Source organism: Strix aluco, chromosome 21, assembly GCF_031877795.1.
Source record: "Strix aluco isolate bStrAlu1 chromosome 21, bStrAlu1.hap1, whole genome shotgun sequence".
NCBI lineage: Eukaryota > Metazoa > Chordata > Aves > Strigiformes > Strigidae > Strix > Strix aluco.
The window spans coordinates 13,896,723-14,107,821 of NC_133951.1; the positions used below are offsets into that span (position 1 = coordinate 13,896,723).

Genomic DNA, 211,099 nt, shown 5'->3' on the forward strand with positions numbered 1-211,099 from the left:
AGACAACCCAGGCCTGTCCCCTCACTGTCCCCACGCTGTCCCCACGCTGGGAGAGCCGGGTTCACACCTTGTCACCCCGCAATTCCCCCAGGAATCCCTTCCCAGCCCTCCTGGCTGCCAGGTCCCCGCGGGACGGCGAAGCTACGGATCCCCGTGTCCTTCCCATCCCTGGGGCCAGCGGGGGTTGCAGGGTCCTGGGGGACACGAGGAGCGAGGCTGTGCCCCGGAGCCAGCGCCTTGCATCCCCCTGCCTTACAGCCCCCCCAAGGCTGCCACTCCCCGCAGGGTGACCCACGGTTAAAGGGGAGCTGTACGCGGCCGGGGCTGTCCCCGCGTGCCTGTGGCCGTGCAGAGGAGGAACATCTCTGGGCCAAGCCTTCCTCGCCTTCCTCTCCCTCCTCTCTGCCCCGAGAAGCGGTGAAACAGTTAAAGCATCTGAGTGCAGCTTTTTCTGTCATCTCCTCCATCAGTTCCGAGAACAAGGAGCCCAAGCAGCCGGTCGATACTTTGGGCCCAAACCTCCCGTTTCTATTCCCCTTCTGCCTCCCGCTCTCCATCCCGGCCCCGGCGAGGAGCCGGGGGAACACCCTCGCTCCGGCTGCCTTTGGGTCCCGTTTTGGCTTCTACCCCCTCAGAGATTTCACACTCCAAAGGACAGGGAAGAATGTACAACCCCTGAGAAGGATTTTTCTCATTTTCCTGCAGCGGCCAGTTAACCTTTTCCCTCTGGGGCTGAGAATAGCGGCGGTGGGATGTAACCTCAGGGGGGACCTGGGAACACGGCTGCCGCGGGAGACGGCAGCGGCGCAGGGACCTCGCAGTGCCCCTTCCCCAGCCGAGCCCCCTCCATCCCGAGCGGCTCTGGCAGGAGGATGCTCCCTCGGGTGGACACCAGTGCCTCGCTGGTTTTCCAGTGCCGGCGAAGGATTTCAGATCAAGCGTCCGGGAAGAGAGTGCCTCTATCCGCATCTCCATCACCTTATTTTTAGTTACGTTATGTAAGTTCTTCGCTACGTCATGGATGTGGGGGGTTCTTGCATCTAATTCCAGTGTGACAGCCCAGCAATTCAAACAAGCTGTTCCTCTGGTGAAGAAGATAAAAGGATTTGTAATTTCTCATAATAAAAGAGGCCTTTTGGGACGACCCTCAGAGAATCTCTCGCATCTAGGCCTGCTCTCAGACAGCCGCTCCACTTTTTTCCCATCCTCTGCTTCTCCTTATCCCCAGGAAATCTGAGTTCAGAAAACCTTTCTTCCTCGTACCCCCCTGTTCCCAAAGCGAGTCGTTGGCTGGGAGCAGCCAGTGATTTCTTAGTCTCACATTAAGAGGCAGATTTGCCAAATTACAGTGAATCTGAGCTTTTCCCGTGTCAAAAAGTCTTGACTGGCGATGGCTGCCTGTGCTGCCCGTGCTGCCCGTGCTGGTGGGGCTGTGCTGGAGCCCAAGGCAGAGCTGCCGCCCCGCAGCCACCCGGAGCACCCTGGGAATTCATGGCAGGAAAAACCTGCCGTTGCCTTGTGCCGTAACATTTGCTTTGATTGTTATTTTTTTTTTTTTTTTGTTGCTAGCTGTCTTTTTGTCAGGGTGATTCACTCCCCAGGGCTCGGCGGCAGCTGGAGCATGCCCAGGGTAACCATGGTGGCAGAGTCCCTCACGGGTTACCTAAATCCCCGCGGCACATCCCGGTGCTTCTCGTGCTCCCTTTCAGAGGGCACCTTCCACCGCCGGGGCTGCGCCGGAGGAGCAAAACCCGGTGGGTGCAAGGTGGGAAACCCACCGTGCCAGACCTTTAACAGCGGTGGGATAAACACCCAGCGGCCTTTCGCTGACCCAGAGGCGGCCTTGCCAGCCCTGGAGCTGGCACCCGGCCCCGGAGCAATCGCTCCCCTTGGCAAAATCGGGGTCTCTCCCCAGGGCGACAGCACAGCGGCACCGGCCACCTCCAGCCCCGGGTGGAGTGAAGTTGCTGTGGCAACACCAATTTATGTAATCCACCCCGCTCGGCTGCAGGTGTGGGGAGGAAATTGTGCTATTTTCGAAGTTTCATTAGGTTCCTTCTTAATTACCAGCGTGGCGGCACGCCAGCTCTCCCGGCCGGGTCACACGCCCTGTGCCGGGGCCACGGTGGCCGAGGGCAGCGGCTGCACGCAGGGACGGTCACGGCCAAGAGTCCCTCTGGGCTTCCAGCGAGGTGGCCACGCACTTGCCACTCACTGAAATGCCTCTGCGGGGGGTGTGGTGAACACCCGGGGGGGGGATGGAGGGAGGGAGGTGGCTGCAGGGCAGCACAGGAGGGGAAAAACGTGGGGTCAAGGGGAGCTGCTGCATCCTCAGCACCTCAGGGAAGGCTCCTGTGACACAGGAGAGAGCGAAAAGCTAAAGGTGGGTTATAATCCCTCCTGGCTTTGAACTTCACCGGCCGATCCAGAGAGGAGGAAACAGCAGTACAGCCCCCCCGGCTCTCGCCAGCCCCCCGGCACTTCTGCCAAGTGGGGGTGAGCTGGCACCAGACACGGCTCCAGGCGGCCACTGCTCGCTCCTCGGCTCCTCGCGAGAGGACGGAGGGTGTCGGAGGAGCAGAGGCCGAGCAGGGGACCGGGCACCTTCGCAGGCAGCTGGGCCCGGTGGAAGAAGCCGCCTCCATCTCTAACAACTCAGCTGCTTGCCCAGCCCAGTCCCGCGGCGGGGCCGGAGGCAGAGGCTGCCCCACTGCCTGCACAGCCACACCTCGGGCTGGTCCTTCATTCTCTTTTCCTCCTTTCTGACACGGACTGAAAGGGAAGGATAAACCCAACCACCCCTCAGCGACCCTGTGTACCTGCAAGTGTCAACTTGTTAATGAGATTACCAGGAAATTTCCGTGCTTTTTGTCTGGGGCAGATGGCTTCCCCATCAGAGCCCCAACACGCCGCTGCTGTGCAGTCGACTGTGAGCCCTCTCCGTGCTGCGCCAGGAGTTATTTCTTTCTCAAATAATTTAAATGTGATTTTTCTGACATCTGGGGAGGGGGGGAATCACTGGGGAATCAGCCTGACAGGTTTGAGCAAAACCAAGCCAGCCGCAAGCACAGGACACGCTTCTCCCATCCACCTCGCTCAGCTCAGGCTCCTGGCTCACCGCCGAGCAGGTGGGGGGGGCCCCTCCTCACCACTGGGCTGTCCCCCACTTTCTTTTGAGCACCTCATTCACCTCTGCGGGAGGTGGGGCAGCAAACCCCACATCAACACGTGGGTCCCGGAGCCACCCACCCAAACAGGGCTTTGCTTTTCCCTTTGCAGCGCGGCCGTCGCTCACCGGGGTGTCGGCAAGAGCGGCTGCGGGTTCCCACCCCTGCTCGTACTGGTTGGTCCCTGCACCGCCGTGGGCTCCACGTCCCTCGAGTGGGCAACGTCGAGTGTTTAACGTGGAGTGTGCTCTTGCCCGTGTGTTGCTCCCCGTGCTCCCTTCAGGGACACACGAGTTTACACCTTCAGTTTCGTAGGGTCAGAACTTAAAACTTGTCACAAAACTGGCGATTCCCTGCGTGTGCCAGCAGCTCTCAGCCTCTTAAATCCCCCCTGTGCAAAACAGCAAGTCAGGTAAAGCCATTTCTTGAGGATTAGCAAAGGATGAACAATTCAGGCTCTTATTTTACAGGGTGGGGGAATTTTACAGGGAGTTTTACAAAACTCCCGGCAGTGAAAGTTGCTGTTTTCAGGTATTTGTGTAGCGGGAGCCGTTGCGCTCCCCGATGTGACGCAGCAGCTCTCCACATCGGAGCACATGGCCCTGCTTACGGCGAGGGACGCTGCCGGGCGCTGCGGGGGGGGCCGGGTCTCATCACCGGGGGGGCACTAATGGCAATAAAACACATGGTGGCCCCGGGGATGGGAGCGTGGGCTGGAGGGGGGGGTGCTGGCAGAGTGGAGATGGACCCCCAGACCCCCCAGCTCCCGGTCCTGCATCCTCCGAGGGGGTGGGATGCAAAAGGCAGAGCTTTGCTGGAGGTGTCTGGGACGCTCCTGCTGCCCCGGGCAAAGCCAGAGCCCGCGGGCACAGTGCAAATAAAGTGCAAATAAACGTGGCCCTGGCAGTCCCCCACTCCTGGCTGGGGGGGTTGGGGACCTGCTCAGTGTCCCCTGCAGACCCCCGCGCCCTTCCCGGCTCCTGTGGTGACGGCTGCGGGCAGGGTGCAGGCAGAGCCAGGCGGGTCTGGCGGGGGGACACAGGCCAGGCTGCGCAGGAGAGCGGCCGAGGAGGAGTCTGGGCTCTCCCGGGAGGCTCCTGGGGAGAGCAGGCGCAGGGAGGAGCCGGAGTGACGGAGGAAACAGGGAGTGGGTGGGAGAACAAAGCGCTGCGGATGCAGAGAGCTGGGATGGGGACTGGGAAGATGGAGGGAGCGGAGGCACAGAGTGGGATGGGGGGAAGGGGCAGTGGGGCTGGCACCGGCCGTGGAAGAGCCGGGGAGCAGGGGAGGCTTGGAAGGGAGAAATCTTGGCTTCAAAGCAAACAGCAAACTCAGCCTCTGCTAAGCCAGGCGGGGTGGGAGCACATGGGGGAGCAGTGCTGTGTGCTCCTGGGGAGCCCCGAAATGTGCTGGGGTCGGTGGTTCCTCCTTGCTCCCAGGCTGCCGAGCAGCCCAGAGCCCCTCTCGCTCCCCATCTGCCCCAGCTCCTGCTTTCATGAGTGAGTAATGCTGAGTTCCAGCTCGCTGAGGAGCTCTCGGGGGATACTTCTGAATAGCAGGAATAGTTTATGTGATTTGCATAACTGGCATGATGGGATTTTGCATCACGTTGCTGAACTCGAGGAAGCGTACAGGGCAGTGCCTCCAGCCTTGCACGGGGGCACTGGGTGCTGTATTTGGGTGCTGCCCCCCCACCCTGCCCACCCCTGCCCAGTGTCTCCTCCTCCTTTCCATCAAGCCATCACTGCGCCGGGCTGGGATGGGACCTTGGCCCCACAGCCCCCTCGGTCACGGCCGCCTGTTCCCCGGCCATGTCTGCCGGGTGCAGCCAGGCTGTGACAGCCCCAACCAGCTCCCAGGCTGCAGCAGGATCGCTGGGGCTCGGGGTCGAAGCATGATGCCGAGTTCCCACCGCTCCTCTTCCAGTGCCCAAGGTCACCCCACTCCCCGCACGGCATCTCCAGCCTTTCTGCGCGGACGGGCTCACGCGGGAGCATCGTCTCCTACTGATTCAGCGGCACAGGCACAGCCCTGGGACTGGTCTTCACTTGTTTCCTCTTGCTAATGTCGGGCTGTGACTCCTTCCAGCCCTGGGTACAACACGGCAGCGGGTCCCCCACGCAGCCTGGCTGGTGGCTGGGAGCCCGTGCTGAGAGCAGCCGGCCCTGCGGCCGGGTGGCAGCCAAGGGCTGGGGACCACCAGTCACTCCGCAGTGCTGGCCCTGCCTGGCCACCCAGCACGTGCCCTTGGCTTCTCCTACCACTCAAGGAGCCACATTCTGCTGTGGGGCGGGGAAACCAGCCCAGTTTGGGGGGAAATAGTGAAGGAAGGTGACCCGGGGGCAACCACCATTTCCCAGTGCTCCTTCCACACTAGGCACTGCTCTGGCTGCGGGTCTGGCTTCCCCCAGAAGGTGAAATTCTGGCTCTCCTAGAGCAGAGCAGTCACTGCTGAAGCATTTCAGCCACTGCCAAGCACCACCGTACACCGACAGCTCCCGTCTAGCGCTAAGAGCCAGCAAAGGTCACATTCCCGAACTCAGCCGCGCAGCTCTCTAACAAATCCGCTTTGTTCCCATCACTGCTCTAATTAGGAAATTGCGCTGATTTTTTTTTTTCCCACAGTTGAACTATCAAAACTCAGGCTTGTTCTCCACCAAAGCCTCTTCCGTCTCTTCGCTGGTGACTCACGGTGACACCAGGCCACTTAAAATATGTGAACAGGGAAAAGGAAGGAGCCAGCAGCTGATTCCCCGCGGGTCTGAGCGTCCAGCCGTGGGGGGGGGGTTGGCGTTGCAAAATAAACCTCCACCAGTGCCACCCCCACGTGCGGGCAGCACCCTGCCCTCGGGCATCCCCCCTGTGCAGGGCAGGGCGAGCTCGGGGTGCGAGTGATGAAGAGGAGGAGAAGGAAAATGGAAACCCCCGCTGTGAGTCTCCAAAGCAGCGCCGGGGCCTGGTTCGGTGTTTGCCAAGGAGGGAGAACGACAAAGGACGCGGCGAGGTTGTTCCCAGCGGGGTGGGAGCTGAGACCTGCGGCCGGGGGGGCACCGAGCGGGGCTGCAGACCCCGGGGGACCGTGTCCCCTGTGCCCCCCATGTCCCCCGTGTGTGTCCCCTGTGCCCAGTGCCCCAGCAGCAGCTCTGAGCTGGCTCGTGCCAAAAAGCGACTGGACTCAGATGAAAAGCTGCAGATCAGCTGCAACCGGGATTTTCATCTCAACATTTTTTTTCCACGGGTGTTTCAGGAAACATTTGCGGCAGCGGGTGTGCAGCCGTGTCGGGGTGTGCAGCTGCGTCAGTGGGGTGCAGCTGTTTTGGGGTGTACAGCCATGTCGGGGGTGTGCAGCTGTTTTGGGGGGGGGTGCAGCCACTTTGGGGGGGTTCAGCCGTGTCGCCCGGGCGCAGGCAGCCCCTCTGCCTCCCCAGGCAGCGCCACCCCCCAGCTGTGTTGGCATAGAAACTACCACAGCTCTGCCACGGCGTCGCTACGTTACACAATTCAATTAAACACCGCCTGAAAGGGCCGCTGCCATTTAATGAAGAGGGGGGAGAAGCTCCCAGGCCGGCGGGGAGGCAAAGAGGCCTTTGCCCCAAACCAACTTCTAGACAACTTCCAGCGCATGGCGGGGGTGGGCTGCAGCAGAAGAAAACAAACCCCCAGCCAGCAAAGAAGCGGCGCTGATGTTCCACGGCCCCGCTGCCTCCTGGACAACGTTGAATAAGAGTCTATTTAAAGGCGATGCCGCTTGCATAATGCTGGCAGCGATTCCCTCTCCCCACAGCCTCAGGCGTTACTCCCAGGGCCGTGGGTCAGTGCAGGCGGTGGCAGCGGCCGGGCAGAGCCCTGGGGACAAGGGCAGCCGCAGGCAGCGTTTCTCGGGGACAGGGACCCTCCCCGCGGAGGGGAGCGGGGCACCCACAGCGCCGTCTCCCAGCGGAGCTTCTCCCTTCCCCCAGTCGCCGCCTCCTGAGCCGGGCGATGATCCGGCATCGCCACACGAGTCACGTTAAATGCCACGGCGGCTGGATCCGGCACCGAATGGCGCGTTGGAAATACCACAGAGACTCCGGCAGCCGCTCCGGGAGAAGTGGCAAATCCCCCGCTCCCGTAAACGCCGAGGGACTGAAATTCGCTGTCGCGTTCGCACATGCCGTGTCGTTAACGGGCAGGTTTGCCGCGGCGTTTGCCCGGTGGCCTGAACCTCGCCGGTGCCTCTGGCAAGGAGCCAGGGCCGTGCCGGGGCTGGGGGCACTGGGGGGGCTCCGGGCGCTGCGTGGGGGTGGCAGAGGAAGCAGCAGGAGGTTGCTTGCATTCTCCAGGGTTTAATTAGCAACATCGCCTCAACGACTTTCTTCGAGGGAGGACACTCCTCTATTTAACTAAACATCTGGCCAAGGAAAACACAGCTGGAAGAGCTCCATGCTCAGCTTGCACTGCGGGGCGCCGGCTCCCACCCCGCTGCCACAGCTGAGCGGGTACGAGGGAGCGTTAATTAAACACTGTTAAACACAGCGCAGCTGCTTTCCCAGGGACACGGGAACCCCCGGCACCTCTGGCAGGGACAGGACAGGGGGGTCTGAGCTGCTGCTGAGGGTCCGGCTGGCGCAGGCAGGAGACACCCGCAGGCATCCCGCAGCTTCCATCACCAGAAGAGACGTAAATCCAAATTAAGGAGGAACAAAGCACCAGCCGGTGGCTCAGACACTTCCCTGGCCCTCGTCCCACACCCGCGGTGGCTCTCGAGGACCGAGCGTGATGGTGGTGCTGCCCTACAGCTCTGCTCCTGCACACCGTGCCCTCCAAACCCTGTGAAATGGGTGACGGTCGCACGCAGAGGGGTCTGGGGTGGACAAACCTGTGAGCGGGGAGCAGAAAATCCTGCTGAGGGAGGGGAATGGGACCCCAGGCCAGCCCGGGGCAGGACAACACAGGTCCTGCTGGGATCTGGACAGAGCCACACGCTCCCTGTGAGTCCAGCGTCCAGGCGTGGAGCGGTTATTGCTCAGTTTGTCAACAATTCCAGAATCATTCTTGCACACACACCCCCCCTGCCCCCCCAGTTCAGCTTTATTGCAAAGCCAAAGCAGGGAGTGCTGCCTTTCCAAACACCCCCCGCACGGTCTTGGGCTCCAGCCCATCGCTCCGGCCTCCCTGGAGAGCCCCGATCCCCTGGAAGCCGTTTTGGGGGGGGGGGGTCCTGAGGTGACCTGTGCTGCTGCTGGCCCGCGGGCGAGGGACTGGCAGGCCCAGGGGCTGCTCTACCTTTGCAGCAAGCCCAGGCCGTGGAGGCTCCCTCACCCCCCCAGCTCACCCCTATGTGGCTGGTGGCCCAGGGCTGCTGCCAGGCACAGACGGGCCTTCCCGGGCCAGCCAGGGGAACAGGATTGTTTTTCTATTACACACGGAGCCTGTTCTGAAATTTCCTGCCCACAGCTCTCCCAGGAGCAGGGAGTAAGAGGGGAGGGAGGAGGAAGGCAACTCTTGCTCATCCAAAACATTTACTGTGAAAACACGAGGCTGGAAGAGGAATCGGTGAAACCATTCAAAATCGTTTATTGTTACAGAACAGCACAGGGGTCACACACCACTCCTGGCTCTTCCTCCCAAGGAGACACAGGACAATCTGTTTGGTGCAGGGATTAGAAGAGGAAGCTGCTGGCAATCTGCTCCAAACTTTCCTGTTCCCTCAGTAAACGGCCTCTTTACTCATTAACAAACACAAGGAGCTGCATTAACCCCCTCAGCGCCAGCCCCCCTCCCTCTCCAGGCCAGCTTCCACCCCAGCAGGCATTTGGCTCCCTGGCATTGGGCTCCTGGCTAGCAGTTGCCAGGACCAGGCCTGGCCTGGCCACAGCTTCCCCAGGGATGGAGGGCTCATGTCTCTATGGCTGGAGCCCAGGGCCTGGGGCGCGCTCCCCTTCTCGAGCGCAGCGATGGGGGTCAGCCCTGTCTGAGGGGTTTGCACATTTCCAGCAGCAAAAGCCGTGCTCTCAGGAAAGGGCCCTTCAGGACCTTACTGGGAGAGTCCAGCATTTGCTCCTATGAATTACAGATTAAACAGTAAAATTTAAAGCAAGTCGGCACCGGGCTAGAAACAGGCTGAAGGAGCCGGGAAGGAAAAGCGTTGCCCAAGAAAGCTACAGCCACCACCGTGCTGATGAGGACAAGGCTCTCTCTGGTGGAACAAGGCTGCATTGCAGGAGAGCCAGGATGGTCCCTCAGAGCCTCGCCGGGAGAAAAACATCACCAGGCCCCAGCCCTGGCCCGGGTCAGCTCCGGCGGCGGAGCCGGGCGAAGGCTTTGGCTGTTCCCGACACCGGCCGGGACAACTGGCGCATGCGGCGTTGGCACAGGGAGCGGTTTAAACCCAACTTCAGAGAAAGTTGGTTGTTTGCTAAAGTTGTGCTGGTTAATAAACACAGTCCGAGGCTTGTGGGACCCCAGCTTCATTATGAAACGCTAATTAACAGAGCGAGTGCAGCAGAATCAGCAACAGGGCGACCCCAAGGCGCACGCTGCCTCAGACGCACGCGGGAGGAGGAGGAGGAGGAGGAGGATGCCCCGGCCGGTTTCTGGAGCGTAACAAACGGAGAAGACGTGGAAAGCACAACTCCAAAGCAGAGCTGCTGCTGGCCCATCGCCACGCAGAGAGCAGCACGCTCTCTGGGATTACTTCTTATTATCTAGCACCAGATCACACAACCCCCAAGGCAGTTGCTAGAAGTCTCCAAGGACTCTCTGGTCCTTCTTCTGCTGTCACAGGGATTAAGGGTTGTGGCTTCAAGAATGTAATAAATAAAGACCTGCAGTGTCCTGAAGAGCATCTGCAAGCTGGCACGTAAACTTGCTTCCAGGAACAGCTCCATCTGCCCACCACCTGGCTGGCCAGGCAGCTTTCCAAATGCTCCATCACGCCGGGCCGCCCCGGGCGCCCGCTACACCGTCCCCACAGCACGGGCTCACAAGGAACTGGGCTCCCCTCTAACTACCTACTGAGCAGAGTCCTCGGAGTGTTAAGAAGCTTCACACCTCAGGTCCGGCACAGAACAAGCCTCACGTTTACCCCAGCGTGACCCTTCCTGCCTCCGACCCTATGAGGGAATAAACACAAGCTGACAACTGGAAGCAGAATCGATCTCAGCCCACCTGGAGGCTGCAAAGGTGAACTCTGAGACAGCCAAGGGACAACTCCTGGCTCCTAACGAAGGCAGAAGACTCCTTGCTGTCATTTTAAGAGGCTCATAAGATTTCTGCCACCCCAGGTCTCGCTCAGCACCACGCGTTGCCAGAGGCGGGCAGGCAGAGCGGGATCTGAACGGGAATCGTTACCCACCGCCTGACTCACGCCCAGCCCGAGGCAGCTCTTCACCCCGCTCGGAGACGCGGCTTTTCCCCCCAGCCAGCACCGCTGCCAGCCAGCGCGCAGCCAAGCGACCCCTCAACTCTGCTCAAACGAAACACCCTCACGCGTACGCTGGTTTTACACAAGGCCGACAGAACTGTTTTCAACCCACGGCCTGCGGAAGCTCAGGCTTGCTGCCTTCTTCCAGGCTGCCCCACGCTCTGCCCGTCCCGGACTGACGTACACGAGGACAAGACACCAGCAGCCAGACACAAACAGAACCAGAGGAGCAAAGGGGCCGAGAGAAGCGCAGACACCGGTGTGGTCCGGGGGGCTCCCGAGGGCAGCGGCTCGTTCTCGCCCAGCCCGGTGCCGACAGCCATTTCCAACGTGATGGCTCCGAGGGTGGAAATTCCCAGGGCTGCAGTCAGAGCAAAGGCAGATTTACCACTGAAATCAAACCTAAAGAAAGCATTTGGCTTTGGAAGTTTGAGAGTTGTTGTTTAATCCCGAGACAGCGCAGCTGAGTGAGTTTAGAATTTAAGTTACAAAAAAAAGAAAGCACTAGAAAATAATCTTGATACAAGAGCAATAATCAGCTGAGGTTCCCCACCCTGCATGGGGAATCCTGCTCCACAATCCGCCCAGCACAGCTGGGATGCTGCCGAGGCATTGTATGTTCCCAGCACACGCTGGGATGGCAAACTGTCCTGGGTGAAAGTTAGATGGGGGAATCCCCAGAAGTGGGAGTTAAGATGCTGCCACCAGTTCTGGTTTTGGCCTGTTCTTGACGGGTGACGCTTCTGTGGAAGAAAAAGAAACTTGTTACAGAAACAGAGAATGCAAATAATCTCTGGTCATCTGCGGAAGAACTAGGACTCATCATCCACTTCTCTGTAGAGCAACAAATGCTTGCACTGCACCTGGAAAGTCATAACTAATAAAAGTTTGTTATAAATAATTCCACATATCCCATATGCCCCTTTTTTTCACAGCGCTTGAGTTAAAACAGTTTCAGAACGTACCCAGCACAACCTCAGTAAGCCACCAGCCCAGCGGCACCGATCCAGGGCAGCGAGGGATCTCTCGGAGGGCAGCGGGCAGACAAGCTGCTCCCCTCACCCCTTCGATCCAACGACACGAGCCTCAACAGGGATCAGCCAGCTGCACGGCTCCTATTGCGTTTGGCCCTCCTGCTGCCAGAGGACATCTGATCCACGCTTACCAGTAAACAAGCAATAAAAAGAAACCAGCCCCGTTCCCCACAGCCCAGATTTCACAGAATCATCTGGGTTGGAAAAGCCCCTGAAGCTCCTCCAGTCCCACCATGAACCTCCCCCTGACCGTTCCCAACTCCACCAGATCCCTCAGCGCTGGGTCAACCCGACTCTTCAACCCCTCCAGGGATGGGGACTCCCCCCCTGCCCTGGGCACCCCATTCCAACGCCCAACAACCCCTTCTGCAAAGAAATCCTTCCTAAGAGCCAGTCTGACCCTGCCCTGGCGCAGCTTGAGGCCATTCCCTCTTGTCCTGGCGCTGGTTCCTTGGCTCAAGAGACTCATCCCCCCTCTCTGCACCCTCCTTTCAGGGAGTTGCAGAGGGCCAGGAGGTCTCCCCTCAGCCTCCTCTTCTCCAGACTAAACCCCCCCAGTTCCCTCAGCCGCTCCTCAGAAGACCTGTGCTCCAGATCTCATTTCTCCCGGGCAGGCTCCACACCAAGGAAACGGCCACTTTCAGCTCCTGGTTTCCTTGAACAGGGGTGTCCAGCTTCTGCGACTGACGGTTCGGTGTTCTGCTGTCCCAGGAGACACTTTTCACTAGTTTCCCCTCTGGCACCCAGCCGAGTCCAGCTCTGCCTCCCTGTTTGGCTGCACCTCCAGTCTTTCAGCACGGACAGACGCCAACAGTGCCCACGCAGTCACTCTGCTCCACGAGCTCTCTCCCTCTTCCCCCTTCGCACCCAGCAAACCCCGTCACAGAGGTTTTGGATCGCTCAGGAGCAAACACACACGGAGCATTGGCTGCGCAGAGCTCGTGCTCCAACTGTCCTGGAATTGTGGGACTCCAGCGATCCTCACCCAGCTCAAAATGACTGTTGTCACCTGAAGCGAGGTCACAAGAGCTATGACTTGTCACGAGCTTCAGTGAAATCCAGTTTTGTGCAGCGTGAATGCCGATAGCTGTGGTCACAAAAAACTGTTCCTGTGTGGCAGCACCTTGTGACAACACGCAGGGGACCAGCTCGGGTGTTGTGTGTCCTGCCTGGGTCAAGCAAGGACGGAGCTTCTCATGGAGCTTCACACTGGAACATACGCTGGGCCTTGCAAGGCAGCTGGTGGTCTCAAAGCGTGACTTAAGAACAGTGGATGTAACAAAAAGGAAATCTTCAAGGGGAATGGCTAGATGCTGACTGAACAAAGAGCCTTGCGTCCTCTTAGGGTAAAGGGTCAGCTGGATTTGTCAGAGCTGCGCGAGGGAAGCTTGTGTAGCCCAGATCAACGGGACTTCAAACCCCAAACTTTATGTTTCTCCACATCTGCCAGGACAATACTTACAGCAGGAGAGGGTCTCAGCCTATTGCATGGAACTGAGAAGTACGAGAAGCCAAAGCTGCAGAGCACACAGAGAAAACGTACCTGGGATCTGTTCTGGCAGCGGCTCGGAAGGAACTTCTGGAAGCTCCATCTGTTCCTGCAAGAACATTAAAGACAACCCATGACACACACCCCACGTACCAGGCAGCGGTCGCACCCCCTTGCACCGCCCTTTGTGCAGAGAATGTCTGGGAACAGGGTAATAATCACAGAGATTCCACACACAAACTGGCATCTGCCTCCAGAACCGCAGGAAGGGTTATGGGCTTCAGTACTGCCCAGTGAGTGAGTACAAGGCGCTTGTTTTGTTATTAAATGAGACTTAATAGGCCCCTGTACTGGCTATGAGTCTCCTCACAGCAACGTAGGAGCAGCCTCTCCACTGGCTGCATGTTCCCTGCAGGGTTGGGAAGAGCCACCAGCCCACGGAGGAGGGTGGGGGTGAGGATGGACACAAATTCCTGCTGTGTGAGCACGGCCTGGACTTTCGAGATCGTCATCTGGTGAAGTGGAACAGATATCCAGGAGGAACAGAGATCAGCTGGCTGTAACAGACAGCAAATAAGGTACAGCCCTTAAAAGCATCCCAGTTTTAAATGATCCCTGCGTGTGGAGCAATTAGCTTGATCTTTGATGACACAATAATGGGGCATAAACAGGTATAACTGGGATCTCTGGCAAAATAAGATAAACTATCGAGAGTGGGGGATTTCTCCCCTACTACAAACAGCTTCCTGAAAATGTGATTTAAAGTAATTACATCAGTCCTACCTGAGTAATAGTGTTTAGTTCTTCTAGAATGGCATCTTCATCTTCCTCAGTCAGGCCGCCAGCCAGTATCTCATCTATTTGCTATGAAAGAGAGGAAAAGACACATTCCAGTCAACAACAGCACAGCAGAAGCAGCTCTACGGCTCACAGCACGGTACACACACATGGGAGAGCAACGTAAATGCGGGGTGAAGGGGTACAACTGAGATGTAATTCCCAATCTGGTTGCCTCTTAAATAAGGCTGGGAAGTGCCCATCAGAGAAACCCTGCGCAGCAGGCAGTCTCTGCTCACACACGCAGTACATACCCTCTGGTACTCCACAGCATCTTGGGTTTCACCTATTATTCGTTCTACTTCTTCTATTGACATAACCTGAAGAAAAGAGCCAAAATCCACATGAGCGAGGTCTGCGGGGAGACAGCTACAAACAGCCCAGACTCTGCCTAGTCCAAGGCAGAAGTGTGCTCAGGTGACTTGGTCACACATACCTGGTGCATTTTGTTCAGACATTCGTTGCCTATTTTCAGGCCCTCAATGACCTTCATTTCAATCTGGGTGAACTCAATATCCTGGACCTGAAGCAGAAAGGAAAAGGGGAAACATCACAGGCTGCCACATTCCCATTGCCAGCCAAACACAGACTGCCAAGAGAAACTGCAAGGAGAAATCAGTCCAGAGCCCCTTCTCTAGTGAACAGCAGATTAAATTATACCAGTAGCGAGAAACATGCACACAAAAAGCCTTACCACAGGCAGCTGCAAAAGCATTTCCAACAGCTCTTTAACTGATTTTCTAGCTGACAGTCTAAGCTGAGGCCAATTTCCATGGCTACCCCAGAACAAACACATCCATTTCCGAAATGAAGGTACCAAAGCAGCCCTGAGGAAGTTTCTACGGCAGCTGTCCGCATTGTGACCAAAGTTTTACTAACCTAGAGAACACGTATGCGACAGGTAACCTGCCCTGCAGACTGCACACACCCTCACCACTTGGTTCTTCAGGGAAGAGTCACGGCACACGTATGATTTCAGAGACATCAGCTCTCCGGGCAGAGGACTAAACCCCCATTAGGGCTTGACAGTTAAAACACAATTCCACACAACGAAAATGAACCCCCACCCCAGAAAAAAGACTTATACCAAGCACACACAGCGGGCACTCACAGCCTACAGCAACTGATTCTCGCTTACCATCCGCTCCAAGTTGCTGATTTGGTTTTCTGTTTTATCTAGAAGTTGCTCTTGGTAACGCTTCTTCTTTAGCAAGAGCATGGCTTTTCTGAAGGAAAACAGGAGGAGGAAAACTCAGCACAGATGAAAGCAAACAAGTCTAAAAGAATCACGTCAAAGCCACATTTGTTTTGTGCTTCTTCCAAAAGAGGAAAAAACCGTGTGCAAATTAAATGACAACTGTGAACTGCTCCTGTGAAGAATAGGGATGAGCAAATCAATCACAAATTTGCTAATCGGGTGCCTGGAAATTTAGGTGTATTTGTTGTCGATTAGGACTTCACTGGGCCAGTTGTGCTGTAGCGATGCAAAACGAAGCCCTTGCACAAGAGGCTTATGATAGACACTCAAAATCAGATGTACGAGATGGTCACAGCATCCGTCCGCCCCTTGGCCACTTTGCAGTAGAGAAAGAGAACGGCTTTTTGACGGCTTTGCCGACCTGTTTTCCCACCTGGGGAACGCAGGGAGCCCCTCTCGGCTGGTGAGTATGAAACTCCACACCGAGGTTCCTTCCTGAAGGAAGAGTCTAACTACCGCCAAGGCTCACCCGTACCTGCGACTGAGTAACTTCCCCTCTCGAGGGGGTGACCCTTCGTTGCGCCCTGACACCCCCCGCTCCCGCCGGGCCCTCGCCCCCCCCGGCAGCGGGACACCCCCTCGCTCACTCTTTCTTGCCCTCCTTCAGCAGCTGCCGGGCCAGCGCCCGCTCCCGCTCCAGGTTCAGGCTTATCCGCTTCTGATACTGCTTCAGCTTGTCCCGCTGCTGCTTCAGTTGCTACGGACGAGAGAGGGACGGACGGACGGACAGACAGACCCGGTCACAACGCGAGTCCTGACGGCTCCAGCCAACCCCCCCCGCCCGCTCGCACCGGCCCGGCGCTCCCCCCCCGCCTCACCGGCGGCGCAACCCCCGGGGCTCCCCCCCGCCGCCGCCGCCGCCCTCAGACCGGCACGGCCCCCCCCGCCTCACCCCCCTCCGTCCTTCTCCGCACCGAGAACGCCGGGGACCCGCCGCCGGGGAGCGCGCCCCGGAGCCCGCGGCCGCTCGGGGGCCGGGCCCGGTGGCTCCGCCGGTCCCTGCGCGGGGAAACGCGCCGGCGCTGACCGAGCTGGGCCCGGCCCCGGCCTCCCCCCGGCCCCGGCCCGGCCCCCCCCGCGGCCGCGGCCCCCCCGCCGGGCCAGGCCCGCCGCCGCGCTCACCAGCACCGCCTTGTCCTGCTCCGTGACGCGGCTCCGCCGCTTCCGCCCGAAGAGGTTCCCCATGGCCCCGCCGCCGCTCCTGCCCCGGGGCCCGGCCCCGCTCTGGCCCCGCCCCCGCCCCTCCCCCGACGGCGGCCGCGCAGGGCCCGGCCCGGCAGAACGCGAAGGTGAGCGCGGAGCAGGGGCGGGCGCGCGCCGCTGGGGGGCGCTATGGGGGCGCGGAGGGAACGGGCGGGAACGGGGGGGGGGGTGTAGGGCATGGGGGTGTAGGGGGTGGGGGATGAGGGTATAGGGGATGGGGGATAGAGAATGGGGGCTACAGAGGATGAGGGTAGAGGGGATGGGGGGCTACAGGGGATGGGGGGCATAGGGGATGGGGGCTATAGGGGATGGGGGCTATAGGGGATGGGGGTGCAGGGGATGGGGGCTATAGGGGATGGGGCATGAGGGTATAGGGGATGGGGGATAGAGAATGGGGGCTACAGAGGATGAGGGTATAGGGGATGGGGGACTATAGGGGATGGGGGGTGTAGGGGATGGGGGCTATAGGGGATGGGGACTATAGGGAATGGGGGGTGTAGGGGATGGGGGCTATAGGGGATGGGGGGTCTAGGGGGTAGGTGTGCTATAGGGGACGGAGCAATATAAGGGATGGGGCACTGTAGGAGGTGGGGGGGCTGTAGGGCAGAGGTGGGGCGCTGGGGGCACTGCAGGGGGGGGCTGCAGGGCTGTGATGAATGGAGACCCCTGTCCCCATTGCCCCTGCAGGGACGTGGCCCTGTGTCCCCACGTCCCCACACAGGAGAGGGTCCGGCGCTGCCCGCGGGTTTGGGGTCCCTGGGGGTCCCCAGGGCCAGGAGAAGCAAATGTGGCCCCACCACAAACGGCCTGACAGCGGCGAGAGGGGATGCACCCGGGGGCCAGGACAGGCCGTGGCAGTGGCCGTGGCCATCACTTCAGCTTTATTGTGGCCACGGGGGCACTGGGGGCTCACGGCAGCCCCAAGGGGTGGGAATCCCGGCTCCCGCGTCCGCAGCCATTCCCGCTCTCCCTGTCCCACAACCTACTTGCAGGGGTTTGCCCCAAGGGCCAGTGTGGCCACCGTGTCCCCGGCCACCCCGCACTGGCCCAGTCCAATCCCGGTTATTTTTGGAGGTGCCACAGCTGCAGTACAGCGCTGCCTGACGCCATCAAAGCTCGCTTAATCAATTTGGACTTGTGAGGCCAGGTGCCAGAAAACGCCTCTTTTTCCTCGCTGCAGTTTTGCCCCGCATCACCCAATTATCCAATTGCCTCCCACAACCCTAATTACAGTTTCGCCTGTGGAGAAGGTGATTAGAGCCCGGCCCTCGCATCCACGCTGCTGCTGCAAACACAACGCTGTCCTGCAGAGCGGCAGCTGGGTCGAGGTGAAAAATAATAGAAATAAAACTGTGTGGAAGGTGGTTCCCAGTGCCACGGCCCCAGCGATGTCGAGCCCCTCGTGGGCCGTTTAACCCCACTGGTGCCCGGTGCTGCCGTGGGGGTCACCCCGAGGGGCAGCGGGGACACAACCTGTGTCTCGGTGGGTTTGATGGTCGCCCCAACAGCTCGTCCTGCCCGTCCTCCCCTGCGCCCAAAGGCCCTGCCCAGGGCCCCTCTGCTCTCACCGTTGACGCCGGAACGGGAACGTGAGGTGCTGGTGGGGATTTGGTGCCTCAGCCGGGACCCAGGCGGATGCAGGAGCATCGGTCCCCGCGCTGGTGGGACACCCTGCGCAGGCCCGCGGGCCGAGGACAACGTTGACTGTTCCCATTTGGGCCCCAGCCGCTGCTCGAGAGCTGGATTTGGGGCTCAGACCCACACGCACGTTCCCGCAGAGCTGCCCAGCAGAAACGCTGCGTCTCTGCTCCACCTCGGCAGCAGCGAGCTGGGCCCAGCCACGCGTCTTTCACCCAGGACCTCCACCTGTAACCGGGCTCTTTCTGCACTAGAACTGCCCAGAACCAGGCAGCTTCCCACCCAAAACTGGCTGGAGCTGTCCCCCCCCCCCGTCTGCCCCAGGAAATGATCCTCACACAGGGAAGTGTTTCTGCATTTATTTTTTATTAACCATTTATTTGTTTGTAATTGTTTTACTCTCACATTACAATTGTGTGGTTTTTTTATATTTTTTTATTTTTGTAAAATAAATAGAGATAAGTGAACTTTTAGGTAGGATGCTCTCCAGATCCTTGGTTAAACTTCATGATTGAATCTCTGCATCAGACCTGTGAAAATAGAGCCCACACACGCACACGCTTGGATGAAAGCTAAACAGGCCGAGTTAGTTAAAAACCCACCTCCTGGCCGCAGGGGCTGGCTGGCACCGGGGAGCGCTGGCAGGGAACAGCAGCTTCCCACCACGCACCTTCGCATTTTGCCAGGTATTTCTCGTTCCTTTCATGAATACACTGATATAAGTTAAAAATCTATTGTTTTTTAAGCTGTGTATGTTAATTGGTTACGTGTAGATCCCAAACTCTGGCTCCACGCTCGTCAGGCCCCGGCATGGGGCGGGTGGAGGAGGCGCGTACCGCTGGGAGCGGGGAGAGGCACAGCTCTGTTAGACCATAATTAACTTTTGGTAACTTAAAAGTGGACTTCTAGGTAGTTTTTCTGAAGTTTAAAGCCTTTGATTCAACATCCTGTGAAGCGGCCCTCGGCCTCCCTGCTGCGGGGGGACGGTGACGGTGCTCAGGGTGAGGACACAGCGCCCAGCCTTTGGCGTCTGCTCCAGCTCCGCGGTTCAGGGACCCTCCCCGTGAGCCTGGGACAGCCCCCGGGCCATCCCCACCGCCCCACGTGGCCCAGCAGCCCCGACACATGTAGGAAAGGGATTATCGGGTGCGTGAGGAGCGGCGACAGGTCAGACGCTGTCCGCAGGCGCCGCGGCAGAGGTGAAGCTGCCGCCCGCACAGGAGCGACGTTTCTCACCCCCTTCCCTCATCAGCGTTTCCTTCGCTGGCAGTTCGGTGGGAGCCTGCAGACCCCGTGATACCGGCTGGAAGAAAAACCGGGGACGTCTGGACTGAGCAGGTCGACCTTTGTCGCCGCAGTGATTTTTGCACAGCGTGAGTTCTGCTCTGGGCCAGCGGAATCGCACCTCGGCAGCGCTCGAAAGAAACCTGCGCTGTGGCTTTGCTTACCCCTGCCCACACCCACCTCAGACCCACCGCGGGTTTCAAGGGACAGAAACATTCCTTATTCAGACAGGGAAGGTGCAGAGGTGGAGCAGGCTTTCCCCTAGATAGCTGGGACAAAGCTGTTTTGCTCAAAGCAGGACAACCTGCTGTCTTCCCCCTCTTTCGTGATTCTCTGGTGCTCAGACCACGTGTGGTTACCTGCGCGGTTCTGCAGGGACAGACAGACAAGCCACAGCCACATCCACACAGTGTGTGCAGCTGCTTACAGGCAGCAGCAAGTGTGCAAATTCTCCTGACCGTCATCTTGCTGAACATGAGCACATCGGAGCAAATGAAAGCCCGTGGCTTGAACCCGGAGCCTCCCTCGCCGGCCGGGCAGAGCTCCCAGGCTACCCAACGCGTTTGTGGGGTTCACTGTGGGCAGGACAGTGACTGCAGAAGTACCAGTGACCGAGACACCCCAGACCTCCCCACCAGCACCGTGTGCTTGGCTGGAAAGTGGTTCCATGAGTGACTTGCTCCAGGCTTGGTGGGACCTTAGAGATGTTCGTTCTCTTTCTTCCCTCTTCTTCCTGTACGTGCAACCTTACAGTACAGTGGGATCCTGCCCTGCTCCTGCCATCTCCTCAAGCCTCTTTCCTCAGGATCCCTGCCTCCCCTTGCCACCAAGTCGCCTTCTGTCTTTGCTTCCACTGGAGAGGACGCTGCAGAGGGGACAAGGTTCATGCAGAGGAGACGCTTTCCTGCCTCCCTTGCCCACGCTTGGGCAGTGCAGGAGCAGGTACATTGTTCTGCAGCTGGACAGCTCGGGTCTCGCTGCCCCGTCGGAGGAATTACTGTTTGGCACAGGGTAGGCAGCAGCTGGAGGGGTCCCGTGCTCCGGTCGAACGCACAGAGCTGTAGGTGAGTCCTGACTTCAGTCCTTAAAGCAACCTACACTCCAGCAAAACAAAAGAAACAAGGACTAAAACAGAAAGCCCTTTCCAAGGGTATTGCCTCATCCAGTCCTTCCAAGCTCAGGAGCCGTGTTTCTAACAGAGAAGCCAACCACTGGAAACAAAAATAAAATGTTGCTTTTCTGTAGCTTTTAGAGGATATAGCTGGGGGAAAAAAAAAAAACCCAACCAAAAAAAGGAGATTGTCTCTCTTCCCCTTGTCAAAATCATCAGTAGCTAAGTCAGAAAAAAAAATGTTCAAGTTATGGGTTGCAGCAGCAGCCAACACTAAACATTCAAGTCGATAATTTCACTATGTACATTATAGGTGAGACACGGCCCTGCCCGCTGGGACTCCCTCCTCCAGTGCCGCTGCCACGAGCCGTTATCTGATCCGCTTCTCCACTGAGTACACCGAGATGTAGTAGTCATTGCTTCCGACTGCCAAATGAGGCTGGGGAGAGAGCAAATGGGGATAAACATACAGGTGTCACGCAGCAACGAGAGGCACATCGCGGGCGAAATGGTCACGGCCGACATTTTCAGCAGTAACGCCCAGATGCTCGAAAGCTCTTAAGTGCATCTGCCAACGCAGCTCTGACGACATTCCTGCCAGCACCTACATCGTCCCGGCGAGTTATATGCCCATTTCAGCCAGAGGGAAAAATTATGGTGACTATTAGTTGCCAACTGCTAACATAATTTTTCTAAACGACTGCAAATCTGCTAGTTAGGAACAGTTGCCTGGACTGAAAATTAGCACTCCCTCCACTGAGAGGCCCAGGAACAATCCCAGCCGTGGAGACCCGGCCTGGACAGGGCTGGCTTTGTTTGCTTGTTTAAAGAGCCAAAACATTTCAAGCAATTAGCTGCTTCTTTCTCCGTCCCCCAAACTGCAGGACGGCAAAATCACCCTTTAGCTTTTTGCAAAGCAGCTTTTCAAAACCCCGGAGATGAGCTGTCCTTTAACTTCGCTCTCCCCAGGACGTAAACCGCAAGTAACGCAGGAAAGCTCCTTCCCTCTCCCTGCCCAGCTAACGCCAACCCATCGCTGGGTAGCACAGCTCTTCCCTCCTCTCCTCGAGGCCCTTCAGCGTTCCCACCGCTCTTTCCCATTGCACATTAAATATCTGTGCCTGGATCCACAGGTTTCTAAAATTACTCTCTGTCTAAACGCCTTCTTTAACCTCCTCCTGTTTCTCCTGTCCCTTCACACTGTTTTCTCAGGCTTCCAACCCCCCTCCTTTCTCCTCATCTCTGGGTGAGCCGAAGTCCGTAATGCAGATGGGCACCTGCCTCCTAATTAAGTAGCAACCAGAGTCTCTAACAACTCCTGCAGAGCCACCTCGGCTGTGATATATTTTGAAAATTCCTTTTTACTCTGATTCATTCTAGACTTTATCAGCTTATACCTTTAATTTTTGCAGTTCTCTCATTTTTCTGATGTGCTGCACAGCATCAGGTCTGCCTAAAGCCTTACATAAGCGCTGCAAGAGCAGCCCCAGAGACACGAGGCTGAGCCCACTGTCTGCAAAGAGAATAAATAAGCACAAAAAATTTTGCGTGCTGGAAGTGAGAGACTGCACCTCTCCAGTCAGCTCCAGGCAAATTCACCTCGGACAACTTCTGTGGCAAGAACTACAGAGCTAAGCCAGGCTGCAGTCCTGGAGCGATGGGAAGAAATGGGAACGGTGTATCGAGTCCAGCTGCGAGTAAAAAGGGCTCCGTGGTTGGGAGCCCTGTGCTGGCCTCAGGTGCACGTCACACACCTCGGCACCACCCGCGCCGTCGTCTGGAGCAGCCGGGGGGGCCAAGCTCTGGCCTGGGCTGTGGGGCTCAAAGCACCCTCAGGAAACCGGGCTGGGGCAGCACCTCTCTGTGCCAGAGGCGTCTCTGCGCCTCCCCCTCCTCCAAGGCAAAACTAAGAAATGCAAATCCCAGTATCCAAAAAGAGAGAATACAGACCCAGTGAGGATGGAAAGCCAGGCAGCTGATGGCTCCAACTCTCTGTCCCATAAAACCATCGTAGTATTTAATATTGTTGATCAGCTCCCCGTTTCCATTGTAGATGGCAGTGAACTGATTCATTGAGCCACTGGAAGGGAATCAAGAGAACACGGTGGTAACAATATTGTTGCCTACAGCCCCTTTCCAGCTGTGTTGACCCCGGCAGTTTATCAGACCAGTTTGCAACGAGTTCTTGGAAGTGGGGAGCCCGACTTTAACTGTACTGTGGCAGCCTCAGTGCAGAGAGATTTACAGAAAGGCTGGAACCACAGTTACCTCTTACACTGACACAGAGAAACATGACGAGCTGACGCGCACACGCACTGAAAGGGGACCCCCGACAACCTCCAGGGTATGTGGCTGTGGAGCAGTTGCTGGTCCCCGCTCAGAGCCCCAAAATACACACAGTGGCTTTGAACGGGATCCGACAGAGGAGTGTAGGACTGTGCACCATCACCAAGTCACCAGTGCAGGGGCTTCACCAACGTGTGCAAGGGGCAAAATTCCCGAGCTGCAAACATGGGAAAGAAGCTGCACTGCCTGTGGTGAGCTTAAACAAACGACAAACCCAACAGAACCGCATGAGTGGTGCCTGCAGAGACAGACTGTCCTCTCCGTCCGCCGCAGGGACGCAGAGATGAAACCAGAACTTACCACGCAAAGAGGTTGGCTTGTGGGTGAATGTCAAGGGCCGTCAGCCCTTTGACTATCTGCAGGACCTTCATGGACTCTGGCATCCGGGGGTCGAAGAACCGCACATCTCCGTTGACACTGCCAACACACGAGTTTCACGACGTCAGGCTGTGCCCAAACCAGATCCTAAAGCCCAGGAACTCGAGGTGTTTGCCACCTTGCTCGGAAAATCCAGACAGAGGAGACGCGCGCCTTTGCGTGCCCTGTCAGCGCAGCTGAATTCCCACTGATGTCACCCACATTTGGTGCCACCCACCTCGCACCCGGTGCTGTGCAAACAGCCCAGCCCCTGCCCTCAGGAGTGATCCATTATTACTTTTACCGCTTACAGCTCATCACTGAGTGTAAGTGTCTTCACTGTTATGTCACACTCGATACACCGAGCTGCACGTCAGACCCGAATTCCTCCTCACAGTAGGAAATTGTATTAGAAAACTCAAACCAGCTGGGATCTGCTGGTACCACCATTATGCCAAACGTCCGGACGCAGATGCACAAGCCCAAAGTACTCTGCGACCAGGCGTAACAAACCCTGCCAAGGCGCCGGCGACGTCTCAGCCCTGCTGACAGCGGCACCGGGGAGGAGAGGGGGGGCAGAGCACCAGCGGCAAGACACTGAGCTTAGGAGATCAAGCACCTTCCGAACACAAAAGATTTCTTGCTGTTAAGCGACTTCTCTGAAATACATCAGCAGCATCACGTCTGTTCAGTGTGAAGAGGGTGTATCTTCTCCTACAGCCCCGGAACCGAGGAGCGCAGACTTTGCTATGGTACATCTGAACTCCTTGTGAGAGACCGGTCGAGTGATGTACAGAAAGACAGACAGAAAACTCTCTTACGGAAATTAAATTCAAAATCAACTCATCCCATCTTATTCTGCTGGTACAGCAGTGAGGCTTTTGGCACCACAACTTTTAAAATGCTATTTTTTTCCCAAGTCACTGATGGCCATACAACTGTGAATCGCCCTACAGAGTTAAGAACAACAAAGGCATCAAGAAGCATTCTGCCTTCGGTTTCTTACCTCTGGAATAACTAATACTGATCAAAACGCTGTTATACAGGATTACTTACATCATTATAAGAAGCTGCAACTCCAGCTGTCACATAATTAAATTCAAGACAAATTAAATTTGAGGTTGATTTAGATCCTAAAGACTAGATGGAAATATTGTTTGAGCGAGATCAAATGCACAGTAAATTCATTTAAAGCTTTGAACCTCGGTAAGATTGAAAATGGTTCTGAATGTACTGGAAGACCATGCAAGAGCTTTAAAATGGAAGTTCTGGGATGAGGGACTACACTGGAAAACACAGCCCAGCTGAACAGCAAGAGGCAACAAGAAGTCAACAGCAGCTAAGCTGCTAACCAGGATACTGAGCAGGTGTTTAAGGACCTTTTCTAGCAACGCTGCCAGAGCTGCTGGTTAAGGAGAAGCGCTGCGGCAGCACCAGCACACGGCTCAGAGCGGCTGAACTCAGCATCCCCCACTGAGCCAGCCCTGGAGAGCGGCAGGATCCAGCTCAGAGTCACCGCTCCTGCGGTACAAACACTCTGGTCGAGCGAAAAAGTTTGGCTGAGGTTCAGAGAACTGCTCCACAAGCAATATAGTGCCCTCAAGTTTCTCAGGAAATAGCTGGACCAAGACCTCGCTATGTCCTAAGACTTGTTTTTCTTAGATCTTGCTGTTAACCGAAGAAGAGAGTGAACTGGGAGAAACTGAAAGCAAGGTGGCTTGTCTCAACCAACCGAGTTCCTCTGGCACAAGACCAGACCTGCCTTTTGATGTACAACATTTTCTCATCCCTCTGCAGTCCTGAGAGGAAGCACCATGTGCTGAGAAGGGCACTGAGAGGAGGGAAAAAATGAGCCTTCAGCCCCAGGCTGGCCAAGCACACAGGCCTGACCCCTGGGATTGTCGAAGGAGATTACAGAAAGGAAGATTAAAACCTCTAATATGTGAGCTTGACAAATCTGGCAGCTGCATCACATAATCCCCGTTCTGAAAATCTTAATACATTTTTGCTGGCCCATCCCCCACATCAGGAATGTTCTGAATCCCAGAAAATTATGTTTTGTTTTCATTTTGTAATCAAGAAAAAGAGCCTCTTTGTGTGCAAACAGTGGTTTTGCAACAATAAATTATATTCTGCTGTTCTTTAATGGCCAAATAAGTATATGCTGCTCTCGCCGCAGTATTTACCAGGCAGCAGAAATGGATTTATGTGTAGCAAATTGCTAGACAGCAAAGTAATCCTGCACAGCAATATGCCCAACAGATGCAGCATCCACCTTCCTTCTCGTGTTCTCTCTCAAATGACCCTGTGGAGATGTTGGCAATAAAGAACAACCACCACAAGATCTACTATATCTAGCTCAGGTTTCTGGTTCACCCGATTCCTCCCTCACATGCCTCGTGATAGTGATTTCAGCAGAGACGCCTCCTTGTTTACTCTCAAACCACACTAACAGGCTTCCAAGGAAAGCTTCACATTTCTTTGTGCCTTCTCTCCACTGAGTTTGGAGCAGAAGTTAATTACTAAAGCGAATGTCAAACTAAACAGTTTTACCCTCTCAGCTCTTAAAATACCAGAGGCAGAATTTAAACAGAAACCCAACCCGTGTTGAAGAGAAAACAGCTCAAAAATCTCTGTTACCTGACGCTCATGATGTTGCCTTCAGGATGCTTCTGCAAGTATGCCTTCACCACCCAGGCTGTGTGCTCTCGGTAGGTCATGACACGGCTGAGGGACAAGTAGAGAACCGTTTGAAGGGGAGGAGGAGGAAACGTGAGGATCCCACCAGACCGGGGAAGGACGGGTAGTTACCATTCACTCAGAGCCATCCTCCTGTCGAACACGCGGATGGAGCCGTCGCCCAGCCCCGCCACAATTAACGAACGATGCGAATCACACGAGAGGCTGGTCACACAGCTGTCGGCTCCGGTGGGGATATCCTAAGGAGAAAGCACAGGAAAACCAAGCTGAGACCGTGACGTGTCTTCAAGTCCCTACAGTCAAGGTCCTAAACCAGATGGACCCAATGTCCTCTTCCTTTCCCCATTCTCTAAATCAGCCCAAAACGAAACCAGGGTTTCCACCTGTCCCTCAGAACACTGAGACACTGCATCAGTGTGAAGTTCTCCTTCAGGCTCTCCAGACGTGACCAGAAACGAGAGGGTGGTGACCCTGGGGACGACGGTCACTGCCGCTGCCCTGTGTTTGAGCCACAAGTCCCACAGTTCAACCCAAAGAGCCAGGCCCAGAGGAGGAATTCCAGCAAAACTAGCTCTTACAAATCAGCTTTGTAAACCAAAAGGAAGGCAAGGTCTGTTTTGGGAAGGAGTTAATATTATTGTCTACTAAGAATATCTAATTAGTTAAAACAAATGGCCAGAGGAGTTATTTCTCCATGAACCATCTTTGTTGGGTACAAGTTGTAAATGCCATTGCAAAGACAGGAGGGACAGCACAGACTTGGTGGAGAAGAGTCATATACAACAAATATACCTGTAAAAAGCAAAAAACTTGTCATGGCATCTACACCGCCACATAGAAAAGCAAACGTGCAGTACGCTATAGGTACCACCATCCACGCCAAAAAAGGTACAACAGAGCTGCAAGGTATCAGGGACGAAGCTGCGAGGTATTAGCCCTTTTTGTACATCATAGCAACACCCAAACAAGCTCTAGGAAGTTATTTAAATGCCTCTTGTAAAAGCAGCTTTTTTTGTGTACCGGACACAAACATATCTGTCCCCTGGAAACAATAAACTGACTTTGCCAGAAGGCAGTTCGCTTTACCCAGAATGGCTCCAGTTATCACTAACAAAGTTCTTTTCTTTCAGTTTCTTTATATTTTTTATTTTTTAAACACTCAGTGCTCTTCCTCCTCTCACGGTTAGGACCACCGCTACACTTCTGCAGAGCCCTGGGCGTTGCTGCCGTCGGGCCAAGCTCAGCCTGCCCGAGCGTGACCCTCCTCCCCTGGGCGCCCGGAGGCAGCGAGCGGTGCCGAGGCAGCCCCAGCGCTCCCGACCGCCGTCAGCGCGGACACGGGAGCCGTGACACCGCGGCGAGCGGCCGGCCGGCAATCCAGCCCCGGAGAATCGCTGACGCAGGGTAAAAGCGAGCCGGGGCTGTGGCACCTATCGGTCCCCGCTTTAGGACGTGTGACGAGTAGATCCAGGTTATCTCATCTGGAGCCAGACACTGCGCGTATTAAAAAAAATGACATGGAAAAAGGAGGCTGGAGCTTGCAAGGACAGCTGTGCTGGGGGCACGGCGTGCACGCTGCCGAACGCCGCTCCCTTCCCCTTTTTACTCGCTATAAGCAAAATAATAGCTTGGAATAATATCTACGCCTGCTACGAGGAAAAACATTTTCAATTAAAACAGGTCAAAAAAGCTAAGCAGCACGGAAGAAGAGGGCTAACAATCAGGAGGCTGTTAGAACTGCAGGAGCTAATTTCACACCTCAACCCTATTTTTGCTGCCGTGCACATTCCCCTCTCCCCGCCGCTGGCTGGAGGCTCTGACCTCGGCGCCGCTCTCAGCAGCTCCTCCACCAGCCTCTGCCCGGGCCCTGCCTTTGAAGCAGGAACAGAGAGGTGAAAATGAAGCACTTGCCTCTTCAGCTACATCCCAAGCGCTTCCAGAGGTAGTTTTTGTAGTTCAAAGAGCGGGAAGACACCTTTATTAGCTCGGATTACACAGCTTCGCTGCTCTTTGTGCTGAATTTCACTTTTCCAGTGTTACTGAGTCAGGGAGTTTCAATCACTTGAATTTCAACACAACCCATTTTTGCAATTAAAAAAGAAACAACGTGTTTTTAGATACTTTCAGTGCAATCATTAATCATCATAATTTAAAATATTTTCACCGCCTGAATTTTGCTGTTCCCTAATTTACATAGAAAAAATAATACGTGAAAGTAATTAAGATTAACGTAGGCTTAATTATCCTGCACTGCAGGGTCAAAGTGTCATAATTAATGTTCATCCAAGGGTAATTAATTTCTAGAAGCTTTGAAAACTAGTCTTCCTTTCTTCTCCAGCACGGTGACTCCATTCTCACAGGCCAGCTGCTTCTCCTTGTAATTTGTGACAAACTTTCACTTGATTACGACTGACATCAGCGCCTGCAGCGCCTCCCCCCGGTCACACCGCACAGACACTTACGTAGGACAGACACCGCTGCCGCGCTGCCGAGGGCAGATGGGAAGGTCCCGGGTGCCCCAGGGCTCTGCAGAGCTCCCCGGGGGGGCGTGGGGACGCCGAGGGAGCTGCCAGCAGGCTCGGCCTCGCCGCCACCTTCATCATTCGACACCCGGGCCAGGCGACACGGAGCAAACTTCTGACCTGAGCCAGACTGGCCAGGACCGGCAACAGCTCCATGGGCTGCACGTGCCCAGGGCGAGTCAGGGAACGCTCGTGTTTCTGTGCTGCTGAGCACAGGGGTCCCCGCTCGGGAGGGGACTGGGCAGGTACGTAAGCGCTCCCTGCGCGGACGCGGCTTTCCCAAAAACAGCCCTTTAAGGGTGGTAGGGACGAGAGCAGAGCTGCTCTGTAATTAGCTCCGTGTGTATCCCGCAGAAGCAGAGACGGCAGCAGTAAGTCAGAACGTTCTACCGGTGACTCAACTCACCATGTTTCCTCAAGAATTTTTACACTCTTTCAATTACGTGCTAATAGGAAACCCTATCTGCATCCCGGTGCCCGCCTCTGCGTTTCACAGCTTCACCTTTCCCGAACGCCGCTGCGCGCTGCCCACAATAACAGCAGCAGCTTCCAGGAAAGACCTGACACGCTCGCTAAGTACGTCTGTATTTTTATTTATCTTGTAACATGACTCTGCAGCGGGGAAGCAGGAGCTGCAGAGCCTGTCAGCTCTCCGCAGACGCGTCTCGGGTGCGTTGGCTGCGCACAGGGTAACTCCCTGCACCTCTGGGAGGGAAGAGGCGAAGGGGACGAACACGCAGATGTTACCTGCACTTTCATCTCCCGATCTGTGTCCCAGATCCGGATTATCCTCACATCTCCCGATGTCATCAGGAGCCCGGTTTCTTGTTCCCAGTCGACCACCATTCCTGCTCCTAAGGTAAAACACAGGCAGGGCACACAAATTACTCTCTGCATCAGCACAGGCAGAGCCGCACTAATTAAAACACCAGCTTTCATAACCTCATGCTACAGAAACTATTGTTACTAGAGGAAATGTAAAGTTACATACACACACGTCCATACGTCCTCCAACTGGGACCAAATCAGCTGGTCCTGGATTCGAGTCCAAAATACATCTCTGACCCTTTGTCTACCATAAGGGCTTAGAAAAGCCGAGGTGCAGGTGGCCCTGCAGGCAGGTGAATCCGGCCTTCCAGGGGCTTTGCCAGCTACTGGGGACTTCCAAGGGAGTCTTAATATAATTATCCATCACTATGAGAACACCAGATTAAGTGATGATTGAAGTCAACTGAACTGGTGACACCTCACACAGCAAGACCCGAGAGCCTCTGGATTACCATGATCCCTCTTTCTCACAGAAATACGTGGCTAAGGGGAGATGTTTCTAAACAAGCAATAGCAAAGTCATTGCCGCAAGGTATTGAAATTAAACTACTTGGTAGGAGTAAAAACCAATTTGCTATACAGACAGATAAGGAGGGGAACATTCTGCAATTACACTAGCTAAAACACATTTATGAGAGCTTTTGCTCCTCATCTTTGAGGGCATAAACTGATTGCTAGGTGAAGTTTAGAAAAACGTTCCACCCATGCTGTAAGAGAATTACAAGGGATTTTCTATCCCCAAAACACCTGACACGGGCACCTGCTTACAGACAGCGGGCAGAGTGTGCGAACAGGCGAACTGTGCCGGTACGGCAATTTCCAGAGAAGGGGAAGTGCACGGCCCCTCCTTTCCCAGCTGGAGGAGTAAGATGTCCAAAAGCCATCGAGCGAGCTGGCTCTCCTAAGCACAGAGCACACCGGTGTCAGAACAAACAGATATTGAGATCTGGGAAATCGCTGGCAATGAAAGCCCTGATTCGGCAGGGGAAACCTCCGAGGAACAGTCCTTGTACATTTAATTAGAAGGGACTTCTTCGTACCTGTGTGCTGCCTCCACAGTACAGAAACGTTTTGCTTAAAGCAGAGAGCTGTACACCAATTATCTTCTACTTTTTATACTGCAAAGGCTGACCAACCCCAAATCTACAGGTTTTCCATGGAGACTCTTATTCATACGTGAAAAACACAAACAAAAAAACCCCAAGAGCGCTACACGAGGGAACCAGAGAAAAACCTCCAGTTTTTGTGTGTGTTTTCACCTCCTTGGGCAGGGCCCTCCCTTCAGCAGAGGCAGAAGCAGCATCCTGACCTCGCAGAGCTGCAGTTCACCCTCTCGTCTGTGCCAAACTGAGACTCTGGTGCTGAGAAGTATTTTATAACCACAGGCAGCCCGAGTCAGAAAGCACTCTGCAATGCATCAGGGCTGCAGGCTCCTGCTCCGAGCCCTTTGCGGTCGCCTTCAGTGGGATTCCTGTATTTCCACTCCACAACTTGCTTGTCCATAAGGTAAAAAAGTAAATTTGTCTCAATTTACTGCTAGGAATTAGCCCCAGCAGGAAATTTAAACCTACTCCAACATGGTCTTTGTCACCAAAGGGCCATAAGTACTTTTTACCAGACCAAACGCCTTTAGAGGGCACAAAGATAAAAACAGGCATTCCATAAACACCAAGTTTTCTTTAAAGATGATGAAATGACCCTGTTCTGTACAGATCCAGATAAAACATTTTGCCCATCTCCCCTTCCCAAGCATCGCATCCAAGCCGTTTCCTGCTCTTGCTGCACCCCGCCGAGGAGATTACTGACACTCATTGACAGTCCGTCATCTCAGCGCAGGAAACTCGGGGCTCTCAGCAAAGCCGAGAGCTTGTATCTTTATCTTGCGAGTCAAACTGATTGTTACTTCAGATTGCCTGGCAGCTCCGAGGGTGGCTAGAGATCCGAGGCAAACAGGCAGGCAGTGATTTAGATGATAAACATCGCTGAAGTGTTTTCATTTGTCATCTTGTTTATGGCCCATGTGACAAGATCAACCTGGCAGGCGGCGACAGACACCGCCATTGCCATCGCTGATGGAGTTAAGTGGGCAACGTGCTCGTCGGCAGTTTTAAAGATCCCAATTTTCCAGTTACATTCCCCAGTTTGAAGACAATGTTTTTCTTCAGTCTGATCAGTAGCAAGTTCCCAGCCCGCTGCGGTTGCGGGTGTCTTTGCTGTGGAGGGGGATAGAGACGGTGACTTCGATGACTGACATTTTTGGTGCTTATCTCGGTGTATCTGTCAGGGATTTAAGCACTGAGGATATTCAGTGATGCCATCTAGAAGGCTGGGGAAAGTTTCACCGAGAGAAGCAGCTCCAGAGGGGGTTTCACTTTATGTAAAACGGCACAGGGATCTCCCTGAGAGAGAACCAGATAGAAAGGACAAGGGTTCACCCCGGAGCAGGGGCTGACAGAGAGCCCACGGGTGGAAAGGACGGAGGGAGGTGACAGTGGGGTCTGACGCAGCTCCTGCTCTTCCAAGCAGCCAGTGCAGCTCCTGCCTTTTTTATAGAACTGAAACAGTCCATATAAATGAAAATCTCTGCTCTCTGGAAGAGGGAAGTGCAGCATTTTGATCATCCCCTAACAAGGGATCTTCCCTTTCTTTCATTGGCTGCCTTATTCTCTCAAGAAAATATGAAATGTGCTTTTTGCTGGTGCTGATGCAGAGCGCTGGGGGTGGCTGAGGTGGTCTCCGAGCAGAGGGTGCTCCCACCACACCACCCAACGCAGGCATCAGAAATAACGGGATACCTGCGTGAAAGCCGCAGCCGAGGAGGACTCCCGGCACCTTCCCGCCGGGGTCTGCAGCCCGGGAGGGTGGCGGGTCCTGGCTGCAGAGGTCATGCCCGAGTCGAGCACCAGCCCCGGGCCAGGGGGCTCCATCCTGCTGCAGCCCAGGAGATGCCCTGACAAAGAAGGAGGAGAAGGGAAGGGGGAAAGGGGACCCTAGGATGCCACTGGAAATGCTAAACCAGAATTCAAGTGTGTCTGAAAAGAAGAAAAGCCTTTGTACATAAATTTAAGTCATTCGCAAGCGTGTAACAGGGAAGGAAAGCTTCCTCTGACTGTGAAATGTTAAATTCAAAGATGACACTCACAGCATGAAATGGGACATAAATAGCTGAACTATTTCTACGTACAAGCAAACGTTTTCATGGTGGGAATGATACAGTATTGACTCATGTTTATATGTTAAATTCCTACTATTTTGGGATGAGAAGCAAACGTGGGACTTAATACTAATTATCATTTCCTTTCTAATTAACAGAGGTCCTTCTCCAGGATGTTACAACAGAGAGTGCAGTTCACCTGCTGGGTTTTGGCTCGCACGTTTGGCATCCAAGATGCTTCTCAGGCTCATCCTGGCAAAAAGGTAACGACCTCGGCAAACCCAAACGCTCCCAGCTGCTGGCCGGAGCCACGCAGGCAGGTTCCGCGTTACCTGCCCCCGTTTCCAAGCTGCCACCTCCTTACAGAAACGGCGTAAATGGGCAACGCTGTGACACCAGTGCAGCCGCCTGAGGAAGGCCCCGGCGACGCTGGGGCGCTCTCGGAAGCTGATGAACTGCAGAAACAGGCATCCTAGCAATACACTTCTTTTAATGCGTCATCAGTTGAGATCACAGTTTTCCCGTAAAGGAATGTTATGCTCTCAGATAGTGAGCAACAAATCTTCCACAGCTCAGGAAAAGAAATTTTTAAAGGTTTGTGGTTTTCTTCTGGGTGGGTTTTTTGGTTGTTTTTTTGATTTGTTGGTTTTTTGGTTGGGTTTTTTTTGAGTCTTTTAACACAAGTACTTGCGTTTCTGTATGATGCCTGTTTATATACAAGCTGTTCTTGAAGCTGTAACTTTCTATGGCTGTTCCCTTAGGATTCCCCTGGAGCAACAGATATTTCCCTGGATGGGATAGTTCCTTGTAAAAATTTCAGTAAATAACACTGGTGTTGAAAGCAGCTGCATTCTGAGTGTTTGCACTTATTTTTAATGTCACTGGAACGTGACCAACCTGTGCTTGGCATTTCAATGAAATCAGGAATACCTACATAGAGAACACGATATAAAAGCATCTCGGATTCTGACTGATGATCTTTTAATCATGGGCCCTCCTGGTTGAGCAATGAGGCACATCACTGTTTTAATTTCCAGGAAGCAGTGGGAGGGTTGTATGACCTCACTCATTAATTTCTACAACATCTTTTCAAAAAGTGTCACTCTTCGGATGCCAAGGACTATGCGCAGCACAGGAAAAGAGTAGCTGTGATGCTGGGAATCCAATTAAAAGAACACAAACCCCTGGAGCTGCAATTTCTCCAATTATTTTATTGCCATAAAAAAATCTCACCAGAAATAGGGTGCTTTTCCCAAACTTTTTATTCCTAAAGGACCAGATACCAACCCCTGGAGAGATGCGGGAAGACTCACTCTACTTTTCTCTCTCCCTCTTGTTCTCCAGTATAAGCTCTGTTTGAGTTTGATCTGCTCCTTTTGCAGGTTAGAGCCTTCCCTCTGCCAAGGCTCCTCTCCGCGGCAGGCTGCCCCACGCAGCTCCCTGTGAAACTTCCCTTCCAGTGAGCTGCTAACTTTTATTTCTAAGAACACGCCGATGCTGCCTCTCCACCCTCTCCCCATCTGGATTGCTGACTGCCTGCCAGAAGAGTCAGCAGGATTCGGAGCAGAGCCTCCAGAGGGCAAGGTCCTGTTTTTCTGCAGAGCAGGTATTTGACGTCTTTCACTTTGTTTCGAAGTCTCGGGAGAGCAGGAAGGAAACAAGGAACTGGCAAGTCTGTGCTTATTTTTTCTTGCTTGGCATCAGTACAAATTTTCTGGGGTAAACCAGATTATGGCTGTTTACATCTCAGCACCGACAACCCCCACGAGGCAGCGACAGAGAGAGGTGAGCACAGGTCAGATGGATATTCTCTTGTTAACACGGTCTCCTTTTTCGTGTCACATTCAGTTACGCCGACGGGGGGCAACGCTGCGGTGTGCTGAGACACCCCAGAAGAGCTCTGAGGGAGCAGGAGGCGAAGCAGCCTGGGCAGAGGGTCACACTCGCACGTCTCGAGGCTCCTGCTAGCTCACCTGCCTTCACGATGCTGAACGTGCCGGCTGCGGCTGCTCGGGCCTCACAGGAACGTCAGCGATTCCTGGGCTGACTTGCACAGTGGCCTGATACGACCTGGACCATTAAGCCATTGGTATTTCTCTAATTTTTAATCACTGATCTGCAATACAGCAGTGCCCGGTGATTCCTGCCTAAAACCAGCACTGAGCGATGTGAGAATGAAGAGGTACTCCCTTATCTTTCTGCAAAAATTCCTCACAGAAGCCTAGGCAATGAGAACAGATTTCCTGTGCTTTAGCAACAAAACTGGTGTATTTTATCTAAATATTGCCGATGGATTTTGCCATCAAGCAAATAGCTAATCTCATACATTTTTAAGACTTCTTCAATGGGAGAGAAGGAATCACCTTGCTGCATTTTTCACTAGGAGAACACCTGGCCAGAAAACGCTGGTGAATGCTTTTTATTGATTCCCACTTATCTGTGTGCCCGGGACAGAGGGCGATCGCTTGGCACCTGCAGTATCGATCCGGTGAGGGAGTGGCTGGTATTTCCCTAAACTGTCCAGATTTACTGAGTGGGGAATTCCCTCCAGCCAAGTCTCACTAATTTTAGCCTTTCTGTCTGCCAGTGGATTCCTGAGTGAAATGCAGAGCCAGGCACTAACGGCAACACATCGGCTTTGCTAATTCCTGTCCCGGTGCTCTGTCTCTGAACAGTAAGAGAGAGATTTGCAAAGACCCCAAGCTCAAGAGCTCTGAATCCCACACCGCTTCAATCATCTTCAGCCTATTAATTATTACAGACACATTTAGCTCTTATCAGTCAGCAAACATTCATAATTGATGAATAACCCAAGAAGACTGCGTCAACGCTAACATCCACGGACACGCACGCACACAGAGATGCCCTGACACACGAGCCATCTGCTTCCCCCGCAGCCCTCGGCAGCAGAGGAGGGGACCAGGCTCCAGAGCAACGCAGACACGGCACGGTCCTGGCTTCTACAGATGGAGGCTGGGAGTTCATTTACCTTCCTTCCACGTGAAAGAAGAGAATTTGTAAAATTTATTAGGCATATCCTTGCCAAAAGTCCACTATTCTAAGCCTCCTGGGAAAGATTCATCAGCTTCTCATTTTCTCATGATCTTTATAGCAAAAGTGTATTACAAATAAACCCCAGTAAAATCCACATTAGCTTAACGGTGGTTCACGTTCGGAGCCTGTCGTGGAAAAGGGAGCCTCGTACATCCCACCCACCCCTCCTCTCACTGCAGAGAGCTCAGGGAGGGCGACACCAAGACGCCCTTTTCCCAGCGGTTGGCTCCGCTTCCCCCAGAGGGCACGGCCGCCCTCCTGCACTGCCCACGGCTGGGACGGACACAGGCACGGGGCAAGGAACGGGAGAGGTAGAAGCAGCAAAGCTTTCCGGGAACCACAAGGACTCACCAGTCACTCAAACAATGCCAAAAAACCAACCAACCAGTCAACCAACCCGGAGGCAGACGAGGAGCTCCTTCCCACCCCAGCTGATCGTAGGTAACAGGAAAGAAAGCACTCACCTCCCTGTTTACTTCTGTCAAGATAGATTGAAACCCTTCGGGCCAGACCTGTGAGAAGACAGGGATTAAGGGGTTGACGCTAAGGGTAAGTTGGTCAGCCAGAGCAAAAATAAAATCTTAAAAAAGGATTAGAAAAAGCAACTCAAATTAAAGGAAAGAACATAAAAGAGAAGCAGAAGCACCAAGAGCAGCACATGCCTCCATCCAGAGAGCAGGCACTAGTTCAATCACAGCATTCCCTGGGAAGCCATCAACGGTGGCGCTTGTCATGTGTGAAGTGAGTATTCTGGCTGGCTGACAACAGCACAGATTTGACATTTCTTCTTGAACAAGGAGACTATCCTTCGCATGATCTGGTCCCTGTTCTGAAGTAAAACGCATCAGGAAGTGACAGACGGAAATCCGAGTAACTCGTGGCATCTGTACAAATCAAACCAAGCACAGAACACGAGGCGTCTGCCCTGGCAGGTCCGGGCTCCCCGCAGCCAGTGCCACCGTACCGGGGCTCCTCTGCCCCCCGCCGCAGGGAACAGACAGCTCACCAGCGTGCAGGGAGTGCAAACCACTTACGGGTGCTGCGTTTAAACAACTCTTAAACGGGAAGTTAGCCTCAGACACAGACTACTTTCTAGCCACTGTAAACCCCCCGGCAGTAAGAGAGCACGGCAGCAAACGGGGAAATCAGAGGCACCGTGGGGCAACCCTGGAAAATCTCGCCCAGGGAGCCGCAGGTGTTCAGGAAGACACTGGGCTGAGCCCCTCAGCCTGTAGCAAGAGGCTGGTTCTCTGCTGGGCTGGAGGAGGGACAAGGCAGACATCTGCAGAGAGCACACCAGGAGCTGGGGAGGGAACAGCGGAGCAGACAGCGCTTGGTCACTGGGAAGCAGCTGCTTACACTTCCATATTTTTCCAAATTCCAGAACTGTACTGCTTTCAGGGGCAAAGCCATTCTGACCAGGGGATCGTGGCCCGTTTCCCTTTGTCACAAAGACACAATACAAAACACAGCAGTTTTGTTCAGAGGCACGAGCGCAGCTGCTCGAACTCAGAGCGGCTCCGAACCGAGCAGACCCCAGGCGGTTGGTGTCTGTGCTGCTCCGCGAGCCCACACAACCCGCAGCCTTCAAACACCTCTTCTACAGAAACTGCCAGAATTCCCAAAGCCTCCTGCTGCGAAATCACAGCTTCAGAGCACATCAGGTTTATGCTCTTCCTGTGCTGCTCGACAGAAAATGCTCCAGTTTTCCTCCATCTTTTGAAACACCAGGCTATTAACAACAGGCGTTTTGCCTTTTTCTGAGCCCCTTCCATCTCTCATGCTGGAGATTCCCAGTCACTGCCTTATGCTACAGCACCTGGTCCCAGTGCTGCTTTCAACACCCTGATTTTGACTGAGAGAGACTTTCTTGGTGCATCCTGACTGCAGATCTAAAGAAGATCAAAATCAAAAAATCTTATACAGAAAAAAGAGGGTGCCCACACAGTAGTTTGCCAGTGTTTGAACTGACTCACCTACCCTGAGCCTCAAGTCAACTATTAAGTGCAATGAACCGAGGCCAAGTTTAACACAGTAACTTGGCTGTATCAGCTCATTTCTCCTACATCGGGCTGCACAGCAGCACCAAGTCCTCTATGGAGTGTAAAAGTTTAAGTTCTGGGCCTCACTCTGGTCTGCTGCCCCCTCTCAGGCAGCCCCTGAGCGTGTTATTGTTGACCTCCCATTACTCAGACAACCCAGGGATGCTTTTCAAGCTTCCAAACAATGTGTTGAGGTATTGCATATCCCTCTCCTTTTGTAAGTGGGAAAACTGCCTGGAAAAGTCAGTATTCTGGTAGCTGTCAAGATGACTATTAAGTTCAGAGATGAGTATGACACCAGGGAAAAGTGTGGGAGAGGACAGAAGGAAATCAATAGTAGGAGCAAACAAACTCCAGTAAAACTCCTGAGCTCTGCAGCTTCAAAGATGCACCTTCAGTTTTATGAGCCAGTGCTGGACCACAACTATGGTCTTGGCAGCAAAAGGCAACTGTTCCAGAGAGTCTCATTTCCAAGGGGACTCGATCCACATAGCTCTTTTGAAGTGACTACATTTATTTCTCCACAAAGAAATCTGTCCTTCTTGTCTTCTGAACCTAGTTCTACTGCTTCAAAGGTGAAAGGCAAAGAAAACAGGACCCAGAGTTCTTAAAACCATAAGGGAAAGAAAAGGGCAAAACCCCACAATCTTAAAGAGAACAGACTTCAAAGTTTCAACACTGCTGTTTTGGCAAGCGTAATCGCTCAGCTCTTACAGCTAAATCAGCTCCTGCCTCAGCCCTTCACGTATTTTGCAATGTCAAACACTGATGCTCACAATCCTTTCTGCTGCATTAAAGGCCTGTAGAGAGCGAGGCATGGTCAGCACTTGTTGTGCCTTGTGAAGGGGCACGTAGGAAGTCAGGCAGGAAAATGGAATTCGCCTCAAGTTTAGTCACAGCCTCCCTGAACACGACTGACGATGCAGCAAGAGGCCGATGACCAGAGCAGCCTGGGGCAACTCCCAGTTGCTTGGGTGAGCCCGTTACCAGCACCAAGGAAGCCAGGTCCTGAGCCCAGGGATGGTCAATGTTCACCACCACCCTTCAGGAAAGCTGCTGTTGGCAAGGGAGAAATACAGACCGAGCAAGTGACGCTGCAAAGGGCAACTTGAACGACTACTGGACACTTTTCTCTCTGCCTAAGGAGATCCAGCCCTTCCACCACTCGGTGTGTTACCACTGTTTTCCTCCTGCTTTTACTGACATCTCTGAAAGAGCAGGTTTCGACCGTGGCAATTTTCACAGTAGGCTGCAAACTTCCAGCAGCTTATAATCAGTTTTGTGCACATACCGCAGCGAGGCACAGAGCCTGAAGTTACCTCGAATACAGTTCCTCTTTCATGTAACACCAGAAATGAACCATGAGGTGTTAAGGAAAACATAACAGATATGAGCTCAACAAGGCAGCACTAGGAAAATCCAATGAATAGCTAAAAGAGCTGTGTCAGGCTCCTGTGATGAACCACATAAGCTCAGAAATGAGAACTGTCAGATTTTAAGGTCAGGATGAATGATGATGGTCATCTCATCTGACCTCCTGCATAGCACAAGTCAGGGAGCCTCACCCAGCAACTCCTGCATCAATCCCACAAGGGCTGATTGAACCACGGCACATTCAGAAAAACCTTGATTAAAAATATTCAAGTGGCAGCGAATCCCCATTAGAGCACTAGTACTTCACCAGGCCTTGGAAGGATGAAATGTCCACCTTCTTTAATGTCCTAAAACAGACTTCAGGGTTACTCAAACTGGTCTTCTGGCTTCATCCTGTGCATGGCAGGATGCCAGTGCTCCTTTTTACATCTTTTCCTATCCAATATTTCTAACGCTCAAAGCAGGTCAATGTCTAACTGTGCTGCCCTTCTGCACGCATCAGATTTAGATCGCATATTCTCTTGCCACCTCCTGACCCACAATAAACAGTGAAGAATAAGTGCCAAAATTTGAGCTGAGGCTAAAGGAGGTCACAGGTGCAACATGCAAAGCTGTGCAAAGGCTGAGCAGCCCGTGAGAAGGAAAGAGGCAATATGGGAGCTCCCATCCCACCCGAAGGGGCAGAACAACCTCCTGCCACGGCAAGCAGGGAGCGGGGCAGTGCCCGGGTCCACCGTTGTTCTACAGTTCTCTCCTTAGGAACAGAGCGAAGAGGAAGGCTCAGGCAAGCCAGCTGCTGTGAAGCCTGGGAAGGACAAGGACTTTGTACCCTGCTGCTCCCAGCAGGAGGCTGCTCCGGTTGTTCTGCAGTGTGTGTGTGTGTGAGGTTGCTGCGTTGGGCTTTCGGTTTTGTTGGTTTGTTTTGTGAGACCTGGAAAATTAATTCCTCACCAAGGCCTGGCAAAAGGCCATTCCAGAAGGCAGAGACTGTTGAACAAGGATGTCACCGATGGCTGAAGTTGAGAAACCCACTTTACTCTCCCCATCCCTAGAAAAAAAATCCTACCATCACCAATTATTTTTACCCCCCCCAACAAAACTTAGCGGGAACCGACCTCGTGTGGTTGGCAGCATGTCCGACAGCCCCTGCCAGGCAGTCACCATCTCTGGGTTCTTTTCCAGGTCTGCAAAGTTCTTCCACACTCTGATGGCACCATCGTCTTGGGGGGCACAGAAAAAGAGAACACGATGCAACATCACTGCGTGCAACTCTCATAATTACTTGTGCACAACAAAAGAAGAAGAGAAGCGGAACTGTAGTCATACAAAGTCCAAAACTGAGAGTGTCACTTGAACTTAATCCCTCTCTAATCTTACATCCATAAAACCTAAAGCATTGTTCTACTGGGAACTGTTCTGGAAGAGCTTTTCTCCTTCCCTCGAGTAACACCTGACATCGGATGTCGCTCCATTTCTTTGACCCATTCGTTTTCTCTAGGAGTCATCTCTCTCCTCCTTGCTATTGGCGCCAAGAGCCACAAAAGTACTCTGCTAAATACAAAATACAACCCCACAGAAGCAGCTGAATCAAAGCCCAGCCCATCAGCAGCAAATCTTTCAAGAACCCATGTATTTTTTCAATTTGTTCCCCTTCTGTGAAACTTTTGTGCTGAGAATCAATAAATTGAAAGGAAAATGTTCTGAAGGCCCTCTCGGCTCCTCTTCCACCTCTTAATTATATCCAACCTGTACATTTCAGCAAAGTTTGAAAAGCTATTGACAACACTTAGACTGACAGGTTTAGAATGGTTCCTCAGGAGAGAAGCAGATCTTACTCACAGCTTTACAGAGCAGTGAATGGGAAAGAGCTCTTCATGATCCCTGACGTGACGCTGGGTGAGATATACGGACTAGAGAGAAAGTCACAACTATCTGAGAAGTTTAGTGCTTAAAATAAGCCCTGCCTGCTCTAGACTTAAAGCAGCACAAGACACAGAATTTGATTTCTTATGGTTGCAGCATGATTTCCTTTTCAGCTCTGGACAGCAGCTTTTAACCAACTAAAATGCTGTTGCCCGAGGTACTGAGTAGGCGGAGGTTACCATGAATTTGCAGGGATAGGTAAAGACTCGGAATGATGTAACAAATAAAGCTGTGATTGGAAATGGTTTCAGCAAGCATTTGACTTGTTAGCCATTTGACAATCTTTGCAGCACCTATTTAAGCAGTGAAGAGATTTCAGTACTGCCAGAAACGGCTTTCAGGTTTGATCCTGGAAATGTCTCCTGAGCTCAGACCAGGCAGGCAAGCCACAGGCGAAGGGAGGGTCAGCTCGGGCCAACTCATAGAGGGGAGAGCAGGAGGCCTGGAACAGCTCCATGGCCTGGAATTCTGTAAAGGCCCCCAATCCTGCCCTCATAAATGAGAAAATATGTTGTTTACCTGTGGCAGTCAGCAGCAAGGAGCAGTCCTGTCCATTCAGGTACTCCATTGCCGTGATCCTGGTGTATCGAGGGTTCCCGTTGTGGAAATAGTCCAGCTTTTCCCCTTTCTCCCAGTCCCAGAAACTTGGGGAAGAAAAAATATCAGGTCAGTTGTTGGTTCTCTGTGCAAGCTGTAAAGAGATCTACTCGTTACAGCACAACTAGAAATTAAATGTGTTGGATACCAATTCAATTTGTTTTTCTCCTTTGGCATTCAGCATTATTTTATTAATAATGTACGTCAAAAAGGAACAGGGTAAAAGCCCAGTTGTAAGTAGCTACTGTAAATCTGTCAGGATCCCCTTGCTCTAACCCAGCACCTCCTGGGGAAAAGGCCCCGGTGCAACGCTCACAACCGTGGCACTGAGCTCTGGGGGGAGTCTGCCCCATTCCCCCGCCCCGAGAGAGGAGAGGGCAGCCACGGGGGGACCTGTCCCCCGATAACCCACCCACAGCCGCTTCACAGACCCGCAGAAACTCCTACCAGATGCTGTCTTTGTCGGCCACGGCGATGCAGGGCGTGAACGGGTGGAACTTCACCACGGAGGGGACACCCGGGTTCCGGTTGAGGAAGATCTGATCATCCAGCCGGGAAATGCCTGCGGGGGACAGGAGGCAGCCGCGGCTCAGGGCCCGGGAACATCCCACCCGAGGGACGAGGCTCAGACCCCCCCCAGCTGCCCAGGGCCACGTGTCACCGCCCTCCTCCTCCTCCCCCCTAGTTCTCACCAGCAGACCCCCCACCACTTCCCTCCTTCAAGGACCTTCTCAGACCCCAGTTATCTGACAGCCCCGACTCCTCCAGCCTCATTGTCTCGTGTCCGAAGGTACAAAGTAAAAATTGCAGCGACAAATCAGGGGGCCCTTTGCTTTGGTAACCGAAGAGAAGGCAGCAAGCAAGCCCAACCAAGCCCAGAGAAACACCAGTGCGTGTTGACAGAAAAATCAGCATTGTTTTTTCGAAATAAAAAACCGATGAGAACGCTTTTTTCCAACTTAAAATACAGTATTTCATTTTAACTTGTGGATTATTTATTCAACCTTCCATTTCGGTTCTTTTTAGGTTAATTTGCAAATGAAAAATGTATTTTCCATAGAGACATTAAAATGATGGTTAAAGACCTTGCCCATCTCTTCTTCAGAACAGTTTGCTATTCACAAACGGTTTTGGTACCCCTGACACTGCAATTTTTTGGCACAGCATGAATTCATCACACAAAACCGTAAGCCCAGGAGACATTTACTCTGTTCTAGTTTGTTTTAGAATGCATCCATTTAATCTAGTTTTCATTAAAATATTGTAAGTCTATTTTAATTCTTTTTAATATTTCACATTTTCATTTTTTTTTAATGAATACTGGCAGTTTAGTCGCTCAGGTCAAGCAACCAGATATGAACATTGTCTAGAAAAAGATTTAACTTCTTCAGGCAAGCATGAAAAATTCCCCTCTTTGTATTCAAAAATATCTCTCAAGCCATACCCTGGGCTCCAGTTTCATTTCTATATTACTCTGGTTTATGATATTCTGCGGTTTCATGACATTAAGCCAGCCGTTGTACTGACTCGAGCCCAGCAAACCTCCAGACAACGAGGTATGCGCAGGAGGCTGAGCCTTGGGCAGTTCTTCATTCAGCACATTATTATTTCCAACTCCGCGTGCCTCAGCGAGTGTCCCAGGAGAGGAGCAGCCCCCACCCGCAGGCTCTGCCCCCGGGGATGCTGCTGGGGGGATGCCATGAGAGGAGCTCCCAGAAACGCCACCCCCAGCTTCTGCTGCTCAAGGCACACAGGCAGGAATAATTTAAGTATGCAAATTCCTGAGGAAACTTCATTGGGTTCCACTATATTGGAATAAATTCCTGTGCTAAAAGAGTTCTAGCCCAACCGCTGCCTCGTAGAGGCATAAAGAGTCGTAAATAAAAGCAATATCGGCTTTCTGGAGAGTCACACTAATGAAACGTGAACCTGAGGCACGTTGGAGGGAAACGTGTAAGCAGCACATAAAGCCGTGCATGCAAGTATTAATAATATAATGGAATATAAGCAGCAAGCAATCATTTAGAGTTCAGCAGAGCTGGGAATGTGAAAGGACATGGCTGAGGTGTCTCCGAGCTTGCGAGGGCACATCCAGCAGCTGGGCAGGGCTGGTGTGCCAGGACTGGCTGTCCAAACGGTGCCTGACACGTCAAACACTGCCTGAGACTTCTTAGCCAGGCTGCAGCTCTGAGGTTTATCCTGCAATATTCTGCCTTCTACCCCTTTAGAACCAACCTACAGTATCCACCCGAACTTTACGGGACGGGGAGGAAAAGCCCAAACGGTAAATCAATAGCATCTGTTAGAGGCCTGGGAGTTATCGATTTCATGCCGACTGCTCCGGCTCTTGCGGAGGCGCCGGCTGTGACCGGGTGTGCGGCTGAAGAGCTCAGCTGCCGCCCGTCAGCCAACACCTGCATTGAAAATTGGATGCTCTGTCAGCTCTCGTAAGGAGGGAAGCCTGCCTTCACGGCAACGCTCGCTCCTCCTTCAGAGAAGTCACGACTCTTCGGCTCCTGCGCTGGACTCGGCAGCTGACCCAGCCTGGCGCGACGCTCCGGCTGAGCGCTCCCCCGGGACCCACCGCGGCGTTTTCTAACACGGCGCCGTAGTTCAGTTTTCAAAGGGGAAGGCAGACACTTGACATCCCAAGTGATCGCTCCCCCGGTCTGGTGACCAACACCAGCAGCTGAGAGTGACAAGGTGAGCGACTGTTGGCAAAACACCCTACAGCAGCGTCGCCTTGCCGGCACACGGAGAGCACGGGCACCTTTCCAGTTTGAGGGTCAGCGTGGGGTCGTCGCTAATTGGGGTTTTACAGGTCAGCGGCCTGAGTAAGCGCAGTGCTCGGAGCTCGAGGAAGCTGCCTGCAGCGTGGGCAAGAGGGAAATCACTCACCCTTCTGGATGATCTTCTGGGCTTGCTTCCTGACACGAGCGTTGCGCAGAAACCGCCACTCTCTCTCCTTGCGAATCTGGCTCTCCAGGTCATGCTCTTCTGGGATCTTTCAGTGTATCAGCATATTCACAACACAAAAAAACAGTAACCATCAAACCTCCAGGAATTACCTCTGTAACACACACTCACACATGCATGTCAGACTAAGCCATAAATTCTCTAGGGTCTCCAGCTTCGGGCAGTAACCAGAGGAGCTCATGGGACCTTATGCTATTAAATACTTGAGCATCTTTCTGATCTAAATCTTCCCCATCATTTGTAATCTCTTCCCCTCTCCTTTTGCTGTCCTATTATTTTAAGTCACAGGCATTTGTCCAAAGTGAATGACAGGGGGTTTCTGAAGAGCCACGTACATTCAAATCGCCCGTCGCTGTATCACACACGACGGGTCAGTAGGGAACCTCCTTCTACTGTACACAAGTCACCATAACTCCTTTTCTCCCTAAACACTGCAAGCCCGATTTCAGTGCGATACAGATTACTCTGCTTAACACTTTTCAGCTGAAAAGCATCACGTAGAAATCAGATTAAAGAGAGAACACAGCTTTGATACAGGCAGAAGGCTGAGAAAACATTAAAATCTTTCTTTCGCCATTAATAGATGACTGCAGGCCAAAAAAGGCATTACTTTACTTTCAAATCCCCGAGATGCTCGAGTTCCCAACATCACATTTACAGAAACAGCAGCTGTTTCAGTTTCCCACACCAGAACTGGCTGTAAGAAAACGGTGCCCCTGTGTCATCTTGGTTTGATTACACCCAAACTTCCACCTGAAATTGGAGAGAGGCCCTGGAGCAGTATACAGCCACTCCGATCCATTTTATTGTATTTACTCACACCCCACAGCTCCAGGCTCTGGCCTACTCCATGGCTTTCCTGCAAACTCCATCCCCCAGCCAGGTGGCCAGCGGGGGATTCTGCTCCTGCGCTATCGGCAGCTCCTGCCAGGGACTTGAGAAGTCAAGGTGCTGCTCCCGAGGGCTGGCAGAGACCCCGGGTGTTCCACCCTCGGTCAAAGGACAGGATCAGAAGGAATAAACTCCTACCATCTCATCCCCCAAACCACTGCAAGAGTTATGTATGGATGTGTCTTAGTTCATGCTTAAAAAATTACCCAAGACTAGTAACACCACTGGATCAATTAAGGGCTGAGCTGCCAGACTCTAATCCAGCTTCTCCTGACGACGGCTGCTCCAGAAGGAGAACTCTTGTAGAAGAGAGACATAAAAGACAAAGTCCTTTCACTCCTTCCCCATTCCCCACAAATGCACACTTTTTTTTTCCTGAATAAGAAAGTACTTAAATCATCTGTCACTATTATATAGACCATCTTCAAAATGCACTATGCTTTGGAAAACAGCTATTACTGAGTTGAATTTCTGCCTCTTTAAAATAAATAACAAGAAACCCACCCTCTACCTTTCTTCCTGACAAAAAAAAAAAAAAAAAGCACTACTATTTAAATTTTTCAAGAATACATCATCTATTAGAAAGGCAATGACAAATGACCAATAATGTAAAGCAATAAACAAACCTAAGATAAAATACATCAGAGAGCAGGGAAATTACACCTACACCTTAATGAAAATCTAGCTTCTCTGGGAATAAATTAAAGCAAGACCTAAAAGGCCAGGGGAAGGGAAGGGAATGAGCAGAATGGTAAATTCTCCTACAGGCACCCAGCGGCTTTCACAGTTTAGGACTAAGAAATACGCAGTTATGCGGTTGAGCAAAGCACTCTTCATTCGAGCAGATAAAGAATATCAGATTAAAGGAGCTGCTGGGCTTTTCAGGTCTGAAGAAAAATAACTTAACTCTTCCAAGGAGGCTGAGCAGGCAGTTGTTTTTATCATCTGGTATCAGTAAGATTCCTCCTGCAACGAGATCTCTCAGGGTACGGTCCCCAGACACTACAGCATCAGTAGCTCGCATATGGCAAGACAAGCCTCAGACACGGCTGGAAGCACGCTCAGCGCCAGGGACTGGAGGATGAAATCCTCTGGCGAGAGGCAGGGAGCGTGCAGGCTCCCAGTCACCAGGAACAGCGAGGGAAGAAGCACAGACGCAGGCCAGGAGGCTCCCACCGAGCTCAGCAAACACCCCTCCATCCACACGACCCGGGGGCTGCCCGAACTCCCAGCTTCTGCTTGGCCGCTACTGAACAGCGGCAAAGGGCTTTTGGGGGCAGAAATGGTCTTTCCATTCAAAGCCCCACCTGCCCAGTGTGTCCTGTGTGCCACCCGCAAGCGGAGGAGCAGATGGCAAAAGGGACTGAGCAAGAAACCAAGACAGAAGCGTGGCCAGCACCACCCACAGCTTGTCACCGATGGGCTGACAGATCTCTGGGGACATTCTGGCAGGCTGGCTTGTGAGAAACCTCCAATACTGCTTGCTAAGTCAGAACTGTGTGTATTGATTGCTTTGGAGACAATAAACTGCCAAATGTCCAACCATCAAAGGTCCAACCACTATCAACCCAAAGCCCACACACCTGAGATCCGCTCAGAAATGCAAGCGAAGGCCTGCGTGATGCACGTCGTGAGACTGCAAGATTCTGTGGTAAAAAGAGTACAACTCCTCCTCCCCAGAAACACCAAAGCATTTATTTTTTTTGAACATGCACGTACAGATCCTTTCAAAACCGTGTGTGAGAACGCACTTGTTGCGTGGTACCGCCGACCCCTCCGTGGACATCCCCGAGGGCTGCAGCGTGCCGGCCGCGCTCCGCGCCGGGAGCTCACGGAGAGGGGGCGGCCGCAGCACGCTCTCCCCAGGCGCAGGAGGATGCAGGGGCTCGTCTCTCCCCTCTTGTGCTGGTTCCTGCACCTCCTCCTTTGCAGGCTGCCTGCAGGCAGGGCCCAGCTCCGCCCCGTGAGTATTCACACACGTACTGTACGTCCTTTCTCCTCACTGAAACCTCATCTTCTTTTGGCAGTGTCTGGAGCACAGTTACTGTCCTTCCAACTGTAGCATCTTCCTGCATCTCCGAGCCCTGCATTCATCCACAGGTCCTTAAAAAAGGAATTAAAATGGTTATTATCATTTCCTTAGATAGGAAATAAAGGCATCTTTACGGTCCACTATTTAAGGCTTTCCTCTGCTGTCTGGGCAGAACTGACAATGACAAAATCTTTCTGTATCTCGTTAGCTGTGGCCTCTGATTGCTTTGGCCATCTGGAGACAATGCTTGTGCTGGGTGAGTAACGGTGACCTGAGCTATGCCAGGTCAGGGGATCCCCCACAGAAACCTACCCAGCCTCTGGTACCGCACACAGCTCCTGCACATACCCCGAATGCCAGCGCAGGGCAGCAGTCAGAGCTGACTCAGTATCAGGAGAACACTGGGGAGAGATTATTTCACTACCTCAGATCCCCAGCACGGTACTGAGATCCAGCGTAGGTGAGTGAGGCATCAACTGATGAGAGGAGAGAAGGGCCCTGTCTGGATTTTCCTGCATGGAATCCTATTTAATCACTTGTTTTTTGTGTCAGTTCCCGTGTTTGCATCCACACTGCTGGTGTGCTGCTTGACTGTGACAAACCTGGAAGCTGGAGGCCATCCCAGCAAAGCCCTTCCTCCCCCAGAACAGCAAAGAAGTGAGGGTGTCTTTACCTGGCCTGGTTCCACTTCTGGTGCCTGGGCATCTCCCTGCAGCTCCCGGACTCCACGTTTGCTCTCGGGCAGCCTCTGCCTCCACAGTCAGCCTCTTGCCACCTTTGTCTTCCCCTTTGTCCTCTGAAGATGTGAACAAAGGGGAGTCCCAGCTGCTCGCCCATGGGATCGCTGGTTGTGGAGGGGTTATTTCCACCTATCCCTGCATGATGCAATCAGTTCCTTGCAGTAAGAGAACACTAAGGGCATATGTTAAAGTCTTGGCTTCGGTACAGTTGACTCAAACAACCGCAGTCTCTGTGCCAAAGGCTCTGCAGACAGGGGATGTCATCACCTTGGAACTGGTAAGGGAGGTTCCTGCAAAGATGCTTCCGCCAGGATCTGTGTGTGTCCAAAAGCTTCCCCCAGGTCCAGCTGGGATCACAGCTGAAAATGCCCAAAATATACTCGCTGAGCTCTAGATACTTACTTCAGGTGGCTCCACTTCAGATGCAGACTCTGGGGCTCACCAGTCCCACTGTTATCATTAAGCTGATTGATGCTGGTTGGAATTTGGTGAACAGGCAAGTTAAAAAGAGAAGTAACAGGGCCTGAGCCTGCATAGAAAGAAACCTGGCACGATTCTGTGGGAGGGCCACAGAGCTTTCAGAGAAGAAAACGGCAAGAATAATGCAGAAAAATCCCCGTGGGTCCTTTTAAAGTGTTATCAGAGAGTAAACGTACAATACTCTTAATGAAATAAACTCTGTTGAACTCAACTTATCCTTAAAAAGTGTTGCAAGTAACTGTAATCTAGCAGAGATGCTCTAAGCTAGTTTAGTTAAGCGTGACACAGGCCATTAGTGTACTTCTGCTGAACAGGCAAGGTTTGACCAGCCGAGCCCTCAGCCCGTCTGAGCTCGCACTGAGCGAGCAGGAGGAGTCGGAGCACGCAGGCAAAACGCAGCCCTTTGCCCCCACGCCCACCCGCCTGCAGGGCAGAGCTCTACGGCTGCTCTTGTCAGGAGGGAGCAACAATCTAAGAAAATATGAACCCCACAGAACACGTCATGAGGGAGCTTCTGGTGACACACAAGCACGGGAGCACGTCAGGATGCGTGTGCAGCAGAGAGCTGTGACCTCCAGCCCAGCTGCTGCTGGCTGGGAAAACAGAAATTATTATTCAAAAGAAGGAACTATTTAAGCTCATCATTCATGTCTGTCTCCCTCCCAGCCAGCTCCCATTTAAGCCTCAGAAAGTCATTTCAGTACGCAAGGGCCCGGTTTTGGCTGCTGCTCCCGGTGGTGCACGAGCGTCACGGGCAGTGCTGCCCGGGGAGGATCAGCCACGCCACCTGCTCCCACCAGCTCCGAGCTTCCACTCGCACAGAAGCCAGTTACGATCCTGAAAGCTCCCACCAAGCAGCGTCATTTGAAAACCAACGAAATTTTTCTCCTTTAGCACTTTGTCTCTCCCTCTCGACACGGCAGCGAGCGTTTGGAGGGGAGCAGGGGAGGTTCAGCAGACGGCTCCAGTAGTAAATCCAGCTCTTCCCCAGTTAACGTTACTGCAGCAATCGCACGGAGGCTCATTTCTCCACCGGGACTTTGAACAACGGCCAAGCACGGTGCTGAAGTTAAGGCAGGGATTTATCAGGAAGGATTTCTTATGTAATTCTCACCTTCCAGGATCCTCACCAGCTCCTGCCTGCGTGATCTGCCAGTCCTGGCAATGACAGATGCTGCTCCCGCTCCCCTTGACTCAGGGCTTCCTGACAGCTGGCACGAGGCTTTCCTGGGCCTCTCGGGCCAAGACCGCCCGTGGTTCACAGAACAGCCTTTTGCCACGAGAGTTTTCAGGATGAGGGTAGGTATCTTGTTTTTCCTGGCACACTGAGAATTCACAATGCAGTATTTTCTCCGTTTATTTGATTAGATAATCAATAAATCAAATTCGGTATGATGGCTTGAAACCGAGCCAGTGATTTACACTGGAAATTAATCCCTCAATCTTTCCAGTGAAGGCATTCTTGGAGCAAGGTCTATGAAGCAAAACTAAATTCATAAATTAAATATGACTAAGATGCACTCACAGTCATTTTATGTTTATTCATTACAGGAATAGTTGTCTTGTCTTTCCCTGTTTACGATGGTAGGCAGCATCTCCAATGAAGTGTCGGAATTAAACATCAATGTCATCTTTTTCCACCAGTACTCAGTAGACTTTACTTTTTGCCTTTTTCATGAGGCTGAAGTTCCCAAAAGACAACAGCCACCAGCCAGGGCTGTTTGTTCTTTGTTCCTGCAGGAACAGCAGTTCTGGGAAAGGAGCACTCTGCAGCAGCTCAGCCACCACAGGATGGCCAGTCCTGCTGATTACACAAGCAGCAATCAAGGAACACCAAAGAAAGTTCTCGTAGAAGGATTTCTTCTTGCACACCATGTTACATCTAATTCCCTGTTAGGACTGGATAACACACACGTTTTTCTGCAGAAACCCTCTACTTGGCCTTTTAAAGCTGCTTTACAGAAGCAATGGGGAAATCAATTCTCTTCCTTGTTTTATTAGAAAACAAGATTTTGTTTTGCTTAAACTTTTACCTAAAACATCGCTACTGAGGACAGTCTGTGCTCAGGAAACTCAACCCCAGTCAGTATTTCCAAACAAAAACACTTAGGAAACTATTACAAGAACCATCGCTGCCACACACGCTGCTACGCCAGTAAAAGCTGAAGAGACAGACCATGGGGGTGTGGGGAAGCCCTCAATTCCCATGAGTCCCCTTTCCTGGCTTCTGTAAATTAGTACAGAAATGCTCCACATCGTTTATTGCCTCCCCTAATTCTCTCTATTTTAGCACACGAAGTAGTAAACCCATACACACACACAGAGCGCTGATCCTGCCTTTGACTGGCTGTCTACACTGATTTATTTTATTAATAAAGACACCCCTCTTCACTGGGAAGAGCTTTCCTTAAAAAGCAGACAAATGTTTTTAATAAGAACTAAGAGATGGAGCAACATCCCCCTCCTCCTCCCCTCTTGTACTCTCTTCTGGACTTGAATCAAGACACCAAAACTCATCCTGATGAGAAAAAACCTTGGTTTAAAGCGCTTGACCAAGCAAACCAAGCCCCACAGGCCAGCTGTATGTCCTAATGAATTATTCTGCTAATGATATCACAAGAAAGTTAATTTCACTAGAGCTGAGGAAGTGTCAGGCAATCGCTTTACCATCTAGTCTCTCCTCCTGGTGATTCTCTAAAGAAATCAAAGCTACACAGAGACTGGCTGCCATGTGACTCCTTTGCTTCACCTCATCACCAAACAATTCAACACGTCTAAAGAGTGGAAGGAGCGGTGACGGATGGCTCAGAGGCAATTCCTGGATGAGACAGCACATCAAATGTACTATTTCTTCATTATTAAGATTTAAATATCAGTGGTTGGATACAAACATCCATTGTGGAGCTGCTCAGGTAATGGTATTAATACCAACTGTGCTTTATTATTCATGGAAATTGCAATACCTCCAAGAAATTAAGCTGAAAGTTCTGTTACAGTTTGTGCTGCTTCACTCCCCGGGTACCTGGAGGCTTGCCTTATCGTGTTGGCTTGTAATAAGGCAAGATTTACTGCTTGTTTTGATTTCATACTTAAAATTGAAACCTGATCTTTGGCTAAAAGATTCTGGGAATTTAACAGTTTCTCTTTCCAGTCACTGATGATCTTTGCCCATCTCTCAAGAGCTCTGTTTTGCTTTTTTCCCTGGGCCAAGGCTTCAGCATCTCTCTCATTTCACTTAAAGCCAACTTAGTTACCAGAACACGCTTCTAAAAAGATCTCAGTGGAGATCGGTCATTACCACCCTCATTCTTTGCCATAATAGAACTTTTTCTTTTTTAATCTTTAAAAAACAACGATGCTTCCAAAGTTTCCCCCAGGCAGTCATGTGGATGTCCAGCCACTATCACCTTCTCAAGTTAAAGGCGTCTCTACCGGGCACCCGTAAGCAGAGCACAGCTCTGAAGTCACACTCAAGTACAAAGTCCTTTCCTTTCCCTCGCCAGACTGAAGGAAAAGGAAGGGAAAAAGAGGAGGGGAAGCCACCAGCCTGCGCTCAGGACACCAGCACTTCTCAGGAGCTGCAGTGCCGTGATGCAGAAAGCACGCACAGAGATAATGAAGTATTACCTTCATGACTGGCTGAGCAAAATACTTGGCGCTCCAGTCACAAAACCCCGTCTGCACCGTGGCCGAAATGAAACTTTTGTGTCCCACGGTATCATCGGCATCGTCAGTGGTCTGTCCAGAAAGAGAACAGGATGTTAACCCACGTCCCTCCCATTCACGCAGGCAAGATGCACACATAGTAATACCCAGCCTTCAACACATCACCGGGCAGAAAAAAGCTCAAACATGTTGCCAAGGATATGACATTTTTGACATCTAGCTTTAAGATCCCTGTCATTACATTAACTCTTTGGAAATGCGACAATTCCCTCATCTGCACAGCACAAGACATAATCAGGCTACCGTATGAATCAGGGCTGAAGCATGAGCGCATCATCAAAATCAAGTCCCAGGATGAGTTTTCTCACGGTCTCCCAAGCATCTGGCATGAGAAACAGTGGAGCAGTGAAGATGATTCAAGATAGAGCACAGCCAGACACAGCTCCAGATCAAGGGCATATATGGATTGAATATCTGTTACGAAGCACAAGACATCCGAAAAGAAAATGGAAAAACTACTCCATTCACTCAGGTTTCAGGCATTTTTTCAGAAATACGATCCAGGCTAGTGCTGCCATCCCCACGAGAAGTGAAGCTGTTCCTGCTAAGGCTTCAACATTTCTTCCTTGTAATCACACAGAAGAACTGACTCTCCACCTCCGGAAGCTTCTGTGAGATCCCTCACTAAAGGCAGAAACACCGATGGAAGGGAAGAGCAGTCACTTCTCAGTAGTCAGGACACGGAGAGTGTGCTGCCCACTTGGCCCGTGGGCTGCGAGGCACAGGCCTCGGCTTCCAATGGGAGAGTCCTTCCCTTTTACAGTGCTGGGAGGAGAAAAGGAGGGTCAGGGCCCCCTCTCCACCCCGCTCTGTGCATTACTACGGAGCCTCCTCTCAGCCACAGAGCCCGCACCACAAAAATCCCAGAAATGCGCAGAAGTAGAGGGAGAGGTAGACACAAAACTATCGCAGATGGCTGAATCCTGCAGGACACTGACCACTGGTAAGTGACAGTCTCTATCTCCAAGTGATGGCCACAAGCAAGTCCCAGCCTGCTCGGGCTCCACCATCGTCATCCGACCTGACTTATCTGAAGTCATCTGAAGGTGACATTCAGAATCCTTTGTGCATACTAAAATCTGACTAATTGCTCTACTTGGCACCACATCAGCCCTTCATGCTTCTGCAAATGGAAGAACGCCCAGGCCCTATGACTGTCTTTACAGAATGCTAAAACGTCGCTGGCTCGCCCGTGCGCGGGGAAGAGGAGACCCGGCCGCTTCTGCCAGAGGCCCTCGCAGCTCTGAGCGGAGCCGCTCTCCCCCAGCAGCGGGGCCTGTAACGAGCTTCGCTCCTCCCAGTAACAGTCTGGACTCGCATCCTCCCTTGCGGAGAGTGGAGAGGGGCTGCCCAGTGTGGGCTGGGCACGGGCTGCTGGAATGAAGGTGGATATTCCGCTGCAAAAGCACCGACCAGACTCTCAAGAGGAACGCCACTTTGTATGTCAAACGAAGAAGAATCTCCCCTTCTTCCTCCTCAGTCGCTGCTTTGCTGAGGTTGGAGAAGAAGCATCTGAGGGTCACAGATCTGGCTCTGCATTATCACTCATGCAGACAAATGTTTATGAAAGACGAAGCAATCAACTCTGATTAAACACTTCTTAGTAGCAGAAGTGAATAATGCCCTATCAAAAGCTATAAAACAAAATTTATCCTGATGGAAAAAAAAATTAATCAGTTTTTATTTTACTGGTTAGAGGAAGCCAGTCTGGAGTTAAGAGCAGCTCGAAGCAAACAAGAGATATGTAGAAATAAACCCCAAAGAACAGAACGTGTAACAAACCCCAGTGAAGTGGGGAAGCACTCAGATCTGAAGGGAAAGTCTCTTCACCTGTTCTGGCCCTTTGTCGAACATTTTTCTTGTCCTGGGGAACTGGTGGGAGTGGGGAGTGTACTGAACGCCCATGTTGCCGACGTTGGCGGGTCTCACAGACGTGATGTCCCGACTGACCGGCTGTTTGGTCACATCGTTCGTCAGGCTGGAGCTGCTTGTGCTGGTGGTTGGAGGTGACCCTCTAAAGACCAAAAAAGAGGGAAAGGATTTAGGTATCACTGGACACGAGACTCCCGCATGTGAATTACGTCACTTTTACTTGGTTTCTTTAAGGTTTATACCTCAGTGCTGTGCTTCCTCCACAAAAACAGAAGAACGCAATCCCCCCAATCCCCTCCAACAGACATACAAACCCCAAAACAAGAGTGAACCTTGACTGTGCCAACTCCAGAGTGAAGATAAAAAAAATTAACATTTTGGGAAGCTGCAGGTCCAACAGTCACAGGTCACGATGTGTGACCTAAGGCACACCGACTCACCCTGGATTTCCATGGGGAGACTGGAAGTCCTGTCAGCCCACAGAAAAGCATTTTAATTTACATGTAAACTGAGATTTTTGCACCTTATTGCACAGTTATATTATACTATAGAAAACACTAAAAAACCACCACTGTGCGGTTCTGGCCCCTCCATTCCAACTTCACATCTTACTGGTGCTCATTGATTACGGGACCGCCAGATCTAAAGCATGGTGTTTTCTCTTGGAGAGCAGGTTTTGGGAAATAATAAAATTTTCAAATCCTCGCTTTGCCCATACCATTATCACCATTTCCTTGCAGTTTAAGGCATTGTTTGTTGATCACCAGATAACCCTGGCTTTTATCAGCTGAAAGGGTAGAAAATACACATCAGACTTCAATGGGAAATCTGGATAGCACAGAGCTCAGGCCAGAGTACATCAGTAAAATCAGCAACATAAGCTCTTCCTTTCAATTCAGCTTTAGATAATTAGTGTGGCTTGTTACTCTTTGTCCTAAAAAGGATAAAAGGAAGAAACTCCCCACCTTTTCCCAGAGCTTTTGTTTCTGAATGCCTTACCAGCTCTAAAACAAGAAGGTACTGAGACCTCGGCGTGTTCTCTCTCTGGTGCAGTTAACCGGGACGGCGGCTCGAGTGGGACCCCCGAACCCCACCGCAAAGTGCCAGAGGGCAACGCTGGCGCTTACCCGACTTGGTGGATGTGCATGCCCTTGTTGGTGGGGCTGGCGGGGGCAGACTGAGTCAGCGAGGAGGTGTCGAGGATGCGCTGGGGGCGAGCATTTACTGTTGCCTAGAGAAAAAACACAGCGGAGTCCTGAACAGCCAAGACTGCAAAACACCAGCCGCAGTTGTTTATTATCTAACACAATTGCACACCTGGGGTTAAATGAAGTTAAGCTCTCTATCGCTGTGTGGGGGTGTTTAAAAATGTATATGAAAAAAAGCCCCTGTGCAGTTCCCAACACATAAGATGATTTTACTACCTTTTTAGTCAGAAAACACTTACCAGAGAGTACCCTTCTGTTACTTACAGGGAAATGGCTCTGACTAACACATAAGCCTTTTCCCTAAACCAGTTGCAGCCCACGACCCGCACCGGCACTTCGCAGCAAGCTGCCAGCGGGCAGGCAGAGAGCCCTGGGCTTCCCCTTCAGCAACCAGGCTTCCCCTCCCGCCTCGCGCCAGAGGGCTGCAGTTCTCACCACCACAAGAACTCAAGCACGCGTGACCCTGATTTGAGTCAGAACTCTCCTCGTGAATCTGGCAGCTGCCTGCAACCGCCTCCTGTTGCGGCTCCCCCTCCCCTAACGAGGGCTGAGCTCTTCCAGAGTTGGTTACAGGATGCCCTTTCCAGCAGCACCACGTCCACTCTCACGGGGAAGGCAGAGGATTTACAGAGTTGGGTTGCTCCGAGCTCTACAAAGCAGCCAGTCCTCCTGCAAAACCGCACCCTGACACTCAGCCACCAGCTACAAGAGACCTGTTTCTGAAAAAGCCTGAGAAATTATTGTCCTTTCTCCTGGGGAAGGCCTCAAAAAAAAAAAAAGAAAAAGAAGTGCACAGACAGCTACCTCACTGTCTCGCACTCCTCCAGGCTGAGCACGCTGCTCACACCGTGCAAACAAGCCTCCCCTTTAGGAAGGGAGAAGCCTTCCATTGCTTACAGACTCCTTTCCTCCTCTTCCACAGCACCCCACCTTCTGTGAGGTGTTTGAAATTTCTCCCATAATGAAATATATTTTAAAGGAAGCCCCAGACTGGCATGAAAAAACCTGGAGGGACAAAAACGGCCATCCCACAGGCAAGATGACTTCCACCATCTCTCTGAACACTAAGAAAATCCACATCTCGCAGCACAAGAGCTGAGCAGGGTCTCGGGTGATGACACTAGGGCTGGTACCCAGCTGAAACCGAGCTGAGCAAGGTAAGACCAGCAGCTACTGAAACACAGAGCGCTCAAAATCAAGAGCTGTGCGCGTGGTCTTCTGGAGCCCAGGCAGCTAACGAGCCTTTTATAAGTTAATGCCTTTACAAGGCAGGACCAACAGCCAGCATGAACAACAGTGTCTGTCTTTGCACACAAAGCCCACACGCGTCTGCTGCAGAGAGAAATCCGAGGTGCCGGCGCTTGGGAGACACACTGCTCTCTCCTTGCAGGAGCCAAAGGCCTTCTGAGCTGACCTCACCCCTCCCTCCCTGCCATGACCCACCGAGGTTTCCACCTCCCTCGCCCTGATGGGCTTCGAGCCCTCCTGACCAGCATCTGTTTGGCTCCAGAGCACAGGGGCGGCGATGCTGGTCCCCGCGCAGCTCCCCTACACTGCCGCACGCACCTGGCAAGACAAGTGCCCTGACCTCCGGCTAGCCCGGCTGCCCCCTGAGCTAGCCACCTCGGACGAGACAGGCTCATTTGATGTGTTATTTTCCTCCTTTTCATATGGGGGTGGGAGAGGATCGAAAGGGCACTCATCTCTCCGTCACTCAGGAATGCAGTGGGAGCAGATGTTACTACATGGGGCTGGGGCAGACAATCACACCATGAGAATGGAAAGAAGGTAGAAACAATTTAGAAACTAGTGGCATATTATTATTCAAAACTAATTTTAATTAGTCACAGAAGGCTCAGTTTTAAGACTCTCACAGGGAGGTCTCTGCCACCTGAAACGGGTCAGGTCATCTTGTTTCACAGCAGAGGGACAAGGTCAGCTAACGACAATTTGCTGAAGGGGTACACAGAGGAGTGTGGCAGACAGCCTCCCTCTTCCCAGGAAAAATAAAAAAGCAATTTCTTTTCTGAAGGCAGCGAGCAGTGTGAGGGCCACAGTTCAGTGATATGACAGTGTATTTTGCTGGAGGCAGCAGCTCCCTATTTCCTGGGGATTTGCTCCTCTGCCAGTCAAATCATCTCTTTTCAGGAGGGGAGATGGCAATCCATAATTTTGCAAATTGAATCCAGGTTAAAAAAAGAGCACACTGTCAGAATGACTTGCTCATGCACAGAAAAGCCTGTACCAAGGAGTGATGTCGTGGAGGAATAACTCCTGGGATAATTCAGCCTCAAGCCTTCCATTAGAAACAGCTGGATGAAGCAACCTGGGAGGAAGCAAACTCTCCTTAATTACCTGTAATTTCAAAAAGTCTTAAAAGGCCAGTGCTAATTACTGTGTCCTTTTTGTTTGTTTTGGTACATGAAAAAAGCACATTTTGGATTTTTTAAAAGATCAGGCTGGGAATGAGAGTTGTACCATTCCAATCTGCATCATAAATATAAATCACAACACAGCCACAATCTGTGTGAGAACTCGCAGTGTCTAATCAGCCCATGAAATAAAGCGGCACATTTCACATCCAGGAAGCATGCACGCCTGTGCAACCTACTCACCGGCTGCTCAGAAAGACATCACCCTATTTAAAGACCACTGGAGCTCTCCTGGAGATGAAGATCTACATTCGTGGCTCCGTTAAAAACATGGAACAGGACCGGTCTCATTTGAAAACAAAAATTCTGCTTTAAATTCACGCAGCGCCTCGCAAATAAGCATTTTACAAATGCAGACTCATAAACTGAACTTTTGCACAGTCACAAAACTGGCAGTACTGGCCCCGTTTTACTGCAGGGGATTACGAGCGTGGCAGTGGCTCCTTCTCTAAGCTCTGCAAGCACACGGCTCCCCACGTGCTGTCTGACCACCCGGCAGGGCAACCCAGTTACACAACTAACACCTGCCTGGCACAAATTACATTTAAACACCATAAAGACTTAAAGCCCAGAGCTTGGCAACCTTTGGAGGCGGAATATTCAGTTGCCCCGCGCTGGAGGTGCCGTGCAGAGATGCCGGCCCGCGGGCTGAGGCCGTTCAGCCACGCAGCGTCGCCCAGGTCGCGGCACTCTGCTCCGTCCTGGGAGTGTAAGGAGACTGCAGCTGCCCAAGTTCCAAAATAAAGCCTCTCCTTCCCTGAATTTTGTATTAATTAGAACAAAAGGATTAAAACCCCAGAATAGTCAAGTGCTTTACTTCACCTGAAGCAGTATTTTTAAGCAATAAACTTGTGTTTTTATTCAGTGGTGAAATTCAAACAACAATATGGAAAATGCATTGCTTGCACATGCTCGGGAGGACCCGTGGGCAGCATCCAGGCTGCTCCCTTTTGCATCCAACAAAGCTCCTTTAGCACCAAGGAAAGATCTCAGGAAACAGTTAACAAAAATGTAATTGTTACTGATTTGCATTACACATCAGACAACTCCTATAACCCGCCTGAGCTCTCACCAGCAGAGACACAGAGTTCACGCTGCAAATCCTGGCAGCGCCACTCACAGCAGGAGCTTTGTCCATAATGAAATGAATAAAGGCTGGATCATAACCCAGGATATGAAGCCTTAACTTCCGTTTTGGGGGGCTATTAAATAGTTTAGGGTGGGGTTTTTTAAATAAAAAAGCCTTTTTAGCAGCCACCTGAGCCAGGTGGTACTGGCAAAAGCAAAGCCCACAGTATCACGAAGTGCACAGCAGTCAGCCCACGCTATATGGAGCTGCCCAAGGACAAATTGCATATTTCAATACTTTCCTTATGGATCTTATGGCTAAGGCAAAGAAGAACAAATCAGTTCTGTGCCCTGAAGCATCCCCAAATAAATACCCTGGTAAATGGGAATGTTTCTTTCATTGTTTTGCAAAACCATTTGAAAAGCCGTTGCCTTCCAAAGCCGGGGCAGAGCTGATGTCCTAGAAGTGGAGCACGAGATGCAGGACACCCACCCACTTGAGCTTTTGGACTCCATTCAGTACCAAGACCTTTAGGTCCAAACTTGTCAGAATCAACACAGAATTTACCAAATCAGCCGTAACATTCACTGTGGGTATCACAACATAACGACCTGCTGGCCACGCAGCCCCCCAGCCGTGCTCCCGAAGATGTCTGCAGGGCACAGCAGCATCTCTACTAATACCGATTCTCCTTCCACTAGCACAGGAGGAAACCCTGAAAAAATATTTAAGACAGGAAAAGCAGATCTGGTTCCTCTTTATCTCTCTTTTAATCCCATAGTAGGAGTAACATTTCATTTTGCAAAGAGCCTTCCAGAATACAAAACCGAAATAGTTTCATGCATCCAGAGCAGGTAGAGGGAAATGTTTCACCTTTTCTTATTCACCTCACTTTGGCATCTCCGGCCTGACAGTAATTTGTTGTACACCTGCATCATCAGGGAAGGGCTGATCTCATTGCCCCCACTGTCAAAACAATTCTCTATCCCAAATCCCAGACTTTACCACTCACTGACACGTACACTTAAAACAAATAAGAGTTCAAATAAGTAACTATCTTCTCAATAGAAAAATCAGATTTAAAAGCAAGAAATCTCTAAGGCATTAAAATGGTAGCGCACAATGCTGGCATCTCTTACTGCAACTTTATTTAGAAGCCTAAGTCTGAAGATTTCACATTATTCACTGGAAACCATCAGTAAGAGACGTCACCTTGCATTGCAATGGCTCATGGGCTGGATGCTAGAGCAGCTACAAAGCACGTGGGGAGGGCTGCGCTCAGCTGCCTGACACCGCCGACCGGGGCAGGAGGAGGAGGGCGGCTGGTGAGAAGATGTTCTGGGGTGGCCTGGTGCTTCGTTTCGGGTGGAAGGCGAGGGTGCTTCTACAGCTCCCCAAGCTGGCAACTCTGAATGAGCGGCGATGGCAGCCTCCAGGGACATCTTGTCACCCTTGGAGGATGAAATGTGATGAGGATGGTGGTTTAGGCGGGTTAGGCCTGGGTTGAAGAGGTGAGTAGTGGCAGGGGTGTCTGCATGCTGACTCACATGTACTAGTTCACCTGGATTGGAGAGCCGTTGTGGCTTCAGTCTGCAGGCCAGTCCCGCTTGCATAATCTAAATCAGTTTGCAAACGGATAATTTAATGAAGTATATTTAAGGTTTCTCCCAGGGACTGATCTAGATAAGTAGACTTCTAAACAAGACCTACTGTCTAAGGTCCTAATTTATATCCTAAAGCAATCCCAGGCCCTCCCCCATTTATTGTATTTTACCTGATCACAGGTGTGCTTATCTTGAAACATTAAACGCTCCTTCTGCAACAGATCCAGACTCAGCTAGGCAGAGCCCTCCAACGGACCTAGTCAGCTCAGTCTGCCTACACTTTGCCTAAGCATGAAAAAAATTAACGTACAAAAACCTCACAGACACGCAGGAACGCGAAGGCATACCTTGTAGGCAATGCTGTTGAGAACTTTCATAGCCAAGTCGGAGACATCAGGATAGGGGTCGGCAGCTAGGTGAAGCAGTACTCTCCAAATTTGGGTATAAACACTGTTGAAACTCACACCTAAAATAATAAAAAACAAAACAAACCAAAGCCCCACAGCACATGACAATCCATCAACTCAAACTCTTTGATCTTATGTGAGAAAATTCATTAGAACTCCAAACATCATAATGACATCTAAGAAAACATCAAGGGAAGAGCTCAAAAACACCCTACATGGGCATTTTGTCTCTGTTTTGTCTTTTTTTGTGAACTCTGCAAGGGCTTGTAAAGTGAAAGTGGGAGAAAACAAAATAAATTAAAGACTACCTCGGTAAGCTTCAGTCAAATTGCTAGTTTTCTAGGCTCCTGAAGCAAAAAAATCTGAAAAGGCCAAATGGATAACGTCTTTGGACTTCCTGAACTAAAACACTAAATGGTATAAAACCACCGTTACTGGCTTGTATGTTTATGGTTCTTTTTATTGATGTTTTAAGCATTAATACTCAGCTCGAATGTTGAGGGTTTTATGTATTCTACAAATTTACTAAACATCTGAATGTTAAAAATGAAGCTTTAGGACCTGCACCTTTGTGAAGCAGTAAGTCTAGCTGAGTCCTTCCTATTGACATTTGTATCAATTCCTCAACTGCCAATTTGTTATTTAATGAGAATATCTGCTGTTTGGTATTTCAGCAGAAGGGACTCAGATTCAAAGTACAAATCAAATTAATAACCATTTGCAACAACTGACAAAATTCTGTGAACATTTTATTTTGCTGCTTTTAGGCAAATCTTTAATTTGTTATTCCTTCTTCTAACCCTCACAACGTCTAATAGTTGTAACACTGTCACTTGGGAGTTGAGCCATTTGGACAGTATTAAAGTGGTTGCACTAACAAAAAAGGAACTAAAATAGGGATTTCAGATGAGTCACAATCAATGGTAAATGACAGAGCAAGCTGTTACTGCATTTCCTTTCGTGTTTCTGGAGGCATCTAAATATAAGGTGTTAAGTTAGGAAGAAAGGGTTCCTTGGACAGCACGCAGCCTCTCACCTTGCGCAGCTGCTAAACCTGATACTCAAACCAACAGAAAATAGACTTGGACCGTCCGGTTTTAAACTCTGGCTGCAGAAGGCAGGTAACAAGCTTCAGGAGTGTGTATGCTGCACTGCAGCCTTGCCTGCGCTAGCCAAGGCAACCGCTCTTCTGCCAGAAAAATTCCCCAGCACGCGACAAAGCGTTCTGCAAAACACAGAGGCAATAACCTAACTCCATCCTCTGCAAAGAAAAGGCTCTCTCACTCAGTTGACACCCAAAGGGTTTTCCAAGTGGGGTCTGCTTAGAGTCTGAGGCAGCGATCGCCCCGATGTTGGTGACGGTACCGCTGGGACGCTGGCTGGGGGCTACCTGCACCACAGACACCTCCAGCCAACCCCAACCTCGCCAAGACAGTCAGGTACACAGGGCCTGACAGAGATACAACAGCGGTAAATTCACCCGGGAAAAATGAGGACGTTGATCATCTGAGAAAGCAACACCAGCTGTCAAGAGGCAGCGGAGTCGAGGGGCACTGATCTGTCACGTCTGGGTCACGGCAGCTCTGAGCCCAACGCGTACGAAGTCGAGGAACGCGGGAGCAGGGCACGTGTGAGCTGAGCAGAACTGAACGGGGCAGGTTCGAGTTCAGGTTTTGACCTTGGTTATAACAGGCAAAAGTCGTTTGTCTTTTTCAGAAGCTCTTTATCCACATTTAAATAAAGAAAATGTCAATACACGATAAAGGCTCCACTGAGAAGAGGGTTGGGCCTCCCGACCATAAAGGATGGTGATACAATGCTTGTCTGTCTACGCCAGGCTTCTGACCATTTAGGTTTTATTTTTGCGACTGCCATGTTCATCCTGGAAGCCTCTATTACCAAGGAAAGAAAAAGGGGAGGGGGAAGGATAAAGAACAAGAGAGGGAGAGAGATGAAGTGCTACAAGCTGTGGGAGGCAAAAAAGCCCCAGCCACCGAAGCAGCTAGCCAGGTACTGTCATCCGAGGTCTGCTCAGAGCTCTACCTCCTACATTTGGTCCTGTGCAGAAGTTACATAAGGACCGATGGGAAATCTGAATGGCTTGATTTCTTTTAGAGCCCTTGAAAGACAGTAAAAGGAAAGGGAGAGAAAGGGGGAGCGAGAGGGTACCCACCAGATTTCCCAGTGTCTCTGATAACCACCTCACTCGTGACGCAGTCACGAAATAAAAACCCAACGACGTTTTTTATACATCTAAGCATCATGAAAAAACAGATTCAAAACAGAACTGCGCCAGTGCAATTCCTCATCCACTCAGCAGCCTTTGAAAAGAACAGAGGGAATTTCTACAAAGGCATCTCAGGCTCAGAGCTGGTGCTCGAAGGACCGGTCCTTTCTTCTGCCACCCCCCCGCCCATGTTAGTGTTGTTCACTGCACTGATTCAATCGAGTGACACATCTGACATTGCTCCTCGTAAAAACCCGAGCGCTGAGGCAGCGGGATAATGGAAGGCAGCAGAGGTGGCAGGAGGAACAGCAGCTTGATTTCATGTAATGGACTAAAATGCAAAAAATATCCATGAGATGCAAACAAAGAGCCGAGCAAGGGGGACGGGGTGTTAATCTAAGCAGACAGCTCTGTAATTAGTCAGACTGATTCAAAGCTGGTTAAATGGACCTTGCAGTATAGATTTACGTTTACAAAATGATTCCTCTCTACTAAGAATGTCAAAAATAAATTGCCTGCCTTTACTGACGGCTTTGATTTTCTTTGCATATGCGTAACTCTTGGTTCAATTTCACAGCGAGCATCACGCAACGGCCCTGAGGCAGGGACCTGACTGAGGCCCCGCAGCCGGGTCCTGAGCACACGAAGGGCAGAACCACGCTGGACGCAAAAATGACTGCTAGTGTTTTTATTTATTCTTTTTGATTTGCCAGGCTTTGCCAGGGTTTCCTTCTAATCCCCTGTAAAAATCGCTGCAGTGATTTTAAGCGTTGATCTCCGGAAGAAGGTGCAGTCCCCTCCCCGCCCAACACAGCAGCAAAACCAGACCAACACTGGCCTGCGCTGCTGCAGCCTCGGGCCAGGGCAGCTCCTGCGCCGCGGGGAAGGGCAGGTTAAGAAACCTACAGCTGAAATATTTCAGACTGAACGGTACCGAGGACTCAGGTACCTACAATCAACACTAATCCCACCTGCGTTGTTAATGTGTGTCCCACAAGACTCTCCTCTTCCCACGAGTGACACAGAAGGTCCTGGGAGAGCTACTCGGGTGAAGGGAACATCTGAAATCCCGATGGCTCTCTGAACCGCACTTCGGCGAATGCAGACAGCAGCCTGTTCCCCGGAGGAGCAGCAAATCAGCATTTCTTGCACAGACCTGACAGGCTGCGAGCTGGTTCCTTCGCACGGGGCCACGCAGAGGGGTTCCCACACACTCCAACCCGACGGCGATTCAAACGGCAAAGCACGAGCTTTTCATGTTTCAGCAGAAACAGAAGCAGCTCATTAGGAAAAAGTATGTTCCCTCAGAGCGGGGAACGTGCCCCTGGACCAGGGCTGTCACAGCCAACATGAAAGCAGCCCACCATGACCAGGCTCCACATCAAGCTTCCATTTCCAAACCCCACTCAGATCCTTGTATTTTGCTACTATGCAAGTTACTATTTATAAACAGTGCTGATTGACCAGCTACTTCTCACTGTGTCTGTGCATTTAAAAATATTGCCTAGTGATAGAGAAGGAGGCTCTACCTGTCCCCACACTCACTCTCCTATTTGCTGTGGTTCACTGTCCACCTACACCTCCTGCTCTCCTCATCCTCACTGCAGCAACCTCCCTCTGTCTTACTTTGAGGCAGCTCTTCAGGACGGATCCTGCGACACAGCGAACAGTTTTCTGACCCAGCCAATTCCTGCTGGAAAAGAGAACTAGTCCCCAGCATTTCGTCACTTCCAGATTTGTTTTCCTCCTCCTTTGATCATTCCTTAACACAATCATTCCAGCGATGCTCTCTGTAGGACAAAGACTTTAATCATGCAGTTGGATATGAATAATCAGCCTCAAGGTATGCAAAACCCCCATCTTAATTCCTTCCGTTGTCCTATCTTTAAACTAAAAATTTCCAGGACACCAAGATTAATGACTAGTTGTATGGAAAAAGCAGCAAAGCTTAGCTTCCCATCCAAAGTGATGTCTTTGTTAACTAACCAAAACCTGTCTCTTGCCAGCTTGGAAACACGGGCCAGAAATAAATGTCTCCTCTGGTAACAGGATTGTCTGGCCAAGGGACGGTCTGACAGGAAACAGCACACCTAGAGCAAGAGCTGCATTTGGGAGGGGCACTCCATGGGGCATCTGGCCTACGGCTCGCTAGGAAGCTGTTTGTAAAATGGCACGAGAAGGAATGGAGAGGTTTTCCTCAAGTTTATGGGAAGAAATAGATCGTATGATGCCACAATGCCAGAAAAGTGGAGAGACTGATCTAGAATAATCCTCCAGTTCTGAAAATCACAAGAGGAAGAAAGCCCTGAACATCAGTGAATCAGCAGAGTACAGAACACAGAATTAAACTGTGGTTGAAAATTTCTACTTTTATGATTACAGACAAGATTTCTGCTTCGGTTGGAGTCTACCCTGCGCCCAAAGCACCCTCCTTACTGCTCTGCCCGTCTCAACTACTTGGCCGAGTCATTACTGCAGAGCCAAATCACTGTTACTTCTTCCAAAAGACACAGAGTAGAGCAAAACATTTCTTCAGACGAGTTTATCACCCAGGTGGACTCCTCTCCCAGTTACCCCACTCCAGCTAGCTGCAGAGCAGAATTTTATTGCACACTAAAACTTTAAAGAAAGGGGTTAATTGGAGCCTGGGCCGGCTGTGCAGCAGCCGCAGCACTGCTGAGGGTGGCTGGAGCTGGTGGCATTTTGAAAACTCTTTCCTCGGGGAGCAGGAGAGCACACGCTGGAAGATGGCGATTCTTCCGTAGAAATGGAAAAAGCCTGGCTTTCAGCAGGCAAATGCTGAAGGTAATGGGATTCTGTGTGAGTTATGAATTTTAAACACTTCTATAAGCTCTGTCGTTTCCAGCTGGATATGAGCTCTTCCGATTGAATAGGAATGAGAGAGGCTTTGGAGAACTGCTCTTTTTGTTTCCCTAGGTCTCCCTCACTCATCTCCAGCTCATCTCTAGATTCTTTTCCAACTGTGTGTAAAGCTCCTGTGAGACACACACAAGCCATCACAGTGTGCACCAGTGGAAATGAGCAAACTCAAGTTCTAGCTTAAGATGGAGAGAAATCTCCTAACGTTCCTGTCAGGCTTTAGAAGACCCAATTTCATCACCTACAATCAAAAGCAAATTAATTGATCAACACATGATTTTAAACCGCCACAGGGGCTCAGGAATTACAGCCCCAGAATCTTTCAATTCAGGAGAGCCAACTCACTACTACTTCTTCCAGAAAATACAGAGCAGAGCAGAATTCTGCTTCAGTCAAGGCAAGTCTATCACCCAGGTGGATTCCTCTCTGAGTTACACCACTCTCTTTTCACTGATATTTGAAGGTTAGAAAAATATGGGCACATTTACTGATTACAAAGAAAATACAGAGACTTTCCCCAGCATCTCTCTGCAGCATGCTGCATTCCCTGCTCCCTGGAAGGAGGCTGTTCCAAAAGCTTCTGCCTGCTGTCTGTGTTATCATCCCAAAATGGTTTAGGCTGCTTGAAAAACTACAGCTAGTTTAAAGCAATGCTATTGTAGCAGTCAGACACGACTCGGAAAGGTACTTGAAAAACAACTGAGTTGAACTAGCTTAATATAAACATTCCAGTTTTGGTCTATAAAAGAAATGCAAATAGCCCATTACACACAGATCAGCCATGCACTGCATAAACACGAGCCAAATCCCCCTTCCTCCTCTGCTACAGCACCTCACTCTGCAGAGTTCACTACCCAGAGAGTCAGGCACCAGGAAAGGGACTGTTGAGTGGTGTTAACAAGTTCAGTGCTGTTAGTGATGTTAGAGCTGCTTATCTGGGAGGAAATAATGAAGAGGGGATTGATTGGAGGCAGTGGGATCAGCCATGGAAGTTTTTGCACAAAAGCAGGTTTCTGTGAAACACTCTGTCTTTCTGCTTTTAAGACACAGTCTGGGATTTCTTCTTTTTTAAGTCCTATTTTAACAATGTACATACAGACCTGCATAGGAAATGAGCTAGGGTAAGGCTCCCTTGGATGAGTAACACCATGATGTGCTGGACAGAAATACAACCCACGTGAAAAATACCCAGGGGAAGCTGTTAGTGCCAGCGTGTCCAGGTGCTAAGGCCATGGGGCGGGGAGTCCTCGCTTTCATTCTCTCACCAGTGGAACTGCAGTGCATGTGAATTCCTCTATATGCCACATTTTTGTGCTTAAATTCCTGACTGTTGTCCATCGTAGTGAAGCTTACAGCTGGAGCCAAGAGCTCTCATTTCCAGCCCCTCCATCAGAGCAGGAGTGACTCTGCACGTAGGCTGACCAGACACAGGAGCAGCATTTCTGCTGTTAGCAGAAGATTTGTTGGAGTAAGATCTAGCAGGAGCTAAGATGCAAACTTTCCACAAAAGCTAGTGCAAGCATGTGAAGAAAGGCGACACTAAAGGAACGGTAGGAGAGTCTTTACTCACCTATTAGTGAATTCAGAGAAGAGTAAGAGCTGACTCGTCTCATCTTGTCAATAGTCTCAAACGACAGGATATACTCTTCGTTCTCAGGGCTGCCCAAGGTGCTGCTGGCGCTGCTGCTGGTGCTGAGATTCCCAGGAGAAAACGCAACAGAGCTTCCAGCTGCCAAAAGAAGAGGGCAGGTGCTGAATCAAGAACTGGCGAGAGAACGATTTTTACCCATAACAGCCCTTTCCTAAATCCTGCAACACTCAGTGAAGGTGTAGACAAATCCACAACGTCCCCTTTTAAATACTGAATGTTTAAATACAGAGTAAGCATCAAGGGGTCAGAAAAGATTCAGTTAAAAATCCATGTATGTTAGGAAGTTGGAAGGCACCTTTTTGGTCTCCAAACACTCAAAAAATCAATACTAATGACCAGAAAATTGAAACTAATTATGCAGGGGCTTCTCATCGAAGCTCTTGGAGCTGGCAGCTGGATCATCTGGGCTGAAGTGTTGGTTTCAGCTGGTGTTGTCTTGCCCGGGGTATTCTCTAGCTTCAAGAGGGGGGTAAAGAGGAGGTAAAGAAAAATCAAAGCATTTTGAAATCTCTCTTACATTCTTCATTCAGGCTGAGGTTCTGCAAGGACTTGTTCAGGTTCCTAGCTGTGGTAACTGCTCGGATGTTGCCGTAGGAGCTGACGGACCGCAGCCTCGGTGTACACGGACCATCTCGCACGGGTGTCAAACTTCCACCCTCTGTGGATGCAGAATTTACCAATTATAGATGTAACCAAAGCGATTGCAGCCTTTTGGTTATATCCCAGCAAATATGTAACTAAAATACTACCAATATGAACAGAATTTAGTCATTGCCCTTTAGGCCAAAACAGAATGAGGCATGACAAAGGATCCTCTGTGCACATAATCAGCAAGGACTATGTGTCTCTGCTGTTCAGGCTGTGATTTTGTTTCATCCAATAAAACCAGGTGAGCCGAGCCTTGCCAGTGCCTGCAGACTACCCAGAGAGGCACAATGACTCTTCTCTCCAGGTCGATGCTGGGCCTCTGCCCAGACACTGTGCTAGGACATGCTGCTACAGCAGACGCCATTTAGCAGGCAGCATTTGTGGGCTTCTGGCTGCTTCTGCTCATTAAAAATCCAGTAAATGTTCTCATTATAAAGAGTGATGGAAATTCTGGTTTCCTGACCAGGCCTAGTTTCAACTCATATTTCACCTATGATCTGGATGCTTATGATTTCCCAAACTCTCTCATTTTCACTCCTGAAGACACACAGAGTACCGTTTCATTTCGCTGCAGAGGTGGCTGCATTATGGTGGCGGGGCCAATGCTTCCAGTGCCTCCTACCTATAAATACTTCAGAAATCTTTTGGGTAAGGAAAAGCACTATAGAAACTGCATGCAATGTTTATTTCCACCAGCAAAAAGGACGAAGGCAGAGAAGCTTATTTTCCAATATGATTTAGTCACTCAGACAATAGGGAGATTAAACTACTCATTGCAGAGACAGCACATGCTCTTGTCTCCAAGTTTCCATTGCAACAGTCCCATTATCCTCCAAGATTTCCAACGTACTTAACATCTAAAGAAAACATGAGGTTAGCAACAATGTCACTAGGGCTTTTCATTCCTCACATAAAGCAACAGACAACACTAGGGATGGGACCGTAGGCACAGAGCATAAAGTTCCTTATTGCTTCTTGTCTGGTGCTTTACAGCAGCAAAGAGTGTGGTTGGTTCATTGTTGTGTGGCAAAGCTTCTCGTTAGGTCAACATGACACTGAAGTTTCAGGGATAATTTGAGGGGGGAAAAAAAAGTCTGGTAAGCCTGAGTATCGCCTTGATAAATATACTTTAATCTTGATCTGAAGGGAATCCCTTTGAATCTGACAGGCTGTTCAGGCTCTACAACTTGCTGGTGAGCTATGGCCATGTTTTAGGCAGAGGATGCACTTTTCCAGTGCAATACATCACAGTGCTAAACAGACATTAGAGCTACCCACCACGTCACTCAACTCGGGAGCGATGGTGCTGTTTGATAAATCACCACCCCCAAGAATTTCATTGTGTTGGGCAAACTCCTTAAATAAAAGTTCCCAAGTGCTTTCAGGCTATACATTTCCTGCCCGCACAAACACAAACCACCTACCTGTGGCAGCTGGAGAAGGGAGAGGGTAATTCTTCTCTTCTTCCATGAACTGCAAGGCGACGGTGCAGAAATTGCTCTCATACTGAACAACCAGGTGACTTAGAGCCACCACCAGCTCCTAGGGGAAGAGCAGAAGAAACAGGTATCTCGTGGTTATGTAGGTCAGAACGATATGGTCAGTACTGCTGATGTTACTGGGTTATTATCCAGACTAATAATTCTCCCCTCATGCCACAGGGATGAACTAAAAGCCAGACCGCTCTGTTTCAAATCTATTTCTTCACATTCTTTTATACCTGACCAGGCTCCCACTACTCTCTGATTCTGCCCAGTACCGTCCCGAGGGTCACAGGAGGTACCGAACTGGTACTCCCCTGCTCGCCGCAGCCTCGCCCGCCAGAAGCGTTTCCCGCAGAGCAGCAGCGAGAGCTGTGCCGAGGGTTGGCGCCCTCAGCCCCGGGGGGCACAGCCCGACCCTCTCCCTGGGTGCACACGGAGCAGAGCTCTCGTCCTACGGCCTGTCCTACGCCTGCCCTGAGCTGGGGGAAACAGGAGCTGCCAGGAGGCCCCTGGGACAGGGCTCAGCTCCCCCACGAAGGGCCCTGGGGTTCAAGTCCCGCGCTGGGCCATGGAGCCTCGTGCTGACCCGCAGCGTCAGCAGCTACCGGGAGAACGGTGCTGCCCACCCGCCCGGGGATCACCGCTCCGTCCCTTCTCACAGCTGCAACCCGAGAACCTGAATTACCACGTGGGGTGGGGAGGAGAGGGGAAGGTCAGACCCTCAGTGAGGTACCGCGAACGGGAGAGGTGGAGAGCTGCCTTTGGTTGCTGTTCTGTTCAGGGGACTAATCTCCAAGAGGGAGATTTATGAATCTCAAAGAGCATATAGTGTGACATGCAGTTCTCTCCTGAATTAAACTGATTAAATGCTGGAACAAGACAACGAAAATTAATCCTCACAACGTCGGTGACAACTGTCAGGGTACTGATGTTCCAGTTAAGTAAACACAAGCATTAGGACACCTAAGTACACCATCAAGAACAATCCAGAACATCAAAAACTATTTAACACACTACTGATGTACAATGGCGCATCAGAAATTGTACTTCTCCAAAACCTGAAGAATTACTTTGCCTGTCATCCGTCCCTGTGGTTCCTAAAAGCAGCAAGATCTCTTTACTGAACAGAGCTCTCACGTTCTCTCCACAGCACTCTTAGTCCCTCTCCTCTTCCTCCCCTAGGACTGTCACATACTCCATGTTTCTAGCATCATACTATTTCATTTAAAACCTGAGATCCTGCAAAATTCTGCAGTCAGAACAGTAATCAGCAGAAGAGCATTAGTAGAAGAGTAGCCCAGCCAGAATTCTCAGCATTTTGTGCACCTGAAAGAGGCTTCAGCATAAATGCTCTCCTTCCTTATCCCTGCCTTCGCATTCTCTTTAAATTAAAAAGCAGGATGTAAGAATTCCCACAAAATCCTGAGATTGTTACTCTTATTTCAGACATTAGTGGAATACATGAGCTAAATCAGAGGTCAGTGTTAAACAGCAGAAACATTCTGATCTGAACGACAATCCTGTCCACACCTGGACACGATGACGTACTACACTTTACTTGCATTACTGCTGTCAGTAGGCTCCTTAGACTGCAGAGGAAATGAAACGTTGCAGTAGCACGTTGAAAAAGGACAAGTGGGTAAAACAGCGCCCAGAACGCTGCTGCTACCGCGCGCTGCGTCAGGCTCAGCGCCGAGCCCTCCGCGCCCAGCCCGCAGCCCCAGCAGCCGCCGGCGTCACGGCTGTCGTCGTTCGGGCGTATTCCTTCTCGGCAGGGCCTGAAGTTAAAAGACTTCCCGATGAAACAGATACTTCCAAACAAGTCAGATTCATTGAAAAGTCTACTAAATAACGCACGCTGACTAGGCGCAGCGCAGAGCTCATCAGCACGAAGCCCCGGGAGCCGCGCGGCCGCCTCGCCGTACCTTCCTGACCATGGGGCTCCCGTCGTTGATGAGCTGGGCCAGCATCATGGCCACGTTGTGATCGATGGTGGTGGAGTGGTCGGTCCGCTCCGCCGAGTTGCCCACAAACGTTCCCAGCGCAAAGACCGCAGCACAGCGAACCTGGGAGACACACACATTCATTATTATTTTCCTCTTGTCTCCAGCCTGAAGTTTGCCAGTGGGATTTCTTTATCCCCACAAATGGCATCTCTGGAAGCCTGGACTACTGTGTCAGGTAAATAGTGAGGGTTAAAGGGAAGCCCATGGAGAGTAAAAACCAAAACAGATTCAGCAAAGAACTGAGTTTTAAGTATTCACAGATGCAGGAGTGTATTTAATTTCCCAGAATACTCTGTGACCTTCCCATGGGTGATTTTTCCAGTTGCCTAGAATATTAATTAACAGGAATAAGGTACAGGGGGAGTTACGGTTGGGATGTGAATCTCTTTAATAAGAGTGCTGAACTCCAGTCTCCAGGTAAGGGCTCACAGAAAGACAGAAGATGATGGAAAAAAGAAAAGGAGAAGACAGCAGCTCAAATCAGGGTAAACTTTGCCAGATCACACAAGGAACAGAGGGATCAGATGGCCTGGTAATTGTTCAGCTTGCCTTGGCAGGCTGCACGTGGCGGGGATACGGCGCAACCGGCAACGGCAGGACGTGCTTCCCAAAGCGGAAACACTGCGGCTCCTCCAAGAGAGGAGGGGTGTGCCGGGAGGACCCCGCACGCACGCGCCCGGTAACGCGGGGGAAAGATGGGGCTGGGGGAAGGAGGTGGAGGATGCAGGACAGAAAGACTGAACGTAAAGGGGAATCTAATCTTCAATCCCCACGCGTTAGCAGTGGTGTTATCTCCAGGCTCACTTCTCCCACCCGCGGTGTCATTTCCCCCAGGTCTGTCAGTCACAGCCAGGTGACGCGCGAGAATCGCTTCTCTCTTGTAGAGTTTGTCACAATGGTAAAATACATTCAGTTAAAGATCTATTTTCACACACACCAGGAGAACAGTTTTCATACTTGGACAAAAAGACAGTCAGTTTTGGAACCACACTTTTAACGAGCTTCTGATACGCGAAGTAAGCAAAACCCGTGGTGTTTCCTAACTCCGGAGCCAAGGTTCTGGGGCTTCGGGCTGTATGAACCCCCCTGCATTTCTGTGGTTGCTTCTCTCACAGGGCTCGTCTGATTTGCACCGCCTTGAAGAAACAGCAATAAAATCTCTCTTTGAACCAGTCACAATCGCAAAGCTCTTGAAGGCCCCAGGTTTGTAAGTATTTCTGTAGCCCTCTGCCAGAATTCTGACAATTTCAACTGGCGTTTACTTAAAAAGTTGGATTTTTACCTCTGGGATTGGATCTGAGAGGAGACTGTAGAGCTTTTCATGAGCGCTGTCTCTCACGCCACACCACCTGGCTGAGTCAAAGTTCTGCCAAATACGTCCTAAACAAATGGCCACCCACTGACGCAGAAGAGGATGTGGATCATTTAACTGCTCCAGGCAAATAGCAATCAGGTTTCCTTGAAGGCAAGCTTCCTAAAACACAAATCAATGCAATTTATTTCGGATGACAGCTTCCCACCTCATCAAAAAAGAAGATTATTTCTGAAATTGACAGGAAATCAAGGGAAAATAATTATTCAGTGGTTATATACTGATTTTGTTACAGAATAGCATTTGGAAGCAGCATGAAGGGAAGGTCAGCTACACGCTGCTGGAGTTAGTTAAATAGCTGAGCATTAGAAATGCTTTTTGTAATGCATAAAGCCTGGTTTTTCCTCATTGGAAATACTCCTTGCACCTGTCAGAGCCCCAGAGTTTATGGGTCATTCCATATACCCTTCCCAAGAACTATCACAGCCATCCAGTTTCTACTTGACAGGCACTAGGCACCATTTCTGTAACAGCACGTCACTGCGCTGCCTGGAGGGGCAGTTGTGGAGTGACTCGTGTCCTTAACCTCCACGTCCAGGTGCCACGTACATAATGTGTTTGTCACACCTCCAGGGCAATTTTTCTTTTAATCCACACAAAAATAACGTAAAGCAACCTTCCATTTCAGTTCTGCAGTTCAGGGTTGTGCTTTAACGCAAGCCAGGACACTTTTATCAAAGTAAAGGCACAAGGCAGAGAGGAGGGAGGAGAGCATGAAAGAGAGAAAGGATGCTGGGACTCACCTGGCCAGTGTTGTAGTTGTTAACAATTACAGCCAGGATAAAAGCCGTCATTGTCCTGTGTTCAGCCTTAAAAAAATACACGACTAATTGTTATCTAGAGGACAAGTCAGAGAACCACTACAACCCATGCTTTCTGAAACATGAGATTATTCTAATCTCATTTTGTATCACATTCAAATAACAAGAGCAGGGAAAGAAAGCTAGAATTTTCTTGTCATCTAGTCTTGTCACTAGTTACACCTGAGACACTTCAGACTGCTGATACGATCCTCCCAACCAACCCCCCGTCCCTGCTCTGGGGGAGGCACACAAATACCTCTTACAGGAAACCACAAAAAAAACCTTTGCAGAGGGAATTACGAAAGCTGCAGCGCAATTAGGCTGCCCCTGCACCCAGCCGCCATCGTCACCCCTGAGTCATCTGCGCTTAGACAACATTGAACAAGTCTGCACGTTCTTGTTGGGTTTGGCTGTCTCCATCACACAACCTGGCAGGAGCCTTCTGAAGGCCCCTGGTCACCAACTCCACGGCTCAGCAACGACCGGCCCGTAGAGCGGCAGGAGGCCCAGGAGCTGGCGGTGGGAGGTTGGTCTGTGTGGGCACCAGCACCATCAGAACAGCAACACATCAGCTGAGACAAGCTGAGCAAATGCTAGGAGAGTCTGAATAAAGATGACTTGTCCTTACTGGCATATAAGGATCTGCCAGAACTGAAAGGAAATACTTGTGACCGTTGTCCTTCACAAGGTCAGCTTGGCATGACTGAAAAAGGAGACAAAGAAAAACACAATGAGTAGTGCAACATAAAAATACTTTTTCCTCCAATGATGTACAAGTATTTCATGTTATAATAATTTTTGTCAAATCTCGTTTTCATTTGAGAAGCAAAATAAAGCACAAGCCCTTCATCAGGGCTGCAACCCAACATCCCTGCAGGGGAAGGGCCGGCAGGGCGGAGCGGTGGCTAAAGCAGGGAACCCTCTGCCACCCTCCAACGCCACGGGAACAGCAGCTGCAAATGTGACCTCCTGCTCAGGAGAAGAGGAAAACCTGACATCTCTGTCCCACATTAACCCTTCACCAGCATTTGAGAGCCACCAAAAGCAAAACTGAGGAGGAATGTGATTTTTTTGTTGTTTTTTTTTACATTTAACAGAATGAAAACTGTTTAAGATTGCATCTTCTAAAAGCCCTTAGTCTAACTGTCCACTTGATTTCCAATCCCATGTCAAGGCAATTAGGCTAATGTAGATGAGGTCTGTAGATAATTGCTGCTCGCTACCCTCCTGTTGCAGTTAGCAATCTCCCGAGCTACTGTCAAACCCTGGCCAAACCTGTAATGTCTGGAGTAAGCACCCTGACCACGTCACGGCCCCACACTGGCTACCAGGGGCCCAGCGAGCAGCTCCACTGCATGTTCAGCCACGCATGGGCCCTCCCGGCATGTGGCAGAAGCTGTGGCAGATGCTTTTGGGGTCCCCCTCTTCCCCCCGGCCTCACCCACAGCACTCCAGAGCTCGGGAGGTTTTTGGGTGAGTCTGGTCCCTGACCCTTCTTTCATAAATGCAGCAACCCCTTCCCCGTGATGACGGGAGGTGCAGTTTGATAGCACAGAGAGTCCCTCCTGGCTCTTTCTGTATCGTTGTAGCCGATTTCCCCGTTCAGCCTGGCAGCCAGGACCTGAGAGTATCCTGAGAGTATCGAAGCACCGTCCTTCACAAGCAGGACAGCTCCCGGAGACGCCGCATGCAATAAACCCAGCACACGTTTCTCTCACACTGAGCGATTCCCAGTAAATCTGTAATGGTGGGGGGCAGAGGAGGAATTATTCATTCTTTATATATTCATTCTTTCTGTTCTGTCCAATCCCCTGCCTAGGTGGGACTAGATTTTGACACAAAGATTCCAACTCATCTACACAAACGAGACTAACCGCTGTATTACTTGCTCAAGCACTAACGTGCATTAAGTCAGGAGCAGGCAGTAGCACCATCTCCTACACACAGTCAAAAACTGCAGAGCAACTCCACTGTCTTTAGAATCCTGTAAGAAGAACAATGCAGATTTTCCTGGAGTAGTATCAGCAGCGAAGCACATGGCGTACACCACGTTTTTGCTAACATACCAAGTCAGGCTTCAGGTTGACATATTAGGGTCAAACCAAAAGAAGACATACTACGAAAGCGAAAATTTATGGGAGGAAATATTGACTTGGCAATCAGTTTCCCCTGTGACTGGGGTTCTATTGTATGCTTCGTGCCAGAGACAGGATCATGTATTTTTTATCAGGCATAGAAGGTGAAGGAAGGAACTAATTGTTGAAAGGAGAGGGAATGGCAAGTCAGAGATGCAAGAGAATATTTTATTGCTGAAGGGAGTGAAGATGCTGTTCTTGGCAGACCAAAGAGCAGAGGGAATGGATTGATGCCAGGCTGCAGCTACGAGAGGCTTTCCTGACTTCTGTGTAAAGCTGCACAAAGACCAGGCTTCCTTTCCCCCCTCTTTTCATTCTTGGTGTGAATACTTTCTGCTCCTTATAAAAACCAATCTCTCTGCTGTTAATGTAGGCAAACAGACACCAACAAAGAGGAGGCTGCTCATCTTCACACTACATTTATTGTGCTGCCACTGTTACTGAAATACCTGAGGCTCGAGGGAGGGAGGCAACTTCTATAAAGCCAGCATGCTTGCTCAAACCCTCCCTGCTTAGATCCTGGGTCCAATATGGAAACCAGCATCAGTAACACCTCCTCCTCAGGGAACAAGCAGCTACACTTGTGAATAATAATACAACATGACCAAAACAAGCTGCAGGCTTGGTGTGAAGGTTCAGAACTTACATAAAATATCAAGTTCCCAGTGCTGGGGAGGGACTGGAGCACAGATCTCCTCTCTCTCCTTAATGTAACAGACGTGCTATGTAACTTATCCCTGAAAACCTCCCAAGTTCCTGGAATACAGCAGCACAGCCACAGCTCAGGGGTGTCCTGGGCGACCACGCTGGTCAGGGAACCCTCACACCCGGGGGGTCGATTTTCCAAATTACCCTCAGGGAACACTTCACTCGAGTATTTGCATTAATCATAAGATGAGCAACGGTAGTCACAATTCTGCTGATGAAGGACTCATCTGGAAAGCAAGCCTGTTATTTATGTCACTTCATTGCTTTAAAAAGTCTGAGAAATGTTTGTTTTCTATTGTCTTCAGCCAATTCTTTGGAGCAGCAAGATCTCTTTTTCACTGTCCCACTTCAGTACTATTCACATTTTCAGTACTATTCACATTTTCAGTACTGTTTCACGTGCAGGTTTTTTCAGTCTTGCTTAAATTCCTGATTATAACCCTCATTACAGGTGGGAGGATATTTTTTTTCCCCTTTAAGTATTTAAGATTTAGAATGTGCTGTTTACCAAACGTTATTGATGTAGCGAATTCTTGACCCAAACTGTATTTACAAGTGTTCCAGCCATCTCCGTGCAGCAGCACACAACACTACTCCTACACCAACCGACACCTGCCCGACACCTACAGCTGGCAACTTTGAACCAGCACTTGTTCTGCAACGCTGCAGGTGGGTTGTCTAGAAATACTCCAGCAGGCTTCAGGCAGAGGTGACTAGAGCCCCCAGTGAATGTCCTATGAAAAATCATCTGATTATCCATGGAATTAAAGCGGATTAATCTAAATATTCCCATGTTTATCAGGGACACCTATATATATCACACACAAACAATTCTGTCTGAGGTGCAGTGTTTCTATAACACTGTTGGTTTATCCTGTAATTTTTATGACAAAACACAGCTCCTCACAGCACACCACGCCTGCTGAAGGTATCAGCTGGATGGCCACACGCGTCCTGCGCTGCTGTCCCACGTCAGGACACCTTCCCCTCGCCTCCCTGCCCAAAGCCAGGGAGGGAACAGAACAGAAATGTGGTCTTAGCAGGATATTCTGCTCCCCGGGGCACCAGCGAGCCTTCTGTAACTTGTTCTCAGTCACATCCAAATGCAAAGAGGAACGAGCATTCAGCTGAGCTCCAGTCCTAATGGAAGTAGTTTCATCAGCTACAGCCTCCCAAATAAAATACAGGTACAGGGGACAGCAGATGAAGGAGAGAGACAGCACTGTACAGTTATTGTGAGGATGAAGACTATCTGGCAGAATGCTTGAAAATAAACACGCTCTCCTGTGCCAGGGCAGTGGCTTCTGCCTGGGTGATGGCAGTGGCAGCCACCGGCCCAGGGCCGAGCCAGGCAGACGCCGGCCCAGCGCAGGCAGAGGCTCGAGCCCCCAGACCCACGCGCAGCACTAACCCTACAGCCGCTCCCTGCAGCCCAACAATTAATTCCTGCACCTACCCTTGGGTCTGCACCACCTGCCTGTGGGCTCACAGAGCACCCCCGTGCTGCGGTCACCCCCGCCGAGTCTTGGGAAAGGCCGTTTCTGAGAAAACGACGCTGACACGCAGCGCGGCTCCGCACGGCTCAGACGGGTCACAAACGGCCGCATCACTGGAGCAACCAGAGCACCAAGAGAGTGTCTCTCATCCTGGAGCACGTGGATAACAGTCCTGTGGTTCATTTAGATAAATTCACCCTCTGGAAACACAGAGGGTTGGGGAAGAGGAGCAGGCTGGAGCGTTAGAGAACTCAGAATCCACACGACATGCACGCTGAGAGACTGGCTTTTGTTAAACTTTGAAATCGAATTTGTTTCAAACATCCATGGACAAACCTTGTGTCAGCAGAGGGAAAAGACATGTCTGTATTGACATTTAGCACATAACGAGAAAGTATTCTTTTAGCTTCCGATACGATGACAAATTCGTTCCCTTTATGGTGTGACAACTGGAGCCACTGCCTGTCCCCTCCCTCGGCAGCATTCACCGCACTTCCCTCCTGCGGGTGCCCCCTCCTCCCTTCTTGCTTGCACCACTTCTTTGTGGAGCTGGTGAGGGAAACAGTGCAAAGAAATCCAAATACAAAAGTTAGGGGTATTTTTGCTGTCGTTCTGTTGTAAAGCCCAGCCCAGCAAATGAGTGAGGCACTACAAGAGAGCAGGGGCAGGAGCAGCACGATGGTGGCGGGAGTGGGGAAGGAGCCTCAGAGCAGCGGCAGCACCAGAGTGAAGGATGACCCGACGCTCCGCGGAAATTATACATGAGCCTGCTCCGAACCATACCTGGGGCTGAAGTGTCAGCCATGGAGAAGCACACATCAAAAATAAGCTTTTCAAGAGCAGCTGTAAGATGAATAGTTTTCATTTTCTTTGCTTTCCAAAATCCTCTTAGGATGTTAATGAAAATAGATTTATAAAACTAAAGCTGACAATGCTAGATCAACAGTGGGGAAAAACTCCAACAAATTCAGTATTATTCTCCCTACTAAAATGGAAGAATTGTGACAAAAATAAACCCCCCAATAGGCAAGATGCAACTTCTACAAGCAGTTCAGACAATTTCCTATCAGCTTATAATCATGCCTGCAATTAACTGTCCGCATCACTCCTAATAGTTTCATATTGCTCGACTAATTGCACCCACAAACCACGCAGTCATATATACGACTATACAAATTTATCTGCAATTACTTACTTGCTTAATTATTTATTTTAAACCCCACAAACAAGAGCTCTGGCTAAGGGCATCTTTAAAAATCAGGGCTCAGTTTTTAAACCTCATCTCAAGAGGTGCCAAAATATTATAGAGAAGAGGAGAATCATGGACCCATGACAGGAATAACCCATCTTCTGAGGGGGGTAAGTATTTCTGTGCCAACCATCTTCAATGCATCGGCACGTGCATTAGACTTGGAGAGGGATTTATAAGTTAAAGTCACCAAAGATTACTTTTGATTTATTTCTAGAAAAATCCTGTGTCTGAAGAACTACTCACAGACTGTTTTGGCAACTGACAGGAATGGTCTTGAACCAAACACATTTGATCACAATCTAAAGTGAACAAATTGGGGGAGAGTACGAGTGTGTGCACGCGCGCTCTCCCCTGGGAACAGAAGACACGAGTGCATTTTAAACCAGCGAAGCGATATCGTCCCCAATAAAGGTGCAATCGGTGAGATCTGATGGCTTTTACCCAGAGCACCGACACCCTAGAACCAGGGGAGCAACTAGGAACTGTGAGATGTTAACACCACGTCGCAGCGTTAACAGACAAAGCAAACCTGCTGTCACCCCGGGCACGGAGAGGTGGGCAGGCAAACGACCCAGTGTCAGCACCTTAACGAGGGTTTCCCACAAGTCAAATCAATTAATGAGATAATATGCTGGTCTCCAGCTAATGCAGAATGTTCTTGAAGTACCTCAGGAGAAAGTCTCAAGTCTAAATCAACTGGATAAAGCTGGTGGTGGGAAAAAGGCACGTTGCTGAAACCCAAAAGAAACAGCCAAGTTCAGAAGTACTCACACTGTCCACTGCCAGAATTTTGGCCCAGATGAAGACAAGGAGTGGTCTCAGCTCACGAGCTGAACTTTGAAGCAGCTTCAGCACATACGGGAAAATGCCAACAGACAGGGCCTGGAGAGGCAGAGAGAAGAGCAAACCCTCGCGAGCAGCTCGGCTTTGCCGCAGAGGCATCGCCGGGCAGGACCGCGCGCTCTGCAAGGATGCGGTGTGCTTAACGACAGAGATGAGAAATCTGGTAGAAAACAATTTCAAACATTTCTAGTAAAGAGGGGATCCCTGTGTATTTGTCTATTGCTCATTTTAATCTTGGATGTCACCAGATATTTTCAGACTCATTTGGTCCACGGAGACTCAGAGTTAATCTAGCACTAGCTTCTCCTCGTTACAGCCTGTGCTATTTTATGCTTCATGATACGTTGTGCTCTCCTCAGATGGGGCCATTTGCTCTCACAAGTAAACATATTGCAAAAGCTCAATAATTGCAGCCTTCCCCCTGGAAATTAAATAGGCCTCTCGCCTTACAGAGACATTTTACCAAGTCTTTTCCACAGAATTACAGACTATGCTCAGAGGACACACAACACATGAAATCTCTGAGAATCTCCCAGCGATGCCGATTCCTCCCAAAGCCCAGCGCAGAGGGGCCGTGTGGCGGGGACTGCCCTCGCAGCGCTGGGCTCCGGGGGGTCACCCCCCCAGCAGCTGAGCATCGCCCAGGTACGGCCAATGAGGTGTATAAAGCACCAGAGCCAAGGCCACGGTGCCTGACCTGCAGCTGTGTTTTGATTCTCACAAAACTTTATAATCCAGAGGTCTTAAATCACCAAAATCTTGCATACTTTCTTCCTGCCACTGAGGGCTAAGCTGTGCAGAAGGGGGTCTTGGCTGAGATGAAGGAGGAAGATAAAGAAAACCACTAAAAAGTCTCATCATTGAACTATTCCATGACAAGCTGGTGGTTCATCATCTTCACTTTTATCAACAAATAGTTCTGCTTACAAGTGTTTTAAAGTGCTCCTCTGTTTAATTCTTGTTTATTATCTGCACTGGGCCAGCCACTTTCCCAAATGCAGAAGGCAGCTGCCACCTTCTCAGAAGAGCTTATAAAATCCAGAGACCAAATAGATAAAGGAAGAGAAGAAAATGATGCAACCAGTAAGCCAAGAGAACAGATGATAAACATATTGTTTTGTTATTTATTTTACATGACAAACCTTCTTATTTTCCCAGATATTTCCTCCTGTTTTGTCCCTTGCCATATTTTACACTGAACTATTCCCTAGGAACTCCTTTTTGTTGTAATGCAAGCGAACAGTTATTTGGCCTTTTTGATTAACACAAACCACTTTTCTTTTAGGTATGCTTGCTCCATTGCACACACACAAACACATAAAACACTGGTCATTTGTCAAATCTGTGGAATATTTTCCACGTCTTCCTTCCATAAATTGCCGTTTGTATTTATCCCCTATACTGAGAAAAACCAGACTCTTACAAGACAATAGGCAACATCCACGCACCAAGCTAACGGCCCAGGGACCCAGGTCCAGGAATCTGCCCAGCAAATCAAGAGCTCGCAGCCGATGCACCTGGCTCAGCAGCACCTGCAGAGGAGAAGGACAATGGTTATTGCCAAAAAGAACAAAAATCCTTGTGACTGCAGAGTCCTTGTGTCAGAAGAGGACCTCAGGATCGTGACATCGCCTTGAACAAATTGATGGTGTGAACCAAAAAGCTGGAAGACAAACCCTGACTGCTGAGAACTGTCACCCCACTGAACAGCACCACCGAGGGGCTGCTGCCCCTCCAGGCAGTGCTCTCCCTCGTGAAGTTCTGCAGACACACGTGAACGCTTTCCCAGGAACGCACTTACCCTCCACCTCACTGCTCCACTAGAGTCCTCTGCTAATTTTCCCTCTCAAGCGCGGTGGTTCCTACCCAGCACAGCTCTGCGAGGTGGAAGCGGCCCCTATGGATTTCAAATATTCTCATCCTACCACCTGCCTTTCCCCAGTAAAGCAGGAACACAATTGCATCTGCAGGAAGGATTCAAAGGTGAGCAAAAGGCCCAGGCTCCCATTACTCAAACCAGCTCAGAAGCAGAAAAAGAGGCTTGTGTTCCTTGGCAAATCGATATAAGAGACTTAAGAGGGAAGCAAAAGGTCACATTAGTCATTAATAAAAGTCTCATTAAAACAGAGTCTGACAACGATAACGAGGTGGTAGTTTACTGGCTTATACCTACCCTGGTGTGAAATATTAACAGACAGACTTTCAGTTCTTAATCTCCTTAACAGATGTAAGATATTGGAATGTAACATTTAATCCTCAGTTTAAATGGAGTAACATCCCTCAGCGTGGGTCTCGGGGAAAGAGACTCGTTGATTTAGCTCCCCAATTCCATCCCCTTCTCAGTGTTTTTCCATACTGCATATTTAAATTAAATTATTTTTCATGTTTAATATTGAAGAATAACTAAATCGCTTGGCTCATGTCTCATACTATGGAAGATGGATACTAGATACTGAAGTTGGGCAGAAAAAGTCCCAAAGACGACGACAGGAGAATGTATTAACTACTCTGATCATTTCACCTCTGAATATCAGAGCTCAGATCTCAGGACAGGTCATAAGAGAAAGGATTTTGGTCATCCTGCCCTAAGTTGGCACGAGCCTGTTCCATAACCTTCCTACAGAACCTGGCACAATTAACAATGTGCTTTAAAGGTGCCCAGCACAGGAGTAACAGGGGGAGTTGTGTGAGATTAGAGCAGGAATAGAAACCAGGGCATGGGGGAAGCTGGGGCAGGGCTGGAACACCAGACAGGAACAGGTGAGGCGCGGGATGCTCGCGCAGACTCTGGGACACATACAGGCTTGACAGTGCTGTTATTATGCAACCTTCAGAGAAAAGGCTGGGGAAAAAATGGATGTAACTGAAAAGGACTTCCAGGTGAAGATACAAACCCACATCTCAGCACTGCCAGCATCCCACAAGAACCTTTAACCAAATCAAATTGTGTCTTATTTTAAAAGCTCTGTTACATTATTTTCAAACCCAAAAAAAGCCATCAGTCTCTCCCAGGTTTTTATATTCCCATTTCCCAAACTGATTTGCACAATAACCTGAAGCCAAAACTGACACAAATTCTAGAGACTTGGATGAGGACGTGGGGAGTCTGCGCACAATTTAGGAACTTTCAGTGCAATTAGGAAATTGCCACACTGTGCCACTATAGGCACGTAGCACCGCGTCGTGTCCCTCCCTGACGTTTATCCATCGCTATTCCTAAACAGAAGGTGGGAAAACTAATTACAACCACACATGCAAGTTAAGGGATTAACCAGGACACAAGAGCATAATTTCGAAGTAGCAGTCCACATCTGAGCAGGAATCTCCTGACAAATGCAGGACGGCAGAAGGGGACTGCAGCAGTGGTCTCCCCGCAGCCTTCCGAGGAGGAAGAGCTTGTCCTGCCCCGGCGCCCGGGGATGGCACGGCAGGAGGAACCTCCCCGGGACACGGCGGCTGCTCGCCAGCCCGGCACAGCTGCGCCTCTGCTGACTCCTCTCTGACGGCTTCTCCCTTCTCTGCACCAGGAAGCCACCTGTGTCCAACCCGCCCCGTGCACAGCAAGAATTCGAAATGAAAAGCAACTTCTTGAAGCCAATTAAAAGGCCATTTACAAAGGACCATTCCCCTGTCCTTAACAAATCCAAGCTCTGCCTGGCTGGCATCGTGGCCCTGGCTCTCAAATACCTGCTTTCCCCAGGGGCTCATCTAAAAACGGGAAAACAGGATCAGCCTTTGTTAGGCTACAGCAGCATAGTTGAAGCACTCCTGAGGGATCAAAGCAAAAAGACACTCATAAAGGGTCTGGAAATGCACTTCCTTCCCTCTCTGATCAGTTGGTCTCTGATTCAAAGTATCTCAAACCTGTTAACAAGCAATCTTATTCCACTATACAATTAATATGCTTTAATTATAATAATTACATTGTCCTACCTCATTTTTTGCTCCAGGAAGAAAAGCAGGTTCCTTTGCCAGGTGACCTCTCAATTCCACTGCAAGGTTAAGCTACCTGCAGAGCCCTCTGGTGCCAAATAATTCACTGGGAAGCAGCAAAGTTGGTGCTAGAGTAGAAGCCTGCCTTCACCCATTGCAGTGACAGACAGAAACCGTACATCTGTTCAGCCAACTGAACTCTCAAGGCTTGGGAGGCTCAGGGAAATTAAGATTTGGTCTTACAGACATTGACGGTGCTGCCAGTCACAAAACAAGCCGGTAGCTAACAGAGGGAAGGTGAGACTTCTCACATTTAGTGAAAGAAATCACATATCCTTGTACAAGTGACTGGAACCACACGCTCTGTTAAACAGAAAGACTTTAAATTTTGCTGCCTGGCATAGAAGAGACCCCAGCTACCTTGATGAGGGTTTATATTTCTGTCAATACAAACTCCTGGGGAGGAGACGGCAAGAGCAGATGACAATTATAATATGTGCCTTGCCATAAAACATTATTTGAAATGAGATGTTATGTTTCTGCTAGATTTACTTCTCCTTTATACGTATGAACTTGTCTAGTCTGAGCAAATGCCTACCAGAACTCACAGTTCTTCCAGGCAGGGTCTTCAGAGACTTGCTTCTATGTTCTTGCAGCAAAATTTCAGCACTGCATTAAAGGGAACCCCTCCCAGGCTGTACCAGACAAATAAAGAAGCCATTTCCAAACTCTTTACACTGCAGTAACTTCCACTTTCTGAACACAGAAGATAAAGTTTCTGCCTGACAGAGCTGGCATATAACAGGAGATACTACAGGAGAAAACAACAAAGATGTGCTACTCCGTGAAAAATTCTTGCTACCTCAGAGCAAAAGAGGAGGCAGCAGAGCCTGATACTGTTGGAGCTGCAAATGGACTATAGCGAGAAGTTTTGCTCAACGGAGAGTGAAGGTACGGGGGAAGAAAAGCACTTTGTCTTCATCTGCACAGGTCCAGTAAACATGCAATCAGCTCTAATTAATCCTGAAGGAGCCCAGGTAGTTTCTGTGCCCAAACGCCATCTGGCCGATGGCAGAGCACTGGGCGGGCAGGGGGGGCCGTGCCCAGCACGCGGGTCAGTGGCCCCAGCCCCCTCGCCGGCCGCTCACCTGCAGCACGATGGGCAGCTGCTCCGGGGGGTTGCGGTTCTCCACGCCCATGGTCAGCCACACCTGGAAAGCCGTCAGCTGCTCCGCAAAGAACGGACTGTGCTGGTGGAGCGAGAACAGGAAGGCAAGTTTGGTGTAAGGAAAACAAACAAACCAACCAACCGACCAAAACAGTGAAGCAAACAGTTTTGGCACCTATGGTCTCGCACAGTTTACTGTTTCCAAAAACTATTCTTTTTAATTGACGCACATTTGTAGGGGATTCTTTAAATGTATAAAAATTTTCCAGAGACTGAGCAGATACAATTCCCTTTAAATATGCTGGCATTCTCTAAAGTGAGCGTTTGGAAAAAAGAAGGAAAGAGCAGAGAAACAGGAAAAGATATCACAAAAGGTGTTAGGGCAACCTGGTTAATCTGTTCCATGTGAGCAGCAGACAGAACAGCAGTGGATTTATCTGCTCTGCAGAGGCAGTTTCACTCCTGTAGCAGCACACGGTGGTGCCTCTGCCCAGTCCACAGTGAATACAGTCCAACAACAACGAAAAATATGTCCATCCACGTCTCAGAGCTCCCTGGCTGCCAGAAACCTCTCCTACAAACAGGTGGCAATTCAGATGTGCTGGTTTGGGCTGTAAGAAGGCTGCCTCCTATTCATCAGGTTTTTAATTCAAGTCTTTTATTTAGCTATCCATCATTTCTGACACCCGTAACACAGTAAAAGGACTTCATACAGGCAAACAAAAATCTGAAAATTTACTTAATATATTGAATCCACTAATTTAATTAGAGCTATCCTAGCAGCGTGGGTAAAAAATAACATGCAGAGTGCTACCATATTTAATAGACTTTACACTAGTGGCCTAGTAAAGATATGGCGGGGGGGTGTGAACTCCCACCAGCTAACACCTACCAGTTGTACTTTGGTACAATCATGTGTTATTTTACAAATGCATCTGAATGGCATCCAGTAAATATGAAGGATACGAGCTTGTAGGATCTCTAGATGTAAAGGAAACTGGTTTAGAGGACAGCAAATACAAGTAAAGAAAATACTGTGTACTTTGAAAAACATAACTATGGTCTTACTCTAAGGAGATGTGATCGTTTGGGGGTGCACCACCCTGCCTGATGAAATAGGGAGTGTACTTGGTGAGATCTGACATTCTGCAGCACATTTGAAGTCCCTGGAGCCTGTTCAAGTGCGCAGAGCGTCTCTCATCTCCTAACACCCGCGGTGACTGCCCAATAATCTGACATGTATTCCCCAAAGCGCTCTACCCCGCCGTGCACCGACAGTCCTCGGGCACAGCAGCATCCCCGCCAGCACAGCGGCGCGCAGAGAAACGGTCCTTTTGCCATCTATCGCACCAAGAACGTGCTCCAAGCGAGGCAGGAGAAGGTACTGACCAAAGCACAGCAGCTTCCACTTAGAGACCCACAGGAGAACAGAAACCAAGGGGGGAGGCGGCAGGGAAGGGATGTGAGGAGGTGAAGTAAACTGACCCGAAGCCGCCAGAAGCCCGAGCGCTCCCCCGCCACCCCCCTGCACAAGCCGTGAGCCGCAGGCCCTTCTCCATCACGTTTATCATATTTTCCAGGTCTGAGTAGGAAAGAACACCCAGAGAGTAAGCAGGAGTCAGACGCACATGGTTTATAATGCGCTGCTGAAACAGAACAGCCCCGAAGAGCTTATCAATCACTTTATCCAGGGCCAGACTGGACTCTAAACCCACAGTGGCCGATGGATGGGTGGCAGCAGATAATCCTGTGACTCACGCTGGCATTTGACATCCCAGACACTGATGGCTGCTCCTGCCAGCCCAGTTATGAAACCGGCTGAGTAACCTCAGGAACACAACGCCCCTTCCCCTGCCTTGTGTCGAACGACAACTTCTTCCAGGATTACTGCTGGCTAGCAGCAGTTAACCTTCTCTGATACACAACACTTCTTGCCGGGCATAAATCAAGGTGTTTGAGGGCAAAACGTTGGTCAGAACACAAGGAATAGATCAGAGATGTGCAACTGTCTGTCTGCTCCAACCATTTGTCGCAGTGCAGAGCTAAGCCCCTTCCACTCCCTCCCAAACTAACAGCCAAGTTCCATATTCCCGTAGGTGTTTCATGGAGATGTTCAACAGGTACCTGTCCCCTCTCTAGAGCAGGCACAAACCCACACGGTATTAATCACACTGGATTCTACACGGAAGCATAAGGAATAGCTCAGAAGAGGACTTGAGCCTGGCTTTACGCCTAGTGCCCGCACAGCTTGGAACCTCGCAGCATGCAGGCTCCCAGCTGCGACTGCACGTCGATAGCTCTACCCACCTCAAGTTCCAGCCAAAATACACAAGAAGTTACGTTTGTCAGGCTTGAAAACCTGCTTGTAAATTGTTTCTACCCTGTCTTGAATCAATCGCTTAGTTGAGAATGACCACTCTTGTTTGCTGATCTCGTCTAACCCCTAGCAAGTGTGTGCCTCCTCTCATCCCCCAAATACACAGAGATTTGCTAAATTTCAACTCACTTGACAGCGAGTGCCCAGATGAGGCCTAAGACTATTATAAAAGCACCCACTGACATTGTTAGAGACCTAAAATAAAAATGAACATAAGCTAGGAGAGGAAAAATTATATTAGTTTAAACTTTAAAGTACAGTACATACAGTGGGGAAAGAAAGGGGCGGGGGGATAAAAGCCTTTGGGCATCTTTATCAACCCCCACCCTCACAGAAGTCCACAGTTCTCCTCCTGTACCCGGGTCTTTGGACACAACCTGCAATCGCAGCCAGAAAACCTTTTGGAAGCTTGATAACATAAATAAAATGCAAGAATGTAAAATTAGAGAGAATATCGCAGTGGAATAGGTATCTGAGGCTGCACAGTAATTATTATTTAAAGGTTTCCATTCATGAAATGTCAAAGGAATGTCAAGAAAAATCCATTCTGACTAGAGGCATTTAAGCCAAATATAATATTAAAATTTTTACTCTTCTGCTCTCTGAGATTAACTAAAGTAGAAAAAACCCCTCAGTGACTCATATTAGTGATGTGATATTAACGACAGAAAACTCTTTGAACATACGCTCAACCTCCATTTTATGTTTATTTGAAAATAACTCTACTAAGAGATAATTTTGACAAAGTTTTTCATTTCAAAAATCACGCTGGCACGTTGGGATTTTTTTTGGTAACTGCACTGTTAGTCAAGACCCAGTGCTCCGAAATTTTACGAATCAGGTCTCACACATTGTTTCTACTGGTAGGAGTTTCCTCCTCACCAACAGCTGCGGGCTGAAGCACACAGCTCATACACCAGCGAAGGACTTAAAGGTGATTTTCCATCTATTCCTTTAAGCGAGCTGAGCAGACACGGACAATTTTCCAAAAATATAAACCCTTAAATTGCAACAATTCGAGACTCAACAAGCAAAAGGGATGCGCTGAACTGAGGTTTCAAATAATGGGTTAAACTGGGCACACAACATTTCAAGATATTATCCAACTTACCCTAAAGGCAGTTCCTTCCTCTATAATGGTTGGTAACTGGGAAAGGCAAATATCAACTGCAAGGTCCCACGCTTGCCTGGAGAGGAAGGTGCAAGAGGAAAGAGAGGTCACTACAAGTTACCCATGAGTAACATCAAGGTAAATTTAAATTCTGATCATACAAGTCTGTGGGCAAAGCAGTGTTGTCTGACTGGCTCAGAAATGCTTAATATTCCCTTTTTTTAAAAAGGCAAGTGTAACATATGAAAACTATTCAGAACAACAGTGAGAAGGCCTCGGCCAGCATCGTACCAGGCTGACCAACGAAATGTGGGCGAGGTAAAAAGATCCCTAGCTGAATCCTCAGAAAGGGCTCCTCTCCAACGCAGAATGAAGCCACAGCGAATGGAAGTCTTATTATATACCTGTCCTCATGTGAAAATGGATGACTTTTTTTTTTTTTTTTAAACTAGAAAAATGAACTCAATCCTGGATTAGCTCCAACCCATGATCCTTCAGCACACACACCTCTACGCATCCAAACCCTCGCCTGCTCTGTATTCGAATCACATCAGCAGGCTCAGGAAGATGCATTCCTGCTGACAAGCCCTCCAACTCACAATTCACGGATACACCTACACCACTACACTAATTCTCCTTTTCTGCATCCTCGACACAGATACCGTGTCACTGCACGTATCGCCGAGAAAAGGAACTCGGTCTCCATTAATCTAACTCAGAGTTGGGCTCTGCGTGGCAACCTTGTTTACGAAGACTGGATGACTCACCCTAAGGATGGAGAGATGTACACTAAACTAGAAGAAAATGGTTAAAGATTTTTACACTTATCTACTATACTATTTAACGGCTAAAGTACTGTGACTTACACTATTTTAGTGTTACGGTTGTGACAGCACGTTAATTACGTACAGTGGCCAAGGAAGCTGCTGTGCCTGATTCGGTGCAAACAAAACGTGCTAACTGTCTGCTTCAAAACGCTCACAAATTGAAAGAGGACCAAACTAAAATAAAGGCACTGGGTCTCCAAAGTTCCTAAAACACCTCCAAAAAAGTGAAACAGAAACGATTATCCCTACGCTATCCATAGACGTTGCATGCACTTTTCATTTTAACATCTGCATTTATGCACTCCGAAAGGCTCAGGAGTTAAACCACCACCCACTGAGTTCCTTACACAAAAGAAACTAATTTACTCTCCAGATACATTTGCTCTTCCATGGCTTGTGGCCATCATGTGCTAACATCAATAGGCTAAGCAATTCTTCTCCTCCTAGGAACATTTGCAGACATAAGGCCATAGGTGATAATCAATACAGTGTATTTTAGTTACCTGCTCTAATAAGTTCTTAAATCACCCTGTTTTGAGTCAAACAAAGCCTTCCATCAGAACAACTGCCGAGCGAAATCTATCCCATTAGCCTAACTGGCAGCTGTTCTCAACCGAAAACAATCTCTCCAATTAGATGGAAAAATAAACTATAAGGCTCTTGCATTTTTTCTCTGGATTCAAGAGATGCAGCTTGTTTTAGTTGCCCCAGACCATGTCCCTCTGCTTCACAGCATTCACCTTCACTTGACAATATGCTGCCAATATAATTAAGAGGTAATCAAGAGATAATCAAAGCACGGGCAACAAATGCTTCCCACATGCTCAATAAAGACCCATGCTGGAGACAAAATGTTTACACAGAGCTGATGAGAGAGATATTTATTCCTGGTTGAGGCAGAGGCAAAGTCAATTAGTGCAAATATAAAGATAATTTTACTTCAAGCAAAGAATATTTCTGACTTCCAGGTTTCTTGGAGGAATGGGCAATACCACCTAAAGAAATCCTCTCCAACATTAGAAAATGTCAATACAGAGTGCCTTTGAGGTAAGTTTTACTATGCAGGAGAAAAATGGTTTAGAGATCAGAGACAACTAGTCTTATTTTGGCTGCCTATAAAAGAATTCTGCGTAGGTCATTAGACTGCAGAGGCACAGAGCGAAGATGCTGAGCTCCTCAAAGTCGTTTTAGGTAAGAAGCACTAATACTGCTATAAAAATGTCCAAAGCAGCCCTGCAAGGTCAAATCTCAAAGGTTTTAAGTGTTATCAGAAAGAACAAACAAAAATTTAGAACGAGATTTTAGTAGATTAAAACACAATCTCTTTTTATACTTCTAAAAACAGGCCACATGGCCGATGTTGCTCCATCTTTCAGAGAGAAACCACCAACATAAAATCTTAACGTTACTGCTCATCGCAATCTAGAGCTCTGCTGATTAACACCAACCGTGTAAGAGATTCCAATAAATTCAAATACTTAAAATGATTCTCCAGCCTTTCCAAAGGAGCCCAACACACCGCTTCTGCGTCCTCTCTGCGGCAAACAGAAAACCTCCCCATCCAACGAGACGCGTGAGCAAACAGCAGCTTCGCCTGAAATAAAACTTCACTATTTCCAAGTACTAGCGCAGCTACACGTTACTTGTGAGACTTCAGGTTGCACATGAGTTGCCACACAGGTAACTCGCTGCGCTGGCAAAACAGATGAGGATGGCATTAAACAGGCATTACAAAAATTAGAAGATTCAAAACAAGTCACAAATGGATGGTGAAGGAGTAACACCACGGAGTACGTGAAGAGAAGCAGAAGGGGAAAAATCCTTGTTACAGTCATGGTGAAAATAATGGCTGGTGGGGAGGAGGAGCAGTGATTGACTGTTTTAATATGCCAAAGGGAACTAGAAAGGTGGGCAAATTGCAGATATGCTCGCGGAACTAATATTACACTTTAGCACACAAACAAGAGATAAATTAGGGAGCAGCAGGGGAACAAGGATGGGTGGCGTTGCATCCTAGAAGTGATTTATGAAAGCCAACCCAGGAGATCACTACTTCTCCCCCTTCTTTGCGGAGATTGCTGCTTGCCAAGTGCTTTGGAAGATTTGTTTTCACTACCTTAGGCACAAAAAGAGCTTGGTAATACCCCAGCACTCTTCTTTCCTTCCTCCTTGCTGCACTCTTCCAATAACCCCGGACCCCCCACCACGACAAGACGACACTATGATGTATCCGCCGGGTGACAACCTACCGAAATACCGCAGTGCTTCAACTTCACTACGTTACGCTACTAAAGAAAGCGTTAATGAGTTTTTTATACTACGTGGTCCTAATTGCTCTGTATGCACAACAAATCGATAGAGCGCTTGCATAAGGAGAGGACACCTCCTCGTTGTACAACCCACTTATGTTAGAAGTTGCCATATACTGAATGTCAGGTTTTATGCCCCAAAAAGGTAATAAAAACAAGCAATCCCACAGAGCGACTGCTTTGACCAAGCCCCAAGGACTTCCATCGTACACCACCTACCAGGAGGTGGCCATTTCTACGTGGTCTAAACCCAACACGTATGAGGCAGTAACTGGAGAGAACCTGCAAAGAGGCACCACAGGAGGTGAAGGTTGAGTTACCCAACAGCCAGACCATCAGCCCTCAAACCCCAAGTTCAGAAGCTTTTTTATGTAAACAACCACACAGCATGGCTGTACCTGCCCTTGTGCTTGTTTGGGACCTGGCAACTTTCATAGTATCACACCTCAAAAAAAGGCAAAAGCCTTTTACGGTGCCCCACGCGATGCCATGAAGCAATCTCATTACAGAAAGGGGTCAAACTCACAGACTTTCAACTTTGTGAGGATGGGGGGACTCCTCAGGTTCAACTAGTGAGAAAATATATTTAGTCTCATGCATCTCCCATATATATTTTGGAATAAATGTATATTAAATCCTCTCCTTAGTCGGAAGATTGATTTGGTTAAAAAACAGGCAAGAAAGTTCCTTTGTTTATCCAAAACAAGCAAAGCAATGCAGCATGCCAACACAAACAGTCTGTAAAGAAAACAAGCCAACATCTGCATCTGTCTGCACTGATCAATCAGTTCAACAAGGTACTCAACACACAAGATGCGAGCCAGCATCCTGCAAAGGGGTACTGCATTTCAGAATGTATGAAAATTAAAAATGAAAAGGCATTGCTCCTCCATAATTCTACAATAAAAATTAAACAAGGAAAGAGCTCCCCTCAACACTGTCATTAACTCTCTTCTCCCGTGATAGAAACACTCACATATTTATCTTTATATTTTAGCTTGAGTTTTTCTTAGCCCTTCAGCACAAAGTCCCTATTCACGTGCCCCCAGACTCCATCTATCCCCACCTCCCTCAGGCCAACACCAGTTTCATTACAGTAGGACTGTTTAAACTTTTAATAATTTAACACAAACTCATCCAGCTGCCTTTACTTTGTTCCCCCGGAGGAGCTGCAAAGCCCGGACTTTTAAGCAAAGAACAGAAGGCCGAGAGTTCCAGCTTTGCTCAATAACTGTTTTATTGTGCAAATCCATGAAAAGTTCAGTAATGGAAGCCCACAGTAATACTTTAACAGCATAAATGAAACCCCGTTAGAGATGTGCGTTCCTCTTTCTTCACCCACATGTACTGTATTAGCTGGCAGATCATGAAAGCAGATTTTCTTACACTCAAATTCTCTGGGCTGAGTCAATGTCTAATGCTTTTAATTCTCATGTCACTTTTTTAGAACGTATTATTGATGTCTTTTAACATTCTCTCTTCTTCTGGGAATAGTTCATGTTATATTGCACTGCACATAATGTTAGTGAAAATGAGTATTTCTTACTGGGACAGTCACGCTGAGGAGCAACTAAAGAGAAGCTGAAGCCATCTGTAGTCTTGGGGCGCAGGCTCCAGGGTATCGTCTTGTTTTGAATTGTGTTTCTGGAACTGTTAAATATTTTAGACTTTATCAAGTATGTTGGGCAAGATTTTTTCATGTTTGTTTTTTTCTGCAAGTACAAGTCAACAACATACCCTGTTTGATTGAATTTTCAGATTTCAGCCTGAATTCACCTGCTTTACAGTGACACTGTGAACTCCCTAAGTCTGCTTTAGGGGAGACAGCTGGGAAGCTGCTCAGACACAGCTATATTTAAAAGATATTTATTGCTATGAATATTTGGTACAACTACAAAATCCTTCTTTCTTCTACCCATGCAATCCCCTGCTCCAACCACAACTTAAAGCACATGCTTGGTTATTTTTGTCCTACATTTCTCTCCATTAAACTATTTGCAGTCTGCTAATGGGTCTTGGAGATGTTAAGACTGACACACAGACACACAAAAAATATGGTTAAACCAACAGTGTGATCCGAATGGATCTAACCCTTCAAACGTCACACAGTTCCCAATTCCCTTTCAAACAATCCCGTTGTTCTTGCCGAGACACTCAGTCCTTCTGCGTAGCTAAATGAGACTCATCTCTCCGGGGATGGGCGAGCAGACCTGCACCCATTCTGCCACACTCCCACAGCGTTTGAAGACTCCAGCTCCTCTCTTACCTGTAATTGGGTCGCTATATTACGGTTTTCTTTTCAGCTAGAATTTCAAGCTTATTTTATTTGCAGTACGTTATGACTTTCTTTCAACTAGAATTTCATGGTCGGTGTATGCACTATTGTAATATTTCTATCATGGACAAATCATAGCTCTTCCAAAGCGTAATTAAGGTACTTCGTTTTTAATATACGACCTGTGTTAGGAAATATTTCCAAACACATTATTAGGTCTTTTCAAAGGCCATGAATATAACTTGCTGGCTACAGCAGTAATATATAAACCATAATCCATCACAACAGAGATCAAGATGCTGACAGAACATCAGGCCTCCTATTCTTACTGCACAATAGATGGAACGACTCTCAAAGTTAAATAGCACAGCCAGTCAATCAATATATATTAATATTAATACCTGTATTACAGTAGCGCCTGCAGCAGCCAAGAACCTACAGTGCGAGGCACCATACAAGCGCAAACAAACAGCCCGTGCCCGGGAGGGTTTACGCCTAAGCAGGTAAAACAGAGAAAGCCAATAAAAGTACGAAAGATGTGAAGGAATGAAGTAATATGTCAGAGCCTACCAAACAGGGCAAGGTCACAGAGATCAGGTCTCCTGATTCCTAAATACAGCACCCTTCTTGGTGAAATAAAAAGACTGACAGCTTGTGGGTGAAATTTTCGCTCAAAAAATAAGTCTTTACTTTTCCTCATTTGTGCAGGTAAAAAGGATAATTAACAGAAGAGGTAACAGCGGTCTGTCAAATGAATTGACCAGAACAACAATTTAATAGGACAAAATTTTTAAAAGTTGTTTTCAAAAGGACTAAACCAAAAGGAACAGAAGCTCGTACCTCCAGCAACCTCAGTGCTTCTATTACAACCGGTTGTGCCAGATCCTCAAATCACGAGACATCTGAGTATGACTTAGGGAAGATTATCAAACAAGCAGAGGCAAAGGTAAGCAAAAAAGATAAAGAGCAAACGGTTCAGATTTAATGTCTGAAAAGAGGCAGTCGTCATTATTCCTGAGGCAAACTGACGCTCAAGTCAAGCGTAAGGAACGTTTTGCAGGGCCTGCCCACCCCTCCGGCACTCTCGGCCGTGGCTCCCCTCGAGTGGGCAGAGCTGTGGGGTCCAGCCCCAGCCAGCACGGGGCCAGCAGGACCATCGTGCTCCGCCCTCGGGGAGCCCATGGGTGAGGTGGGGGCTCTTTCTGCTCCTTCCCCTCTCACTGCGAGATGTTCCCTGTAAGAGCATTCAAGGCCAGTGCAGAGCACCACGAGCACAAATTCATGGCGGCTGCTGCGATGAGGAGGGAGATCAGGGCAGCGTATGCAAAGTCCAGAAGAGACGGTGTCTGTGCTGCCACAGTCAGTGAGACACTGACATTTACCTACATTTACTGCAAAAGATGGTGCAAAAAATATCTACTGACATACAACAGTAGTTTGCTTCTCCAGCCAGCCTTCTGCTGGGACGTGAGTTACGTCCGTAGATCCCGTTTGAGTCACGACCTCAGCTGTGGATGTGCAGAACAGCTCGTGTCCGTAACAGCAGAGGAACTCGGTCATCTTACATTACCTTTGTGAACGGAGGAGCAAAGCCCAGGAAGCCAGATGGGCGTCCGGAGCATAATGGGAGAGAGGAGAACACATGCATATATGTACTGGAGAAGCTAAAACATCACACCAGCCTTGGGCTGCGAGCAATAAACCCAAACCTGAGCCGGGAACAGCCCCCCGCTGCCCACAGGATCACAGTGAAAGGTATGGGGCCCTGAACCAAACAAATAAACAAAGGCCAAAAAGCACAGAAGAGGGGAGGAAGAGCACAAGAGGTGGGGAAGTCCCTTAAAGCCTGGTCAGGTCCCTGACTGCCACTGTCTGCATCCATTCCACATTTGTAACGCTGCGGGAGGAGCCCCCGAGGCTGCAGATCCACCACTGCGGACGACGCGGCAGCCAGGACTCGCTCCCCAAAACACTGTCTGACATGCTGGGTATGAAAACCCTGTGAAAAGCTCAAGAAAACAGCAATCAGCAAAAACCTGCTGTATCATCATCCAGCACATCACAACGCAGATGTAGATTCCACGTGATCACCACATCGCACTGGCTGAAGTTTCCATTCTTTCCAACGCTCCTTTGGCCAACTCTCCTGCCCTCCAGCCGCGTCACCCAGTTTATCTGAACAGTAAAACGGGTCTGGAGGTTTCAGGTCAGGGATCCATTAGAAAATGCTTGAATGAAAGGCAATAGATAAGTGCAGACGAGTATTTTTAGAAAATATTTAAGCGAGCCCTAAATTAGTTTCTAAATCTGTCCTTACTAAAAGTTCGTAATAATGAACCGAGCCACCTCCGACAAAAGTGGAATTTTCCCCTTTGCTAGATTAGCTTCAAACTGCACATTTTTTGGAGGACGCTGAATAAAGTGTGTCAAGGGATTCTCTGCTCGCTTGCTGTCTGCTTTGCCAGTGTTTGGAATTCAGAAGGAAAAAAGCCCTGCGTGTGACTTTTCTTAAGGAATTTCTTCTTTTGGTGAATCCTAAAAAGCAGCAACACCACCACTATGCTGTGGTACGGTCTGAGGGGCTTTACAAGGTATCCACAGCACCATTCTGCACCAGGAGAACTACAATACGAGCACAGAAAAGAACGCACTGCCAGAATCCATCGTGCTACCACGCAGGTCTGCGAGAGACACAGAGCGGGAGCCAGGTCTGCCGAGTTTCATTCCTGTGGTTCAGCACATGGATGGCAGCACCAACTCCAACTCAAGTCATACTCCCATAGGAAACCAGAAATAGAGGCTTTTAATACGCTGGCAATAAAAATGAATTATATTCCCATAAGGAACTGGAAATAAAGGTTTTTAATATGCTGGCAATGAGCGAGCTATAAATAACTCAAGAAATTTACTGGTTTAATTTCAAAATTTCTGCAAAAACGTGTTCCATTCTACTGCAACTGGCAACGCACAGTTCTGTGGCTCAAGCTCTGCCACATCTAGTGGCAACATCAGCAGAAAGACACCGTGGGAACTCTGATGGGTTCTTCTACTCTTCACTTACAGACGCCCCAGTCCCTCCTGTGACACAAGAAAACAGCTCACCATATTTACAAATGACTGAAACAATTTTCCTCAAAAGTTGCTGATCCAAAGCACTTCAGACCATCGTTTGCCATGTACATTTAGCGAGGCTGCCCAATGACTAATTCCACCCGAAGCCTCCCCATCACCACCACGCTCTTCAATAATTCCAGCGGCTCAGCGCTGCCAGCGAAGGCCCCTCGCTGACTCCTGCGCCTGCCGGCGCTGCCGGGCTCGCTCTCGGAGCTGGGCTCCACTTCTCACTGAAACTGGGCCACAGAATGTGAACTCCCTGATGCTGCTATCAGTTTTACGCTGATCATCATCACTTCATACCTCCTCTACATTTATTTTCCTCCACAATTTTATGGAGGATTTTGAATCAAAAAGATTTTGAAAATGCAGGCAAATTAAGCCCCCTCAGCTACCTTTACCTGTCATTTTATTTGCCTTTTGGCAAGTTACCCAGCTATCATTTTCTCCTACAGAAGCTACATTAGCTTGACTGTACCAGTTTGTACTTAGCCAAATTTTGTACGGTTCTATTCTTAATCATACTGAATAAAAAAAAATGAAAGCAAACATTTTTGTTATTACTGTTATTCTTATATTACTATTCATGGACATTTGTTTGATAGTCAAAACCACATTGAAGAGCTTTTCGATAACTGTGCCACCTCCATTTCCAGTAATCATCTTAAAATAAAAGTAGATGAACACTGCAGCAAAAAATTTCTTCTACTTCAACAACACAAGTTAAGAAATTTTCCCTCAGGCCCACAGCTCTCCCCACCCTTCACAATCAGAGGTGACTAGCTTCACGTTGTGAAAATAAAGGTAGCAGATGCCCAATTTCTCTTCTATTTGGAGGGAAAGATTACACGGCTGAATTGAAGTTCTGTACGCACAGAGAAGAAATACATTTGGAGATGGGTATTACGCTGCCACATGCTGTTTCATTTTTGATCCACTGACTTAATCAGTAAAGCACTGTGTAGATTTAAGAAGTAACAATCTTTCATGACTAGAGCGTCTGAAATCTCCTTAAGGCATCAGCCCCCACCTCGGCACGAGGGTGACGCGGCGGCCGGGACTCACCACATCGCGTGCATGTACGTCGGAGGTAGCCGAGGGCTGCTGACAGGGGTGCAGTTGTAAGATCTCATAATTCTTTCTGCCAAGAGAAAGTTACGAAATAAACTGGCCACAAGCAGGTCTTGCCTGAAGAGCTTCTGGAAAAGATCTGCCGAGAGATTGCGTGAATTACTAGAGGCATAGCTTTGTAACTTAAGTACCTTAGGTAATATGCAAAAATCATTTAAAACATAAAAACATGTTCATATTTTATTCCAGTAACAACAGTTACAGTCTACAACAGTTTTGCAGTGACATGATATGATAACTATTAAAAGGAAATCCTGCCTGCTGAGTTCCCGGAAAGCATCGCAGTTACTCTCCATTTCACACGAACAGAACTAAATACTTTCTACTTCAGGTTCTTTTTTGCCTTTTCTGGACAAAATTCCCCTCTGGGTGTTTCACTTAAATTCAGCATGACTAAGTTTTTGGAAATTACTGAGGGAGAAAAGGACCTCTGTGTACTGTTTAAGAACTATACACCTGTTAACCAGCAGTTTGATGTGCTTATGAGAAGCCAAAATGAATCCTAAAAGATAGCAAATGTGCTATCTTCTGTAGAGGCAAGAAAGAATTTATGCTGTACTGAGCATTAGAAAGAGCAGAGTTGGAAAACTGTTTACAAATTTGGCCACCCATGCTCCAGAAGTACGAATTCAAAGCAGAACAGGGGTGGAGAAATGGGATGAAGTTACTCATGGGAAACACAGACTGCCTTACCAGGAAAGAGGAAAAAACCCTTTATTTATGATACTAACAAAGGCTGGAAAAAAACAGATTGCTCTTTATAAATACAGTCAGAAAGAAAATTCTTCAAGCTAAAGCAATCACGTTAGCACCAGAAAAAAACCCTTCTAGTTTCTAATGATCAGGTTGCTGAAATGCTTCTGGTAAATAGAGCAAATTTTAAAAATTTAACTAGCCTTAAGATCCAGTCTGATTTGTTCTTTCAATATCAGGCTTTAATTTTCTCCTTATTTCAGTGTCTCATTTATCTCACTCTTCATCCTTCTACTCTGAATAAGCAACGCTCACTTCTGATGGAAACCTGATTCACCCGCCCAAGTCTTACCTCTAGGCAAGACATTCCATGCGATGGTGTCTGTGATAGCGGTGAAGATCCAGTTCAGCTCTCCCAGGGGAGTTCTCCTGTCATTCAGTCTTCCGGGAATCCTACAAGTGGGGGAAAAAAACCAAGTATGTTTCCTGTTAAAAAAACATATTTTTTTGAGATTCGCACACATGCACATCTCAATCAAGGCTCATAAAAGACAGTATCTCCAGAACCTTAACTCTTAACCAAGAATTAATGTTGCTACACAAACTTCCCTTATCCAAAATCTATTAGATCTGAATTTGCTCATGAGACGAACTGCCAGATAAAGGACGACAAACAAGGAATTGTTTATTGATAACTGAGCTAAAGGAAAATGTCTGGGAAGGTATCACAGAGATGATGCTGATTTCTGAGATGCAATGGAAATGCCTTTTTCTTCAGTACTGCCACCCTGCTTCATGTTATCCACTGTTCACTTCTTGCTGAAATATTTAATAATAAATACAATTTATATTACACACTGTATGCTCACAATCCATAACGTCCCTGAGTAAGAACTTCCGAGCGATCGTATTCCAGGAAAAAACAATCATTATTTTTTTGAACAGTCAGAAAGCTCAGAACAGTTAGAAAAAACCTGTCCTTTTGTTAGAAATTGTCGAACAGTAACACACGTACCTCACAGGTCCCTGCTGCTGTGAAGCGCTGCCTGTTCATGAAGAAGTGTGACCCGGTAGGACTCACCCTCCCGGCCCAGCTAGACTCCCGTCACGTCAAGATCAGAGCACGCACGTGCCTGCTACAGACGGTGCGGCTGCTCGTTTCTGAGGGGCGTGTTTGCTTTTTCTTACGAAGACACACAGGTTTTCACCCAAGTTCTTTGACAACTTGAATTCCTGAACAGATTTGTTGCAGCACCAATGCTGCACGCAGCTGCAAATACAGCATCTTGCTACAAAAGTTATTGAGCATAACCAGCAGCTTTTCATTCAAACACGAGAGGTTTTCTGCAGTTAAGAACCTTCCAACGAATACACAGGCGCCCGTGGAAATCAGCAACTTGAAAGTCAGTTCCTTAATCTAAGATTTAACATATTGCCCCACAGAAACTCAACAGCAAAAGCCACATTCTTTTGAAGTTCTATAAATCGGACGTTACCAAATCCAGAGTGAAAAGGATCACTCTGAAAAGCACCTTCTGATGAACAAACCCCAACGCTGCCGATGCCGCGCTCCGGAGCCCTCCTACCGCAGAGGCACCACAGCCGACCCCTCGCTGGCCACGGGCAAGATTTGATGCTTCTCCAGGAAGAAGCATTTACTGAATCCAGGTCTGGGTGTAGTGGGAGTCGACACAAGCTGTGTGTAGTCACTTCATAACCCTACCCAGCTGTGCCATGACAGCACCTACATGCCTACAATGTATAAAATAATAAACCAAAATTATTTTCTTTCTATTGTGTTCTTCCCCCCAAAGAAGAGAACAAATTCCTTCCCCTGAAGAGCCGGGGCCTGGCAGCGCAGCACACCAGGGAAGCAAACAGCCGGCGCTGTCACCGCTGCTGGCAGCTGTTTGTGACCCGCGGCAGCTCCTGCTCCTCCTCCATCTGGCCAACACCCCCCCCACCCGGGAACGGCGCTTCAACCCTCACAGCATCAACATCGCGTCAGCAATACAGATCAGGAGGCTATTTGTGGTGTAGTGAGGTACTAAAAATGCTGAGGAGTCCAATTGCTAATTTTAATTAAATATTTTAAAGTAGAAAAAAGGTGGCACTAATCAATATCCGAGATGGCAGCTTTCCAAATAGCGACCTACTCCCTGTCCCTGCTCCTACGTGGGATATGCGATGGGAGTGAGTAATACGTTGGGTGGTTTGGGTTTTTTTAAGATTGTATTTTAGATAGGAGAAAATAAATCATGTAAAAAGCCAAATATTCATACAGACATCCCCTTCCTCAAACAAAGCAAAAGCAGAGGGTCAACTAGTGATTCTACTGGGATAAGCCAGCTGCACGTTACGTGAGCATTTAACAAATAAATGCTTTGAAGTGCACCCCCTCAAAGGCAGAGGGTTGGGTACAGTGCACACACGTCCTGCGGGACTGAAGGAGCACTTTGGGCTGTCACAGTGAAAGCCTTCCTGTGACTACACCCGTGCACGCACACACACACATGTGTGTGTATATTTTGGCTATAAGATGACTCGCACTTAACTTCTAAGTGAACCCGAGCTGTTGACCTCTCTCAGAAATCCCTGGCAGTGGCACACAGGTCCCTGACATCCCAGATTCTGAAGTTTTGCAGCACTATGCTCACTAGGGTTTTAACAGCGATACCTATAGACAAAAGGAACTCTTCTGTAAAATCTCCGTGTGGCATGAAGACTCATCCAATAGTAAAAAAACAAACAAAAACCCCAACCTGCCCCAAAGAAAGCCCGGTTTACCTAGGAAAGCCCCAAGTGTTTAGGGGTGGTAACGCCCAGGACTCCGAGCACGGATCCTCGCACAAGCAGCTCAGCAGCACATCTCGTGCAAGGGAGCGAGCGGTGGACAGGGACAATTTTGCCTTGTACTGCCGAGCCTGATACTAGAACGTTTTGCCTGGTATTCACGTTGTGGCATTCATTTAAATGGCTTAAAAACAGGACATACAAAGTATAGAAGATGCAGAAAAAGCTTTAAAAAAAAAGATAGCAAATGAATATCATACAGTGAGAAATTTTAGGAAGTCATTCTATCTACCCTACCAAGGAACAACTTGAATATTGTGGATAAACACCTACAAGAGAGAAAAATCTTATTGCCAACAAATACTTTACACAAGTGGAGAAAGGAGGAAGAGCACTTGACCATTAAAAGAAAGGGAAGCAATTCAATCTTCATCTTTCAGAGGTTCAAGGCAGACACGCTTCAGAGGAACATGAGTTATTTGACTCTTCTGAGGAGTAACCCGGTGAAATCCTGTAGCCTGAGATATGCAGAAGGACAGAGCAGACAAACTAACAGTCTCCTCCGGGCTTAACATTTATTACTCTAAGCACCAACACACCAGAGACGATGCCTGACCGAAGCACATCCAGTGAAGGTGGAACAGCAACGTTCCACCAGGAATCTTCCTGGTCCAGGATCTTGCTTTTGTAGACTGAAAAAAGTCACTCAAATTTATTTCACCCGGGAGCTGACAAAGATCTCACACTGTGTTTGTTCATCTGTAACGAGAGGCGAGGTCGGGAGCCCTGCCGGAGCACCGTGCAATGCGAGTGCGGGGACTGCAGAGCCCAAGCGCCGCTCTGCTGCGGCTCCACTCAACACACGACACTGCTGGAGGGAAGAAAAGAGGCTGTAAACCCTGCTTCAGGATCTCTCAGCTTCTGCCTCCATCCTGATCAGCCTTCCTAAATAAATACACGTTCCAGTGCTTATTTGCTTCTCATAAAAACAAAAACAAGAAAAAAAAAAAACCCCACAAAAGAAACCACCACCCAACCAAACAACAAATCAAGACCAACAGACTCAGCCCTGGGCTGTCTTATTAACGCTCAAACACACAAACACAACCTGGCACTCTCAAGCACAGCTTTTATTCCCTTGAGAAAGTATCAGAGATAGGATGGGGAGGTGTCAGAAACGTGCAGCCAGCCCGCTAAGACATCCTATGGATTTAATCCCAACGCAGCCCAGCTCCCCTTCTGTAACAAGTTTTCAGATATTAAAAGTATCAAGACAAACTACACGACGCAAGCGCTTTCTCGACAGCAATTTGTTCTGATATGTATAGCAGTGCTATTGCCATGCAGGTTCAGCTGAAGCACGTTCCCTTGCACAAATATAGTTTCTAAACCAGCTAGAAATTAACATCTTATAAAAAATTCCTGTCTGTCTTGATATCAGAGGAAAAATATAGATCTCTGAAACAGTGTTTGTTAACCGATCCCCCAGAGCAAGCAGAGGGAACACAAGGCCACACAGCCGCTCTTGTGAGGATTTCACATAAATATTTGCATTGCAGAACACCCTCTGCAGCAAAATAGCAGCGTTTCATAAGTCAGAATGTTATTAATTAGAAACCAAAGTGATCCTTGCTGAGATTCCCCAGCAAGCCAAATGCTGAGCTTAAACCATTCGATGGCCACTTTCAGGCCAGTTTTCAGTGGAGATACGTTGTTTCACAGTAGAGTTTGAATCCTTACACCAGATGGAGAGTTCTGTGCACAGTTCATACTAAATTCCCTTTATTAAATGCAGATTGCAAGTTGATACGTATCTTACTGATGGTATGAAGTAGGAATGACAGGCTGAAATCCAAAGTTGCTGCCAGCAGCCCAACCTTAGACACTCCTCCTGACTTGAATATCTGCTTCCTCGGGGAACAGGTATGCTTCTTATTTTTCTATCAAAAGACTTAAAATAGCTACTCATCAGTATAGTATAGATTTTATTTTGGATTTTAAAACGCATTTGGTATTTTTTCACCATACAACTGTCCTTTCTAAGACTGGCTGCAAGATTCACAGAAAATACAACATACAGCTGCCTACGAGGGACTGCAGTCAAGAAGCAGAGATTCATAGGATGGCATTCTCACTTCTTATGTGGCATCGGGTGAGTTCATTTTCTTTCTGCCCTCATATATATAGTCAGGAAGATACTAATTTTGTACCTAGCTCCAGCATTGTGAAGATTAATGTTGTTCAGTGCTTTGAAAACCTATGCATTAGGTGTTAATGGTGAGGGCAGAGCGAGCGCAGGGAACCGCACAAGAATGAAAGGCAATACATTTCCCTAACTGCACAAAACCCTACCAGAGCTCTCAGGTTCTGAACTGGCACTCGGAAGCAGCCATTAGGAGGAAATTGGCAGCAGGGCTGTTCTCTGGGCTGCACACAGGAATCAATTAAAGTTGGAACAGTCAGCGCTATAAATCGGTAGATGAAAATAAACACAACGTATTTTCTGTTCCTGGATGGGACGGCTCAAACTCTCATCCCAGAAACTGGAGGACACTTTGTAATACTCAAATGACAAGCTGAGTGATCCAAGGAAGGCATTTTCAACACAATATTACTCAATGACAGTAGATCTTAATCATCTTTGAGAATTAAAGTTTAAGCTTCCAAAGGCAACAGAAGAACGATTCTCACCTCTCAGGTTGCTTTCAAAGACACTCTGACGCTAGGGACAGCGCATCGGCCGACCCCCACTCCAACCATCTCCATGCACTACAGCTCAGAGGTACCACCCTGCCAGCCCAGCTCGGAGAGTTGCACCTCCACACTACGCTAAAATAACCACCACCACCATATACTAGAAAGTCACAAGACACACAGAGCCACCTCCTATTTGTTTCCGGGCAGTTATAAATATTTATTTGAAATAATCAAGGGTTTTTTTAAACATCAGCTATACCTCTCTTAAAAACATAGAGGTCACTTTTTGTAGAGCTCCACTACACAAATTTACTTAACGTCATTTTTCAAGTCAAATATTTTGGGGTGAGTACATTTCCCTCATACAATGTGCTCTTTCAAATCTCTCCTGTGGCTACAAACTAAAGCTTCTTTTAATTTCTACTTGGGCATGCATCTACATAACCAGGAAGTTGCAAGGCTCCAGAAAGTGTTTTTCCCCACAAGGAATATTGCTGTCGCCTTGGTATCACTTCTCCTGATGTCCTTCACATTGTGCTTTGACAATCAGCGAGAGCCTTTGACAGTAAGGACAAAGCAGACCTCGTTTGTAAAAACTACTTTTGAGGGAGGGGAAGAAAAGGAAAAGAGAGCAAGCTGTCTCAGCTGCTCGCTGCAATTTAACATCTCCAGCCTCTCAATTGCTTCTTCCATCAACTTCCTGACAGACGCCTTTACAGAGACGTAAATCACGGCAGTCTATTGTGAAAAGTGAGGACTATGAAATGTCAGGGTCACTAAAGAGCTCATGCTAGGTGTAACCATCAATGTCCTTGTCAGAAATTTAGCAAAATCCCATGAATCACTTTAATTACAGGGGAAGCATTTACTTCGAAGCATGCCAGGTTTTCCCTTCGGATGGGCTCCGTCATTATCTCTACTTTTAGAATATTATATATATATATAAAACATCAGGATATGCCATATCACACTTGGACTTCAAAAACCAAGATGCTTTGGTACTGATGTACCTGCGAACATTCGCGATAAATTTAGTTTTGGGAAAGAAAATAACGTAAGTACATTTCACTTATCGCTCTTCCCAGAAAATAAGGGGGAGCACACACCAGAGCAAAGGGGGTAACAGCAATGCAGGCAGGGTACAGGCTGCAGGAACCTCCTGAACTGGCAAGAGCTGCTTAGGCAGGATCAGCAGAGTTAACGTGCCCAAAGACAGCGCGTCCTCATCACGAAGTAACACGCGTGATACAGGCGTGTTGTGATCGGGCTCCTGAAACCTTGGCAAACTGCTTCAGAAAGACAAAACGTTTGAGGTTCTTAAATTATTTGTTCGAGAGTGCTGTAAAGCTTTGTACACTAGTGTTCAATCCTGTCATCTCGCTGGATAAAGATATGAGAGAAGTGTTGCCATGAAAACCATCCTTTTGAGGATGATCTTCACTTTGTATTTACAATAGGCTTTGCCTACACTAGAGACTGATACCCTCTAACAATGGCGATTTAATTAAATACTCCATTTCAATAAAACCAGATTTATTACAGAAGCGAAACTTTTCAGAATAACATCTTCAAAAGCAAAGTTTTTCCTCAACTCAAGTACTAATGAGTGATATGTTACCAACAGGTGGTGTGGCACAGCATCCCCGTTCTACTGTGGCTAATAATACTTATAAAACACTCATATTCTGAAATAAGCTCTAACGCCTTCTACTGAATTTTCTAGGAGAAAAAAAAAGGGGCTGAAAGCTGCCTAACCTAGGTCTAAAGGCAAACCAAGAATTATAGTTTTCCCACTTTAAATAAAATAATAGATATTAAAAAAACCCAGGCTGCAGTATTTCAGAATTTGGACTGGCACACGGTTGATTAAATATCTGCAAAGACATCGACCCTTGTGGCAGCTGGGACAACACAGACCTGCTACGGAGAGACCACGGTCCTGCCAACAGCAGAACAATCCTCCTGCCTTCAACCGCCTTCAGTCACCTGCCCAAGAGGCAACAGTATTTGTCCCTGTCTAGTCCTGCTGAAATGACAGAACTTTTTTCTTGTCACCAAAAGCCTTCCTCCACCTAGTCATGAGTCTGGCTGAGCTGTGCCAAGCCGATACACCAGCGGCTCTGGCAGCGTTCCCCCGCACCAGGTGGGCAGCGTGTTGTAGAAGGCAATACTACATCTTGTGGGAAATACAATTTCAATTTACCATTTGGCCTCATTTGCCTACACAGCAACAATTTTGTTTAAATAAACACAAATACAATCAGTAAGATTGTTACCACACTTTGACAGTTTTCGTCTTTCTGAGTTTTTCAAACAAACCATCATTTCCAGTGACTTTCCACACAACAAACTCTCTTCCAAGGCTGATGTGCCCAACTTCAAAGAGTCAGCAAAAAGCTGCTCTTCATGTTGAACTTTGAGGAGGAAGTGCTCAAGTAATACCCGTTGAACCCCAAGCAGCGAGCGGAGCAGCCGGGACCGGGGTGCTCTGGGTGCTCCCCCCTTTACCCACCCGCTCAGCCTGACCAGCCACCCCGGGTCGCTCCGGCCCGGTCCCAGCCTCCAGCCGCAGCACGCCAGCCTGGCACGGGAAAACTTGCTGAACGGGGCTGGAGCAGCCGACACTGGCTACTGGGATCACCTGGGAAAAAACCGACGGTACTAACCAGCTGCTCTCCTTCGCCTGCCCTCCGGTTCACCAGCCTGAAGGCACCTCATTAGCCAAGTGCTGACAGCATGATGCACCAAAGGTATTTGTTACATTACAGTATAATTTCTACATTTTCTCCAATTACGTTACTTTTGCCATGTGATATCTTGGGATTTTATTTTTCCTACTTCATCTTTAAATTGGCTCCCACTGAACCATTACTCATCAATAATCAATAAGACATTAAAACATTAATAATTTCCAGTCTGTGACATTCAACAATACTTAAAGTGGGAACAAAAATTAATTCTCGTCTCAAATTTGTTATTTCTAGTGATTTTTATAAATGGATTTTGTGCTGGTGAATGACAGCCTAGAGATGGGCTCTCTGCTCTCACAACAGCAACAGCACACGCCGCAGCAAGACTGATTTCTCCCACACTGCTCCTGCCTACGTGAGGCAGAGCTGACATTCAGAAAAGGTCCTTTGTCACAAACCCCTGACAGCAAGGGACTAGACTCCTTTCCAGTTGTGAAAGTGAGCGGTGGTTCCATATTCACGTGGGCACCCGAAAAGCTTGTCTTGCAAGCGGCCCCACCAGAAGCATGAACAGCTCTCAGGTCACCAGGATTTTTGTTTAGAGAATTCCCTCCTTCTGCAAAATGGACCCAGGGAAAAAAAAAAAAATCCCTGGAAAGCAATGTACCATCCTTGCTCCCCTGAGAATGTGATTTCGGGGGGGGAGCCTAATGCAGCAGCATAGATTAAAGCATTCCTGTGCACCCCTGATTCTTGGCACCCAGCTTTGTATTCCCACCCTACACCAAGTTGAACTGTTCCTTAGGATTTTTTCCAGAATTTTTAAAAAGCAGAACAAAGGCCCAGTTCATTTCCCTCAGCAGCCACACAAGTTGTTCCAGCAGAGATGACGGGGTGGTTTCTGATCAAGCAGAAAGACCATCCAAGGCAGTAGGAATGCCCAGCATTGATGCTGCCACTGAAGAGTCTTACAAAGTGGCAGCCAGAGGCTCCTGAATCCCCAGTACTTCACCAACATAATTTTCCTTCCTTTTTTCTTTACATTTTACTGTCTGGCTCCAGCAAAGATCTTTTTTTCTAAACTAGCAATTATTTTGGCTTCATCTCAGAAGATCAGCAATACAAACGCACATCAGGATACACCACACGTTTATTCATCAGGATGCTGGTTTAGCCTAGATAATTAGAAATCTGAGCCTTTCAAAGAAGGTGCACCCTAATTTAGTCTCAAAGTCTGCAGCTTAATTGCAATATAAACTCCTTCTCCAGTTTTAAAGACAACTAAATTATGAATTACAATATACACACAGGCAATCCAGAAAGTATTCTAGGCTTATCTGGAGACTGTAATAAGAAATATGTTTTCTATAACTGATATATGTAGCAGATTAAGATGATGAGGATGAGGTTTAAATATTTGATATCCACAAGAACCTCATTCTGGCACGCTTTCCATGAAGACAGCCTTTAAAGAATGCATGTGTGCTGTGGTGTTAACCAACAAGAATGAAAATACTGAAGAAAATTCTTTTTTTTTTGCCAGTAAACCATTCTTGAAAGAGTATTTAACCCTCAGCAACACAACCGAGTGTTCAGTGAAGCCGATCCTTGAGCCTCCTGGCTCAGACCTTCACTGACCCTCACCATATGTTCTCTGACCAGATACACTCTTGTAGCAATATGTTAATTGCAATTAACATAATATAGTCATTGTTCTGGAACACATTTATCCAGTGGCCTGAGGTGATCTGGGTCCACGCTGATGATGAGCCCCTGGGTTCGGGAGGAACTTCTCCTTACCTTTGCTGTCCAACAGCCAGTGGTGGCCAGAACAACACCCCCCTCACTCTGCCCATTTACACAACAGGCAGGGAACTACACACCTTTCTGCCACTTCAGGAGCATCTAACCTTCTCACACCAAGACACCCTGTGAGCACACCTCTGAGCACACAGACAAAGCAAGCTTGGCCCCTGGGTAGATTTCCTCCTGGCTTCTCATCTTAAAACCAAAATATAAACACACCCCACACGTTGTCACAATGGCTTTTAGGGAAAACAATATCCAGTGGTGGACCCTTTCCTAGACTGACGCATCTCTGAAAACCACTCTAACACTTCCTTTGATGGATGGGGTCCTGTCTCTATTTTAGTTGTAAACTGAAGAACTATTTTTATTTTGGTAAGATCAGTGCCTCTGAGATACAGCTTTACAAGAATCACTGCTCAGCTTCCGCAACTGAGATGAGACAGGATAATCAAATTTTCACATGTAAAATTAGCATGATTAAATACCTAAATGCTCCTGATGAGTATTCTAAAATACATATTGTGGAAGAGCTAGCAGCACTGAGAAGCATTTTTAACCTCATCTGAATGTAAAACATGCAAGTTAACGTGGAATGATTTACTAAAGCAAAAACTGAAGAAGAAATTTTAGCTGATGCAATCTCACCCTCATTGCTTCTGCTCTAACAGATAATTTGCTATTGGCAGCATGGGCAATGAATGATTGCTGCACTTCGCTACACCATGCAGAAGCTTATTAAAAAACAAGGAAGTATGATAATATATTTCTATTAAGAATTCATGCTTATTATCCAGGTTCCTGTTCTCCTCACCCCTTTCAGGACGCCCTTCAATCCTACAGTTTTCATCTTAGACAAAAGATGATAACTGGACTCTGGGCATCCACGTGTCAGAAGAGTTTTAATTAATCTCAACAACAGTATTTCTAGAGTCAAAATTTCTCAGAAATTGAATGAATGATCTTTAATTAATCACTCCCAGACCGTTTATGTGTGTGTATCAATGTTCCAAGAATAGGGCTTTCAAAACCAACCTGCAGGGAGCACAGAACTCCTGCATCTAGTGGCTGCAAGAATCTACTGCCCTGCCTTTAAGAATATGCTTCCCTTTTAAAAAAAAAATAAAAATCTTAAATAACAGCAAAGACTACAGTGAACAACAATTATTCTTATTTCAAAGTCTACCCTGTTTGTATAAACTGAAGTAGAATTTGAAGAATAGTCGTCTTGGTTAAGCAGTTTGCCTCGGCTGTCTGACAACCAGTAATTATGCTCAAGTATTGCTTGGATAAAAGGATTATAACAGGTTTCAGTGACGTTAAGCCTGAAACATAACACCACTATCAGACAAATAGCAGGACAGCGCAGTGACAAAGTGACAAGCAGTATTTTTGGTGAAGAGCTTTTCTGTTCATTAGTTGGTTTGGGTGACGTGGGGTGTACAGCTCGCAGGGCTGCAAGCACGTCTCCTGTGTCGACGCTCCCACGGTCAAAACCCACCCCGAAATCAGCCACACACGGGGCTTTTCAGTGCTGGACTGCCAGGAACGTGGCCACAATCTGTTGTCATTTCTGTGGCTAGTCCGGGATGACGGCAGGAGCGGCGAGAGCTACGACACTCTGACCTCACGGCGCTGAGCAAAGCCCCAGCACAGCCGGAACTCCCGGCTGCGGCGCTGCTCCCCGAGCAACTGCTCACTTTTATGGCCACTGCTTACTTCAGCAACACAGGGTAAGGCAAGAAATGACAAATACTGTAGGTGCAGACTCTGTGAGAAGCTTTCCAAAGAAATTTCCTCACAGACAAGCAAGAGAAATGCTAGAAATAATGAGGAAATTAAGAGCAACAGGAAAGAAAAAAATCATAAAATTTGGCTTACTTCTCTATTAAATCCAGTGTGACTCCTGGCACCAGTCTGACACTCTTCTGCATACAGAACCTGTGGAGAAGAGAATAAAAATAAAACATACTAATTGAATGTTTAATGACAAGGTTCTGTGGAAAGAATGTGGAAGGAGGCTTCTTTATTACAGAGCTTCTGCTTTTAAAATGGTGTTTGGGTAGAAAACTTTGCCAGAGCATAATAAGAATCAAACAAGGCCCTTAATATTTGTCACACTCATGATTATGCGGCGATTTCCATCGTCAGGTGTCAAAACTGGGGTATTGTAGCTGTCACGGTGACAAGTTTTCCAACCCATAGCGGGGGGGAAAAGGGCTCACAGTCATCCAGCACGGTCCCTCGGGAGGAGCAAGACGACACGAGAGCTGAGGAGGTTTATGCTTCTGGAATAATGATTAGCGTTGGCTGGGTTTCCCTGAAGAGATTTGGCACTGCAGGCAGGAAAGCGAGAAAGGGAGGGAACAAGAGGGATGCGTCAAGTTCAAGCACCTCAGTTATTTAATTAAAAAAAAACTGCTGACTCCATTTCCTCGGCATTACAAATGCCACTACTCCAGGAGTGCCAGCCCTGGAAAATGCAGAGTCCTCTTAGCACTACCACTGGCTGCGCCTAGAAAATCCCCAGAGTGGCTAAACCCAAGGGAGTGTGGGAAGAGCAGGTGACTGCCAGCCCAGCTTCCCAGCGCCTGCCTCCCTCCTCCAAAACCCTCGGGGCCACGCAACCCTCGGGGCCACGCTTTGTGGCCTGGAGGGCAGGAGTGGGAAACAATAGATATGGGAAGAAAAATCAGCAAATTCAACTTGAGAAATTACTTCCTCAGTGATATCACTACATTCCCAGCCCATTTTCCCAGTACTTCAGAAATTCACTCTGTTGTTTAATGAGGAATTTACCTTACACTGGTGGGTGAGGTGCTATTGAACCCCTACACTTCGCTCCGCGGGCAGCGGGGGACCGGGAGGGCTCTGCTGCCCAGGAATCCCACCTCCCGCACCCAGCAGCGCCCCCCCTTTCACCAGAGCCCTGACATCCACATCCCAAAGGTTCTTGACCAGGTAAAGGGGAGAACAATTACTTCTTTAAAGACAAGATGGCAGAGCCCATTTCTGAAGTCTTGAGGAGCCTCCAGTTTTCCTGTGGCACCCCCTGCCTGCGCGGCATCCATTACTGCCAAGAGCAGGGATGGGCTCTGAAAAGCTAAGTGGTCTCCAGGCTGCTTTTCTGATGTGTGCATCATCCATCATAAAAAAAAAGTCATAAAGCTATCTATGAACAATACAGTGGGATCCCTAAGCAATCTGCTAGAACATAAAAATCTTACAACACTGCTTTACAGAACCACGCAGGGAAATACCCCTCTCAAACCAAAATGCAGGCGGGATTCAGCACAGCAGAATTAGGTCACTGGAATCAGGCTGGAGTCTCCCTACAGACCGAGGATGCCAAAAGACTTGCTAACTCCTCTGCTCAATGCCTCTGTCTTACAACATAACTGAAAGGGACCTTAACAGAGCCAGCACAGCTTTGTACTGGTACCCATTTGCTTTCTATAAAGAAGAGTCCCACTTAGAGCCATGTCACACGGTGTTCTGTATTTACTTGGGAAGGCTCTCATCCGAGCCATGATTTCACCTAACCTCGCTCACTCAGCAGTATTTTACAGGCTCACAGATTGACAGGGCAGCGCTGCACACGGCTGCAAGACACAACATAAAAAACGATGAGCACCCTGACCCTGCTCAGCACAGCCAGTCTCCTCTGAGCCACGCGGCAAGCGCTGGAGAACTGACGAGCAGGCTCTCGCCTGGCTGCAGAGCGCATCTGCCACCGGGCAAACAAATCCATTAGCCTCCTTTTTGCAAGGATTTTTCCTAAGCACAAGGCTTTTGATTACGGCTTCTTGGATTAGAAACAGAAATGGCAGGGAAGCAGCAAGTGCTTGCTGCTGTTGTATATACTGGGCCTGTTACAGTAAAAGCCCCCACCACTGCCCAGAATATTTTGAAGGAGATTAGTTCATTAAAACCCATCTAAACAGTAGCAGACTATCTGCATTTCCTAACAAATACTGATTGCCAAGAAAACGTATTCATAAACAACATGTTCCTCATCCTGTATCTGCAATCCCCTTTCATCCCTCCAAGGCTCTAAATGTGATGTCTCAAGCGCTGGTTGGTGTTGGATCACAGAATCACAGACTGCTTTGGGTCAGAAGGGCCCTTAAAGCCCATCCAGTGCCACCCCCCTGCCACGGGCAGGGACCCCTTCCACTAGCCCAGGTTGCCCAAAGCCCCGTCCAACCTGGCCTTGATGTGTCATCACCACAAACGTCAGGCAAAATATGTTAGAGACACGTGTAAACACACCAGTAAATGCCAGGCAATAAAGAAGAAAACCAGAAAAACAGAGAACAACGCTCAGCAGGGCTCTGCTCAGATATCACGGGAATACTCTGAAACTCCATTTAGTTTTTCTGAATAAATTTGGGACAGATGATTGGCGCAGTTAACCCCCAAAAATGTCAAGCAGAAATGCAAAATGAATACATTAGGAAAAAAACACTTTAACCATTTCATTGACCCAACAGAAAATCAGCTGGCACAGGTCAAGTTCTTTTTCCATGCACTTACGAGCCCGCTGTACCAGCGTTCCGCTGTACAAACTGCCTAGCTGAAATTCCTGAGTCTGAGCAGTTCCCAAATTTTTGTTTCTTTTTGGTTTGGGGGTTTTCCAGCACTTTTCAGGAGCCCTATTACTCTTTTATGAGTGGGACCTCATGGTTCAAAGCTATAGGGTCCTTAAGACAATTCAGACAAGCACAGCCTGAACCCATAATTGCAGCTTGTTTATGTCTTAAGGGACTGATGACAATACAAGCACGTGACGCACTACTGATCACAACTTCCAATATAGTTGCTTTTTGCTTTAGACGGCGTGAGACACACAGAGCTGCGTAAAACAGCGCACCAAGCAGCTACTGATTTCTGCCTGCTTCTGCAATAGCTGCGTCTACTTCCTGATTAGTGCCTATCAGTCCAGATTAACAATCCATACAGCTTATCTCTAAGCTTGCCTCATATATAGCTATATATAGTTACAACATATATTTGGAATACGTCAGCTCACAACAGTCACTACACACGAAGATAAGCAGTGTAAGTTGGCCAGAATTCATACAGCAGCTTTCTGGAACCATCAGACCATCACTGAGTTTCACACCCCACATTCCAAAGGGCACGACTGACCTGTGTTTCTCTTACCAGCACCAGTTTTTCTTCCCCTGAAATTAGACTGAAGCAGATGCAGCTGCAAGCCCATTTGATAAGTGATTTTGTCCATCAGTTGTTTACTTAAAATACAGAGCACCAAATGGGATGTATAGAAATTTATTCATCAAACTTTTATTTGCCCATAAATTCAGTATGTGAAACCTCATCAGCCTGTCAGTCCAGAATTGCAAAAATGTTTTATTTCAAAAGCAATTCTGCGGGGTTCTGGATCAGCTGTAGTGAAAGGGCCAGGCGGAAGTAGAGGAGAAGTTTTAATGACAAAGGTTTACATCTTTACTTTTGGTTAACTGCCTGCTTTAGGACCCCAACACAGGGCTCACATCAAACAGCTGGAGTGCAGGAGGAGGGCCTGCCTTTGCACGTCTTATGTCTAACAGCAGTGAATAACAACGCTCTGCAAGCAAGTGCTTATTATTTACAGGACTTGCATGGATAAAAACACAGCCATAATAACGCCGATCAATAGGGAATAGAAAAGGAACATAATCTTCCTCAGAGAAGAGGGGAGAAATTTTTTTCTGTGCAGTAAGCACCACACGTAATCATTAGATGAGATGTAGCAGGAGATGCTTTACCATCCGGGAGGTCGCCTGGCATCCACCAGCGCCAACCCCCCGACAGCCAAGGTTGAGAGTTTTAAATCCTTCCCCTGAGCTGCATTTTCACAAACGCGTTTCCTGTCAAAGGACACACAACTCTGAGATATCTCATGCTTATGCCAGGTGTGGCTCTGCTTGAGAACCTGCCCCGATCACCCCCTCAGCCACGTTCCCATGGAGATGAAGTAACAGAAAATTCTTGAACAGATCGTAATATCCAAAAACTCCCCTTCTCAGTATATATAAACTGTGCATTAAACACTGTTGTATTAAAAAAAAAACCCCAAACCCACCATGACCAAAAAAAAAAAACCCACCAAAAAACCCTCTTACAGAGCCTCAGCATTTTCACTTTAAATACGGCACAAACTGTGAAGAATGGTTCTGGTAAGTACAAGGGAAGGAGAACCCTGAAGTCCTAATGCCAACAGCTTTCACTTCACTTACAAAGCTCCAGTTTGCTATAAACCAGTTAATCTTCGGTAGGCATCAAAGCCCACGCTAGGGACTCTCACAAAGATGTAATAAATTCATGAAAACAACAAGAATTAAGTGGTGTCACTGTGTCCGCACAGTATCGATTTAACACACATGCACAATAACGAGTTGTTCAGAAGATCCGCAAGCCTCAGTGTACCCGCTCTGAGAAGCGATTGTTTCATTCTTCTCTCCACAGTAACACGGTGTTTCAGTGAAAACATTCTCCGTAGAACTTGAACTTAAACCTCTATTTGCTGAATCCTGTGTCACTTTATTTATTTATTTATTTATTTGCTGCAGACTCCATTCAACAAGTAATGTTTAAAAAAGCATCATTTGTATTTACCAAGTTGCATTCATTGTCATCTGCTCCCACCCTTGAGCTAATCAGGTGGAACATTCAGTTACATTTCAAAGTCTTTCTCCATAGATAAAACCAGCAGAAATCAAAACTCCTTCACATTTGGGCAGTGATCCGATAGCAGCCAGATGATAAAAGTAGTTCCCTGAAACCACATTTTCCTGGTTATAAAACACAGTATTTCTCAAAGTTCCCCTAAAGGAATATTGCCACATAGTAACTTTCTTTAGCTTTTAAAAGACAAGGATTTATGCAGGCAGCTTGAGAATTTTCAGACAGCAGGCTGAGCTCAGAGCTAGCCTACCAGCACCACGTCAGCATCGGGAAGAGCAAGGTAGCAAAGCTCCATGTCAAGAGAGTCACCCCAGCAGCGAAGAGCTGCCACGTAACAGCTATACTGGACCTCAACCTCCTCTCTCCTCCCACCTCCCCCGAAAGGGAAGCACACCGTTCTCTCGTTTAGATGAGATCAGATGTCTCGGGCTCATCAGCAGGCTCAATCCTGCTGCATACCTGCCAGCGCTCACTTGTGAGTTCTGACGGGTGGTTAGTATAGCAACCAGCCTGGGATCTTAGAAAAACAACATAACGTTTCATTTTTACAACAGAAGAAAGAAAAAGTAAGATGAAAAAGATTTTAAAGCTATGAGAGGAGCTCACACTGCCTAACTTATTTAGAGTTTGCAGTTCCTTGATGAAGCTCTAGGCTTGTCTCCCATTCCTTCAGACTCCTGGTCCATGGCACCTGGGTCAGAAAAATAATTTTCTCCCTAGCTCTCTCAAAACCTCCCCTTGAAAATATTCCTAATGTCGCCAAAGCTCTTAGTCCTGCTTTTCAAAATTATCCAAGATTTCTGCCAGTGTTTACAAGCTGTGACTCTTTTGTGAGAAGATACCCTGTGAGCTCACGAAATCAAAAAAGGGACAAAAGAATTAAACAGATCTTGTGCTGTCCCTCGTGTGAGCAAGAGGTATCAGTCACCAGAATGTGGTCAAATTAATTCACTTACTTTGTTGCTTATATGTCAGAAAGAGTATAAGAATTGTAAGTTATTACGAGCATCTCTAGAAGACAGCTAGGAACTCTTGAAGCCGTGGGGACTCAACCTCTTGCCATCGTCTGCAGCGTCGATAGGTCCCGCCTGCTTTAACCCAGCCTAGCAAGTGACCTGAAGTTCTTCATCCCAGACTACACGTTAACTGTGAGCAGATCAATCAGAGCAGGAACGAACTGATGGACCTACGTACTACCTGGGTGCACACGCTGGATTCCTCGTGCCGTGTCCTCTGCTGGCACCACAATTGTTTGTGATTGTCTCTGTTGTTGGGTAAAAATATTGCTCTTCGAAAGCTCCTGCTATCTGTAGCAGTCTTTTATAACTTTCTGCCTAATTAACTTGGTATGTCATTCCACAACATCTTTCTTTGGTTTATCGCTCAATTTCTTTCACTACATCATTATTTAATACTACTGTATTATTTACAGCCACTGCAATATTTGGAATATGATTTGTACAAAGGACAATTTACAAAAAGTTGTATCACACTATGTACTATTTCTGCTCTCTGAAGAAGCAGATATTTAATTCCCAGAACAGTAAATCCCTTAATCTGAACAAACCTAGATATTGAGCTGGAATCTAAACTGTAATAAGTAGAAGATAACTATTTTCACCTTTCTAGTTCTGATTAATAAAATGCTGTCCCAAATGCATAATACAAATCCTGTAATTCAATATTGCAGAGAAACTTTAGGTTAGATGAAGCATTTGGATTAACAAATCTATTATTTCAACATACAAGCCATAAAATTACGTGCTTGCCTTCAATATCGGGGAAGATACTCACCATCTCAGAGCGATTTTGATCGGCGTAGTAAGGCATGATGTGAAGAGGTCAGCTGGCAGATCAGGGATCATGGGGAGCAGCTCGTTGGCTTCACACGCTGCCAGCTGGATGCAGTTCTTCATCGATGGCGGCAAAGGCATTTGAGCAAGCGGATGGTTTGGGTTGATTGCAGCCACCTGGAGACATCAGGGAAATTACTCAGGTGCTGAATTCAGTAAAGTTCATTTCTATACCGTTTGGTAAATAACCAGTGAAGAGCTGTCCAAGTTCGATGGTCTCTGGATTCGGAGAAATGTACGGCTACGGTAGCACCAGCTGTAGTTTAACTCACATACAACTAACAGCATTTAAGTGTATTTACCATAACACCACAAACCAAAACCAGCAACTTGCAACAGACTGAACAGTGATCACCACTTCAGAGTCTTCAGTTCACATCTGCCAGCTTGGAATCAAGCACTGTAGAAGCAAGTTGGGCTAATTATTCTTTCTTCTACATTTAAGTAAAAACCATCCTTCCTGTGGCTCACAACCATTCACCACAGATGGCAGAATAGCTTCAAATGGAAAAATACAATTAATTTGGCTGTACTAGGCAGCATTTCCTGCCATGGAGCGTACAGATGACTCTTGCTGGTAAGCCAGAAGAATAGTGAACTCCCCGTGTTCTCCCCATACGTCTTTCTGCTTCACTAGAGCAAAAAGGTCAAGCTGGAAAAAGGAAGAGGGAAAATTACCGTATGCAAGTAGAGAGGTCATCTTCCACCACAAAGAGAAAAAGAAATGCGCACTGCCTTCTGCAGTGCAAATATTAACATATCAGCAGACAGAAGTTTTAATCAGTGCTTTAGTAAAAGGGCTCAAGGTCCTTTTGCATATTCTTCTGGATGGAAAAAACATGGTCATTTCTGCTCTAAGCAGCAAATGTTACACTGAAAAATAACTCTAAAGGAAAGCCTTTGCATCTCAAGATCTAGAACTGTTATAAAAGACATGAGTTTCCAAGGCTCGATTGGTTTATATTTAATTGGGCACAATCACCTGTTTAAAATACTCAGAACTGAGAGGCATGTTAGTGCAGATTTCATGCCAGCCATGGACTGCTGGAGCCCATCGGTCCGATGGTATTTGTGCATCTGCAGACAAGAACCAGCTCTGCATAAATGTTACTCAACTCTTTCATTCCACATGCTGTAGATTAATTTTCAAAAGGCAAGAAAGAATGGGAAACAGAGCAAACACCTACACGGGCATATTCAGCACTTTTTTAAAATCAGGGTCAAGTCTGCTGTGAAAGAGTGGAGTTTCTAAAATTCTGACCTGCACTATGGCAATCAATCTGTCCAAACATCAGTCTGTAAAGCAGAAATACCATATATACCAATATTCCCATTTTTCAAAACCACAGTGATTCTCCTAATTAAAATTTTGATTATTATTTTTGAGACTAATAATTCAGAATGAAAAACACAGATAATCTCTCCAGTGCCTTTGTGAAACAGATAAACAAAATAAACACTTCAGCCACCCAAAACTTTGATCTATGATTCTTAAAGGAATAGGGGAAAGAAATGTAACACATGCGGTGTCTTCACTGCCCTTTCATGGAAGAGTTAGAGAGCAAAGACCCATCAAGGTGATCTATATGCTGTGTTACCAAGTTAACAGAAGGACATTCTTTCAAAGACCAACACTTCAGCCAGTTTCATTTTTTTTGCCAACTGAGTAAGGCGATACAGTTGACTAATAAACTAATTCTTTACCATCTTGACATGTGAAAAATTCTGTCTATGTGCAGAGGAACTCCATTTGGTGTCCTAGAAGGGTCGATGGGGAACAGAATACTTCTGTTACAAACCCAGAGCCTGGCACAATCACACACCTCTTGTCTAGCAAAGCAATCTGATAAGCTATGGAGAAGTTTCAGATGCTATTTCACAAATTCTGCAGCCTATTAAGTTTTTTGATTCTTTAAATATTCCATTCTAATTCCAGAGGCAGCAGTGACACACTTTGGCTTTCTCAAGTTGTCCAAATTAGCTAAGACCTGTCCTTGCTCACAGCTGAGTCGTGCTGCTCTCAGCAAAGATTCATTCCTTGGGTGGAAATGAAGCCACCCTCAATTCATCACTTGTCCTCTAGTGATATTTACTCTCAATAAAATTAAAGCTGCATGCTAATAACAAAAAAGAGGTAATTAAAATACTGGAGAGATATTTCATTTGAGGGGAGAGGCATGAGAGACAGTGTGGAAAAGCATTAGCTCTTCACAGATTTATAAATATAAAGCAGTCAAAGTGCTTAGCTACGGCTGTTCATTTCCTAGAGAAAGACTTGCCCCCTGGGCATCCTCATAAATGGGCTCCGTAGGTGGGAAGTACATTTAGATGGATTTTCTGCTTTCTGAGTAGTGTGAAACACTGACGACTTGACATTTGTCATGATCTGGTAGTGCCCCTCAGTTCTGACGGGGAAGTAGCTCATACTCCAAGACCTGCTCAACTCTTGGCTGCTGCACAGTACGATGAACTACAGAAGCTGTGACACGTGCACTGTAAATGTGTGTCCATTAGGAGATGAACTATTAACAGCCATAAAATGAACATAGAATACCAGCTAGTAATTACAGATCTTGTCAGACTTCATGGAATAGCGATGTAGCAAAACATTCTTTTACAAGTAAAAGAAAGGAAGGGGAGAGAGGGAAAAAAAAAAAAAAGGTCAAGTAAACCCCTTTTTGCATCCTTAGAACATCCACTGAAGTGATGTTTTCTAGACTGCTTGGTTCCCTCTTAAATGTAACTTTTATTCAGGGCAAGATATGGAAAAAGTTGAAGGCTAAAGAAAGATTTAAAAGCATCAACTGGCAAAAATGTATTCATTCACAACTCTTAAGAATAGTAAATAAACTATGTAAAGTTACCATATATGAAAAGTTATCAAAATTATCAATACGCATTTATCTACAATCTTTAACTGTTGGTTTTTTAATATGTTTCTGTAAGCAACCAGTTAGATGCAGACCTTGCAGCAGGTCATAACTAACTCGCAACGTCTTCCAGCAGAAACACAGTCTCAAGGCAAAGTGATGCATATTGTCCCGTGTAAGCTTTGTAGTAAAAATTCCTCCCCATCAGCAGAGCACTTATTGTGTTACTTACTGTTATTTCACGGCAACTGACAATCCCCAGCCTTTCAGACAAAATAATAGTGGTAATTTATCAATTATACTGAAAAATGCTATCGTTTCTGTAAGATGGTGGTAATTAATTTGTTCTGAAAACAAATTCTAGCTGCCCAAGCTAAGGAGCACTCAGGTTTGCTACTTGCAAGCGCTCTGACTATCCGGAGGATGAGCCAATGGATTTGCAAGTATTACTGCTTGTAATTATCAGAAAGGGAAACAACATATGTATTTTAAACCACTGCTACTGAAAACATTTATGTACCTATATAATTAAACCGAGAAACAAGCACTTGATAGAAAGCCAGCCCTTTTTGGAATGAACAGACATGTTCAAGGTAAACTTGGGAGGAACTCTGCCCCAAGACAGAAACCAGGAGTTGTTATTTCAAGTGCTGACCAGACCTGCCAGCTTCACACAACTCCTGCGGGGAGAATCCTCCTCCCCAGTGGAAGCATTAATGCAGCTACAGGAAAGGAGATGTTCCTCTCTCCCAGCAGATGGTGGCTTAGAAAAACTCTCCCCCCAGACATGATGCTAATGCCAGATAACATTCTGCTGTGCTGTCGTTAAGCTAATTTTTTGAGAATTAATGTTGCAGATGGAAAAATAAAAAATGTGGGTTCCTCAGCTCCAATTAGGACTAGTTAGTCATGTACCCTGCTGGAGGGGAAGCCGAACAGGCACTCCCACCGCAACACCCAATTCCTACCCAGGCAAGAACAAAACAAGTTTGTATGCAGCTGTTCGGTACGCTGTTGAAAAATTCAAGCAATAAAGTTGAAAAATCAAGAAGTTGTATCTCGTGCAGCAAAGCACACATCTAGGAGACGTATTTCAGCTTTCACTTCTGTACATCTCAAATGCGCCCTTAAGCCAGCAGCCTTTTTCTGTATGGCACAAGTATGAGTCAGAGGAAACGCCATGTCACAATTACACAGAAAATTAATCAGAAATAACCAGCCGACTGTTCTGTCATTGTCAGCACAGCACACTTCGAGCGCCTGCTTAATTCTCCAGAATCACGGTGTATTTATACGCGCTCACAGAACCATCAGAGCTAGCTAACGAGATAATTAACAGCATCCCGTGCCACCCTCCCAGCGCCCGTTCCAAGCAGAGCGTGGAGCTCCAAGGAGGCACAACGAGGTGTTTTCTAACCCGGCCACTGCCTGCTCCCAGGCATCGCTTCAGCTTCCTCAGCGGCCTGAGGTCCCGCCACCACCCTCACCGTATCCCGCGGCGTGACACCAAAGGGGACAACAACCAGGAAAGCAACAGCAGGAATTCCCGTTTCTAAAAGCTGGGGTCAGTTTCCAGGTCTGAAAAATGTCTTTTGGGTAAGGAAAATGACAGCCTTCTATTACAAATATCGGGACAAACCCAAAACAAATAACGGCAGGATCAACAAAAGTTCAAAAATGAACTTTTAAATTTATCACACTTCATACTGTGCCACATCATGTCCACCTCATGCTGCTAAGAGGGTGTTTCCTATCTGCAAAATATGTACTTTGTTTAGCCAGATACTAAACCAAATCCTTAACTGCCCATCCAGTTGATAATTAAAACAATTCACAGCTATTTCTCTCAAACAGTCAAGTCTATCACAGTCCAGGAAAACCCCAGTCCTTATAGCAACAGCATTTAACTTACAAGTTTGGAAACACTGTGACATATTAAGAATGGTGGGGATTGGTAGACTTTGTTAGGTTAATTACTGCTCTATAATTACACAATACAAAGCTATAATCAAATGACAAAATTATCTCCACATCTGCCCATTCCCCATCCCGCCAAAAACCAGTTACAGCTGAACTGCCTCTGGCATCTTCAGAGCAAGATCTCCTGCCTTCCCCCCTCGCGCCCCGCAGAGGAGCAGTCTTGCCCAAGGTAAGAGAGATTTTTAATCTGTCCACCAGGTTAAGATATGACAGACCCTACCTCTGGTAAACAAAGTTGTTGTCTTACTGAAACCGACACACTTCTTCCTATCTACACAGCTCTTCACTGGCACACACTGGCCATACTTTATTTACTAATAAAAGGAAAAAAATATGTATTTACTATTCAAGTGCCATTTTGGAGGCAGCTCTCTAAGACAACAATGTACCATGCAGCGCTGTACCATTATCTTTTCTCAGGCACCTTAGAGAAGCATTAACTGCTTTTCCATCACTTCCAAGTTATCATTTCTTTTTGTGCTTCCTCTCTTTGGAGGCTGAACAAGATTTAGATTTTACATTAAGAAAGAGTACCAGCCTTTATATTCCATGAACAATGAAAACCCAATATAATGGGGTTGCAAACATAGCTGTAAATACGTTGTAATTAATTTTCATGTTTCTAGTGAAACTATGTATAATCTGATGGCACCTGGCCAGTGCTCTGTGCTACCCAAAAAAAAAAAAAAAAAGGGATCCTGAAAAAAGTAAAATAAACAGCCACGGTTTCCCTCAACCTTCACTCTGACAGATTAAGAGAACGGCAACTCCTCTAATCTTCTTCCAGTAAGATGGGCCAACAATTATCTTGATCACTCTAGCAGCCCCTCTTGAGTACCAGTTCCAGCTTTACATCACTTTTCATGAATTTGAACAATTCAATAAATTATAGTGTTCCAAATGAATTCTTATCCATGCTTTGTATGACACTGTAAGCACTTTTCTATCTGTTACCCAGTATTCTGCTTTCTATTAATAATAAGCAGTTGTCTCAGTGAGTCGTCAGGAGCTAAAGAAATCTAAAGATACCGAATGGAAAGCTGACATATCAGCCGGAAAGTTTTTTCATAATCAAATTAACTGGGAGTTTTAACCTGTGCTGCAAAGAGAAGAAATACTAAAGCAGCTTTCCCATGTATTCTCACATATTTAAAAAAAAAAAAAAAAAAACCCAGAGCAAACAGAACTTAATATTTTTGTTGAAATAAAGACTGACATTGTTATTTGTGCTCATCTTTCTCACCGTAACCAGCCGTCCTTGTCTGCAGACAGTCTGGTCTGTCTGACTTGCAGAGAGGAGCTTTTCCTGCACAAGCTTCACCTGAGCGATTTATCTGTCTCACAGCAGAAACCAGAGACACCTGCGGCTGCCTTCCTTCCAAAACAGCTTCAAAGTCATTCTAGAGCTCAGCAAGAGCCAAGGGAAAAAAAGGAAATTCATGAAGCAGGCAGGGAAAGGGAAGGCAAATTTAGGCCCATCTTTAACCAGCTTAGGAACAGAATGAGAAAACAAAACAAAAATCCAGAAGGGTGCATTGTACAAACAGAAGAGAAAGGATCTGAAAAATATCACAATGAAAGCAGCAGGCTGATAGGAAAATGTGGAAAAGGAGAACAGAACATGACCACCAGAGAGTTTCCTTGACTTAAAAAGATAATAACCTTCAAAGGCATCTGTCACCCACACTACTGATCTATGTCTTGCCATTCATCTTCTTCCCAAGCCACAGAAGTTTCTTATCTTTACAAAATACGGCATTAACGCTGGCTGGAGAGAAGGAATAATGAAATGATCTGCATCTCTTGAGGTATTAGGCTGTTTTCTGTCAGTAGAATGGAATTTCCACCACAAAAGCATCTCCAAAAACTGGAATTTAGAATGAAAGGAATTATAGCCAGGGATACTATAAATATCTGCTTGAAGGTTGCATGTGACAGACAGTTACCTGAGTAACTAATATACCTTCCTCGAAGTTGGATTTTTTTTTTTTATTAAATACAATGTCTGAGAACTGTGAGAGTATAGGACGTTAACCTTTAAAAAATGTGTTTCCTACGTAAACTAAAGCTAGCAGGAATTTCTGGCAGAGAGGAATCTTGCCATCCCAAGTTGCTGCACAAAGAATCCTGACTTCTTACCTTCCCCTCTGCATTTCAGATTTACTTCAGTAAATTTATCAGCAATGACATTTGCAATGAAAGACAGCTTTTCATTAGAAACACACTCAACTTAAGCACTCTGTGAAACTGAAATCACCCGTGACAATCCCTCTGTGTGTGAGGTTTATTTTGTTTCACATTTTCACATTGACTTCAACAGCACAAAATTCTAACTGCACCCAAATACATACCCAGATACTAGGCTTTTGCAACTAAAATAAATATGTCTAGTTCACCTCAGCATTTATCTCAGCAAAAAAGACCATTAGGGCACAAATGGATTCTATTAACACTACCATTTAATTAGCACTTGTATTAAAAATTGTTCCAAGTTTAATAGGATAGCAAACTGAACCAGAAAGATTAGAGTGGCAAAATTATTTGCAAATTAATTTGCCTTCCAATGTAATTTAAAACATATTTTTCAGCTGTACGTAGCACAGCAAGCTTACACTTAACCCTGTGGCACAAACGCAAATGAAACCTTTGCACCGACTGTGATCTCACCTCCAACTCTTGCTCCCTCTGTAGTGCAAATTGCTTGAAGGACTTGACAATAAGGCCGGCATTAGAGCAATCGTAGACGAAAATGGAAGGGCTGCCCATCCAAGTCTGCAGGTCATAGATGGATAGAGGAATATACTGAGTATAGTTCTGTAAGAAGGAAAAAAAACACTCAAGTTACAAAGAGTCAGAGAAGCAACAGAACCTTCATTGGTGAGATAATTAAATACACACCAAAAAATTCCAATTCTGAAATCACGAAATAAAACCTAGGTTGCACATTGGGCATATTAGTCAATACAAATACCAATCAACACCTACTAATAACAAGGACTATGAGCCCAACTCCAACACAAACGACAAGTAGATTTTTTTTTTTTGCGGTATTGTTTAAAACACTAAACTAAAATTCTAAAACTCAGCAGAGAGTGCTTTGATATGTGCTAACAACTCCAACCAGCATTTAATCATCCAATTTTATCTCAAATTTCTGCAACACTGATAAAGGATGTAAGCCAGATGTCTTTAATTTAACATGAATTGTCTTAAACTGAAAACTCCATCAATAAATCAAGATTGATAATTATGACTACATAGCCCATCAGCAGCTACACCATCTTAGTTTAACAAGATGCTTTGTAACTTTATTATACCCTTTAACTTCTGTGCAACTTCCAGAATTATCCAATAAAATTAAAACCAACAAAGCATGGCTTCAGCATGAAGTACCAACAATTCAGCTTCTGTAAATATGAAGCACTTTGTTCCCTGCCTTCCACCTTAACACCCGCAAATAATTGGAGGCAAGAGCTTCTTAAAATACAATGAGGATCAAAAATCAGACATTTAAAATTAGCTGTGAAGGGTCACACCCTAAACTAAGTGGCAGGACTTGAAAATATAAACTAAAGCAGATTTCTGCCACTGAAGCCTGCGAAGAGTCACCACCAAATCTGCAGTGGCTGACGGCATAATCCTTCCCATCTGCAGCCAGAGGGCAACCTGTTCATGTTGGTACGGCACTGAACTCTGCCCAAAATCTACAGTAAAAGCTGGGATGTTCCCATTAACATCAGCAGAATGATGGATGGGATCATAACTCCCATTTAAATTCAAGAGACTTAAAATAGCTGTAATAAAACCAGTAAACTTTTACAAAAATCAAATTTTCAAGGACACGTATCAGCATATATAAAGATAGAAGTGATCGTAAACCGTATGTTAGATAAGGTAGGGAGTGGTAAGTCATTTCAAAATCCAGTTTTGCCCATATATAAAAGTTTTGGTTGTTTCATTAAAATTAATAGGAAAAATTGTTTATAAAAGCCAAAGTTTTAGGCAGTTAGGAGCTTTGCAAAGTGTTGCAGGATAGAATGATACATAAACAACTCACCCTTAGCCCAGACCTTTTTTTTTAAGGACATCACTCAGTTTAAGCACATTCCAATCACAGTGAGTCACATAAAAATCCTGCTCTGACACATATAATCAACGAGGTGTTTGGGGCATGCATTGGTTTAACTTTATATTTACAATGCATATTGCTACAGCTAAGACTGGGTTATAGCTCTGATTAATATCATCATATTTCCAACCAGAAAGAATTTTATGTTCCGACTTTACCGTGGGGGTCACATACAACTTATCAAATTTGCTAATTATATGTAAATGAGATAGTTTGAAGAAAAAAGGAGTGTTAAATAATAGTCTTCTAGCATGGTTGCTCAGGGTGATCTTTTGATGCTTGCTCATCTTGCCTCTGCCATGCTGGGGCTGTGAGTATGAAAGAACGTGTCCGTATGTTTTGTTCTCAGAATTGACTTTGGTTTTTAGCAGGAAAGTTTCTGCTCTGTTAACACAGCTCCCACCATCCCTCTGTGACTGTTTAAAGGAATGACACAACAAACAACTAAACTAGAAACTGATTTTGAACAGATTTCATTGCTTAACGAACAACTCAGAAACATTTTAAAAAAAAAAAACATTCTTCAGATTTTACAGAAAAAGTTCCCCAGAACTTCAGAATAAATATGTTTGAAGTCAGGGGGAAGGAGGGGTTTGATTTTTACCTTTTTGAAACCACATTGGGATTTTCTCAGAATATAGTAGCAAGCAAAACTAGAAAAAGAGCATTGCTCCTCATTAATCCAACAGCACTCACAATAAATAGATGAAAAGCATGTTATTGCATCTTCAAAACCTGGCAAAATGCCAGAATATGCCAAATTAACCAGTTTACAAGGACTGCCTCAACCCTTCCTTTGTACGCCAATACTGTACAGCGAGCCAGAGCAGAAGCCTACAGTACAATAACGTACAATTCCGCAGTGAAGCGCTGGCTTGTAACGCCTGTCAACGAGAGCAGCCAGCTAAATCAACGAGCCACGGCGACCTACGGCATGAGGGAGGATGGCAGCTCCTGGCCCTTATTTGGTCAAATTGAGCATGTTTCAGCAGAGCTGCGGGCAGGATGAGTGATACGTAAATAGTTTTCAAAGGACTGAATAGGAACACAATGATGATGCACATTTTCTGTTTCACATTCTCACGTGAGCAGCAGAATTTGCTCCTGACACTGGCCACATTTCACACCTTTTTGTATAACAGTAAGACACAACAGACCCAGGAAAAGGACATTTTCAAAATAATCATTCCTTCCAGAGCATGGTACAATTTGCCTTTCCCTTTCCTATCAAAGATGAAACAATGCTTGAAGAGTATTCTCTAAAGAGACTTCTCTAAAGCTAAAAATCTTCCTCAGAAGGTTGCTGCGTTCAGCTTCTGTCCTGGGATTTCTGAACTTTGTGGAAACCCTCAGAAATCTCAGGAAATGGACCTCGTGGCAATGAACCTATGGGAATCCATCCCCAGTTCTTTTCATACATCTTATTATCTCTCTAATCAAAAGAGTTCAGGAATGTTTTGTCTGTTGAGCTGCAAAGCAAAAATTAATGAAGTGCTACAAACGCCTTCACGCGCTGCCTTGGAGCAGCACTGCATTGGCTGAGCAGCTATGATTAAAAACTAGGAAAAAAAAAATTACAACCGAAAATACTTTCTGCTTCCCTTAATGCTGCCTCTGACCCCACAAAGTTACCGAGCTGAAGTAATTTCTGAATTTCGAGGGGAGGAGGAAGGGCACGGGGAAGAGGAGTGGGCGGCTCCCCACGCTCACACTGTGCCACAGGGCACCCAGGCAGACACTCCTCGCTACCGTCTTCTCTTCTGCAAAGCATATATAGAAAGTGAGTTTAAATTCTAATAAAATAAACGATGAGTATCAGATTATTTATTTACTACTGTCCTCTTCATCCCTCAGGCCAGATTAAATATCAAAAGGAGAGGCTTGTTTCATAGGTCAACCCTGAAAGGTGAAGGTAACCAGAAGTGTTTATACTACAGCAAGCACAACTTGTCAAAATCTGTTAAAAAATTAAACTCAAGGAAAACCTGTCTGTAGGAGAGAAGGCAGGTTTGGTTTTTAAAGACCAAGTTAGTTTAGCTACTAGCTTTTCGAGTGCCTTATCCAGATCACACCACACTCCTTCCTCTCTCACACGCCTCTCCGGTAGCGCTGTTAACTGAACCGAGTGACTGAGCTGTGCGGCTCAAGTGAATCACGCTACATGATACTTCCTGAAGGTTTTATCTTTTTTAATCTACATATAGAATATACCACGCTTAATCTCTCCTGAACACACTACTGCCGTGCAGGGAAGGCTTCTCACATGGCAGAGATTAGCTGCAAGTTCAGGGTCTCCCTCCAGCCGGGCTGGGGGACAATCTGCTGATGCTGTGACAGCGCCACAGCCCCACGTTGGAGCTGGGGGGGGGAGCACCCATCCAGGAGCTCCTCTGACACCCTCCTGAATGCATCAGTCCATCTGCCAGGCCCTTTGTCAACTAATTCAATCAGCTACATAAGCAGCCAGTATTTCAGAGTAGATAATAAAGCATATGAAAAGCATTCCCCTTGTATTACCACTTTAAAACGTCAGTTCAGACAAAGCACCAACCATACAAGGGCAAAGGTCTAAACTAATTTTGAAATACCAACTCCTGAGAAATTAAGGGGATCTTAACAAAGATCTAACACACTGTGAACTTTCTCCAGCATCATTACAAAGTGCTCCTACACCACTACATCTATTCGCTGTCTCTGATAGCCTGCTGGCACATGTTGGGAGATTTAAATAATCTCTGGTGCTACAGGAGCGATGCTTACGAGCAGCCACGTCCCCTCCCGCCAGCCGCAGCACACCTCCTCCAACCCCAACCACAGAATGGCTTGGGGTGTTCTGACACCACTATGACACTCCTGGCACCACAACCTGAAAGTTGTAGCCTCTCACAAAACACGAGGAACAAACAAACCCAAGCGTTGTGACAGCCAGAGTAGATTTCCAAAGACAGCTGTTGTTACAGGGGACACGGGTGAAAAAGAAAAAAACTGAACAGGTACTAAGGTCCTCTAAGCTTCCAGGCTCTCTGATGGCAGCTCCCAACAGCACCGCAAAGCTCTCCCCTCACAGTAAACCTGCAGAAAAGAGGCAGCACTGGCTCTGCTCGTGCGTGCACCCTGGAAAGCTAACCCCCACCCGTGGGTGCTGGGTGCAGGCTGGCCACGGGGACGGCAGCACCCGCTGTCACCAGCCCCGTGATGGCTGCACACCGATTTTATAGGAGGAAAAAGAGGAAAGGAAAAACAAGAGTGAGAACAAAAGCAGATTGAAATGTCTGGACAGACTCGAAATTCCACTGCTGTCGCCTCTCCTGGAATCCAACCCTGTTTGGCCCCTGCCCTCTCCTCTCCCGCAGCGCCTGCACCGAAGCCTCGCGAACAGCCCGCGGCTCACCGGGACCACACGCTCCGGGGAACAGCACCAGGCTGCTCAACCTCGCCCCACGGGAAGCCAGGATAAACCCCCCAAATTGTATTTGCTTCAGCACACACAGGTCAGCCTGTGACATGCCACATCCACCAGCAAGGCCTGTTTCACTCTTTTTGGCCCCTCATTTGGCTGATCTCAAGGTCCCTTTCAGCTCTGCCTTCACACTCTTATAACTGAGACTGCAAGTGCATACAATGAACGTTTTAAATCTGATTTTAAAATGTCAGCACAGTCAAATTTCAGTACCTCTACTATTTCAATTCAAGAGGGCTATAATACTGAGCCTCATCAGGCCCTCTGCTTAGATCCGACACTGAATTCCCTAGGACTGGATTTCTAAAGACTGCTGATATTTTCCCCTCAGTGTTTCCTTAAATTTAATCCTTTGCTTAAAAGTTCCACTCCTGATTCTTTCCCTCCAAAAAAGCCAAGATTTGGTAACATGCTGCAAAAATTACTAAGTTGCAACTTTCCCCATGAACCTCTATGACAATCAAATATTTTTTTTTCACCGTTTGTAAGATAAATCAGAAAGACCTCAGCTCCTAATCATCAGTGGCATCCACACCACGTTACCCCAGCTGATACTGCAGGGAAACTGGCAAATACTCAGTAAGCTCTTAACAAAGCATTTGGCACAACACAACTTCATTGAGCAGTAATTTCCTCTTCTTCCATGTGTAACACATTCTGCCCAATATTCTTTCTGGCTTCTTTTTTCCCCACTGGCTGTTAAGTAAGAAGAAGGTCACTCCTATTCGTTCTTAAACACCAAATTCAGCTTCAAAATGAATTAGTATTCCGACCAATAAATAATTGGTCAGAATACTAATCAAGACTCCAATATAGATGCATCAGAATAAAGTGATGCCCTCTTGCATTTTCTCCCCTCCCCTTATACCCTGCTCTTTCAAATTACCAGTGAACGGTCATTCAATTACAAAAATAATACACGTGAAGTATGAGGAAAGAAGCTCAATAAGCCCCCAAAATAAAATAGAAGCATATCTATAATAATGAATGCAAGTCCTATGCCAGCTGAATGTACTTTTCAGGTACAAACAGTATCTCTCCACTTCCTAAGACTCCATTCCAAATCAGTTACCATTAACAGACATTAAACAGCTTAACTAAAGGGAAAGCAAAGTACATTTAGGTCACACTTGGAATCACTCACAGGGTGTTGCACAGGATCTACATAAATGTCCAAACCATGGCTCAGCAGGAGTAACAGAAGTCTTTAAAAAAATAAAAGATACCTATTATATTGTACTGGGAGGCTCTTCAGTACTCCGTGCTCTGGAAGCAGAGCTGGCCATGCGGTTTATTGCCCTCATGCAGCATCTCGAGGTAGTTTGAACAATGGCTGTTCAGAGTTAGTAGACATTTTAAGCATAAACTTCATGGTAATAACTTAATAATCAGTCAGTGACGTGAGGCAGCAAAGCCAAGCCCATCGAGGAGCCTCACTGTTTGCCCAGACCCGAAGGAGCTGGGGTGCTACCTCTGGAAAGCAGACGAAGCAAGTGGAAGTCACTGGCTTTTCAGTGTTTTGCAAATGAGCTTTAGTGCACCTGAGAGAAGACCCTTCTGCCCCGCCGGGAGGTGAGGGACAACCTACTTGGTCTCACAGAACTTTAGGAACATGAACAAAGCAAACAGCTGTCAGCAGGGAGCCAGACAAATACCTGTGAACACATCTGAAACCCTGGAAATCCAGTTTCCTCTAAGAGAACACTTCAGTAATTTACACTGCAGTGAAAAAAGTTCAGCTGTTCAGCAGCACTTCACAGGGACGCACCTTATTGAAGACCCAGATCTCCCCATTTACTGTTGGCCTGGGGACGCCGTGTCCATTGTAGTGGAAAAGTACCCGCTCTTCCTTGGCGTTCCGACGCAGGGATGTACACAGCTTCTTAACTTCATCCACCGTAGGATCAAGACTCTGCTTGTACCTGGCCTAGTAACATAAAATGTAAGATAATCATTTTAAGTGCAAACCCAAAACTCTGTAAGATGCAGGCACCTAGTTAAGATAGAAGCATGTATATAAATTGGTTATGTTGGAAAAAGAAAACACAAAACATTTACTGTAGAGCTGAATAAACAAAATGTGTCTGCTACTGGTGTGTGGGATTGTGCACACACAAACAGTAACAACACAGGTTTGACTGAGTTTATCCCATCTCTGAACTCCGATCCATTTCACTGGGGGATTATTAACACTCAAAAAGCCTTAGGAAGGTCAAATATGTTTCCATCATTAGCCAGCCTCAAAAATAACCCTGCACAATTTCCTTACTCCTCCAATCCATACCCTGTGCATTTCCAACTGGACAAAATTCCCTCTTAAAGACAGAAAATTGTATAAAACAGATATTCTGTAAACCTCGCATCTCATTCTGAAACGTTCCTTCCCTCCCATCTGGAAAAGGGACACAGCTCTTGCTTCAAGCCTTAAAAGGAACGAAAATACCAGACTGAAGGGTAGAGAAGTTCAGGTATCTGTCGTTCATGGAATAAGAACAGCAGCAGCCTCATCCTCTTCCTACGCCCCAACTAGTTAGTTCCCCTTTTATTAATAACACAAATATAAAAGAAACCTGGCCAACACCTCTGCAAACATGTTAAACCTGGATGCAGTCTTGTCTTTTCTAGATGGACCCATAGCAGACAGTGAAAAATTCTATGGCAAAAAGTTTGTCTTCAAAAAGAAACATGGCCAAGTTCTTGCAGCTATACTATGTACACACTCCTTTTCAGTTAATGAGTTTACTTTGAACTCAGCAAGTACATGACAATTTTATTCAACATTCAGTGACAGATAAAAACAGGAAAAAAAAAAATCAAGGCAATCTAGCATAACATTAACACACTTTTAAATTAACTTATTAACTATTAGTGGTTAAGATCAGGCACCAGGTTACACCAGACTGTACTGCACCCCCTCCCTAAAGAAGGGTTATGAATATATTTCATAACCTCACCTCAAACAGCTTATACTTTAAGGTAACACCATTGTCAAGATAAAAGTGCACAAAAGTCCCAGGAATTTGACATTCACACAGCTGGGTAAAAAGAGGGAAAACTGATTGAGAGCCCTTGGCAATCAACCCTTGCTTTTGGAAACATTTTGTATTCAATATCATCACAACATTGGTTGTGGACACCCTGCTACCACTCCCAGCTCTACAAGCATGTGAAAGAGAGCACATTTCTATGTTTGAGAAAAAAACAAACCATTAAAAAACCACCAATACTTCATAAACATTTTTGCTAGGCTAAATTCAAGATGCCTATGTAGTAGCTAGTTTGTAATACTCAAAAGTGCCTTTTTGAAGCAAGGCCAAATAATAAAAAGTCTTTCAACTGTCCTTTGAAGGACAAAAGCCTGTTTCTTCCTCTCTTCTCCAGAACTGCAAAGAGACTAAGAATCCAGAATCACAATGGCTTAAAAAAAATTAAAGCCTATGTATTGAAATAAAGAACCGAGTTTACGAGAGGACAACCATATACATACCTCTACAGAAATCTGCTATTGAAAGCCTGTTTATAAATCAAGCCAAGGTCTCAGAAGTTTGGGCTTTTTAGGTTTTTCTTCTATGACAGGCAAAGATAAGAGAGTCTTAAAATATCATAGCAAAAGAGGATGAAGCACTTTAATAGAAAAACGGTTTGCTTATCTGCGAAGCTTGAAAAACAGGTATCATGCTGCTCAATTAATATTCACCATCTCAAGCCAATAGGCAAGATGGATACACTGAATGGCATCGTGTACATAAGGACAACAGCAAAGAAAAGCAAGCAAAAGGAGAAAAAAATATTAAGAAAGAACCAGTGATCTGACACACTCATCCTTTTCGGGAACTTCCGCACTAAGTAAAGATAAGAGGCTATATTAATCTTAACACGGATCCTCCCACACCTCTTTCTCTCTCCTTTCAGTGTTGTTACGAAGGCGCTGATTTGCAAAAATGTGCACCTTAAATCACGTTCTGCCTGCTGGCATCTTTACAAGACACTGCAACCAGAGCGGTTGGTAATTTTTCAGCTCCTTTTTTTCAAAGGAGAACATGCTCATTCAAACACTCCTCACGTCCTTTTAGCATAAATATTAAATACAGCTCGCAATTAACGGAGGTGAATTCATACTCTAAAACTAAAGCCTGTAGATCTGAAGATCCAGACTGTAAAATATCATTTGCGCATTGAGAAACACAAGGCTGAGAAGGATGAAAAGGAGAGGAGGAAGCCTGGAAAGACGCAGACAGTCTTGGTCCTACCTGTCAGCTCAGGACTTTCAGGCGTGAGTTTATTACAATCAGTCATGCACATAGGACAAGAAACAGTATCTCAGTAATGAACTAGACTAGGTGGTCTCTTTTTTCTTTTTTTCCCCTAAAAAATATCTTCAAGACCCTTTTCATGGATATGTAAAAAAATACCAGAAGTAGAACAGTAATTACAAGAAACGTTCAGGGCTTGTTCACCTGACTGGGGTACAGGGTGTTGTGGGGGGAGAGGAGGAGCTTGCTGGTTTATGTGATGCTCTGTGGGACAGGGTGCTATTTTTAATAACTGTTAAAAACAAAGAAGGTCTCCTTCCAGAACAGAACTACAGAAACTGAAGGTCTTTGAGAAGACCATAGAGAAACAGCAATAAAAACCCTGTTAACCCATGGGCTGCCACTCCTACCCAGTGCCAGAGAGCACACGACCGCTGACCAGCTCTGGTGTCCCACCACGTTTAACACAGCTGACACCCGAGGAGCTGCGGTCCAGGAGGATTCGCCCATTCCACAACTTCACCTTTCCTTTCACAGTACGAAGAAGCATTTTTTTAAACACAGTTTTAGTTCTCACATGAACATTTTGTGTTTTAGCATCACTACCCTTTTGATGAATAGTTTCCTTCTGCCACCCTCCTGTATTTCCTTCCGTCATTATTCATTTGTCTTCCCCAGCAAAGTGCTGCATCCCTTCCACGTCCAAACAGATGCTTTCAAGCAGAAGTTAGTACAAAAGGTAACAGAGAGCCCAACCGAAACCCTCGAAAAGTCTGTTGGGCTTAAACTCATCAACTTCTGTTGAAATCACAGCCACCCAACAAGGCTTTATGTTTTGTTTTCCCTTCGTTTTTATGAGCTGTTGACCAGTTCCCGACTGTTACAGCATCTGAAGGCCGTGCTGGCTTTCCCTGCCTTCTATTCTGTGTTGATGGCAGATGTTTTCTGGTGTTTGGCATGGAGCCTTTGCTTCCTGACGCAATTATCAGACAAGACAATCTAGACTTCGATTCCTCTGCAGAGGACGCCCAGCTGTATCTGTTGCTCCCAGCTGATGTTGCAATCGTAGCATTAGAGCTGTCAAAAAGCCCGACTGGAGCGCCGTGATGGACAAGCATGAAATTGCTGACGGTGATGTCAGCTGGCTTTCTGGTGTGAATTTGATTTTCTGATCACCTCAGTGTCTCACTGAAGAGTTCCTGTCAAAAGCAATAACTTTGTGGCAGCCTGATCCAGACTATCCTCATTATTCTACTCACGCAGGCAAAATTAAAAGTTTTGCTTGTTTATGTAATATTGCCACACTTCTATGAAACCCTCATTGGTTTATCCAACCTTTTTGCCTATATACTTGTTTAAAAATACAGGTACCATGTTAATTTTTAAGACATTTCAATCTTCAGTATGACACAAACTTCTGGACTGACAAAGCATTGTACTGACAGAGATGCCGGAAGCCAGTGTTTCAACAGAAAGGAGTTCTGGCACCCAAATCAGGAAAAGACGACACTTTGGGCTAAATACCAAATGCATTAGCGAGATGGTCTTGCTGTCGACGTTAACATTAACCATGCTTAATGCTGAAACTTAAAAAGTGAGACAGTTTTGCTCTAAAGCAGTTATGCTGGTCGCCTATCGACACGCTCTCAGAAATACTTTTCAAACTATTTCCAAATTTCCTATCATAAAATCAAAGCAATCATCCTTACGAGAGAAAACAGGGATTCTCTGACGATGTGATCTATCAAAACCGTATCACTTCCTTATTCAAGATGAGAGCAACATTCTGGCTATATCTGGTCTGAAAACTGTCGTTAGGATCTGCACCAGCCCCACGTCCTTTTCATCGGGACAAGGGAGCGAGGTCCAGCAGCGCAGGGCTGACACTACCAGTATCATTAGCACGTCTGGGAAAACACTGGGGGAAACTGGCAGTGGGTAAATAAAGCAGAGTTACAGCTGAGTAACCCAGCCTTGATACAGGGGCCGCACTGGCTGCACCAGGGCTCAAACACAGAACACAACAAGCAGGGCAATAAAGCACAAGCATTGTCCCATTTGTTTTGTGAGGGATTTAAGTTCTTTGAAAGGATAAATAAAACACCCACATGTTTACTGATTAGCAGGTGATAGCAGCAACCTCTCCAAGATGAGTCTGTCTGGAGGGGAAAAACCAATTCACTGTGTTCATCAACTTCTATCCCACTGGGAAATGTCAGTGTGTGTGTTGGTTGCATAAACTAATTCCCACAGTTCTGTGGATTTTGTGCTTAAATTAATGGCTCTGCTTTGGAAACTTCACCTAATTACAGGTTTTTTCTTTTACTTTGAATGGGGCCAAAACATAAATCAAACAATGAGGAAAAGTCCAAGTTGCAGGCCCCCCCCGCTGGATATCACCAAGCTATGCTCAACAGAGCAGGGGCCGCAGCAGCTCAGCGATTCTGTGGCCAAGTGCTTCTGCTGTCAGTCGAGAAACCAGAACCCGACTCATTACCCACCTTCCAAACTGTGGTGTGCTCAGCCCTGCCAGGTGCTGAGTCCAGGAAACTCACCCCAGGATTAGGTCCTATAAAAAGGAAGAACTGCAGAGTGCTAAAGGTGACAATTTAAGAGTAAGTGCTTTAAGTTGCTGATGGTGCTTAACCATTAATGGGCAATGGGGAGAAGAGGAGTTCTGAAGCCAGGGCTGGTTTCCCTCATCGCTGGCACTCACTAGCCCAGCAGGGCGACAGGCACATGCTGGGGCACTATGGCATTTTCATCAGGGAGATTAATCTTTTTCCCCCTCAGAAAAATAAAATGATAAACCTATTTTCCCATCAAAGTTATAAAACTCAGGTCTTGATCTTTCACTTTCCTGCAACCTAAAACCTCAGCCTTGGTTCCAGAAAGACTCCACAAGACTTAGACCACAGTGTGTGTGTGATTCAATGCCAAACTAGCAGCACCTAGCACAGCAGATATGAACTATATGAAAAATGTATCTGTTGGCATTCACAACCTTTGCTATTTACAAGTTATAATATTGCCCTCTTTTCATTCAGCGTAACAAAAGCCTAAAGCCACTCACCTTTTATCCGTAAAATACCTTACTAAACCTGATGGGCATAACTTCCATAAAGATAAATTAATACTTCATTTTTTACAACTCATATTGGCATGGGATCTCCAAATTGCTTTCCCTAGTAACTCGATAGTGCTGAGGTGCCTTTGGTGAGTCCGGGTTGAAGAACGCAGCTACTCCAACGATCTCCTCAGCTGCTACAGAGGGACATTTACTAGTGGGTACAGCTGTAAGGAAGGTGAAGAAGTGCTCACCTGAGTGGAGAAAAGGCATCAAACGCTCAAGGTCAGAGGTTCGCACTTAAAAGTTAAGAAATTCTCAGACATAACTTGCTTAAGCAGGATTTGAGCCCCGCGCACAGCATTTCACAGATTACACCCTACAAGACTGTTTGGAGTGGGGCTGCAGGGCGCCAGCAAGAAACAACTCGAGAGAGAAGTGGCTGGGGGTAAAATTATGCTGGCAAACAGCAAGGAATGGCTTCGGATTCACTGTGTAAGGACTAAGGAAGCTCTGCATGACATCACAGCTCTGTTTCTGTTCATATCTGCCCTCCTCTCATTCCTGTCTCTCCTCAAAGGGATCAAAATCACCCTTACGGTCGGACACGCTGCCAGGGAAAAGATTCCCCAAAAGAGGAGTGGGTCTGCTGGGACAGCTCTGCTGCTCTTGAGACACCCGCTGGCACCGCTGCTCCATTTATCACCTGAAGTTGTGCTCCTAAGTTACCAACAGAAGAAATTACTCCAGCATTCAGTATTTTATACTGAAACTGTCTTTTACACCTCCTTACAGAAGAAGCCACGTGCATGATCCTACCCAGAATTTATAATGAAGTATAAAAGCTTTATTTAGCTGAAGTTGTTTTTTTTTTTTTAAACAGCTATTGGGTGGCAAAGAATCACACATGCAAAATAGCGCAAGCAAAGCAAGAAAAACACAGTTTCAGAGTTACTGCTACAGGTAAAATAAATAAAATAAACACTACAACTATATTGATTCTGAGTTTTTCAAGTTTACTACAGAACTGTCAGTTCCTGTGCAGGATACGTCCAACGAACTGAAAGGTTTCCTGTTCTGCACCTGCCATCTCGTCACTTAGTCCTGTATAACCTCGCAAAGCAAGGCTGGCTTGGATTTCATGAAGTAATTTAGTCCCATCCCAATTATCCTGATGCAGAATCAATTCCACCCGCATCCTTCTTGACAACTGGTCACCTAAGCTGTGTTAAAGCCTCTCCGTGGCAATGTCCAAAAGCCTTGCAAGGCAGCGAGTGCTGCATTTCCCTTATTGTTATAAACATTTTTTCCTAACATAGGCTAATTCCTCCTCGAAATGATTTATAATCTTTTCTGCTTTATTCTTCAAAGCAACTCTGCCGTTCAAGGTGAACCTCTACGTAAATGGGACATCACAGGATGTCGTGCAGCTGCTGCACTGTGACTTGGATCAGATTTGAATCCCAGTTTCCAAATACAGAAAATACATTAAACCCGAGACTTTGCCACGCACACAGACAGCCTACTTAACGTGATTTAATTAAAAGGAACCAAAGCAATCTAATTATTCCAAGAGAGTGTTTTTTTGGACCAATGCCCAAATTTGAAAAACAGAAATATAAAAAGCCTTGTGAAGAAATAAGTTACTGAAAAACAAGAGCAATGAAACCAGCAGTTTCAAGGGCCAAAGATGTGGAGGTTTCATACTACCTCTTGGCTGTGGCGGCCCGGAGCCTCCAGCCCAGCACACAAACCCCTTTGCTACTGCTCAAGGGATCAAGGTCATTGCTCAAAATCGCTGCTCCACGAGCCAGTTTAGCTATTGTGGCCTGTGAGGACGGAGGGAGCAGAACACCAGGGGAAAAGGGGGAAAGGAGACCTAATAGCAGGTTCTGAAATGATGGGAAAACTGTCACAGAACTTCTGTAGTCAGTTTTATTGAACTGACTGTTAAAGGTTAAACGTTGAGAACACTACTCAAGGGCATGCCAGTGGTCCTGTGTGAAGCTGGCCCTGGAAAGAGGCAAATCCACACTGCTTCCTTCTGCTCTGCTCTAACGAAGCGGCACAGTAACCGATTATTTCTACAACAGACAAAAGAATTTACCCAGTTGAGGGCAGGGTGCTCCGGGGATTGATACACCACTCTAGTCTCTGCGTTCCTGAGTTGCTGACTGCCACCTCTTCGTCACAGATGAGAATCTCAGCAAGTCCCCAGGACTGCAGCTGTACAAACCATCCCGCAGTTCAATCCGACGGCCACATCCTCCACCAGTAGCAGGGAGAGCAGCACACTGGAGGGCCATGCGGCGCTGCACGCAGTGCCGAAGCAGTTACGTTAACAACCGCTCTCACAGTAAGAGAATTCAGACCAGGATCTTACATCCAAGGAATAAAAAAAAAAAAACCAACCTGCAGCCAGAGATGTTTCTCAGATGTCTGAAGATCTATTAATGATGAACACTGAAAATCCTAGATTTAGTTTTCCTTAAAGTGATAAAGATAAAATTGAATTAACTCAGATTCCATCTTTTATGGGGCAACTGCCAGTTTGATGCAACATGTTCCTCTGAATGTCTGGAACAAACTCTGGCTTAGACGTATAAAATAAGCATAGATATGTCAAACAGTTTCACAGACATGTAACTGGATGACCATATTATACCACACTGCAAAACATCATCACTGATGTTTGACTTCTTTTTTTATACTATTTAACACACTGTAAATACACAAAACAATGGAAAAGAACATTGCCAAGATGATGGCACTACTCTTCCCAAGCAAAACATAATTCATTCAGAGACTGATGTTACAGTTCTTTTATTTAGCTTAACACGTTTAAATAGAAATTTTGAGCAACATAACCATTCAGAAAATTAAAAGGCCCAAGAATGGGTGCATGTGTAGGAAAAAGAATTATGGAGAAAACACTGGAGATTATGGAGATTACTGGAGAAACTTAAACCTACACCACACCTACACTCATGTGCTTCTGTCTTGATTTTCATCCTTGCATAAGAACTCTGCCAAGCTGCATCTCCATTACAAAAGCAACAAAGAGGAGAGATGAGGAATATCTCCTCTTTTTTACTATTTTAGAGCTATTCACCACAAAGACTACCTCAATGTATCATCATTATTCCAGTTGCTACAATTTAACTTTTGATGAAATCAAAACATCCTCACCTATGCCCCACTGCTTTCTTTTCTATACTTTTATTCAATAATAAGGATCAATGAAGGAGCAACAATGCACATTTACAGTGTTTTCGCACGATGCTCAGCACTGAATGAGATATACACGAGCCAAACTACACAATGAAAACCTTTGTGCTTTCATATCCTGTGACCTTCACAGCCTATAATAAAATAGCTATGGTAGTAAAAACTGGAATAAGTCCTTTTTAATTGAGTGACCAGTATATTAAAGTCTGATTCTGAATTACGGTACAGGAAAAAGCAATTCTCATCTTTCAGCGTTGCTCTAGGTTTTACTTACCGTGTCAGTAGTACCACAGAGCAGTAACTATCCCGTTAGTAATACAGGATAACAAACTGGCTCAACAAAACCCTCAAAAAAAAAGCCCAACTCTTACAGAGCACTGGATTTTTATGGCGATGGGGTGGGAACATTTGCTACCATCAGCCTTTCTGAGAGCTTATTAAAAGACTTTAAACAGAAAATTCTTCCTAAGGACGGCATAAATATACAGCAGATGAGCTGAAAGAGAAGTTACCTGCAGTAGCACTGACAGAAATAGAGATAATAACTTCTATGTATATCTAAGTCACGTGTCTTCCTCTCGACAGCAGCCGAGGAGGCAGGACCGGCCAGCCTGGATCCCAACACCACGACCTGCTGCGGCTCCCAGTCACAGCTTGGAGAAACCAGCTCCGAGAATGAAACCTGCATTTGCTTTTGCATGGCAAGGAATTCTCTTTCAGATCTCCACTCACTGAGGCTACAAAGTCCTGGAAAATCCTGGCTTAAGTGATTTCAAATATATTTTTTAAATTATTATAAAAAAACTTCAGGAAAAAGAAAAGACTAAAATAGCTATAACTTACAATAGAGCCAAATTAAGACAGGACATTCTAAGTATACACCACACAGATAAGCTTCTGTTTTGTTTTAAAACACTAATCCTCACTTAATAAAGCAGCAGCATGGGAACAGCAGCATTTATACTTGGACATTAACAAATTAAAGTACAATAGGAATAGCTTAGATAAATTAGAAATTAGAAGTGTTACCATAATTTTATTCATTTATTTTTAAAGCATTCTATGAAATCATCTTGCAATGAGATGCAGGAAAATAAAAAATAGGGTCAAAAAATTTCAGTAAGCTTCTCAAAAGGTTTAAATCATGTTCTAGTGCAGTGGAAAGGAAGCTCAGTGATTTGTGTCATCTTTTTTGTCCTTATAAGGACTGGAACTTTGATTTTATTGTTCTTGAGTGGATGCTCAAATTCACCCTTGTTTCCATTTCTCGAAAGGTCACATTACATTTCTTCTCTGAACATTCAGAAATTCCTTGCAATCACCACCAGACCTTTTGTTAGGGAACTTTTTGATGCTGAGCAGAAAGAAGACAAAAAACTTAGAGCTCCAAAATGCAGACAAGCTCACATACCCACGGAATTTGGGTAGTTACCCAAAGATGGGATAAACCACAAGTAACCTCTGACAGAATCACGTAAGCGTGTGCAGGGGCCGTACGACCCGTCACTATCATCCTGCACTGGGTAACACTCTGCATCAAGTAAGCAAACTGCGATGAATACAGACCACAAAAATACTTTTTTATATTTATAAATATTTACAAACTGTAAGTGAATTTCTATGAGGAAATAGTACACTGTATATCTAGCAAACACTGGATTCAGTTTCCTAAACACCCTTCTGATTTCCTCTGTTAGTTGGAAAAAATAAAAAAAGTATAGCTGAGGTTTGGCTGGGCTTAAAGATTTGCTCTGGTTTGCTGCAGCCCAAGTCTGAGGAACACAGGGTAAGAACTGTCCACTAGCTGTGGCTGCAAGGCATCACTATGCTTTGGGGCTCCTTTGGTTGAGGGGTGGCTGTTGTTTCTTCGAGCCTCAGAGTTTTCTTCTCCTTAGGAAATGTAAGTTATAAAAGTTATTCTATCATAAAATGTAAGCAAGATTTAAGACTGACTGCCATTTTCATTTTTGGTATTAAAACCACTTTAGATGAATCAACATTCAGATCAGTATTTCAACCACCAACACAAAAATCTTCAATTATATCTATAATGTGGGTTCCAGAGAATGAAAAGAAGTTACAAGATACACAGGGACCAGCATAAGAACGGAGGAAGCTGATGCACAGCATGAGAGCTGCTCCAAGTGGTCGGGAGTTCCAAGCTGTGGAAAGCAGGCGATAAGTTTTAACTTGCTGGAAGCAGACAGCTCGCAGCCACCGAGCTGACCCCGCCATCAGCAACTGCAATCAGTTACCAGCTCCGAGATCACCAGAGCTTCCCCCTCCCTATCGCATCTCCAGGAGCTATAGTTTACACTTTGTGTTCCAAACTAACTCCAGTATTGAATTACTGACCTTGACTGTAGAGGGTGACCTCAGTTTAAAACTGCCTGGGTATCAGTAAACAGGAAAGCAGTAAGCATGACATAATTTTTTAAATGAATCCAGAGGAAATCCAGAGCAGTCTGACATCTGTGCTGAGCACACTGGTAGGAATAATAAACAAACAGAAACATGAATAAACACCTCGGGGAAGAGTCCATTTAGCATCTATAATCAGAAGCCATACTCTTTTTTAATCAAACTCTTACGAGTTTTTTAAAGAAATCAAAGAGCATGGAGATGAGAGAAAGTATCTTTTTGATATAAACCCATTTTGATTCCCAGAAGACATTTAGCAAGATCTTAACAAAAGATTTGGAGGAAAGTCCATATATAAAGACTTGCTTATAAAACTGGCGGGTGGGGGGAGAATCATTAATTTTGTCCATGGAGAGAAGTCACTGCGGAGTTCCAAGGGGATCAGTTTTGTAGCCCCAATAATCCAACACATTAATAAATACTCCTGAAAAGGGAGCGAGCAGAAATACGACAGCCTGTTGATGACTGAGGGTTACTCAGAATTACTGCAGGCAGACCCTGCGATCCGGAGTGTTTCAGCAGCAGGGCAGAAGATGATACCCAGTACAGACACATTCAAAAGTTGTGCAAGAAGAAACGCCGTTCTGATGTTACGCAATTAGCCTTGAACTCCATGCTAGCACTCAGAAGTAAGATCTTGGGAGTGTAAGGAGCTGTTCCATATAAACATCAGCCCAGTAGCAGTCATAAAAGCCAAGTACAGAGTTTGAAATTGTTAGGAAAGCAAAAAAGTCCCAAAAGCACTATGTCCCTGCAGAGACCCAGCAAACACCTACATCTTGAAGATGGTCTGTTTGGGTTTTTTCAGGTGTGCAATGGCTTTCACATGAGGGCTAGGATTCCCCTGCCAGGAGAAAGGATACAGAAGCTGTACATAACGGTGGCCTGTAAAATGAGAACCAACTACAGTTTACTCATTTTCTCGTGGCTAGCTATTATCTCTTCCAACACTAGAACTAGGTAAACTAAAATGAAAATGTCCATTGACATGTTTAGAGCAAAAGAACACACAGCTTAACTAAACACTGTCGCAGGACACCACCGTTCAATCACTTCTTTGAACCACTTTGAACTTTTCAGCATTCATAAACTCCTGGAAGAACAATATACACAGGACAGCAGAGTACCAAGACTCCAGCTCCAGCTCAGAAAGCCATCAAGCACGTAAGATACACGCTCAGGTTCCTCGTGTGAGATGCTGGCCAGGGTACCAGCCAGGGCCCTGGGCTAGAACCAGCACAGCTCCACTGCTCCTGTTCCCCAGCACAGCCCAGTCAGTCCAGTTCCGTTACCTACCCAGAGAGCTTTTAATCACTGCTTCATTATTCAGCTTTGCTCCCTCACTATAGTCTTGGCAGGGACAGTGCCAGAGCTAATCAAAGGGATAAACCCCTCCTCAGAGGCTGAGCTTTGCAAGGCCCTCTGCGGGTCTCCATCTCAAGCAGATTTCTCTAAGCCACAAATTCTTCCAGCACACACTAACAGTTCATGTTCCTAATAACTTTCACTACTAGTTGCTTTATCCTCCCTAGTTTCTTCTCAACTAACTTCATTACTATGAACTTTTCATGATGTTGTTATACCCACACTTTTTTCTTTTTCTATATATGACACTAAGTTGGCCTGCTTCCAAGTCTTCTGATGTTGAAGCTGTTTTAGTAAAAAACTACATAATTCATTCATAACAAAAATACTTTGTTGTTTGGTTCATTCAAAACCGTTATTGATATCTTAATCCTGTGATTTACCATGATTTAATTTTAATATTTACTAAAAACACATCTTTTTTCTTGCATCAAAGAAGGATTTAGGATCCTGAATTTACATTGCCTTTGGAAACACATCAAAGAATACACAAATTTAAAACTGTACAAGAACCATTTCATTTTTGCAAAATTTCAGAATAAATGAACCATCTACACATAAAAGAATTCTTCCATGAGCAGCAGAATCAAGCCAAATTTTCCCCAATTTTGCTGGCCATTTTTGGATTTTCTATCACCAGTGGGATGTAACCTCCTGCCGAAGGTTTGGGTGTTAATGGTGTTTTCTCTTCCCTCCCCATACGTAGCTGTTAGTGTCTGGTAAGAGCTGGGCTCAGACTGCAGCCTGTTCCTTACCTGACCAGGAGAGTACAACACGCAGCCTGTCCCCTACCTCCACGCAGCTATTTTCACAAAATGTTTAGGACAAATTTAAATTCTGAATCCTCAACCCTTTTAAAAACCGCATGCGACACGTTTAGGTCGCTGGGATGTACGATGGGTGCAAGACGCAACCTCACGGTTTTAAAAGCCTGGCTTCCTCGGGAAATCAGTCAAAAATGTATTTTCACGTAGCAACACGTTCTGCACTACCCCGTTACAAGCATTTGTTTAAAATAACCCTTACTACATCAATAAAAAGTATGTCTTGTAATAAATCGGGATTCTTTTCCCCAAAGGACAGCTGGCATTTTATCCCAAAGCACTGTACTCTAACTCCTGCAGCTGTGTTCCCCAGCCCCCCCCGGACACAGCAAACAGCAGCAAAATCTCAGTAAGACAGAAATCCTTTCCAGGCAGCACATGACCTTGCAGTCACTCCCAGTTTACTGTGGAGCCTGGAAAGGATGGTGGTGTGAGGAGTTTGTCCTAAAGTACCTGGCAAACTGCGTCTAGCGCAGAACTTGGCAGGAAGCCTGCAGTCTCACAGAGGGTTTTCTGAACTTCACAACATTTGCACTGATGCAACTTTGCTGTTCATTTCCTTATGCTTGCAAACACGAGTGCCAGAGCAGGATTCTGCTGCACCAGGTCAGACTGCAGAACACGGGTGGCAGAGAAGTAAACAGCCGCAAGAGCATGTTATGTGGTAACTTCAGAGATGGGTTCAGCAATGTAAGAAGTGATTCCCACTTACACCTACTATCAGTCGATCATAAATTCAATTGCCTGTAAACCCAAGCTGATATGACCACAATAACTCCTGGGTTAGACACATGAATGCAAATACAAATTATTCTGAACCATAACCACAGACTCCAGGCTTTTTATTTTTTTTAAAAAAACACCTTTCAGGTGTTTTTTAAATTTTAGGTTGTGGGCACGTGAAATTACCCTGATGTAAACTGATGAGGATTAATCAAAGATAATAAAAAACTGCATATTTAAGTACAACAGAGTCTGCTGGAAATCCCAAATTGATGTTACAAGCAACAGCTTAACCTGGTTAATGCAGGCCATGAAAAAATGTTTCTGATAAAATTATTATTTATTTTTAACTTGAAAACTATTAATTACAGTGAAGACATACTATAACTCACAGATACTTGGGTTTAAATGCTAAACCAAGCCACAAGGAAGACTCTTGCAAGTCTTAGGCAAGTCCTCTGTAGATACTTGGTTGCATTTTTTAAATCCATCTAATTCGCCTACATGCTAATATATTCACGAGCAGCCCAAGACTTAAATAACTTAATTTGCTAGATGTCTAGGACAAAACGCATTACTAGAGCTAAGCTATAAGGGTGGAACATTTATTTGCTTGACTGTAGTCAGCAGTGTAGTGACTTTACCTTTCCTCTGCAGAGTCTTTGACCTTGCCTTTAAGTCCAATGTGAAATGAATTCTAAAGTACCTAATCCTCATTGTGTGGATTCAGTATTCAATAATACTTCCAAAAAAATACCTTTGAGCAGTCTGTTCATGAGAAGGGATGTTGACAGGGAAGACAAAAATCAAGACTACTAACCTTGGATATCTGCTACAATAGATTCAGGAGACAGGTGTGTTTCTCAGCAATTACAAGCTGCTACACTGGACAAGTTTGCTCCAAGATTTATAGAAATTCTACCCAGCAGCTTGCCCTGTATGGTAAGAATCCGACCCTGTCTGTTCAAATAAAATAAACGGTCTGAGATGGCTGTGTAAATAATTGTTTGTTTTTAAACAAAGGGAATTGTAAAAGAACTTAAATCTGCTTCTTATATGCCAGATCTCTGTCCTCAGTCTGGTAACAGTTTGATGGGTCACATCACAAAACGCTCTAACAGGATTTCAAGTACACGCCAGGACACATCTTTAAAACCTACTTAGTCAAATAACATAACTCCTAAGCAAGTGTCATTTTAGTACTACGCCTTCTTTATAGCCTCTATTTTAAGAGCTCTTTAAAAGTCTCAGGCTCTGCATCTTCTTGTTTCTTAAATATAAATTTAGATGCTACTTGGAACCCAGTTTAGGCTGCAGGACCACAACCTGGTGCATAAGCAAATCCTCAAACTGCTTGTCTTTATATTCTAGACAAAGCGCATTGTCCTCAACAGGAGGGACTACCACCCTGTGTTCATGCTAGGACAAGTTGTTAATCTTCTCAATACTAAATAATTACTTAGTAATTTCAGGTTTTCCTCTGATTGCAAAGTAATTTTTAAATGAAATTATATTCAAATTAACAAACAGCTTAATGAGTCAGGAGAAGGAAAAACAATCATTCAGAGGTTAAGATCCGTATGAAAGGAGTTAAACCCAACGTATTTCAGGCTTTTCTCATCCTGCCTTAGAGAAGGAATATAAATAAAAATGTAAATAGTTCTCTTTGTTAATGTTCTTAAGTTTTGCTCAAAACTCCGATGTCTATCCAGAAAGAAGCTTCTGTTGTCTAACACAATATCATTTGCACGTCCAAGTCTGCAATGACCGAATCCTTGTCTAGCAGGTACCCGGTGGTATTTTCTAAAGAGCACCAGGGTCGATGCAAGTGGATCTGCAGAAGGCTCCTCCCTGTCTCTCATCACCAGTGATTCACTACTCTCCATGGAACACGAAGACAAGGTATTTTTAAATAGGTCACACAGAGGCTGGGTGGTAATTACAGAAAAACGTTAATCAGATTTGAGCAGGCAGAGCTGCTAATCTCTTTCAAGAAGCCTTTCCTAATATCAGGTCTTTCTTCACATCTTAGGGCAAACTGACTTTAAAAAGAGTACAATGGTCACATGAAGATACCCTAGAATACACAAACCTTGCTCGTCTGCCAACTCCGGCCTCATTTTGATGACAAAATACAAAACAAAACAGAGAGGAAGGATAAAACATGTGAATGGATCTTATTGTCAGAAGACTACGGAAAGCAAAGCAAGAGAAAGCACGGTGACTGAACGACTGCAGTCAAAGAGAGGATTTCAAAACTAACAGGAATTCAGATACTGGGTGAGAAAGCAAAGAAGCAGCATTTCAGAGGCAGCCTCAGAAGTTCCCCCTTGGCAAGGGCGGCCTGTTGCTTCTGCAAATGACCAAGTGTGTAAGGGCAGGGAAGGTAAAACAGGAACGCGGTTCTTTGTGGCTTTATGCCCTTAGCAGCTCCCTGCCGAGCAGACCCTCCTGAACTGCATCTGGGAGACTTCACCAGCTCTTCGCATTTTCATTAAAATGTGCAGAAATAGTGGTGGGGTGTTCTGGAGCTGCTGTCCTGCGGCAAGGCAGGTCTGCTTCCCAGAGAGCACAGCGAGGCAGGCATCACCGGCCGGCCGCTGAGGGGGCAGTTCAGTGATTTTGAAGACTGCCACTTTTCAGAGACATATCCTAAACTATCACATTACTGCATCACTTTTCTAATAAAATGGGAAGAAATGTTGTTTGCTTACAAGTTAAATGTCCTTTTCACTGTGGTTCAGACTTATCTTTCTAGACTTCGGCAATAGCTTCCCCTCTGCCCCGTCTCCTTCACCCAAGGTCGCTCCTGCCCGCCGTGTTCGAGGCTTTCAGCAAGATGCCAAGACCTGGAGGATTTTCCCACTAAACTGATTTTGCAAGTTTTTTGACTTAGTTCCAGAATGCCAAATCACTGCTGCTCTGCAATGCACGAACAGTTCTTAATGCCACTTCCTTGTCTTTACGGTTTCTGAACACGCTTCTTCACATCAGTTCATGCCCGTAACTATTTTTTCTTTTTTATGACTTATTTTTCCATGAGAATCTCAGAGAAATCAGTGTTAAGTACATTACTGCTGTAATTTTGCGGTTTCCACTTTATTTTTAGTAGTGTGTTAAAGACTTACCAGATTTTTTTTTTCACACTATCAAAAGAATTAAAATCTGCATTCTACCTAGACTGAGCCCCAGAATTGCAGGAGGGAGCTTTCCACTTGCACAGCTTACTCCCAAATCCTTTAGTTACCAGCGCTATAGGGGAGTTTTTATGTGCAGGTGGTGCAGCTACTCCCGTGCGAAGGCACTCACCCCAGCAGTGCCTGCAGACACACCGCTACACTTCAGCCTACGAAACTCCGAGGAACGACGCGGTGGTTTAAGATGCTAAAACCTCCCCAGCCGTTCATCGTGACCTCCTCCCGATGCTCAGCGCCCCGACGGCAGAAGAAAATAGGTGGCCCAGTTCAGATTTTCCAGCACAAAAGAGAGTAGCTTCAACACGACGCATCTTTGTTGTTGGTTTAAACTGAGACCCTGGTCTCGTGTTCTCCCCTGCCAAGCTCTGCTGTGCATGGGTGGCTGCCTGGGCTGCAGACCACTCTCGGAGAGCTAGCAGAAGGAAAACTACAAGTCAGATACTCCTTAATTTGCCCTAATTTTCCCCGTATCCAAAAGACATGAAAAAGTGGTTTTCATAATTTACCATACTTACAATTTGTGCTTTTCTGGCTAAACTACCAGTTTTTCTAGAGCGGTATTTTGCAAAAACAGCACGTGGCTAACAGTGAAACTCAGAATAGTACCATGACAATTCTTCAGACAGAATGAGAATGTGAATAACTGGTGTTGGCAATTATACTTGTTGACCCCTCTTCCATGACAGACTTTTTTTCTTCTGGAAAAAAATGCTGGTTTATGCTGAAGACAGTTGATCTTCAACAAGACAGCAAAGGATTGATACAGCAAAATTTTGCAGAGCCTGAAATAGCTGCCAAATTCAAGAGGCTGTTGGGAAATAAAAAACAACAAACATAGTCCTCTTAGGAAAACCTGGCTTTCTTAACAAGGTCACAGTGTCTTTTTTTTTTTTTCCCCTTCATTTTTTGTTACATGTTCCAACATCTGCAGAGTAGGGAGACCAAGTACAAGTTTTTCCATTTTACATTTTCCCCTTTGGAATTCTACAGTATTTCTTTCGCAGGAGCAATTAGTATTTGCTGTTGTTTTAAAAGAAAAACCCTACAGAAATAAAGAAAAAGTATGACTCAGAGAGACCAATAATTAGGTCATGTGTTCAATTAGTTTTCATGCTTAACTAGTTACTCTTTAGGAAATGCTCAACCTTTGATGTGCAGCAGGCAACTTACCAATTAATTAGGCAGAAGGAAGCAATGCAAGGAATGAAACCTCAGAAACTGTATCAAAGCCCAGAGATATCTAATGAGGGAAACAGCAGCATCAACAACAGAAAACATGCACAAAAAGGTAGAGGCTTTAAATTATTTGTTTCAAGTATCTTGGCTGTACTTCCTTTGAAATTATGAGAAAACTGTTGGGAAGCAGACTAGAAGAGAAACAGCCTCGTTTGATCAGAAAAGCATCACTGTTTCCTTGAAGGATTGCCACAAAAAATATAATCTATCTGTATGGTATGAGATGTCTCCTCAGAGACCATGGCTCACTGGTGGATGCGAGCTGCAAGAGGCATCGCACAACATACGGTATCGGATTAGGAAAAAATAGGAAAACCCTTTATTTAAAAACCTGCGTAGTTAAGCACAATGGGCCACACAAAGTGCTGGGAGTCTTAACCTGGCACCAACAACTTGGGGGAAAAGATAACATATAGCCACAGTTCAACTAACTAACTAACTAACTAACATTTCTATTAATGCCACACATAAAAGGAACAGGCATGCCTATGTGGGATTAGTACCGAGTTTCTGTTCCCTTAGGCCCACTTCAATAGAAGATTGCTGCAACCGCTCCTCCTTGATTATGTCACCTCTTTGAACTGAGTGAAAAAATGGGTACAACCACATAAATTAAATGGGCTGGAAAGACCTAAAACATGCCTAGATCTGCCAGACTAATGAGTTCAGATATGTTACTGCCTGTCTCTCATTAAGTGACACTAATGTAAGTAATGGAGCATCAAAAAGAGAACTGCATAAGGAAGAGAAGCAAAATTGCCGTGTGATAGTGCCCACACCGTCATTAACACACCATCCTCGGTGACTAGGGCATTCTCAAATACCAATATTTGCTTTCAAGCCACCCTTCCCCAAGGCTTTCTGAAAGTTTATTTAATCCTGCCTTCTAGATTTCTCCAGTCCTTCTCCTATCTGGGATTTCCATCCCCCTTCACAGCTCATAGCTCTCCTTCACTCCAGGGCTGTCTGTTCAGGTGGAGCTACAGTGAAATACTCACAACTAATTCCATTAGACAATCAAAACAGTGAAGATGACTGTCTTAGCACAACAGGAGCAAGGAGAGGACAAAAAGGGAGATAACAATGTAGCACTTGAATTAGAAAAATCAATACTGTAATTGACTTTGTTTTATTTAAGCAAGTGAGTGTAAGGGAAAAAAAATTCTCTGGGATGTAATGTTTAAAGCTCTCTGGCTGCGCTGGTGTTGGCTATCGCAGGGGGAAGTGCAGAAGCCCCAGAGCTACTGGCCTGAAAGAACAGGAGGGGGTGGTGCTCAGGGATGCTGCACAGATGACAAACTGCAGACCTTGCTGTGGTTAAATCTTACAGAGAGGTACAAAACTCTCACACTCCATTAAGTTACTTACCAGAGGATGCAAAAAATTCCAAATTCCATGGAAGAATTGACCTTCAACTTGAAGTAAAGGTCTCTATACGAAAGCAAGATCTCACTCAAAGTTTTGTGGAATCTCAGACCAGCTCAGAGCGCTTCGCAGCCCTGCACCATCTCCAGAGCTGTCCAGGAGCAGGGCCCAGCGCCCGCTCCCTTCAGCGGTGACATGAATCTAAAGAAACCAACGCTCAACCACTGTGTCACTGCAACTGGCTTCAGGGGACAACAAATACCCACGTTGCTACAAGGGTCTCCGGAGCAGTTTCCCCCTCCTGTGAAACCTCCATACACATCAAAATAAGACATCAGACCAAATTCCACCTTAAATACAGCAGAGAACACAACCTTCCTCTTCTTCTAAGCTGTCCATGGGCCTCAACTCTTGTGTACCATAACTAAAGCTTTATTTTCTGTAGCAGTCCAGCTTAAAAGGACACCAGCTCCACTCCAGCCCTGGGCTTTGCTTGGCAGCAAGGCTGTCAAGGTTCCTGGACGCATCTCATGAGCGTGCCAATTACATACTGCTTCAGCTCCCAGAACATGCTGTTTGTAGTCACTCTCTAGATATCCCCTCCTCCGGCTCTACTATTGCTCCTCTTCTCTGCACCTTCCAAACCTTATTTCCTTCAGTACTCCCACACGCAAACCAAGTGTACCTACAGCCCTATGCTCTGGTCTGTCCCAAACCTGTTTCTCTCAGTATATTCTCTTCCACCTGGTGATTGCACTTTCAAAACTCCCCTGTAAGCACTTGCTTCTTATTCCTATATTGCACCACGCTGGAACATCTCCTGGCACATTTAGCCCAGGCCCTACCACATCGACTGCCATTGTTTTACCATCTCTCTGTGCCCTCCCCCTTGTTTCCATCAGCTTTATTTCAGACTGCGAGCTATGCAGCAGTGGTTTCCTTTTCATCTGTACAGCACCTGGCTCAACCGAACCCTCCTCCACAACCAGGGCTCCTGGGCGCTGCAAGAGTACAACTTAAAAAAAAAAAAAAAAAAAGAAGAAAAAAGAAAGGAATCTCTACCAAACCACACCCAAGGGAGCCACAAACATCTGTTTTTCAGAGGTCTCACAGCTAGCTGTGCACAGACCACCACATGGCACAAACTCTCATGAAAAGGGAGATTTAAGAAAACTTAAAATATTAATTTTCACTGAGACAAGGTCCCACTCCTCCAGTGTTAAGAATGCACTTCATGAGCAACGGAGGAATGTAAGTGTCTCTGAGACAGCTTTCTTCACTCTTCCTGAGTAGAGGTGAGCTTATGAACAGCAGTTTTTGGCATTCCAGCAGCAGGACTGGGAAAGTTTCCGTCAGAGAATAAAGAGAGTATTGCAAAAAGCACCTGGTGTAGGAGAGCCATTGGGATTCATTTGGACTAGCAGAAAACACAATAGAAGTGACAAAATTATTGAGCAAGATGAGAGAAAGGAATAAAAAAGTCCTGTGAATTTTCTGGTCAGTTCAGAGTTAAAGAAAGAAACTGGTCAAAAGCCACAGCCAACAAAAAGAAAAAAATTCTGTAATTTCATGCAAATTTAATAAGCATATGCTCCAGACTACTTCATATCAGATCCTGAATTATGTAAACTGTGCATCATTCAACCTACAGTTCTGCCTTTGGCTACACAGCCCCGTTCTCAAAGGCTTACACACAGGAATGGAAGCAAAGGAAACTTTATTGTCTAGGGAAGGCCAGAAGCCAAGTAATGAGATGTCCATTGCAAGAAAGGGGGGGGAAAAAAGGAGAAAAAGTCTGACACCCTTCTAAGAATGAAGCCAGCAATCACAGATCAACTTAATCTCGTAGCATTCTGTACAATACCACACACAGAGATCATTTCACATGGGGTAACTGGTGCTTTTTATACAAAAGTACTGTAGCTCAGTTCAGAGAACTCCAGCCAAGAGGATGCAGAAAAACCCGCTCTCTCCAACCAGTCCACAAGAAAGGACCAGCCTGCTGTGTGGGAGCAGTAGAAAGCTGGGTAACACCTTCATCCTCACCACCGACCCCTCTGCTCCAGCTCTGCAGAATATCGCAGCAAAGGCTCTGCTGAAAAATGGATGTAAACTGGGACTTCAGTACCCAGCAGAAACCTCTGCGCATGAAAACCCCACCAGCTACTGCCCGCCCATAAACCGCTCGCTGCAGCCGCACTCGGAATTCGCAGACGATTATTCCTGTTTTCAAACAAAGTCTGTTGACTTTTAAACTAAGGCAAGTTCCTGCCTTTTGAATGAGGTAACATGCAATGCTGCCAAGAAAACTAAATTTGCATCCAAACAACAGGGAAAATATTTGCTACCTACCGCCAGCACGAGGCAGCGAGTGCTCTGGCTGGTCACTTACTACGATGCTGCACCTAGCACAGGCAGTATTCTGCAAAGGGTATAAATGGAGATCAGAAGCAGAGAAATACCATTTCAATGTGATCAATTTCTTATCTAAATATTTTAAATACAGAGCATGCCAAGAATCTCCAACAGAAATTTAAAGTATTTTATTCCAGGCAATTAAAGTGATATAACGTGCTGCCTGAGCCAAAGGCTCCCCTTTCTCACGCTGCTCTCCCGACGCTGCCTGCCGCCCGCTGTCACCCAGGCCCTGTCACCAGCAAGCCCCGGTTTTGCTGGGCTCCACCAGCCATCCCTCCCTCGCCCACCAGTCCCCACATCCCCCAGAGCAGGCCCAGGGAAGGTTTTTTCCCTCCAACCAGGCTGGGCATTAAGGGGTCCTGTGCTCTTAACTTTCACCACCTTTCTCTCCTTTCATTCTCAGCTGCTTAACCAACCCCCTTATTCCCTGTAATTGAGCCTGTTTTCCAGATTACCCTCAGGTTTAACCCCTTCCATGCCCAGTGAAACTCTAAACCCACCACCCAAGGTAACATCAGAGAAGAGCTTTTTTTTCCTTTCCACTTTTTCACTAACAGCTAAATTATCTTTGCACTGAATTGCAAGAACTCTTACTTGTTCAGAAAATTCTTTATAAAGACAGATAAAGCCTACAGCTTTGTCATCTCCTACTCTTCCCCCAGTAAAATTTTCGTTTGAGAATTGCAATGAAATGACTGAATATTGTTTAACTGCAGTATTTTGCAGATGAAACAACGGCTGAAGTGTTCTTTATTCCCGCAGCACACAGATTTATGTAGCTACACAACAATAAAGCAAAGTCTTAAATTTAATGAGTACAAATACTTCAAGGAATGGCAAGCTGATAAATTATTTAGAAAGGGGTTCAATAAGACCTGGAAGGAAATATGCATCAGCTGTGCAGCCTGGGAGCTTCCAGAAACAAAGAATTTTCATGCTTTCCCCTTTGAAAGCTTTTTCACCTAAGCTATTTGTATTTAACAAAAACGGGCATGTATTTGAACAACATCCTACCATTACAAGCAGACAAGGACCGCCCTGGCAGTGATGTCAGGGGCCTTTCACAGAGCCTTTCTTACCACATGATCCATTTATCAGTAGTTAGCACCATTTGTGCCTTCACAACAAGATAGTGACCACAGGCATTTCCTGGTGTAAGGACCCACACTGACAGCCCATAATATCGGCTCTTTCAGAACATTTTAATGATTTGGTCTTTTTTCCAGACTGCCTAGTTTTCCCCAAATTGTCTTCCTTCCCTCAATTCTTCAACCCTTCCAAAACACTAAGAAATAGACAAAAACTGGATGTATTAGTATTTATATGAAAGGTCTAGGAAATTCAATAATGTTCCTATTGTTTTATTGCAGATGGCACATCAACTTCTCTTTATTACTGCAGAAAACTCAAGAGCCCTGTAGAGTGCAATAAAACGGTACGTGTTTAGCTTTGCAATGTTTCAAAGGGCTGTGATTTACTGTTAAGAACCAGGCACCTTGCACACAAACATCTGAGCTCGGTAATTGCCTCATGTTTTGTGCAAACTCTACAAGGCAGCGTGAGGTCGGCCCACACAGGGTACCTGCTGCTGCGAGATGCCTGTCCCTCATTCCTCAGTACTACAGACTCTGGAATTAAAGAGCAGAGAAAAAGGTTCGTTTTCACTTTTGCATCAAGATGTTTTATTGTCCTATTTGATTTCAGACACCATTTTAATTTTCTGCCAAATTCTTGGGCTGCTATAGAGAGATTTTTAAAAAGAATTGTCAATGTACCAAGAGGAAAAATGCAAAAGTAAATTTTCTTAAGTATATACCATGTATGCTTCAAGACAAGTCCTTCTTGTATAAATATACTTACAAAACACTTCCAAAAAAAGCATACCCACAATTATCCACAGATTTAGTAATGTAAACATTTCATCACTGAAAACAGTAAGACTCCTTCAGGTAATACATTCAGCTTTTACTGAGTGATAAACTCAGTTCTAGTCAGCCAACCCTGAATAAGGGGGCTGGAAAGTATCAAACAAAGGCAAGAGGTAAAGAACCAGTACAAGCTGTATTTACATTCAAATTGCTCTGAATATATTACTATTTCCATCAAGTTTGAGTTAGAAAGAGGAGGGACTCTGAATGCATACAACCAGCTGCTTTTAACATCACACACGCTAACAACCCTTTTTTCAGTGAAAAATGTTCTCAACAGTGTCTGGCAAAAGAACAGTTTGTATTTACTACTGCAAAGACAATCTCAAAGCCACTTGTCCTTTATCTGAAGGTCTTAGTCCTTCATGAAGGAATGGAAGACTTTGGGGGAAAAAAATAACAAAACCCCCAAGTTATCTATCTCCCTGTAGGAACAGGGACATTCAGAAATTGTAGGTTCCAGACCCAAACAAAACATTTGCAGTGGCAACCTATCTTTATTGATTTCATAAATTCTGAAGAAACAAATAAATGAATGCAACCCATCACAGTTTAAATAGAAAGACTGATTAAAAGTACCTAAGGCACTGCTGACACAAAGGGCTTCTCAACCAGCCGTGCTACACACAGGATAGGAAAATACCAGTAACTTTTCCAACTGCAGACCGTACTCTTAAACTGTATATTAACAGACACTACAGAGACCCTCGGTAGATTAGTTATACGTTAAATAAGGTAGTGAGCAATGTCAGAAACAGAAAATATAGTCCTGGTGCTGACAAAAACACACATTATTATTATTACTGAAGATGATCTAAAAAGAAGAGAAGAAACAATGTTTCCATAAAAAATGAAGACCAGGTTAGTCTTCACACCACATCATAAGGAAAAAAAAAAAAAAAAAGGCAAACCTACAGGTAAGTTCATTCAGTGAAGTTACTATTTCTGATGGGTTATACATTACATGCTTATAATGATAAATTTATGATTTAGTAGTCAATAGCCCAGGTACTTTGAAGAGGAACATTTTGACCCAAACTACCTAGAGCATACAGATAAGGACATGAACATACTGGGGAATATTAACAGTGAAGATGATTCTACAGTTCAGTTTTTGCATCTGTTTGGAAAACGCTGCAGACTTCAAATTTCATCCTTTAGATCCTTCTGTAGTTTATTTACTGAGACACATGAAACTACAGACATTGAAATACCCAGAAGCAAAACACTTCCCCAGTGTGAAAGAGATGTTGCAAAACAGGAAATAAACACTCAGTAGCTTGCATGCCTTATATTTTGTAGACATTATACTTTAGTTAGAATTAGCAGTTACCAAAGCTCTGAAACTGTTTCACAACAAAGTCAAAACCCGTCCTCAGCTACTAACTGCACAACATTCATTGTTCCAAAGGATACAGACAGTACTGATGGATATATACCATGTATGCTTCGAGACAAGTCCTTCTTGTATAAATATACTTACAAAACACTTCTGGAAAAAGTGGGACACAGTTTTGAACTAGCTGAGGCCAAACGAAGAAGAAACTATAAACTCAGAATGAAAAACTTCAGAACATTTCAAAAATACAATAAAGTCAGAGGAACCTAAATTAAAAAAAAAAAAAAATCACTGTAGGGCTTTGTACTTTAAACAAATACCCCAGGCGTGATCAAAGAAAGTGCTAGCCAAGAGGGACACCAGCTAGGAGGCTGTCACGTTTGACAGCTTCCAAGAATTTATTCACGCCGACGGGTGAAGGGAGCAACAAATGCCGCGAGACCACCGTGCCACACTACAGACACACACCTCAGCTTCCAGGCTACGCTGAACGGTATCACAAAGGAGAATCACAGCTGTAGCTGCAGAGGGGAAGCCCAAGGAATACTTACTCTTGGCTGCCAGTTTTCATACTGCTTCTGTAAATTTGCACCAATGGTTTCCAGAGCTTTTTGAGGACCCATTGAGAGAGGATCTAGGAAATATAATGCTAATTAGTATTTTGGACCACAACTGAATCACTCAGCTTGACAAAAGGCAGAAATTATTTCCAATTCTACTTGCATTTAAACTTTTAGGTTCTCTACATCATGTTTCTGTAAAATCCAGATCTACAACCTGGGAGACCAAAGTCTACATCAAAGCATGAACACCACCCCCCTTTGCAGGAGAAAGAAGCCAAAAGCTTCCCACGCTTTCCCTCTCCACTGTTCTGCTTTGAAGAAAGATCATTTAATGCTATTTTAATGCAGGTTCCTTTCACGCATTCAATTTCAAATTCATAAACATTACGTTCCTCATGGAATTTACTTGGGTGCAATACCCAGAACTTACCCCCAAATTCTTCACTCAAGTATAAATTAAATGCCATTAAAGACAGTCAAATTTGGAAGATTTCTCTCACTAAGGTAATAAACACAATTTTGTTTTGGAAGACATGAGAGGCATTACATTTGTTTCTTTTAATACTGAAAAAAAGGTTTCTATAGTAGATAATGACAAAAATTTAAATTGGTTAAATATTTGATGATAAACATTTTTTCTTGATGAATGTAAAATCCTGCTTCATTTACTTCCATTGCTTACTGCTTCAGAGATTGTATGCCATTTGTAATTTTTAAGAAGTTAATTTTATCACTAGATAATTACCACCATCCATATATACCAATACAATCTCAGCTTTTGCGCTTTATTCAAAAACCACGGCCGTATAATTGACACTACTAAAAAGTTTAAAAAAAATCCTAGAAGCTAATATTTTGCAATTTAATATGTCGTTTTAGAAGCGTTCAACCAAATCAATGTTTACAAATATTCTATCTTGTCCTGCTAGAAACAAAATAATAAAGTAGGATGAAAGCAGGATTTTATGAGTTATTGTTCTTAAATGACTAATACAAATGAATACATTTTTGTGCACTTTTGCAGACAGATTTAAGGTAATGCGAGTATACCACTTCCATTTTTTCAAACCAAACACAACCAGCAGTAAATCATCTGCTCAGACTTCCAGAATGCTGCCTAGTGCCTTCGCGGAGCTGCGGCTGCAGGAGCCTCCCCAGGGCCGTCCCCAGGACCAGGGAGCACCCGGTCTGCCCCACGGAGGGTCCCCGCGCTCCCGGATGCACCTTTCAGAAAGGTCTCTACGGACGGCAGCTGCTGCTCGGAACCGCAACAGCCCCCGCGCCAGTTAAGGCAAGTTTTGAGTCAATACCCTTGAGGGGTTGAGCGGTAATTCCCCCAAAAGTATTCACACTGCCTCCTCACAGCTTTTGTTAGCTGATACGCCATTAGCCACTGCTCAAATTAAAAAAGGAAACAAATAGCATAAAGACATCAGAGTTTTTCTGAGTCCTTCAAAAGGACCAAACTGAACTTCAGAAAAAGAAATTAAAAATACTTCACATACACTTTGACAGCAGAGGAACATAGTTTGTGGACTCTGGAGTGCCTTCAGAGTAATTAGCGTTATTAACAATACCCTTTGTACAAAAATAAAGTACGCTGGTCCCATTCCAAGAGGCAAACAATGGAAATAGTTTCTTTTCCTAACGAGAGCCGATGCCACCACAGGCACTACGTGAGCTTTAGCCTCCGCTGTTGAGGGTGTGTATAAGGCTCGAAGGCCTGCGGGGCTCCAGGCCGAGACACCCTCGGTACAATCCGCGCCTCAAACGGTGCCAGGTTGACACTGTAGCAGAGATGTCACTAAGGCTCAATTCTGGAGAAAAACAAAACACTTCAGATGTTCTAAAGGTGCATCTGGAAGGTACAGGGAGAACTGCAAGCAGCTTTTGTCTGAGACTGCGACGGCCATTTATTACCAGAGTTCACAAGCTGGTGATCCCAGCTCAGCTGTAAATAGCAGCAATTGCACCAAAATGATTTCCACACTTCCTTGCACATCTGGCAAAGACATCTATGTTTCCACAATACACACCATTAGCTTCTCTTGAGACTGTTGTATAGAAGAAAAAACGGCAGATATTTTTGCAATTACCTTTTTCAGAAATTTAAAGTTGGCTAGAAACGGAAATGAGTACTTCTGTATATATACATGCTAAAAATTTAATTTAAAAACTGCATTTAAAATTCTCTTTGTTGATGATAGTCACTAATAACTTTATTTTAATGACTCTGCAATGCTCCTCATTCTCTTTACTCTCTACTCGTGTATCAATGAGGAATCAGAGCTGTTCTCTCCACTGAATAAATGTATTTTAGTGCATGCTCATGGCTTTTTAACTGCTTTAAAGTCATCAGCATTTTTAGGTTAAAAAAATGCTATGATTCATAAAGCAGGTAAGGCAAGGTTAGAAATGAGATGTTCTGAAAGCTTTTAAAGAAATCCAGTTTGTGCAATGACTAATTTGCTTCTGCAGCCTATCATAAGCCCCAGAGTTTAGGATTACAGTGCTCTGCAGGTTACTTGCTGAAAACTGAACATTTGTCATTCCTAGATAAAAAAACCAAATCTCCCTTAGAAAGCTTTCTTACACAAGGCAATCACTTCTAATATTACTTCAGATTTGTCTCATCTTGATAATCAGACAATCCCCAAAACCAAGGGAACTTCTCATTTCTTAACAAAAAACTAGGAATTTAGTCCAACACTGCATCAAAGTAGCAAGCCCAGGTGTTGGAACTGCTGGCAAGACATCCTTGGGAATAATTCCAGGTCTTCTGAATTCATGATCCCAATTAAAATAGCCCCAGAGCAGTCACCTCAACATGCAGTGAAGTCCATGCATTTTACAGGAACTTATTTCTATATTGTATGAGGCAGGGTAATTTTAAACCTTTGCAGATCACAGTACTCTAAAAAAGTAACTGCTGGGAGATTTCCTTAGATATTTATAAATCTACACCAATTAGAAGAACACTAAGTAGTCAATTAAAAGCTTTTTTTGCTCCATGCTCTCTCATTTTAGAATAAAGCAGGAAAGACGACCTATGGCAGCAGTTACTGCTGGACTCTTAATTAACTCATATAGACAGAGTGAAATCAGATGCCAGATTTCCTTTTGTTCACCCTAGTTTTAAGTCCAGGAAATACGCAACTATGAGATTATTATATATGCTATAACTCAGCTTGGAAGTTCTCCAGACTTACCGATCCAACACTCCAGACGGGCACAGGGAGTTGTTTTCACCACATCAGGAGGGTCCACGCCGACATTTAGGCACAAAACTAAGGCAACACTGACAGTCTTCATCTGCAAAGACAGACAGTAAAATGCTTACTTGGTGTAGAAACAAAATCAGTTTTCACTTGTGTTGAAATTTTACCACTACTGTAACTTTTGAAGGGTTTCAACAAACTGTTATCTGCTCTTTAAGGTGGACTATTTTAAGCAAGGCATGACTGATTAAATTTTTCTTTTTTTTTTTTTAAATAGAACAGTACTCAGACTTTATGTTACTATTTTTATTACTATTTCCAGAGCCCATTCTTCTTTTACAAAGCATGGAAATGGATATCAGTGGACTTCTTGTTACTCATCTTTAATTAGTCATCGTCCAACTGAAACACATTATTAAAACATGAGAATATGCTATTCAGGGTCCATGATCAATATTATAATATACTATGTCCTCTCTGATATTAAAACTAAAAGCATTACAAGGGAAAAACACCCAAGTGACTGACTAAACCATAACAAAATGTTTAGTCCAGTTTGTTTGTTTGTTTTCTTCACAGGTTAGTTATCCTGCATAGCCTTATTTTCAGAGAAATCTTCACTTGGCTCGTGCCCAGCCCAGCCCAGCAGCACACTCCGACCGGCTTCGGGAGCCCCTGGGGCACCCCGACCATAGAAAATCCAAACCCATCGATACCTTACCTGGGACCCAAAAGCTGCACTAAACCCATGACTAAGCACTATGGCCAGTTCAAAATACTGCTTGAAAAGTGTTATTTCACATCTTGATGCTCTTTTCTCAACTCTCTCATCCCAAAATCTAAACCAGAGAAGGAAAAGAAGCAACGTGGCTCACAGGACTTCCATCAAGTGTTCAGCACTCCCTTGCTTGTCTGAAGCAAGGCCACCCACATCTCCACTTCCCCAGGGTGCTCAGTACAATTCAGAATAGCAGGCAAAAAGAAAAAAAAAAATATCCAAACTTCACACTTACAGAAGAAGCTAGAGCCACACAAATACATAATTCATAAAGAAATTAGAAACTGGAGCAGAGAGACACTATTCACACCAAGAAGGGGGGAGAGGCTCTACAGCAGGGCAGATCACTCCCATGTCTATGATGGGGAACCCAGTGAAAAAATTAGCAAGAAATCTTGTTAATGGCTTCATCCCAAACTATGTTCTTGCTAACAAAACCCTGCAATCCTGTAGGAGTTACTCACCCCCATGAGTTAACAAGGAGCAAGCAGCACTTTCCAGAACACAGATGAAAACAAGACTCTGAGCAGGGATGCCCTCACCGGCGCTTCACAAGGGCTCCCAAAGGGCTGCGCAGAGCTGGGGTGAAGGTGGCACTGCTAAGGGTTAGCACTAAGTACACATGCACAAGAATACTTATACTACGTGTTGTTCTTAATTTTGATAAAGTATAGTTACTGGCAAAATGAGGATCAGCCGTGAGATGCAGCTTGGTCCTCCAAAGCCAGAGCAGCCAGGTAGCCCAAGGAAACGCCACCAAGACCCGGATGCCTGCAGCCAGACCCCAGGCTCCCGACGGAGGAGAGATGCTGTGCTGAGAGCCAGCCTGATTCATTCCTCTCCCCTTGGAAGTCTTTTCAATCCTCCTCCGGCTCTATCTGATTCTTTTATCTTTCACTTTCATCTCTCTTTTCCCCTCACTTTCCCTCACTTATTTTGTCAACACCAAACCGCTACCCTCAAAAATAAATTGCGACAGCAATTGTTGACTCTTTTCACGTTGCTTGCACACATCTTACCCTTTCCTCTCAGTTTTTTTTCTTTGTTTAGAAAATAATTTCATCCGACACAGGGCAACTGCTGCCCTGGTTTTACAGAACCCAGCACAAAGATCTCACTGGTGGTTCACTACAATAAAGACTCCAGAAAAAACCATCCTACAACAGCTGCAACAAAACCCCAAGATATTTACAAAATGATACACATGACATTTTTTAACTGGGTGCACTTCTTTTGAACAAAGTTACTTCAACATCCAAGTACCGACTGATTTACCTCCTGATCCAAACCACAGACTGAGAATCCGTGACCCCCACAAAACCACACCAGACTCCTTCCCCCGCTGCAGACCCGCGTACCGCTGCACTAGGGTTATTGTGAAGACACGGATACGTTATCTTCAAGGTAACAAAATAATACCCAGCTCTAGTAAAAGGAAAAATAGTTGCAAAATTTTTAATTTTTCAATTCACTCAGTAAAAAAAATTGTGTGTTATAAAAATGACCTGATTTTTAAAAGTGATCAGAGACGACCTGGCAGCTCCATGCATCTGCAGTCACCAGCACACCCGTCGCTGGGCGCCTGCGCAGATCAGCTCCCACACAGCGCAGGCTGCTGTACCCAAGCGGCAATGGGTGAAAATAGTTCCCTTTAGTCTTAAAACCGAAGGGACAGGCTTTCCACCCAGTAACGCAGGTGTCTGGCACCCGATACTTCAGTGCTTTCTTCTTCCTCAGCGAGGGCACCTGGCCTTCTTCCCGCTCCCCTATTTCATGCACAGTATTGACTATTGCACCAATGAAAACATCATGTTACTTCGATATTGCAATAAATACTTATTACAACAGCAATTTGAAACCTTTCTATTCCTTTCCAATAAGGATAAGATTAAGATCAGGAAATAACTTCATTTAGAAAGCAACACCCTCGAAGACTATTATTTAGTGTCATCTTTTCCTGCCAGCCCTTTCCCAAAACCCATCAAATATTTTGAAAACTAAGAGGCACAGAGTTCCTGTTGAGACTTTTGGCTTGACCCACCTGCACACTAGGCAAAGGTAAGAAATTAATCACATTTAACAAAAGCTCTTAAATAGGTAACCCTTTACTGTATCAAGCAGCACAGAAATACTATGTACCAACTATGCACACTTGTTGAGAATATTAGTGCTCAGCAGTATGGTCGAGTAGGAAGAAGAAAAAAAAAGGAAAAAAAATAACCACCCAAAAAATACCCCCACAAAACTTCTGCCCATTACAGACCTACTTGCACGGGCTGAGCTCTGACCTGCACACGAGGACACCTTTTCAGTACGCTGCACCCTTTGCCAGGTCACACAGCCTCAGAAAAAACGTGGCGCCCCAGGGTGTTAAAGAGCACAAACATCCCCAGAAGTAATCACATGCTGGCAAACACGCACTGAAAACCCAGAAGGAAACAAAGAAAACTACAGGACAAAATAACTTATTAGAAGTGGAAACACACAAATCATTCTTTCAAGAGAAAGTATCCTGCCAAACAATCTTTCCTGTCTCGTTTATTTATTGTTTCCCATTTGTGGTCTAATACTGACTTATTTTTCAATATTTTACTAGTAATGTCTGATCTGTGACTTACGCTGAAGAGGCTGATATTTATTTTCTATTCCCAAGTTCGATGTTTTAAATGAGGATTTCTCCTTGAAAACAGACAGCAAACCAGTGATGAAAAGTAACAGTCTGATCCCAAAGACAAATGGGGTTATTTCCCCTCTGCCTGCCTCCCCACAAAGGAGGTAAAGTATTATACTTCACAACTATTTGTTCTGCTAATAAAGAGCACATCTTCAGTAAGAATTACAGCTCTCCATACTCCCCTCCGACTCCTACTCAACATCCATCTATGATGTTGAATCATTACAGATCAAAAGAAAACCTGAGCCCAAGAAACTGAATAATGCTTTTCGCATTTCTAAACTCTTTTGGAACCTACTACCAGAAACCGTAGCATATTTAAAGCTTCTTAATACAAGAAGTACTAGGACACTCTCATCTGTCATTAAGACAGTGGAAATTTTCTTTTCTACATTTCAAGAATATATCCACCAGAACACATTTCGATGTATTTTTGTTAGAATTAAAAAATGAAGCATAAGAATGTTTGGCAAGCTTCTAGGAAAACCAATATCCAAAATGCTTTCTCAGCAAAGGCTCAAGATCAAAACCATAGAAGCTCTTACTGTAGGCTCTTCACTATATAGTGTAATTTGTATTTTAAAAAAAAGAAAAAGATACAATTCACAATTTTGTACTGCATTCAATTTAAAATTATTTAATAACTCCGGGTCAGAACCTGCAATACTTAAATTGCAAAATCCACTCAGTCAAAGAGCTCTTCCTGAGCAGTAACAGTGCTGGATTTAAACCCCAAACCCATCAGAAATGGGAATAGGTGAGCAGAGGTAGTCTGTGCCTGTCCGGAAGAGAAGATGCTTATTAAAGCCTCTGACACTGAAATTTACATGTTATACTAAACATTGGAGAACTTGGAAAATCTCCTTAATTCACCTCTTACGTCCTTTTGAGGCAAAACAGATCTGCAGACGAGAGAAACATCACCCATAGGTATCTCACAGCAAAATTAGTGCAATTTCTGCAGCTATGTTCAGCTAGAAGAAAGATTACATTATCTTCATAAGAACGGTTTTGATTGAAAAAAACTTGAAGTTTCACCATCACAGGGAGCCCAACTTGTCCTACTGTAGCAGTCCTGAAAGTAATTCCAGCCCAGCCTGTAACTGAGACAGCCCATTTCATCAGTTGCTAAAGATTTGTTAAAGGCTGAGGAAGAATGGGGTTAGCAACGAAGAAAAGAGTCATATAACTGTTTTATCTCCTAGTTCAAGTGACATCAAGAACAAGTCAGTCAATCAGTTTATGAGAAATTTTGCATTTTGTGGTAAGACCCTCACCTAACATTTTAGAATGGACCTTTTAAAACCCGTAAATATTTTATTTCTACACTGAAATTTTCAAGCTGAAAAATTTCTGTTTAAACATTACACAGATGAACACTCAACCATTATAAACCTGCCTGGTTTTACGCCAGTAAGTTTAAATTGCTCTGTGAGTTAATACAAACACAAGATTAAGTCAGCATTAAACATAAAATATATGTTGCTACATTATTTTCCAGAGCTGAGGGTGAACTTAACAGCATTAAATACAAACACTGGGACAGATTTCCAGACTGAGAAATCCTCATCTCCGTCTCATTTGGGAGTCTTCATTGGCCCGCAGGCTCAGTTCTGCCTGCTTGTTCAGTAAATTCATTCCCTTCCTAAAGACTTTTTTGGGACGTTTTTCTTTATATACATTTACATGGATTTAGTACAAGCCTCTCAACCAAAAGGCAAAACCAGCTAGGTGTTCCACCAGCAACTCTAAAACCTTAACAGTTCTGGAGACGTGCCATTAAACACTTCCACAAGGAGTTCTGTGAACACCCAGCAGTAACTGCAGTATTTAGCAACACGGAACATTGTTCTCCCTTTGGAGTTTCAGTTACAGATCACTCTGCAACACCCAGAAAAATCACGTTTTCTCTTTCCCAAGCCTGGTGGAAGCTTTTATACATCGCACCCACACCCGGCAGGCTTTCTCATATCAAGGTGGCCTCTTGCAGCAACCTGCGTGTTTAACTGGAGTGGGGCTCTTCTGGAGGGGCCGGGATTCATGGCAGAGCAGCCACGGGAGGAGACGGGCATCCTGAACTCCAGCAACTTCCCATTTCAGGCTCCCAGCTAAGAGGTGACAAGTGGCAGCACTTTGTCAGGGTCCTCTCTAACAGCACAGGCATCATTCCCAGGGCTCAGGCACACAACACCACTGAGGAATGACAGTTTACAAGTCAGCTGGTGAAAAGGCTTAAAATTTTGAACAGGAAGACAAAAGTTTGCCCTTCCTGGTCCACTTGATCACACAACTGCACACAAAAACAAAGAAAGGTTTCAGAAGGGAGTGACTCTGACAGAATGTATCCCACTCACCTCCACCCGGCGAACAGGCAGCAGGAATATAGATCCCTGCTGCAGAAGGGGGGTCTGTCTGACCCGTGCCCCTGGAGCAGTCACACCTTTGAGCTCTAATTTGGTACTCTTCTACACTCACCCTGCACCACACTGTGCCAGATGATTGAGAATCAAGTGTTACTCTTCTTTTAATGGATCTTCCTTTTAGCAGGCCAAATACCAAAAGAAGAGAGATGTGCCAGTTCTCTTCAGCTCACCTGTAATGTTTTTGCAAGGGAAAACATCTAAAAAGGAAGAACTTCCAGTTTCAAGAAAGTTTTTTAATATGAAGTTTAAGAGAAATAAATTGTTATGGAAAAAAATCTCAGCGTGCTTCTCCACAGTGATAAAAATAGCAGAATGCAAAGAAATACTTCAAGTTAACATTAATAATTCAACACCTCTGCAGGTAGTCTTCAGCCATCTGTAGCCCAAAAGGTCGGTTCTTGCTGTGACTGTGGTGACAGCATACACTAGATTCCTAGATCAACTCCTCCTTAGTCTTTGTTTTCCTTTTCTAACCTCTGTATTCTGCACTAATACTATGAATTTGCTTCAGAGGTTTATTATGTCCAACATGTTTGTTTACCCGGTGAATGCAGCTACTACACAAAGTTCAAGAGCAGTCAGTAATGCTAACACAGCTCCTCATAAAACAGACTTTTAACTGCTGGCTTCACTATTTACTTGATAAGCACTGCTTACGCTTGCAGATGAATTACTACTGCCAATCAACACCCGAGATACACATACACACTTCCTATTTACTTGCTCGGAGAACAGTGTGCATCCTCTCTGTCTGACAGGGAATAACATCAATTGACACGCTATGGCCCGGCGACCTCAGCGGCTGAGGGGGCCCTCAGAGATCAAAGGTAATCGTGCACAACAGAACTGCTCTTAGGATTAAAAACTACAAAGCCAAGCAGGCTGATTCACTCTGCCATGGCAAGGCAGCAAAATACTGCCTTTAAACCACTGCTTAGATACATATAACCAAAACGGTGTTTTCTTGTCCCTGCCAATCATTTCCTTAAAATAATGAAAAAGAATAGGAGGCAAATATTTTACTTCTATGATCTTTGCTTTCTTTATACAACATGCAAAAAGAATCGACAAGAGACATTTTCTAGATGTTATTCCTCATTTGATCTGTGACAACGGCTTCCCTTCTCACCTCAGCACAACTCTCTATCGGCTTTGCATTCCGCACGCTCCTTTTCATCATTCCACCACCTTCCCCTCCCGTCTAGCACTATCTTTAAGAAGGTGTCCATCTTCGCATGCACTGACTGACTTCTTCATCTTCAGATCTTCCTTACAAACTGTTATTTCAAATTATTCCTGGAAGACATTTTTAGATCTTTAACAAGTCAATACCACATTCTGTACAACATATATTTGATCAGGAATCACACTGTCCCCTTTCAGTGGAGTCCCTGAGCTACAGCCAACCTCACTAAAATAAAATAATGTTTTGAGAAGTTTCCTGAGTTTACAGGAGCAAACAGGAAAAAGCGATAAGGACGAGATCAAGTCCATAATTTCAGCTGAAGTGTCAGGAACATAAAGATGAAGATGTTTGGTTGTATTTCAGAGCCATACGGTACAAAACACTGTCCCTCTGCCTAATAAGGCTCAACCGCCTGATCAAGGGCTTTAAATTTCTCACTGCTGATGTGCCATGGAGAGAAAGGAAGAATCACCGAGGGAAGGCAATCAAGCTTCCCGGAGCAAACCACGCTGCAGGCTGTGCCCCTTCCTGAGGCTTTGTCAGACTCCAAGGAAGTCAAGCAGAGGGAGAGCCACGCGTGCAGAGCTCCATCCTGACAGCAGAGCGGGGTGGAATGACCCAAATCATCACTTTTACCACAGACCAGCTTGCACACCTCTGAGGCACTGCTCCTCTCCTCTGGACACTGCCGCTCGCATCCCTCACCCAACAAAAGCTACTCCGGCTCTAGATCAGCCTGCCACAACACAGCAAGAATAAATAAATAAATACAAATACAGAAGTAAAAACCCTGGTGAGGGTGTCACTGGTAGAACCACTGGGACAAAAGGATAAAAAGGAATTCTTCAGGCGCCGAGCCTATCTGTCACCTATTGTATCCCACATGACAGCTTTGTATTAAAGAATGCCACTGACACAAATCTGGTTTTGTCAAGTATTTCATGAGATAAATTATCTAAAGTACATTCTTTATAGAAGAATAGAAGAGTAAGACAAACATCCTGAGTTTATCAAGTTTACTCAGAAATGCCAGTTAAAGCTATGAGAGACAGAGAACAATCGATAATCTCCCTCAGTCATCCACTGCCCTACTATGCTAACAGTCACCTTTGGAAACGTTCAAGGGTAGAAGATGAGCACAGCAGCAAGCCAATTAAAACAACATCTCAGAGAGAAAAACACAAGCAAACCCTCCAAACTTCCCGGAAAACCTACATAACCCATGGAGACAAATGAAAATTAAACTCCGAGGAAGCCTGTTGCCCTTGAATTTATCTACACAAAGGCAGAGAGGAAAAAAGGTAAGAGCCAGAGAAGCGTTAACAAAGCATTTCTAAAACGTTCACATAACCTTCAGTCTCGCAACTATTGAAACACAGACAATGCCAAAATAAAGTAGTGGTAGTTGTCAGCAGAACAGATGTTTCACAGTTTTTGCCACAAGAGCTTCATGCGAAGCAGCCCGCTACCATCTGGCCATTTACTGCTGCACTAGGGTTCTACCAATGTTTATTAACATTTGCCACACTTGAGAAATTAGAGGAAAAGCCTCATACAGTGATACATATTTTTAATTAAAGCATGCAATTTGCAATAATAGTCCAGCACTTACGTAAATGGAAAAAATATATACCTTGAAAGATAATCTGCTATTCACAGGCCCTTCAAATTTCTACAAACATGCTGGGGGGCAGGAGGGTAACGAGCCACTACAACATATATGTTGATTTAAAGTAGCAATAATTGCCTAACTCCTCTCCAAATACCATATGCTCTGTAGCGCAGCAACACCAGTCTCCAAGCCTGCCCTAGCTCCAAGACAAAAAAAGAAGCACATTATATATAAATAAGTATTCTCTCATTGCATTTTTTTGAATGGAGGAACACAGATAGAGTTATTTTGTCATTCCATTTGCCGAGTTGAAGATTTCAGTGTTTTGTTTCCTACCGGTGTACAAAGGTAAGATCTTTTTCTTTTAAAATACACGACTAGTTGTACTCCTCAGAGCTGTTACAGTCCCCTCTCTGCTTAGACGTAAAAACGTGTGTAGATAGTGGTAGATACAGCGCGAGCTTCCCAACTCCATCCAATCAATACACAACCATCTTAATTCAAAATGATCTTTGTTCTAGGTAAGAGGAGATATAAATCTATAACTTAGATGACAGGGCTCATTACTTACAGCAGGGGGTTCAGTTTGGGGAGAAGCCAGGTTTTTCGTTTTGTTTTTAAAGATATTTGTAAACCAGCAGGTGCCCTGTGCTACCACTCGATTCACACACCTCACCGGACAGCAATTGCCACTTTTAGTAACTCCTGAACTAAAGTGGATTTCAACCACTGACCTAGAAGAGAGATTCACACCATCACCAGTTCTCAGCACTCCAAGCCAGGCTTCCTCAGAGTTTATCTTCATACCAGGGGAAGAACGGAAACTACAGATCATTTGGGTTGGACCCCAGGCTACTTACTGGGTTATGCGCTTCCTAACAATGAACGCAGTTGACAGTCCGTGTTCGTGCATAAGCAAACAAAAACAAGTAAAATGGAATAAGTCAAACCAAAGAGAAGGCTGCTGCCAAAACACCAACTCCCACCCTCTCACCTCGAGGATTCCTGCTGCCTCATTTCAGCTCACAAGAAACACACTGAACCAGGCTTAGAAGAGAGGGGGGACGTGAGCCCCCAGCGCTCCAAGAGCAAGCAGTAGCCAAGGCACGTCCCTTACAAGGGTGCCTGGAAGCTCCCTCGGATCGAAACAACTATTTCAAGCTGAAGCGATGCACACAAACTTCCAACACTACGATCCTTCAGTGACTTCCTTTGACACAAGAAGCATTTCCCATGCAGGCAGGTAAACTCTGCTTGTCTGAATTAAGCGCATTTGTACACAGCCTTGCTTTAATCTACATTTCCACAGAAACCTAATTGTGTATTCTCTTCTCATAAAAACAGGATTGAATTCTCACTCAGCAAGTTATGAAGCAGCAGGAAAAAAATGTTAAAGTAAAACTATTACAATCAGCTTTCTTGCTCTCTGCTTATTTTAGAAATCAATATAACTACAGCACATCTTCATTTAAATATTCTGAATTTAGCAGCAACCTGTCACTAAAACCTAGTGTATTTGAAATCTTTTCATTTAAATCAAGTTTCATGATTTGCTTGCTACTGAGGCTGTGAGATTTAACTCAATACACAAAGCATAATTCCAACCCTCTTGTGTTAAAAATATTCTTTAAATAAATAATAGATCAAAGCAGTGTCACTTTGATGGCATATGTAGTCCACGGAAGCAGGAGACAAAGGATTAAATGCTTTCAGAGCAGCCCTTTTGGATGAAAGGCGGGGGGAACACACGACAAGTGAATGTGCAGTTATTTTATCTGGATTTACTACTCATTACTTTTCTCATTTGATTCTTCCCTCTTATTAGAGTTCTGCCTTCTAAAAAACCTTTAAGTTTGCATAAACTCTGGGTTTTTTACAGCAGTGAAGCAAGATGAAAAAAAGAGTCATTCCATTCCCAAATCTTAGTGAATCATTTCCTATAACTATAGTAAAGCTAAGACCTCTCTGTAGGACTACTCAAGATGCTGAATAAGGGCAAAAGCTGCCACTGCCTGTGTTTTTTCATGATTCACAGTGAAAAAATGCTACAAATTTACCTGCAACTCAGGCAGATAGAGACTTGTTTTGGATAACCTTTGAGAACTTCTTGATTTAGCGATAGGCTGGTGTGTTTAAACACAGCTAATGCTTCCCATCCTAGGCTTTGACAATTTATCAGATTTAAAATAATGGAATCCTTTCCACACTCTCTACTCACACCAAGAGGTACATCCCCTCCAGCCCTCAGGAAAATCTCTTTCAATAGCATCTTGAAGATAAGAGCACACCTGAAGTCAATCAGACCTGGCTTTTGGAAAAAGGAGGCAAGAGACAAGAAAATGAAGGTACAGGAAATCGGGGAACGCAACAGACTCGCAGCCAGAGACTGGAGGGCAGGGACTGTGTGGCATTAATTTGATGAGCAGCTACCGACGGGCACGAGAGGCTCTGAACGCCACCAAACCAACACGGCTGCAACACAAAATTCTGATCGCTGGGGAATGATGCTCCAAAGCAAGAAAAAAGAAAGAGAACGAACTTTCTGAGGACAGCTAAAACAACACGATGAGAGGAATAATTAAATTATAATGCCAGAGAGCATGTAACAAAACAGTAAAGTGAAATCAGAAAAAGGGAAAAAAGGGGGGGGGGGGGAGTGGAAATCAACACAAGGTCAGTTTACCTCCTGACAGTAAAGGCTGACAGATTACTGCACATCTTCCCTCACACTATTATTCCAAAATGTTTCATAATAAAAACCCCACAAATCTCAAATTCCTGCAATTTTATTAAGGTGATTGGTTTTCTGGACAAACCCGTTACACTCAAACTCCCATTTTCAGTTGGTCTAGCAAGCTAGTTCATGTAACACAAGGTCAAACCAGATTATATGATTTTATCAACTGTTTTGCAGGATTAACCTAATTTGAGTTGGGTAGGGGAAAATATTTATCAAATATCATTTTCCATACAGAATTCTAAACACCCCATCTCCAGACCCCTTCCTTCACTGTCTGAAGTTCTGATAAGTTTGTAATACGACGTCAAATGCTAAGAAGATATCCAGCGATAGCTAAAAACTTGAATAAAACACAAGACGTGAAAAATAACTGTTAATACTTAAAAGTAATGAGATTGAACATTCTCAGATCAGCTTCCCTTCCTCTCTCAGATGTCTTTATGTGCTTTCTATATATTCCTATGACCCTGTTCTTACGCAAAAATTATACACAACAGCAAGTTTGTCCAAACAACATCTGATAAAGCCGTCCAGATACAAATGACATAGGAGCAGCACCACTGATCCTGATATAAAAAGTTATTTGATTCAAGCTGACAGTGAAACAGAAGAACTAAACAGAAAATATCAGATTTGCTCTCATGTTCTTCATTTACAAAAATAAGGCTCAGTATCTCGGAGAAGGATTCGGGCATGATTTCGCTGAGCTCACTCACAGCGAGTAGCACGCTATTTCGTGCAAAGCGCATCGTCACAGCACAGAGGACTCCCAGAAGAAGGAACTACAACTCCATAGGAGTAAGGACGGTAGAAACTGGGCTGCAATGATCACTGTAATCACTGCTCTCGTCTTCATTGAGAAGATTCTCTTTGGCTGTAACATGCATATGAAACATTTAACAACAAATATGAAGAAGACAGCTGATTACTAGCACTTTACTCATGCTTATGCTGCACAACCTATTGATTACCTTGATCAAGTCAATGTCATTCCCAGTTTAGAAAAAAACAACTTTGCAGATCAGGAAATAAGCAAACAGGAAGCTTCACAGGAAGGCAGAGGGATCACTAAAATAGACAAGCAAGCTCATCACACCTCCACAGTCTACTAGAGAAAAATCTCTTCCTTGCCAAAACCCTTTAAAGATGACATACCACAAAACTTTGTGTTCTGTGGCTCATTTAAATTACATCAAAAAAAAAAACCCAAAACTCAATTCAATCCATTAATGATCTGCCAAGTCAAATTTTCAGTACATGATTCTACTCAGTCAAACGATGCTGGTTCAGCCAGAGCCTTCCTCAGAACTTCTGAGCACTACAACCATTTAGGTGAACAACCCTCCAGGAACATTTAGACACCAGTACAGCGTCCTCGTGCCTGGTCATAACGCCTCTGGAAAGAAACTACAGGATGGAGTTTCAAAAGCAGTTCCCAAATTATTCCAGAGTATTGCAAGAGGGATCATAAACAAAACAAAACTTTGGTCATATATACATATTCATAAACACAAAGTTATGGGTAAAACAACTTTGAGATCTAGGGAATCCTGTAACCCAAAACAGATTCCAAGCACAGAAAGAGTTTGCTTGCTTTTAACTTAAAATATTTAAGCTGGCACATAGACGCAACACAGGATTCAAGACCCCCTGGCAAGGATCTTTCTTTGACGCACTTGGCTTTGTCAATTTAACATGCAACATATCTTCAAACACAGAGAAGCACTTTGCTTTAATACAGTAAGTGCTTCATCTAGTAAGTATTTCCTGCCTCCAAAATCACATAATCTCTGTTTCCACAAACACAAAGAATGCCTTAATTTCATATTCCACATAACATGCTGGTGGCAAGCTTCAAAACCACAAAGCTTCCGTGCATCTTCACCACTAGACAACTGTAATGACTACATTCATTGCACCTTGTGCTTGCATCATTAACCTGCTGATCCAGAGAGCTCTTTAAGATCTCATTAGTTTTATTGTCTTTCCTGAAAAATACCAAGTACCCAAATTTCGTTTAAAGATCTTAAGTGAGGGAGCTACTCAAAGAGTGTATTACCATGAGCTTGGGACTAGTACCTTTGACCTATCTGCGTGTTTGCTTCCCCTAATACCATACAACAGGCACAGGAACTATCGGATCAAACACTCAGCATTCCGTCTGGAAACAGGCTGCTGCTGGAGGTACAGCAGCCCTCTGAGCACTCACTGCTCCCTTTTCACCACCTGTCCCCCCCACTCCTCCTCCAAACCCCATCCTGCCCTTGAGCATTACCCGGTCCTTCATCCTCCAGCTCTGAGCCAAGGACTTGGAGCCTTCGATCTTCTCACAATGCCTTTTCTTCATAAAGGCCAGGGGCAAGTTCCAGTCAGTCAGGTCAGACTCATCCTCCTCCCCAAGCCCCAGAAGAGGCGACTGCAGCATCTCAGACTCCATCAGAGGGGAAGTGCCAGGCAACAAGTGAGCAGCAATCTCCAGCCCAGCAGGCAGCGGGGGCCGAGGGATCCCTCCGGCGGGCGGAGGCGCGGACGCGGGCTGGCGGGGGGGAGGACGGGGCAAGGGCAGAGGGAGGCTCCGCTCCCAGGTGTGCAGGTAAGGACGAGCCCGGGGGAAGCAGCGCCTTCCACCTGGCGACTCGCCGCCGCCCGCAGACAGCAGCCCCGGCCGGGCTGCGAGGAAGGCGGCGCCTCCCGGCCCCGCGGAGGGCCGAGGTGCCGGCGGGGACCGGGCCCCGGGCCTCCACTCGCGCCTCTAGCCCCGCGGGCCCTGCACTCTCTGCGGCGGGAGCCGCGCCCGGCCCATCGCGGCTCCCAGCTCCCTCGCACACCGGCGGGCCGAGGGCGGATCGGCGAGCGGCGGACCGGGAGCGGGCGGGAGGCGGGAGGAGAAGGGGAGACTCGTCCTGCGGCACCGGAGCGCCCGACTCCTCTCACCACCACATCAAGGAGGCGGCCATCTTCCCCCGGCCCACAATGCACCGCGCTACGGGCCGCCGCGTGGGACAAGCCGGGCCGCCGCGGTCCAGCCGCGGTTACCATGGTTACAGCGCGGCCTAGCCCGGGCCTAGCGCGGTCGGGGCGGCCCCGGGAGCCTTCCCGGAGCCCTCCCGGGAGCCGCAGGGCTTAAAACAGGCCGCCCTCCTCCGGGCAGGCGAGCACCGCCCAGGTGAAGGTTCCCGGCTCGCCCGGCCCTTCCCCTGCAGTGCGCGGCCTCAAGATGTCGGCGGTGCGCGGGGACAGCCCGTCCCGGAGGGCCGCCGGGGGTGGGGGGGGCACCACAGCCTGGGGGCAGCTTTGGGGCCGCCTGTGGGGAAAAGGCGTTTCGAGGGCGGATCCCCGCCCGAGTGCGCCCGAGAGGCTGCTCGGGTCGGAGGGCGAGGGGCTTGTCTGCCCCTGGCTGGGGGGAAGGTCCTGCCCTGCTGCACACAGGGACCAGAAGGGCAAATTTTCCCCCGTGCCACCTGCTCCTCGGTTAACTGCGTGTCCACTTCACTGGGAGCCGTAGGGTGCGATGTGCTTGTTTCCTCCAGGGATTGTCCCTCCTGCAGCGCTGAAGGGACAAGGTTGTTGATTACCTTCGGGGCGCCGAAAAACATATACACAGAAAAATCCAACGTGACTTTGGTTTCCGTCACTTAAAGCAGCACAAGACTGACTGCACGACATACCGACCCTTCAGACCACTGTGCCCTACAATTACACTTCTGATGATCATAAACTTAAACAGAGATAAAAATAAACCTGTGCTGTCAAGCGCCTGGCTCTGAGCAGCGCGAGCATTGCACTGGTGTGTCCTGGTTTCCCCGAGCAGCACCGGCACCGGCACTGGGCCGACCGTGCTGGTTCTCGGCCCTTACCTGGCTTCCAGTTGTGTGGTCGTTAATCCCGGGGGGAAAGAGCAGGGGGGTGGTGAAACCGGACAGCAGGCTCCAGCAGAATTATGTTTGATTTATGTTCGCTCCATATATGAGGAAAAGTAGATGTATTTCAGGAATATATCCTCTGTGCTAGCAAATAAACTGAAGGTTAATGAATACCAAATATTGCTCCTAATGAAGCTCCTCAAAGTGTTTGCTCTTAGCAGTAATCAAGTCCAACTGTGTTCATATTTGTAATACATCAAATGTGTAAAAATCCTTTCAAAGTAGAAATCAAAGAATACATGTATAATTTGGTTTATAGAATCATATTAATTTTCATTAATATCTTCAGTGGGTTTACATTCATGGAATATTTTAAATGCTAAGACTGTTCTCTACTAGAGCCTGGAAAATAGTGTTTCTTGGAGGCTCTGGGGTGGCCAACGTTTGCTTTTGCTCCTTCGATTTACTGACTGAGCTGATTCATTGCTTTACGGGTGCTTTATGCTGATGACTGATCATAACTACATGATTGTTATTGAAATGAATTGCCATGGCATAGAAAGCACTTGTTGTTGTGTTTCTGCTAACCTTTGATGAATTCCTTGTACTAGCGGCACCTACACAAAACAGGACTACCAATCCCAACACACCACCTGAAAAAATTACAGCCCCTGGAGCACCCAGGGCAGCTCATCCAGCACACGGCTGCACGGACAGACCCTCGTGCTGGGCAGCGCAGGTCGCTAATCCCGGCTCCCGACAGCTTTAGGGAGCGTGTGCCGGAGCCAGCGCCTGCCCCGCCAGAATGTGCTGCTGTGCGGCCTCGGGAGCTGCCACCCAAAATACCTTTGAAGGACACAGCTGCCAGAGGGCAGAGAGCACAAATCTGCCTCGCTTTCCCATGCGCGCAGCTTTAAAATGGTCGTTATCTACGATAAGGACCGTGTGTTTTCGTGGTTGGCCAGGTGAAGTCCACAGCCTGTGCTGAAAGAGCCGTGTGTTCCCCCATCCCCTGTGCACCCCGCGTCCTCCCCTGTTATTTCAGGAACTTCTCTGAAACACTGCCCTGCTCCCCTGAGGCTCCCAGTGCTCCCAGTGCTTTCATCCCATCCACGCCAGCATCTCTGCTCGGTTCCACCTGACAGGGGCTCTCGGGGGAAGGGAGCAGGGAAGGTGGCAGGAGGAAGATTCCACAGAGCAGAGCCAAAGCGACGGCTTGGCTGCGGGGACGGGAAGCAGACAGCGAGAGCAGGCTGTCAGCAGACTTCCCACACAGCTCCGAATGCAGCAGCTCTGACCTGCAGCGCTCCCATTATCGCAGATGTGCACTTCCCAGGAGGACTCTCCACCGTTCCCGTTGCAGATCCACCCTGTCCTGTTTAATTGCATCCTTTCTTGTCACAGCTGGCCAGGATTCCCTGGGCTGCTGGCTTCTCCCTACCGAAAGCAGCATGTGGTAATGCACGCTGCTGCCATCAGGACCCCCCATTTCCTTGGAAAGGCAACCCTCTGGCCTCAGATTCTGAGCAGAATAACAGATTAAATTGACGGATTACAATTATTCTTGCGTTAGAATAATAGGCTGATAGAAGGTCCCTACATGCAAGCAGTTCTTTATACCTGCAGGATAAAGAAGTGGAGAGCTCTGGCTTAGCAGCCCTTTACGTTCACACCCACTGGATTGAGCTGTATACAACTTTCCACAGAAGAATAAAACCAGACGTGTTTATGGGGATGCCTGTGGACACAGATGCTCGTAGGTACACACCTGCTTCAGGCTCTGTGACCAGGCTATGCTGTCCTCTGCAGCAGAAAGCCCAGGACTGGTTCCTGTGCTGGTAATGGGGCTGCACACACAGGCTCTTCTCACAGCTTCACAACAAATATTCCTCCAGCCTTTGTGTGGTGATACAGGATGGAGCCCTTGCTACCCCCCCAAGGATTTGGGTTGCATTGTTGGGGCATTGCAGAAGAGCCAAACGAGAGGAACATCAGAAAGGCTGGCTGCCTGAAAAACAGAGGGACCTCAGGGACTCCTTGTGACCTTTCTAAGGCTGCTGTGACGTTTCTATAGGTGATAAAACACTGTAAAAGTCTGCAGAGAGGAAATACTACGTGCACAGGCAGCGACTCAGCCGGGAGTGGGCTGAGGCAGGGCAGCATCAGCGTGTGCGTACGCACCTACAGCAGAGCAGGACTGCCTGCACTGGGCTGCGAGCCCACCACCCCCAGCCCACGGGGGCTTCCCCCAGCCAGCCCAGCGCAGGCCACGGGGACCAGCACGGCAGAGCACCCCCAACCTCAGCAAAGGGGGGGCTGCTCTCGTGACAGTGTCTGAGACCTGGCTGGGATGACATCATCTGCGTGCTAAATACATGTTCTTTTTTTAATGCATGATGAAAAGGGCACAACATTTAGTTTTAGCAAATCTGTGATTGGGAATTTCTGAACTGACCAGAGCCAGTAAATATCAAATGAAAAAAATTATCTGCACTTTATCAGATCTCTGAATAAGCCTCACAAATATCCTTTTTCTAAAGGACACATGCTGCAGGTCAGCAGGGATCAGTCTCCATTTGAATTCCTAATTTTGCAAGTTTTGATGGAAATCAGAATGAATTGATTTATTCAAAAATAGCACTGCCAAGCTCTTGGCCCCGATGGCATCTGCTCTCTGATAATGAAAATCTTCAGGATGGTGGTCATGGGCTCTCTGATCATTTGCAGTTCTACGCTTTCATCAAAGCAACTCACCTTATTTCAGTCTCCATAGGGCAGGAACCAAAGGGAGACATAAATAACCTCCCATTTACATCTCCATAAAAATTAGTTGTTGGAAGTGATGCCATTCCCTGGACTTCTTTCATTTCACTCTGTAGTCCAGTGTCAGGTCCTGGTTTCTTTTATGACAGAGAAAATTCTGCATCTTTTACTCAGGCAGAATATTTCCTGAGGTTAATAGGCCATGGCGAGCCCCATGCCACTAGAGTATGGAATCTAGGCTACGTATGTGCTTCTCCTGATGGGCTTGTGTGGGCTTTCTTAATGTTCTGATTGATTTATTTATAATGCTTAGTTCATATTTCTACAGTATCACAGGCTCTTAAGACCTCCAGTGATGGAGACTACATAACTTCTCCAGGCGAGGTACCCTTGACAGCTAATTTCCATCTTAAAATTACAGCAGGTACTTCATTCCTACCCTCAGTCGGCAGAAAAGCAGCTTATTTCTCCATACTGAAGTGAAACTAAATCCTTTTAGATATTTCCAGTTTGTCCAAACCTTTCTTAATTTCAGTCCCATCCTTTGACGTGCTCTAAGCACACTCAGCTTTAGTCTGAAAATCTAGTAAGCGTGCTTCCTAATCGCTCATCCAAGTCGGCAGTGGGAGTTATCAAGGCAGCTCCCAGCCCCGGACTGACGCCTTGAATCCTCTGCTCCTTCCGTTGACGGTGGATCCTTGATAACTCAAATCAAACATCCAAACTGCTGTAATTCCATCTAGACCGCATTTGCTAGACCACTGCACGTGTTGCGTGGTTTAGGCGTTAGCCACGTAGGTGTCTGTGTCTGAGCAAGGCTCTGGGCTTCCGTCAGAGTTGGTAAGGATCTCGTCAAGTCAGTCTGTAGAGTTTAGCAGAGCAATTAGTCTGAAAAAACGCAGGAGGAAGCAAGCTGTGTCCTAAGCTTGGCTGCCTGTATTGACCAGGTCTCTGCCTGCCTAACAAGGAGGCCATGGCTATATTCAGTCTGGAATGCCAATTAGGTTTTAGTGCTCTGAAAATATGGCTGGGGGTCCCCCAGTCAAATGCCCAGTTCATTTGTTCTCCTGTGCATTTCAACACCAAGGAAGCTTTTATGGCCAGTGCAGGGAGATGCTCCAGCCCCTGCTCCCTTTGGAGGTACTTTAGCTGGTTTGTATTTGTTTGTTCCACTCCCGCAGGCTGAATTTTTCCTTGTGAATTCTTTGTGGCACTTACTGCCTAGCTGGCTTTGCAGCCCCCTAAAACACACACACTCATGCTCGTAGGCAGAACTTCACCTACTGTACTTCATGCTGGGAGCTCCCTGTGTTTCAGATCACCGTATTCCAGTCCCAGTTTTATCTTTTATAAAGCTGAGCCCTGGTTTAGCAAATCTGTTCTCGATTAAAGCGGCATTGTAAAACCCTTGTTCCTAGGGAATCCAGGGAGTGGAAACACCACGTCAAGTAAGGCACATTAAGTGATGGCCTAAAAACCAAAATGCAGAAGGATTATCTTCCAGAAACACACTTGGACAAATTCTTCCACCTGTCACTCTTTCTAATGAAAAATTCTCCTATCTCAGTCTCTGGCAGTGTCCTTTGTTTTGCCTCATTCAGCCAGCTAATTCTAATTCCACTCTTGGGCAGGAAGAAAGAAAGATATGGAAAGAAGAACGTTAGTCATAAATATCAAGAGAGATTTTATCTTTAATTTTCATTAGTCAAATTCACAGGTCACCAGATGAGTCAAAGCCAGATGCAAGGGTCTGTGCCCTTAGCCAAAGGGTTACCTTTTCTAAGGCCTTAAGAGTAGGTGTTTGTCTTTATGCATATGCATGTGAACACAGACCTTCCCCATACGCAGCCTCTCAGCCGAGCGTTATTTGTACAGCCATGGCCGGGGTTGGTTTAAGCATTTAGGGGCTAACAACAAGATTTGTTTTAACACTTCAGTCAGGGGACCTTTATATCCTAAAGACAGTAGGTAAAATATTTATTAGGAAGAATATCTATTTTTAACTAAGTATGATTTCAGTTCTATTATTTATGCATGTACAGCACACAGACTTCCGCGCCTGTCTCCTCGCAGTAAATGTGAATCGAAGGCTTGAGGCTGGGAATGGGGATTGGAGCCTGGGGAGGAAGGGATCGGGAGGCAGGTGAGAAGGGGGCGGTTGATGTTATATATGCCAAGTCCAATACACATCAAAAAATGATTCATAAAATTGACTCCATCTCGTAACAGAAACCCAGTGACCTCCCTCTGCGAGGAAGAGAACCATCGAGTCTATTCCTAGCGCTGCCACGCGCTTCCGAACTCGCTGCCTTTAAACACCCCTGGGCGGGGAAGCACCGGAGTGGCCCCGGCGCTGCTGAGGAGCAGGTGTAGCATTAAACCTGTCAGGTTGGGCTTAACAGAGCACTCGTCTGACTGCTGCCAAAGGCGCTCTAGTACAAGATACCCCCTCGGGAGTAACTTCTGCTCTCCAAGCAGTTCACCTGCCGCACAGGGACCCGGGCGGTGTCTAGGAGGAACAGAAAATCAGAGGCTTCCCCCTGCCCAGACAAGAACTAGCTTGAGAAGATTAAGGAGAGTGGTTGCCTCAAACCTGACGCAGAGGAAGCCACCATAGGGCTGCTGAGTCTCACTCCAACTCATTTTGCTTCCAGAGCAGGGAATACACATCCGTACGGACGCAGTCACCCCACCCTGCTCAACACGGGGCCACCCCACAGCTTCTGCAGAGCAGCCACCCCTGTGCCCTAGGGAGGACACGAGTGTCCCTGTGAAGATCCTTTGCCGTCTGCATTCAAGTATCCCGCAGCAGACGCAGAGGAAACAGCCGGCCGCTTTATTCTAGGAGATGCAGAAAGGACTTGGAGGGGGCTGGGGACTGTGGCCAGAGCACTTTACATGCCAGTTGTTCTTAAGTGCCCCCGGCCCCTGGCACTGGTGCTGTTACGGACACACTCTGACTGCCTTAAAATTGGGGGAGACATAAAATGGGTGCAAAGCTGTGTCCTAGTCAGGAGTGCCCCATTAGGAATATGACAGGGATTCTTCTCTTCTCATGGTGAAAAGGCCAGAATAAATACTAGGTCAAAAATCTCTCCTTGCCCTTTTAGTGGAACAAATGCTTTGGCATCAGGGGAAATTTTTCACCAAGGGAAAGGAGAGAGAGAAAGAAGAGGTGATGCAGCAGTTCGAAGCAGAAAACTTGGGAGTTTTGTCTTTTCTCTTTGCCACCACTGAACTATAAAAGGGCAAGTTTCTTGACAAATCAGTAGCTGTAGAGTTTCGTTAATGAGTGTATTTGACATCCTTGGATACGAGGTAGTAAAGAAGTTAGAAGTAATTTAGACTGTGAAGCAACAGCTGCATTTCACCCCAAAGGTGGCTTTAGTTCACCGACAAACGTAAAGATTTCTGCGTTCCTGCTTGCACAGGGGAGACTTAAATGACCACTCCGAAGACTGACAAAAATTGGTTGCTTAATGGAGATGTTTTTCTCATAAAGCCTGAGTGAAGCTGCACTCAATACGTTTGGGGATACGATAGATTAGATAGTTTGTAGAAGCTGTTAATAGAGTTCTCAAACCACTTCGCTATCCATCTCGATGAAAGGCGTTATATAAATGTAAGCTCATTTGTTATCATTATCTCCCTTTGTCTCTTTGCAATCTGGATAATTTGCTAGGTTATCAGGCTATGTGTGTTTAAAAACACATGATAGATGTCACCTCAGCAGATATTCACTGGTTTGCTCATTATTAAGAGCAGAAATGTTTCCTTAAACGCTCTGTAGCTATTATAGATCAGTATCAGCTCTGACTCAGCAACAAAACCACCCCAATACACCAGAAATAGAAGCCAGTGAACTCCGCTGGCTCCTTCTGAGCCTGTCAAAAGCATTCAGACCAAATGTCCTGTTTTCTGGCGTATCTTTTTGCAGTCACCTTGCCAAGCGCACCTTCCCACGGAGCCAGGCGGGACTTGACATCCCCGTCAACCAGAGCTGAACTGGCTAATAAGGAGTAATCCAGCATTTGACAGGATGTTCTAACTGCCTTCTTTTGGGGCTTGGGAATGTGACAGTTACTGCACGGCGCAGCCTTTGGAAATGCCCTGCGCAACCATGCAGAGGTTGCTTCCAAATCAGAACCACTACAGTTTGGTTTTATGATGTGCAATAAAAGAGGCAACAACCAAGAGACTTGGACCCACCCAAAACAAACTCTGAATGGAAAGATACAGCCTGGGTTAGCCCATGTAGTGTTAACAACTAACATTGCTTTAGACGGAGAAAACCAAAAAATCTCTTCCTACACCTAGAAAATGTAATTACCCATGGAAACAGCATATTTCTCCAGTCCTCTTTTTACCATTCCCACAAAATCCATCAGTCAAAACCTTTTCCTTATGCCTAGGATATTTCAAACTCAGATTCCTGACACAGAGTGAGACAGTGATCACATCTATTTTCTAAGCCTTGGTGGGTTTCATGGCTGATCTGTTAGCTGCTGGAATTCAGCAGGTTTCTAAGAAATAGCGTGGCTAGTCTTGTTATAATTAATGGAAGTTATACATGAACATATGAGATGAACATATACACAAACTTCTCCTTCTGTCATTTACACTGGGGAGCATCCATACAGCTGGAAAGTAAAGGCTTTTCTACATGGTAAAATAAGCACTACATAAATACAAAGTGTGAATTTATAGTACACTAATGACTTCCCATTAAACTGCTGATCGAACAGTTAGGATGTGGCAAGAATGAGCAGCTTACTCCTCTTGCAAAGACCATGCCAAGAGCCTCTGTCCTTGGAAGCAGTGCAGCACAGCTAGCATATTCTGGATTCATGGTTTAATTTATTTTGCATTTCCCATGTAGAAAAGCCCGAAGAAGTGACAGCGTGAGGCAATCAGCCCCACAGACCACCTGCTGACAACATTATTATTGTTATTATGCACAAGTAAAGCAGGGCAGTGCTGATGGCCTCAAGTTCAGGCGGCATTGCGATCCCAGTAGCACAAAATGCTGTAACAAATAATAAAGGAAACGTGCGCCGCTCCAGGTGTGGAGGAGCCCGGAGTTTTGCAAGTCCATCTTTCACTTCTAAAAGATACGGTGCTGCAGTCTTGGTTCAGAACCAGCTGGGAAGGCCCTTCACTGGGCTCCTGCACCTTCAGCTCAAGAAGTGCCAGCTCCACATACCAGCCAAAATGTCTCCAGCTTCTCTCACTGCCTGGAAGCAGCTTCTATGGCATTCCAGTTACCCTTAGTGTCTCTGCAGCTTCTCAAGCCTCAAATCTTGAGAAGGAATCAACAACATACCCAGCCCTAATGGCATCCGTGCCAGCAAAGAATCTTCAATGTCATAAGAGCCCCTTTCCCCCACTAAAAGCTGCACTTTAGGTAAGGGTCAGCCCTGGCAGCAGGCAAATGCAATGAATTCCTGTTGCATTACAGCATTTTTATCTATTCTGTCTTTAAAACCTTGCTGTGTTTGAACTCCGAACCGTCATGAGCACAAACACAAATTGACTTTGGTACAGACAATCAGATCTCTCACCCTCCACAAAGGACCAGAGCGTTCCTCCTCCTTGGGGAGCTCTGCCTCCCCGAGCCCTCCCCACCTCTGCTCCAGCTTCCCCAGTTTGGGGGCAGGTGCCAGCACCGAGCTCCCAGCACCCTGATCCAGGCCTCGCACCTCTGCCTGCGCTCCTCACCCACCGGCCCGGCCCGGACCAGCCATCCGTCTGCCTTGTGCTCCCTCCGGACACCTCCTCCCCTCAGCTCCAGACACGTATTGGGTTGGCGTGGCAAGGTTTTGGTAGCGGGGGGCTACAGGGGCGGCTTCTGTGAGAAGCTGCCAGAAGCTCCCCCCGTGTCCGATGGAGCCAACGCCAGCTGCTCCAAGACAGACCCGCCGCTGGCCAAGGCCGAGCCCGTCAGCGACAGTGGTAGCGCCTCCGGGATAATGTATTTAAGAAGAGGGAAAAAAACCCGACTGCATTACTGTAGCAGAGAGAGGAGTGAGAATATGTGAGAGAAACAACTCTGCAGGCACGGGGGTCAGTGAAGGAGGGCAGGAGGTGCTCCAGGCGCCGGAGCAGAGATTCCCCACAGCCCGTGGGGCAGCCCATGGTGGGGCGGCTGTGCCCTGCACCCAGGGAGGCCAGCGGGGGAGCAGAATCCACCTGCAGCCCGTGGGGGACCCCACACTGGAGCAGGGGGTGCCCGGAGGAGGCTGTGACCCCGTGGGAAACCCACGCTGGAGCAGGCTCCTGGCAGGAGCTGTGGCCCCGTGGAGAGAGGAGCCCAGGCTGGAGCAGGTTTGCTGGCAGCACTTGTGACCCCCGGGGGACCCACGCTGGGGCAGCTCGGGAAGAGCTGCAGCCATGGGAAGGACTGACGTGGGAGAAGATCGTGGAGGACTGTCTGCTGTGGGAGGGACACCACGCTGGAGCTGGGGAGGAGTGTGAGGAGAAGGGGCAGCAGAAACAACGGGCGATGAACTGACCACGACCCCCATCCCCTGCACCCCTGTGCTGCTGTGGGGGCAGAAGGGAGAGAAATCAGGAGCAAAGCTGAGCCCGGGAAGAAGAGAGGGCTGGGGGAAGGTGTTTTTAAGATTTGGTTTTGTTTCTCATTACCCTACTCTGATTTGATTGGTAATAAATTAAACTAATTTCCCCAAGTCAAGCCTGTTTTGCTGGTGACGGTAATTGGTGAGTGATCTCTCCCTGCCCTTATCTCGACCCACGAGCCTTTCGTTATATTTTCTCTCTCCTGGCCAGCTGAGGAGGGGAGTGATGGAGCGGCTTTGGTGGGCACCCGGCGTCCAGCTGAGGTCAACCCACCACAACACATTAACATAATAGAGCAGAGAGCGTGGGAGAAAGAGAGCAAGAGGCTGTGCAAAATAATAAATAATCATGGAAAAAACTAGGGCACCAACAGTGCTCCGGCTTTTGATGTTTCCGTCTCATCCTGCTCTGCCTTTTCTCCTGTGAAAAGGGAAGGCTGCAAGGTGGGAAGGAGCCCCAGAGCAACAGGGACACAGGGCTGTTTCTATTCAGAAGTGCTAGCAGGATTACAGATAAATATTGAAGCTATCAAAGAAGCTTAAGGGATTTAGGAACCCACTCCCCATTATTATCCTCTCCGGGGGGAGGGGAAGCAATCTTTTGCAGGGACCTACAGCAAACACCAGGACCGTGCTGATTTCTGAAACACCCCACTGGCTACGAATTTCCCCTCCTTTGTTGGACGGGGAAAAAATGACAAATGTGGTTTTTTATAATAAATAGAGCCACAGTTTGTCACTTGCGGGTGCTTCAGTGAGAGGCTGGGCTCTGTGCAGAGCACTCGGGCAGCGCTGTGCTCCCGGAATGGACCTTCCCTCCGTTAGACCCGAGCTGTGGGCAGGAGCAGCACGTCCCATCCCACCGCCCGGGCAGGACGGGGACGTCCATGTCCTGCCCAGCAACTCGGATCCATCACGCAGCCAGCTCCCTGCTTTCTCTTACAGCAGGTAAATCCTGAGAAAGCTGAAAAATGGCTTGAGGGATGGTCTGGAAGGAAAAGCTGTTGGTTCTTCTGATGTGCGTGTGTGCAGAGAGGGGTGGAAGTTACTGTACAAATCAATTCCAAAACTGAGAGGCGGATGTGGGATGCTTTAAACCTGCCTCCATTCAAATCTGCTGCTGAAGCATCACAACAAAACTTCATTAACAAAACATGATACCGGGCCCTATTCCTCCTCCCGTCTCCCAGTCCCTGCTGTAGGATGACTTCACTGACGGTAAGGAGATTTTTAATTTGCCGGAGCGTAGACAGTGGAGAAGGAAGGATGTCTGTGATCTCTACAAAGGCATTAGCATCCTCTCCTCGGGGACTCCTGGGCTCACAGCTAATTCTCCAGGAGCCTGCACAAGTTACAGACCAGCTCCTGTCCCACAGCCCCGGGGCACAGCACGTCTCCCTTTCCTTCTGCGCTCCTCAGGAGTCACCGTCTTCCTCACGCGTAAACTAACCCCAGATCGGTGCCTGTGGCTGGAGCGGGGAGCCGTGAGAATGGGGTAAGGCCTCTTCTGTGCTCACGTGTGGCTGCTACCCAGAGACACAGGTTAATGCTTTAAGTCTGTACTCAAAGAAAGCATCTCAGGGCTGCGGGACCCCGTCCAGCCAGGCCTGAGCTCCCTCCCGCTCGCGGTCCAGCCCGTTGGCTTCCTGGGCAGGGAGCATCGCCCCGGTACCGAGCCCCTTCTGCAGCGCTCCCTGCAATTTCGGCTAATGCAAGATCAGTCCTCAAGCAGCTAAAATGGTTTCTCTGCTACACTTTTAAGGGAATGCTGCAGTTTTAAACCACAAATTAAATTTTTAATGAAACTTCATAACTGTTGTACCCAAATGTAATGTAATATTGATAGGAACTGTGCATCCAGCTAGCATGAGATTGCCCTAGAAAGCTTTTTAGGATGTTACGCAATATATAGCTAAATTAATTATTTGTAATGAAAGGATCTGTGTCCCTATAGCATCACTGAGACCTACTAGTACAAAGAACACACTCCTCATTCTCACTGGATGTAAATGTCGGGCAATTTAGAAGGAAAATGGCATTTGAGATGGGAACAATGAAAGAAAGGGAAGGAAAAAGGGGAGAGAGTGAATGTGTGTGTGAGAGAGAGAGAGGGAGAGAAACAGAGAGGGAGAGATCTGCAAAGAAAGACTGCAGCAAAATGCAGCAAATTTCCAAACTCCAGTCCAAAGTGTTTGTCTGCTACAGAAGGCAATACTCCACCTTACACACACTCTACTTGTACTAGCTACACACCATGCTCAAGCTGTTCTAATGACAGCTGTAGATTTTTAGAAGGCGTAAAAAAAAGATTTTGCATATACACTATTCTGCAAACTCAACCACGGAGCAGCTCAGAGGTGTGGGCTGGTTCCGTGCGTCTTGTCTGGCTGCAGAAGGCAAAGGGCTTTGGGAAGGGTCCTGCTCCCTCCAGGCGCGGGCGCTGCACAGACCGGCATGGCAGAGATCCTGTCCTGGCTGTAGGCTCCCTGAGAACAAGCCCTTAGATTAAAAACCCCCCACAAAACAGCCTCATCGCCACTGCCATGTCCTGCTTTAAGCACGTTGGAGACGGGGGCGTGCAGGCAGGGGCTGGAGTGGACAATCCCTCTGGGAACCTCGGAGACAACACGGGCACAACCAGCAGCTCGGCTGCGTACCCGCTAGATGCACGAACAAAAGGAGCTGGGTTTCTCGCTCGCTGAAGCCTACCCGTTACTATTTCCCATCGCAAAGCTGTCTCCATCCCATAATGGATCATATTGTTCCCACTCCGCAGAGGAGACTTAAATGCAGAATCAGCATTACCCCACAGGAGATGTTTTATGTACAGCAGGCTGCACAAACAGGAGAGGAAGCTTCCACTCCCGGCTCCCGAGGGCTCCGGCTCCTGGGATTAAAGAGATTTGTCCACTTAAGAAAAATGTCCTTTATGCACTTGTAACTCTGCTGTTCTCACACAAAGGTTAGTGTGGGACAGATCGAGTGTTTACATACCTCACCTCTGCACTGGAGAGCTGGCGGTGGCAGAGGGCACTGGGAGCCAGGGCTGCTGGTCCCTGGAGGGAGCACCCTGGGCTGTCCAAAATGATTCTCTCCATCACAAACACAAATGTGCCTGCTGGCTCCTGTTCAGAACTAAATCATCTCCAAGGGTCCTTGATCGCTGTGCTCAGCTCTTTTCGGCTACAGAGCGATAAATCAGCCAGCTACCGAGAGTGCTTTGGAAAAGGCAAGAGAAGAGTTAAAAATAATAGGGGCTCCATTATTCCATTATACCCATACAGCTCCTAAATCTACAAAAGCAATAACGGATCCTACTGCATGATTCAGTGATTCTGGGAAAGCTGAAATCTTGATCATATTTTCTAGTTCTTTCCTTGCATTAGGAGACACAGGGGTTATTTTGCTTATCTGTTGTAGTGCAGCTTTGTTGTTTTTTCCTATCTAGGTATTTATACGGTCTCCATCACCATAGTATCGGAGTGTTTATTTTATTGCACCTGTCACCTTGGTCTCGTTGCAGCATAATGTACTGTGGATGACAAAAGATTCCTGGTTAAATTGGTTCGGTGACATGAACAGCTTTGTCAATACCGTGCAAATGTTCACAGAAGTGGGTAGTACCAATTCAGCTGCCTCTCAGACCAGTTCTACACTGGTGTAATTGTATTGCCTGCAGTAACATTATTTTTGGTTTGCGTTCCTGCCTGTGGCAGAAGAATTAGACCTGCAGTCTTTTCAGCCTTCTCCACAGCATCCCTTTTCTTAAAAAAACCCCAAACCTAACCAAACAAAAACAACCCCAAAACCAAACCAGCACAGAAGGGAGACTGGTCTGCCCAGTAAAACACATCCTGCCTGTCCCCTCTGCTCCATTCCTGTCACACTGAAACACTGTCCAGCACAGAGAGCAAACGGGAGGGAAAGGAACCAGAGCAATAAAGCCAGAAGTGAAGAACTTAGTGGAAATGCAGGTTTTTTCCCCAGAATTTCCAGAAGCAAAGCACACAGCACCAGGGGTGAGCTCCTCATGGGCTTCAGGGGGCTCTGAACCGCTGGGCGGGGCAGGATCAGCACTGGGAACCAGAAGGCTACAGGTAACAAGGCTCTGCAGTCCCCGCAAGCGCTGGGACAGGTTGGATGGGAGACGGCAACGAAAGCAGGAGAGGAGCCGCGTGAAGGTGCCACGGAGGTGCTGAGCTCAGCCACAGCTCCGGCCTCCTCGGCCACCGCCAGCCCGGCGCTGCCCTGGCTCCCCCGTGCCAACGGCCGTACCCAGCCACGGCAGAGAGAGACCTGGGGGTGCTGCCAGCCCTGCCAGTCCTTGTTCTGCTGCGCCCCACGACAACCCCAAACCTCTGGGTTTGGCCCTGAAAACGCGGTTATAGCGGTCACCCGCAGAGCAGGGCTGGACGAGGAACGGGACCTCCCGAGGGCAGCCGAGGTGCCTGTGAGAAGGAAACGCTCCGTGCCAGGGTAGTGTGTCATAAAATAAAACTCTTGCAGCTAAATAAACACCTGCATCAGAAAAGGCACCGAACTGAGTCACAGAGTCACCAGTCTGGCTGCGAGCGGCTCCGTGTGCTCCCGCTCCCGGGGAGGGCTCGGCGGGCAGAGGGGAGAGGAAAAGGGGGGAAGGACCATGAAGTGGTAGTAGTTCATCTTTTGTGGATCCGTGGACGGAAAGCCTTTGCATTTTACTGACCCACTTCACTAATCAAAATTAATTGCTTCATATTTCACAGGATAACTTGGCATTATGTAAACACTCCCGCCATATGGACTGCTGCAGTGCAGGGTGGGTAGAGCAGGCACTGAGTGAACCGAGGGCCAAATTCCCCGATGGTATCACCAGAAGCACGTTTACCCGGGCACTCTGCTCCCTGCACCCCTCCGCAGTTCAGGTATTTCCTACCGCGGTGCGAGACGGCGGAGAGCAGAGAAGGGTAAAAGCAACAGGGAGCGGAGCTGGAGGAGCCGGGGCTGCGGGTCGGGCCGGGCTGAGCTCGCGGGTCTTGGCCGAGGAAGAACCGTGGGGGGAAGGCGCACGCTCGCTTCTCCGGGACTGAAGAGGAATCGGCCTCGGCTGAAGTGCTGGAGAGGAGAAAGCGGCAGATCTGAGAGCCACGAGCCAGTTCCACCAAGGACAGATCCAAATCCTCCCCGCGGGTTATTTTGTTTTCCCCGATTCAAAAGGCAGAAGTGAAGCAGCAGCTGCTCCCCGACGGCCACGACGGAGCCGGGCACCGACAGCCCTTTGCTGCGAGGACACGCGGCGACACACCCGTGTCGTCCCCCCCCGAGCGCCCTGGAGCCCAGGGGTGCCTGCGGGCTCCCCCACCGTGGGAGCTGCCCTGCTGGGGACCCGGGGGTGCCCGGGGGGAGCGAGGAGAAGCTTTACCGGGGGCACGGCGAGCCCGCGGGGCCCCTCCGGCGGCTGCTGCCGGCAGCGGCGGGGGAGGAGCAAACCCGGGCCCCCACGGGCACGGGCCCACGGAGAGCGCGGGGCGGCCCCTTCCACGCACGGCCCTGGGCGCACAGACGGGCGGCACCACCGGCCCCCCCGCGGCACCGCGCACACCCGCACACCTGCACACGGACACTCACACCGCACCCCCCCACACACCGTGTACAGGTGCACACGCACACGCACACCCCCCGCACACGGACACACCCGCACCCCCCCCGCTCGCTGTAGCACCCTCCACGCACCCTCCCCCGCTCCCCGCTCTCTTCCACGCGCGTCGCGCCCACTCGCTCCCACGCCCCCCCCCCGCGCACACACCCCCTCGCACCCCTCCTCACCCCCCGCACACCCACTCCCGCTCCCCCCAGACCCCCCCTCGGCGCGGCCGGGATTCCACGCTCCGTGACGTCAGGCCGGGCGGCCCCGCCCCGGGCGCTATAAGAGGGGCCGCGTGCCGCAGTGGGCCCGGCGGAGAGCGGCGGCCCCAGCCCCAGCGCCAGCCCCAGCCCCGGCGCAGCCATGGCCGCGGGGCCCCCCGGCACCCGCCGCCTTCCTCCCCCCCCGCCGCTCCTCCTCCTCCTGGCGCTGCTGTCGCTGCTCTGCCTGCGCGGCCGCGGGCAGGGCTTCGGGCAGACGCGCTTCATCTGCACCTCGGTGCCGCTGGACGGCGACGTGTGCGCTGCCTCCGCGCCGGGCAGCGGCTCCTCGGCCGAGGAGCTGAAGAGCAGCGTGCTGCAGCTGCGGGAGACGGTGCTGCAGCAGAAGGAGACCATCATGAACCAGAAGGAGACGATCCGGGAGCTGACGGCCAAGCTGGGCCGCTGCGAGAGCCAGAGCACGGCGGAGGCGCTGCCCGGCGAGGCCAAGGCCGGCGGGGCGGGCAGGAAGGCGGCCGCCCCCCCCTCCAAAAACACCATGGGGGACCTGTCGCGGGCCCCCGCCGCCGAGACCCTCAGCCAGCTCGGGCAGACGCTGCAGTCCCTCAAAACGCGGCTGGAGAACCTGGAGGTACCGCGCCCCGTCCCCCCGGGGAGGGGGGGGGTCCCCGCGCCCCGCTGCGGGCAGCGCGGCGGCGGGGCGGGCGGTGACAGCCCGCTCCTGTGCTCGCCCCCCGCAGCAGTTCAGCCGGATGAATTCCTCCGGCCAGAGCAGCAGCCTCCGGGACGTCCTGCAGAACAAGATCGACGACCTGGAGAAGCAGGTGCTGTCGCGGGTGAACAGCCTGGAGGAGGGCAAGTTCGGCCCCAGGAACGACTCCGAGGAGCGCGGCAAGATCGAGAGCACCCTCACGTCGCTGCACCAGCGCATCAGCGACCTGGAGAAAGGTACTGGGACCCCCCCCCCGCCCCATCCCGGTGACCCCCGTCCCGGAGAGCCCCCCCCACCTGACGCCGCCGGCCGTGCCCGCCGCTCCCCTCTCCGCGCTGCGGGGCGGGATGCTGAGCGGCTCTGCCGAGCCCGGCCTGCTCCCCCCGCGTGGAGCGGTCCCTGTCCCTGTCCCTGTCCCTTTCCTTCCCTCCCCCCCCTCCCGGAGCGGTCCCCGTCCTTTTCCTTCCCCCCGCCGTGGAGCGGTCCCTGTCCCGCTCCTTCCCACCGCTGGAGCGGTCCGTGTCCCTCTCCTTCTCCCACCCCCGCGGAGCGGTCCGTGTCCCTTTCTTCCCCCCGCCCCCCCCCCCGTGGAGTTGTCCCTTTCCCCCCCGCCGTGGACCAGTCCCTTTCTACCCCCCCGTGGAGCGGTCCTGTCCCTTTCCTTCCCCCCCCACCCCTGGAGCTGTCCCTGTCCCATTCCTTCTCCCCCGTGGAGCGGTCCCTGTCCCTTTCTACCCCCCCCCCCCCCCCCCCGGAGCTGTCCCTGTCCCATTCCTTCCCCCTCCGTGGAGCGGTCCCTTTTCCCCCTGTAGCCAGGAGGGTGCCCGCGGGCCCGGCCGCAGGAGCCGGGGATGCTCCGGGCACTGCCCGGGGAGGGGCAGATTAAGGAGCCGCGCAGCACGGGAGGGATTTTGCTCCTCTCTGCCATCTCAAGGCCCATTACATAACGGCGAGGAGGGGACGGGGACACCCCCAAAGCGGGCAGAGAGGGGGTCCGGCCGGAGCCCACCGCCCCTCTGCCCACCCCCTGCCCAGGCCAGAAGGACAACCGGCCCCCGGACAGGTTCCAGCTCACCTTCCCGCTGCGCACCAACTACATGTACGCCAAGGTGAAGAAGAGCCTGCCCGAGATGTACGCCTTCAGCGTCTGCATGTGGATGAAGTCCAACGCCTCCCCCGGCATGGGCACCCCCTTTTCCTACGCTGTGCCTGGGCAGGCTAACGAGCTGGTGCTCATCGAGTGGGGCAACAACCCCATGGAGATCCTCATCAACGACAAGGTACGGCGCTGGGGAGCAGGGAGGGTGCTGAGCCTGGAGGGGGAAGCATGGGGGACCCCCTCAGTGCCCACCACCCTGACCTGCCCCCCCACGCCCGCAGGTGGCCAAGCTGCCCTTTGTCATCAACGACGGCAAGTGGCACCACATCTGCGTCACCTGGACCACGCGGGACGGTGTCTGGGAGGCCTACCAGGACGGGACGCAGACCGGCAGCGGCGAGAACCTGGCACCCTACCACCCCATCAAACCCCAGGGGGTCCTGGTCCTGGGCCAGGAGCAGGTAAGGGCTTGGTGGGGACGGGCGTGGGGTGGAGGGGGTGTCCCTGCTTGGCTAGGTGCCCCTGGTGATGGTGGCCCTTCCACAGGACACGCTGGGCGGCGGGTTCGACGCCACACAGGCCTTCGTGGGGGAGCTGGCCCACTTCAACGTGTGGGACAGGAAGCTGAGCCCCGGCGAGGTGTACGGCCTGGCCACCTGCAGCTCCAAGGCGCTCGCCGGCAACGTCATCGCCTGGGCCGAGGCCAACATCGACATCTACGGCGGGGCCACTAAGTGGACTTTCGAGGCCTGTCGCCAGCTCAACTAGGGCCACGGACAAGTGAAAGAAACCTCCTCATCGGGTTCTTTTCTTTCTTTTTTTTTTTTTTTTTTTTGCGCAAAAACAACCGAGAACGAAGCCACCCGTCTTGTCCCGAGGAGCGGGGATGCCCTGGCAGCGGGGCCACCCGCCCCCGGAGCCCCACGACCCTCCGGTTTCTGTCTTGCCAACGTCCTTCAACGCCTGCGTGCCTTGGCCTGGCGCGGCTGCGCCCCCCTCCTGCTCCCCCCCGGCCCCCCGGGCCCGGCCCCTGCTTTGCCGATGCCTCCCCCCCGCCGGGGTGGCCCCGCTTTCTCCGGGCACCGGCGCCTTAAAAGGCTGCGGGGCCCAGACCAGAGCCCCCCGCCTTGGGGCTCCTCGCCCCCCAGCCTGAAGCCCCCCCGGAGCCAGGGGAGGGTTGCAACATCCCCCCCCCACGCGGTTGCGCTCCCTCCCGGGAGCCGGGGGTGCGGCAGCGGCCAGGACTCCGAGGAGGGGGTGACCCCCCTGCCCTGTTCTCACCCCCCTTCCCAGGCGAGCCCTGTTGCCCCCTTCCCCGTCCAGCGCCGCTCCCGAGCACCACAGCCATAGCCCCGGGCTGCGGCGGGCACCGGGACGGGACCCCCCCGGATGGGACCCCCCTGCCGGCCCCGCTCCCCAACCTGCCGCACTCAGGTACGTCCCCCCCCCGGCCCCGCCGCCTGCAGCCCCCCGAGGCCTCCTACGTGCCGTAGCTGGTGAAAAAATAGCCTTTACCATCCCCTGGAAGTTTAGCTACCACTGAAAAGTCTGAAGCCTTTCTGCTTTTGATAATACACTATGTTGTTTCTCTTACTGTAAAGGGAAGTTTATTACCAATAAAAAAAGGGTATTTTTATGAAGATAAAGCAGTGCTCCCTGAGAAAAAAAGTACTTTGAGATTCTGCAGGAAAAAAAGAGATAAAGAAGCGTATTTTGAAATAATAGATGCATTTTGTATGGTTTCCTTTTCTAAACTCCTGGTTTGTACTACAGATCGCAGAAATCACCCCCCAGCCCCCCCCCACTGACCCCCGAGGGCCACCCTGGGCGGCAGTGGAGGATGAGGCAGAGAATTCACACAGGGCTCCAGAGCCTCCCCGACCAACTCCAAAGATGTGGCAAAGAGATCTGCAGAGCGGAGGGGCCCGTACGGAGCCGGGCAAGGCCAAGGTCGCCCCTGGGCAGGAGCACAGAGCTGGCCCAGCCACCGCCGCCTCGGGACACGCGCACCCCCCGGCTCGAGAGACCTTCAGACGAACTGTGGCTCAGGGCAGCGTATTTTAAACCGTGCTCTTTTTAAAAAAAACACAAACAAAAAACCAACCAACCATCGTGAGTTAATTTAAGTTCCTCCTAAGAACCTGTTCGCATCAGCAAAGCGAGAAGCACAACCTGCTGAGAAGAACAAGACCACTGAAAAGGTTCAGCTACAGCCCCAGGTGCGTCGGATTTGCCAAAAACAAAAAAGGGTGTGATGTCAACACAATGTATATAGTGTATAGTAGGGGAGAGAATAAATGTATCTTAATTTGTCATTATTTTGCTAACCAAAGCTGTACATTTTTCCTATTACTTGCTCTCTGTCCCCTTTGGGTTTTGAATGGGTTAAGATATACTACGCATCCAGTCCGCATCAGCAGTTCTGAAAATGCACTGTTTCTACTGATACTCATGCTTTTTCCATTTTATTGCCGAGATTACATGAATTGTTGACTTTATTTTTACACAATAAAGAGTGAAGAAAGACACTGGATTCTCTTCAATGTGTCAGCTCCCTGGGCAGCCCGTGCTCGGGAGCCGATCTTCCTGCACAGGAAGGTTTTGCCTGCACAAAGTGGGAATTTCTGCCCGCTTCCCCTCGGAGCCTGCTCAGGCACCCCCTGAGCCTCGGCCATACCTGCCAGGCTCTCTCCTTCTTCTGCATTCGACCACATCTTTCCCTGGTTTATGCAACACCATCATACAAATTGATTTATGTTTTTTTTTCCCCCCAAGACACAGGCTGGAAGCTCAGCTCCCTCCGGCTGCCTGCGCCGGGCTGGCAGGGACAGTGACACCCGAATCCGTCAGCTCCCTGCAGCCAATGTCCCGGGGCGGGCAGGACCGAGCGGCTCCTGCTCGCTCCCGAGGGCAGATCTGAGCGCAGGGGTGACGCGGGGGCACCTGGCTGGGAGGGCGGCGTGGCTGGAGGCCACCCCTGTGTCCCAGGCGTGGGGACTCGGCGGCGATGTGCTGTAATTGTTATTTAACTCAGTAATCGCTACAAATTCCCACTTGTTACACATCCGCTGCAGAACTGACTCGCCAGATAAATTGCTTTTAGTATCAAAGATAGAAGTAGGGAAACTATTATTTACTCCTTGGAACCAGCCAGAACCAATTTCCCCTGATACCCCCCCACCCCATAACTGCCCCCATCCCATTGCAGCCGGGACCGGGAGCTGTACAGGGCCAGTTCAGTCCCGTTGCCCTGGGCACCACGCAGCCCTCGGTGACACTGTCACTCTGTCACTCCCCTTCCCTCCTCTGTAGGAGCAAGGACATGGTGACCCAGCCCGGAGGGACACAGCTGGCAGAGCCCTCGCTGCTGCCGCACCGGTGGCCAGCGAGTCTCAGACCCCGGGGGCTGGCGAGGGCCGTGGCCAGGGTCCTGCAACTGCCTGTGCTGCATCTTCCCAAGCAACATCCACAGCTCTAACGACAACAACAACATCTCAGCAACATCTGCAGCCTGTAACAGCATCCCTGAGCGGTCACCGGCCACCTCCCGTATCTCTGGCTGCCACCCCCGGGGGCCCCTCCTTCACCCAGTGCCTGCCGCCCTGACAACCTCTCTTCCTTCGGAGGGTTTGCTCCTGGAACGGCTCCAGGCCCTTTTCAGGATGTCTCAAGCCCCAACCACGGTGACATGGCATCCAGGGCAAGAGGGAGGATGCCTCCAGCCACGCTGAGGGTCTGGAGACCCGGCGGGTTTTCCCGTGCCGCCAGCCAGAAGCAGAATTCCAGGTGTTGGGTACCCGTGGCTGGGGGTGGTCAGCATCGGGAATCCTCTGGGGGCAAGAGGTAAAATGACACATCAAAACTATTCCAGGGCAGTTTCCTGAGCCCCACGGGGGACAGGCTGAGAGTGTAACGTGCCACTCATCAGTCACTCCGGCAGGTGATTAGCGAGGAGGCACAGATGGGCTGCCGAGGGAGCCGCAGCCAAGCTCGTAGGTGGGCAGGATGGGGAGCAGCACAGGCACCGGAATTAAAGCAGGGGCGGGATGCCAGAGGACACAGAAGGGGTGTTGAAGAGAACGGTGCAACCAAGAGTTCCCCCTCCCCGGCTTCCCAGATCCCCCCCAGGTGTAGAAGTGACTTAGCTCAGCATCTTGACAGCCTTACAAAGGCATCAATACTGCAGAGCCCCGGCCAGAAATCCCCCCCCTCGTCCCCCCTGTGCACACCCCGCTTCCCCAGCCCCCGGAGCAGAGCTCAGCCCTCTCTGGCGATGCAGACACCATCCCCTTCCCTCCCGCCCCTGAAAACCAGCTGCTCCAAGGACAGGCTGTTTGGTTTCGTGTCACTGGGAACAGCCTACATCTTTGCAAGGGGAATGCTATTTTTACCCAGGGAACGGGTGGCAGCTCCCGCATTGTTCTCCGCCGCCGACAGCCCACCCCAGCCCTGCCCCAGCCCCGAGCAGGGCCCGTCCAGGGACAGCCAAGACTTCCCAGCCGCGCTCAGCCATCCCAGGTGCCCAGATAGAGCTACAGGGCCCACCCGCTACTGCCGGAGAGGGAAACGATACCCTCAGCTGGAGGCTTGTGCTGCACTACAATTTAAACTGCAATAAAAAAAAAAATTACACTACCAGGCATAATTTTTTTTTTTTCCTGCTGGTAGCTGGAAAACATTGCTGCGATTAAAGCAGGGCTGTCTCGCTCCCCAAAGCGGGTGGCAGCGGCACGGCCGGAGCAGAGCGGGTGGGGGCTGTGGGCAAGAGCAGGGTGGGATGTAGGTGACGGTTGAGGGGGCTGGAGCTGGAGAAGCTGAGACTTGTGCATCAAGAGAGGGGGAACAAACCTCCTGCTCCCACCTCCCGGGCTGCCCAAGGCTTCGAGGGGACCCTTGATCTGTCTCTCAGCCCCACAAAAACCTGTGGGTATGGAGCCCCCCCGTGCCCGTCCTTGTGTGTACCGCTAACCCAGGCAGGGAGGAGAGGGGCAGAGCAGCCCCAGGGCCATCCCTGCCCGTCCCTGCCTGTCACTGCCTGTCCCTCCTGGGGCAGCTCAGCACACAGCAACAGCTCCAGGCGTGCGACCTGCCAGCGCTGCTGCAGCAATGCCAGCTCCCGCAGCAGGCAGGGAAGCAGGTAGGCAGGGAGGCAGGCAGGGAGGCAGGCAGGCAAGCAGGCAGGCAGGGAGGCAGGGAGGCAGGGAGGCAGGGAAGCAGGCAGGGAGGCAGACAGGCAGGCAGGGAAGCAGGGAAGGAGGGAGGCAGGGAGGATCCTGCGAGAGGAGATGAGCCGCACCAATCCTGACACCTCAGCCTGCAACCAGACACTGCTGCTTGGGGCTGAGAGCTGTTCGGTAGCACCAGCTCTGCCTCGGTGACGTGGTGACAGGCAGCCCCGTGTCCCCAGCAAGCGCAGGGCTCAGGGAGAGCGTTACCGCACCAGCGCCGAGAGCATGAAATCCAGGAGGCTTTTAGAGCAGCGGAGCAGATGGAGATCTTGGGCTGTGTGAGGACAGGCCCCACGGCTCAGGAGATGGCTCAGAAATATTGATGGGGGCGAGGGAGAGTTCTTAAGGGCAGGATGCAGCTGGGATTTACAGTTCTGATCCAACTTCTCGCTGGCAAATCACATGGAAGAGAAACCACTCTCGCTTGCGGGCATTTTGCACCCCGTTGCCCATCCTTTTCTCCCCATTCCTCAGGCACAGGTCAGCTCCACGGCTTTCAGGAGGTGATGGACTAAACGAAAAATTAAATTGGCTATATTTTATAGCAAAACACCCATGAAAACCAGAGGGACAGCCTGTCCCGAGATGGCCTCTCCCGCCTCCCTGCCCTGCACAGGAGGGCCCGGGGGCACACACAGCCCCCCGCCCCGGAGGGGAAGGGCTGCCTGCAAGCAAAGCTGTCTGCAGCACTGCGTCCAGAAACATCCCAGAGCATCATTATTATGCAGTGCCAAAGGCGTGCGAGGCACTTAATAACATGCCGTTAGATTAATTAGTAGTGAGTGTGTCATGCCGTGTGCCTGGCCCAGGAGCACGCAGCTCCATGAGGCCCCGAGTAAAAAATATACGAGACACGGTGGGAAAAGCCCCCCCGGAGCAGTGAGGGGGGCTCAGCGCTGAGCCTGGGCAGGGCAGCGATAGAAATGTTGGCACATGCCTACAGAAAACACTTTCCATTTCACAAAAATTGGAGGTGATGGGGGAAGAGGGGTGTAGAAGCTGAAGCATCCTCCCCAGCACGGCTCCTGGACAGGGTTTGGAGCGCTGGCACCATCCTTCCCCAGGCTGGGGAGCCCCAGCAGCAGCTCCAACCTGCACGGAAACACCGCGAGCAGCAAGCGTGGGGCCGAGGAGCTCAGCCAGCGCGAGCACCGCTGCGGCGGGGGCTGCCGAGCGCCGGCCCGGGCTCCCCCAGGGATGTGGCTCAGAGCGAGCTGTGGGTGCTGCGGCCAAGCCCACGGGGACCAGCTGGGTCACTGCAGGCAGCTGGACGCAGCCCCGGGCACAAGGTCAAGGCCGACAGACCATTCCGGTCACAGGCGTGAGTCACGGCTGTGACTGCCCCTCAGATGCTGCTCAGGAGCCTTTGCTGGCAGAGCACCATCTCCCCACACCTCCGCTCGGCTGCGGCACTGCCCGGGCGTCCTTTCCAGGCACAGCTGAGGAGGGGGCTTCCTCCAGCCCTTCCTCCCCCCGGGATACGCAGCCAGACCTGCCCAGGGCCCTGCTGAAGTGGACCCAGCGATGTCCTGGCTGGTGGCTGTGGGCAGGCACAGAGCACAGCCCCAGCCTGTCCTTCCCGCGCCGCGGAGCTGGGGGGATGTGAAATCCGTTCAGCACAGTGAGACGAGCCTCTGGCCAGGCAGCAGCTTTTCCCAGGACCCCGCAGAGGCTGTTCCTACAGTAATGAACCTGTAACATGCAAAATCTCCCCCCAAGACAACACCAGCCACCGCGCCTGGCACCACCACTGCAGCTCAGACCTCAGCCAGGCTGCAAAACCTCCCCAAGGTCTCCCAACACTCGGGCTGTGAGCTCCTGCCAGAGACGCAGCCGGGGATGTCACCCCCAACACGCCGGGTCGACATCCGGGCCGGCGGGACAGCGGCCTGTCCCCGCCACAAAGCCCGAATGGCACTGGAAGAGCAAACGCCATTTCACACCGCTCAGCCACGGTGAAATTAAGAGCAGCGGCAGCCGGGAGCGGCGGGTGTCTGACGAGCACCAGCCCCTTTGCAGCCTCCTCGCAGGGAAACTGGGTCAGTAGAGGCAAGGGAGAAGAGGAGCGGGAGCTCGCTCAGCTCCCCAGGCCCTGGGGGTCCAGCGGGGGCTTGCAGCAGGCGAGTCAATAGAAAAATCTCCCTTTGGTAACCCAGATTCTGCAGTTTAATGAGGCTCTCGATGGCTGCAGGATTTATTCAAACCCGCGAGGCGTTGAGCAGCCCTGGGGAGGGGCAGCAAGCCCTGGGGAGGTCCCGCAGCCCCTCTGCATCCCGAGGACCCCACGGCAGCCTTGGATGCATCAGCCCCAAGCTCTTTGATGACGTGCACCGGCTGGCTCCACAGCACAGCTCCCCAGCAAGCCCCTCCAGCCCCACACATCTCACCCGCTCCCCCCACACCACCACCCCCCTAAACCAGAGCCCCCCTTGGTCACAAGGGCAGTGACAAGCCCCAGTGCTGCCCCTTCCCACCTTTAAAGGCTCCTCCAGCAACACGGGGTTGGGCTGGTGGCAATCACAGACCCCAGCAGGGTGAGGACGTGGCGGGGGACATGTGGGGAGGTTTTGCTGCACGAGCATCACAATGTCCCACGTGGTGGCACATGCAGAGAGCTGGGACCACCCCGGCCACCGGCCCCGAGCCCGCTGGCTCCATCCTGCCGGGATCTGGCTGTCCCTGCGGAGCCGGGGGGTGCCCAGTGGGCGAACAGTGCGAAAGGGCAGCACTATTGTCCTACGGTCACAGGTCAGCGGCAGCGCTCGGGCCGGCTCGGGAGGGAAATTGTTTTGAGCAGCAGAAGGGAGGCAGCCGCGACCCCGGCAGCTCTGGACGCATGGCCAGCGGAGGCGGGATGGGGCGAGGACGGAGCGGGGAGGTCAGGGAGGGCTGTTTGCACAAGATGATTGAAACCGGGCCACGCCGGCACCGCTCACCAAACAGACCATCTCCGCCAGCTCGGGCTCACCGGGGACACCCCAGCTCACCCGGAGTGATGCCACCTTCCCCCCGCACTGCCTGGGGGCCGCCAGCTCCCCTCCCCGGGCTGCTCTGGGGCGCTGGGGCTGGCCCCGATGGCTCCCACAGCAGCACACGCTGGGGACCTGGCTCAGTCACCGGTGACACCGCAGGGAAACGGCTCCCAGCGGTGCCCTACCCCATCCCCAGATTGCTGGTGGTCCAACCCCACACACCCACCCCAGCGCCCCAGAGAGATCCGGATTCACCTCCCAGCTACCAGCCTGTCTCTGTGCAGCCCTTCAATTAGTTAAATGATGTCTTTACCCTTCAGGCCTGCTGGCTGATGACAAGTCTCCTTGTTCCCTAACCCAGGACATCGGCACACCGGGGTCTGCAGCAGGGAGAGGGTCTCTGTGGCGGGATGAGCTGCCGCAGCCCCCCGGCCCGGTGGAAGGATCCAGCCCTCCCAGCAGCAGCTCCCTGCCAGCCCTGCTGCATCCCACCCCAAGCTCTAAAGCAATTTTGGAAGAATCTTGATAATTCTGGATCTTTCCGAGCTGCTGCCAGCTGCAGGAGAGCTCTGCTCTCCGGGGGGTCCCATGAACGTCCCCCATCTCTTTTGGCCCTGTGTGTCACAACCCTCCCAGTGCCACAACCTGCAGGACAGGGCCCCCCTGTGGCTGCAGCAGATGTACATAAATGGCACTTTTGCATCTCTCTGCTGAACGTTTCAGAGCAAAGTTTGCTCTTTGCACCCCACAGCGCTCTCTGAAGCGACCCTGCCCCAGCCAGAGCTCACACCGGGCGTCCCCCAGCAGCAGGGAGACCCCACCCCACCCACACCGGGGGCAGGGAGCTGCTGGGAAAGCGGGGCTGGCCCCCCCGTCTTGCCTTCTCGGAATATTTTTGCAACCTTTTCCTGGGCTCCTCCTCCTGCGATTTTCCCAACTGCTGCTGAACGCCACCTTGACAGAGCTGAGCTGATTTCCTCCATCCTTTCCATCCCCCCCTGATGGATGATGGAGGGGCTGGGATCTCAGTGGGGGCTCAGACTCCACCAAGGAGTTTGGGAGGGCTGCTCCTCTGGCTGGGGATCCCAGGAGGGATCCCAGCCCCGTCCCAGGGGCGCAGAGGGGAATAGCAACTCATTTCCCACCAGAGTGTCCCCGACCAAGCACCGCTCCGCCACAGGAGAGGCTGCCGGTGAGCACGGAGCAGAAGGAAGAATATATTTTCCAAAGCTGATTAAAAATAGATGCAGCACCTCGCTAATTATGCTGTGTAATTAGCATTTGTTTTCTGCTTAGCAGAAATCTGCAGGGACCGAAGCAGAGCTGGACCCCAACTACCTTGTTTGTCCTGGTTTGGGCACAGGAGGCTGCAGCGGGGTCACAGCCCACCCCGCGCTGCCCGGCACCCCCAGCCCTGGGGAATCGGGTCCCCACAGGACTGGAGGTGCCAGGGCAGCCCAGCCCGGGGGTCCCCACGCACCCTCTCCCACACTTAGCTCCCTGTCAGCCCATCTGCACCCAGGCTGTAAGCAACAGATGACAAGATCCACAGCGATGCTGGAAATTAGGTCAGCGATAGCCTGCAGCAGATTTTAACATTTATCATCCTGGCGAGGCTCTTATGCAAGTCGGAGATGCCACAGGGCAGCCCCGCGCCCGCCGACACCCCCGGCCTGGCTGGGGGAGAGGGAAGGAGGGATGTAAAGGCCTGGATCACCCCGCACGTCCCCTCCTGCCAGGGCGGGGAGAGAAGGGATGCGGGGCTCCGTCACGTCGCTGGCTCAGGGCTTCTGAGAGCTGGCGACCAGCAGCCTCCTCCCCCAGACACCCGCACACCCTCCTGCCCACCCAGCCTCCCACCCCCACACCCCGGTGTGTGGGGGGGGAAACCCCCAAGGGGACACAACGGAGCTGGTTTATTCCCTCCCGAGGGGGAAGCAGGACCCTGACTCTGCAGCAGAGCCCAGAGCGACTGCGCCCAGCCCCAGCTCACGCCAGCCCCAGCTCACGCCAGCCTTTTCTCTCCAGCCCCCCCACGCCATCCTACGCCCAGAGACCGGGTTGGTTTTCTTGCACCAATGTTAGATTTGGGATGGGTTCTGCTTCACAATTGGCAACGCTTTCTGCTCCTTTCTTCTCCCTCCCCAGATCGCCCATATGTTGGTGCCGTTCGCATTCTTGAGCTCTGTGGAAGCATCCAGGGCTGGGAGAGGAGCCCCCAGCCCCAGCCCAGCACTGCCAGCTCCCCCCCAGCCCTGGCTCACCCAGGGGGTGATGAGCTGGCAGCTCCCCAGGGATGATGGGGGCTGCCTGGCTCATCCCCGGGGTCTCTCCAGCAGCCGCAGAGCTCTCTGGGGCCAGATGTGCCCCCAGCCCCCCCAGCCCTGACGCTGCTGCCTCGACCCTTCCTCAACCCCATTCACCTCACAGACCCAGCACATGCCCGACATCCACAAGCCTTCCCGAGGGCTGGAACGGGGGCTCTGTCCCCCCATCCTGCTCCCGCTCTGCCCCCTCCTTCACCCCACTGCTTGTGTGATTTAGGGAGCAGCTTTTGCATCCTCGGCTGCTTCCCCGGCTCCAGGCGCTGCAGCCACACGCTCCAAGCACAGCTTGGCAGCTCCCGGGGAAGGAGGCAGGAGAACAGCAAGTCCCGCGGCGGGGGGAGGCTATTTTCAGCAAAATTATATTTATCTGCCTTCAGTCAGGAGAGAGGAGGCTCCGGCCGGTGTCGCAGACCAGCCTGACCTCAGGGCTTCGACCCCTCCAGCTGCGGAGGGGGGCTCTGCTCGGCGGGAGCACCAGGGGAGGCCGTGATGTTATCCAGGTCGTGACTTTATCCTCAAGGGACAGGGATCTTCCCTGCCCCACGGGTGGGGTAGAGCCCCACTGCCCCTTCCCTGCCTGCCCCCGAGCCTGCAGCGGCCACAGTGGTGCCAGTCACAAGCATTAACCACACCAAATTAATTGGATACCACTTTACTGCAAACAAAGAGAAACCAGGTGACATTTACCTAGTAAACTAATTGATATCCAAGTAATTTGTTGGAGAAACCTTGTTATGTGCCAGCTGGATTTCCCAAACCCTCCCAATCCTGCTCATTACAAACAAGGTTTGTGTGTTAATCAGAGAGCTTTAATCACATTGCTACCCACCATAGTTTTGAGCGAGTTACAAAGCTACCAGATTTATCACAGGCTTTCAGATGCTAAACACTCTCTTAAGAGTTTGTTTGATATTTTATTAGCGGGCAATAATGCTCTTCATGAAGAAGACGGACATTTCTCTTTCAAGTGACGACAGAGGAGCAGAGCTGGCTCGCAGCACCACCTCTCCTCCCTTTCATCTCCTTCCCGTGCCTGTCATCGCAGGCATGTAGCCCTCCCTCCAGACATGCCACTGGCCTGGTTAATCACATCCTCCTAATCAACACGCAAACAGGAGCTGTTTCCACACAAGAGAAATGGTTCCAGTCAAAACATCAGCCAGGGGGATGCTCGTCCCCCCGGCAGAGACACCTACGTCAGGCAGGGCGGGAGGCAGGAGTCCCGGCGTTCACCGGGGGCCTCCCAAGCACAAGGTTCTCAGGAGTGCTCAATAAATATAACATTAAAAAAAACATAAAAAAATCAATGCGCGAGCTCGTAAGCACCAGCAGTGGAGAGTGAACAGCTGGGGGTTTGCAGGCAGAGGTACAACAAGCCAAGCAGCGAGTCCAAGAAAAGCAAGAAAAAGCACGTTCCTAAGGAAACATTCTGCATCAAGCCCTTGAGTTGGGAACTAAACCAAGAATTAATTACGGGCTGATTTTATGGCTTTTATCTCGTGTTTTTAAAGCTGATCAGGCCTCCGGAACGGGCACAGGGGCGCTCCCAGCGTGCCCTCGCAGAAGGAAGCCGGCGCATGCGGGGACCTGCGGAGCACCCGGGCGCAGGAGAGCAGCCAGCCCCCCCCTTGGCCTCCTGCTCTGCCACCCCACCCTCCTCCTGGAGCCCAGCCGCCGCGGGGGGAGGCTCGCTGCCGCGTCTGCTCAGCAGCAGTGGCTCTTTGGCCCCCAATCAATCCAGCCAGTAGCCCAAGAGCACCTTCTCACATCGCCCAGCCCCTGCCTGGTGCTCGGGTGGATCTGCCCAGCCTTCCCCCTTCGTGGGCAGAGACTGCCAGCCCCAGGTCTAGAAGGGCAGGTGCCACCAAGAAATCGGGTCTTGGCTCTCATCTGCCCGAGATCGTGTCCCCTGACTCCCACCACCCCCCTCCCCAGCCGCCTCTCGGGGGGCACGGCCACGGCCCCGGCCCTGCTCAGACACAGCCCCCGCTGCCAGCCAGGCGAGCTCCACACGGCGCCGCGGATCTGCCGCCTCTTCTGGGGCTGAGCCCTGCACAAGCTGCTCCGTCACCCTAATGACACAGCTCATCATTATCTCATTTTCTATTAATTTGGGTGTCAAGAGAAATTTCACTCATTCGCTTTTAATTAATATGGCCTTAAAATAAAGCCAGGGGGCTGGCAGGACTCTGGCAAGAGGTGTCTGTAGCGGTGTTAGAGAGGATCAGCCAAGACCAACAAAGGGAAGAGCACTGGGGCAGAGAACTATTTATAGGACCAAAGGAGACAACTGCAGGGGAGCGGTGACACTGCCCAGCCTCCCCAGCACCCTCCGCACACCCAGGCACCGCCTGTGAACGCCGACCGTCGCATCCGAGGCACGAGAGGCTTCTGGACGCCCTGATGAGGTCCCAGTCAGGACCGACCCTGAAAATGCCTCTTTGCAGCCAGAGACTGGGGCCCAAAGCTGGGGAACGCAGAGCAGAAGGGACGGAGCCAGCGGCACGCGGCTGCCCCAGCCAGCGCCACACGAGCCCAATGTGCTGGAAACACGGGAGGGGAAGCTCAGCAGCTTGTGGCAGGAGCTCTGCAGCCTGTGGGTACACACTGCACCCCGATTTTGGGCTGATGCTCCCAGTCTGCAGATGGGCTTGGTTTGGGGGAAGCATGAGGGAAGCAGCCTCTCCTAAATCTACGCGGCCAGCACAAGTCAAAAGGGAAGAGGAATGAGAACTAGGGGGTGGGGAGGGGGGAAATCCCAACAAAACTACTTTCCCTGCCCTCAGCACGAGCGTCCCGAAATACAAACCTTGAGTCACCAGAGCTCAGTCCTTGCACTACAGACTGCACAGGCAGCATCTAGCCTACCACAAGCTCCAGACACGGAGGTGGGAATTCATCTCGCCCAGCTTTAGACATCTGTGACTGAGTTACTCATCGAGACTCCCTCAATAATCCGAGAAGAAACAGAGCTACATCCTAAAGCATCTTGTCTCCCTTATCGAGGGACCCCAGCTAAGCAGCACATGTGCAGAGATCTTCCTTTCTGATCTCTAGGTGTCCACAAAGAACATAGAAGGAGCAGATCCAGAGAACCTGCAGCAGAACAAATCATCTGTCATTTGACTGGCACAAATCTTCCATCTATCCTCAGAGGGCAAACAAAGCTGTAAAACAAGTGGCCATAGGAGCCCTCAGGAGACAGGGGAGAAGCTCCTGGAATGGTGGCACCAATACCAGGTTCAGAAGGGGAAGGGGTCTGGTTCCTTATGCCAGCTCAGGTTTGCATGGAGAAGCTCTTAAGCAGCCTTTGATCTGCCTCCAACCGCATGCAGGGCTGAGCCTGACCTGCAGAAGCCAAGCCTGCAGCAAGGAGGCTCTGCATGGAGTGGCTCAGGTTTAATTAAGCCAGAGCAGGCTGTGCCTGTCGACGAGCCCAAGGCAGGACAGCCAGGAAGGGCTCTCCAACATGTGCATCTCAGCAGGGCGAGTGGCTCCCTCCGGCCTCCCCAGCAGCGAAGCCAAGAAACGGTTCCTGCTTTAATTATCAGCTTCCTGGAGGAAGGGGCTGGCTGCTGGCAGTGGCTGGGAGCCCTGGGGGACACACAGCCCCCCCCTCACCGTCCTGGCTCCGAAAGCCACCGGGCCACGTGCCCCGCACACAGATGCCATGCACGGGAGGCCGCACGGGCCAGGCAGACCCAAACATTCCCAAGAACAGGCAATGCTTTAAATCCTTCCTGCTCCCACCTCCCTTCCCGGCAGCGTGTTCCCACGCAGGGGAGGGATTTAGGCACGTTCCGCATCCCCAGCACGACTCCAGCAGGAATCGTTTTGCAGAGCTGTCTCGGTGCCACATCCCTTACAGAGAGCACAGCAGGGAGTCGGGAAACCCGAACCCACGCGGCAAATCCCAACAGAACTGGCTGGGGAGCTGCCACCCCGACACCAGAGCTACAGCCCAGCCCCAGCTGAGTGATAAGGCAGCAGAGGTGGCAGATTAGTTTAATCAAAGGTGGCCAACCTCAATCCATCCCCCAGGCACACGGCAGAGGGGCAAGGACTGTTATGATACACCGTTCCTCTGCAGTGAGAAGCGCAAGAACTATCCCAACAGCCTCCTCCTTACAGAGCCCCCCCTGCTGCCACAAGAGAGGATTCCATCCATCTCCTTCCTTCATCTGTCTTCCTCCCCTTTGGTTTCACCCCATTCTACTTCTTCCCATCCACGTCCCAGATTTTTGCCACCCCTTAGTTACTCGTATTTAGCGATCAGCACTAGTGAACAATTCCACCCCTGCTCATCACCCGGGAGGCATCGCTGCACGGCCACGTCCCCGCTGCGAGTGCCAGGGCCGTGGTCTGTGGCAGACACAGCTCCTGCTGCCCCGCAGCTCCGGCCCCACGCCCTTGTCACCAGCAGCACCGAGGAGTTTCTGAGCAATGAGACCCCCTCAGAGACTCCTGAACAGTCACAGGTAGAAACGCTAAAGGGAAAAGTATCCTTGGTGACAACAAAAGGCAAGGATTTATAACAAGTCAGTAATAAGTTGTTGGGAACCGGAGAACAAATACTTAACACCCAGAAAAGCTGATTTCCAGCAAATGGAAAGTTAAAAAGGAAGAGATGTGTATGAGTTTACTTAGGAAGGACACTCAGGCTCTAGTCCCGAGTTTCTATTAAGAGGAGGTTTCATGCATCACAAAGGGATTTTCCCTTCCCTAGTTGATAAGCCAATTAGATAAAGAGCAAGTTAATCCCTTATTGTGTTCAGAGAGCCACAAGTAGACACCAAACACAGAGCTTAGTCCGTTTGTTTAACCGCCTCCCCAGGTTTTGGCAGCCGAGAGCATCGCGCAGCACAGGTAAATACCAGCCCCAAGCAGAACAGAGCCCTCGGCTCCACCGGCCCTGCAGCGAGGGCTGCAAGGTCTCAGCGCCGAGGCAACACCCACCCTCCACCTCAGCCCATGAAGGTGACTTTAATCCAAAGTGCTCTGACTGCAGGAGCTCACCTGCACTCAGATAAGAAGAGCGCAGGGACGCGTCAGTTCACGCAGGGGGAAGCGGCAGCGGCGATGCCTGGGGGAAGCAGCGCACAGCGATGCTTTTTGTCTCTTTTTTTCTTTTAGGTCAACTTTTTTCCCCACTTCACCCCTCCGGGCAGGGGCATCTCCCCCGCAGCGAAGCAGGTTGCAGCGTTACCAGCTCAGGCCTTACACACCCCACAGAGCTCAGCGGGAAGAGCCAACCCCCAGCTGCAAACCCAGACCAGCAAAGCCTCACGTTCCTGCTGAGGAACGGGGCTCAGCGTAGCCCAGCTCACACCTTTTGCTGCAAAACCTCTACCACCCAGCACCCAACAACCCTCTCGTGGTCAAACACCAACCAGAAGTGCACAAAATCACCAATATCTCAGAAGAGCTTAAAGCCACAGACACCCACTTCAGCTGCGCAGTCGGGGCAGGAGGAGCTGCAGCCCCAGCTGCTGAGGAAACCCCTCCTCCAGCAGGACCATCCCCAGAGCTGCTCTGCTCCCCGACAGACCCTCCCCTGGCACAGCTGAGCCAAATGTGGGGCTTTAGCACCACCAAGATAAATTTGCAGCAGGAGGAACGTGACCCAGAGTTTGGGATGAGCCCAGGCTGGTCCTGTGGCACCACAGCACGAGCTGGCTGCTCCCTGGGCCAAGGTAACCAGCAAAAAAAGATGGATTTTTCTGGTGTTCTGCCCCAGAGAGCTAAGAAACAGCTGCCCACAGTGTATCATTTGTGCCTAAATCTGTGACAGGCTTTAGAGGACTAAACCCTGCGGTTTAGTGAAGTTGCTGCTTCACATGTGGTTGGAAGGAGAAGCGGATGAACCGTTTGCTGCCAACAGCAGCACCGTGGCTCCTGGGAAGAGCTGGGAAAGGGCCCAGCCCCATCCTGACTAGTTCATAGCCCTGTCCCTACCAGTTAGGGGGGTCCTGCAGGGCTCACCCCAAGTCCAACAGCCTTGGCGGAAAGGGAACGGAGGGCGTTTGTGCTCAGACCTGAAGGCAGGCGGCTGGGGCGGGGGGCACGGGAGGTGGTTTTAGGGGGCTCCCACCCCAGCAGACCTTCACGTGCAGGCAGCTGCGTGCAGCGAGCCCTTCCTCTTTATGCCAGATTGAGTTTCCTGCTGCAGGGAGAGCACTGCTAATGACACAACTAATACTCCTCCCTCACAGGAGGTCACAGCCAGGGTCCCCTCCCCATTGAGCGGCCTTTGGGCTGGGCTAGTGGAGCCACCGGCTTGGCCACTACAAGGCCTTGAGGTCCCGCTGCCCCCTGTGCAGCCCTGGGCCTCTGCCCGACGGGTGAGGGCGGCAGCAGCACCACCAGAGGCCGTTCCCACCCGTATGGTTGTTTCTGGGGTCACCAAGTTGCATTTTAGGAGGTTCCATCTCCAGGCTGGTCCCTCAAGACGGGGGATGCGGCCATCTCAGGAGAGGTTCCGGACACAGAACCCTGCCGACAGCCCCCACAGCTTTGTGCTTCCCAGGAGACAACCAGCTCCTTCTCCAGGCTGGAAAACTGCAGCTGCTTCGGGCTTTGTCTTTAAAACAGCTCCATCAGCACAGATTTTTGGGAAGCACCCTCTCAGCACCTGCCCCCCTCTTCAGGGCCCCCACGGCCCAGCCCCACAGAGCCCTGCGAAAAGGGGGAGCCAAGTTGGTGGCTTCCTCCCATTCCCCCTCCGGGTTCAGGGTGTTGCACTGAAGGAGGAACCAGCCCAGACTCAGCTCTAGCAGATGCTGCACAGACGTGCGACGGGGGCTGAACGTCCTCTACACAGCACCGAGACTGAGGTGGCGGCGAGAAATGAGCAACAAAAGCTGTAAGATAAAAATTTATGCGCAAGCGAACCACTTGGCAGCATTTGAAACAGCCCACAGGAGTCCCGGCCCTGAGCCCCCCTCTCCAATCCCAGGAAAAGAGCCTTTCTGCTCTTCAGGCTGG

General features: G+C 48.2%; 3 protein-coding genes and 1 long non-coding RNA gene across 11 annotated transcripts; 1 reads left to right on the forward strand and 3 right to left on the reverse strand.

Moving 5' to 3' along the window:
- Positions 1–8,699: 8,699 nt before the first annotated feature.
- On the reverse strand, positions 8,700–16,423 carry CHMP6 (charged multivesicular body protein 6). Of its 3 annotated transcripts, XR_012625978.1 has the most exons (9): positions 16,313–16,423; positions 15,778–15,887; positions 15,071–15,158; positions 14,369–14,455; positions 14,187–14,252; positions 13,879–13,959; positions 13,150–13,204; positions 11,538–13,049; positions 8,700–11,315 (listed from the first exon to the last, which is right to left on the reverse strand). XR_012625978.1 is itself a non-coding variant. In XM_074847301.1 (8 exons), exons 1-8 carry the CDS (start codon positions 16,373–16,375, stop codon positions 11,263–11,265), a joined length of 603 nt encoding a protein of 200 aa, XP_074703402.1. In that variant the 5' UTR covers positions 16,376–16,423; the 3' UTR covers positions 8,700–11,262. The 3 variants fall into 3 exon arrangements, 1 of the variants encoding a protein (XP_074703402.1); XR_012625977.1 differs by having other exon boundaries at positions 11,538–13,204; XM_074847301.1 differs by lacking the exon at positions 11,538–13,049.
- Positions 16,424–18,376: 1,953 nt separating this feature from the next.
- On the reverse strand, positions 18,377–175,692 carry RPTOR (regulatory associated protein of MTOR complex 1). Of its 4 annotated transcripts, XM_074847026.1 has the most exons (36): positions 175,005–175,692; positions 161,308–161,410; positions 158,087–158,169; positions 131,940–132,098; positions 125,250–125,396; positions 117,674–117,849; positions 111,071–111,130; positions 99,556–99,656; positions 98,445–98,589; positions 88,855–88,930; positions 85,347–85,448; positions 81,714–81,797; positions 80,194–80,304; positions 74,460–74,534; positions 73,772–73,837; positions 72,939–73,130; positions 71,576–71,716; positions 69,591–69,708; positions 68,036–68,176; positions 67,438–67,596; positions 60,701–60,819; positions 60,297–60,365; positions 55,168–55,271; positions 53,999–54,182; positions 52,070–52,180; positions 44,222–44,327; positions 41,771–41,885; positions 41,246–41,370; positions 39,919–40,023; positions 35,852–35,899; positions 29,099–29,205; positions 25,941–26,068; positions 25,770–25,856; positions 23,073–23,189; positions 22,377–22,506; positions 18,377–20,865 (listed from the first exon to the last, which is right to left on the reverse strand). In XM_074847026.1, the coding sequence occupies exons 1-36, from the start codon at positions 175,164–175,166 to the stop codon at positions 20,797–20,799; spliced, it is 4,125 nt and encodes a 1,374-aa protein (XP_074703127.1). In that variant the 5' UTR covers positions 175,167–175,692; the 3' UTR covers positions 18,377–20,796. The 4 variants fall into 4 exon arrangements, with proteins under 4 accessions (XP_074703127.1, XP_074703129.1, XP_074703128.1 ...); XM_074847028.1 differs by lacking the exon at positions 60,297–60,365; XM_074847027.1 differs by lacking the exon at positions 35,852–35,899.
- A 5,337-nt stretch (positions 175,693–181,029) lies between these two features.
- Positions 181,030–189,702, reverse strand: LOC141933071 (uncharacterized). Of its 2 annotated transcripts, XR_012625988.1 has the most exons (3): positions 188,928–189,702; positions 188,643–188,820; positions 181,030–188,419 (listed from the first exon to the last, which is right to left on the reverse strand). It is a non-coding gene; the product is annotated as an uncharacterized LOC141933071 (long non-coding RNA). The 2 variants fall into 2 exon arrangements; XR_012625987.1 differs by having other exon boundaries at positions 181,030–188,820.
- Positions 189,703–191,883: 2,181 nt separating this feature from the next.
- NPTX1 (neuronal pentraxin 1) lies at positions 191,884–196,116 on the forward strand. Of its 2 annotated transcripts, XR_012625986.1 has the most exons (6): positions 191,884–192,408; positions 192,518–192,725; positions 193,525–193,769; positions 193,870–194,049; positions 194,135–195,022; positions 195,362–196,116. XR_012625986.1 is itself a non-coding variant. In XM_074847370.1 (5 exons), the coding sequence occupies exons 1-5, from the start codon at positions 191,920–191,922 to the stop codon at positions 194,354–194,356; spliced, it is 1,344 nt and encodes a 447-aa protein (XP_074703471.1). In that variant the 5' UTR covers positions 191,884–191,919; the 3' UTR covers positions 194,357–196,116. The 2 variants fall into 2 exon arrangements, 1 of the variants encoding a protein (XP_074703471.1); XM_074847370.1 differs by having other exon boundaries at positions 194,135–196,116.
- Positions 196,117–211,099: the final 14,983 nt, after the last annotated feature.

What these genes read in the sequence shown, in the direction of transcription:
- RPTOR (XM_074847026.1), bottom strand. Translation starts at nt 175,166, where the DNA reads ATGGAGTCTGAGATGCTGCAGTCGCCTCTTCTGGGGCTTGGGGAGGAG. An exon ending in TTCTCTGAATTCACTAATAG is followed by an intron (nt 60,820 to 67,437) that starts GTGAGTAAAGAC and finishes TTATTATTTTAG; the next exon opens with GTGTGAGTTTCAACAGTGTT. An exon ending in CCAGAAGATCATCCAGAAGG is followed by an intron (nt 41,886 to 44,221) that starts GTGAGTGATTTC and finishes TGTCCCCCGCAG; the next exon opens with GCATTTCCCGGCTGGATGAT.
- NPTX1 (XM_074847370.1), top strand. Translation starts at nt 191,920, where the DNA reads ATGGCCGCGGGGCCCCCCGGCACCCGCCGCCTTCCTCCCCCCCCGCCG. An exon ending in AGATCCTCATCAACGACAAG is followed by an intron (nt 193,770 to 193,869) that starts GTACGGCGCTGG and finishes CCACGCCCGCAG; the next exon opens with GTGGCCAAGCTGCCCTTTGT. An exon ending in TGGTCCTGGGCCAGGAGCAG is followed by an intron (nt 194,050 to 194,134) that starts GTAAGGGCTTGG and finishes GCCCTTCCACAG; the next exon opens with GACACGCTGGGCGGCGGGTT.
- CHMP6 (XM_074847301.1), bottom strand. Translation starts at nt 16,375, where the DNA reads ATGGGGAACCTCTTCGGGCGGAAGCGGCGGAGCCGCGTCACGGAGCAG. An exon ending in TCAGCAACTTGGAGCGGATG is followed by an intron (nt 14,456 to 15,070) that starts GTAAGCGAGAAT and finishes TTTCTGCTTCAG; the next exon opens with GTCCAGGATATTGAGTTCAC. An exon ending in GTCTGAACAAAATGCACCAG is followed by an intron (nt 14,253 to 14,368) that starts GTATGTGTGACC and finishes TCTTTTCTTCAG; the next exon opens with GTTATGTCAATAGAAGAAGT.